The sequence below is a fragment of the Neovison vison genome, chromosome 11, assembly GCF_020171115.1.
Source record: "Neovison vison isolate M4711 chromosome 11, ASM_NN_V1, whole genome shotgun sequence".
NCBI classification, from domain to species: domain Eukaryota; kingdom Metazoa; phylum Chordata; class Mammalia; order Carnivora; family Mustelidae; genus Neogale; species Neogale vison.
Genome location: NC_058101.1, coordinates 90,971,200 through 91,243,888, shown reverse-complemented (window position 1 = coordinate 91,243,888; position 272,689 = coordinate 90,971,200). Strand labels below are relative to the sequence as shown.

The following is a 272,689-nucleotide window of genomic DNA, read 5'->3' as shown; positions in this document are numbered from 1 at the left end:
TAACTTACCAAAACCAATTCTAGGAAAAATTTTTTAAAGTTAAATATAAAGTTACAACACCACGCTTTAATATTTAAATTTAAAATATTTAAGTATAGAAAATATTTAAATTTTTAAATATAAAAATATTAATAAAGTAATAAATTACTCTTAAATATTTTGAATATTTTGCTCTGACTGTAGTATATCACTTATGGTTTTAGCCACAGATTGAGCAGTGTGATATCACACGCCAGGTGAAGTTGACTCAGGTTGGAATCCTGACACTCTCACTCACTACTAAGTATGTGAGTTTTACTTATTTAACAGGTGTTTATTAAACACTCACTATAAGCTGGGTGATGTACTAGGCACTGTGGACATATAGTTGGAGGAGACACTTCTGTGGCTGTAGAGAGTTCATGGAAGAGTACAGGGATTGGCAAACTGCAAAATCTGACTCACCTGCCTGTTTTTGTAGATCCTACAAGCTGAGAATGGTTTTTATATTTTTGGATGGTTGGAAAATCAAAAGAAGAATAATGTTTCATGACGCATAAAAATTCTATAAAATTCAAATTTCAGTGTCCATAAATAAAGTTTTATTGCAACACAGCCATGCTCTTCATTATCATACTCTCTGTGGTAGCTTCTGCACTACACCAGCATAGTTGAATAGTCGTGACATTGGCCATGAGGCTCAAAAAACCTCAAATATATACTACCTGGCCCTTTACAGAAAAAGTTTGCCAACACTTGGTCTGGTAGGAGCTTCAAGTACAGTCCAGTGGATTAACATTTGGTGAGAAGACCAGGTTGCCATGGGAAAATCTAAGAAGAGACATTGGACCCATACTTGGAAAGTGGGAGAGATATCCTTGGTGGAGGGGGCATCTGAACTGAGTCCCCGAAGATAATAAGTTGGGCAAAAAAAGAAGCGAGGGATAGCAGGAATAGCAGGAGTGGAAGAGGGAAGACAAGGAATCTGAGGCATTCAGATGTGAGGTGGTCCTGTACAGCTCAAAGGTGGAGTTCCAAAGGAGTGAGGAGAGGAATGAGATCAGGCAAGTGGCTAAGCTAGCTCTTGGGGTCTCTCAAAGGCACTGGAGAGGCAATGAAAACTTTAAAGCAAAGGATTGAATTGATGATTTTTTTTTCCCCCCAGAAATCAGTCTGGCAGGCAGAGATAGGGCTCTGCAGTTAGACCGCGTCATGATTTCTTTTTTTTTTTTTTTAAGATTTTATTTATTTATTTTGACAGAGAGAGATCACAAGTAGGCAGAGAGGCAGGCAGAGAGAGAGAGAGGAGGAAGCAGGCTCCCTGCTGAGCAGAGAGCCCGATGCGGGACTCCATCCCAGGACCCTGAGATCATGACCTGAGCCGAAGGCAGCGGCTTAACCCACTGAGCCACCCAGGTGCCCCGCGTCATGATTTCTGTTTCTGCCACTTAACAAGCTGTTTGTTCCCTCTCTACCCTTCAATTATCCTCATCAATAAAAATGGCAGTAATTAAAATCGTAATCACAAAAATTTGTGGGAATTAAATGAAATAATGCAGGTAAGGTACTTTGTACAGTTTGGCACATAATAAATGCTCAACAATGTTGTTGTGGTACCATCATCATAATTATTATTAACAGCATTATCTTGACAATGGAATTAAGGAGATAAAGGACGAAACCCCAGGGAATTTTGCAATGAGGACACATTCTAAGCTTACTAACCTTGGCTTAGTATTTTACTAAAATACTTGTAAATTTTACTTATCAGAGTAAATCTACCATAGCCAACAAGAAGAATAGCATATAGACTAGAATAACAAAAGGACTAGAAATAAGAATGATTTAACCACTGAGGAGCAAGCAGGTAGATAGTTTAGAAATTCTTTTGTTTTAATGGGACTTCACATTAAAAACTTACCCTCATGGGTAGGGTGGAATTTTCTTTTGAAAGGAACCAATGTTTCTATTGTTCACCAAAATGAATAGGGTTTCACTGGCCAAGAACTAAGTGACTTTTTGGACTTTCTTTTTCTTCCTAGATCTAAGAGTCATTTCTAAACTTAGAGACAGAGAGAACTCTACAAATATGCTAATTGATCTGGGAATAGGTCTAGAGGGCTCATCCTGACCTCACAAAGGTTCTGGGCTGATGGCAACAGTGAGAGTGAGTCTGTTTCCTCTGGAGCACTCTTCACCCTCCCACGAGGCCTCCTGAGCCTTGTCTCCACAAACATGAGCCAAGAACCATTATTTAGAAGTGAGGAGGCAGGGTTCTTTTTCACTTTAGATCTGAAGAGTGGAGGAGACTGAGCATGGCGACAAGACCCAGTCAGAGTAAAAGACTCTGAGGACTGAGTTCAGAAGCACATGGAATATCATCACCGTGAGGAGACTTCAGGAACATCTGCAACACCCTGAATGAGGACTGAATTTAGTGAACTGGTGTCTCGCCCCATAATAAATAGGGTTATTTTTTAAAGTATAACTTTATATTGTAATCATAGGCTTCTAAGATTTTTATAATACATGTTGGAGAAGGTCGTCCAGAGGATGTGACGGCCAATTGGGGCTGGAATATGGGCACTGGGAAGTTCCCCATTCCCACCCCCATCCTTACATGTACGTTCTGTCCACCATTACCACCATGGGATCAATTTTCAAGAACGCAGCCTTGCAAGAGGCTGTTGTTGAACTATCTGGATGGTATATGTGACTAAACCCCATGAAGGTCTCTATATAACCTTTAAAGATTCTGTCAGTCAATGCGGAGATCTACTCTTCTAGCCGCCGCTGAAGATAAGCTTTGTAATTAAGTTCTCTTACTTATTAAACCCACTACTTCCCAATTTGGACTGGCCACTCTTTCTTCAGTCTCTCCTTGCCCTCTGTGTACTCTACCAGGAATGAACCAACAACTTATGTGTTTATTTCACTAACAAGTGATATTGCCTCCTAGGAAAACACCTTCTTTTAAGACTAAGGTTTTCAAGACTTATTTATAACTTGAGAGTTTTTTCACCTGGTATAACTGTAGAATGATATGGGGGTTGTGAATTGCCTCAGAAATTGGGGAAAGTGGCATTGATTTTAAATGGCTAAAAATGCTGAAGTAATGTCTTTGCTGAAGAACTAATATGAGGGCATTATTTTATGTTCATTATTTTAACAGACATCATAAAGGAACATAATAATTACCTATAATCTTTCTTTGGAACTACTATCTATCTGCTGCGGATTTATAGGTAACTCATTTGAGCAATAGTACACTTTACTGAAATGGGGAAAACTTATGTGGGGGGCGATGAGGGTAGGGAATTGGGTTTAGGTTGGGACAAGTTATATTTGAGTATATATGAGATATCAAATAATAGGTATATCAAAATAATAGGTATCAAAAAATAGGTATAAGTTGGAACATTTCAATATTTCAGAGGTGAAGTCTGGTCTATTCCCAGACTGTGGGAATAATCATCTTGAATAGGAAGTTCTGCCTGTAATATTTAACAAATCTAGTTTAGGATCATGGAATATCTAGTTTATTTCACATTGAAGTGACTAGATACACAAATCTGGAGTTTAGGAAAGAATTGAGTAGTTGATAAAGAATGCATCCCTGGGTATGCCAACATTTAAGAGTGATGTCAAAGCAGAGTCAGCTGAGTAGATGCATAAAAGCATAAAAGTTGTTCTAAGACAGTATCATTTCGGTAAAGCAAAAACAAAACTTGTTTTCTGAAGGCAGAAAATTAGATTTGTTTTGCATTTTTTTTTTTTTTACTTCTTGGCTTTTAAAGTGCACTTGTATTGAATTTTTATTAAAAATTGATATTAATTAATTAATTGGCTAATTTAAAATGTTACTATTTGAAGAGTATTTTGAGGTGAAATAAAATGCATACATCTTAGCTTAGACTGAATAAAGGTTTAGGCTTTAATTCAGAGTACAATAGTGAATTGTTCATAGTTGAAATAATTCATTCAATGGTTCATTTTTTTAAAAAAGATTTTATTTATTTATTTGACAGAGAGAAATCACAAGTAGACAGAGAGGCAGGCAGAGAGAGAGAGAGGGAAGCAGGCTCCCTGCTGAGCAGAGAGCCCGATGCGGGACTCGATCCCAGGACTCTGAGATCACGACCCGAGCCAAAGGCAGCGGCTTAACCCACTGAGCTACCCAGGCTCCCCTCAACGGTTCATTTTTTAACTGGTTATAATTTTAGGTATACTATATGAATATTGGGGATGAAAACAAATTTATAACTTTTTAATATTTTGGGTCTTTTATTTCATGTCAGAAAGCCAATTTTAATGAATGCTTTCATATAAAAATGCCATTGTTCAGAGAATAAAGTATTGACTAAATTAATGTTTTCTGGAATTGAAACAACACCTAAAGGATAACTTATAAGATAATGAATATTAAATTCACACTGCCAGTATTGAACTTTAGATGTAGCAGCTGTATTAATTTTTAACATTTTTGCTGACATATAATTGGCATACAACGAGCTACACATACTTCAGGTATTTGGTTTGATGTTTTGTTTGTTTGTTTGTTTGTTTTTGAAGATTTTATTTATTTATTTGACAGACAGAGATTACAAGTAGGCAGAGAGGCAGGCAGAGAGAGGAGGAAGCAGGCTCCCTGCTGAGCAGAGAGCCGGCTGTGGGGCTCAATTCCAGGACCTTGGGATCATGACCTGAGCCGAAGGCAGAGGCTTTAACCCACTGAGCCACCCAGGCGCCCAAGGTTTGATGTTTTTGACATATATTCACCCATGAAATCATCATGATTAAAATAAATCCACCACATCTAAAAGTTTCTTTGTGGGGTGCCTGGGTGGCTCAGAGGGTTAAAGCCTCTGCCTTCGGCTCAGGTCATGATCCCAGGGTCCTGGGATCGAGCCCCGCATTGGGCTCTCTGCTCATCAGGGAGCCTGCTTCTTCATCTCTCTCTGCCTGCCTCTCTGCCTACTTCTGATCTCTGTCTGCCAAATAAATAAATAAAATATTTTTAAAAAATAAATAAATAAAAAATAAAAGTTTCCTTGTGCTCCTTTGTAGTCACTTTGTCTTTCCTCTTCCTACCCTTCCACTCCCAAGTAATCACTGATCTGCTTTCTGTCAAAGATTCGCTTGCATTGTCTAGAATTTTATAGAAGTGGAACCATATTGGGGTGCCTGGGTGGCTCAGTGAGTTAAGCCTCTGCCTTCGGCTAAGGTCATGGTCGAAAGGTCCTGGGATTGAGCCCCAAATTGGGCTCTCTGCTCAGCAGGGAGCCTGCCTCCCCTTCTCTCTGTGCCTGCCTCTCTGCCTACTTGTGATCTCTCTCTCTCTCTGTCAAATAAATAAATAAAATCTTTAAAAAAAAATAAAAGAAGTGGAATCATATTGCCTGTACTGTTTTAGGGGAAGGAGTCTGGCTTTCTTAATTATTCAGAGATTCATCTATTTTGTGTGTGTGCACTGGTATTTCACTCCTCTTTATTGTTGAGTAGTTTTCCATTGAATGGATATATCAAAATTTGGTTATCAAGCATCAGCTGATGGACTTTGGATTATCCAGTTTGAGGCTTTTACAAATAAAGCTGATATAACCATTTATGTACACATCTTTCTATGAACATGTCCTTTCATTTGTTTCAGACAAATACCTAGGATTGGAATGGTTGGGTCACATGGTTGATGTATATTTAGTTTTTTAAGATATTACCAGATTCTTTTCCAAAATGGAGTACCATTTCACGTTACCACCAACAGTGAATGAGAATTATAGTTGCTCCGTATCCTCTCCAGCACTTGATATGGTGAGTGTTTTTGATTTTAGAGTGTCATAATTGTGTAGTAGTATTTCAAGGTAGTGTTAATTTGCATTTGTCCAATGGCTAAGGTCGTCAAACATCTTTTCATATGTTTATTTGTCATCTACCTGTATATCCTACTTGATAAAGTATCTGTTCAAATATTTTGCCCATCTTTATTGAGTTGATTTCTTATTTCTGAGTTTTGAGGATTTCTTCACATATTTCTTCACAAATCCTTTATCAGATATGCAGTTTGCAAATATTTTTCCTCAGACAGTGACTTGGATTTTTTATTCTTTGTGTCTTTTGAAGAGAAGTTCTTAATGCAGATAAAATTCAGTTTACTTATTTTTCTTTTATAAATCAAGGTTTTGGCATTGTATCTAAGAAATCTTTATCTAATTCAAGATTGCCAAGACATCTCCTATGTTTTTCTTCTAGAAGTCTTATAATTTTAGGTTTTTCATTTGTCTGTTATCCATTTAAAGTTAATTTATGAAGATAGATTATTCTGGGCCATGAAACAAATCCCAATAAATTTAAAATGATTTATGTCACACAAAATTTATTCTCTGATCTTAATTGAATTTAATTAGAAAAAAATTACAATCTGGGACAATCCCAGATATTTAAAAACTAAATATTATATTTCTACATACCCATGAGTCAGTAAGAACTCAAGAGGTAAATTAAAAATTATTTCCAATAATGCAAAGCTAAATGAAAATGTGACATGTCAAACTTTGTGGGATGAGGCAAAAGCATTATTTAGAGGGGAAAAAATCTATAGCACTAAAATGCTGTATTAAAAAAGAAGAAAGATCACTGCATTAATGACACCAGCTTTACATCGCAAGGTACTAAAAAAAAAGAAAAAATGAGACCTAAAATAAACTGTAAAAAGGAAATAATAAATATCAGAGTAGCGAAACCGGTCAGATGGAAAACAGAAAATAATTGATAAAATCAGTGAAAATCCAAAGACAATTTTTTGAGACAATAAAGTTGATAATCCTCAGATCAGGAAGGAAAGAAAGATAGAGGGGGAGAGGAAATGGGGGAAAGAGAGAGAACACAAATTACCATATCAGGAATGAGAGGTAAGTCACTACAAATTCTACCAATATTTAAAAAGAGAGAACATATTATGAATGACTTTATGCCAATAAATTTTATAGCTTAAATAGCAAAGTTTACTGAAGAAGAAATGGATAACCTGAATAGTCCTACATCTAGTAAGTTGAAATTGAAATTTAAAACCTCCTGGCAGATATATTCTAGGCTCAGATGTCCTCATTAGTAAATTCTACCAAACATTTAAGGAAGAAAAAAACTGAATTCTATAAAAATTATTCAAAAAAATTGAAGAGGATGGAATAATTCCCAAGTAATTCTACAATTAGCATTACCTGGTACCAAAACCAGATAAAGTCATTAAAAGGGAAAAATATACAAATCAGTATTGCTCATAAGTATAGATACAAAGATTAACAAAATATTAGCAAATGAAATAAAAAAAATGTGTAAAAAGGATAATATATTTTGACCAAGTGGGGTTTATTCCAGGAATGCCAGAAATTTGAATTTAGCATTCAAAAATCAATGTATTTCACCATATAAAGAGATTAAAAAGAAAAACCATATGATTATCTGAGCAAACACAGAAAAAGGCCTGTGACAAAAATCCAACATCCATACTGATTTAAATTCTCAGTGAACTAGGAATGAAAATGAACTTTTTGCCCTGATAATAGACATTTTCAAAAAGCTTGCAGCTAACATCATATTTAATGATGAAAAATTGAATTACTTTCTCCAGAGATGAGAAACAATAGAAGAATATTGGCTCATATTATCTCTAATCAACATTGTACTAGAGGTTCTAGCTTGGACAATAAGGCAAGGGGAAAAAAAGTCATCCTTGTTTGGAAGGAAGAAATAAAAACTCTTATTTGAATGCCACATAATACTTTATGTAAAAAAATTCAATGGAGTCTATTAAAAAAAAAGCTACTAGAACTAATAACACACAAATTTAGCCAGGTTGAAGATTACATGATCAATATTTGAAAATCAATGGTATTTCTATATAGCAGCAACAAACAATTAGAAATTGAAATTATAATAAATTTTAGTATAGCAATGCCATTTATGTTAGAATCAAAATATGAATTTCAGAGAAAGGTCTGACAGAATATGTGCAAGTCTAATATCCAGAAAACCTCAAAACAGTGCTGAGAGAAACTATAGGAGATTCAAACTTAGTTAATAATTTAAATAAGTGAGATATACTGTATTGATACATAGGAGGGCTTAGTATTTTCACTGCTTTCCAAATTGATTTATAAATTCCATGCAACTCCAGTCAATATACCAGCAAGGTTTTTTTTTGAGACAATGACTAGCTATTCAAAAATAAATATGGAGGGACGCCTGCGTGGCTCAGTTGGTTAAGCCGCTGCCTTCGGCTCAGGTCATGATCCCAGGGTCCTGGGATTGAGTCCCGCATTGGGCTCCTTGCTTGTCAGGGAGCCTGCTTCTCTCTTTGCCTCTGCCTGCCACTCTGCCTGCTTGTGCGCTCTCTCTCTCTCTCTGATAAATAAATAAATGAACTCTTTAAAAAGAAATAAACATGGAAATACAAAAAACCTATATGAATCAAAACAACTTTGAAAAAGAACAAAGTTGAGTTTTACACTACCGCACTTTAAGATTGATTGCAAAGTGACGGGGTGCCTGGGTGGCTCAGTGGCTTAGGCCGCTGCCTTCGGCTCGGGTCATGATCTCAGGGTCCTGGGATCGAGTCCCGCATCGGGCTCTCTCTTTGGCAGGGAGCCTGCTTCCCTCTCTCTCTCTGCCTGCCTCTCCATCTACTTGTGATTTCTCTCTGTCAAATAAATAAATAAAATCTTTAAAAAAAAAATGACAATAATCAGATCAATATGGTATCAGCATCAAAATAGACAAAACCACTAAGGAAACAAATTGGAGATTTCGAAAATAAATTTAAAGATATATAGTCAATTGATTTTCAACACATGTGCAAAAAAAGGACTGACTTTTCTTGTCTTTTCAACAAATGGTGCTGAAACAATTAGATACCCATATGCAAAAAATGAACTTCAGTGCCGCCTGGGTGGCTCAGTCAGTTAAGCATCTACCTTCGGCTCAGGTCATGATCTGGGGGTCCTGGGATCAAGTCCTGCATGGGCCTTGCTTAGTGGGGAGCCTGCCTCTCCCTCAGCCTGCTGTCCCCCCCTGCTTGTGCTCTCTCTCTCTCTGACAAATAAATAAATAATTTTAAAAAATGAACTTCAATTCCTACCACTTATCTCATATCATATAAAAGAATTCAAGATAGCATATACCCCTAAATGAAAAATCCAAAACTTTAAAATCAAGTTCACATAGATTTTTCTCCTGTTTTCTTCTGGTGACTTTCAATTTCCAAAAACAGAACATGTCCATACAAAGTCTCATACACAAATGTTCCTGACAGCTTTGTTTGTAAAAGCTCAAAACTGAAATTAACCCAGATTTCTATGAACAGGTGAAAAGATAAATAAATTATAGTATATCTATGCAATAGACAAATTTCAAAATAATTACATTGAGTGAGGGAAGCCAAACAAAAAGGAGAACGTATTATAAGTTTCCATTTACATAAATATTGAGAAAATGCAAACTAATCCCTAGTAACAGAAAGAAGATCATTAAGTGCCTGGAAAAGGGAGGGCAGGACTACAAAGAGGCAAGAGGATATTACTGATAGTGATGGATATGTTAATTATCAAGATAATTGTACTAATAGGTTTATAGGTGTATGGCCATGTGTATGCATTTCTAGTTGCATATTTAAATATGCACAGTTTATTGTATTTCAATTACACCTCAGTAAAGTCTGTTAAATTTTTTTCATTGAATTTACTGCTTTTTCTAGAGACTTGATTTTTTTGTGGTATTAAAATTTTCTAACCCAGAACATGCTTTGTTATTTGCTTTGCCTTTGGGCCATTAATAAGTTAGTATAGATTTGGGGGGTTTTGGGTTTTTTTAACATTTTAGTTCTGTATTTTCCTGTTTAACTTAATTCTTCTTTTATCTGTTTTATGTGTGTATACTTTTTTCCATTTGCATGTCTGTTTATGACCAATAAAGAAAAAGCTATAGATTTTTAAATATACATCTATCTGAGTAACTGATCTAATTATCAAACTATTTGTTTTTATTTTATTACTTTAAAACTGCAGTTTGGGAGGAGTTAAATGTACAACTGTACCATCAGCCTTACATTTTTTCTATTCCAGTGGTGTTATAAGTAATCATTTAACTTTTTAATTGCCTTCAGTGGAACTTCCAAAATAATATTGATTAATAAACCTGGTGTGAATGTTTCTGTCTGTTTGTGCTCTTAGAGGAAATGTCTTTAGCATATGTGTTTAGGTTGGTGTTTTAGGTAAAGGCAATAAACATGGCAAATATAGATGCACCTGTTCTGGTTTATTTTCCTTTACCATAAAGGATGGAAAGCTAAAACCACATTTTCCAGAATTTTGTGCATTAAAACTTTTTTCATTCTTTAACATTTTCCAAGTTTTCCACAATAAACACATAATTAACTTCCCCAAGTGCACATTGCCAGTAAGTGATCAAGCCAAGTAAATACACACCACCAGATCTGACATAATACTGTTCTATTGTTTGCTTCTCATTAGGTTTATTACTATGTTATAATTGCATTATTTGATATCTAAGGTTTATTTGCATTACCTATTTCATCTGAAAGATTTAATAAGAGCAGAGTTGCATACATGTTGGTATTTGTCTTTTGGTGATCTTAGGTGTGTGTGCTTTGACTTTGCTTCTTTCATCCCTGCTCACTTGTAAAAAACACTACGTGGGGATATTAATGTGAACCTTCTTGTTCCTACTTTGTTACAAAACAAGCTACTCATTTGTTGAGGAGGCAATTTCAATATTTCAGAAGTTGGTTTTGTCCTTTCCTGCTCTCACCCTTTGAGTAAGCCTCTACCAGATGTTAACATCCTATACAAAAGATGCCTCTCTGCTTAACCCAGACTTCACAGAATAATCAAATGTAAGAGTTGGAAGAGGACTTAGAGGCCATTCAAGTCCAATTCTTTCATTCCCCAGAGGTGAAACCTGAGGTTCAGATAGTCAAGCTAACAGTCACGTGGATTTTGGAAAGCTGGGACTAGAACCCAGATCTTTTGACCTGCACTCCAGTGCCTTTTCCACGATTGCAAACTCTCTCCACATTTGTTGTACGTTCATTATAAAGCCTATTTTAAGAGTTAAGCAAACTGAATTATAACTACATTTCAAGAGGATACTTAGAAGCAAACTTTTAAAAAAAGGAATCAGCTCCTAAAATATGTAAGTGCATCAAGATATCTGTGTGCATGCAGACACATGCTCCCCATTCCCACCTCCACACATAAATCGGAGAGAGGAGGGAGGAGAGGGAGATGGGGGGTGCTGGGGGAGAGGAGAGTCTTCCATTTATGGCTCCCTTTAACCCAACACTGTACACAGTCCTTGATTTCCTGGAATTTGGCTCTTAGCCTCCGTCTTTCTAGGCGTGATGCCTCTTTTCCATGGCTTGCATCGACAGTTTCCAAGCCATCCAAAAGAAGGTGTAAATCCGCTTTTGTAGCATGATGTTTTAACTATAAAGCCAGTTCTTCTGCCTCCAAATTTCAGCTTTAAGATGTCATCTTTACATAAAGCAGGCACGATGTGTCTCTAACGGGGGAGCAGAAGGTTGAAACTAAAAATCTCTTCAGAACAGTCTTGCATCTATTCTCTCAGAGAAATGGGACAGCCTCCTCCCTTTTGTTTCTGAAGTGAAGAGCTTTCTGTCCTGTTTAAAAGTACACTTGTACCCCCCCATCTACATTTAGCTTTCCACAATTGGAGTTACCCACAGCTACCCACAGTCAACCACAACCCCAAAGCGAAAGATGCTCCTGCTGACATATGGTCAGACAGTAGCAGCCTGACTCTACCTCACGATGTCTGTGTCATTCACTTCATTTCATCACATAGGCATTTTATCATCTCACATCACAGGAAGAAGGCTGAGTACAGTTTAGTAAGATATTGTGAGATAGAGAAACCACATTCACGCAACTTTTACTACACTATGTTGCTATCATTGTTCTATTTTATTATGATTCATTGTTGTTAATCTCTTGCTGTGCTTAATTTATAAATTAGAATTTATCACAGATAGGTATGTATAGGGAAAAAACATAGTTTTTAAAAAATTTTTTAAATTTATTTTCAGCGTAACAGTATTCATTGTTTTTGCACCACACCCAGTGCTCCATGCAAGCCGTGCCCTCTCCAATACCCACCACCTGGTTTTCCCAACCTCCCATGCCCCGCCCCTTCAAAACCCTCAGATTGTTTTTCAGAGTCCATAGTCTCTCATGGTTTACCTCCCCTTCCAATTTCCCTCAACTCCCTTCTCCTCTCTAACTCCCCTTGCCCTCCATGCTATTTGTTATGCTCCACAAATAAGTGAAACCATATGATAATTGACTCTCTCTGCTTGACTTATTTCACTCAGCATAATCTTTTCCAGTCCCCTCCATGTTGCTACAAAAGTTGGGTATTCATCCTTTCTGATGGAGGCATAATACTCCATAGTGTATATGGACCACATCTTCCTTATCCATAAAAACATAGTTTTTATAGGGTTCAGCACTCAGGCATCTACCGGGAGTCTTGGAACATGTACTTTGTGGATAAGGGGGGAACTACTGTATTACCATTGCCATTTGCTCTCCCATCCCTAGCATAGTCTCCAAATGTGTTACCCAACTAAACTGACCACACAGCTTCAATGAAAGGAAATCTTTTAAACAGAAAAATCAATGGGGAAAAATCTGATTTGTCAAAGATCTCATTACTCTGTCATAAACTTTTGCTTCATTAATTCTTGATTATCCTCATTCTCAGCATTAGGGACCCTAACTTCTATATTCCTATATTCCTTCCACAAATGCTGGCTAATTTCTTAGGTGGTTTTCACATCTGCTTTATTCTTTTCTAATTCCTAGCTTTCTTGAATCCATCACTTGTTTCTTGACCCCCTCTTTAAGTCCTTAAAAAAAAAAACCCAAAAAACAAAAAAACTACCACCTTGCTTTCATGCATAATGTACCAAGAAGGCACTGAAAAGCATCGCCAGCATTGTAAACCTATGAAAAAATCTCATGTCAGTGAATCACTGAATAGCAAATAAGTGATGTGTCCCCTGACCTTAGGGTGATTATTTCTGCTTTTAAAATGAATGTGGTAGACCCAGAAGTCTATACTGGTAAATAAATGTGAGACGTGAGACATGTCATTTCTGTAATTGGGGTAATTTCTTCTTGACATAATTAAGTATAAAAGCTGTGTACATTCTGCATCTCCTGAGATAATTATATATATATACATATATATGTATATATGTAGATGTGTGTGTGTATATATATATATATATTTCCATCCAAATTTATTTTGTTAAAAACAAGACAACACACTCAAAATGGAGTTGCTCATGCTAAACCCCATGTCACCAGACATAATTTAGTTTTAAGTTTCTCAAAAACAAAATCTTCAACCAGTCAGCCAGAAGTTACCTGATCAGCATTAGTCAGGTAATCTGCCTGATAGATCCCTACCATCCCCTAAAGGAAAATAATCTTGCAATAATCAAACCAGTTTTGGCCTAGTATAACTTCCTTGTTTCTCTTCTTTTCTGTCTATGAAAGTCTCTCATTTTGTTCAGCTCTTCAGGGCTCCTTCCTATCTGCTAGATTGGAGGCTGCCTGACTCATGAATCACTGAAGAAAGCCAATAAGATCTTTAACATTTACTCAGTTGAATTTTGTTTTTTAAAATCCTTAACAAGTTATTTCTAGCTCTGTGTTTAGGCAATTTTTAAATTGAGCTAGTCCTTAGGCATTTTATTAAGAGTATTGTGCCAACATTCTGCCTTCAAGACCAAAAAAGCAAAGCACAACAAGGATGTAAGAACAAGATCCTTGCTGGTATCACTTATTATCAGTTTCCTTTGATAAAATTCTTACTATTAGATAATTTTTTAGTGGTAGAATTGGAAATGTCTTAATGAAGTTCAAAATTTCGGATAATTAGGAGTTCATACTCTGTGTTAGATGTAGCTGAACCATTCAACTGAAGACACTGTAAAACTAAGCATGTTTCATTTTTTTCTAATTGACTTCATGAAACACCCTTTCAAGTTTTTGATTTTTCACAGAAAGCTACAAGGGTGCACTGATTTTGGGGACTTGAACCCAATGACGAACCAAGTCTCTGGCAGGCTTATCTGTACCTCTAATATCACTTGAATTCAGGGGATGGCTATCAGTACCTCTAATATCCCTTGAATTCAGGGGATGGCTATCTGTTGCTGCTTAAGAATTTTAATCCTTTTTAAAGTGAACTGTGAATGAATAGCTGTGTTAATATGAAAGACTAGAAATTTAGCTCTGCTTAAGGAAAAAAAAAACTTCTCAAAACAAAATATCTTCTGGATATAGAAGAATGTCAAATTTATCAAAAGTTAAATTTGCATATTCAAGGAATTCCAGTAATACAAAATCATTTGTGAAACAAGTTTTTAAGGGACACAATATACATTTGGATATTGGACGTGTGTTTTATAAATTTTAGCTCTTTGTTTGTCAGTTTATATGTTGGAATGTTAGAAAAAAAGGCCTACTTGGCTTCTTTCCACTAAATATTGAAATTTTCTTTGCTTCTTATGTAAAACAACATGAGCTTATGCAAAGTGCTTCATACAGTGGTAATTTTTTGCTGTAGAGAGGGAAAGTCAAGTAAGAGTAATTTCAAAAACATTTTAAATTCTAACAATCATTTAAAGATGTTATTATTAAAAGAGAGACTAAATAATATTATTTAACCCAATGTAAAGAGAACAATTCTTTTTTTTTGTTTGTTCTTGTTTTTAAAGATTTTATTTATTTATTTGACAGACAGAGATCACAAGCAGGCAGAGAGGCAGGCAGAGAGGGAGGGAAAGCAGGCTCCCCGCTGAGCAGAGAGCCCGATGCAGGGCTCAATCCCAGGACCCTGAGGATCATGACCTGAGCTGAAGGCAGAGGCTTAACCCACTGAGCCACCCAAGAAATCATGAGAACAATAATAAAAGGTGAATTGCTAGTCTTTGTTGGTGGAGCAGGGAAGGTCATTCTTGGAAGAGAAAGTACCTGATCAAGTACATGGCAAAGCAAAACAACCTGGAGAGATTTGCAGAACTGCAAGCTCTTCGATATGGCAGAAGCAAAGAATAAGTTAGGGAGGAATATGTTGGTAAGGAGAATCCTTGCCAAGCATTAAGGATGGAAAAGTAATCAAGGGCGAGATAATGGTTGACATTTTATGTTCCACCAAGATGCTAAGAGTTCCTGGAGGGGCCACAAAAAGGTTTCAAAAAAAAAGGGAAACAACAAGAGTGTATTATATGTGTTCCTATATGTGTATTATAAGAGTGTATTATATTTTGGCAAAAATATGGAGGGTGGAATGAAAGACCGAAAGACTAGTGACAGAACTAAGAAAATAGCCAAAAGGTACAAACGTCTAGTTATAAAATAAATAAGTCATGGGTGTAACGCACGGCGTGGTAACTGTATTTTTTTTTTAAAGATTTTTATTTATTTATTTGTCAGAGAGAGAGGGAGAGAGAGCGAGCACAGGCAGACAGAGAGGCAGGCAGAGGCAGAGGGAGAAGCAGGCTCCCTGCCGGGCAAGGAGCCCGATGTGGGACTCGATCCCAGGACGCTGGGATTATGACCTGAGCCGAAGGCAGCTGCTTAACCAACTGAGCCACCCAGGCGTCCCATGGTAACTGTATTTAATAATTCTGTATTTGAAAGTTGCTAAGAGAGTAGATCTTAAAAGTTCTCATCACTAAGAAAAAGATTTGTCATTGTGTATAGTGATGGATGTTAACTAGAGTTATTGTGGTGGTCATTTTACAATATATGCAAATATCAAATCACTACGTTATACACCTGAATTAATATAATGCATGTCATTAATATCTTAACATAAAAAGGAGAAGGAAAATAGTGCAATCGGATAAAAAGAAAAAGGTGAAACGGTGGGATGGAATTGAATGAATATGGGGGAGGAAGGTGATAGTGGAGACTAGGGGCATCCTACTCTTTTGACCTGAGCTACTCCTGAATGAAATATGCCAAGAAAGGGGATGTAGAAGAGTCAGTGGATTTTCAAGGAAGACATTTATTCTGTATGAGTTCTGTTGCCTTGAAGATGTCCAGAACGTATAGCTCTGGAGCTCGGGAGGAAAGGTGAGATGAGTATCTGGTATTTGAAGCCAAGAAGTGAAGTTCCAGTCTTGAGGATCGGTATGATTGGTGAGAGACAGAGTGAGAAGAGAGATCCAAGGACAAGACCATTGGAAGTTCAATATTTATGGAGTGAGAAGGAAGAAAAGATGAAAAAGAGACAAAAGCAAAGGTTAGGAAGATAAAAAGAGAAGCAGGAAGGAATGGTGTATTCCTTATATTTTAGCAAATAGAGCTCACAACTCATTATTACCTGAGGCTATCAAGTGCTTTTCTGTTTCTACACCTTTACTTATGACCTTTCATTCTTTTAAAAATACTTCCTATTAAAATCCAAGCCACTTCTCAGAGTCTACCTGGAATACCAAGTCTTTTGTGAAAAACTTTCCCCATCTTTACTGCTATAATTTTCCCCATTTTCTCAAAAGCCTCAGCGTTAGGAAATTGAATCCAATTGTATTATTTAAGGCATTCTTTATTTATTACTTTCTTTAAAAACAGAAATAATACATGTCAATGTAAATAACATTTTAATGAAAAAAATTTCTAAAATAGAACAATTTGTGAGAAAAGTGACATTGGCTCACATTTTTGCAAATCTTCTTAATGCCTGATTTAAGAGAAGATAGCTGGATTATCATAACCTCTTTTGTGCTCAGTCTGTTGTGTTTAGTTATTTTGGGTAAAGTACAGCAAGAAAATCCAGCCTTACGCAGATATATAGTTGGAAAAAGAAGGGCACGTTGTGGTAATCTTTTCAGAAGACTCTGAATAGTCTTTATTTTTTGTATACTAAACCATAACTTAGCATGGTGTTGTTATTAAAGATTAGTTGTAATATGGAATTAGAAACCATATCAATAAAATGTTCAAACTGTTATATTAAAATCCATTAGTCTGATTTGCAATGTGAAAGGCCATGCATGATTTTGTAGCATTACTTACACATTTGTCATTTGGAAAATAATGATTCACTGAGTTATGCAGGTATTTGGAATGCTGACATATTTTATGATCACCATCAATTTCATCAGAAAAGCCCTTAACTATTGGGAAACTGTCAAATGCACAGTAGTGAATATCAACTTTTCCCAATTCTCATTTTTACTTAAAATCTCGTTTTATCATTGTAAATAAATACCATCAGTTATTTTCTTCAATGTAGGAGTCTCGCTTCCATAATTTTCTGGAAAATGTCATACCATTCTACTCTGATATAAATCCTTTGCATATATGTCCTTTCTAAAGGTAAGAGGAAGGAATTGGCTTAATTCCTATTTGTATTTCCTTTCAGCTGATAGCAAATGTTCTTGGGGTTAGTAGGTCATCAACAAGTACCTTTTGAACTGAATTTATTTTCACCATGAATTTGAACTGCTGTATGATTTCCATATATCCCACTTTGCTTTGAGGCAATCCCCATTTGGATTTTTTTTTATTTAAACAAGTAGTATTAAGTATTGTATTAGAGTAAGTTATAATCAATATGATGGGCCTTTATTTTGTGCTTGCAATTTCTAATATAGTTTCATGTAGAGGTGTGAGACTAGTATGCAGGAAAAAGAATTCTCACCTTAACACATATAAAAACAATGAGAGAGAACCTTATCTTTCTGCTCCAAAATCTTTTAAAATGCAAAATAAGAATAGCTGTTCAGGACAGTATACAGAGTCTTAACTGATAAAATGACATGCACTTGGACTCAAGTGGCTACAACAGTTAAATCCTTCTAGTTTTGGGGGTGAGGAAGAAGTATCCAACACAGCTGCACCTGCAGTCTCCTTGGTATTCTTGCCAATTACACCATGGCCCATGCTGCAGTTTTCAAGATGTAACAAATTTCCAGGTTGCTAATCAGAGGATCTTTAATTACAGTTTAGATGTCTATGAGATACATGCAAGAAATAGAAGCTGGTTACCATTATGTAAGAGTATTGTGATGATTGAATACTCTTGCTCCCAGAGTTTTGTCGGTATCCTATGGCATAAATCTTCAAAATTCTGTTAATTTTGTTATCAATGCTTTTAAAGAAAATCACAATAAATTCTTTTGGCCATAATGAGCTAAAAGCCCAGACCATTTTATGAAAAACTATTGAGTTTCTGTTTCTCAAGTTCAACATTGAGATAAAATCAAGTTGTTTTATAGAGGAACAAGATGAATTCAAATTGTGATGAGAGCCTTGTAAAAACATGATAAAAATAATGTTCCACCAAATTAGGAAATATACATTGAATAAATATGCCTTTTGTATTGGTTGTGGTACCTATGGAATTCATAAATGCATCTTAAAAGGGCTACGATGGAGACAAACCATAAGTGACTCTTAATCTCATAAAACAAACTGAGTGTTGCTGGGGGGAGAGGGGGTTGGGAGAAGAGGGGTGGGATTACAGATATTGGGGAGGGTATGTGCTATGGTGAGTGATGTCAAGTGTGTAAACCTGGCGATTCACAGACCTGTACCCCTGGGGATAAAAATATATTATATGTTTATAAAAAATTAAAAATTAAAAATTAAAAAATTTTTAAAAAGGGCTACGATGATCTAATAACTGAAATGGAAGCCACAGTTGTCAGATTTTATAAATATTTTATAGATACATGCAGTTACAGTAACTGAACCATATGTACATATATATTTTATATTTTACAGCTTATTGTTGAAATGAAAAATAATTCAGATTCAGTGTAGAAGTAGGTGCTTTTTCTCTTTGCCACTCATCAAAGTTTAGAAATGTTTGAACTGTTAAAGAAGTTCTTTGTAAACCAAAGTGCAATATGATAATATTGAACTCACTTGTAAGTGTTCAAAATTACTCGGAAATATGAAAACAAAGTAATCAATAAATAGAGTCCACAGAAGTATACCTTTTGAAGTGTTTAGCAAATTGCAGTTATTAAAAACAAAGTTGAGACTTGAGCAACAGGGGTTTGAACAGCATGGGTCTACTTACATGCAGATTCTTTTCAATAAATACAGAACAGCACTGTGAATGTATTTTCTCTTCCTCATTTTCTTTTTTTTTCTTTTCTTTTTTTTTTTTAATTTGACAGACAGATCACAAGTAGGCAGAGAGGCAGGCAGAGAGGGGAGGAAGCAGGTTCCCCACTGAGCAGAGAGGCCGATGCGGGGCTTGATTCCAGGACCCTGGGATCATGACCTGAGCCGAAGGAAGAGGCTTTAACCCACTGAGCCACCCAGGTGCCCCCCTCATTTTCTTAATAACATTTTCTTTCCTCCAGCTTTCTTTTATTGTGTGAATATGGTATGTAATATAAACAACCTATAAAATACGTGTTAATTGACTATTTAGGTTATCAGTAAGGCTTCTGGTCAACAGCAGACTATTAGCAGTTAATTTTGCGGGGAGTTGAAGTGCCTGGGTGGCTACGTCAGTTAAGTGTCGGCCGTTGGCTCAGGTCATGATCCCATGGTCCTGAGATTGAGTCCCTTATTGGGCTCCTTGTTCAGCCGGAAGTCCGCTTCTCCCTCTGCCTGCAGCTTCCCCTGCTTGTGCTATCTTTCTCTCTGACAAACAAATAAAGTCTTTAAAAAGATAAACAATAGAGATTTTTGACTGTGCAGGGGTGTTGGCACTCTTAACCCCTGCATTGTCCAATGATCTGCTATACTTGCAGGCAGATGACTTTGCAATTTATTTTTACTAAAACAAAAGAATTAAACATATTAAATAAAAGCTCAAATGATGTAAAAGAGTTGATTTTTTAAAAAATTTTTAAAGATTTTTTTTTATTTACTTGACAGAGAGAGAGATTACAAGTAGGCAGAGAGGCAGGCAGAGGGAGAGGGGGGAAGCAGGCTCCCCACTGAGCAGAGAGACTGATGTGGGGCTCGATTCCAGGACCCTGAGATCATGACCTGAGCCCAAGGCAGAAGCCTAACCCACTGAGCCACCCAGGCGACCCGAGTTTGCTTTTCAAATGAAATAATAGCTCTTTGGAATATCTTGAAGGGTTGTTTTGTTTTGTTTTTTTGTTTTTTGTTTGTTTTTGTATTAGGAGAAAATAATTCTTTCTGTTGAAATAAAAAGAAATTTAAAAGAATTTAAATTTGGCAAAAGATTCAAAAGAGTAACAGAGAGAGATAACTTGATGAACTTTGTTTTGGTAAAACATTTATTGAAAAAATATACTCTGCAAGGAGACATAAGACATTGAGATTGTTTCCAGTAACTGTGCTTATAATCCTAATAGTTTGTACATTCATTTGGATTTTTTACATACATAATTATGTTACCTGCAAATAATGACTACTTTTTTTCCAAAAAAGTATTTTCACTTTTTCTTCGACCTTTTGTTTCTTTTATTCTTCTTGCCTTACAGCACTGACTGGTACCTCCAGTACAAATGTAGAACAGAAGTGGTGATAGTGATCATTCCTGTTTTAATTCCAATCAAGAAGCAAATATTCAAACTTCACTATTAAGTAAAACGTAGTTGCTGATTTTTTAAAAAAGATCCTCTTAAAAAAAAAATAAAAAAAGATCCTCTTGATGAAGTTAAGGTAGTTCTTGAGATGCCTGAGTGGCTCAATCAGGTAATTGTCTGCCTTCAGTTCAGGTCAAGAGCCCAGGGTGCTGGGATCGAGTCCCACATGGGGCTTCTTGTTCAGCCGGGAGCCTGCCTCTCCTTCTGCCTACTGCCCACCCTGCTTGTGCTTGCTTTCTCTCTTTTTCTTACTCTGACAAATAAATAAATAAAATCTTAAAAAATAAAAAAAGAAATTAAGGTAGTTCTTGGGGCTTCTGGGTAGTTCAGTCAGTTAAACTTCTGCCTTCAACTTAAGTCATGACCCTGGGGTCCTGGGATTGAGTCCTGAATGGGGCTCCCTGATCAGCAGGGAGTCTGCTTCTCTCTCTGCCTGCCATGTCCCCTGCTTGTGTTCTATTTCTCATAAATAAATAAATAAATAAATAAATAAATTTTTTTTTTTTTTTAAAAAAAGGTAGTTCTCTTCCTGCAGTAGATCCTTTAACAACATGGGTTTGAACTACATGAATCCATCTATACACTGATTCTTTTATAACTACAGTACAGTATTATAAATATATTTTCTCTTTCTTATTTTCTTAATCACATTTTCTTTTCTCTAGCTTGCTTTATTGTAAGAATACAAAATATAATATATATAATACACAAAATGGTACTAATAAACTGTACGTTTTTGGTAACGCTTCTGGTTAACTGTAGGCTATTAGTAGTTAAGTATATGGTAAGTCAAAGGTTATATGAGGATTTCTGAATACACAGGAGGTTGGGTCCCCTAACCTCTGCACTGTTCAAAGGTCCACTTTAGTTTGTTGAGAGATTTTTTTTTTCTTGATCGTACCCACGTCTTTTGAGATAACTATATGTTCTTTTCTAGTGGACTGCAATGATTGAATTTTAAATGTTAAACCATCTTACATTTCCGGAATAAACCTCACTTGGTCTTGATATATTATCCTTTTTATATGTCCTGTATTAAATTTGCTCCTATATTATACAGGACTTTTTGCATCTATGCCCATGGAGATAATAATCTATAATTTTTGGTTATAATTGTGCTTAATCATATTTAAATGTTCAGATATCAATACAAAAATTTTAAAATTTCTTTTAATGTATAGATACATATTGTTTTTTTCTAGGAAAATATTTGAAAATAGTTTTTGAATAAAACACTTTTGGTCGGGACGCCTGGGTGGCTCAGTGGGTTAAAGCCTCTGCCTTCCGGCTCAGGTCATGATCTCAGGGTCCTGGGATCGAGCCCCACATCGGGCTCTTTGCTCAACAGGGAGCCTGCTTCCTCCCCTCTCTGCCTGCCTCTCTGCCTACTTGTAATCTCTGTCTGTCAAATGAATAAATAAATAAATAAAGTCTTTAAAAAAAACACTTTTGGTCAATACATAAATACGTCAAGTATTAAAAATATATTAAAATAAATATTAATGCATTTGATTTTCATCATTTTTACTGCCTTTAGTTCTTAGAGGTGTCACAGATGGGTGATAAATTTTAGTGGTTCTTTATTTTTTTAAAGATTTTTAAAAAGTTTTTTTTTATTATATTATGTTAGTTGTCACAGAGTATATCATTAGTTTTTTTTTTTTAAAGACATTCTTGTCATTTTTTTTTTAAGATTTTATTTATTTGACAGACAGAAATTACAAGTAGGCAGAGAGGCAGGCAGAGAGAGGCGGAAGCAGGCTACCCACTGAGCGGCAGAGAGCCTGATGAGGGGCTCGATCACAGGACCCTGGGATCATGACCTGAGCTGAAGGCAGAGTCTTTAACCCACTGAGCCACCCAGGCGCCCCTCATTAGTTGTTTTTTTGTTTTAAGATTTTATTTATTTATTTGACAGACAGAGATCACAAGTAGGCAGAGAGGCAGGCAGAGAGAGAGGGGGAAGCAGGCTCCCCACTGAGCAGAGATCCCAGTGTGGGGCTTGATCCCAGGACCCTGGGACCACGACCAGAGCCGAAGGCAGAGGCTTTAACCCGCTGAGCCATCCAGGCGCCCCCCGACCCCCGCCCCATTAGTTTTTGATGGTAGGGTTCCATGATTCACTGTTTGCCCAGAACACCTAGTGCTCCATGCAATACGTCCCTTAAAGATTTCATTTGAGAGAGAGAGAGATAGTGCCTCTGAGTAGGGGTGAGGGGCAGAGAGGGAGGGAGCAGCAGACTCCCTGCTGAGCAGGAAGCCAGTTGTGCAGCTTGGTTCTAGGACCTGGAGATCCTGACCTGAGCCAAAGGCAGAAACTTAGTGAACTGAGCCACCCAGGTGCCCCATTTAGTGGTTCTTTATTAATATGTAGGGAAACTGTTGAGTTAAGGGCAAGGTTGGTTCTTGGTTGCTTTTAGGCCCTCAGATAAAGAAAAATAACTTTTTCTTTCTGTTGAAACATGACCCTCTGAACCTTTTGCTAGAAACTGAACATATATCCTTTCTGAGCCTCTGCTCTTGCTATCCCCTCCACCTAGAGTTCCCTCTGAATTCTTGTAGTCTTTGCCTTTTGGCATTTTTCCTGCACTTTGCATTTCAAATTAAATGCTCTCTTCTTCCTCCATTCCAAAAGTAAGAGATTTATTTCTCCTCTGAACAGATGATATTAATAATCATGAACACATGAACAATCACTACATGCCAGGTACTATTTATTCTAAGTACTTTAAATATGTTAACTCATTTACTGCTCCTAACAACCTTAGGTAGATATTATTTTTACTACCCTCTTACAGATAAAGAAACTGACTTGTAGAGAACTCAAGGAACTAGCAAAAGTTTATGCCATCAATAACCGGAAGTCAAGGAATCCAATCTAAGCTGCTTGTCCCAGCGTTTGCCACCACATTACATCACCTCTCGAGGCAATCGTTGACAATTATTTTCCATTTTCTATTGTCACTGATGTAATTTAAATCCTCTCTGGACAGTTACTTTTCAATATCTGACTCATTGATATTGATAGAAGAGGGGCTATAGAACATACTCTACCTCTCACACTACTCCCAAGGTAACTTCTTAAGACATGCATCTAAACAGCACCATCCCAAACAACAAAACACAATAGCCACACACACACAAAAAAAAACACCCCGTCAATTTCTTACTTATTTGTTTAGAAACATTTGTTAGCTCTTCATGGCTTTAAAATAAAGTTCAAAGTCCCCCATGGCATCAAGGACCATTTAATCTGATCCCAGTCAACTCTTCCAACCTAGGCACTAGCACTGGGGACAGCACTCACTGTTCCAGCCTTTATTCTCCAGTTGCGTCACTTGGTGAGTCCTTAAACATTCATACCCACTTGTGTCTCCATCCTTGTTAGGATTTTGTTCTGCCAGCAGGCTTCCTTGCTCTCTTTTTGTTTTTCAAACTCTCTGCTTCCTTCCTGGCCCACCTCCTTACATTCTACCTCACTTCTACTTGCTCTTTTTCTCTCCACGTCCCCTCCCTTCCCATCTCTTTGTGTCTACAAAATTCCAGCTCAGTTTTTCTCTTGGCAGTGTCCCATAAGACCCTTTCATCACCAGCAAAATTATTTTATTTTCTTCTGAGATACCATAACATAGTAAACCTCTACTGTAGCACGTGTCATACTGTATATTGTGATTTGCATTTCTACCTAGTTCCCCAGCTAACTAGTGAGTTGTTTGTGTGTAGGGGCCATGTTTTACTCATCTTTATCTCCAGCACCTAGCACTTTGTGCAAGATACACAGTAGGCATTCAAAAAATGTCCTGTGAAATGATTTCTCTATTTATTGGGCCATCTGATAGGGTCAAACACATTGATAGCTCTCCATAAGTAATTTTTGAAATGAGTAATTTGTATTTTCTTGTTCTTTGGCATTAGTATAGCTTAATTCTGAGATGCCTATGGATTTATTATGGAGGATTATAAAACCTACCAAAGGATAATCAAGACCTTCTCTATAGCAAAGCTTCATATTAAGCCACAGTTTATATTGAGATGCAGAGAAATCATTCCAGATCATGCAGTATTTCAAATATATATAGTACATTTATATATTTACATAAAATAGTGTTTTGTTGGCTTCAAAATAATTAATAAATAAATATAATTAAGCTATTTCTATGATTATATTGCATTAAACTGTGACAATCTTTATAGAACTTGTCTTCATTCTTTTTTAAACATTAATGGAACAAAATATAGATAAGTATTTCTTTGACTTTCTCCATTAAAGGCACTGGGGTAATTTAACAAAGCAGTGCAAAAGAAATACTAAATGTGAGAAAATACTTCCTTTCAAGGAATTACTCATAAGAGGGCATAAGTAAGAGCCAGATAGAGGAAACCAATTCCCCAGGAAACTCAAATGATAACCATATTAAGCACAGAGCAGGATGAAATATGATAGGTGTGCACGGTGCATAATAAATAAGAAAATGATAACTCCAAAGGCCAGTCAAAACACAATAAATTAATAGCAGATTGTATTGCATTTGTCAGCAAAAAAGACTTTGATGGAAAATTTCTGGATTTGCCAATAGAAAACTACACAGAGCATATGGTTCATTGAAACAGGATACTTTTATTTTTTTAAAGATTTTATTTATTTATTTGACAGAGAGAGATCCCAAGTAGGCAGAGAGGCAGGCAGAGAGAGAGAGAAGAGGAAGCAGACTCCCTGCTGAGCAGAGAGCCTGATGTGGGCCTCGATTCCAGGATCCAGGATCAAAACCTGAGCCGAAGGCAGAGGCTTTAACCCACTGAGCCACCCAGGTGCCCGAAACAAGATACTTTATATTTTTGTGAAAAATCAAATCCTAGGGCACCTGGGTGGCTCAGTCAGTTGGGCGTATGCCTTCAGCTTGGGTTATGGTCCCAGGGTGCTAGGATTGAGCCCTGCATGGGGCTCCCCTGCTCAGCGGGGAATCTGCTTCTCCCTCTGCCTCTCCTATTCCCCACCCCTCTTCCTTTGCTCTCTCTTTCTCAAATAAATTCTTTAAAAAAAAAAGAAAGAAAGAAAAATCAAATGCCTTAAGTAATCTGTGAAATTACTAAAATTTTTATTTTCTTCAAATTCAGCATGAAAATTACTTTTAAAAAATCTCTGAAGAGCCAGTGTAAAGTTTAAGATTGTGTTTAATTTCCAGTTGAGTAGAATGCTTTTACACTAACAGTCACACAGATTTTTCTAAAACCATTTATTTGTATAATATTGATCTTTATATTATAACTATGATACATTTAGAGTATTTTTATTTATTACAAAGTCTTTCTTTGAGGGTCTTGACTTATACCTTGACTGTAATCTTGGGAAAACACAATAATGTAGTACAACTGTAGGAATCAAGTAGTGGCATTTCTCATTTACCTTCATTTCTCTTGCTTTCTTCCAAGTTTAAACTTCAGCATAATGGTTCCAGACCATTAATTTCTCCAGGTCAGTTCTTGATGCTAGGTTATTTTCCTTGTGCTCATTTCTTTCCTGCTATACAGACCCAAGGGCATCAGCCTTATCCACCATTCTCTTTAATATCATTAGCATCTTCTCTAGTGTTCGCTGGCTCTGTAATGAGGATATCATCTCTCCACCTCCTACTTCCCTAAAAACAAGCATCGGGGACACTTTTCAGTTAAGAATTTTACTGTTACTCACTGTGGGACAGTGCATCTTGATAAAAATAATGGGACTAAAAATCACAACGTTTAAGAAAACTTAACAATGGCACGCCTGGGTGGCTCAGTGGGTTAAAGCCTCTGCCTTTGGTTCAGGTCATGATCCCAGGGTCCTGGGATCGAGCCCCATGTCGGGCTCTCTGCTCGGCGGGGAGCTGCTTCTCTTTCTCTGTCTCTGCCTGCCTTTCTGCCTACTTGTGATCTCTGTTTGTCAAATTAAAAAAAAAAAAAAAGATTCTCTCTCTCTCCCTCGCCCTCTGCCCGCCCATCTCCCTGCTTTCAAGCCCTCTTTCTAAAAAAAAAGAAAGAAAAGAAAAAAAAGAAAACTTAACGACATTTTTTTAAATGACTTTATTGTTTTTTAGAGCTGTTTCACACAAGGAAGGCTCAGAGAGTTCCCATATAAGCTGTGCCACCAAACGTATAACATTTTAATGCATACTGTCTCCTCACAACTTCCTGATATGGGGAGGCCTAGAAACTCTCGGGACTCCTGTCCTACTCTGTTATTTTCGGTATTATGTATTTCCTGTTTCTAAGCCCAAAGATCCCTTTCTCTATAAAGGCCTGTATTTCCAGTTACATAAGCTTGCAGGTGCAAACGATAGGTATATGTCTGAGTTACTTTGGGGTATACATTTCAGGGCCTTTCAGCCTTGACTCGCTTCTCGGTGGCCTCACAAGTCAACCTAAAACATGCTGTCCTATGATGTTACCACATCGACAACCCTTCTTCGAAGAGTCATGCTTCTTTGGTGTTTTGGGGATGATACAATAATAATCCTGCATGACTGGATCTTCAGTCTCATTAGCCCCTATTGCCTGATGCATCATGAGGCCTGTGTTAAGCATGTCCTTAGCTTAGCCCAAGTGTTCTCATTTCATCAAGGTTTATGTATGTTGCCAAGAACCCCCACACCCACCCCTGCCCTTCCTCAGTGTTTCCAATTTCCAGTTTCAGGTCTATCTTTTGCCTACACTATCACCACCCTCACCCCATAACAAGTCATGGAGGCCTGGTCTGGAGGTTCAATGAAAGGGTGACCTTGGCCTTGAGTTAAGCCCTAGAGGCCAAACTTTTTCCTGTGATTAATATCAATTTCAATGAACATCAAAATGTTAAATCTCCTTCCCATCAGTTAGGAGAAAAGTAAATTCAAAGTGTTCTAACATAAAAGCGTGTTACATTACCATCGTGATGAATAAACAAGATGATGATGGCTATAATAGCATCTATTCCATGAGTTACTGGCTCTAGTATTAACTGAAAAGGCAAGTAAGAACACCAGGGCAGTATGCCTGTAGCAATGGTAAGAAGCAGTTCTGCCCGGGCCGCACGGGATAGGTCTAAGGGAATAAAGGGAAGAAACTGGAATTACTAAAACATGAAGTTTGAAGGTAGAACTTCGTGGGTCCGGCCTAGACCTCTGAGGAGGGGTTGCTGCTTGTCTGGTGCTGTTGTCTTTGAAGGGAGTCATAAGACTGGTTTTGCAAGTGTTGGAATAGCTACTAACTGTAATCAAGGGCGGCGCGGGAACTGACTGAGGTCCCGGCGTTGCGCGCTCCCTCCACCGCCCCCTATTGGCAGGCTTAGTAAGGAGCGGCCGGCAAAGCCGAAAGAATTTGAGTCCAGCTCAAGTTCAAGCGTCAGCCTTTGGAATGTGGAAGGGTGGATTTGAAGCCCAGAGGCACAGTATAATAACTGACATATACTGAGCGCGCGAGCGTGAGGGCGTATTTAGTGGATGGGATGGTGAAAGGAAAACAAGATGATAGAAGGAGAATCAGCTTGGTGAATGTCAGAGAAGGAGATAAGAGGCTTTTAGCAGTTTTAAGTATTGTGGCTGAAGGAAGACCATTGGTTTCACAACTGTAATTTGGTTAAGAAGCTATGTGTGGAGTCACTGAAACAGGCACTAGATTATAATAAAGTGGACTCAGTATATGTTGACTCCTTTTTCAATAACTACAAAAGGAAGGAGGTAGAATAGCATAAAAAAATAGAAATAACTTATTAAAGAATGAAGACAATTCAGAACACTTCATGTGTGGCATTTAATAGGGGCAGGAATAGTCCAGATCTGAGACTGTAAGAATCAGGCACAGTGATTTCTAGAAAATCTCTAACCAAATCAGGATTAAGAATTATATACAGTTGGAGTGAGTGTGTGTGTGTAAGTTTCCAAACCCTCCCTTTTGTTTCTGTAGCCCAGGGTTCTTCAAATTAGGTGTTATTGACATTTGCAGCCAGAAAATTTTCATTGGGAATGAGGGTTGTCGTGTGCTTTATAAGGTGTTCAGTGGCATCCCTCATTGCTACAAACTGGATGCCCAAAGCAAACCATCCCCTCCCCAACATCATGACAATCAAGAACTGTCTTCAGACACTGTCGGATATCTGCTGGAGGCAAGTTACCCCTGAGAACCACTGCACTGCTCCAAGAGATCAACAAAGCCTCTGCTGATATGTTGGCTTCCGGTTTCAGTGCACGCTTGGCAAAATGTATATTCTCAGCTTCTTGTCCTTCTCTGGAATCTTGATATCTCCTAATTCTGGTTGGTTCAGCACTTCTGATGTCTTTTTAAAAAAAAATTATTTTATTTATTTATTCATGAGAGACAGAGAGAGACACACACACACAGAGGCAGAGGGAAAAGCAGGCTCCCCACAGAGCAGGGAGCTTGATGCGGAACTTGATCCCAGAACCTGAGCTGAAGGCAGATGCTTAACCAACTGATTAACCCCAGCACCACTGATGTCTTTTTTTTTAACTAATTAATTTATTTTGAGAGAGAGAGAGAGCAAGCACGTGCATGCGCACACGTTGGGAGAGAGGCAGAAGGAGAGGGAGAGAATGTCCAGCAAACTCCACCCTGAGGACTGAGCTTGACGTGGGGCTCTGTCTCAGGACCCTAAGATCATGACCTGAGCCGAAATCAAGTGTTGAACACTCAGCTGACCGAGATGCCCAGGCATCCCACTTTTTTTTTTTTTTTTTTTTTTTTGACAGACAGAGATCACAAGCAGGCAGAGAGGCAGGCAGAGAGAGAGAGAAGAGGAAGCAGGCTACCTACGGAGCAGACAGCCCGATGTGGGGCTCGATCCCAGGACTCTGGGATCATGACCCGAGCCGAAGGCAGAGGCCCCAATCCACTGAGCCACCCAGGCGCCCCGGCATCCCACTTTTAATGAGTTTAAATAGATGTCTTAAAAAATATGTTTGGCTTTTCTAGCAGTCTCTGTGGCCATTTTGTTCTGCTGAAGGATATCACCTAATATTCAGAAACACAGCTCCAAGGAATTATCTTTTAATGTTATGATATTGTTGGTTAATATATTGTTTTTCCTTTATTCTAACCACTGATCAACAAACTTTGGCTCACAGGCCAGATCTGCTCTGGCCTGTTTTAGAAGTAAAGTTTTATTACAACGTAGTCACACTATCAGTTCCAGATTGTCTGTGGCTCATTTTGCACTAAGACCGAAGACTGGGGGGTGCCTGAGTGGCTCAGTTAATTAAGCGACTGCCTTCGGCTCGGGTCATGATCCTGGAGTCCTGGAATTGAGTCCTACATTGGGCTCCCTGCTTAGCGGGGAGTCTGCTTCTCCCTCTGACCCTCTCGCCTCTCATGCTCTCTCACTCTCTCTCTTTCTCTCAAGTAAATAAATAAAATCTTAAAAAAAAGAAAGAAAGAAAGAAAAAAATGCAGAGTGGTTGTCCCAGAGAGGTAAGACACTCATTTCACAGTTTGCCAAGCCCTGCGCTAGATCTTGGATACCATGAAGGTAGGAGCCAAGAGTTTGTATCTCTAGTGTCTAATATATTATAGCTGAATGACTGCGTATATTTAATTTTCTTAAGTTTATCCAAAAATATACATTGAACTCAATCACTTTCTTTTAAACATCCAAAGGCAACAAAAGATATTAGTATATTTGTCTACATTTTTATGTGTCACTTAGGTTAAATGGCATCATTGGTTAAAGAACAATGCCAAAATGTTTATTTGTTTATTTCTGTGGAGAGTGTTAGAGGGAGAGGGAGAGAGAATTTTAAGCATGCTCCATGCCCAGCGCAGGTTCTGAGGTGGGGCTTGATCTTAACACCCTGAGACCATGACCTGAGCTGAAATCAAGAGTCTGCCACTTAACAGACTGAGCTGCCCTGACGCCCCACCAAAGGTTTATTTTAAGAGTAGAGAGCAGATTCCTGATTGTACCTGTTGCTTTTTTTTTTCAGTCATAAATTATCTGTGTTGCAAAAAATATATATTATTTGTTACAGGGAAAATAGGCAAAGCAAATGCTTCAGTATAAATCAGTCATTCCTACAGATTTTTTTAAAAAGACTTATTTATTTTTTAGAGAGAGTAAGTGGGGGAAGGGCAGAGGCAGAGAAAGAGAAATTCTCAAGCCAACTCCACGCTGAATGTAGAGCCTGACCCGAGGCTTGATCCCAGGACCCCGAGATCATGACTTGAGCTAAAACGAAGAGTTAGCAGCTTTACCGACTGAGCCATGCAGGCGCTGCTACAGATTTTTTTAAAAAGTACATTTATTAAAGGTGGTCATTTACTTCATCTTTCTGTTACTAGAATAGATCCTCATATGAATTTATATAATTCATTGTACATGTTTTCCTTGAAGTTCATCTGAAAATTATAATTTATATTTGATATATTTGATAATGTATTATTAAATAAGAATGCCGTCCATGTAGTTTCCCTCAAGAGCAGATAGCCTTTGAAACAGTTACATTTTTCTCTTTTTTCACAAACAAATGAAGCAGAGGTAAGTAGCTCACAAATGGACTCATAAACCAAAGAAAGGAAATGATTTACAGGCTCAAAGTTTTTTGTTTTGTTTTTTTAAGATTTTATTTATTTATTTGACAGAGAGAGAGAGAGAGATCACAAGTTGGCAGAGAGGCCGGCAGAGAGAGAGGGGGAAGCAGGCACCCTGCTGAGCAGAGAGCCCAATGCAGGGCTTGATCCCAGGACCCTGAGATCATGACCTGAGTCGAGGGCAGAGGCTTAACCCTCTGAGCAACCCAGCTGCCCCTAGCTCAAGGTTTTTGAGATTAGACCAAAATAATATTTATGTTGTTGTATGGACAGTTGTGACCTGAATGCTTCTCCTTTAAAATCTTATAATTCTTATTAAAGATTTATTCTACTAATCTTTAATGATGAATATTGTTAGTCGGATGTTGCCCTGAATTCATTTTGCAACTTGAATATTAACATCTGTGTGTTTGTCATTCCATTAATTCTGTGACCAAAGCAAGTTTACCATACTATAAATCTTATCAGTCTTTGAACAAAAGTGGCTTAAAACTCTGAGACAGTGTTATCTTATGACTTTGGGTTGTACCTGGATAGTATCTATGATTTATTTACTCATCTCTTGAAGACTATTGGTAACCCTTAATGATTTACATCCCAGAGTTTCCTTAGCCAAAACAATTTTGGTAAGAAACTAAAGGGTTTGTTTTTTAAATGAATGGTGATACTAACTGGGAAGCATGCCTCTGTTTCACAGGGCTTAAAACAAAGTATCTTGCATCATTCTGACATCTGGATTTCATTTATTGCTAAAGCAGGATAAGATGGATTTGGAAAGAATGAAGTGAAATCAGTTTTAATGATCATTATCTTAATTTTGGGCTGAAAATTTCCCTGCAAGTCAGACTCTGTCATGTTTAACTTTGAATGTGCACTTCACAGGAATAAATGTTGCAGTGACCTAATCCACCCCTATTCTCCCTCTGACTTCAAAAAACTACTTAATGAAAACTTTTGGAGTAAAAGACATAATCTTACTTGAAATTTCTGTGCAATGGCTCTGTTAGAGCTCACATATATATTGTTTTAATTGCCTGCATTTGTTAAAAAACTTAATTCCTCCAAAAGTACAGTATACTTACTCCGGATTTTACAGCTTTTCAAAATGATTATCTAAATTTGGGTGATTCTTGGATTTTCAAAATGCATTCAAAAATGAGATACACAAGAAAAAATGTGTTTGAAATATCTTATGTGTGCATTAAATTTTCCTATAATGATAACATAACTTTTTAATTGTTAATCTATGCAAATGTTCATGCATATTTATGTGTGCCTTTCAAAAAACTTTTCTTACATTTTCTTGAAATTCTGCATATACTTGGCAGATGATGTTCTCAAATATGACTTTAAAGTTTTGACTTTAAAACTACTTTAAAAAAGTTTTTTATACCTTATATTGAAGATATTAAGCTTAGGTTTTAAGTTCTTCAACACATTTAAAGATTTATTTATTTTAGGGAAAGGGAGAGAGTGTGTGTGTGGGCACATGCAAATTTGGGGAGGAGCAGAGGGAGACAATCTTCAAAAGCAGACTCCACTAAGGGTGGAACCCAACATGGGGTTTGATCTCATGATTCATGAGATCATGACCTGAGCTGAAACTGCGAGTCAGACGCTTAACTGACTGAGCCACACTGGTGCCCCTAAAAACTATTTTTGAATTAAAGATGGAAAGAAAGATTTTCAAAGACATTTAAAATTCTTGCAGAGAAATAATTTTTCATATATACTGATCTTATTCTCAATAATCCCAATCATCACTAGTATCAGCACTAGAAAGGAAGCAAAAGATAGTAATAGGGAGACTAGAACTAGAAATATAAAAAGAGAGCTGGACGTTATATTTCAAATGACAAATTTCTCCTGGAAATCAGAGCTCTTGGCCACTGGCATAATTACCAAGTTGAAAAGAAGAAAAATGGAAGGAAGTGCTATTATTAGAGATATTTAAGGCCAGATCTGGCAAAGCGCTAATAAACAAAATTCAGGAAAACCCCCAGAATGTGTTCTCAGGGCAATGGCCTAAGTGACTTCCATGTAACTTTTTTCTGTGTACCACTGATGTGGGAAGAGGGCTCTGGAGCTTGGTTTGCTCTCACTGATTCCAGTGTGACCTAAAGCAATTTACTTGATCTGACTGCCAGGTTTCCCTCCCTCTAAGGAGTTTAGAGAGTGATACTTACTAGATGGGCCACTTAATGTTTGTATCCACTTCAGGATTTCAAAGAGAATTCTATCATGATGGAAAAAATATAACTGATGAAGGATAGTTGGAAGAAAAGCAGAGAGGGACAAGGGGTCCCCACCCTAAGAGGAAACCACCCTTAAAAGGATTTTATACCACCCTAGTGGGAGCCCTTCACCTTATCCCATGTGATTTATAGATGACAAAAATCTGGTTGGATAACAGGCTCAGGGAGGGTTAATCAGATTAAAACCCCTAGACTTAGAAGCTCTGGTGGCAACCCTCTTGGGTCCTTTTCCTCTTTGGGAACTTTGTACTATCACTTGGCTATCACTCAATAAAATTTGCTTCATTTCCCACCACTCTTGGTTTGGTCTACCTCTTCATTCTTCCAAGCAGCATGATCAAGAACTGGGGGCACTCCAGGAGAAGAAATCCTGTAACATTATTCTTTGTCACTCTACTTGCTAATTCACAAAAGTTGAAACCTGGAATTGAAGTCCAAACCAAGTTAAATATGTTAGTTTGACTACATTTACAATGTTTCCATTGCATTCAGCGTGAGTCTATGCAATTCTATTCTATGTGTATTTGCTGAGAAGCTACTATTGCCTTCAGAAAATTCAAAATCTTGGACCCATAGAACTTGATTCATTGAACATGTTGGAAGGCCAAGGGGTTCCCTTGCTTGCAGAGCAGAAAAAGAATCTCCCAAAGCCCTATCTAGTTTAGCAATTTCATTAAATCTGGATGTGATGCACAGTAGAAGAGCGTATAGTCAATCCATCAGATATGCTATCAGATATAGAACCCATCGAATATACTATTTGAGATGCTAGGGAATTAGGAGAACTGCAGTGGAATCCCAGTCATGGATGAAACCAGTTGCTTTCTCAGGGGCTCAGTCCACAGTTCTGCTGAAGGATCTAGTAATATTTCTAATACTTCTACTACATGGTCTTCTGAGAAACCTGAAAGGTAGTGAATTGAGAAAGTGTCCTGAGTCTAAAATTAATAAATCATTACTAATTACAACAACAACCAAAAAAACCCCAAGTGCCTCCTACATTTCAGTACAGTGCTGAGCATCAATTACCCTCATCAATTCCTTACAATAGCTCTTCCTTTTCCACAAATGAGGAAACTGAGGCATAGGAGCCCCAGTAACCAGCTAGTGGGGTGGAGGTGGGGGGCAGAGCCAGGATACAAACCCAGGTCTGTCTAATTCCAAAGAGGTGTGAAGAGTAACAAATTCTGGTCCGCTGTACGTATGCTTCTTGGACATGGTGGGGGGACATTTTTACTTTCTCTGTGCTCAGTTATTGCTGGCTGCCTTGCAAGGGATTAGCAGTTTTCTAGGAAATTCCTCACTTTTGTGGGAAGCCTGTTGCACCGACCTGCAATGAAAAAGTATTTCCTTCCAAAAACTCTCCATTAATTCCTCTGTGTTCCCATCCAGGAAGATCCATTTTAGATAAGATAGCAAAGGGAGAAGTTAAAGGGAAGATTTATGAAACAGTTGCTACATGCCAGGCACTTGTTTAAAAAATATTTTAAAATATTTCACTTATTGCTTAGAGCAACTTCGAAAGAGAATATTGAGGTTCAGAAAAGACAATTGATGCACTCAAGGCCATGAGGAAAATAGCAGCAAAATGGGGGGTGGTTTGAATTCACATCAAGCCCCTGACTCTTCCCATTACCTGTGCCACCTCTGAAAAGGATACACTTACAGTGTCTTGTTCGGTCAAAATATTTTTATGAGTTTATGATTTTTTTTTTTAGGATTTTATTAATTTGACACACAGAGAGAGTGCATAAGCCGGTGGAACAGCAGGCAGAGGGAGAGGGAGAAGCAGGCTTCCTGCTGAGCAGGGAGCCTGTTGTGGGACTTGATCCCAGGACTCTGGGATCATGAGTTGGGCTGAAGGCAGACCTTAAAATGGAGCCACCCAGGTGCCCCTGATTTTATTATTTAAATCAACAGTGGTAACCACCATCATTTCATCACTTCAACAGCATGGACTAGGTTTCTATTCAATTATCACCTCCTCCCTACTAGAAGCTTTGCCACCATCTGACAAAATTCAGGGTTATCTTCATTGCCTTCCCTACCTACAGGAATATGAGACTCCAGGGGAAATGAGCCTTTGTCTGACTTGTTAATTTCCAGGTCCCTCATGTCTAAAACAGTGACTGAAATAAATAATAAACACTGGTTACATGAATGAAAAAATTAAGGCAGGTTTTTAAAACCCAGGATGGATGCAAGCATGAGACAAGGTAGTAGAGGATGGTTTAGTCTGGAAAAGATTACTCTGATACAAGAAAATGCAGCGATTCGAATCATATTTTTGCTTAATAGGTTAAAAGTGATGCCTGACTTAAACAGCTACCCATATCTAGAATTTGACTCCAATATAAAGTTTCATTTAGCAACCTCATCAGCATTATTTATTTTATTTGTTAGGTACTTTTAACAGTACTATTGCAACTTTTAGACATTTTGACATTATAAATGTAAATGTATCTATTTTTTTTAAAAAGATTTCATTTATTTATTTGTCAGAGAGAGAGAGTGAGAGAGCGCACAGAAACAAACAAAGGCAGAGAGAGAAGCAGGCTCCCTGCGGAGCAAGGAGCCTGATGCTGGACTCGATCCCAGGACCCTGAGATCATGACCTGAGCCAAAGGCAGAGGCTTTAACCCACTGAGCCACCCAGGCACCCCTACTTTCCTCTTTCTTTCCACAACCAACCAGTGTGACGTGGCTATGCGTTTGTGCCTATAAAGTAAGAATTCCAGTACATTTTATTTTTTATAATAGCCATTAAGAATGTATGGTGCATTTGTGAGTATGTGCTACATTTTCTGGCATATTCCTGAAGGGAGGCACCTTTGCATTTTTGACTAGGCATCAATAAGAAACAAATTCTTCACAGGTGGTTTTTGTATTTTGCCATTAGAAGAATAGTCCACAGACTGGTCTGTGGTGCCGCACATTTCAAACTGTGCTGTCCTCTACTGCACAAATACGCACAGCGTCAGCACCTCAGAATGAGTTGATGCTATGATAGGACCTCTGGCCCTGCCCTTTAATGTTTTTGCACGAGGCAAATGGACACAACACATGGGAAGCGTCTGCCTGGAAGCTCTTCATTCCTGTGCTGGGCAGCTGGCAACAACGGTTCATGAATGTGGTTGTGAACCACAGGAGCATATTTCATGAAACCCAAGCTGAACAAATCCCCACCTCGTCCTCCCCTTGGCTGGATTCCAGAAAGCCTCGTGGGTACTCCACCATCACTTGCAGGGGAAGCTGGATGAAAAAGACAACCATCTTAACCAAATTTGGTTGAAGTATTTTACTTCTGCAGATTTTACAACAGCGGCGTATACACATGTAAACACACTGTTGGTGTTCCTTCCAGAGCCTTGTAGGGGATCCCAGAAGGAAGGGTCCTGAGCTTTAGCTTCACTAACTTCCTATTAGACTCTCCAGGAAGGGGTATACATCTACTATACTTCAGAGACCCTAACCTTCATATCTTTTCTGTATTGACAAAGCATATTTTGCTGTTCTTCCTGCCTTTCAAATCAAATCATTATAATTTGTGTCTCACCTCAGGGACGTTTTTCTGATCTCCTGTGTGTATCAGTCCCATTACTCTCTGCGGGATCACCCTGTTCCTCTCTCTTTTTAGCCCCCATTGTGTGCATACTTATTGTCTTCCTTCTCTGGTAAAATGCAGGCTCCACGAGAGCAGGAATGCTGCCTAGGACCCTCACACAAAATATTTTTTTTGAAAAAGATTTTATTTGTTTGAGAGAGAGAGAGAGAGAGAACAAGTGCACATAAGTAGGGGGGAGGGGCAGAGGGAGAGACAGAAGCAGACTCCCTGCTGAGAAGAGAACCCGATGTGAGGTTCAATCCCAGGACCCCGGGATTATGACTTGAGCTGAAGGCAGATGCTTGACTGATTGAGCCACCTAAGCACCCCCCAAAAATCATTTGAATGAGTGAATGAATGAACTATAAGCTTAAATGTAAGTATCTTTTTAATTAGCTCAAGAATATTATTTTATAATTTTAATAAGTTTACTCCAGCTCAAGTCCCCCATCTCACTGGATCTGGATTGGTGGGACAGCCAGTCTCAGGTATCCTTAGAGCCACTTCCTGTGCAGGACTTGCGAAGTTGCTGGGAGTCAGCAGAGCAGCAGGTCCTCACTCATCTGCCTTCCCTGGTCGCTGAACCTCCACCGTCTTGGCCAGCAGCCAGCTTCCCAACGGCAGCCTCTGTGAAATGCATGTGGCTGAAGAGTGTTGGCAAAGGTTGGGAGCCCTGCTTTTGGTGTCCGGCCTCCCTCCAGATCCCCGGTAGCTGTTTCCATCTTACCATTATTTCTCTGGCAGCAGCATGGTGGTCGGCACTACTTGGGAGACCCCCAGATGGCCAGACACTCCTAGTTAGGGCTAAGGCCCTGCCTTGCTTTTCTCAAGGGCACTTTTCTTGCTTTTCTCTGCACTTGGGACACCTTGCAAAATCATTTCATGGAATTTAGACCTTACAAAACTGGGAATCACTATTACCACCTTTCATTCTTGCTCAGCAGAAGTCCCTGAGTTAAGGAAGTGAGGAGGTCTACTTCCTTGGAGGAGGAAGAAGGCAGAAATCTGAAGAGTGAAAAAAATTATCAAAATCTCAAAAATTATCCTGTCACATACCTTTTATATATTTTTATATATTGAAAAGGAAACCAACTGGTACTTTGGCTGTCTCTATGCTCTGTCTCTCTATTACGGGCTGAAATTTATCCCCCAAACTACATGTTTAAGTCTTACTCTGCAGTATCTCAGAACGTGACTGTATTTGGAGATAAGGTCTTTCAAGGGCATTAAGTTAAAATGAGGTCATCGGGGCGGGCCTTAATCCAGTATTACAGGTGTCATTATAAAAAGAGGAGGTTGGAGAGACAGGTGCAGAGAGAAGATGATGTGAAGGCACTTGGAGAAGAAGACAGCCATCTACAGGCCAAGGAAATAGGCCTCAAGACAACTTGACCTCAGGTTTCCAGCCTTCAGAATTGTGAGACAACAAGTGTCTCTTCTTTAAGCTACCCTGTCTATGGTGTGCTGGGATGCCCAGCAAACTAATATGCTCCCTCATGCTGTGATGCTGGGCAGGACAGCCCCTCTGGGCTTTGGGTAAAAGTAAGAGTCGCTGGCCTGCATCTCCTTTGCTCTGCAAGCCCTGATGATGGGATTTTAAACCACCACCAGCAACCGTGGTAGTTTCTCCCCAAACTACATACAGCTTCAGAGCAAGAGAGAGCACGCGGATGAGCAGGGAAAATGTTAGGGAAACCTAACAGACGGTTGCAGGGTGTCTTCTTTCACGCTGCCCCTTCTCTCTTGCCCTGGAATGCGCCAGAACACATCACCACCTGCTCGGAGGGCATTTCACGCACGTGCATTCCAGGAAACAGCTCAAATACTCGAGTCACAACAGGCCCTCGTGGGGTCAGCAGATAATAAATGACTGATTCTCCAATAGTCCAGAGAGTTGCCTCACTGTTTAACATGAGTTCACAAATGTTTATCCATCGTGTGGATTATCTATGTATTTTTTTTTAACACTTAGGATAAAGTTCTCTTATCTGTAATTAATTCCAGCCAGATGTTTTCTCCAAATGTTAAGAACAATCATTTAAAAAGATCTTGTCTTTGTCTGAGATATTAATTTCTTTCCATAGGCGCAATTTTATGTCTACTTGTTGTCAGTCCTTTTTTTGCAGAAAAAAAAAATTAAAACAAAACAGTAATAAAAAATACATTGTCTTAAGGCTCTAAATTTTGACCCTGATTTGGGAAGGTATAGTTTAGTGACAGTTCCAAATAATGATTGTAGCCCATGGAAAAATTGCTCTTGTGCATTTAAAAATACAGATGCTATCATTTAGATCTTTAATAATTCATTGGTATTACCTTACATTTTTCCTTAAAAATTATTTTTACTCCTTCTGATCTTTCAAGTAATACTATCTGAAATACAAAACATGCAATATTTAATAATAAAAAAAGTAGCAAAATGATATTGTCAGGAGACATCATGAATCATGGTTTCAGTTTATTTTTTGACATACAGACAAATGCCTTCCAGCTTTTTGGAGAAAAGAAATGCCTAAACCTATTTTTTCTAACAAGTTTACCTAATTCCATTTTCATGTCCTAAAATGTACACACACATACACACACACACCTGTACTTTTATAAAATATGCTTTTTGAAACTGAAACTTTTAATGTGTGTGTATCCTATGGGGACTTTAATCCCTGTGGTTTCATTTGGTGATTCATTCAAATTTAGCTCACATAAATATATTAGCTAATGTTGTAAGATGCCTGCTAGGTTTCTGTTTCTGGGTGTGTGTGTGTGTGTGTGTGTGTGTATGTGTGTGTGTGTTTAGGGCTTTTTGGTAGAGATGCCTGGGTGGCTCAGTCAGTTAAGTGTCTGCCTTCAGCTCAGGTCAGGATCTCAGGGTCCTGGGATTGAGTTTATATTGGGCTCTTTTCTCAGTGGGGAGCCTGCTTCTCTCTGTCTACTGCTCCCCCAGCTTGTGTTCCCTCTCTCTGTCTCGCTGACAAATAAATAAATAAATAATACATATACAAATAATTTTTTAAAGGCCTTTTAAGAAGAGGCACATGCACTCCAATCTTCATAACAACAATGTCCATAATAGCCAAATTGTGGAAGGAATCCAGAGGGATAAAGAAGATGTGGTCATCTACACAATAGAATCTTATTCACCCATCAGAAAGGATGGATACCTACAATTTGCATCGACATGGATGGAACTGGAGGGGATTATGCTAAGTGAAATGCCAAGCAAAGGAAGAAAATTATCATATAGTTTCATATGTGAACTATAAGAAATAGCACGGAGGATTATAGGGGAAGGGAGGGAAAACTGAATGGGAAGAAATAAGAGAGGGGGACAAACCATGAGAGACTGCTGACTCTGGAAAACAAACTGAGGGTTACAGAAGGTGAGGGGGTTGCAGGATGGGGTAACTGGGGTATGTATGGGTATTAAGGAAGGCACATGATGTGATGAGTACTAGGTGATATATACACCTAATGAATCCTTGACCACTATGTCAGAAACTAATGATGGCTAATTAAATTTAAATTAAATTGAGTGCAAGATGACCACTCTGGACCAGTCCACCCTCCAAAAAAAGACATTTGATAAGCATCAAGATTTAGTGGTCCAAAAGGAAGGGTTAGGTTTGGTATAGATATTGAAATCATGGTGTATTATTACAATTTTGGTTTTTCTAAATTTCAATAATGTTGTGAGATAGTAGAAAGTGTATATTGGTCTCTGACCCCAGTTCCTGGCACACTAGGAGCCTCTCTTGTTTTAATGTTGGTCTTTGACTTTTCTTCCTGATACAGAACTCCTGAAATCTTTGTGATTTTCTGGATGGTGGGAGTGTCTTTTTTTTTTCCTTATGAGGTGATTCTGGGTAGGCTTTTGGATGAGGGCTGGCTACTGGAAAGACCAAGCCAAGATCAGAAGCTTGAAATTTTCAGCTTTGCCACCCATTTTGTTGAGAAGAGTAATGAAGCCATCATGCTTATATGATGAAGCGTCTATACAATTCCAAAAGTACAGGGTTTGTAGAGTTTCTTAATTGGTGAATGCATGGTGCTGGGAGAGTGGTGGGTCTGGAGAGGGTATGGAAATTCTTCATCTTTTCCCATATTCCTTGCCCTACCTTCCAGCTGGATGTTCTCTGTATCTTTTACCATGTCTTTTAATAAACAGTTAAACAGTTAAATGCAAGTAAGTATTTCCTTGAGTCCTCTAGCAAATTAATCAAATCCAGGGAAGGGATCTTTGGAACCTCTGATCTATAGCCAGTTGGTCAAAAGCCCAGGTGAGAACCTGGACTTGTGACTGGGATCTGAAGTATATGTATGTGTGTTGCGGGGGAGGAGGTACATTTTGTGGGACTAAGCTCTTACTTATGGGATCTGATGCTATCTCCAGGCAGAGAGTGTCAAAATTGAGTTGAATTTTTGGATATCCTCCTCATGTCCTGAGAATTGCTTGTTGATAGTGTGGGGTACATTCTCCACTCCCACTCTCACTTATTTTTTAGTAAAAAATTGAATTAGAAAAATAACAAAGAAGCATGACCCAGCATAGGTGGTTAATGTGAAATTATTGTAGAATAAGTAATTCCTAAAGGAATATTTTTGTTTTATAGTGTGGTTTCCCAATTCATGTTAGGCTCAGAAATCTTACTGTGCTGTCAAAATTGGGAAGGATAATATAGGTATTATTTCCAGAATGATCAAGTGAATGAATGGATGGATGGTATTATAAAACAGAACATCTGGTACATTGTTATATCCTTTAAATGACTTAGAAGTAGAGATAGTTTAAGAACATCTTTTTTTTTATGTATTTATTTGACAGAGAGAAATCACAAGTAGATGGAGAGGCAGGCAGAGAGAGAGAGAGGGAAGCAGGCTCCCTGCTGAGCAGAGCGCCCGACGCGGGACTCGATCACAGGACCCTGAGATCATGACCTGAGCCGAAGGCAGCGGCTTAACCCACTGAGCCACCCAGACGCCCCAAGAACATCATTTTTTTAAAATTGAGGTATAGTTGACATTCTTGCATTATGTCAGGTGTACAATGTTAAGGTTAGTTTCAGGTATACTACACAGTGATTTGACAAGTGTGCATGTTATGCTATGCTTACCACAAGTGTAGCTACTGTGCTGTCAACCACTCAAATCACTTTTTTTCTTTAAGAAAGTGAATTTTTATTCTTGTCTTAATTCTCAAATTCCGAATAAAGAGCAGGCTGTGTGCTGTTTGCACAGGGCTCTGGTTCCATTTCTCTACTTGTGTCTCAGTTTCATTTTGTTGGGTCTGGTACTTGATTTCACCCTCCTTGCAAGCTTGCTCCTGTTTCACGGAAGCTGGGAGAAGACATGAGATTCTTTGGTCAGAGACAAAGAACTTTCTTATACAAGGTACAGCAAGCAGCATGTATATCAGCACATTTACATGTTTATCTAGCCTCAAACTCCATTGGGTTTACAAGATATTACCCAGATGAATGCTACATACATAGTGGATGTCTGTAACAGATAAGGGACCCTAAGTCTAGTGAATCCATTGCTTTTAGTTCATTTTTATTTTTTGCTTGCAATCAGCTAGCAAACTTACTCTTTTCCCCACATTGAGATATTACCATATCCATCAAGGTTGCCTGCTATAAACTCAAGCCTGAGAAAGAGCTTAGGAAAAAAAGCATTATGACCTTGAATTTTGACACATCCAGAAAGACACCTAGGAGCACTAGAGACCCACGGAGGACTCTCTCCCCCAATATACCTTGTGGTGGTGTCACCTTCACACTGGCTTCCCCTATTGGCTGTTATCAATATCCATGGGGCAAACAATATTGTCCCTGACAGCTCTCTGGAAGAGTCTCAAGATGTCCTGGTTGGACCATATATGAATTAGTCACTGGAGCTGGGGTAATGTCCTTGACTTAGGCCTAGTCATTCCTGAACTAATCTCTCTGTTAAGGAGGAAATATTACTCTGACTATCTTAGGTCAACCAACTTATCCATGCTGTTGGGGTGGGAGGATTAATTTTTACCTAACCCAGTAGTTCCTGCCCAATAGGGAAGGGGCAAAGTGTTAGGGAGACTTTCACTAAATATTCCACATGGTCTTTAAGTGATATAACTGAAGAACTTTGCTTTATTGCAGATTTTCCCAAGTCAAATGAAGTGAGAAAAAGAAAAGAAATTAGAACTCTTTGGCTCTCTTTTCTATACTTTTATTCTGGGAAAGCTTATCTAGTCTTTCATTCTACTCATATTAATTGAGCACCCATTAGTGGTCAAGAATTCTATTAGACCTGGGAATACAAGTTCAAATAAATTGAAAACATCTGCTAATCTCACAAGGCTAATCATCTAATGTTGGATTCAGACAATTTAAGAGACCATTTGAATGAGAGAGAAACGGCAAGGTGATGGCAGCACATGGAAGGAACACCTGACTTGGACACAGGGGCAGGGCAGGATGGTTAGGAAAGGCTTCCTGGAGAATATGACGTGTAATCTGAGACCAGAAGGATGAGTAGGAATTATCAGGTGATCTATGTGTGAGGAGGATGAGATGGCTTGGAAGCATGACCTAGTAGATGGGGCAGCAAAGCAGGTTAAAGAAACTAAAAACAGCTTTGTGTGATGAATCATAAAATTCAAGGTGGGATGAGGTTGGAGAAAAAATGAGAGTGAGAGGCAGAACGTATTCTCTAAGTAAAGGAGTTTTGATAATTCTGAAAGCTCTTAAAGACTTGAAACAGAGGGAAACATTAGTAAGAAAATGATTTCATTTTAGAAATTTCACCCTGGCTGTAGAGTCAAAAATGAATTGAGGGTAGAAACAAAGCTGGGAGAGATGTGTTGGGAGATTGTTGAAATCCAGGCCAGAGATAGAATTAATCACACTTGTGGAATAGAGTGAAGGGGTAGATTTGTGATCTATTTAGAAGTTAGATCCATACATCTTTTTTTTTTTTTTAAGGTTTTATTTATCTATTTGAGAGAGAGAGAGACAATGAGAGCAGGAGCAGGAGGGAGAGGCAGAGCAGGAGAAGCAGGGAACCCAACATAGGGCTCAATCCCAAGACCCTGGGATCATGACCCGAGCCGAAGGCATATGCTTAACTAGCTGAGCCGCCCCAGTGCTTCTGGATCTGTACCTCTTAATGAGTAACTGGACACAGGAGAACTGCACTAGGGAGTGCGTAAGTCCTGGAGACAGGATGGCAATGATATGAACAGATATGTTAAATTCAGGCAGGCAAACATTCAAATTTCTACCACTTAGAATCTAAAGCTGAGCTAATTACCAAGGCAGACACTAATAACTAAGTACCTAGCATGGTTACTTTGAGGATAAATAAAATACTATAAATCTTCAGTAAATTAAGCAGTATTTGAGTCCCTGGTGCTCTGGAGGAACTGTTTGGGTGGAGTAGCAATTCCTTGAGTATAGCAGATGGGAGTGTGTTGCTGTAAGTAACAATAAACTGGACCTACAGCAGTTTAAGCGAATATGGGATTTAAGTGAATATGGGTTATTTTTCTTGCACAATAAGGAGACTGGAGGTGGACAGCTATTGGCATTAATTCAATCAGAACAGGAGTCTTTGCTGTGATCTTTGTCTTTATCTCATGGTCACAATTTGACTACCTCAGTTCCAGCCTCCAGCAACATATTTACATTTAAGGCAGGACTGAGGAGAACCAGGCACAAGAAAAAAGCCATATGTTTGTCAATTATCCTGAGATGGGAAACACAGGAGTAGAAGCAGAAGTTGGAGGAAATATAATGAACTTGATTTTGAATATACTGAGTTTCAAATTTTATATGTGTTCACGTAGAAACAGGTTTAATGAGCAGTTGAATATATTGGCCTGGAGTTAAGGAATGATATTTGAGACTGAGGAGGAAGGTTAAATTCTGTGGGATGAATGAGAGAACCCATAGAAAGGGTGTAAAGTGAGAAAAGTAAGTAGACCAGGACATAGCCCTGGAGGAGAACACACACATTTAAAGAATAAGTAGAAGCTCAGGACTGCCAAAGGCGAGAGAAGAGTGGCTAGAAAGAAAAGAGGAGAGAGCATGTTTTGTATCCTAGAATAGAAGCCTCGGAGAGAAGGCAATCGAAGGAGGACATGATCAATAATCTTAAGGGCTCACAAAAGCAAGGAGGTAATAAATGACCTTGTAGAGAGCTTTTCCCACTGTGGGGATGAAAGCTAGACTCCACCGGGTTGAACAGCACAAAAATAGGCGGGAGTGGAAAGAACAAATGTAAAAAGTTTTTTTTTCTTATTTTATTTTAAGGTTTTCTTTATTTATTTGTCAGAGAGAGCACAGGCAGGGGGAGTGGCAGGCAGAGGAAGAAGCAGACTCCCCACAAAGCAAGGAGCCCAATGTGAGACTCAATTCCAGGACCCTGGGATCATGACCCAAGCCAAAGTCAGACACTTAACTGATTGAGCCACCCAGGGGTCCCTGAAGTTCTTTTTCTTTTTTTCTGAGTTCATACTTTAAGTTGTTACTTATAAAATTCTTTTTTTTTTTTTCCTCAAAGAAAGATTTGGGAGGTAAATGCAATTCACCTATCAGGAGAGAATCAAACTTGAGATGCATGTTTCATCTTCATGCCCATCAAAGGATCTCTTTGAGTTCTGCTGGTATCTGAGTGACCGTCTCTTACCTCAGTGAGAAGGCACAAACAAAATCACTCGACACCTTTGGCTTCTGGGCAGCGAGGCTGTGTGAAGGTTCACTGCAGAGAGCTTCCTAGTACTGAAACGCGCAGAGTGTCTGGAAGTTTTATCTGGTACCACATGTAACACGAATTAACTTTCCCAAACTTTTCTTTATTTGGTATGTTTTTATGTGGATGAATGTCATGGAAAATAAAAATATTATGGGAAAATAAAAATGTTCCATTTGCACAATTTGTGATAGATTGTATTCAGATTTAAAACATTAAAATATTTTCTACCACATATAAAGTCGACTTTTATTTTGGACCACCCAGATTCAGAACACTGTGATGAGGGACTATAAAAATAAGAAACTTGTAGATGACATTGTATGTAGTTGGCTGACTATTTTGATTTAAGAAATTTCTTTTTTTTTTTTTTTTCCGGCTAAGGAAGGCAGAAAATGAAACACTTATTTAAATATAAAATACTCCAAACCATGCAAGAGACATAGTTAAAACAAAGTAGTTTCCAGGAGGGAAATTCTTTTCTTCTCCTCTTCCTTCTCCCTCTTCTCCCCGTCCTCAACTCTAAAATACATACACCTATTTCATAGTTCAAAAAAAGTATCCTTCAGAATAGGAGGTTAAAAAAAACAACAGCAAATGGTTTGCTTTCTTTTATTTCCTCTTATGTAATTAGACAGTAGACTCTTAGAAAAAATTGTAATAATTTCACCCTCTTGATCTCCCTTTGGTCTGTTTCAATCATTACTGTGGTCATTCTCAAAACATTTATTTGAGAGAATCAAATTGTCTAGTGGTTGAGTTCTCGGGGCTCGTATATTAGAATATCACTCGCGGCCCAAAGATTAAAACCTTTACGTGTTCTCCGCCAGTCACAGGATTATTAAACGGAAGTTTTTCAATCATTCTTTCTTTAAGTACTGGCATTTAAATCCGTTAGCGCTGGAGAACTTTCCCTTCCCCGCTCCCATCTGGCCCCAAATGCGGACTTTCTCCCAAGAGGAGTCTCTTTTCTTTGCCTGAAGTGGGCGGAGCAAAGGAGCGTGACGCAAAAGTGGGCGGTGTCTTTGATGCTGGGAGAGCCTCTGCCTCCTAGTGAACGCGGCCAACGGCCGCAGCAGCTGCTGAGGCTCTCCGTTCCCCAGTCGTGCCTCCTGAGGCGCCGGGAGTTAAGTACACATCTCAGCCGCACTGAAGCCTCCTCTGCCTTTTCAAGCTCTACATGCTACCCAACTAAAAGAAGAAAATGGGCACGGGGGATTTTATCTGCATTTCTATGACCGGAGGGGCGCCCTGGGGGTTCAGACTGCAAGGTGGCAAGGAGCAGAAGCAGCCCTTACAAGTGGCTAAGGTAGGACCACCAAAGAGGTGCTATCACTGCTCTGTGCTGGGAGCGATTGAGGGCAACCTGTTGATGGTTTTTTTCAAGTTGTGTTTCAGGACTTTATGTTATTAGTTTGATTTTGGCGCCGATGTTAAATTTTTCTAGGATGCGGGTTTGTTCGTGTTTCGAAAAGAAAAATTACCAGTAATTGATAGGAAAAAAAAGAGTGCCGTGTTTATCAACGGAAGAAAAGGCTAGTTAATCAGCTTTTCTGACCACCTGCAAACTCCTGGGAACTTTCTTCCAGGCAGTATTAGAATACGCAGTTACTGTTTCACGTTATGTTTCTCCACAGAGAAACGCTCAGCCCAGCTTAACCAATTGGCATGGCTTTTGGGGACTTTTGTAAGGCCTTGGTAGTGACATTTACAACGCAGCATTTATGAAAAGTCCAATTTTGGGCAATACTTTTAGATACATGATGAAAATGTCAGAAAATCTATTTGAAAGAATATTCTTTTAAGGATTTGACAAATAAATGCAAAAATCTATTCCATTCCATCATGTGTACTCATCAAGTTAAGTGCTCAAAATAAAATTTGAAGACACTGGAAATACATTGTTAAGTAGCTTATAAGAAACTTTGAAATGCACCTAATAATGACTTTAAATGCTTTCGATGCTTTTGTTTCCATTGTATTGCTTGTTTCTTGCTACCAGTTTGCTGGAGGGGATCTGATATGGTCTAAATTGAGATTCAGCTAAAATACATTCTAAAATGCATGAAATTTAAGCAGACTTTTACCTGAATTGGATACTAAATTGTAGTATTGTAGAGAGGAACATGTTTGATTAATTTCCACTTTTATATTAAAAATGGATTTAGATCCTTATGAAGTATGTGGACTTCTGGGCTTTATAGTTATTTTTTCTCTTGGCTTTGGCTTTTAAAAAATTTTTTTTATATTTAATGTTCACTGTGAGGAAGGAGTTTCTTTGAAATTTTCTGCAACTAGGCTTCCATAGGAAAATCCTTTCATAATGTGATGGTGGAATCCTGCCACCTAGTGAAAATTTCAAACATCAAAAACGAAGCATAAAACAGAAGGTTAAAGCAAAATTTTTAGAACTGGAAAGTTTCTGAGACCTCTGGTTCAACCTGTGGATTTTAGATGAGGAAAGAGCCCAGAGAGTTTAAGTAACTTTCCTCTGCTCCAAACTAGCAGTGATCGAAGAATCTGAAAAGGTGGTTTCATTGTGTTGCTTTTGGAATCCGTGGCCGGAAACATCAGACAGAACAGTGATGCCTAATTCGGAGTACGCACAATTCATGAGGCTGAACTGGATTTGTTCTGGGTCTAGAATAGCAGTTGGCTGGCTCCAGTTACTGAGATTTGGGTTCTAATTCCAGCTCTGATCTAACTTGTAGCCGGGCATGAGACAAATCTCTCACCCTTTCTGAGTCATCTGTTGTGAGGTGGTGTGTGTGTGTGTGGAGAGAGAGAGAGAGAGAGAAAGAGACAAACATTTTGAGTGAGAAAGGAAAGGAGAAAGTAAGTTGGAAATTGTATTCTACCATTAGTGAGATTCTATATTGCTAGAGTATTTTACTGTCCTATTAGTATACAACTTTAGAATCGTTGCCTACCAGTTAGACTGTGGGGACAAAGGTGGCTGAATGGTGTTATTCCCTGTTAGTTCTTTTGTGGCCAGACCTTAAGAATAGGGTGGGTATTGAGTTTCTCCTGAGTCCTCAATGTGCTTACTGCAAAGCAGAACTATTATGTGGTGATTTTTTTTTTTTTAAAGAATTAAGCTAATAGCTAGTGAAGGGTGCTTTGGGAGCATTTCTCTGCTGATTACATTTCTATCAACAGGATTCAGAGAGGCTATTGTGTATGTGAGTGTCAAAAAATTCAATCCAGCTCTTCCCCCAAAATAAGATTCCTTAAAATACCCTGGAAATATATTTGTGATTTTTAAAAGACATTATTAAAGTATTTGGATGTTTGTTTTAATTTTCTAGTTTGTGATAGTATAATTTATTATTAATTCTAATATATCATTATGAAGGGATCTGGGTGTTTGTCTTAATTTGTGTGTGTGTGTGTGGGGGGGTACACTACAGTTTACAGTCTAGCTTCCCCATATATAAAAAGTAACTAGAGAGCCTTCTAAAGAAGATAAAATTTATAAGTTGGTATGGCAATGGCTACTTTTGTTGGTCTATTTTTTCCCCCTTAATTCAAACTGAAATTTAATTTCTGATACTAGCATTATTTGTCCTAGAAAACCCTTGGAGCAAAGTGCTTGTCACTTTCTATGTGCCATGGCCTCACTGGAATCACTGTTTTTCATTTAAAACATCAAGTCAGCTCAATTCTAGTAATGGTCCCTCAGCTCAAGGTGAAGTGAACAATAGTGCAATAGCCTAGACTTCCTCCTCTTTCAAGGTGATGCTTATGGGGGCCAAGTTAACCCTAAGAAGAAGGATGGAGAGGAACAGGGCAGAGAGCCTGGGTAGGGATGTTGCTAGCAAACACAATAATGCTCACAGTTTTGAAGAACATGGAGGACGAATTTGGGAATTAAAGAAAATATATACTAACAAAGAAAAGGAAATTTCAGACAGTGCTTGAATCATGCCCCCTTAAAAGGGAAACACTACAGCAGTTCTGTAGATAACAACAAATTTTTGCCTTGTTATAAAATATCTAGTGTTCAGGTTTTTCATAATTCTGTGTAGAATGAAAATTGAGGGGTCCCTGGGTTGCTCAGTTGGTTAAGTTGCTGCCTTCAGCTCAGGTCATGATCCTGGAGTCTTGGGATGGAGTCCCGTATTGAGCTCCCTGCTCAGCAGGGAGTCTGCTTCTCCCTCTGACCCTCTCCCCTCTCATGCTCTCTCTCTCACCCAAGTAAATAAATAAAATCTTAAAAAAAAAAAAAAGAAAATTGAACAAGCTGAAATAAACAGGGGGACCCCCAGCCTTAACGATGATTGGAAATTGAATAGCTTTATAATTTTAGTAAATATCCTTCTAGTGGCACATTTAGTCACTTTTGAGAGATGTTCAAGCATTTTTAGTATTTGGCTGGCTGATTGAACTGTAGGCAAATTCCAGCTTTTAAAGATCACTAACAGAAATATTAATAATCAAATTTTCATTGATATTGAAACTCAAGGCCATGAAATTCGGTTTTGTTTTCAAGAATAAATTGAATTTTTAAAAGATTATTATTATTATTATTATATTATTATTATAATTATTATTATTTTAAAATAATCAGTAACGGTTGTCTGGTTTTTGAATGCTTATATATCTTTTAATTTATGTTCTAATACATGTGATGGAAGGCAAACGTTTCTAATACAGAGTCGTAAGTATATTTCCAGGAGAGATTCATAGAAACAAATTTATTGAGGCATATTTACAACATAAAATGCCATTGTATGTGTGCAAATATTCTTAGAAAAACTGTGTTAGCACTTTTAATTTACAAAACTCCTTTTTCGAATATGGACTTACATGGCTATGCCTCTGGACAGATAACTATGGAAAATCTTCATTTAAAAAAGTGGGGAGAAATTTTTGTTTTACAAACAAATCTTATGAACAATTGAGTAATAACTCACATTTTGAAAATAATGAGCGAAGAATGTTCACACTGTATCCTTATATGTTGAATGTTTAGAACTTTAAGCTTTCTTCAAAATATAGATTACCACTGTATTTATTATTCTCTTATTGAATTTCTTTTATTTTTTTTCAAGGTGATGCTTATGGGGGCCAAATTTTTTTTTAAAGAGGGAGAGAGGAAGAGGGGTTGGGGGAAGGGCAGAGAAAAAGGAGAGAGAATCTTAAGCAGGCTCTATCCTCAGTGTGGAGCCTGATGCAGGGCTTGATTTCATGACCCTGAGATCATGAGCTGAGCCAAAATCAAGAGCTTGTCATTTAATCTGCTGAGCCATCCAGGTACCCCTGAATTTCAGTTCAAAGTTTCAAGTAACTTTTATTAAAATTGACATAACAAATTACAATCATGTATTTTATGAGGCAGAAGTGGATTTAATGGTTCTGTATGTCCTCTCTTCAAAATTTTAAATAAAGATATGTTAGTCAAGCACAATCAGATAACAGTCTTATCCATTAGTGCCATCAGTGAGGTCTCTAAAATGTTTCAAATAAAGTAATTCCAGAAACATAGCTATTTCTAAATGGAAAAAAAAATTTTTTTTAATTTTTTATTTTTTATAAACATATATTTTTATCCCCAGGGGTACAGATTTGTGAATCGCCAGGTTTACACACTTCACAGCACTCACCATAGCACATACCCTCCCCAATGTCCATAACCCCACCCCCCTTCTCCCAACCCCCCTCCCCCCAGCAACCCTCAGTTTGTTTTGTGAGATTAAGAGTCACTTATGGTTTGTCTCCCTCCCAGTCCCATCTTGTTTCATTTATTCTTCTCCTACCCACTTAAGCCCCCATGTTGCATCACCACTTCCTCATATCAGGGAGATCATATGGTAGTTGTCTTTCTCTGCTTGACTTATTTCGCTAAGCATGATATGCTCTAGTTCCATCCATGTTGTCGCAAATGGCAAGATTTCATTTCTTTTGATGGCTGCATAGTATTCCATTGTGTATATATACCACATCTTCTTTATCCATTCATCTGTTGATGACCCAGCAATTGCACTACTGGGTATTTACCCTAAAAAAAGAAATATTTTAAATGTGTTTGAATATGTGTATTTGAGGATAAATACTCCTTACTACATATGGAAAGCTACTAACATCTTTATTAGAAAATATAATTGATGACTTCACGTTTTATTGAGTTTTTGAGGGCTTTCCAGAAATTCTAAAAACAGATATGCTTATAGAATTCTAAAAACAGGGACGCCTGGGTGGCTCAGTGGGTTGAGCCGCTGCCTTCGGCTCAGGTCATGATCCCAGGGTCTGGGATCAAGTCCCGCATCGGGATCCTCGCTCAGTGGGGAGCCTCCTTCTCTCTCTGCCTCTGCCTGCCGCTCTGCCTCCTTGTGTTCTCCTGCACTCTCTCTCTCTCTCTCTCCCCAACAAATAAATAAATAAATAAAATCTTTAAAAAAAAAAAGAATTCTAAAAAGAGGTATGCTTACACACTAGGCAAACCTATTAAGCATATGTTATTTAAAATCTTTGTTTTGGAATTGTGTGTTTTAAGACAGATCTCAGTTTGTTGAAAGACAAGCTAAGATAGTGACTTTTTAAAATTTTTTTAATTTTTATTTTTTATAAACATATAATGTATTTTTAGCCCCAGGGGTACAGGTCTGTGAATCGCCAGGTTTACACACTTCACAGCACTCACCATAGCACATACCCTCCCCAATGTCCATAACCTCACCACCCTCTCCCGAACCCTCTCCCCCCAGCAGCCCTCAGTTTGCTTTGTGAGATTAAGAGTCTCTGATGGTTTGTCTCCCTCTGAATCCCATCTTGTTTCATTTATTCTTTTCCTACCCCCCAAGTCCCCTACATTGCATAGGATAATGACTTTTATCAAGCTCTTTTCAGAAAAATATTCCTTGCAGTATTTTCTTTGAAGGTGTTTTTTCTTTAAATGATCCCCCGTAACCTAAGAAGTAGTTTGAAATATATACTCATTTTAGAGATGAAGAAATTCAGGCACAGAAAGGCTAAGTTATTTTCCAAAGGTTAAGCTGTAAAAAATGGTGGGATTTGTTTGCAAATCTAAATTCTCCTTCTGAACTGGTAGAAACAGGTGACTGATAGAATAAAGGGAGGCTAAGGTGGTCCCCAAAAGGAAGCTTATAAAAAATAACATGCTCTTTATTCAAATGTGATTTAATTGGCCAAGGGATCCCCAAGTTGAGGCCAGATAGGTTGCCACGGGGCTTCCTGAAGGGTTGTGTGATATGTTCTGGCACATCCCCTCTGCCCCTTTCCCAGCTGATATAAGAAGAGGAACAGAAAGATGCAAGAATTATGGGGGTCCTTAACATTGGGATGAAGTCATCATTAGTGGTGGGAGAGTTTCCCCTTTCTGAAGCCAAGATCTCTGCATTGCTGGGAGGCAAGGAGGTGCTGGGAAGCTTAAAAATGCTCATTGTAAGGATTGGAGGTACCTGCAAGAGGGGCACCTGACAATATATTCCATAGCAGGATGTCTTCTTTGTCAATAGAATCGCTGGCCTGCCTAGTGCCTAGGTGAATGGGGAGATAAGAGGTTAGAGAGAGATAATTATCATATGATCTTACTGATCTGTGGAAGTTGAGAAACAAGGCAGAGAATCATAGAGGAAGAGAGGAAAAAATGAAACCAGCTGAAACCAGAGAGGAAGAAAAACCATAAGAGTCTTAATCTTGGGAAACAAACTGAGGGTTGCTGAAGGGGAGAGGGGTGGGGGGGGTGGGGGTGGGGGGCTGGGTGATGGACATTGGGGAGGGTATGTGTTGTGGTGAGCTCTGTGTATTGTGTAAGACTGCTGAGTTACACACCTGGACCCCTGAAACAAATAATACATTATATGTTAATTAACTGAATTTAAATTTTTAAAAAAGGGTAGGGAGGGATGGGTAGGGGAATAAAACCAGAGAAAGATGTAAGAGGAGAGAGAGAAAAAGAGATGAGACAGAGAGAAAGAATGAGAGATAAGAGTAGGAACTTAACTATTTGATAAGGCAAGGATCCTTGCATTTCCCAGCGGTGAATGACTGGCACAGAAAGTGGAGGGATTTGAACCACCTTGCCGGTACCCTGCGCAGATAGGCATGCTCTTAGCTAGAGACCACCAGGCACAAGCTGGCATCCTGAGGAACTATTGGGGGTTTGGAAGGGAGCTGGGCAGGAGCCCTATTTCCATGCTAAGGAACCGTGCTGTGGTAAAGCTCTCTAGGGCTCCTTGAAGAAACCATACAAGTGCCCTAGCATCTGGACACTGGCTACAGAGAGGACAGAGATGGCCACTCAGCGTTAACCAGAGAAGAGCAGCAACCAGAGAGAAATACCACCTCATTCAGTTATGAGTACATATAACTACCATCCCTGCTCCTTCCCCAGTCTTCCTGCCTTCAACCTGGGAGGAGCAAGAGGGAGGTAGGAGGAGAGCAGACAACATCCACCTCAGGGAGCCAAGACCCAGAGACACAAGCCGACCACAGTGCTTAGGGAGAGAGCCGAGGGACAGATAATTAGATTGAAGCTGTAATTGGACTAGACTATTTTAATAACTGAAATCCAACAGAAATGCATGGGATCTGACCAAAGCATTATTAAGGGAGGGATCTGGCTTTCTCATACTTGAAAGCAGTTGCTGGAAGAAATGAAAGTTCCATGTTTATAATTGAAGGAGTTGACTCTCCTCAAAAATAGTTCCAACAAGCAGGTTTATACTATTAATCACATGTATTTGATGTATGTTGGCTTGAAAACTTACCACCAACTCATACGACTTCCAGAGATGATCATGTTGAAGCTATTTTATCTAGGTTGAATGAATGAAAATCTGGCTTTGGCCTAAACAAGAAATGTAAGTTACTTATTTTCTCTTTTCTTTTTCTTTTTTTGAATATGAAATGGCACTTTAATAACCTGGTATGCTTTTTGCTATTAGGTGGGCACATACTTTCAGTTAGTTTAAAAAAGTGTTTCTAGAGCATTACTATCAGGGTCCAGAACTCTTCATTTAGAAATAAGTACTCTGAACTTTTATTGGGCCTTAATCTAAGGTGATTGTTGTTTTTAAAGATTGCAAATTCCAAAAGTTAGTATGTAATATCATTGTGACACACATATTATACCTAACTGAATAATATTTGTATATTTCTCATGGTAGTGGCTTCCAAAATAATTTAACCTTCCTCTGTCAGTTAATAAGTGTCCAGAAATATAAGCTAATTTATATATTTAGCTAAAATACTTTACATGAGTATATCTTACAATCGTCCAGGTATGTTAGCATATGTTATCTCATTTGATACCAGTTGAGTAGATAGTTTTATTATTCTCAGTTTATAGATGAAAAAACTGATTCTGAAAAAAAAATTATTTGCAAAAAGTTTATATAAAGAAGTCCAAAATCAAATATAATTCTTTGCCCTATGGCAGGGACATCACGCATCTCTCTACATCAGTTTCGATAAAGAGAACAGTCTGTCATTTTGTAATGCTGAAAACTGCCATAACTTTGATTTAGAGTTTGTATGAAATAGTAAGTCACCATCTAAGATTTAATAGTTAAAAACATTTATAACAATTTCTTCTTTCAGTGAGATCAAGGAAAAGGATTATGGGAAATGCATCTCCAAGGTCATATGCAATGAGAGACAAGACTGGAAAGTGAACCAGTTTACTTATAAATAAACCTAAAAAATACATGGATTCCAAGAATTTTACTGTATCTATGCTAATAAATTCATGATGAATGCCATAAGACTTTTGTAAAAGGAAATGGAGAATTCCTGCCTCAGCTTCATTAAACAGTCCTTAAACTGGATGGGTCAGTTGGTTGGGTGTCTGACTCTTGGTTTCTGCTGGGATCATGATCTTGGGGTGGTGGGATGAAGCCCTGTGCCTGGCTCCCCGTTTAGTGGGAATCTGCTTGAAGATTCTTTCCCTCTCCCTCCCCCATTAATGCATGTACACTCAATCTTTTAAGAGCAAACAACTTCATGAAGCAAAAAGCCTTATATGAAAAGCAAAATATTATTTGTGGTTTGGTGGATATTTCATTGTTTGACCACCTCAATGAGAAAATATTTATAGTATTGAATTAAATTATGTATTTTTTAAAGTATTTACCATTTTTTAAAATTATTATAAAGGAGTATAGTTGGCCAGGTTCTCAACAAATTATCTTCCACGTCTTTATGAATCCATTGGTATGTGAGAAATATTGGCAATAGTAGTTATAGTTTGGTGTTATGGTTGTCTGGATTTTGTTTTCCTTACCTGGCCTTTAAATCTAGTGTGTTTCAGATAAATATACTAAAAAATACAGTGGATTTGCCATTTGAAACATTGTGTAAAATCTCCTGTCACTTGATTATGAAACAATAGTTTTCCTAACCTTGGTCTTGGATTTTTATAATCCTTCTCATCCATGGCTAGCTTTTACACTTTTATTTGGAAGCAGTGTGGGTACCAGATTGATAAAACAATGGGGTGGATGAACTTTCCTGTAAAGAACTACAGGTTTATGATCTGATTTTGCCTGGGAAGTATGCCTTTCTTACTGCTCTTCCTTCAGCCCCTTTATTAAAATCTACCTGGCTTGAATTTCACCATTTTAAGATAAGATTATTTTTTCCCTAAGGAATTTATAATAACAGCCAATCAATGTCATTTTCCCCAAACATCCTACTGCCTTTTTAGCAGTATTTTGTGGAGAATGACTTTATTTAAGAAACTCATGTATAATGTTTCCCGAATGCCAGGCACTTTTTAAATATTATGAGAAAAGTCTGTGAGATTATCATTGTTTGAGATCCCTATTCCAGAAGCACACAGAGGTTAAGTGATGCCCAGCTCATATAGGTAGTTAGGGTTAGACCTGGGGTTCATACCTAGAGAGTTTGGCTCCAGGGTTTGTATTCTACCCACACAACTCTTGTGAGTCTAGTGTGGTTTTCTTCATTCATTTTCACAAAAGCATATAAAGACAATGAATTTAGATGGTAACTGGGTACTGACTTTCTACCTCCTCTAGCTCTTAGTCTGTTTCTTGCCCTGGGTGCTTTCGCTTAGGTCTTCAGCCCAGGCCCTTACTCTTTGTCTTTTAGATAACTATAAGCCTTTTAACTGTCTCCCATGTTGAGGTTTCACATTCCTAAGATTTGTGCTACAGAGAGCTGCCAGAGAGATTTTTCTACATCACCTGTTATGTCATTGCTTAAAATACTTCGAAGTCTCCCCATCGTAGTCATCAAAAGAACCATAACATTAAAAAAATCTTATAACGTACAATCAAGTACTTAATGAATTATATCATACACAACAGCTTTACTTTATCTATCTATCTATCTATCTATCTATCTATTTATTTATTTTATTTGCGGATGAGGAGGCTGAGAGTTAGAGAAGTTAACTAAATAATTTAAGATCACACAGCTGGTAAATGGCAGGTCCAGGACCAAGTCCAGTTTAATGCCAAAGCCCATAGTCTGAGCTGCTGCCTGCACCATGCCTTGTTCACTGGCTGTAACTCCATGTTATGGAGGCACCCATAACCCTCCACGATCCTATCTCTGCTATAATTTCCAGCCCCATCACCTGGGACTCCCCTCAAGGTGCACTTAGCTGTTTGAAAATATGGCAGTTCTCTCAAAACACTCTGCCTTTCCTGCCACCAAGATTCATCCCTGCTGTGTTTACCCCTTCCTCTGGCACCTACCCTAATACACTTGGAGAAATTTTACTCACTCTGGGCAACTCAGTTCACAGTCAGTTCTCTCGGAGATCTGACTCAATTTTCTGGTCAGAGGTAGGTAAACATTTGCTCTGTGGTGGTCCCTTTATCGCATAAAGGTTTCACCTCATGCTTTTGTACACTTTGCTGCCTGTAGCAATTTTTGTTCACATGTTTGTTTCTCCTATGAGAGCAGTGGCATTCAAAATGTTTTGATTATATCTCCTTAAGTAAAACAGTTTTGAGGGTAGCCCATTTGTACCTCATACATATAAATGATGTGTGTGTATATATGGGCTATATAAGCAAGATATATATATATACATACATATATAATACTATGCCAATATTTTATGTACAGTGTATAATATATAAAAAAATTTTAAAGAATAAAATGAAGATAAAATCAGCAATATTTTTTAAAGATTTTATTTATTTATTTGACAGAGAGAGATCACAAGTAGACAGAGAGGCAGGCAGAGAGATAGAGGGAAGCAGGCTCCCTGCTGAGCAGAGAGCCCGATGCGGGACTCGATCCCAAGACCCTGAGATCATGACCTGAGCTGAAGGCAGCGGCTTAACCCACTGAGCCACCCAGGCGCCCAGCAAAATTTTTTAAACTAATTTTTATTTTACTGTAATAGCACAATAAGTCTTCTCACTATCACTGACCAGAAGTTAATTTTTTTTTAGTGAGAATGATGTGTTTGATGGACTCTGTGATTTTGAAAACTATATGTGGCCCCATGAGGTACAGTTAAGAGGTCTAGTGAAATTTTAATTCATTTCAGTACTTGATTCTGAAGACTATCATGGCTGAAAAGGATAACCCCTTAATATAGGTAGATCCATATTGAAGAAATGAAGCACTAACTGGAAATTATTTTTCATTCTCAACTCATAATGCAAATGTTTTTGTTGTAATTTAATTGGGTAGATTTCCATCTTCCTTGATAACCATACTTTGTTCTTACAAACTAATGAGAATAGGCTATATTTTAATATTTTAGTGTTAAAATCTCACTGACACTTTTTACTTGGAAGATTGAAAACCTGTTAGAAATTATTTTTTTAAAGATGTTATTTATTTATTTGTCAGAGAGAGAGAGAGAGCACAAGCAGGGAGAGCAACAGGCAGAGGGAGAAGCAGGCTCCCTACTGAGCAAGGAGCCTGATGTGATACAGGACTTGATCTATGGACTCTGGGATCATGACCTAAGACAGACACTTAACCAACTAAGCCACCCAGGCATCCCAGAAATTCTTTTTTTCTAGTTAAGGGTGCAGATAAGACATTTTAAAGAATAACACACTTAAATAATTTTCAACTAGAAAAATTGCATAATCATAGGAACATTTTTAAGTACTCTTCAAAATCTTCTCTGTTTCATCTACTTATGTTTTTGAAAAGTTTTTCTCAAAGCAATTGATTGTTAGGGAACATATTGTATTTATTTACCTAAAATATAGGCCAGGTAACTGATAACTAAGAGCCCTTATTCCAGAAAAGGTTAACAAAGTTGAAATATTAATTTATCTGTTAAATAAAACTGTGAAACATCCTTAGGTTCTGCAACTTTTAGAAAGATTTGCAAGAGATACCACCGAACCTCAGTGATACAAATTTCTGTGACATAAAAACTTTTGTGGTTACTCCCTATATCACTGCAACAGATTTTAAAGATTCTGGTATATTTTAAGTGTGAGCTTTTATAAAGTTAGAACTATTGATGACATCTGTAGCACTTTTGCACTCTGTCTTCAACTTACCCAAACATGAATTTGCCTTCAAATTATGCACTGAATGAATTTTATGGGAGGCACCTTCATAACCTTACCATAGAATATTTTCTTTATTAATCCCTGTTCAAGCAGCTACTTCCTCAGTGGTTTTATGTACATTTTTTTCCATGAAACATTGATTTTTTAAAAAAAGATTTTATTTACTTATTTGAGATAAAGCACATGAGAGAGAGAGAGAGAGTGCTTATGCACAAGCAGAGGGCAGGGCAGCTGGAGAAGGGGAAGCAGGCTCCCCTGAACAGGGAGCCCGAGCCTGGCCTGGGGCTCCATCCCAGAACCTTGAGATCATGACCTGAGCCGAAGGCAGAGGCTTAACTGACTGAACCACCCAAAACATTGACTTTTTAAAAATTAAATTAATTAATTAATTAATTAAATTATTATTTTACTTTTGAGAACTTATCTCCATGATCTTCCTTATTGGTTCTTCAAAGGAATAGTTCATCTATGAAAATATCAAAATTGAATCTTGAAGGTACCATAGGTTGGGACATACCAGAAACATGTTCTTTTATTTAACTTTACAACAGGCCTCCTCCAACACTACTTTGTACTAATATTATTTCTACCAATTTCTTGTGGGAGAAGGTTGCATCTTCAACAATATTTGATAACAAAAAATACATCTTAGTTTGTTACCAACTATGCTATGTTAGCCATTTTTAATTGCATCCATGAAGAATTTTCTAAACTGTCATTTGGTTAAAATTGTGTAGTTTCAAACTGAGTATTGCCTGACTTGAACCATTGTTGCAAAAATAAGCCTAGAATTTTTTTGTTTTCTGGACACTTTGTTATTAAATATCTTCTTAACTGATTACTTCACTCTAACAGTGGCTAATATCATTCAGCATAATAATGTAAAAGTTCCTTTCTAACAACAGTGAATATGAATTCATATTCCAAATAGTCTTTTTGGGAATTTGGGATGTTTTGTCTACCTGTTTGGGATGTTTTGTCTACCTAATCATATAATTAGGCAGTAATGGTTTTTAATCTCACAATATGGCTGATGAAGACTTCTTTAGGATTATAGAGAAGGGTTAACTGTGCCATATTCTTTTTTTTTTTAAGATTTTTAAAAAATTTATTTATTTGACACAGAGAGAGAGAGCGCACAAGTAGGCAGAGCGGCAGGCAGAGGGAGAGGGAGAAGCAGGCTGTCTGCTGAGCAGGGAGCCTGATGTGGGGCTTGATCCCAGAACCCTGGGATCATGATCTGAGCCAAAGGCAGACACCAACCGAATGAGCCACCCCAGCTCTGCCATATTTTTGTTCTTTTGTGCTTAAAATGTATTCCTTATCTTTATTTAATAGCTTCCTTTCAGGAATATTTTAAAACTTGTGTCATTTTGTGGGAGTTAAAACTTGACAATAACATGGAAATTAACTTAATGAAGCACTGTAAAACATGATATATTGCAATATGCTGAGAGAGAATGAACATGTGAAGAAGCGTGTTTCCCTTCTGCTATGTTGGGTTGACCTCAGTTCAGTGGGATCACCTTATATACTGTATGAAATTCTTAACTGCTTATGTCAGACTGGCCCAGGGTACCTATGTTAGGCTTTATGTTAATGTAGATTAAACATTACTTGGTACTTATTTCCTTCTCATTTCTTTTTTCGTTTCTTTTTTAAAGGTTTTATTTAATTATTTGTCAGAGAGAGAGAGCTCGCACAAGCAGGGGGAGAGGCAGAGGGAGAAGCAGGCTCCCCGCTGAGCAAGGGGCCTGATGTGGGACTTGACCTACGACCCTGGATTGTGACCTGAGCCAAAGGCAGATGCTTAATGACTATGCCACTTGGGATCCCTTCTTCTCATTTCTTGAATGAAAATAAGTGTCCTTAGGCGTTCCAACTAGCTTGGCCGATTATTAGTGGGTTGGTCTTTCAGGCACAGTGCACTACAGTATAAAAGGGCCCTGGGACAGACTCACCCTTGGCAAGTTCAAGGAAACCTAAAGATGCCAGTGTAGCTGGCACGTATTTCCATGAGAAATTGCTGTAGAAGTCCAGTCTTCACAGTGATAAAAATGAAAAACTCTCTCCTGGGAATCCTGACCATGTGGTTATTTTCCCATCACTAAGTGATTAACATACTGACCCTACTAGAACAACTTTGAACTGTCCTCTTCGTATTTCCTTGTCATCCATTTCAGCTTTTCATAATGAAGTGGCCTACCGACCAGTGTCTGGAACACTTTATTTAAATGAATAATTGCCACTGCCTCTTATGTAGAAGTTTGGTTAGAAATTATATTAAGCTAATCTTTCTCTTCCTCTGAAATTGATTCTCCCAGTGAGAGAAGAAGAATTTAAGGAGTGTCAAGGAGAATTTGATACATAGATCCTGTTTATTTTGACCTCGGTGTCAGACTGAGGGTAAAGAAGAGTTTTATATTTTCTAGTGTGTCTTCATTTTCTTTCTCCTTCAAACAAGAGATAATCCTATTTAGATATTTCTTGGGAACCGATCCTTGAAAGGACAAAAGCATTTTAATGCTGGCTACCATTTCTATGTGACTTTAAACACATTTTTTTTCTGAACTTGTTTACTCATCTGTAAAATGGAGTGCTGTGTAATGAAATTGCTATTTTTGTAGATTAAAAAGTGGAACCAGTTTGACACATGAATCTGAGCTTACTATACTTTGTAAGTATTGTGTATTCAAATATCACCTGACACATAGTTATCATGTCATCATCATCATTATTCTAATTAGAAGAACTATCTTCTATACAAGTTTCTTTTTCTTCAGAAATTAAGAAAGCACGAAACCAATTCCTTGTACTCCTGATTTACAAATGGAAGTTAAGAGCACAAAAGGAAAATAGAACAACATGTGATATTTCTTTCTCCCAGTGTCAGTTTTCATTTTTTATTAAATGCAACTTTTCACAAAATGTTTGCAGTATCAAGGATTAACCAAGATTTCTTTGTTATATCGTTTTATTAGTTTAAGGCAATGGATTCTAATGCTATGCATTATACAAGGCCAAATAAAGATAAATGATTTTCTTAAAAATAGTACAGATTTTTAAAAAATATTTTATTTATGTGTTTTAGATAGATGGAGAGGGAGAGAGAGAGCATGCACATATAATGTGGGAAGGAGCAGAGGGAGAGAATCTTCAAGCAGACTTCATGCTGAGTGTGGAGCTTGAGGCAGAGTTTGAACCCATGACTCATGAGATCATGACCTGAGCCAAAACCAAGAGTTGGCCCTCCAACTGACTGAGCCACCTAGGCACCCCCAGATTTTTTTTTAAAGGAAAACACTTTAAGCTATAAAGAATTAATTGCAATCATTATGCTGAGCTCTGTTTAGAGTGAGTGGACGCTGACTCTTTCAGTCATATTAGTCTTTGTGCCTCCGTTTCCTCAATTGTAAAATGAAGATAGTGTTAGAACTTATCTCCAAGGATCATTTTCAGGGTTAAAAATTATAAATATAAGTCACTTAGCACATAGGAAACATTCAATGGTTTAAAAAAATTACAAGTAGCACCTTTCTGGTTACTTTACTTTTATTTAACCAACTTTCATGAAATTGAAGGAATATCTGCTGTCTTCCACACAATGCCTTTTGAGATCCAGATCTCAATGTCACTGGAAGGGCCCCTGCAGTTCTTGGGATCCCTCCCTGTGAGATGGCATTTAATGGTTTCAGAATGTGGCCGTACATTCACTGAGTAAGCCATGCCCCTTTCCTTGGAAACAGCATATGGAAATCATCACAAAGAAAAGGAATCATTTCAAGGGCTTTGAAAATATAAAAGAAAATAAATTGTCCCTGGTAAGTAAATACAGGACACTGATCTCTGTAGTTAGGAAAACTCTATGCCAGGGCCTTTGGCGAAGAGCTAATGAGCATTTCATTCCCTCCCCCACCGACACCCCCGCACTCTTGTCTTCTAAATTAGAAGAAGTTATTACTATATAAGGCTGCTTTTTCTAAGTAATGATAATACATTAAGCTCTTAGTGTTTCCAACTTTCCAAACAGTGGTGAGTTATTTTCATCAGTCAAGATCGAGCTAAAATGAGAAACAAAATTTGTGAAAGGCTCAGGCCTTGAGAGTTGGATACGACCATAGAACTCACCTTTATTTTATTTCTTTTGTGGAAAAACAACATTTCCCCCGGATGGCGCTTAGCATGACTGATACTAGATTGAGTTGTGTGAATATTATATTACGTTTATTGGCTGTCCAAATGCAGTGATCCATTTTGGGGTCTCCAGTCTTCTGGCTGCCTGCCTGCCAGATGGGGAAATGTTGATCAGAAGGATTTCATCCTGAGGTGGAGCTGCGATCAGGAGAGGAAGCACATGGCTGTGTGCTTCCTCTCTGCCCAGATGACCCTGGGGCTTCATGCTGAGTGAGTTACCAGGGTTCCTTCAGGGCTGAGAGGAGACATGAATTCAATTAAAGATCCCATTATGATATTTATTCCATTCTGTTCTTTATTACCTTCACTAGCCTGAACCTTTGCTTCTCTTTCTTATTTGAGAAATTCCTGCTTCTCCATCTTCATCGCCCCCCGTGCTCTTCACTCGCGTCCTTTATCTCATTCTTTTTGTCTCTTATTTCCCAGAGAGCTTTCTAAGCAAATTTCTAAGCAAAGTAATCTGACATTTTATCTGCAGAGGAAAGAGGAGAGAGGTACTGTGTGTGTGTGTGTGTGTGTGTGTGTGTGTGTGTGAAAGAGAGAGAGAGAGACAGAGACAGAGAGAGACAGACAGAGAGAGAAACAGACAGACAGACAGTGAGAAAGAGAGAGAGAGAGAGACAGAGACAGAGAGAGACAGACAGAGAGGGAGAGAATAAACAGGAAGTTCTCCATAAGTCTCTTAACTGATTTTCATGGGAAGGTAGCAACATACTGGATTTTTTTGATTCAGGCATGAAATGAACAATAATGGAGAGTTATGTTGTCTTTATAAAAATTTTCCAGGCATGTGTTTTCCAAAGTTCAGCATTTCACTCATAGAGACTCCTTTTTAAGGTTTTTTTAAAGGCCCTTCACCTCCTTTCTTGGCTTCTGGTTGAGCCACCTGCTTCTTCCTGTTCTCATTTTCTCCCAACATGATACCTGTATTCTTCCCACAGTCCTCTGTAACTGCCCATGATCTTTTTTGAAATAGAATGTTTTCCTGTTTATTTCTCCCAAGCACCCAGTAGGTTTGTAATAAGGACTGTTACTCTTCTTAACTGATTGGTTTATCCGGACTCCTGTTTGTAAATTACCAAGTGATAAAAACTGCATTCCATCAAAAATAAATACTTACTATGTGGGGAAGTTTATAAACTTCATCGGAAACTTTAAGGATGAAACCCTGAGTTGAAGTTCACAGTCTGCCTCAAAGGCAAGTGGGAGCGTGAAGACGGTTATGCTTTGGGACTGAAGAAAAGGACGGAGGACAGGGACAGACGAAAGACACAGGGATGGCAGAGACTAAAGTTTGTGATGCAATGTGAAACAAGGAGGTCCTTGCTTTCGGTGTTCATAATACTGCTAGACTAGTGCCCTTACTCCAAGCCCAGTGTCCCGGAGCCAAGGTGGCAAAGAGTGGTGTTGGTGTATGGTACACCTTCCCGTTTTGCCCTTAAACAAGCAAATATTACTGTTTTGCTGTAGATGTTTCTCATTAGTATTTCTAGTTAAAAGATTTGCATTTTCCTACACTTCTGTTGGCACCTTTGCTCTTTGAAAGCAAGACCATAGGTATTGGCATCTTCTAAAATAGTGCTCTTCAGGGGCAATGATATACATGTGTATTACATATATGTGTAACTAACTACATGCTTAAGGCACGCTTCTCTACTTATTGAAATAAGTTGAATAAATAAATGAATAACTGGATGGACATCTGTTATTCTTTAGCACGAGAATGGCAACCACTAAAAAGCCTTATGTCGCTAAAGCTTTATCTGATGCTTTTTTAAATGAGCAATGTATTTAGAGAAATTAGAATAATACTGTATATGTTTTATGTGTGTGTGTTCAGACATATTTTTATTTGAGATTTTGTAGTAACAAGACACCAATCCAAAGGGTGCAGTGAAAGTACTGAACTGAACTAGGGGTCAGGAAGCCTGAATTTTGGGCATGGTTCTAACTTGACTTTACTCTGTGGCCTTTAACTGAGATGTTACGAAAACTATCTGGCTTCCAATCTCTCTATTTATAAAATGAAAGTTTCAGAATAGATGATTTTAAAGTTCCTTGCAGCTAAAGTCTGTTTTGAATCAATAAGATTATAGGTGAAAGAAAATGTCCATGAATGGTCATATTTTCTCTTGTTAACTTGAAAAATACAGTAGTATTTTTTGGAAAGGGCAATTATTATTAATTTTTTAAGATTTATTTATTTATTTGGGGGGGCTGAGGGAGAGGAAGTACAAGAATTTCTAGCAGGCTCCCCACTCAGCAAGGAGCCCGATGTGGAGCTTGATCCCAGGACCCTGAGATCATGACCTGAGCTGAAGTCAGAAGTCTGTTGCTTAACCGACTAAGCCACCCAGGCTTTCAGAAATGACAATTTTTTATGTAGCATTTTATGGGAATTTGATGTGCCTTTCTCCAAATTATAATTTATAAGACATATTTGTTTAAAAAAACAAAATAATTCTCAAAATGGTATCAATTTAATGTATTCTCTCACAGAATTTTCCTTTTTTATGCTTAAAATTATATTACAGTGAATTACCACTGCATTTCCTTATGCTTTTTTTAGTAAATACTTGATTCCTTTTCTTTATATTTTTCTAAATAATTAGTTCCCTAGCATATGCTAATGTAACCAATGTGTTTTTAAAATATCATTAAGAATTTGTGGATTTAGGGCGCCTGGGTGGCTCAGTGGGTTAAGCCGCTGCCTTCAGCTCAGGTCATGATCTTGGGGGTCCTGGGATCGAGTCCCACGTCGGGCTCTCTGCTCAGCAGGGAGCCTGCTTCTCTTCCTCTCTCTCTGCCTGTCTCTCTGCCTACTTGTGATCTCTCTCTGTCAAATAAATAAATAAAATCTTAAAAAAAAAAGAATTTGTGGATTTAAACATAATTGATGTTTTTAGAAATCTAACTTCTTTATTCAGATTCTGGATCTGACATAATTTATACTTTTAAGTTTTGTTCTCCTTACTTTACTAGAAACCCCAAAGAGACAGTCTCATCAAGTAAAACCAATCATTCTGACCTAGCTGTTCACTTCTATGAGGTATTCTAATTAGATGAAGAAAAGGGAATATATTTGATATTCATCATCTATTCCTTAAACCTCTCTTATTTGGGAAAAATGTGTCCAAAAAAAGGAGAGAATTTTTAGCATACTTGGACTTGATTAGTTTAGTTCCTCATATTAAAGTGCAGGATTTTTTTTTTTTTAAGATTTCATTTATTTACTTGTCAGAGAGAGAGAGAGCACAAGCAGGGGAGCAGAAGGCTCCCTGCTGAACAAGGAACCCTATGCAGGACTTGATCCCAGGACCCTGGCAATGTGACCTGAGCTGAAGGCAGATGCTTAATGGACTAAACCACCCAGGCTTACCAAAGTGCAGGATTTTTAATCAAATCATGTCTCTATCCTACAAATGGATTGCTCACAGTTGTTTTTTTTTTTTTAAAGAAAATAGCTAGAATTGAAAATAGCTTTTATTTTTGGATTATAAAAGATGACACATTGTTCTTACAAAAAAAGAGTCAAACATTACAGAAAAGGATAAAAATAAAGTAAAAATCATACAACCCAGAAATGACACATTATTAACATTTCAGTGAATAAGTTGTTAAACCCTTCTCCTGGCAAATGTGCTAACTTACAGTCACACTTGCATTCAGTTTTATGTCAAATGAATGGTACTAAATATACTTCCTTATTAAGTAACACAGCATGAACACCATCCTGTGTCAGTGAATACTGATGTACATTGTAATTTTTAATGGATGCATATTATCGAATTGTGTGGACTCACCACAATTTATATAACCCATTGCCTCTTGAACATGTAAGTTATTTCTACTGTTTCAACATTAAAAATAGTGCCGAGATGAATACTTTTGTATATAAAATACATTTGTGCACTGGTCTGATCATACCTGTAGAATAAATGTCTAAAACTAGAATTACAAGTTTGAGGGCATGTCATATATATATATATGAATAAATTCATATTTATTGGTGGAAATGAAGACTATCTGAATAAATTCGAGGGCAACTATTATAAAGAAACATTTTCTTATCATGCATGCATTACTCATTATTACACTAGCAAGTATAATTGTTTTTAGCTGATGAAATAAGTAAATAGAAACTCAAATAAGCTATGTAGCATACTTTCATCTCTAAACATTTAAAAATATTGGTACTGATTTGTAACTTAAATGTCTTGGAAGAAAAAAGTTTTTGAGAGGGGAAAAAATTCCCACTTGTTTCAGTTCTATTAAATTTTCAGATTGTTCTGGGATAAAAATTTTGCAAAAAGATTAGTGTCTTAAAAGTAATGGACAAAGGTATTAATGCCTATATCAATTATACATAGATAAGGCTATTTAAAAGAAGAAAAAAAATAAAAGAAGAAGAAGGAGGAGGAGGAAGAGGGGGAGGTGGGGGGGGGAAGAAGGAGGGAGAAGTTGGAAACAAGATAATTTATTGGCAGTCTGTATCACTATACCAGTAGCCACCCCTCCCACCGCACCTCCCTGCCTGCTGTTCCCGTGAAGGGCACTCTGTAATACAGTATTTTTCCAGGAAAAGCCTGGATTTTCTCTAAAGACATTGAAAATATGTGTGGGGAACATGAAGGCATTTTGTGTGGAAAATAGTACCCAAGAATGAAACCCTTCTCATTCTGGCACAGGAGGAAATGGGTTGTCTAAAGCCTGACACTGGACTCTTCCCTACACCACATAGAGAGTTCTTAGTCAAAAACTGTTCAAAAGAATATGAAGAGCGTTAGCAAGATAGAAGGGAAAGAACAAAATATACAAGTAGAAAACATGACCCTAGGGGAAACAGACAATTTAGAGACTAGAAACTTTAAAAAAAGACAAGATGCCTAATATAGCCAACAAGATTCAACAAGACTTATAACCATAAAACAAAAAGAATGATTTAAATTGGTAAATTAAACACAAATAACATGAAGGAATAGAAAATATGGAAAGCAAAGTTGAGATAGTCTTCCGGAATACAGATAAAAAGACAAAAACTTATACAGAAACCACCCAGAAGATGCAGTATGTAATAGAAGCCCCAAAAGAAGAGAACAGAGAAAATGGATGGGAGAAAATAAAATAAATACTGAAAGATACTTTCTTAGAGTGGATGGGTTTGAGTTTCAGGATTGAAATGCTCTACTTTCGGGCCCACAGAGATACTGTACCTCGACAGTCTCGTGAAAAATAAGCAAAATATCCTGTGTCTTCAGAAGTACAAAAATAAATCTGTCCACGAAATATGGGAATGAAAAATAAATACTGTTTCTCATGATTACCTTAAAAACACAAAACAAGGGGCACCTGGATGGCTCAGTGGGTTAGAGCCTCTGCCTTCAGCTCAGGTCATGATCCCAGAGTCCTGGGATCGAGCCCCACATCCGGCTCTCTGCTCAGCAGGGAGCCTGCTTCCTCCTCTATCTCTCTCTGCCTGCCTCTCTGCCTACTTGTGATCTCTGTCTGTCACATAAATAAATAAATAAAATCTTTTTAAAAAACCACAAAACAAAACAAAGCAAATCAGTATATATTTTGAAAGAATGTATAGAAATAAGGTAGTTATATATTTAAAAAAACAGTATTAATACCCAGGGAATCAGGATTAGCAGCTTTCCATGGAATTATCAAGAAAGGATAATCAGATAAATCATATTTTTAAAAAGAACTCTTGTAGGGGTGCCTGGGTGGCTCAGTTGGTTAGGTGTCCAACTCTTGATCTAGGCTCAGGACATGATTTCAGGGCCGTGGGATCGAGCCTCATGTTGGGCTTGGCACTGGGCTTGGAGCCTCTTTTAATATTCTGTCCCTCCTTCTGCCTCACCTCTCCCCTCTCTCCCTCTCTAAACAATAACAACAACCCCAAAACAACAAAAAACATCCCAACCTGTCCTAAAGAAATAATTAAACTCTGATCTTTCTCTCTCTTTTTTTTCCAGAGCAAAATGGTGGTTTTATTAAAGGGTGAGGACAGAACTTGCGGGTAGAAAGAGCTGTCTGTGGTCACTGCTCCTTGCTGCTCTGGGATTATGAGGAGCGCGTGATTATATACCTTGAGGTTGGCAGAAGTAAAACATAAGGGAAGTTCCAGAAGGATGATATTTCTCTTTTGAGAAAGATATGAAAATAAGTTGTATATATGATAAAGCCATATATAAAAAGTATTGTAATAAATGTCATTGCAGTATTGTTTTCCTAAAGTTACGGAGGCAGTTTCAAGGGAAATATTTCTGTATAAGAAACACCATCATTGAAATTTAGGCCTTGGAATTCATTTTTTGTTTTAATTTATAAAAGTATTGCAAAACCTCTGTTTAGTTTTTCATACAGTTTATATAATTTTGCCTTAATAGGGTTTAAAGATCTCTAATATGTGTGGTTCTTAGAAAAAGAGAATTTATTTTGTAGAATATTGGGCCTGCATAATGTAAAGCATGGAGGAATGACCATCTCTGGTCCCCTGTTCAATTCCCTGTTACAGCCGAGGGGCCCCTAGACAGGCCCAGCAACCTGGCCTGGAGCCCAGGTCCCCAGGAATGACTTCACGCTGAGAGATGAGAACAAAACTCATGTGTTCTCTCGAACATCCTTCAGACCTTAACAAACAGTACCAGTGATGGTAAATTCACTTTGAGGAAACACAGTATGAAAGATAAATCTCCTTTCTTGGAAACATCGAGAGAATGGGAACTTACATACATGCAGACCATCTATTCTGTTTACATGTTTAGTTTAATTTTTTTTCTCCCTTGCTTAATGACAGAGTGACGGAGTGGTTCTGAGTCAGCCCAAGCCAAAAATGTGATGGTGAGGGGCTTGACCTACAGGAGTTGATGTGTTTGGGTGCATGGGAGGGGAGGAGAACTTGTGGGAAAGGGAAAGGCTTGTTCCCCAGCCTTCCCCAGGGTCAACCTCATTCCAGTAGAGAGAGATTAGGTGGAAGCAAAGGAACTATTTTCTGTGAAATTCTGGGTCTTGGCTGTGCCAGCGTGCAGATGACAACGTGTGACACAGCACTGTGGAGCGGGGTGTTCTGGCCATTTCTTTCTTCTCATGTGTGGTGAGGTTGGGGCAGACGGAGAAGATGGCAAGGGCTGAAGACATTGCAGTTTATCTTCTTGAGGGCTTTGTAGCTTTCTGCACAGGAAACACAACTCTTCTAGCAGAAAGGTGCTTTGTCATGGAGGCTTCTAGAAAGAGTGGTTGGTAGAGGTAGCCATGGATGGGTGGAGGACCATACCCATCTGTGGGAAGGTGGGAGCAGAAGGATGTGAGTGAACTCTACCTGAGGACGGAGGAGGAGCTAGTAAACTTCCAATTATTAGTGTCCCTGAGGGCATTGTGATTGCACTTAGATCTGTGTGATTCCCACAGTACAGATGGCCTGGGTTCACATCTCTGACTCTTCCCAGAAGTTGGTATCCACATACCAAAAGGTATGTTGGTATCCACATGCCATCTATAAGCTAAAATAATTAGAAATGAGATGACACAGCAATTGCATAATGCCATGTACAGATCACTCTCAGTATGTTCTTGGTCTTTCCCCTAGTGTTGAAAACAGACAAACTGAGCATGCTCCCCCCCTCCCAGTTTTTTTTTTTGTGTGTGTGTGTGTGTTCTGCAGTGACCCCCAAATCATTAATCTAGCTACAGTATTGAAGGCTCAGCAATCCCTTCTGTGTTGCTGCTTTTAATCTTTGATTCTGTCTTTGTAGCAACACATGTTGTTACTAAAGGTTGCTCTGCACACAGAGAGAGACCTGGACATGGTAACCTCAAAAGTTTTTCCTTGGAACCCGTCCCTCCTTGGAATAGGAGGGCGCTTTGAAACAGGATGTCAGTGGAGAATGCAGACAAAATTGCTGACTTCACCTTTTCTGTGTTGGGACTTTGTTTTGCCCTCTGTCCCTTCATTCGCTTTTGACCTTGCAGAACATGCCTATACTCGTATCTAAAAGAGGAGCACTGCCCTGGGGATTTCCAATTTCACAGCATCCAGAATCAATCTTCATGAGCACAAATGCTTAGAAATGACTTGTTTAACTTGGTGTTTTCTCATGTGTTTATGGAAAATAAATATGGGTTTTTAAAGAATTGCCCTTTTTAACTAATTTGTAAGATAGAGAGGAACACTGGTGCATTGATCTCCAAAAATAGGGAAGAGTGGTTTCAGGGACTTAAGTGGCTTTAGGGGACTTTGGCCCACTACCTGTAAACATTTCATAAATCAGCTACATTGTTTAAAGCTTGGTGTGTGGGTGGATGTTTGTGGGGGTGGGGAGACTCCAATCTAATAGTTTATTTTAAGATACATTAAAGGAACACAGCAAGAACAAATCTTTCTTTCTTATTTTATGCAGCCATCCCCGCCCCCATAATCTTTTAAAGTTTAGTTTCGCCCAGTTGTTTTAGTGAATCCATCCAAACAAAATAAGAGTACTTTTTTGCTAAAACCATCAATGCTGTATCTTGTCAATGCCTGTGCATTTGGTGCTTGATCATATACTGTTAATTTATTTGATTTTTCACAAGTGTGTGGTTTCCCATCTCCCTACCCCCATCACTAAGTCCTTTAAAAGCAGGGAGTATATTTCACATTTCTTTTTTTCATGGTTTCTTACACATAAAAAACCTCAATAAATATCCAAAAGATCTATTCTGAATTTTTCTATTCATCATCTAATCTTTAGTTCCTTTATTGCTGGGTACCATTTTTACTGTCATATGGATAAAGATAAGAAAATATTTTTATTTAAGAAAATGGATATGTGGGTAGAATTTTGAAGGAAATTTATCTTTGAATTATTGAGATTGAAATCATCTTCAGCGATCCTTAGTTCCAATATCATGGATAGATAATTGGGAACTGCATGTGTTATACCTACATGAACTTTCTTGGGTATCCATTAGTATGCATCAGTCACGCAGAATTCTCTGCTTCTCTCTTATAGATTCCAGATGTATGTCTGAGATTAATTCGATCTTTGTTTTCCCCCCATCACCATTTGTTTTTTTATTGAAGATAGTCACCTTTCAAGCAGCTGGAATGGAAATATCAGTATGTTCTCGGATGCCTAATCCTTTGTTCGTTCTTTTATTGTTTTATTTTCTTTGTGCATGCATAAAAGTTTTTTTTGGCATGCCCCACTGATAACATTAAAAACTCTGCACTTTATATAGTTTTCATGACATTTCTGTGTGAAAGCCCAAGGAAAGCTTTTTGCATGAGAGGTCATAATGATGGTCTTGCCATTTCACCATCATGGAAGACTTAAGAAATACTAACATTTAGAAGCTCTTGTGATCATTATTTCTGGGAGTTGAGATGAGACATGTACTAAAAATCATTTTGTTTACAAGTCTCATTTTTATCCAGAGATCTTTTTTCTCCCTTTATAATAGATTATATACAATGAGAACACAGACTTATTTTACAAAGAGAAATTTCCCTTGAGGCACAGACATGAATTAACAGGTTATACCAATTGACGGGAACGAGTTTACATACAAAAGAAGATCGGTTGCAGAATGGCAACAACTGAAAAAGATGGAAAGTATTAATGGGATCATGAAACCTTAGAGTTGAAAGAGATCTCTTATTTGATACAGCTTGCCTCTTGATGGAGGACTTCTTTTTAAACCACCACTGATAAACAACCAGCCTTTACAAAAATAGTTCTGATGATGGGACCAATGAAATCTAAATTATTGTGGTCACCATTACTCAAAGAAAAATTTTCTTTATATTCAGATGAAATCTTCCTTGTAACTCTTGCTCATTGATTCTAACTCTGCCTTCAGTGCAATATAGAATACGCCCATTCCTTCCTACGACAGTTGTTCAAATAAAGACTTCCAGAAATATCAATAATGAAGAAAATGTTGAGCTAAACGCATGGTTATTATTTATGTTTACAGCTTCAACTTTGTAGTATTTTTTTCATGTAATGTTCTAAGTTGCATCTATAATCATTAGTAGGGTTGCTATTTCAGGGTAAATCAACCACATTTTCCAGATTTATAGATTCCATCTAATTTTTAGCTTCTGTTTTGGCTGTTTGTCTTAATTCAACAAGCATTTTCACCACTTGCTTTATGAAAAGTACTGTTCCAATGTGTTTTTCCAATATCAAGAAACATTTCTCCATGTCTCAGCAGACACTGCGTGTCCTACAGATTTGACTCAATTTTGATCCTATCTACCTGGAGATAGCATCAGATCCCACAGGCTGAGGGCTCAGTCCTACAAGACTGTCATGTCTTCAGGCCCCAGTCACATCCAGATTGTTTTCGGTGCTTCTGACCAACTGGCTGTAAATAGGAGACTCCTCCTTGGGTTGGGTTAATATGTAGGGGGGCCTCAAAGAACTGAGAGAAACATTTACTTACACTTACTAGTTTATCATAAAAGCTATTGTAAAAGATAGATATGAGCAGCCAGATGAAGAGGTACACAAGGCAAGGTCAAGAAGGGTCCTGCGTGCAGCAGCTTCGGTCCCCGTGGAATGGAGGCATACAACTCTGTTGGCAAGTGGATGCATTTACCAGCCTGGAAGTTCATCAAATCTTGTTATACATGCGTTTTTCTAGAGCTTAATCTGCAGTGTCCCCTTCTACCCAGAGCTTGGTGGATGGGGCTGAAAGCTGCCATCCTCCAGTCCTTCAGTCTTTCTGGTGACTGCCCCATTCCAAGCCTATTCAGGGATCCCAGTCTAAGTTGCTTCATTAAATAAACTCAGGTATGTTCACAAAGGCTCCTTATGAGTAACTAAAAACATTCCTATCACTCAGGAAATTCCAAGTATTCAGGAGCTTCATGCCAGGTAGCAAGGACAAAAGCTAACTATATTTCTGATTATACCACAACTATGCTCGATTCTTAGGTGAATAAGACATTGTCCTTGCTCTTAAGAAACTTCAACTTCCATGGAAGAGGCAGATTTATAATTACTATATAGGGTGATAAGTCTTTAAAGAGAAATAGATAATATAAAATAAAAACCACGAATAACCTCTTTCTGTATGGTAGCATCAGGGAGCACTGCTGAGGAGTCACCAGTCCAACTGGACTCTGTCTTGGACAATGACATTCCTGGCCTTGGGAGCCATTCAACAAGGACATAAGAGCCGGTAAGAGTAGGGCCTGTTCAGTGAATGACAAGCAGCTGCAGAGACCAGAACTGAGATATTATGCAGTTCTGGGGCTGTGGTGATCTCTTTTATGAGTATTGGATAAATCTTGATGAATTATGTATAATAGAATGCAACCAGATAGGATTCAAAATGTTCCTCTCTGATGCCTGAGCCTTCTTTCCTTTATTGTTTTATTTCCTTTGTGCATGCATAAAAGCTCACTGGGATGTTCTTATGGTAACGTTCAAAAGTCTATACTCATTTTCCATAGTTTGCCTGAAATCTTTGTGTCACAATCAACAGAGAACTCTTCATGAGGAAAGCCGTAATGGAGATCTTGCCAGCTCACCATCATGGAAAGAGTTAAAAGATACTAAATTTAGAACCTCTTTTTTTTTTTTTTTAAAGATTTTATTTGTTTATTTGACAGACAGAGATTACAAGTAGACAGAGAGGCAGGCAGAGAGAGAGAGAGAGGGAAGCAGGCTCCCTGCTGAGCAGAGAGCCCGATGCGGGACTCGATCCCAGGACCCCGGGATCATGACCTGAGCCGAAGGCAGCGGCTTAACCCACTGAGCCACCCAGGCGCCCAATTTAGAACCTCTTATAATTTGTTATCTCAGAAGTTGAGAAGAACCGGGGATTAAAAGTCACTGTCTTCTTCCTTTCTTTCTTTTCTCTTTTTTAAAGGATATTATTTATTTATTTGACAGAGACAGAGATCACAAGTAGGCAGAGAGGCAGGCAGGGGGGTGGGGAAACAGGCTCCCTGCTGAGCAGAGACCCTGATGTGGGACTCGATCCTGGGACCCTGAGATCATGACCTGAGCCAAAGGCAGTGGCTCAACCCACTGAGCCAGCCAGGCACCCCTGTCTTCTTCCTTTCAATTCATCATCTTATTCACTACAAACTCTCTCAAATTCTCATTAAAGATTTTTAATCAGGGGCATCATAAGATCTGGTGTGTGCTCAGAAAGATGACTTAATGGTGGGGTATTGCTGGATATTGAAGGACAGAGCTTGGAGGATGGAGATCGCTGAGGCAGAGACTATAATACTCCAGTGACAGATAATGAGACTAGATTTGGCTAAAGCGCTGGGTTGGAAAAGAAGCAGCAGACCTATCGTAAAGATGCAGAATGTGATTGGCAAGAATAGGGGAAAAGTGGGCAATAAATTGGAGGATGGATGTGGCATTTATTGAAATGTGTAGAAGGGACAGTTATAGGGGAAGAGGAGGAGCAGTTATGGGGAAAAGAAAATCAATTTAATTTTGAATAAATTGAATTTGAGTTCTCTGTGGGACACACAGAAGGCCTTATAGCATGAAGAGCTAAGAGATTCAGTCTGGCTCGGGAGAGTGGCCCGTGCTAGAGGAAATCTGGGGTTAACAGTTGAAACAGGAAGTGAGAAGCAGCTAATAGAGGGCAGGGACATGGAAACACTAATATATAAAGTATGAACAGCGAAAGAGGAGACAGTGAGAGAAATTAAAAGAGGTCTCTGGAGAGGTAGAACAGAAGTATTTCTGGTAAGTTAAGAAAGACTTTCAAGGAATGGGTTATCAGTGACAAGTATTTCAGGGCTCAAGGAAGAGGACTATAGGACCATGCATACCTTTGATACCTGGGAGGTTTTTGGTGATTGTCTCTCACTAGAATGGTGGGGATGGAAGCCATGCTGAAGTTGGCTGGGGATTGAACAGGAATTCGAGGAGGGCATGTGGAGATAATGAGCATGGACGTTGTATTTAAAGTATTTAAAGCAGTGAAGGAAAGATAGCAAGTAGTGTGTGGAAATAATGAGCATAGACGTTGCATAGCAAATAGTATGTGGAGATCATGAGCATAGACGTTGTATTTAAAGTATTTAAAGCAGTGAAGGAAAGATAGCAAATAGGATGTGAGCAAGTAGGTGAGAAAACAGGAGTGCAGATGCCATCTATTGAAGGGAAAAGATGGTCCAGGAAAGCGTTTTTCAGAACACTGAAACCAAAAAGAGAGAAAAAGAATATAAGACAAGTAGTTACTCTGATAGCAAGATCAAAGGAGCTGGAAGGTATTAAATCCATTGAACTTAGTGATAAATATGTTGAAATTTTATTTATTTCATTTTAAAAGTTGGAAGTGTTTTGTATATAATAAGAAATATTAAATGTTAAGAAGTCCTATAAAAGAAAAGAAAAATAAGTAACATCTTTATCTGAAAGCTTTCTAGAGTGTCTGAGTCATGGAGTCAACTTTTACTTTTTTACTTATTTGAATTTTACTTATTTATTTATTTAAATTAAACTTTTTTTATACTTTGGACAACATGAGCCCAGAATTAGAATAAGTATACTGTCTGCTTAATTCATAGCAATTTTCTTGAGTTGTTTCTAATAATATCATAAACACATGTGACACCCCTCTCCTCCCCCACCCCAGGTTTCTAAACAAAAACTAGAACAATAGGGGCACCTGGGTGGCTCAGTTGTTTAAGCAACTGCCTTTGGTTCAGGTCATGATCTCTGAGTCCTGGGGTCGAGTCCTGCTTTGCACTCCCAGCTCCACGGGACTCTGCTTCTCCCTCTGACCTTCTCCCCTTTCATGCTCTCTCCCACTGTCTCTCTCTCAAATAAATAAATAAAATCTTTAAAAAAAACCCACAAAAACCAAACTAGAACAATAGCCTGCATCTAACATTATGTGCCCCCCTCCTCCGCAAATCACTCTGCCTCTCCCCACCTGAGGTAACCATCATCCTGAGTTCTGTATTCATCATTACTTGTTTTTCTTTTTATATGGTTTTATTGAATATTTATGCATACTTAAGAAGTCGGTATTTTTACTTGAGTTGTTTAATAAAAGGGTATCATGTTTTATGTAGCCTTGGAGCCCCCCCTTTTTTTTTCCACTTAAGACATCATCACTAGGATATATTCATATGGCTGCAATTCTGGTTCATTTGTTTTGTCTGATGTATAATGATGTGTGATGTGTGAATAACCCATAGTTTCCTCACCACTTTTTGTCCATGGGTATGTGGGTTGCTCCATGTTTTTGCTATTGTGAATGATGCTAATGAATATGTCTCCTGTTGCACACGAGCAAATCCATTTTTAGTTATATATCCGGGAGTGGAATCACTGGGCTGTATTTGTGCGTGATCAGGTTTAGAAAATGCCACTCATTTTCAAATGAGGCATGATTTTATATTTTCATCCATGATGTATAAGGCTTTCTGTGGCTATACATCTTCTCCAATACTTGATATAATCAGAGTTTTTAATTTTGTTCTTCTTCTGGTTGTGAAATGGTATCTTATTGTGGTCCTGATTTGTATTTCTTTCACTATCAGGCAAATTGACTATCTCTTCATTTGCTTATTGGCTATATCTGTTTTCTTTTCTGTTAATTGCCTGTTCATATCTTTAGAATATTTTTTAACAGGTTATTTGTGTTTTCATATTGGCTAGTGTAAGTACTTTACACCTTCTTCACATTAAACCTTGTCAGTTTTATGTATGGTGAATAACCTCCAACTTTATAACCTGTCTTTTCATGTTATTTAAGGTTTCTCTTGATGAATAAAAATTTTAATATAATCAAACATAAATGATTTTCTTTTGCAATTAATATTTTTTGGATCTTGTTAGAAAAATCTTTTACCTCTGCCATGGTCTAGGAAACATACACGTATATTTTCTATAAGATCTTAAGTTTTTATTTTTTTTAATAAAGATTTTATTTATTTATTTGACAGACAGAGATCACAAGCAGGTAGAGAGGCAGGCAGAGAGAGAGAGAGGAGGAAGCAGGCTCCCTGATGAGCAGAGAGCCCGATGTGGGACTCAATCCCAGGACCCTGAGATCATGACCTGAGCCCAAGGCAGAGGCTTAACCCTCTGAAGCCACCCAGGCACCCAGATCTTAAGTTTTTAAACTATTATCTTAGAATGTGTTTTTCATGATGTTTTACCAGATATTTTCTTTCTTTCTTTCTTTCTTTCTTTCTTTCTTTCTTTCTTTCTTTATATATGAGAGTGTGCACCCAAGGAGGGGGAAGTGGAGAGGGGTAGAGGGAGAGGGATTGAGAGAATCTTGAGCAGGCTCTAAACAGGAGGCTAGATCCCTGCCCTGAGATCATGACCTGAGCTGAAATCAAGAGTCAGACACTTAACCGACTGAACCACCCAAGTGTCCCTGCCAGATATGTTTTAAAAAATAACTTTTTATTTCTCTTAGATAATGCTGTTCTTTAAATTACAGAGCCTTTTGTTGCTTTCAAAAGTTTTAATCGTTTTGGAGGTTAAAAGTAATTTGGTTAAAAACAACAACAAAAAAAAACTTCTCAGATTCAGACAATTCAGCCATTATAAATCCCTGACTGAATAATGGTATCAGGATATTGTGACTTAGTAGATGGAAATCAAGTATTTTAATTTTTGAATTCTTTTCAGCTATGGCTTAGTTGTTCAGCTAACAGTAGAAAGAAATTAGTTTTAAAAAATCCCAGTTTTATATTACGTAGCTATGTGTACATACATGTAGATGTATATTCCTTATTATATATGACTTCCAGGTGATGAAACTAATAAAATATTTAAATCTGTAGGAATGATTTTGTGTTACTGGATAAACATTAATTACTCTTATTTTTATTTTTTTTTATTTTTTAAAGATTTTATTTACTTATTTGACAGAGAGACACAGTGAGAGAGGGAAGAGGAACAGGGGGAGTGGGAGAGGGAGAAGCAGACTCCCACTGAGCAGGGAACCCGATGTGGGACTTGATCCCAGGACCCTGGGATCATGACCTGAGCCAAAGACAGACACTTGACAACTGAGCCACCCAGGTGCCCCAACATTAATTACTTTTAAAAGAAGAATTTCATTATGCCAGGAGTCATTTTCTAGTCTATTTTAAGACACTGGCAAAAAAAAGATTGGTGTTAGAAATACTTTGGGGGTGCTAGGTGGCTCAGCTGGTTAAGCAACTGCCAGGTCATGATCCTGGAGTCCTGGGATCGAGTCCTGCATCAGGCTCCCTGCTTAGCAGGGAGTCTGCTTCTCCCTCTGGCCCTCTCCCCTCTTATGCTCTCTTTCTCACTTTCTCTCTCTCAAATAAATAAACAAAATCTTAAAAAAAAAATACTTTGGTATAATGTAAAGAGAATAAAATAATTGCAAAATTTTGGAAAAATATCTAAAGATCTAGCCACCATTTACTTCAATTTTATATTCTCTCAATTCATGTTCAGAGAATGAGAAGAGTTACAGGGAAGTCCAAACTGAAGTGACAGTTTTACCATCAGATTGTTGAACTAGTTAAAGAAGAGATTAGTTAAATGGTGCCTGCTGCACAAAGCCTTTTTTTTTTTTAAGACTTTTATAATTTTATTTGAGAGAGAGAGCAGAAGCAAGAGGCAGAGGGAGAGGGAGAAGCAGACTCCCCACTGAGCAGGGAGCCTGATGTGGGACTCAATCCCAGGACCCTGAGATCATGACCTGAGCCAAAGGCAGATGGTTAACCTACTGAGACACCCAAGTGCCCCCATGAAGCATTTTTTTTTTTTTTTTTTTGGTCAGAGAGAGTGAGCACAGGCAGACAGAGTGGCAGGCAGAAGCAGAGGGAGAAGCAGGCTCCCTGCTGAGTGAGGAGCCTGATGTGGGACTTGATCCCAAGATGCTGGGATCATGACTTGAGCCAAAGGCAGCCGCTTAACCACCTGAGTCACCCAGGCGTCCCGAAGCCTTCTTTTAACAATATTTCCCAGTTAGCTTTCTATGCAAACTCTTCACCATACAAATGCCTTTGTAAATTTCCTAGAAACTGGGAGTTCTCTTTTTTCACTTTGAAAAACAAATTTCTTTAAAAGAGTAGCCAAACTATCATTCCAAACTGCAACCAGGTGTCTTAATATTTAGAGAAACAAAAATGTCCTTTTATTTTACCATCTCATGTATGCCCAGGTGCCTTTCTTTATGTAACCTGTTTATGTAATAGATTACGGAATGGGACGAGCATTAAACAAACCTACAGATGTATTTGGCCAGGCGGCTCCTCCAGTAGTTCATGTATTTTGTAGGATTCTTGTTCTCCGTTGTTGAGACTATGTTCAAATAGAAACAGAAAGAGGTTTATCTCTAGAAACAGGTTTGATTTCCATAAAAGGCAGTTGTTTCTTTTTTCCTTTGCTTCTCTGGAGAATTGGCTACAAACTGGAAATAGTGATCCTCTGACTCATTTGCAGAGCAGTGCTAAGGCATATTGAGTTCAGATGAAATTATAATGAAACAGACCCTAATTAGACTGTGCAGAACAAGACAATAATTTTCAAAAAGAAACCTTAGGGATTGCATTTTCTTAAATGTACTTTGTAGGTAGAATAAATTGTTCCTTTTTTTAATGACTTAATCTAAACATTGGAATAAAATTTTCATTTGCCTTTTTAACTCAATAGATCTAGTTTTCTTATTTGACAAAAGTCATGCTGCATAGTTATATTAGGTAGTGATAATTTAATTCCTAAATATTTCAGAGGTAATGCAATGACTATTTTAGATTTACAAATCCATCGAGTTACATAAGAAGATTGTACCAACCAGATTACACAGGCCAAGATTAAGGCTATTATAAAATTAAATATACATTTAAGAGTTTGATAGCAGTATCAAACAGCAGTATCGAATAGCCAGTTTTAGTGGTGTTCCCAGTGTGATACATGCATAGAACATAGAACTGCTTTCCTCACTTGCACAAAGTGAGATCTTTAAAAATGTTTACTGGATACTTATTTAAAAAGACCTGCTTGTTGAACACTTGCATTAAGTGAAAGGGAGCAAATATAAGGCACAAATAAGACGGAAAGTGCTAATAGATCATTATACTCATTCCTCAGTGCCTCAGTTGGACCTCTCTGTCCCTCAGACTTGTGCTTTACCAGCCATTTGCAGTTGATTAGAGTTGGACTTTGAGCCAAAACCTCTTTGCAATCACCATACTTAGCCCTCTCCCCCCTCATATTTTGGCTATTTTTATGTACCAAAGTAATTCAATTAAAAGAGAAGAATGTGGGGCTTCTGGGTGCTCAGTCAGTTAAGCATCTGACTGTGGATCTCACCTCAGGCTGTGATCTCAGGGTCATGAGTTCCAGTCCTCCCCTGGGCTCTACGCTTGAGTGTAAAGCCCACTTAAAAAAGAGAGAGAGAGAGAGAGAGAGAGAGAGAGAGAGAGAGAAGAATGCATTCATGTAAATATCAATTTTTCAACACTGTTTTGATGTATTTATTCATGTCCATAAACATCAACCCCTCACCCTGAGTCAAACTCGTTGCCGGGAACACAAGGATGAATTCTGTAAGGTTCATGTCTTGAGAAAGCTTGCATTATAGTAGTAGGAGTCAAATATGTGATACAATCAGTGTAATAAGATTTTGTAAGTGTTGTAGAAGGTGGAATCGGGAACAGTGGAGGCAGGAAGGGGGATAGAGAGAGATGATCTGAACATTAGAAGATGGAATACACAAGCTTTAGCTTGCAATTCAAGATGTCTATCAGGATGGAGCAAAGGGTGGTCACACAAAGTATTCTAAGAACAGCCATGAGACATAAACCAGCATGGCCTGGTAAGAGTCTCTGAGTGCTGGAGCTGGTGACAGCCAGGGGCTTCTGTGTGTAACTAACTCTATAGGGTAGGCTGGGGGAGGAGATCAGCCTACAAAAGATTTAGTTGGGGAATTAGGCAAGAGGCATATCATGGAGGGACTCGTGGCCCCAAACGGCAATGGGAATCCCATTAAAAATGTTTTATGCATTTTAGGAATGATATGGTCGACCCCTGGAGAGAGGATTGGTTGGGTCAAAGACTGAAAGCTAGTTGAGCAGTTATAAGATTATTGTCCTAGTAATATGGGACAAAAGATGAAGGGTAGAAAAGAGGAGATGGTTATCACTGATCAAAATAATTCGATTCTGTAAGATAAGGTGGTTGAAGGGATGTGGAAAACAGTGAAGGAGAAAGGAATCTGATATGACTTGGGTGACTGAGCAAATGTTAGCATCATTCTTGGAGATAGTAACTATAGGAGAAGGAACAGGTATACAAGAAGATGAGTTTACTTTTATGCATTTGAAATCTGAGGTTCCTGGAAACCATCCACAGTGCCTTGTCAGTAATTATGGATAAGGATCCAGAGCTCAGGAGAAAGGGAAGGATTTGGAATTCATCTGTGTACAGCTGGTGGTTGAAGTCATTGGAGTGGGTGAGATCACCCACGTCATGAAAAGCAACTTTTATCTAAGTGCTCCAGCTTCACACATATTAAAGTAGATACAGCAATACTTGGCACCCACAGTGGGCACACCACCAGGTACTTGTTCTGTCTTGGACCCTGGGCTCTAAGAACAAAATATTCCAGCATGGAACAAAGGAAAAGGTATCACTTCCTTAGGCATTCTCTTTCAAAACTGAGAAGAAATTTAAGTATCAAAAAAATTCTTATAGTATTAATTTGCTATAGTAAGAAATACATATTTCATATTCCAACTGTATTCTGACTGCATACTGGAACAATTTTGCCGAGGTTGAAATAAATCTTAAATCAAATGAACATTTTCATAATACACAAATGAAACCATTTTTTTTTTGGATACCAGTCTAATCATGAAATAACCAGGTCAAAGATGGGCATGCTGGCCTGATCAAAAATAATCTCTTCTGGCCAGGGAAGATTGTTATTAAGATTCTCCTAAGTTCCTTACCTAGCCTTTATTTATTTATTTTTTATTATGTTATGTTAGTCACCATACAGTACATCATTAATTTTTGAGGTAGTGTTCCATGATTCATTGTTTGCATATAACACCAGTGCTCCGTGCAGTATGTGCCCTTGTTAATACCCATCACTAGCCTAACCTGTCCCATCTCTAAAACCCTCAGTTTGTTTCCTGGAGTCCATAGTCTCTCATGGTTTTTCTCCTACTCTGATTTCCCCTCCTTAATTTCCTCCTTCTTTCTCTTAATGTCCTCCATGCTATTCCCTATGTTCCACAAGTAAGTGAAACCATATGGTAATTGACTTTCTCTGCTTGACTTATTTCACTTAGTATAATATCCTCCAGTCCCATCCATGTGGGTACAAAAGTTGGGTATTCATCCTTTCTGAAGGCTGAGTAATATTCCATTATGTATGTGGACCACATCTTCTTTATCCATTCATCAGTTGAAGGGCATCTCTGCTCTTTCCACAATTTGGCTGTTATGGACATTGCTGCTGTGAACATTGGGGTGCATATGGCCCTTCTTTTCACTACATCTGTATCTTTGGGGTAAATACCCAGTAGTGCAATTGCAGGGTCATAGGGAAGCTCTATTTTTAATTTTTTGAGGAACTTCCACACTGTTTTCCAAAGTGGCTGCACCAACTTGTGTTCCCACTGACAGTGTAAGAGGGTTCCCCTTTCTCCACAACTTCTCCAATGTTTGTTGTTTCTTGCCTTGTCAATTTTTGCCATTCTAACTGGTGTAAGGTGATATCTCACTGTGGTTTTGATTTGAATTTCTCTGATGGCCAATGATGATGAACATTTTTCCATGTGTCTGTTAGCCATTTGTATGTCTTCTTTGGAGATGTCTGTTTATGTCTTCTGCCCATTGTTTGACTTGATTATTTGTTTTTTGGATGTTGAGTTTGAGAAGCTCTTGATAGATCTTAGATATCAGCCCTTTGTCTATAGTGTCATTTACAAATATCTTCTCCCGTTCTGTGGGTTGCCTCTTTGTTTTGGTGACTGTTTCCTTTGCTGTGCAGAAGCTTTTGATCTTGATGAAGTCCCAAACAGAAGAATGGAACTGGACCATTCTCTTAAGCCATACACAAAGATAAACTCAAAATGGATGAAAGACCTCAATGTGAGACAGGAATCCATTAAAATTCTAGAGGAGAACATAGGCAGGAACCACTTTGCATTGGCCACAGCAGTTTCTTCAAGACATGCCTCCAAAGGCAAGGGAAACAAAAATGAAAATGAAATTTTGGGACTTATCTAGCCTTTAAAGGTTGGGTTTTTGTAGGGCTTTGTGGTCAGCCTCCAGCCTTCTCACTGTGTGCACTATGCCTTGCATGTTAATACTATTCTCAGAGGTTCTACTGTCATCATCATGTCTATGGCCACATTGCTACCTTCCAGTAGCAATGATCTTACCTTCCAGTCTGTCGTCTATACAACTGCCAGGCTAATGTCTGAAACACATGGCCCATGTTCTTTTCTGATTAAAACTTTTACCAAAAAATGAAACAGGATGGGATCAGGAGGGAGACAAACCATAAGAGACTCTTAATCTCACAAAATAAACTGAGGGTTGTGGGGGGCAGGGAGGGATTAGGGATAGGGTTGTTGGGTTATGGACATTGGGGAGGGTATGTGATATGGTGAGTGCTGTGAAGTATGTAAATCTGATGATTCACAGACCTGTACCCCTGGGGCAAATAATATATTATATATTAATAAAAATAATCAAGAAAAAAAAAACCTCTTTCCTTCCAAGCTAAAGCCAAAGCTCTTCAATTTGGGAAGGCAAGATCTTTTGTTAATAATGTTCTAATGCTCCAGCCTTATATCTTTTCAAACTACTTGAGCTATAAACTCGAGCAATACCAACAGCATATAGTTATTTTTCATAGGAATTTGTTTATTTATGTAAAATATACTTATTTTGCCATCCTGTCTTCATTCTTTTCCTTCAATATGCAGTTCTCTGTCCTCTACTTAACTTCTGTTACTTCCCCACCATAGCCTGGCTTGGCCTTGAATTAATTACCTCATCTCAGTGTCTTCATAATATTCTGTGCATATCGTTGTCACTTAACACATGTTTCACAATTATCTGTTTCTATGACTTTTCCCCTCACTACTCTGGGAGCACCCCGTGGGTAGATACTATATCTTATTCATCTTGTATGTTTGGTGTCTACTGTGTGCTTGTAGAATGGTCAAATAAATGAGGAAGGAGTGAAGGTCAAAGTCAAACTCACATGGAAGATGGGTCTTTGTATTTCAGTATATTGTCTTAGCTACTGACTAATTCCAGTTAACTGTGTACAGATTTGTTTACTGTCAAATGTTTTTTTGTCACCAGTTCTAATAATTGGGTTCTCATTAGATATTGCCTGAAGTACACATACGTCTGTCTCACGGGCAAAGCTGTTTCATTCTCTCAAGAAATCGTTCCATGTTAGAGAAAAAAGATTGGCTCTCTGTTCCAAGACCCATATGTAAACGGTCTCCTCTGGAAGTAAAAACGTGCTATATTTGTGGTGCTCCTGATTTTATCCTCTAAAGAATTCCCTGAAGAAACTCCAGTCCTGACTGACAGGATGGTCAGTCAATTTTGCTCTTAACTCTTTTTGACATACAGATGCATGGGACGTACATATTTTCTAACTGTATATTCTACTGGAACCTACATGTTCATACAGAGAGACACATACCATATTTATTTATGAAATCTAACAGCCTTTTCTGTGTATATTAACTCCTGACATTTTAAAATTTCTGTCAGGTGTGAATATGAGACTGCTATTATAATAGGATAGAAAGACATACTGCTAGCTCACATGTTAAATTCCAAGGAAAAGTGTTCTGCAGGAATCTCAGTATATTTAGGGATCTCAGACAGCTAATAAGTTCAGCCTGTCAAGAAGAAATAAGTGTTTGTTTGTTTGTTTTACCAGAAGTATCATCCCCATAGTATAGTTTAGTCATATTTGGATTGGCTGGTCTTTGCTATGCATATATCTTTTTTTTTTTTAAAGATTTTACTTATTTGACACAGAGAGAGAGATCACAAGCAGGCATAGAGGCAGGCAGAAGGGGAAGCAGGCTCTCCGCTCAGCAGAGAGCCCGATGAGGGGCTCGATCCCAGGACCCTGAGATCATGACCTGAGCCAAAGGCAGAGGCTTAGCCCACTGAGCCACCCAGGCTCCCCTGCTATGCATATATCTTTAATTATACACCTGTGCTAATAACAGCACAAGGTAAATCTTTTAAATAAAATGAGAAATTCCCTGGATATGCATTAAAGGAACTGGGACATCTGGGTTCCTTGTATATATTTTGGGGAAAAAAGTTTTCTCTGCCATGCATACAGTATGGTGGCCACTTCGGAATATTGGTGTTTTAGCTAAATTTCACACATAATGTGTAGTCTGAGAAAATGCAAATACTGACTTTGGAGGTTGCTTCCTAGCTCTGAGTACAAACATGATGGTTAACTGACCTATGCCATCCCTCGCGGCACGCAGACGTGGACTGTTGAGTGCAGCCCAGGAAACACCACACACGGCACCCAGTTGGAGAGAATGCTGCCTCTTCACAGCACAGTAAACTTGTGCTCCTCCATAACACAGTGGCTTCTCCTCAGCATCTTGAACCATTCCTGTTGGAAAAATCCTTGCATGAGGAAGGACAGCGTCCCAACAGGGAGCACTAAAACAATAACAACAACACAACTGAGTTCATGTGGCCACAAGTTTTTCCAGAAAGCCTTAAGGGGATTGTTATACTAAGTTTCAGTTAATGCTGATCTCAGCTGGAATAGTCTGCACTTCTGGGTTGTTTGTGTTTCGGTACACATGTAGTTGACAGGAGCTGTCTAGATACGTCAGATTCTACACATCTGTCAGTGAATCAAAGCCTTAAATGTGAAAGGTAGTACACAGGGGCTTTGTGTGGGTGTGGAGCATTCCCCAGGGGATGAAGGACCAACAGATCATGCAGAGTTAGAGACATATCAAAACCATCCCTTCTGGTACAGGTATTCCCATACTCCAGGACCATACAGGTCTGCAGGAAATCTTTGCCGCTGCCTATTCTTCTTCTTTCTCTTTTTAAAGATTTTATTTATTTATATGAGAGAAAGAGAGAGAGAGAGGGAGGGAGGGAATGTGCGGAGTATGGGGCGAGGGTCAGAGGGAGAGGGACAGGCTGACTTCCTGCTGAGCAGAAAGCCCCCCGTGGGGTTCTATCCCAGGGCCCCAGGATCATGACCTGAGCTGAAGGCAGGTGCTTAACCAACTGAGCCACCCAGGCGCTACTCCTTCTGCTCCTCTCCCTACTTTTTCTTCCCCTTCCTCCTTCTTTTCCTATTCTTCTTGATTGAAAATTGGCAGGAAAGGATCTTGTGGCATGACTAATGAGAAATAGAACATCTTTGAATTTGGCATTGCTTTTTGGTGCTATCATTTGGAATGGAACAAAGCCATGAACATTCTTTTTTTTTTTATTTTTTTAAAGCCATGAACATTCTGAGTTAACTGTTTGTAATAACATGGCCCTTAAGAGAGTAGAAATGGGGTGGGATGTGTAATTATACTTCTCTGCCCAGGTAGGCTGATCAGGAATTGGTGGTCCGAAAGCTCATGTGCCAATTTCCAAGATATTTTAAAAAGGTCTAAGAAGTGCCAAGCTTTTTGCTAGGTACTGGGAAAAACAAAGATAAATTAGGCACAGATCCTGCCTCCAGAATGCACACAGTCCAGTGGGGGAGAAGCTAGCAGATTTTTACCAGGCAGATGAGGGAAAATACAACTGGAGCAGACGGGACAATATTTTCAGTGGCAAGGAGGCATGGCATGGTGTGCTGTGTTTCCACCCGTGTGAATGCAAAACAGAGCTGGGGATCATAGGGAGTAAACTGGGGAGGTAGATGGGGACCAGATTAGAAAAGCCTTTGTAAACTGTTGTGTGGATTTGGGGTTTTGTCCTTTGAGTGTGTGATAGGGAGCTATTAGCAAGAGTGAAATTTACTCACATAATTCTCAGGTTCTCATGGAGACGAAATAATCTTTTGCTTTTTGATACACATATGGAGCTGTTGGGAAGCTATTGCAACCATGGACTATGGTGAGGACGTGAACTGTGGTGGCATTGGGGGCGGGGGGGTGTGCTGAGGAGAATGGGATGCAGTTAAGAAATGTTTAGGTAATGCAGTGGAAAGGTCTTGATGATCAGTTGGAAGTAAGAGGAAAGAATAATAAGGGTGATTAAAGGAATATTTCTTTCTGCCTTGATTAAATGGTGTTGGTAAACCTGCATGACGTGGAGAACCCTGACAGCCAGGCTGCAGTTGAGGCCCCAAAGTCTCTAGAAATTAAAGTGAAGAGAAAATTATAGCCAGTTAAAGAGTCACGATAGCAAAAGGTGTAATAAAAGAAAAATGCAGAAGTGCTATAAGGCATAAGTGTAATGAATGTAAATTATTACTGTTGTAGTTAAAAATGCTTTAGGCTATAGAAGAGCCAGGGTTCTGTCCCCCAGCTCTCCTAAGTCTGGCAGAGCCCGGGGGGTTCCATAAAGAGAGCATGCTCTCCGCCCCTCAGGGTCCTGGCTCTGTGAGTCCATGCAGAAGCAGCACTGACGCTCCCTTTTTCCACGCCTGCCCTAACTGTCCCCGTCCATAGATCGAGGCATCCTTAGGGACACACCAGCTGTCCTCCATCATGTTTGCTCTCACTCTCTGGAGTGTTCTGTCCCTTTCCCCTTTAGCAAAAAACAAGACCTGCACTCTCACATGCGAATGAACTCCTCTTGGTCCTGTCTCACCAATTTGCCAGACATTCCTAGTCTTGCCTGGACCCTAGCACCTGACGGGTGCAGAAGCAAGTTGAAATTCCTGCCATGGGTATTTTCTGCATTTAAAAAAAAAAATCTGAAATTCGAATTCTGAAATTTCCTAACTCATAGTGACTGCCAGATTCTCTTGATTTTATGTTATTAACAAGACATAAAATGTTGGAAGGACCATGAAGAGTACGTTGACCAACACTATCATCCTTTTACAGATGAGGAAAATGAGGCTCGTGATTGTAAAGTAAATTGTGAGTTGACTAATCTCTACAACTAGGTAGTATCTGGGCCAAGTCTAGACCTAAGCACAGTCATTCTCAGACATTACCTTTCTGCTTCCCAGAGCTTTATTTTGAAATTGCATTGGGGAGAGAGAGAGAGAGGGAGATGGAGAGGTAAAACAAAAGAGAGGCAGAGAGAGAAAGAGTGAGAGGAAGAGAGGAGAAGGGAAGGAGGTGTGTCTCCTAGGTTTAAAGACATTAGCCCTCCCTGCCGGGCTGGAAAAGCAGAATTTTCCAAAAAAATGGCATTTGAATTGTATAGTCCAGTAGTGTAGCTTTAAGATAGCATTACATTATGCCTCTTTTTTTTTTTTTAAGATTTTATTTATTTATTTTGAGAGAGAGAGAGAGAGATACAGATAGTGAAAGAGAGACCAGGAACAGGGGCAGAGGGAGAAGCAGGCTTCTCGACGTGGGGCCCGATCCCAGGACCCTAGGATCATGATCTGAGCCGAAGGCAGATGCTCAACCGACTGAGCCACCCAGGCCCCTACATTATGCCTCTTGTGAATGTAGGAACTTGTACCTGCTTTTTGATATGTAGTGATGACCATGTTGACTGAGGGTTGCATTTAATGATGCTATTCTAGACCTTGTTTTTTTCCTAAAAGTGATTGAGGATTTACAGCTATAAGAGAACTTTGGGGATGATGGATGTTTACTGGCCTGTGGATGAATGCAGAGTTTGTGAGGGCTGTTGCTGCTCTAGGTACTTAGTAGTTGTTATTGGCTTTATGTATATACTCTGTTGGTATACTTGGATTTTTGGAAAATTTAAGCTGTGCTGTCATTCTTGGGGAAAAAAGCATTCTGCTTGTATATGGTATTGTATAGAAATTGGTCAGGAGACTGTGTTGATCCAGAAATACTAAACTTCTCCCCCATTTCACCTTTATAACGTTCTTTATTAAATATGTACATGCGTTGATGGCAGACATGAATATTCTCTTTAAAAAAAAAGCATTTGTGAATACTTATTGCACTACCTCCTGGGGAGAAGAGGGTGTCTGCAGCGTGCTGGGGATCTGAGAGGCTGGGCTGCCTGGCTCCCATGACGGGAGGTTTGCTAGGCAACCAGAGCAAGTTTTCAAACCAGCTTAGATATTCCTGCCTGGCCTGCTGCCATCCTCTAGGAAGGCAAGTAGACGCTGTAAACTAGAACTGACCATAATGGCTGACATGTTACCCTTTAAGAAGTGTTGATATTTTATAGCAACAGGTTTGTTTGTGCAGAACTAATCAGTCCATGTAGGGGTTTATTAGCTAATTGGTCAGGATCAAAACTTATAAAAAGCGTTTGGAAAACAGTCTTCTGTGATTACACTGTAGGAAAAAAACCTTCTGATGAAGTCAGAAGTGTTGATCTTTGAGAAAGCTTGCCAACCTGCATATAAATTTGTGTGGGAAGAAATATATTTAAAATATGTCCTTCTATAGTAAACTTTAAAAAAGCTTCTCTGAGCAAAGAAAAAAAAAAAAAAACAGATGGCATAGGTCTTATTAGGTCATAACTGATACTCTGAGACTTGAAAATCCAGACCAGTTTCAGCAACGTCCAAAAATGTTTGCAGTGACATTTCTTCAGCAAGATTAGACATTACTCAGAAAGTCTCAGATCATTAAGAAAAGAGGTTTTCAAGAAAGCCTCCATTATTTGTTTCTTTATTTTATACATGTCTGGTAAAGGGGATTAGCCCACTTATTAGAGGGAACCACAATGCCTAAACCTAGTTACCCCGGGATACTGTCAGCAAAGTTTGACTATGTTGTATTTTTGTGTTTATATACTTGCATATAAATACATAGTAAGATGTAAAGCAACTTCAAAAACCCTGGGTAATGACTTGTTTCTTGTTCGTGAACTAAGCCACATTTCACAGCAATGTGCTCTTGTCCTCCACTGTACTTCCCTGATGATAGCATTTATCATGTTGTCATAAACATACCTGTTTAATTAACCGTTTTCCATAGCAGATTGTAAGCTCTGTGAGGGAGGAATTGTTTTATTCTGTTTCTTTGCTAGAACTTAGCAAAGTTTCTGGTCTGTGGTCACACAGAGAAAAAAGCAGAGGTAAGAAAGAGAAAGGAAAGAAACGGAAAGAAAGAAAGAGAGAGAGAGAGGAAGGAAGGAAGAAAAAGAAAGGGAGAGAAGGAAGGAGGCCTGGAAGGAGAGAAAGAGGAAGGAGAAAGGGAAAGAAGAAGAAGGGAGAACAGAAACAAAAGTAAAGCTAGCTGAGGTGCACCTTGGTGGCTCCGTCAGTTAAGCATCTGAGTCTTGATTTCAGCTCAGGTCATGATTTCAGGGTCGGGGATCAAACCCCAAGTCTGCTTGTCCTTCTCCCTCTGCTCCTCTGCCCCCCTTCCTAAAATAAACAAGCAAACAAATAAATAAAATTTAAAAATAATAAAGCTAGCTGAGTGGCTCTTTTTCTTTTCTTTTTAAAAAAGATTTATTTATTTATTTATTTGACAGAAAGAGAGAGAGAGAGAGAGATCACAAGTAGGTAGAGAGGCAGGCAGAGAGAGAGAGAGATGGGGAAGCAGGCTCCCCTGCTAAGCAGGGAGCCCGATGTGGGGCTCGAACCGAGGACCCTGAGATCATGACCTGAGCCGAAGGCAGAGGCTTAACCCACTGAGCCACCCAGGTGCCCCTCTTTCATATTCACAGTTAAAATAATGAACAGGCCAGTTTTTTGGACCTTTAAAAAATTCAGATGATGAGCACCTGGGTGGCTCAGTAGGTTAAAGCGTCTGCCTTCAGCTTAGGTCATGATCCCACGATCCTGGAATCGAGCCCTTCATCGGGCTCTCTGCTCGGCAGGGAACCTGCTTCCTCCTCTCTCTCTGCCTGCTTCTCTGCCTACTTGTGATCTCTCTCTGTCAAATGAATAAATAAAATCTTTTCTAAAAAAATTCAGATGAATGTTTTCATCTGAATGTTTGTTATCAGAAACCGAGTTACTTATATCTTAAAATTTTTATCAACATAAAGACTTCAGTATGCCCTTTGAGAAAATCAGGTACCCTCTCAAAGTTTTAAAAATCAAGAGGTTTCTAATCTTGTTTCAGCTAATTTTTTTTTTTGAAAAAGATTCTATTTATTTATTTGACAGAGAGAGACACAGTGAGGTGGGGCTCAATCCCTGGATTCTGGGATCATGACCTGAGCCAGAAGGCAGACACCCAAGCCCAAGGACTGAGCCACCCAGGCATCCTTTGTTTTAGCTAATTATGCAGAAAAAAAGAAATATATTTGGTTGCATTTTCCCAAGTAGAGAATAACTGGCTTTTAATTTTTAATAAAATAATTTTTACTTCATTTCTTGTTCAGTTGAATTCTATCCCTCACTTTAGCCTAATGATTTCTTTTAATCCTCATTTTTTGTTGTTGTTTACACAAATAGAGTCCTTCAAGATTTCCCAAGACCCTGCAAAACTGAAAAATTTTCAGTAGGTTAACTCTGATGGAATGTTCCTGAAAGTACATGTGTACCTTGTAAAACAAAAATATATGGTGATTATTGTAACTTGTAACTAGATAGGTAGAAATTAAGTAAAATTCCATTAATTAGAACCCTCAGTCAACTGATTTATCAGGGGTGTGTATATTTTGTTTCGGATTTATTTGTTTTCTACATTCTTCTTTTAGAAGAAAAAGGCAAAGAACTAAGAAAACAAGTAGATAGCATTAATTTAGTAAACAAAAACTATATCTTCAATGGTATATTGTTGGAATAGATGCTTATGATGATAATCCTTTAGATTAGCATTCATACTGACCCTATAAGATTGTGACTAAGAATTTACAGGGGTGTCTGGGTGGCTCAGTTGGTTGGGCAACTGCCTTCAGCTCAGTTCATGATCCTGGAGTCCTGGGATCAAGTCCCTCATTGGGCTCCCTGCTTGGTGGGGAGTCTGATTTTCCTTTTAACCCTCCCCCTCTCATGCTCTCTCTCTCTCACATGCTCTCTCTCAAGTAAATAAATAAAATTTTAGAAAAAAAATTTATAGAGAGCCTGTTATGTGTGTAACATTGCATTAGGTACTCAGGCAGAAGCGTGTATGTGCTAACAACTGAACATTTATTAAGGATGTGTTATGTGCCACGTGTAATGCTAAAGCTTTATCTGTGTTGCCTCATTTAATCCACATAAATATCACAGGAGTAAGATAATATTATTCTTTTTTCCAGTTTTACACATCCAGCAAGTAATGAAACAAGTAACTTGGAGGAGATCGCGTAGCTAGGATTTTAACACAAACTTGGTCCTGGATTTTTCTCTGTTGCTCTGGTCATGTTATTTTAGAACTTTCTTACCATCTCCCCCATTATTTCCTTCCCACCCCTACTCTTGATATATGTTGTGCATACTTTTGGTATCACATTCATTTATTTTTAAAAAAGATTTATTTATTTATTAGAGAGAGAGAGAGAGTGTGAGCGCACGTGCAGATGTGGGGGAGGAGCAGAGGGAGAAAGAGAGAGAGAATCCCAAGCAGATCCCCACTGAGCACAGAACCCGTCATGTGGTCCTACCCCAGGACTCCCAGATCATAAAATCAAGAGTTGAGCCAAAATCAAGTGTTGGACTGAGTCACACAGGTGCCCCTGTTATCATATTTATTATGTATTATATGGACACAGTTTGCATCTTAAAAAAAAACAAAAAACAACTTTGTCTTGGGATGACTGGGTGACTCAATCAGTTATAAGCCTCTGCCTTCAGCTCAGATCATGATCTCAGGGTTCTAGAATCAGACCCCACATCAGGCTCCCTGAGCAGGGAGCCTGCTTCTCCCTCTGCCTGCTGTTTTCCCTGCTTGTAAATTCTCTCTCTCTCTGACATGAATAAATAAAACCTTTAAAACAAACAAAAACCAACCCCCCCTCCAAATTTGTCTTTCTCATTAGAACACTAGTTCCTTGAAGTCATGGTATAGGTCTTTTTCATATTGGTAGCAAAGAGCCTCCTAGCATAGCGCCTTCATTTAATAAGAATTTAATAAATATTTGGCAAGAAATGAGCAGTTGTATTTGGGTTTATCTCCTTTATTAGATCATGACTACCTCAAGGATAAAGATGTATCTGACTTATAAATTCCTTACCCATGGTGATGACTCAAATGAATATTTACTGAGTTAAATAAGGGTTAAAATGAGTGTTATTGTGTTGTATTACCTAAGATATGAGAATACTGTCACATCTTATGCAGATTTTCAAAAGGGTACCTGTAATACCTTCCAATTTAAAAAGAAGGTATTACAAGGCCTTCCAATTTAAAAAGAAGATTGTTGTATTCTCAGAATAAACTTGAGAAATTAGAAACTCAGAGGTAAGGAACATGGACCCTCGTAGAATTTGTCTTGTTGGCATTCACAGACCTGTAAGTGGCAGAGCTGAGATGAGAATATAGGTCTTCTGACTCCTAGTTTGAGTCCTTGCCATGATAGTAAAATATTTCACAGCTGTCATTTCAGTTTATGAGCATACTTAATACCACCATATCCAGGATCATTAGGCTATTCTTTTTTTTTTAAATACTTATTGAACCTTCACAAAATGGTAGGTTCCATTGTGAAAAATTTTATACATCTTTCCTGTACTCCCAAGAAATTTGACTCTCCCTAAAAGGGGGAAAAGAAAAAGCAATTCTATATGAATCCATATATCCATATATCCATACCACTTGTTTTCTGTGCTAAACTGCGCAATGATCTAGCTCTGCTGCACAGATCAGAAATAGCCCAGAGTAAGTGAGGGATAGAAAACGGTCTAAGCAAATCAGTGGGATCGCAGATTCTCCAGAATCAGGTCAACACCCAGTCTTCTACTACCCACCTGGATACAGTAGTCTCTTTCCATTCCTGTGGCTCAGTGCATCTTGGGTTGGCATTCCCAGTGCATGCCCAGACGTTTATAGAACGCCTACAACAGGACCAGTCTTACACATCATTAAAAAAAAAAAATCAGCAAATAGTTGTTTATATTTTGGGGTGAAAACTCCTTACTCTAGCAGTCATTAATTTCAATTTATTGAGGTACAGGGGCTCTTGATCCCCCCCTTGAATTAAACACTTCTCTGTTCAACATGTCTACAGGTTTGAATACCACTGTTTCTAGTCCCCATTTTAGAAGGTGAATCTTGCACAGTGGAACGTTAAGTAAGTGTGCCAGGGGCTAACCATCACTTGATTTTGTGGTTACCCACAGCCTTGTAATCTTTTCCCTCTGTGGGTTATCTTTTTTCCTGACCCAAATGGCTTCCAAGCAGACTTCTAATAATATGCTTCCAACTATTTATAAGACTTTCCACTTCCAAGATCTCAGAATGTTCAAAAATAGATGAGAGTGGGTTTTTTTTTTTTTTGACATATCTGTATTCAGAGATAGAGGCAGCATTGACCCCTAAGGGATAAGGTAGCATTTAGAGTGGGATTCAAAGAAGATTCTGGCTTAGGAGAAGAAGTGCTCTCAAAAGCTTCCCATACTTGCCGTCAAAAATATAGAGCCGAGAGTTCTGAAGTTGTAAATATACCTGTTTATATGTGATAGGTTATTTTTTTTTAATTTTATTTATTTGAGAGATAGAGTGTGTGTGTGTGTATGAGAGAGAGAGAGACAGACAGAGAGAGAGAGAATGAGCGGGGAGGAGGGGCGGAGGGAGAGGGAGAAGCAGGCTCCCCACTGAGCAGGGAACCCAATGCCAGGCTTGATCCCAGGACCCTGAGATCATGGCCTGAGCCAAAGCAGACATATGCTTAACCAACTGAACCACCCAGGTGTCACTGTGATGGGTTATTGTTAATTAAAAAAAATTATCTATAAAAGTGAGCATTTTGAAGTAATTTATCTCCTACTACTTATAAAATTTCAATTCCTTTGATTCTTGCTTACTGTAGCCAACAATATCTAGATTTCATGCACTACAGATAATTTTATTCTGGCTGAATAAGAAACTTTCATGGGAATTGGGCACAGAACCTATTTAAGGTTGGGATTTACCCCAAAATGGTGTTTTCTGTGTGAACATGATGTTGAAAGGTAAGAACTTCTTTTCTGCAATTTAAAACCAGAAATATTAAATAACAATTGTTAATGAAATTGATAGACAAATGCTTGACAGTACATAGGCATTATCATATCAGAACAAGAACCCACCTTTCTAGAGTGTTTCTTACACATTTTCCAAGCACCCTGGGTGGTCTCTGCAACATTTCCCATTCCTCTGTCTGGCTGTAGGAGTCTTCTGCAAACAGCAATCATGTGAAGAAATGTACTAGAACATGCTCTACCCTGAAAAGCTACAATTTTATTTTTAAGCCAGAACTTGCTGAAATCCATTTTTCTTAGAGGAGAACTGAGTAAAAGGACATAAAAATAAATTTTAAGGGAAAGGAACAAGTGAAACTATTTTATCTTGGCACTGAAAAAGAAAAGTTTTGAATTGTCTTGAATTCTTTGAATTCAACTGAAAGGAAAGCCTTTCTTGGTTTTAGGGATATTCTGGCAAAACAATATTTATCACAGGTTTCTAGAGCTGGAATCTATGAGATTCACTAAAAGAAGAACCAGGTATAACCTTTAAGTAATGTTACATAGGGTAGCACATCCCAGAATTTTTGTTGCGATGCTACATGGAGAAAATGAAAATATTTCTGTTGCATTTTGGGTAACAGATAAGCTGCTCCTGGCCAGACACTCCTGATACAGGGTCTTGGTCTACCTGGAGCCCTACCCAACTCTCCTGAGGACTGAAAAAAGATTTTTTTTTTCAACATACTCATGGGCCACAAGCCAGCAGGCAAAATTAATGCTAATATTTGGTTTCAGTATAAGTCTTTGAATTTCACTATTTATTTTAAAATTTACATATAGGCATAGATGAGTAAAGACTTGTAAAATTTGAACCTGGATGTGGGTCAAAAACCATTCTATAGATTCAATATATGAAATATTGAGATGTAGCATGCAAAGTAATTTATGGTTCTTATAGTTTTAGTGTTGAGAAGTTATCAAAACTTTAAACAAATTGAGAAATTATAAAAAGCATTTAATATAGTCAACTCACAAAGGCATTAACACTGCAGGATTTATGAATTGATTATAACTGCTTTTTTTTCTTCCATTGACAGTAGCCCTGCGGGGGATGGAGGAGGACTAATTGAGTTTGTGCATGTGGAATGAAAAGTTTTCTATAAAACTGCTTGAATCTGTTTTAAATGCTTAGTAATTTTTTAGTTGAAATTTTGGCAAACATGCTTTATTCTGAAAGAGATACTAATGGTCCTGAGACCCAAATGGAGATTTTTATGATTCTCAGGGACCAATATTAGAGAAATCTCTTGGTTGCTAAGTGGATCTCTTGATGCACCATGTAACTGGTTTCCTTTTCACTTTCTTTCTGAGAATGGGTCACTTTACACATATTTGGGTAAGAATCAGAGTTAGGAATCCGTTGTTTTCATGTGTGGAAAACACAAACGGCTTGAGACTTCACTGGGTCATGTAATGGAAAAGGCCATTGGGAGAACTGGCTTTAGGCAGGACTTGATCTGCTGGTGTCCATGACATGAAAGGTCCAGGTCTTTGCCTGTTGTGTTTGTTCACCTCATTCCTGTGTGGTCCCAAGATGTCTACCAATTATTACGGCGTCTCTATCTCTTATCCCTGTGGTCGAAGTAAAACATATCTGTCCCACATTCCTAAGAAATCAGATTGGATTAAATCACATGGTCACCCCTAAACCAATCATCATGGCCAGAGAAATGAATGCACTAATTACTTAGTCTAACCGCTCCCCCACAATTTCCAATGTGATGCTGGTGAACTACACAAGTCATCCAATGGAAATTTATGACTGTTAGAGTTATCTGTAAGAAGAATGGATGCTAGAGAAAATCATTACATGGTGAATTTTAGAACTAGAAGGAGAGTTTAGAATCTTTAGCTAAATGCCTTTCTGATTGATCAATCTTTACAAAAAAAGTAAAATGGTCATTTAGTCTCTGTGGGTATCACTTATGACAGTGAGTCACTCTAGCTTGTTTGATTTTTGAACAGTTGTATTGGGAAAGGCTTTCTTTACCTTGAGCAAAAGCCCTTTGTCCTTCATCAATTGGATCCTGTTTTGCTATTTGTGGCCACAAAAAGTAAATTCAATTCTTCTTCTACAATGTAGACTTTTTGTATATATTGAAGATAGTTAAGATAGTCATCCTTATTCTTTCCTCTCCAGGCTCAACATCCCCATTATCTCATCTGTTATTGATGTTGAAAGGTTTAAAATACCCTCACTCTTTTGGCCTCTCTTCTATTTGTGAATTCTGGCTAATTAATTCCAAACTCAGACACACACTTCCATATACTGAAAGATAGACTCCCAAAGTGGCTATTGAAAAGTGGTTTATTGCCATATGTGTAGGCAGAAAGATATTGAGGAAAAGGAGGCTAAATCTCTTGAAACAATTTTTTGAAAGATTTTATTTATTTATGAGAGAGAGAGTGAGAGAGAGAGAAAAAGAGAGAGCAAGAGAGTGAGAGAGAGAAAATGAGTAGTGGGGGAGGGGCAGAGGGAGAAGCTGACTCTTCATCAAGCAATCCCAGGACCCTGGGACAAAGATATGAGCCAAAGGCAGATGCTTAACCAATTGAGCCACCTAGGTACTCCAAGGAGGCCAAATCTCATGGAGAATAACTTGAATAGCAATCTATAGAAGAAGCCAGTCTCAGGACTAGTTACTTAAATTAAATTATCTGTAGCTAGAATGTGTTCAGAAAATATGTTTTGGGACATGATTCCTCAAATCTTTAACCATTAACATTGGGTTTAATTACTGATTTTTTTTTGTTGGAGGCTTGATATATAATTTGTAAAACATTATGAATTATTAGTATTTTGATAAATAAGTACCTAATATATATGATATCTATATATTTGTGTATATATTGTATATATAGTATATATATTCAAATATAAATATATGTGTACTATTTTGTTTTTGAAAATAATTCTCTTTATTTTGTCTTATAAAAATGAAATAGGAAGTAGTACATCAAGATGTGTGGTCATTTGTCATGAGAGAACTCTCAGTTCTCTTCTTCATGTAAACGTTCTCCAGCACAGTGACAACCTCCCAGGAGCCACAACGTGAAGCACTTGAGTATCATGAAAAATTCATAGTGGTATTAATTCTAAAAAAGGACTGGTCCCAATCAGACATAGGAAAGTGGGAAGGAGTTGAGCACTGATTTAAGGAACACCTCTGATGAGGTGTTGGCATGCCTTCTTTGTAACCTTACTTACACAATTCACTGTGGGCATGCTCTCTTTCTTCCAACTTCACTGCCACCACTAGTCTAAGCATCATCCCAACCATTTGGGACTCCTGCCATGGCCTCCAGCCTAGTCTCTTCCCATCCTCCAGTCCATTGTCCAAACAGTAGCCAGACAAATTTAAAATGAAAATAGGGTCATGTCTCTCTTTACTCATAGAAAGGTCTTCAGTTGCTTTTCATTGTACTTAGGATGATAGAAAATCCTTCACCAGTCTTCAAGGCTCTGCTTACTCGTCCAAGCCCATTTCTCTCCATTCTCTCAGTTGTTCAGTACATTCCAGATATACTAACTTTCTTTTAGTTCCATTACTGAATTAAACTCTTTTCTGCCTCAGGGCCCTTGCATATGCCCTCTTTGCTGCTTAGAACTCTCCCCAATTCTTTGCCTCTCTACATCCTACTAATCATTAGCTCTTACCCCAAGGGTTCTTAACTCTCCTTTCTTCCCTGACAGCCCCACTTCAGACCCTGTGTTTTATTCTCTAACAATATCCTCTACCTATCTTTCAAAGCACCTATGTATGTACTTCTTGAATGTCTGAAGTTCACCTCAACTAGTAGACCACAGGTTGCAGGAGGATTAGGTTGGCTCACTATTGGATTTCCAAGATGTGGTCGAGCTACATGGGTTTGAATCCTTGTGCCCTCACATGGCAACTCTACCATGAATACTCAGCCTCAGTTTCTTCACCTGTGCGATAGAAAATATAATAATATATTTTTTACAGGAGTATGCAAGGATCAAACTGCAAATTCCATGTAAAGTGCTATATAGAGTACCTGGCACATAATAGGTATTCAGTCTATATTGGTTATTACTATATTATTGCTTTTAGGATATATTATTGTCAGCAAAAGCCGCTAGGAAATTGTTTTAGTTTCTTGAATAATTCTAAAAAGTCTCTAGAAAAGCTATTGTTATACAAGTTAGAATAGCACTAAAATACATTTTTTTAAAGATTTTGTTTATTTGACAGAGAGAAAGAGAGCACAAGCAGGCAGAGAGACAGGGAAGCAGGCTACCTGCTAAGCAGAGAGCCCAATGCGGGGCTCGATCCCAGGACCCTGGGACCATGACCTGAGCTGAAGGCAGAGGCTTAAATCACTGAGCAACCCAGGGGCCCCAAAATACATGTTTTTTAACTGATAGCTTCCCTGTTCATTTATAATTGTCTAATATTTCACCTTAGCGTCTACGGCCATGCCACCCTGAACGCGCCCGATCTCGTCTATATTTCACCTTAGCAATGCTAAAACATAATTTAACCTGTTTCAGAGGTTTTCAAATATGTTGGGTTTTTTCAATGTGCAGATTAGATAATGCTTATTTTCAGATGCTTAGAAAAATAATCCATTGCTATTTTTTATTTTTCCATTGAGATTTCTTAGTTTAGCAGATTTTTAAAAAGAATTAATTAATTAATTAATTAATTAAGAGTGTGAGTGGGTCTGGGGGATGGGCGGGAAGGGGCAGAGGGAGAGGGAGAGAGAGAGAATGTCAAGTGGACTCTGGACTGAGCACAGAGGCCAACATAGGGCTTGATCCCAAGACCCTGAGATCATGACCTGAGCAGAAATCAAGAGTTAGACACTTAACCCACTGAGCCACCCCGGCACCCCAGTTCAGTAGGTTTTAAATGCAGGGCAAACCGGTTGGGCCTCTTGACAAAGAAATGTTTTGTTTTTATAAACTTCAGCTTTTGGAGAATAATGGCAATTTTTCCTTTGTTTCTTTCCTTCTCTTCATCATGGGATTTTCATGGGGGAGATTTTTATACCTTTGGTGAGATCTATAGAGGAAAAATACCACTTAGTGTAAAAGGATTATGACAGTGTATAGATTTTCTCTGTCAGACACCTTTCTTTGGGTAAATATTTATATGAAATGAGGCACAGAATTTAAAATAGCCCTAAAGAAGCCGCATACTCTCCTTGACAACAACAACAACAAAAAAGTTTGTGTATTAACAGTTGGTTTAACAGTGTCTGGCAGAGAGAAATAAAGACAAAAATATACTTTGGTCCCATAATATTTATAGCATCGCCAGTTTAATCATTGTGCCCTATTTAGGAATATTTTTTGAGTGAGCTTTATTTTAATGTCCAAGAACATGGTCGTAAGTTGGTGGCAGGGAAGCTCAGTCTCTGCAAAGTCAAGAGAATACATTTCTGTGCTCGTCCATGAAGGACTGAGAAGTCCCTCGCATTGTAAAACTCGTGCATTCTTGTACATCATGACATAGAAGACATCAGTAACGATGGGACAGCCACTTGGAAATGTTGTGTTCTGCTTAATATGCTTTTGTAATAAACACTGTCTTCATGAGTTTATAAGTGAGAAAGGCAAGAGATTCCATTCTGTAGTTCTGAGTAATGCATATCCACATATGGCAGCAGCTTGTTTGTATGGGACGCCCATTGTTAGAGAACGAGCTGCTCCCCAGAATGCACATATTCCAGATAGCCGGAAGTTCAGCTGAAATGCATAATCACTTTACATTTTGAATCTTTCTAACATTTATATAACCTTTGCTGTAAAAGCTAAAAACCAAAAATAACTTCCATTGTACTATAAATCTATCAAAAATGTCCACATATTCTCTTGGCTTACTGAGAGTTCTATCTGTTGTAATTTAGCCTCCTTGTAGACTCGATGTTCTCACAGGGACATCACTTTCTGATTTGTATTGTGTTAAAGTTTGTGACACAAATCACTTTCTGATTTGTATTGTGTTAAAGTTTGTGAACATGTCGGCACTTACACCGAGGGACACTAGACTGCCATATACAAAGCTTTTTAGCTTCTTCTCTTTCATTTTAAGTTCTCTGTGAGAGTATGTGTGCCTCTGGTCCCATCCCCAGTCTGTTTTTTAACCATTGGTGGGTTAGAAAATGTATTAGAATTATTTCCAAAACAAGAGTAAATTGGCTTCAAGTGATTGCATAAGGACCACTCTATGCATCAAGCATGATAACTTACTTTTCTTCTTTGATTCAACAAAGACAAATTGAATGTCTACTTTGTGCTCATTATTGGACTGGGGACACCGTGGTGAGAATGGTCTCTGCCATCGGGGAGACTGCATCCGCCGAGACTCATGCTGTAACAGAGGAGGGACACTTATCCCTACCTGGGGATTGTCAAAGAAAGCACTACAAAAGAGGCAGTGGTTCAAAGTGAGTTTTCAGCAAAGAATCCTGACAGAATAGTTTTTCAGATGAATAAGGTAGTGATGGGGGTGGGGGAGGTGGAAGGAGATGGAGAAGTGAGAATTCCAGGCAAAAGTTTGCCCTCCTACCTCTCCTGTCACTCCGTCTCAGTCTTCCCTGATAGCTCCTCTTCTTCTTGTTGATTAATGTGGATGTTTTTCTGGCTTCTGACTGAACTCTTCTCCTGTCATTCAACTCATTCTTCCAGCATCATTCATAGCTGCTGTTTCCATTTCTTGGAGGTGATTTTTCAATTGTTTAGACATTATTTTTAAGTGTTCTATCTCTAGAGCATCATCTCTCTTCTCGTTCCAGACCATCATATCCAAATGAATGCCGGACATCTATTTTTTTTTAGATTATTTATTTATTTATTTGACAGACAGCGATCACAAGTAGGCAGAGAGAGAGGAGGAAGCAGGCCCCCTGCGGAGCGGAGAGCCCGATGTGGGGCTCGATCCCAAGACCCCAAGATCATGACCTGAGCTGAAGGCAGAGGCTTAACCTCTGAGCCACCCAGGAGCCCCCCGGACATCTATTTTTATGTCTGACAGACATCTCAAGTTCAACCGCCCCCCCCCCAAAATCTGAATCTCCCCCTGGGTCATTTACCTCAGTGAAAGGCCTACTAGATCCATCTAACCAGTTCTTTAAGTCAGAAATCTTGGCCTCTTCCTTGCTCCTTTCTTTCAATTCAGCAACGCTGTTTGGGTCTTCATCTTGAACATCTTTTTAATTTATCAACTTCTGTTCATTCCCAATCACCAATTTCACTCAGGAAACTATCAATCTTCTCCTACATTGCTTTTAAAACTTACTAACTGGGGGCACCTGGCTGGCTCAGTCAGTTAAGCATCTGCCTTCGGCTCAGGTCATGATTCTGGAGTCCTGGGATCAAACCCTGTCAGGTTCCTTGCTCTGTGGGGAGCCTGCTTCTCCCTCTCCCTCTGTCTGCTGCCCTCCCTGCTTGTGTGCTCACTCCCTCTCTCTCTCGCTCTTTCTGTTGAATAAGTAAATAAAATCTTTAAAAAAAAAAAAATATATATATATATATATATGACTTTACGTTAACATAAGTGAATGGGGGAAGGGAACAGTTGTTCATTTAGAGCTTATAACTCCAAAATTGTTCTCTTTATATTGGAGTTGTCTTCTCAAGACTACATGCTGCTCTTGATCAAAGACATGATGTCACACCATTTCAGAACTGTCTTCAGATCTTGTGTCATGTTCTTTTGAGTAACATCAGGAGTTGCAAACATTGCCCTCTAAAGCAGGTAGTTTGATTTTAGGGGGAAAAGAATCAAGTGATTCGAAACTGCATACAGCAAATAAGGAAAATAATCCTTGTTCCTAAAGTCATGTTCATAAAAATTGAGGATGGGCTATAAACTCAATAAATCTGACTCTAAAGACAATTCCAAAAGGAGTTTAGAAATGTTTTGAGCTATGTCAACATCACTGGAATGAGTTTGCAGGAGAAATGCTTACATTGCGATGTGCATGTCCCGAAGCATTACTTGATGGTCATGTGGCTTTCAGTACCACAGACGTGTGCAAGTAGCACCAGGTTTGTGTACGACTGGATTTCTGATAAAGCAAGAATGTTTAGGATGGGTCTTATTGCACTTTTTATGCGTTAAAGTTTAATTTTTAAGCTTTGATCCCACATTTCAAAATTGGAATTTCTACTATAGGCAAGGAGGTTATTTATCTTTGAAGTTTTTTCCTCAGATGTTAGCTTTACTTTGGACATTTAGGCCTGATCTAGAACAGCTTTTCAGTGTCAAATCAAGAGCATGTTTAGGGTAATTGAGGATAGATTGGTGTTGTAGTGGACGAATTGATGAAATTACAAGTCTGCTCCTAATACTGATGCATCACCGTTAGCCTAAGACTGTCCAGATTTTAAACCTGAAAGTTTTCTGCGAAACCCGTCAGTCCTGGGCAAATCAAGACAGTTACCCACTGCAGTGTCTTAGCTAGCTCCTCCAATCTTTTTGGACTATTTGCAGTGAAAACAAAACAATGACTCAATCGTAAACAAAGGACAGGGCACATGCATCTTGGAATTCGCACAGCAACTGAACTCAAACAGCAGCATAGCTTAGCTGAAAGTAGGTTGGGCTAATCACTAACTTTTATGCTGATTCAACTGAAGTCAAGTTCTACTTCAATAACAGCAACAACACAGAGATAGTAATACAATCGTTTAAGTTTTACCTATCATGCTTACTGTATTTGTTGTGGTTCTTGAGTGGAGATATTTTGACAAGTTCTATCGTTGGGCAAGGAAATAATTGGCTTATTTGGTTCTTCAAAGTCTTTGTAAGTAGATCTAACAATTATCCATGATGCCTGAAAAATAAATTATAATGGAGTTTGAGTTAACATCAAAGATATACATTATTGAGGGAGAATTTAGGGCTCTACAGATAGGAGATAGAGCACTGAAGTCAGGAGGAGCTGCTTTTGTATCCTGCCTTGCCATTGACCAGTGTGTAACTTTGAATTTGTTGCTCAAACTTCAGGTTCCTCGTAAAACAAACAATAGGGACAATTATGGTACTGGTCTCCTGGAGTTGCTGTTTATTAAATGATAATGAATATGTAATACTTAAGTTGTGCCCAGCACATAGAAGGTATTCAAGAAATAGGAACCATTATTATTTGCATCTATCAGAAGTTTCGAGAGTAGTATTCTGATTATATTCTAGAGTCATGCTGTGTCTTTAATTTCTAATTTCCTATCCATTGCTCTGCAGAAGGATCATGTTTTTAAAATACACAAAGAGCATAGAGAATTCTGATAAAATATGTCTTACTATTTATCAGTCTAGGTTCCAAAATCAGCATAGTGTTACTATAGGAGAATACTGATAGAAATAAATCACCCATGACGTAAAACTCTTTGCAGTCTCCAAAACAAGATGAGTTAAAGAAAAAAAAGAAATTCTAAAAACTAAACCTGCACAATTAAAAGAAAAAAAAAAAAGACTTGAACTACTCTCATGTATACCTTACAGTGACTTTATGTGTATCTTTAGTTTATCTTTCAAGGCGGACTACATCAAAACTTATGTTACTTGGGACAAGAAAATAAAGATGTGTTATTCATATCTATTAAGCTAAAGATGTTAGAAACCAAGACATGACATTCCAAGTAGTTGCTACACAGGTTATTTGATTTAATTCTATTCTATTTAATTCTATTTTATTTATTTATTTATTTGAGAGAGCATGCAAGTGGGGGGAGGGGCAGAGGGAGAAGAAGAATCAGGCTCCCCACTGAGCAGGGAGCCTGATGTGGGGCTTGATTCTAGGACCCTGGGATTGTAACCTGAGCCAGAGGCAGATGTTTAACTAACTGAGCCACCCACCTGCCCGACTACACTGGTTTTAAAAAGTAAGATGATATGTATGTTCAAAATTCTCCTATTTAGCTATTTTCCAAAGTTCCTTGATATATTGAGTTCAAAATAGAGTGTTACATATATGGAATCAAAATAATCCACAATTTTTCTCTCCCAGGTTTCTCTTATAGCTAGTTTGAAAGTGGCTACTTGAATAGTTTAAATACAAAGGGAAAATCCCCGGAGAAAGCAAGATGTGTTCGTTGTAGGGCATTGTAGATAAAGGTAGGTTGAGATCATGTGGTCACCTACATGACCACATGATAATCAGAGGCAGATTGAAGGGAAAGAAAGGGAAGAATGGGGCCCCAGTCGGTTAAGTGGACATGACCACCTTTGGCTCAGGTCATGATCCCAGGGTCCTGGATTCAAGCCCCACATCAAGCCCCATACCGGGCTTCCTGTTCAATGGGGAGCCTGCCTCTCCTTCTCTCTCTCTCCCTCTGCCCCTCTGCCTGCTTGTGCTCTCTGTCTGTCTGTCAAATTAAATAAAATCTTTTTTTTAAAAAAAAAGAAAAGGAAAAGGAAAGGTAGGCACACAAAGCAACTTCCATCCAGAATGTTCCCTACTTAAAATACCATAAGTAGGTCCAGATGCCATAAACTTAAAAATATGTGTTCTGCTGCAGTGTATATGGATAGTGTATATGGGTTTTATTTTCTGTGTGAGACCTGACATTAGAAAGAAAGGTAAGACATCAAGCAGAAACAACACTTTCTCACCAAGTGAGGGGTCAAGATGTGCTATTTGGTAAATTCCAGTGCTATTTTGAAAACAGCTGACAGATAGTTAAGAGAAGTCACTGACTTTCTCGTTCTTTTTGTGACCCAGTTTTAGACAACTGCCACCCAAAAAGAAGAGAACAGCTATCAAAGACTGTTACAGTCTGGCAGTCAGGTCCCAGCTTAGGCTCTGCCTTCCTCTGTGAGCCCTATATATCATTGCTCGCTCTCTGTTGCATTCTAACTACAAAATTAAAATAGTAATTGGTACTTCCTTTTATATTCTTTAAATTTATTTGAATTGCTACAGTGCATTGTATGTCTTCATTAATGTTGTTGTAGATTGCAAAATCCTAGAAAATTACACTAAAGTATGTTAGTCTCCTAATTTCACTCTAATGTTGCACATGCATTATGATACAATTTAGCACGTTTTCATTTCTAAATCATTTATATAAAGTATAGAGAGAATTCTCTGAGTATTTCTTTTTTTTTTAATTTTATTTATTCGTTTGACAGACAGAGATCACAAGTAAGCAGAGAGGCAGGCAAAGAGAGAGGAAGGGAAGCAGGCTTCCTGCTGAGCAGAGAGCCCAACGAGGGGCTCAATTCTAGGACCCTGAGATCATGACCTGAGCCGAAGGCAGAGACTTTAACCCACTGAGCCATCCAGGTGCTCTATCTATGAGTATTTCAAGAATAAAATCAATGAAAGTCTTTAATGTTTCTGTGAAAATCAGTTTGATTAAAGGAAATCCATTTAGGCTAGGACTTTTGAATCAAGTACTTCAAGCTGACCAATTTTTTTTTACTAAATTGATTGCCGTGCTCTTGTGTAACTAAAAAGTTTGAACAAATACCATCTCTTCTATCAAGATGATTTTTTTTTCCTGTTTAAAACCTGGTGTTTCAGGTTAAAAAAAAAAAATCATAGGTGTACTAGGCTTCCAGTCAGTTTAATTCATCTTTAAGCAGATTGACTTAATTCTATGAACTTCAGAGTCTCTGGTGATAAACTCCATCATCTCTGTATTATGTCTTTTACAACCTGATGGGGAAAACAGTTTACATCAGGCACAATGTATATTTGAACAATAAGGTCACAAGCGGAGTTGTATTACCTTTTATGGTCAGGGAGACACTTAATGTGTTGCAGCCTTCTCTTTTAAGCTACGTAGCAAATCTGACACAGCACTTTGTTTTTATGCCTGGATTCCCATATGATCTTAGTTTCTAAGCTCATTCACGTCAACAACCTGAGCCTTATTTTTGCAGCATTTCCTCTTGAAGTACAGAGAGGAGGATGGCTTTCAGTCCCAGTTTTCATAAGTTTGATTAAAGCCACCTGAAATAAGTTTATTGTCTCGCATTCTGCTTTTTATCCTTTGTGGTCTTCAGCATTCTCTCCCTGTAAGGACTGAATCAGTTTATATTAATATGTCCCTTCCCTGAAGAAGTAATCATCACACCTCTGCTTTCAAATCTATTCCTGTGTTAGAGGGCAATTTTGAACTCTATATAAAATTAAAACAATAATGAAAACAGCTTAAGGGGATGGAAAAGTTTACTTCTAGCATGTGGGATATATTTTAAGTTCTAGAAGGAAGTGCTACCATAGCATTGTGTGTGTGTGTGTGTGTGTGTGTGTGTGTATATATATATATATATATATATAAAATTAACCCATACATATATATATATATATAAAACCCATACATATATATATATATATAAATGTATGGGTTTATAAGGACAATAGAGGTTAGGAATTGGCATGATTAAATAATACCAAGAGACAGGATAACATTATCACCATAGTCCAAATTTCTTTTTGTTTGATGTCACCCTGGCTTTGGGGATCTGATTAATATTTGGCATTTCTAGCAAAACATAAAGAATTTTACATGTCTATAATGGTCCAAAAGGAAACTTCTTTGGTTAGTTAACCCTATAAGCAAAAGCAAAAAAACAAACAAACAAACAAAAAACCTCATTTCTCCCCTCCTTCCCTGTAGAATTTGTTTAAAGAGAGATTCAAAATGGTTGGTTTAGAGCTCTGTCTGGTTTAATATAACCAACTGTGGTTTACAAAGGATGGAACTTTTAAAGTTAGTTGAGGGTACTAATATGATCAGGTTGTTAAGATCCTTGTTCACAAGAATTAAGAACAAATTAATGAAGCACAGGATAAAAATTAGCAGTAGTAATGAAAGGTCAATTTTCTTGAGAAGAAAAGCAGTGGTTGGGAGGTAGGGGGTTCCGGGTGGCTCAGTTGTTTAAGTGTTAGACTCTTGATTTAGGCTCAGGTCATGATCCCAGTGTCCTGGGTGGAGCTCCAAGTCTGGCTCTACACTCAGCGGGGAGTCTACTTGTCCCTCTCTGTCTGCTCCTTCCCCTGCCCCAGATCTCTTTCTCTCTTTCAAATAAATAAATAAATCTTAAAAAAAAAAGCAGTTGGGACATAAAGTGCTTGAGAGTCAGGTTTTATCACAGTGATTCTCAAACTCCAGAGTGTGCTGCAATGACCTGGTAGGCTTGTTAAACCACAGATCCCCATACCCACCCAAATTTCTGATTCACTAGCTCTGGGGTAAGGCCTGATAATTGGCATTTCTAATAAGTTCAAGGTCTACACTTTGAAAACTACTGTTCTACCCTAATAGGCCCTCCTGGGGTTGGAAGGCAAACAATTCTCTCCTGCCTGTTCTCTTAGGCCCAGGGCTGACCCTGTGCTGACCCCAAAATGGAAGGGGGAGATTTTCTCCTTTGAACACCATGTTCTTTGAATTGTGATCATGGGTCACTTCCTCTTTTCATTCCAGAAGTATTTCCTCCACTACATCCTTTTCCTGACTGTACATGGGGAATCTATAAGAAATATACAAGTTTTTTTTATTACAGTGTGAAATATTTAATACATGTACATTTATAATCAAGGTAGATCATAAACATACCATGTCCTCAGTTAGCTTGTCACAGCTTAACACATAGAGTGAGCGCTCAGGCTTGTCCTCTCTGCTTAGCAGTTGAAGGATCTTTTTGATCCCCCCCTTCTCCCAGAAAGCTTTAAAATAACAAAGCCTGGGTCCCATCTCAGACATATAATCATATGATGTAAAAATCGCTAAGTGGGGGTTTGGCAATTAAAAGCATTTGGGATAGTTCTTATGTGCAGCCAGGGTTCAGACCCTGACCGTGTCTTCTCACTGGTTATCAGTGGGGTGATCACCCTGACAGGGGTAAAAATTAGCTCTTTGCGGGGAGCAAAAATATATCTTGGGTATTATAATGGTTTGTGGACCCCCAAAGGGCCACAGTGTAACACAGGTGTACAGTAGATCTGTAGTATTAGCGTTTCATGGGGATGGAGCAAAGTAGGAGAAGATTCTTTAGGAAGTGATCATGAAAACAGGTTGAGAAATACTGCCCTAACCCTGAAAGACTGCTGTGAGTTTTTGGTAATGTATCTGACTTCTGAAATGCAACATGAATCTGGTTGAGTGCTCTTGCAGACACAGTGATGCGAAAAAAAAATTTTGTTTTAATTCTATTACCTGCTGATCATCTAGTGAGGTATGTTTACATATATTATTGAGTTAATCCTCATTGCCCTGTATTTTTCCTGTAGAATATACATCAAATTATATTTAGTTTTGCTTGATTCTGGCTTCACTCCATTTTCAAAGTATTTTATAATGAAAATAATTACTGTCTTCGTGAGGCTTAGCGAAAAGTTCCATTGGAAGCTGGGAGGCAACCAGGTGACTTCAGATTGCTTTCACTCTAAACAAAATTACCAAATATATTTAATCCCTTTTGGAAAACATAACATTCCATTAGAAGAAATGGCAAAAGCAAGGAATCCCCATACCCTCATCTCGATAGTGTTATTTTTCTAAAGAAGTCTAGAAAATTGTCACTTCATTAATTTGTACTACTATGGTTGTTTTTAGAGTATAACTTGCCATAAAATAGGCAAACATTTAAAATACCTGTGGTTGCATATGCTCTTTTGCTATTTGCAAGGGTACAAGATTGTTTTAAAAGGTACCCAAGATTTTGTTGTTTGGGTGGGATGAGGCCAACAAATCAGGAGAGGATCACCATAAAACAGTGACAACAGTTACAGTTGCCATAACTGTAAAAACATTCCAGAGGAGGGGAACAGCTGAGCCATGAAGGACCACAGGGGAAGAAGGGGGGTTGGTCAGGAGGTAGAAGGAGACAGGGGAGGGCATGGGTGAATACCTTAGGTGTGGTTTCTCAGGTTAGGAATGGGCAAGGTGAGCAGGTTTAGAGTTGGGTAGTTTGAATAATCCGTGTGCCATGGACTGTGGTGGGAGGGGAAGAGGGGTGGTCCCTGTTGTCTGATACTTGGCCTCAAGATGATTAGAGCAAAAGAATGTTCCTTCCTGGAGTGCTAGATAGAGGAGGAAGAAGATTTTTGGACTCTGGATTGGTTGGTTTGTACATCAAAGGGCTGCTCAAAGGCAGAGCAAGTTGTTGACACTGTCTGGGAATTAGCTAACCTGGGAAAGGCAGCCTATGCTAGTTGGTAAAACCTCAGATGTCAGAGTGTCAGGAAAACAGAAAATTTAAAAATATAGTTAATGTAGTTAAATATAGTTACTACAAAGTTGTCTCCAGAAACTCAAAGCTATAAACTAACTTGGTTGTGGAAAAGGAGGAAGACATTTGAATGTTGAAAAAATAATGTACCCAGATGCTATTAAGTCTTCTGGTCTATTTCTATACAAGGAGAAAGCTTTAACCAAGAATGCAGATGTTCAAACCTTCCTGATATTGTATACATAAATCAAGTTGGCAGGAGGAAGCAGATGGCAGGAGGAGTTGACTGGCATTGTGGCCTGGATAACTCTATGGCCTGTCTTATTCTCTGTGTGTTTGGCTTGTGCCGACACAGTGTATACTGATAGAAGCTCAGAGAAGATGCTGTCTTTTACCAGACAGTAGCAATACATGAAGAGACAGCAAGTTTGTTGGGACCCAACTGTGAAAATCCACAGGCTAGGCTCAGGACTTTCATTATTGCTGTAGGTAGGTAGTGGTTCTCTTTACCGTTCAACAGGAAGACGGCTGCACTGGGTCCTGAAAAGGAACTGTGCTGTGTAGTGAAGTTAAGCCAGCACTGAAATTCTAAGTCAACTCTTCACTAGCTGCATAATCTTGGACTACAGATGTTACTTTTCTGGAATTGGGTTCTCTTCTCTTTTCTTCTCTTCTTTCCTTTTCAAGATTTTATTTATTTATTTGTTTGTTTGAGTGAGAGACAGAGAGACACCATGAGCAGGGAGAGGGACAGAGGGAGCAGGAGAGAGACAAGCAGACTCCCTGCTGAGTGGGAAGCCCAATGTGGGACTCGATCCCAGGACCTGAGATCATGGCCTGAGCTGAAGTCAGACCTGAGCCACCCAAGTGTCCCATGGACTTGGGTTTTTTTCATCCCAAAATGCAAATTGAGATTGGAAACAACCGAGAAACAAAACATAGGAAACAGAAGAAGATGTAAATATAACCAAACAAACTAGAGTAAGGTGAATCTGAGGATATGGCTAAGATGTGCAGCCATAATGAGCTTCTTTAGTATTTCACCCCAGAATTAAACTTCCCCACCCAGTCTCATGGAAAGCTGGAGAGAGCCCATTCTTTCAAACTTATCCAAGGACTAACTGAAGAATGCATCCTGAGGAAGGGTTCTGGGGTGGGAAGAGCCAGAAGAGGCTGATTTCTTGTACACTTGTTCAGTACCTCCTCCCAGTCTCAAGAATCAGGGAGGGCAGGCGCACATGTCCCTGCTTGAAGAACAAGTGAGGAGGAGTGAGAGAGAAGACAGTAGGTCCCCACGTCCCTGCTCTGGAAAAAGTACAAGTGGGGGCTGGAAATCCCCCTTCACTACTTCGAGGATTATCATGAAGATAGATTATAGATAAAATATGCAAGATGCCTAGCCAGAAAGTAAGCATGTTAAGTGGAAAGTTGAAATTCAGTGAAATGACTGTCATTTTTGGTCTTTTTTTTTCTTTTATGATACCCAAGAGTAAGTTTTTTAATTCATGAGAAAGGGGGATGTACTGTCCAAATCCAATTTACTTGTAATTATGTACTCTGAATTACCTCATATGATTCTCAAATTCTATTCCAGTAAGACCGCAGATTGGTGAAAATGCCAGAAATAATGTAATAGCAATCCGTAAACATGAGTATTAAATTGTACCATTCCATTATTCTTGTTAGTATTTTAATTGCTCACTTTGGATGGTAGGTATTTAATTCATCTTTCCTCATAGAACAAATTAGCACATTCTTCATTATTACATGTACAGGCCACCAGCAAATGAGAACTTTTCCAACAAGGATACTAAGACAGACTGTTTATTAAGTGCTTTGTCTGCCAGGCATTGTGCCAGGTGCTTTATAAAGCTTTATTCCTAATTGTTTACCGACTCTAGAAGGAATTATTATTATCCCAATCCTATAAAGGAGAAAACTGAAGGTCAAAGAGATTGAGTAACTTCCCCAAAGTTCTACAGATTGAAAGTTGTAAAGTCAGAATTATAACTCAGAATCCAACAAAGCCCACATTCTCCCCTTTAAGTATATCCTTGGCCTCCCCTGGGGAAAAAATCTCATGTGAAAAGAGAGAAAATAATGTTGTGGTTCCATTAGTGTAACTAACAGAAGTGACCTTGGAACTTCACTTAGTGGAAGTATAACGAGGGATTGGAAGACAGCCTTTTTAAACCCTCACATATTATTTTAAACACATTATTTATTTTCAGCTAAGATGTTTGGTTGGTTATCTAAACTGTGTTGAATGTTTAGGGAAATTTGAAACAAGGGTTTTTTGTTTGTTTGTTTGCATTGATTTTAATTTGAAGCTTTTAATGGGCACACCATTGATTTAAGGTTCTATAGTATCTTGTACTTCTCTATTCTTATGGCTTCATCACTCTTGGGACAGGGTAGGTGCTCATTAAATATTCACAGACTATTTGGGTGTGCTAATTAATGATTAAAGGCATAGGGTTCTTAGAAATGAGTGGTAGAGGTATCAAATTCAGGCAAGAAAAGGAGAGACTCTGCAGGACCCAACCTTCCTCCAACGACAGACGCTCCTTTTGAAAATTAAAAATTGCTCATATTAGTACGTATCATGAGGCTTTCAACACTTTGTACCATATAGAATGTTATGTTTCCACAATTTCATGTATAACTGCAAAACCACCATGCTTATTGTAGATTCCTAGGTATTAATAGAAAGTGCCAAGGGTCACCAAAGTAAAGATCATAAGCAAGCCTGAGGTTGAGTGCTGATGAGCTCCACAGAGAATCAGGGAAACTGACCTCCCTTGGTCCTCTCCAGTGAATTGTCCTCTAACAAAACTGGATGCCTCTGGGCTTGGTGAGGAATGGATCAGAGTGTGACAAGGTAGAGTGGAATCCTCTCATTGGCCTCCTTTCCCCCTCACTCCTCCCAGAAAGCCAGGATTCCTACCAGGTGCTCGTCCCTCCAGACACACAGCCTGTGTCTGTCTACACACAGACTGCTGCTTTCTTTAGATCCTGTACCTGCCTTCTCTTCGGTGTTACCAATTATGTATGCTCTTTTCATACAGGCTTTATTTGCTAGTAAAATCACAGTTTTATTTCCTTTTAAAAAATATTTAAATATATGGATTTTCATGTAACCATATCCTGTAGTCTGTACATATCTTTTTTTTTATAAAGATTTTATTTATTATTATTTATTTGAGAGTGAGAGAGAGACAGAGAGAGACAGAGCATGAGAGGGAAGAAGGTCAGAGGGAGAAGCACACTGCTCACGGAGCTGGGAGCCTGATGAGGGACTCAATCCAGGGATTCTGGGATCATAACTTGAGCTGAAGGCATTTGCTTAACCAACTAAGTCACCCAGGTGTCCATGTACATATCTTTAAAACAAAAAAAGATTTTTAAAAACTTATACTTTGCTTACAGATATACTTAGATGTCTTCATTATTCAACAGTAGGGTCTTCCCCCCAGTTTCTTTCTGTCCTTTTTTTTTTTTTTTTTTAACTTCAGGAAGATTATTTATGGGGAAAGTCCTAGACCCTATTCCCAAATTAAACACAAATTATAATTCAAAGCACCATTTTATATCGACTTATCATTGCCATGTAGAGAATATGTATGTCTCAAAGGTGAAAGTATATTCAACTAAAATTGGCATTTCTACGCTAATGAAAGTCTCGACTGAAAGTAAGTGTACACCTCATCTTTCTGTCCCAGAAGAACCCTTGCATGCATTCAGGAAGAGAATGAAGCTGAAGCAACCTTAGGCATAAAAATGAGATAGAGGTGAGCATATATATATATATATATATATATATATATTCTTGAAGTAAATGGTATTTCTACACTCCCCAAATTGATTGGTTAGTTGATCCATTGTCTTTCCATATATAGATATAGATAAGAATATAGGTGTATGTGTATAGGTAAGTCAGTATGTGTGTGTCTGTGTCTCTCTCTCCATATGTATCTATATCTATACCCTGGGAAATATGCAAGGAAGAAGAATAGCTCACACTTCCAAAGTACATACCATGTGCCTGGCATTGTCTAAGCACCTTACGTTTATTAAACTCGTTTCAGGCTCACAATAAATCTACGTGGGAAGTATGATATTGTTGTCAGTTTTACAGATGAGGAAATTGATGTGTAAGCAAATAACGTTGCCCAAGATCACACAGGTAGTAAAGGGATGACCTGAACCCAAACAGTCTGGCTCTAATCTTTTCCACCAGGCCAAACTGCCTCCATCCTCAGAGGAGGTGTAACTTAACGGCAAATTTAAATAGTCGCATAGGAAACGTGAAATGCCTCCATTCCACAACACAAAGCGTCCGACAACAGGGTGTCCTTAGATAGCGCTGGGCCCTGCGGCAGGGCCAGTGGCAGATCAGCCGGGTCTGTTTCCCAACGATCTTACTATGGACTGAGATAACCAAGGGAGGCTTCTTAGGAAGGTAAGAATGGAATTGTGCCTTCTTCAGTGGAAGAACTGGTTGAGAGAAGCAGAGAACAAAAAGCTTTCTAAGGTGGGAAAAGGACTTGAGCCACTGTTCAGAGACCAAAAAGCACAAAGCGTTACTCAAAGAGGAGCAGTAGGAAGGCCAGTCTGCCTGGAGCAACAGGGTCAAGCAGAGAAAGACGGGAGACGTGTTTAGAAAGGTTTCTTAAATCCTATTGGAGAAAGACAACTATCATATGATCGCCCTGATATGAGGAAGTGGAGATGCAACATGGAGGGTTAAGAGGGTAGAAGAATAAATGAAACAAGATGGGATCGGGAGGGAGACAAACCATAAGTGACTCTTAATCTCACAAAACAAACTGAGGGTTGCTGGGGGGGGGGGCTGGGAGAAGGGGGGTGGGGTTATGGACATTGGGGAGGAGGGTATGTGCTTTGGTGAGTGCTGTGAAGTGTGTAAACCTGGCGATTCACAGACCTGTACCCCTGGGGATAAAAATATATTATATATGTTTATAAAAAATAAAAATAAATAAATAAATAAATAAATAAAATAAAAGCCTTTATGACAGTAAAGGTGATAAACTTTAAAATAAAAAAAAAAGAAAGAAAGGTTGCTTAAATCCAGATGTTACAAGGATATGACTATCAGGCAAAGAATTTGGGCTTCGTTTCATAGATAAAGTGGTGGTGTCTTAAGAGGTCAAGATCAAGAATGGGAAAGTGAAAAAACAGGATTTGGGGAATATTAATCTGGCAACCATGTGCAAGATGAATGGACAGGATAACAAAAGGGAAAAAGGGCCCTACTTGGAAATTTGTATATTTTTCAAGACAAGGGCCCGTAATTCAATAGGTATGTTTTAAATAAATAAAAAGGAAGGAAGGCATAAATCTGGAAATATTACTGAGAAAATATCAGTAGGAATGGTCTGAAGGGTTAAGGAACCCCAAGGGAAAAACATCAAAGATTATTTCAAAGATTTTAAAGGTGAGTAACACAAAGTATGATGGAGTCCATGGGAGAAGATACGCCCTGAAATGAGAAGAGAGATTATTCCTATTTTGTCATCATCAAAATTATTCCTGATTGGGTAAGTTAGTTCTTACTTGGCCAGCCAGTCAATCGGTAATTCTTACTGAGCACTGGAATTCAGAACAGAGGAGGAAGGAAGCTTGGTGGGAGAGATGGAGGCAAGTGTAACTCCCAGTGAAATAAACCGTAGAGCTTGGGTGATCTTAGCTCTGACTTCTTTTCTTTTAGTACATGGAGGATGCATGTAGGAGGGTGACGTGGTGAAAACAAGATGATGGACTAACTCACACAAGAGATCCTGTGAGTGTCCTGGCAACTTTCATCTCTGTAACAGATTTTTTTAAAATTTTTTTAAATTTATTTTTTATTTATTTTCAGCATAACAGTATTCATTGTTTTTGCACCACACCCAGTGCTCCATGCAATCCGTGCCCTCTATAATACCCACCACCTGGTATCCCGACCTCCCACCCCCCGCCCCTTCAAAACCCTCAGATTGTTTTTTTAGAGTCCATAGTCTCTCATGGTTCACCTCCCCTTCCAATTTCCCCCAACTCCCTTCGGATTTTTTTTTTTTTTAAGATTTTATTTATTTGACAGACAGAGATAACCAGTAGGCGGAGAGATAGGCGGGGGCGGGGGGAGAGGGAAGCAGGCTCCCTGCTGAGCAGAGATTCCAATGTGGGCCTGATTCCAGGACCCTGAGACCGTGACCTGAGCCAAAGGCAGAGGCTTTAACCCACTGAGCCACCCAGGCGCCCCTCTGTAATGGATTTTTGAACTATGGTCTTTATTTAGAAAACCCAACCCCTCCCAGAACATGGGAGGTTCCGCCCAAGGGAAGTTTACTGTGATCTTCAATGGCAGGGTCCTCCTGGGTGCTTCTGATCTGAAAGGTTCTTGAGAATCTGTGGAGAGAAGTAGGAGGTAGGCGGGGACCCATCAACACACCCACTCAGGAAATCAGGGGCCAGTTCTCCTATCTTTCTGGCCTTTAGCCTGTATAACCTAGTGTGTAAGAATATGTGCTTGGGAATCAGGTCTGGATTCAATCCCCAGCTGCTCCATTTATCAAAATTATGATGCAGAAAGCCATTTAATCCCATTTATCATCTGTAAAGATGGCAGTAATAACCCTATATCAATGATTATTGTTAAATGCTATGTTCATGTGGCACACTGTTTTTATTTTATTTTATTTTACTTTATAAGAGAGAGTGAGTAAGCACGCTTGGAGGAGAGGGGCAGAGGGAGAGGGAGAGAGAACACTAAGCAGGCTCCACACTCAGCACGGAGGCCAACATGGGGTCCATCCTACAAGCTTAAGATCATGACCTGGGCAGAAATCAAGAGTTGGGTGCTTAACCAGCTGAGCCACCCAGCCACCCCATGTGACACACTAAATACATGAGATCTACTTTCTTATGTAAGGAGGTTAATAGGAAGAATGGTGCTTATCCTACTGGATTATGAGGACTGAGTATTTTCAGGTCTCAATCCTGATTCTTTTACTACATAACAAAATGGCTTGCATATCTGAACCTTTTCATAGCCCTTCTGTGCCCACTAATACATGTTATTCTCACAACAGACCTGTGAGTGAGTCAGTGTGTTTGTTATTCCTCCTTTTTGCAGATGGAGAGGATCTTCAGAAAGGGGCAAAGTGTTGTTTCAATCCTAAAACGAGGTCACAGAGCCTGACCTGGAACCCAGGGCTGCTCACTCCTGTCAGAGCCTGATGGGAAAAAGCCTGCCGCCACTTTACCTGTGAAAATACCCCTCTACTTATGTAGTGAACACAGTGCAGAAATGAGCTCTAGTCACATCAAAGAACTGCTTGTTGAACTTTTGACTTTTGGCAAGTCTTAGCCTCAGCAGTTCCTTGATATTCTTTCTACTTTAACTTTTAGTTTTCAAGGCACTTTTAAATTTACTCTTAGCATTCTTTTTTTTTTTTAAGATTTTTTTATTTCTTCATGTAACAGAGAGAGAGATCACAAGTAGGCAGAGAGGCAGGCAGAGAAGGATGGGGAAGCAGACTCCCTGCTGTGCAGAGAGCCCGATGTGGGGCTCGATCCCAGGACCCCGAGATCATGACCTGAGTCGAAGGCAGAGGATTAACCCACTGAGCCACGCAGCCACCCCTACTCTTAGCATTCTTGAATAGTAGGCATTGGTTTCTTTTTTAAAAATTTTTTTTTTCACATCTTAAAGAAATGTATGACTATGTTCCCTCTAAGTCCACATTACCTATCCAAATATTCAAATCAGAATGTTGGTTTGGATACATGTGGTGTGTGTATGGAGGGGGTGTGTGTGTGTTAATTAACATGAGGAAAGTGCAAGTGAAAATCTCAAAGATTTTGAGATATGTCATATTACTTTAAATCCTTTGATTTTGAATATAAAATATGCTTTTCTTCAACTTTGTACATCAAGTTAATGAATTGACTGGTCCTTTTTAAAAAAGATTTTATTTATTTATTTGAGATAGAGTGAGCATGAGTGGGGGTGGAGGAAGGGCAGAGGGGGAGGGAGAAGCAGAAGCAGATAATCCATTAAGCAGGAAGCCCAAAGCGGGACTGGATCCCAGGACCCCAGGATCATGACCGAAGCCAAATGCAGTCGCTTAACCAACTGAGCCACCCAGTGCTCCCAGTCCATTATTTAATAAAATTTTGTACTTGCTTGCAAGGTATAAGGTCCTAGAGAAGCAGGTTTCAGTCTTAGGTAACTTTGTTTACCTCTTAGGACCTTGTGGCCGGTAGGAAAGGGGGTGGGAGATGGAAGAGAGAGGGTCAAAAGTATAAGACTGACATTTCTGAATCCATCTCCAGTGAGATCAGGATCCCAAAGAGCTCTGTTCTGCAACTTGTCCATCGTTGCATGAGTGGAGGGAAACTATAGAAAATTCTCCATATCTCCTCTGGCAGTCTTCAACAATCTCAGACTGCTTTAGTCATCATTTCTCTTCTAGAAGCAAGATGGTTTTATTAGAAGAATAGTTGAAATTTTCCCTCAATGTGCTCCCCTCAAATTTTTGAGGGTTAAGTCATAGAATGATCTGCCAGCCCCCAAGGGAGATACACTCAGGAAAAGAAAAAAAAAAAAAAAAGGACCAGTATTCCTGCATTTTGAGGTCATGCATTCAATTTTACTTTAATTTAAAAGATATGTTTTCCCCAAGGCACCAATTTTTATGTTCCAGGACAGATGACATTTTGACCCTATGTGATATATTTCTATTCAGAGATTTCAGGATATGTTTGTTCATTAGTAAATAAAGCTGAGATGTATTGACTATAAAGTTGTGGGTAACACAGAATTTCTTATTTTTATAAAAAGACAAGGAGTATATTTTCCTTGGAAGCAAGGAATTAATTGCAGCCCCGAGATGTATAGCCCATCCCCACATCAAGCATCAAAGGAAAGCAGCTCCCTCAAATAATCACTCTCCATCCTTTTCACTTTGTAAGCTAATCATGGAGGCTTGAACCCTAAATTTAACTTTGGAAGTTTGCTGCAAGTTCCAGAGAATTTCCTAAATAGGTTTCAAATGTTAGCACTTTGTGGGCTTGGGAATGAAGAATTAAAAGAGGAGCGGTGATTACAGCTGCAATAAAAACTTGGCACAGAATGAAACAGGTTTTCCCTCTCTCTCTCTCTCTTTCCATGTACTCACCTAAAGCAATAAATGTGTGGGTGATTGCCCCTGAGATTTTCCAATAATCTCAAGGTAGTTTAATGACATAGGCAATGGGCTTTTTAAGAAGCTCACTATAAACATTACTTTCAATTCAAGGAGTATCTTTTAAACTCACTCTGGGGCAAATCTGGTATAAAGAGACATGTGAGGTACAGAAGAAACATGACCCCCAGGCCCTCTCTTGTTGTCCCTGACGGCTATGCCGCCCCGCCTTTCTTTCCTAGTTCCTCCTCCTCTACCAGTTTCCTCTACCAGTTTCTATATGTTGGAGTCTCTAAGGCCCTACTTGGAATGTCCATCTTGGAGGAACCTTTTGTCTTCTCTGCATTCTTTTCCTATGTATAGTGGGCTGAATGGTGGTCCCCAAAGAGGTATATTCATACCCGAATTCCCAGAACTTGTGAATGTTAGTGAATGTTACCTTACTTGGGAAAAGGGGTCTTTGCAGATGTAATTATGTTAAGGAATTTGAGATGAAGAGATCAGGCTGAATTATTCAGGTAGAACCTAAATCTAATAACTGTCCTTGTAGGAGACACACAGGAGAGGGGAGCCTGGGTGGCTCAGTCAGTTAAGCATCTGCCTTTAGCTTAGGTCATGATCTCAGAGTCCTGGGATCAAGGCCCATATCAGGCTTCCTGCTCAGTGGGAAACCTTCTTCTCCTCCCTCCCCCACCCTTGCCTCCCACTTGTGCTCTCTCTCTCAAATAAATGAATAAAATCTTTAAAAAAGAGAGAGAGAGACACACACAGGGGAGATTTGACAGACAGAAGAGGAGGAGGAGGATATGTGACCAAAGAGGTAGAGTTTGGAGTGATATGGTCACATTAGGCCACAAGTCAAGGATTGCTGAGAACCACAGAAGCTAAAAGAATGAAAATATGCATTCTCCCCTGGAGTTTCTAGAGGCAGTGCATCCCCTACAGACACCTTGATTTTGAACTTCTGGCTCCAGACTATAAGAGAATAAGTTTCTCTTGTGTTAAGTCACCAGTTTGTAGCTATTTGTTACAGCATGCACAAGAAACTCATACACTAGTGATCCCATCTAATCTCTCATCTTCCTATCCCATCCATAGATTTCAATTTTCAAGCCTGACCTCCCCTCAGAGTGCCATACCCAACATACATCTAACTCGCTTACTGGACCTCTCCATTTGATATCAAGAGATATCGCAAACTTAATATGGCTAAGGGAACTCTTAATTTCCAACATTTACACTCACAAATCTACTTCCAAGTGTTCCCTATCAATAAATGGCACTGCTATCTCAGGTTTAGGGCTCGTTCCAACTACTTCATGGCTCTAGCAAAGAACCTAAACATCATGCTTGATTCTCTTCTTGTTCTCAATACCTGCCACCTAATTCCTAGATGGACCCTTCTTAGCTACTATCTTAGTCCATCTTCTCTGACTCAGGTTTCTGTTACAGACTTCTGATTCTCTCTGCTTCTTCTCCCATCCTGCTCCACTAAAGCCAGAATAAACTTCCTACAGTGTGACTCAGATCCTATTACTCTCTGCCAAAGATTTTTTTTTCTCCAAACTCAGGAGTTTTATTTTACTTTATTTTTAAAAATTTCCTTCATTTATTCATGACAGACAGAGAAATAGAGAGAAGGAGGCAGAGGCAGAAGCAGGCTCCCTGCTGAGCAGAGAGCCCATTGTGGGACTCGATCCTAGGGCCTTGGGATCATGACCTGAGCCAAAGGCAGATGCTTAACCAACTGAGCCACCCAGGCGCCCTCTGCCAAAGATGTTTTAATAGCTTTCTGTTCCAGTTAGAATAATATCCAAATTTCTTACCTTGGTCTAAAATAATGGTTCTCAACTGGAGCTTTTTGGCTTCTCATTTGTTACTTTGGTGCCCATTTGGTAATCCCCATTTGGTAATCATAGTTGATTAGGTTCTTTGATTGTCACTAGGAAGAGCCTACTGGCACCTAGCGGGTAGAGGTCAGGAATGCTGCTAAACATCCCACACTGCACAGAACAGCTCCACATGGTAAAGAATTAGCCCTAAATGTCAGTAGTGCCAAGGTTGAGAAATCCTAGCCTGTGGAGGCTGCAGGAACTGATTGATATCTGCCTTCTGTTGTCTCATTTCCTTCTACTCTTCCTCAAATATGCCGAGCTTGTCCACATTTCAGAGCTTTTGCATAGACTTTGGGTTGAAACATATTTTCCTAGCTCTTTGCATCTCTGTATCTTCATTATTCAGGTGTGAGCTCAAATATTACCTCCTCAGAGAGACATTTGCCATCTCTAATTGGCCTTCACCATCCTGCCCCAAGTTGCTCTATCACATTTGTCTCTTTTTACTTTCTGTAATATTGATCTTATTAGTACTTTATTAATTTTTTTTATTTTCAGTATAACAGTATTCATTATTTATTTTTATTTATTTTTATTTTTTCCAATTTATTTATTTTCAGAAAAACTATTCATTATTTTTTCACCACACCCAGTGCTCCATGCAAGCCGTGCCCTCTATAATACCCATCACCTGGTACCCCAACCTCCCACACCCCCCGCCACTTCAAACCCCTCAGACTGCTTTTCAGAGTCCATAGTCTCTCATGGTTCACCTCCCCTTCCAATTTGCCCAAATTCCCTACTCCTCTCTAACGCCCCTTGTCCTCCATGCTATTAAATAAGTGAAACCATATGATAATTGACTCTCTCTGCTTGACTTATTTCACTCAGCATAATCTCTTCCAGTCCCGTCCATGTTGCTACAAAAGTTGGGTATTCATCCTTTCTGATGGAGGCATAATACTCCATAGTGTATATGGACCACATCTTCCTTATCCATTCATCCGTTGAAGGGCATCTTGGTTCTTTCCATAGTTTGGCGACTGTGGCCATTGCTGCTATAAACATTGGGGTACAGATGGCCCTTCTTTTCACGACATCGGTATCTTTGGGGTAAATACCCAGGAGTGCAATTGCAGGGTCGTAGGGAAGCTCTATTTTTAATTTCTTGAGGAATCTCCACACTGTTCTCCAAAGAGGCTGCACCAACTTGCATTCCCACCAACAGTGTAAGAGGGTTCCCCTTTCTCCACATCCTCTCCAACACATGTTGTTTCCTGTTTTGTTAATTTTGGCCATTCTAACTGGTGTAAGGTGATATCTCAATGTGGTTTTAATTTGAATCTCCCTGAGGGCTAATGATGATGAGCATTTTTTCATGTGTCTGATAGCCATTTGTATGTCTTGATTGGAGAAGTGTCTGTTCATATCTTCTGCCCATTTTTTGATGTGTTTGTCTGTTTCGTGTGGGTTGAGTTTGAGGAGTTCATTATAGATCCTGGATATCAACCTTTTGTCTGTACTGTCATTTGCAAATATCTTCTCCCATTCCGTGGGTTTTCTGGGACTTCATCAAAATCAAAAGCTTCTGCACAGCAAAGTATTCATTATTTTTTTTCCGGTTTATTTATTTTCAGAAAAACAGTATTCATTATTTTTTCACCACACCCAGTGCTCCATGCAATCTGTGCCCTCTATAATACCCACCACCTGGTTCCCCCAACCTCCCACTGCCCGCCGTTTCAAACCCCTCAGATTGTTTTTCAGAGTCCATGTCCCTCATGTTTCACCTCCCCTTCCAATTTCCCCCAACTCTTAGTACTTTAACTCAATTATATTGGTGTTTGTCTACTGTTTGCTTCTTTGCTCAAAGATTTAAGGTCCCCTAAGGTCTTCCAAGCTCTTTGTCATCTGCACCTGCAGCCGTACTTGGCACAGAGTAAGTGCTCAGTGAGTATTTGTCAAATCACTGGGTACAAATGTAAAGCAATATAGGATAATTAAATAACTCATCAAATGTTTGGTGCCAAAAGTGATGCGGTGAATCACCAGGAAGGCAGGTTTATTTCTAGCTCTTATTAATTTCTAGTAGATGGCTCTGGGTATTCCCTCCATTAAGGACTTAACTCCACTGACCGAAGGAATGGTTGGGATGTTAAGCCTACCTTGTTTGTAGAAAAGATGTAATTTTGCCCGTGACTCTGTTGTTCTGAAGATAATGGAGGTTTTCAGGTAGTAGACAGCTGGTAACCAGTTGATAATACAGTTGTGGAGTTTGAAGCATGCACACAGAAGTAACAGATGAGTCCCTGAGAGCAGACAGGTCCACTGAAGGATTGCTTTTGGAGAGAAAAACCAAGAATTTTCTCTGAAAGAACCTACCGTTTGGAGCAGAGAAAAAGAAGAGTCAAAGGAAATAGAGAAAACTCGTTAGAAAAGTAATAGGAAAACAAAACAAAGCAAAGTCTCTGAAGCCCTGAGTCATAGAGTGATAGAAGACAGTTAATTTATAAAAGAAACATTGTTATCCCTCCTAGAAGCTGATTCTCACCTCCCTCTTTACCCTCTGTTAGCTTCAGTCTATTGGCTTTCTTTCCAGCCTCCACCATCAGGGTGGCTGAGAAGTCCTACAAGTTGTCCACCTCTGGCACCCAGGGCCTTCAGCAGCCACTCTGACACAAGCATTCCTGGCACCCACATCAGCTTCTTTACTTTCTCATGTGGGCAGCAGAAGCAGCTACTGGGGTGGCCTTGGCACTAGCATGAGGGTGATTGGGGGTTATGGCATGGTGGGGGTATGGGGAGCACCATAGCTCTCTCTGAATCTGAGCCTGCTGAGACCTTAAGCTGGGGGTAGACCCCAACGTTCAAGCTGTGCACACCCCGGAGAAGGAGCAGATAAAGACCCCCAACAACAAGTTTGCTTCCTTCATCGACAAGATGCAGCACCTGGAGCAGCAGAACAAAATTCTGGAGACCAAGTGAAGCCGCCTACAGCAGCAGAAAACAGCTCAGAGCAACATGGGCAGAGCGTTCGAGAGCTCCATCAACCACCTTCCAGGGCAACCGGACACACAGGGCCAGGAGAAGCTTCAGCTGGAGGTGGAGCTTGGCAACATTCATGGGCTGGTGGAGGACTTCAGGAATGAGTACAAGGAGGAGATCAAAGAGCATGCATACATGGAGAATGAATTTGTCCTCATTAAGAAGGATGTGGATGAAGCTTTCATGAATGAAGTAGAGCTGGAGTCCCTCTTGGAAAGCCTGACCGACAAGATCAGCTTCTTAAGGCAGCTATAGCAGGGGAAATTTGTGAGATGCAAGCTCAGATCTCAGACACGTTTGCGGTATTGTCCATAGACAACAGTTGCTCCCTGAACCTTGATAGCATCATTGCCAAGGTCAAAGCCCTGTACAAGGACATTGCCAACTACAGCCAAGCTGAGGTCAGATCATGTACCAGATCAAGTATGAGGAGCTGTAGACATTGGCTGGGAAGCATGGGGATGACCTCTATCACATGAAGACAGATTTCAGAGATGAAACAAGTATCAGCCAACTCCAGGCTGAGATCAGGGGCCTTAAAGGCCAGAGGGCTTCCCTGGAGGCTGTAAGCAACTCAGGGAGCTGGCTGTTAAGGATGCCAAAGCCAAGTTAGCTGAGCTGGAGGCTGCCCTACAGAGAGTCAAGCAGGACATGGCGCCACAACTATGTGAGTACTGGGAGCTCCTCAGAGTCAAGCTGGCCCTGGACATTGAGATCGCCACTGAACATGAGTATCCATACCAAGACCACCAGTGGCTACTCCGGTGGGCTGAGCTGGGCTTATGAAAGTCTCACCAGTCCTGGCCTCAACTATGGCCTCAGTTCCTTTCAACCTAGTTTCAGCTCGGCAGGGGTTCCAGCTCCTTCAGCCATGTGAACCCCAACGAGTGTGTGGTTGTGAAAAAGATTGAGACCATGATGGGAAGCTGGTGTCTGAGTGGTTTCATGTCCTGACCAAGTGAACAAACACTATAGTCCCCCCTCAGTCTCCCAACTCCTGTGGCTGCCATACAGCCTTGGGGAAAGAGCTGTGCTGAGGAGCATCGGGAACAGGGAGACACCTAAGGCTCAGCCCCCCGTCCTCAGCCTGCTCTTGAGGGGAGTCTACCGCCCTGGGTAAAACCTCTCGCCCATGACCCCAACTAAAAACGAATTCAAGTGTCTTTTCCCAAATAAAGCCTCAGATGGCTCTGCCAGTGCCCCCCTCCCCCATAAAAAATAAATAAAAGAAGCATTGCTGATGCATTTTTGGAATTTTGTGCTTTTGTGTTGGGGATACATGTTCCTTCCATTAATCAGTGAATAGCTGAAAAGTTTTTGGCAAAGCAAAAATAAATTTAGCTATAAAGAAGTACCTAGAAACAGAGAAGATAATGAAAATATTCAGTTCTTACTTTCTAAAAATGTTAACCCTGCTATGAAATTCCTGTAATCCTAAAGGGTTTGGGGATAGTCCTCAGACCGCCAATTTTTCTAGTATCTATTTTACTTATTAGGAAAAAGTCTGATAATTTCTAATAGCTTCAAAGTGTTGGAAATAGAAGTTACTCTGTTCCCTTTCACCCTGTGTTGAGTGGTTGAGAAATCACCGAGGGAGACTGGCAAAATTAAGAACTGGCAAAAACTTCCATCTGCCCCAAACTGATCCAGTCCCATTTCCATGTTTGGAAATGGTTTCTTGAGCTTATCCACACTTTGTTGGCAGGTCATATCTTTGCAGGATGACAGGCACTTTTCTTTCTGCCACCCACTAGCCATGATCCTGGCCTTGGGGAATGCAAACCGTCTGTCATGTCCAGAATCTGTGGGCAAATAAACCAAGGACCAAGTGAAATTGTGGGTGCGGCCATTGTGTAAGGACTAACTGCATGGCCACCAGGCATTGCTGCACTTGCCTGTAGAGGTGGATTTTGTCCCATCGTAGAAAGAGAGAAGGGAAGGAGAGTATGTTTTTGAAATGTGGATCAATAAGGACAGTTAAACTTACCTGGTAATGAACTCAATTACTACATTTTATTCTAAGAAAGAATCACTTCTGCAACATTTTTAGGGAGAGAATACATTGTTGAATTCAATGTATACAAAGTCAGATATTTTGCAGGGGGTGTCCTGGCCAGACATCTCTTCCTTTAGATGATCCCAGGGAGGATGCAGACAGTTCCTTCTGTCCTGTTTCAGCATGTTTTCATCCAGGAGAAACTAAACTTCAAACCTATCTACAATCTCAGAGGTGAGTTAGTTCGGGTTAAGGGTGTACAGGCCCCCAGACTCAGAAATCATTTTGCCTGCCTTACTGATCCATATTATCAGTAACTGCTGTTTTAATGTTTAATATCTCTTCAACAATAAGAGAAACTTAAGACACTGGAATCTTCATATATTTAGACCCAGTCCCAACAATTATTTTTAAGGTTTGTTATCTTTAACGTTTTAAAAAACATTAGATTTTACTTATTCCTTCTGTCAATTGATCAGAAACACAGGGAAATGAGGATCCATTGGCTTTTTAAAATACGTGTTCTGAAATGTTGTTAGGATTCATTCTGTGGTCTGTAAAACCTTCCTCATCTTCTGACCCAAGAACTTGCATTAAGTTATTTGCATTAAGTTCTGGGAAACCTCTATTCCCCAGTTAAGTACTGGCTCTGGGCAATCTCAGAAGCTTAGAGGCCAGAGCTGTCCTGGGTACATCCTGTCCTTGAAATGTGACTGCTTCTAATCAAGGGCTGGCCAGGCCATGCATGCTTTTCACCAAGACAGGGTGCAGCCTAGAAGGGTGTGCTTGGTCTTGGCGTAAGAGGAAGATCACCTTATAATGACCATCCACCAGGCTTTGGGCGCCATTGAACCTAATTCCAGAATATGGAGCAGATGCCCAGGGAGGTTTTAGAGGCTAAGAGGTAAACCAGAGATAAAGGAAAACAAAACAAAACAAAACAAAAGCCAAAAAACATTGCCTGAGGAAACATTTGGGTTTATATATTAGGATTTTGTTCTCATTCTCTCCCTCCCTCTGTCTCTTTCTCTCTCTGCCTCTATTTCTGTTTCTCTCTTCCTGCCTCCTTCTCTCCCATTGGATTCTTTCATTAATTGTAGGTGGTTCTTGATGAAGAACTCTGTGATAAAGCCATTCATCTCTTCATTCAACAGATGGTAACTACTCTGTGTTAGACAGTGTGCTAGAGATACTGATGCTCTTGCAAATAAGAAAACTCCTGTCTTCAAGGAACTTGTGATCCAAAAGCCATCACAGACAAGAAAAATGACCTTTCTGGCAGGATGCGTAATGTGTCCCAGGTATTAGCTGGGACCTCCTGGCCCTCTGGGACCTGGCAAAGATGAGCAGCACAAAACTCCCATTTTGTGTGTCTTTGAAGGCCAAACCATGTCCCCAAGATCCCTGTTAAATTCACAGTCAGCTTTGCTCTGATTTCCTGCTTTCTGATGCTCTCTCTGCATCTTGGAGCCGTTCTTTTATTTCTGTTCTGACATAAACCCAGGGTGGGGACGACTCCTTCTCTTCTGCTCCCTCCCACACCCGGGTGGGCCTCTTCTCCTCCCACACCAAGCAATCACCAAAACAAGGTTACGATACTGATTCTATGTTTCAGAACTTGAACTGAGAGTTTGGGGGTCATGAGAGAGCACAGCAGTAAACTTCAAATGACGTAGGGCACATTCTGGTTGTGGGGTCTGTCTGGTAACCATCACCAGGGCCTTTTCAGTGTCTGCTTCACCTCACAGAGCACTCGGATGTCCTCCTGTCTTCTCTTCTGCCTCCTGATTCTCTTCCACATGCCATCCCTCCTGCACTGTATTCTGCCTCTTCCCCCACACTCCAGTTCTAGAATATTCTTGCTCTCTACTGTCCAGAGTAAGCCTCTCCTTTTCATGTACTCCAAAATTAAAGTGCAGGCCCATCTTGTTCATACCCAAATCCTTCCTGGTGCTCAGGCAATGGGGCTTTCATGTTCTAGAATCCTCTTTCTATTCTTTGCATAGAAGGCAGTGTGGCTGCATACTATTTTCTTCTCTCCTTTATATGTAGTAACTCACTTATACACACATTCAACAATATTTTTTGGATGTCCATTATGGATCAGGTACCACTCCACGTGCTAAGGTTAAAACTGTGTATGAGATGGACATAGGTCCTGTCCTTGTGGATTTACATTCCAGGAAGAATGTACAAGATGCTAAGAAGAAGTAGAAAGGCCCCACCTCATTCTGGGATAGGATTGCACATCATGGAGAGCTAAGTCTGACAGGACAAGCAGGATTAATGTAGGTCACTCAGAGGATATTTTAGACACAGAGACTCAATGACAAAAGTTGGCACTGAAGTTCTCCACCATTCATTCGAGCTGCTGGAATGAAGAGGGAACCAAAGTGTGGTTTATTTCCATTAATTCTCCCTCTAGCTCCCAAACCTCAATCCTCAAGCGATAGCTTTTGGGCAGAGTAGAGGTATGAGCTCTCTAGTGAGGAAGAGAGGGCACAACCTCCCACCCTTTTCAGTTTCAGGGTGACGTCAAGGGTCTGAGAGTCTTAATGGAATTGGTTTCTCTTTCCCAGAGGCTGGGCCCTGGAGCACAGCTCTCTCCACACCAGGTAGATCTTAGAGAAGGAGCTTCTCTGCGATCTTGTCTTGGAGAATGGAAGTCAGGGTATGACTGGAGGGTTTGGTCATCTCCTAAGAGCTGTGGAGTTTGGAATTGGGTCCTAGGGCTGTTGTTAATTCATATGAACACTTATGCAAAGCTGAAAGACAAAACAAGACGAAACAAAACAACTCTGCCACATCTTCTGGGATGATGCAACCCGTGGCCAGGGTACAGCCTCTGAGAAGGGAAAGGTCCCCTCTGCCGGCATGCAGTCTGAAAGAAGGGGGATCCACTTTGTCCATGGTTGACCAGATTCTAGAAATGTAGTCTGAAGAGATCGATGAGGTTCTTATAGTACCCGAATCCATGGGTATTCTCAAACTGTAGGTCTTTCCTCACAAGACTCTGAATGATTAGCTAATAATATGGCAGCGTTTAAGGAACCCCACATCACAATTGGGATATCTTTTCCCTTCTTCTTACCCAATTACTTTAAAGTAATTGGCTAACCTTTATTGGGCATACTTGACATGCTCCAGGCACTGCACTAAGTAGTCTACAGAGATTAACTCCATGAATTCTTATAATAATCCTATGACTATCATCAGTTCCATTTAATGTTTGAGGAAACTGAGGCTTAGGTGGTTGAGCTCAGCTAGTGAGTGTGTTTGAACTTAGATCTCGTTTTAACTCTCACTCTATACTGCCAATTTTCTTTTTTTTCCCTGCTTTCCTCCTTTATCTCTCCTCCCTCTCTCCTTGCCCCATGGAAACAAATCCTTGCAGAGGACCCAGGTTAAAAAGGTATGCATTAGGCTCCCTGGTAACTCTTCAGGTGACCTCTGAGTTCTAACTGGCCCTGAGACTGGGCTTTCCCAACAAAGAGCTTCCCTTTGTTGTTTGGGGTATGCTGAAGAGCCCGGGATGCCGAAAATCCTGGCTTCAGGTTTCCAGACCAGCAGTCATGCCCAGAGCCTAATCCTCGCTGGGTGGTGACCTGTCAGCACACAAGAAACACAGGTCCACTTAGCTCTTGGCAGGAGGTTCTGTGGCTTTTCTGGCCAGACCAGCCGAAGGCACAATGGAGAAGCCCCATCCATGGTTGTTTTTCTTTGCCATGCAGGGAAAAGTGATATAGAATACTACCTGATAGTTTCTCTACAAAGAGTCTCCGTGTTTCCCTTATGTTTTTGGCATACCTCAGGATAATTCCCTTAAGTATTAGCTATCTCCTCAAAAAATCATTAAGATACACAACATTTTAACCAAAATTTGTAGTTAAAATCTGGAGCCACGATAGTAGTACTCCCCTTGACCTGGCTTTGAAAAACCTTTATACTCTAAAAACACGTAGAGTCTTACTTGAAACATGGATCTATTCATGCACCTTTAATCTTGGTTAGAGACCATGGTATAGTGAAGCTGCATAGTAATCCAGAAAATGTCTAATTTTGGTGAAAAATGTACAGCAGCCAATATAGTAAGTTCCAAATAAGATAACCTGGTGCTCTCAGTTATTGGTTTCCAAAGACTCGTTGAACATTTCCTTGTTTGGTTTTGGAGGAATTTGCTGTGGGATTTCAGCCTGGCCCTCGACTCGCTGGAAGACTGCAGACTGAGAGTAAGCAGGCGGAGAAGCCAACGAGCGAAAATGAAAGTAAGAGGTCCTGGGCTCGAGGCTTAGTGTGTGTTCTTTGAGGAAGGAAGAACTCCTGCAGGGTCAGGGGAATGTCACTGGCAGCCCTAGAACTTGTGAATGCCAGTCAGACATCCTGTGCTCCAGACAGATCAACAAAGTCCAGAGGCAAAAATGTTTCATTGTAACTGTTACAGCAGTGTCCTGGCTTCCCTGAGATGTCCTCTCTCCCAGAGGCTGTTATTTTACCATTAGTCATTTAACCCTTTCCCCTGATGTTGACATACCTAACTCAGTAGGGAAAGCTAGTGGTAGATCTTCCAGAATGAAGCACTGGCTTTAGAAGTTTACAGCTAAGAAAATATCCATAGCCAGGTCCAGTCCCGTTTAGTAAAATTTCTAATTATGATACAGTGCTGGGGCATGTCAAGAAGGGGAGTAGATAGTGCATGCGTTGGCCAAGGTGGAAAGAACAACGTCTTCTTCTTAGTTGGGGTTGGAGTTGGGGTCAGGGAGTGACAAGGTCTTATTTTTGAAAATTGTGAAATACATATTGATTAAAATGTATAACGTTACTGGGTATATTTTCTCCTTACCTCTTGAGAACTTTTGTAGAAATAGAATGTGAACACTACTGCATTTTTCTTTTCTTATTTTTTTTTTCAAGATTTTATTTATTTATTTGACAGACAGAGACCACAAGTGGGCAGAGAGGCAGGCAGAGAGAGAGGAAGGGAAGCAAGCTTCCTTCTGAGCAGAGAGCCCAATGCGGGGCTCGATCCCAGGACCCTAGGATCATTACCTGAGCCGAAGACAGAGGTTTTAACCCACTGAGCCACCCAGGCGCCCCCTCTTGTTTTTTTTTTTTTTTTTTAAGATTTTATTTCTTTGACAGAGAGAGAGCGCGCACACGTGGTCAAGTAGGCAGAGCGGTAGACAGAGGGAGAGGGAGAAGCCGGTTCCACACAGAGCAAGGAGCCCGAAGCCAGGCTTGATCCCAGGACACTGGGATCATGACCTGAGCCAAAGGCAGACACTTAACAGACTGAGCCACCCAGGTGCCCCCTACAACTGCATTTTTCAAGTGAGGTTTCCTAAGATGTTTGAACTCTGAGAAACACATCAGAAGTCCTAAGTCTTACTGTTAAATATTATGAAATATGATGTGGCAAAATAAGGCTTTAAAGTGAAAGGAGCAAGAAGACCTCTGTTCTGATTATACACTTAGCCTCGTCCAGTGGAGAGAATCTAGTAAATTTTCCATGATTGTCAGTTGACTGTAAGGGCTCCTGGAAACTCTTAAATTCTCTGCTAATATAAGCACAACACTCTGATAGGTTTCCACAGTTCTAGTGTCTCTTACACCATGTAGGTAAATTTTAGACCAAGGTCACAAAGTAGTATTATCCTCTAAGACATTCTTCTGTTAATACTCAAGTGAACTCTAAATCCCCGAAATGCTAGATAGGTATTTCATTGCACTTTGTAAATGTTCTTTTTGGTTTCAAAAATGCATCTGAGACTAAAAATGTATTGTCTTTCAAACCACTTACATGTATGATTTTAAAATGGAAAATGCAGTCAGAAGGAAATACAATATTTCTCTCCAGATTGTAATAAAAGGTTTATACGATCAATTAACAGTGCTTTCACTGCCCTCTGCTGCCTTAACGAGAACATTGGATTTGGAAAGCTGAGTCTTACATCTGATTGGGGACGGCCAACTTTTCATTTATGGTCAGTTATTGATGCCCGCTGGCATATTCCAAGGGTAACACTATCTGACTTGGAAAATCTCAACAATGAAGCAGCCAATGACCCAAAACCAAATAAACACTATGTTCTTGTGAGTCAGGATTTTCTGGGGTTTTATTAAATTCCAGGTGTTCTTTCTATAAGATCACTAATATACATGGAAATAGCTGTTTATTTAGAAGTTGATTACAAAGATTTTTAATACCTTATTATTATTTTTTAAGATTTTTATTTTTGAGTAATCTCTAGGCCCAACAAAAGGCTCGAACCCACGACCCTGAAAACAAGCATCACGTGCTCCACTGACTGAGCCAGCCAGACCTTCCAATACATGTTATTTTTTAAAACATGAAAAATTAATAGAAATGGCAATAAAACTGATTAGATGAGAACCTTTGCTTCTTTAAAAAGTGGAATGAAGGGGCGCCTGGGTGGCTCAGTGGGTTAAGCCACTGCCTTCGGCTCAGGTCATGATCTCAGGGTCCTGGGATCGAGTCTCGCATCAGGCTCTCTGCTCAGCAGGGAGCCTGCTTCCTCCTCTCTCTCTCTGCCTGCCTCTCTGCCTACTTGTAATCTCTCTCTGTCAAATAAATAAATAAAATCTTTAAAAAAAAAAAGTGGAATGAAGATTGATAGAATTGTTTTGTGGGACTGTTCTATTATTTGCATTTAAATATTGGGTGCTTAACATAAGAAAAAGATTGAGTATTTTCATAATTTCATTATATCTTCATCTACTTTTAATCAACAACATTAAGTGCCATGTCAGTCTAGTCTCTAGGGCTTCTGTTTAATAATAATAGTGAAAATTACTAACTTACTCATGAAATTCTTGGAGATATGCTTGTTATATATATTCATTATTGACCTAGCAAAAGTTTTACCTGAAGTCTGTTTTACTCCTGAATTATAAATTATCAACAGATTTTATTCACTTAACAACAATGTGTCAAATGCCTATTAAGTATCAGGCACAAATTTATAGATGAATATAAACTGCCTTTCTGACCTAAGATGCTCACAATTTAATGGGTGCAAAATATAAATAAACATGTGTTATAGAGAAATTTCCAGGGGCAGGAGGGAGAAAAAAAAGAGATCTCCAAAGGTCGTGCTCCCATTTGTGCCAGTCAAGAGCCCCAGTAGTCTGATTGTTTTGATCAGGACCTATGACACAGTTACTAGTGACTAATTTTGCTTGTAGTACTCCTCAGTGCTCACTAAGAAAAACAGGAATGGGTTTTGCAAATCTCTCTCTCTCTCTCTCTCTCTTTTTTTTTTTTTTTTTTACTATATACCTTTTAATAACTTGATACCTTCCTTGGACAAAACGGCTGTATCTACCCTAACCACCCCATTTCCTCTCCGATCACAAATGTGATTGTAAACAATAGAAAGATAAATATACTTTCAAGTGCAGATAACCTTATTTTATTTTTATGACTCTGAAGGGACTGTAATAGAAAACCGGTTCTGTTATATCCGATTACTGCCAAAACAGAGAGCTATTGATCCAACACTCCAGAACCAAAGTGGATATTTTTTGGTGGATGATTCTGACATTTAACTGGCTCAGAATCACTAATCCTCTTTAGCAAGTTTATTTGGTTACCAAGAGTATGTTTTGAAAACACAAGGAATACACAAAGGGCTTTGTTTCAAGTCCTCAAATACCATATAAGGAATGCATGGGGAGTGACTGCTCAAAGTTAAAAGCTTTGATAAAGCTTCGCATTTTGTTATGGTGAAGGAAGTCATTCAGTTATACCCGCCTCAGAAGTTTTCTAGGGTTAAGGCATTGAAGTCATACTGTATGTTGTGCATTTGGGACCTTTGACCATCTTTCCACATATATGAGCCCCGAACGGAAACCCTGAACTTCTTCTTGAGCACCTTAACCAAGCCCAGCCTGCCTCTAGTGGTCCCCTCCGTGAGAATGCAGAGTGGCCTTCTGTTTGGACAGCTTTACTCTCCCCCATCCTGTGGTCATTGTGGTTCTTCAGCTAACTAGCACCCCAGGAACACACTACTACCCATCAGTAGTTACCAAAAAAATGTGGTTGCTGGAAACCTGTCCACATTAAGAAATATTTTAAGAAAAACTTCCAGAAATTGTTTTTATCCAGTAAACATGTTGTAACATTTTAGAGGGCAATAATTAATCATCCTGTTCTTTCTCTTTTAATTTTAGAACCAATTAAGAAATAAGCCAGAGTTAGATAGATGGAGCTAAAAAAAAAAAAAAAAATCAGCCTTATTATTGGTAAACTTGACTTGGAGAGTATGGTTTGACCTGTGACCACATCAGTCTTCCCACAAAAAAAAAAACCAAAACAAACAAACAACAACACTTTTTTTCCCCCTGGAAGCATTTGTATGTGTAGAGAAAACTTCTGCCTATAATTGTAGGTGCTTTATAACTCCTAGTCAATGCATGGATGAATGAACCAATCAATCACAAAGGTTGCTTCTGCTTTTTTTCCTCAGAGGAATGTCAATATCAATTCCAGAGTACAGGAAATCTTTTCATTTGTTTTGACTCTATGACCAGTTGCCTCTTTGGACCTGCCCAGCTGCTCTCAGGTGGCAGAAAGCTGGAGTGGCTTTCGGACGGAACACTTTCTGGTGCCAGTGAGAGGTCCCATCAGCACCTTTTCCTCTTTCTCTTTCCCCTTCATCTGAAAATACAACATGTTCTCTGATGTGAAGATGAGTGTGCTTGATTTCAGAGATTTGCTCAGTGCTTTAGACCAGCTGTTTTGGCTCAAGTGGGATTAATTTAAACACCAGTTGTTGTTTAGCAAATTTGGTCAATCAATAGATATTTATTATGATCTTTTATGTAGAAAGCAAAGAGAAAAGCAGAACAACTCTTAAGAATGGGAAGCCAGGGGCACCAGGGTGGCTCAGTTGGTTAAGTGTCTGCCTTGGACTCGGGTCATGATCTCAGGGTCCTGGGATTGAGTGCGGCATCAGGCTCCCTGCTCAGTGGGGAGTCTGCTTCTCCCTTTACCCCTCCCCAGCTCATGCTTTCTCTCTCTCTCTCTTCCTCAAAAAAAAAAAACATAAAATAAAAAAATTAAAAATTAAAAATAGGACAGCCAGGGATCCTGCTGATGATTATGCTATGCCAATGTTTTTATGAGAGCAGAGGAGTGAATGCCTGCCTCAAAGGTCCTGAGTGTTCTAGGCTTAGAGTAACATTCACATATCCCACCTTCCTTTCAGGTCTTAACTTCAAATTATCAATTTTACTCACAGTGAAGGTGGACTGGGCAATGGGACTTGGACTTGAGGCTAAACGAGCACTTCCTTTCAGGGAATTAACATTTATTAAGGTTATTTGGCCTCTGGTGATGGGCCTGCCTGCCTCACCCATTCACAGACAAGACGGGAAAGCTGGCAGGGAGAACAGAAGCCCAGCTGGGCCTACCTGGGGAACGTGGATTTTGAAGGACGAGTGAGTCCACTGCCCACTCCCTCAGCCAGTATAAGACAGTGAGAGAAAGGACTGGCCATCACAAACTTTTCCATTCAATAACTATAGTATTTGGAAAAATCCTGGTTCAATGGTGTTCACACTCTCCACTCATCAAATTAGCTACTCCTCCCATGGGAGAAGTGACAGGAGACATCTAGAAGTATATAGTCCCATCCGTGGAAGGAATGGAATTTCCCCTTTGTGGAGAAAGTATGAAGAGGGAAATAATGATCTCCCCAACACTGATTTATTCCACAGGGTAGACCACTCTGGGTAGTCCTGGTGACCCTCACTGTCCTGAACTCCACTGCAGATTGACATGTAGAACTCTATTTAATCTCTGTAGAAACTCAAGGAGTTAACCTAACTTCTTCTCATGGACACCCTTGTCAGAACATAATAGAAAGAAGACAGAATAATATTTACCATACATACAAAAAGAAATCTGAGCCTGCAAGCAAAATCTGTACCCTCATGTTTCCCATTTGGGAAAATAAAATGTTTTATATATATTTTCCTTTCCACCTCCCCCTCCTTCCAAAATGCAGGAGCTTATTTGTCTGAAGTAACCCACAAGGAAGTCTAGCAAATCTGTCTCTTACATGCTGACTCCAATTTCTTTGTGTCATTTCCAACACTTTTCTCCTAGGATTGTTGTTGGCTTTAAAGTGGTGTCATAGGTGAAAACGTTTTGCCGTTACCTAACAGTTAAAGTTATGGGTCTCTGGGTTGGAATCCTGGTTCCCTCCTGTACTAGCTCTGTGACCTTGGGCAAGCCACTACAATCTGTCTGAGGCTGGGTTGATTTTTCATCGTAGGGTGAGGGCTTACTAATTTTCGTGCCTTTCCTCTGAATCTTAGAAATGAATTAGATGCAGAATCAGCAGTATATATTTTATAAGCTGGGTGTACCCACCAGCCTCCTACTTTGTCTCCCCACTCACACCATTTTTTAAAAATTTTTATTATTTGCAAGCAGTAAATGCAATGGGAAAATGTGAACTTGGAATGAAACAGCCATGGGTTTGAATTTCTGTTGTATCATTTATTAGCTGTGTGACTTTGGATAAATCAGCTAAAGGGTCTCATTCTTTTACTGGGCTAAAAATGTTAATGAGAAAAGAGACCCGTATTCAGACTTCTATCTTAAAGTGGAGACTCGTATTATACACAGCAAATATCAGATTTTGTCCTGCATTTTAGAAAGTGGTTTATATAGTATATGAAGTCTTCATTTCTTCAGTGGCTGATTCACTTGTAAGGCATACCTGTGCACTATATTTGTACACAAACACACACACACACAGCTCCCATGGAAGCCAGCTTCCTTTTGTGGGGAGGGGAGTACGATTTCTTTGAGAAAGTCTATGGATGGCCCAGGGCCGGTGATAACTGGCAATTTCTGTTACGGTGATGAGTGAGGATGGGTTAATCCCTCTGTGCCTGTCAGTTTGGCCAACAACCCCCCCCCACCCCCCACTGCCGCCTAGATTTCCCTTCATCAAATGTAAATATGCGTCTTGCCAAGTATTTTCCATTTACTTTGTAAGCTTCATGTTTTTCATTGGAAATTCAGTCCATGTGTGTTGAGTTATTTACTGAACTCAGAATACTGTTGGGCAAATGCCAGTTTATATTCAGAGTTCCCTCCCCACAAAAGAACCCACCATAAAGTTCCACTTTTTTTCTCTCTCTTCCTTTCATTTTTTGTATTAATCAGGACCAGAACTAAAAGAAGCCTAGTTTGGTTCTGAAGTTACATAAAAATTATATGGGCTACACCGGCCACTAGTCTTTAAACATACAAACTAAAAGAACCATACCAAAATGAGCTATCTGGGTCCCTCAGAACATCTTGTTAAAATTGTCCATTCTGTGTTGACTTGTTTTAAGATCCCTTTCTTCATCAAAAAGGAAAAAAAAAAAAAAAAGGAAATTAGATCTTAATGTTTCCGTTTTACAGATGAGGACACTAACAGTCAATGACTTGCTTATCATGGTCAGATGATAGGAATTTGGAAAGGAGAATGAAGAATAAGAAAGAAACAGCTGAGGGTTAAACTCGGGCAATTATTGCATTTGAGCTAAGAAAAGAGGCATGTGGACCTTTCTGGTGGTAGAGTACATTTTAGCACCCGAAGGGAATCAAGGCTTGAGTGGCAGGTGCTGCTTTTCTCAGTGGGATGAGATAAGAAATGTTCACACGGTTATGATATCATGAGTTCTCATGCTCTAGAAATATCATGTGTAGGTAGAGAGGTGGATTTTTTTTTTTTAAGAGCCACGTTATACAACAGATTTTCTTATTTATGCATGTTCAGTCCATCTGTAACTCCTTTGCCTGTTCTTGGCCAGCAGCCTAGAAGAGGCCCAGGCCCAGAATATTGTGTCAAACTGTGGGATTTTTGACAAATTAGGTTTTAATTCCCTTCCCTTACAGTTCCGTCATCCACATTTATGACTTCCACTGCCAAATTGATGTGTTTAGCTCTGATCTCTCATTTGCCTTCTAGTCTTATTTCAGCAGTTCAACTGATTCTAACACATCCCTCTGCTTGAATACTTGCTAGCAAAGCTCTCATGTATAATCAGTGTTATTAATGAAACCTCTTAGCTTGGGTTTTATTTTTATTTTCCAATATTAGAGCCCCTTATGAGATTCCCTTGCTTTTACCAGTAACACCTCCATAATTACAAATTTGCAGTCATTCCTGATTTCCACTCCCCTATAAATCTGTTCTCTTCCTGAGTCTGTAGTTTTGGCTTCAGAGTTTGTCTCTTATCTTTTTCCTGTGGGTTATAACAGAATAAACTCCAATCCAGGCTCTCATCACTTCCTGTTTGCACAACTTTAATGGTTTCCTCCTTTCTCTGTCTTCAGTCTTCTCCTCTCTAGTCTACCCTGCACACTGACTAATCTCTCTAGGGGGGCTTAAGAGCCAATAATAATTGCTCATCACTACTGGGTCATTTCCAGTGTCTCATCCTGGCATCTAAAACTGTTTTTAATGTAGTTCCACCCCACTAATCCATCTTTACTTTCAATGACCTGTCACACACACCCTCCCATCCTTCTTAGGTCAGCTCTACACCTTCCCAGAACATACTCTGCTTTTCCCCATCCTTGTCCTGCCATGTTTACATTATGGGTCACACACAGCCTGATTTCATGGTTAAAGGAGCTGGACAAGGACCTGCACATGGAATGATAAATAATTTGGGAGACAGATTCCCAAATCTAGCTAGTACCAGTACTAGTGAGAAGACAAGTCTAACAAATAGAATAGGGCTTTGGACAAGTATGACAGCAGAAAATTTGGGGCAGTCCGGGCAAGCAGTTTCTCTGAGAAAAAGCCAAACTTCAAGAGTGGGAATGGACTAGTATATGGATGGCAGACAGAAATGAAGGATCCAGGACAGCCATTCGGAGACATCTAGGCATACAGACAAACAGCATCTGGAATATCTCCTTACAGGTGGTAGTAGAGTCCAGTAATTCTTGGTGAAGTCCAGGAGTAGGACTTTTTTTTTTTTTTTAAAAGATTTTATTTATTTATTTGACAGAGAGAGATCACAAGTAGGCAGAGAGGCAGGCAGAGAGAGAGAGGGGGAAGCAGGCTTCCCGCTGAGCAGAGAGCCCGATGTGGGATTCGATTCCAGGACCCTGAGATCATGACCTGAGCCGAAGGCAGAGGCTTAACCCACTAAGCCCCCCAGGTGCCCCCCAGGAGTAGGACTTTTATCCCTGGGAGGATGAGGAGATATGACAAGGCAAGAAAAGACTCCCATCCTAGAAGAGCTGGGATCATCAAAGCCAGGATCAAATCACAAAGAGTAAGACAAGCAGAAAGATGGTTATAGGATTTGCTCCCTAGAACAATACAGAAGCTTGTGGAAATTAGGTCACCCACCCAATCAGCACCAACCAGCATCAAATGACTCAGTCCCGTGCCCCCAAAAAACACAGGGCTAAGAATTTGCATTCCAGAGGCTGAAAGGGAATCTACCACCGTAAATGCTTTTGGTCTTGAATTAAATCCTCCTGCCACTGACTGTATGATCGTGCGCAAGGTTCTTAATTTTTGTGAGCCTTGATTTCTTTGTATATAAAAATGAGGAAAACGCATATTTTATAGATTTGGTATGATGATTAAATAAAGTGCCTGCTATGACACCTGCCATTTAGTAATGGGCTTCCTGCTCTTTGCCAGACTTCTGAAATCTCCCCTACCCGAGAAAAGGATTGACCCTCGCGGCTGAGATGGTGCTAAGCCTGTGGGTGGGAACCCGTGGTTCGTTCCACTTGTGGAATGAGGCAGAGAAGAGTCCAGAGGCAGGTCGTCAGGCTTGGCCTGACTCCTCCCTCACAGGGATGCCTGCCTGCCTTCCTCTTCTTTCTCCCCTCCTCATTGCTCCATTCTCTTACCTCTATCAGTCCTGAACATGACTCATTGTCAGCACAACTGCCCCTCTTCTGGGAAACATCAACTCTGTTCTTGAGATTCCTCCATTCTTTTGGCCCCTTTTGAACTAGCATTTTGCTAATTACTTGACCATGTATAATATTAGCAATCCCAATTTTGGCTTCTTTCAAGTAATCCCTAAGGTTCATGGCATGGCCGTCTATAATGTTGCAAAGATATAACTTCCGGAGAAGTTCTGCGAAATGAGCCAAGTGAGTGAACCCAGTAAATTGGCCCCCATCATAGTCCAGCATAATTTTGATGATACCAATTTGTTGATGCCTGACCGTTTTGTGGGGAGAATTATATCCTATTTTGGAATGAGGATTGGGAATATTTTAAGTTCTCTGGATGAAATCCTTGGTGATGTCAATGGTCTACAATATTATAATTTATTAATTTTTAGTTGCCTCTTGTACTCTAGCCAGTTTTGTTTAACCAAATTTCAAGTCTCACTATGATTGAGCCGAGTCTCTTTTTTCACATGATTTCCTCCAAATCTAGCCCAAAGTTCCCTTCATAGTGAGCACTCAACCTGCAGTTGGTGATTGATTCAGTGACTGTCTCTTGTTACCATTTTGTTTAGTTTGGGGAATTCTAGATGGTCACTTTCTTCAATTGCCTAGTTACATCTGAAATAAAATATAACATTTTCACTAACATAATAGAAAGGGAATTAAAGCACAAAGGAGATGAGTCTAATACTCAATTTTTTGGTAAGAAAAGCAGGACAAGCCATTTGCAGAGAAATTTTAGCTACACATCATTCTTGTCACCAGAAATCAGGGTGATTTATAGTATCTTGTTCTGTTTATGGACTGGAGATCTGTATTCCAGTGGCTTTTCCACTTGTTCTTGTGATTTGCTAAAATGGAAGTACTCAACCTCATTTGCATAGAAATGCATATTAGTATCCAATCGCATCTCCCCGCTTCCGGATTATTATTACATTTTTTGCTTTCATTTTTAAAAAATGCTCTTTCCTTTGGAAAATGGTGCCAGGATTTTCTGGCTAATTGTGGGTACAAACATACCTGTATATGTCATACTAATTATTTCTAACACACACACATGTATTTAGCCCATTTGTTGAAAATGGCTATAACCTTTTATGTGGAGGACTCTAACCTCTTCCCTCTTGTCAAATCTGTTTTACCCTCTGTAGTGGCCTTGAGTTCAGTTCCATTTTTCAGTAACACTGCCCCTGTCACAAACACACACAGTCACACACCATTTCCAATGCTATCCACTCTAGCACACACCTTTATCATTTGTACAGCTGGACTAACATGATGGACTTCTAGAGGCATTCTTGGATTGTCACTTATCTTTTTAAATCATCTGTACCTTGTTTCCATGCTTATAGCCCAATAACGCCTCATATCCCCTCGGCACAAAATACACATAGCTCTATAATATTATCCTGACCTACCTGCCCAGACGTGCCTTCTCCTCCTTCCCTGTCCCTCCCACTCCCTCTGCACCCCTCCACCATCCTGGCAGTCCCTTGAACATGGGCCAGGCTTTCCTATTGCCACAGCTTTGCTCATGTCATTCCTGCCTGGCACGTCCTCTCTTCCTATCTTTACCTACAAAATTTTATGTATGTTTCAAGGCCCAGACCAAATGCAATTTACTTCATAAATCCTTTCCTGAGCAAATTACTTAAAATCCTACCCTCATCTTTCTATCAGAAGCACATATTATTACCCTGTGTTTCTAATAGTAACCATATACTGCCTTATTTTATAGTTGCTCACACACAATGCTTTTTACTAGCCTATATGCACTTGGTGGGCAAGGACTATGCCTGGTATATTATATTATTATAATATAATATAGTATATTATTTACTTCAATGCCTTTCCCATAATGTGTGTGCAATAAATATTTGTTCACTGAATGAGTATTCTATTTATCTATGCTACATTTTTAACACAATAAAGGGATATCAGTAGAGGCATCAATGGAGGATATGCAAATCAAACCTCAGAAATTCATGTATCTATGAACTATAGTTTGGGCAATTACTTTCATAAATCACAATCTCTTGATAAGTATATCAAGAGATATGAAACCACCAAGAGGACAGACATTTTTTTCTGCAGTTGCTCAGGAGACCTGAACTACAACATTGGATATTTCATGATTCTGAGTTCCTTGTCTGTTGCTTAATTTGTATCCCATGTTACTGAGAGAGGAGACGAGCCCAGCTATCACTCATCCACACTTATATCACCCTGAATTAAACACTACAGAGGAAAAGACACTCTTAGTGTTTAAGAAAAAAAGTTGTACACATTGTATATTGTATCCTGTTTTTAAAGAACTTAAGAGGAGAATTTCTTAGATGAAAATAAATCATATTAATTTTATTAATGAAGGCTGCTACTAATAGTGATTCATATGCCCATGTACAGTGTAGTAGAACTGTTTTCTCTATTTTCTAGAAATTTGATTTTTCAATTTTTTAGTATATTTTTCTTTGTAATATATATGACCTTATAATATATATTCTTGAGGTACACAGTGAAAAGAGATACTGTTCTGCCTATGCTCTACTTTTTCCAGACCATTCCTCAGCCATGGCCATTTTCTGGCTGGCTTTCCTGTTAGGGTATAACCATAATTATACACATTCCCACACTCCTAGGACTGTGTGGTGTTTGCTTGGTAAGTTCTAGCTAGTTCCTTCCTCGGCCTGCATCCTTCAGTTTGCTGTGGGAGCACAGTGGTTCATACTCCTTCCTTCTTCTCTCCTCTTCCAGCACATACATGTGAATCATTCGAGAGTCAGTTTGGACTCATTTCATGAGAAAGTGTTTGGATTTAGATCCATATGTGATTTCATTTAAGATTTTAAAAAAAGAAATAACAAGTGTTGGTGAGGATGTGGAGAAAAAGGAACCTATATGGCTGTCGGTAGAATACAAATTGGTGCAGCCACTGTGGAAAACAGTATGTAAGTTCCTCAAAAAATGAAAAATGGAATTACTATATGATCCAGTAATTACACTACTGGGTATTTACCAAAGAAAACACTAATTTGAAAACACTAATTTGAAAAGATATATGCACCTTCTACTGGGTATTTACCCTAAAGATACAGATGTAGTGAAAAGAAGGGCCATCTGTACCCCAATGTTCATAGCAGCAATGGCCACAATTGTCAAACTGGAAAGAACCAAGATGCCCTTCAACTGATGAGTGGATAAAGAAGATATGGCCCATATACACTATGGAGTATTATGCCTCCATCAGAAAGGATGAATATCCAACTTTTGTATTAACATGGATGGGACTGGAAGAGATTATGCTGAGTGAAGTAAGTCAAGCAGAGAGAGTAAATTATCATATGGTTTCACTTATTTGTGGAGCATAACAAATAACATGAAGGACATAGGGAGATGGAGAGGAGAAGGGAGTTGAGGGAAATTGGAAGGGGAGATGAACCATGAGAAATAATTGACTCTGAAAAACAATCTGGGGGTTTTGAAGGGGTGGGGGGTGGGATGTTTGGCGAGCCAGGTGGTGGGTATTGTGGAGAGCACGTGTTGCATGGAACACTGGGTGTGCATAGACAATGAGTTCTGTTACACTGAAAATAAATTAAATTAAAAAAATAATGAAAAAAAAGATATATGCAACTTTATGTTTTTTGCAACATTTTTTACAATAGGCAAGATATGGAAGCAACCCAAATGTCCATTGATAGGTGAAGAGATAAAGAAGATGATACACACACACACACACACACACAATGGGATATTACTCAGCCATTAAAAAAAGAGATTAAATTCTTGCCATTTGCAACAATATGGATGGATAAAGGGTATTATGCTAAGTGAAATAAGTCAGTTGAGAAGGACAAATACCACATGATTTTACTCAAATCAAACTTTAGGAAACAAAACAAATAAACAAAAAAGGAAAAAAAAAAACCCAGACTCTTTTATAGAGAACAAACTGGTGGTTGCCCAAAGGGATGGGTGAAACAGATAAGGGGGAATTAAGAGGGCGTCTGGCTGGCTCAGTCAGACGAACATGTGATCTCGGGGTCGTTAGTTCAAGCCCCTGTTCGGTGTAGAGATTACTAAAAAAATAAAAATAAAAAAAAAAGAGTGCACTTGTCGTGATGAGCACTAAGAAATGTATGGAAGTGTCGAATCACTATATTGTACACCTGAAATTAATATCACACTGTATGTAAATTATACTTCAATAATTTTTTAAAAGTTTCACTAAAAAAAGAAAAAGAACTTCATCAATAAGTGTCACCATCACCATTTCGAGCGTCTTTTCCTATCACAATATAGTACAGCTGGAAAGGAAAGATATATAGACCCCCTAATCCATTGGTTTTCAAAGTCTCATTTATAAAATGGATCAAGCGGGCCTGGTTGAGTGAAGAGGGAGGGAAGAAGGGATCATGAGCCTGGTGATAGCCCAAGACGCTATGACCAGAATCCACACACCGGTCCGTAAACCACTAATATGAACTAAATGTCACAATTTGCTGATGAAGAAACTGAGCCCAGAAATCTTAGGTGACTCCCTCATGGTCATGTAATGAATTTGTGTCAGAGTTGATTGGAGATCCCAGCTTACGAAGCACAGAGTCCTTTCCAGGGCTTTCCGCACAAATACTGCTAAATAAAGAGTTCGTTTCTACTCACTGGACTAGCACAATTCCTCTCTGTGCCCAAGAGCAGTGTATGAGTACTAGTGTTTTCCTTGTTACATATCTTTTGTTATTGAAGGAGAGTCACAATTCAATGAAATCACCAAAGTACCAGCAACAGTGTGACAAACCACACAGGACAGCCCATTGTCCATTTTTAACTGGCCCACCTGTTCCATGCTGTGCTTTCCCTACAGCCTTGCAACCCGCCTGCTTCATAAGTTCAGCCCAGAACTGCCCAGCAAGCCCTGAGTCTGCTGGTTACTTTGATGGGTGGTCTCCTTTCTCCATCAGCAACCCGGGAAGCTAACCACACATTAGAGGGCCTCGAAGGTGGCCAGTTAGCACAGAGCCCCCCAGAGCTACCATTAGAAGCCATCCACATTAATACCATCCTCCACAGCCTTCCTTATGGTTAATGTAATCACAATAATTACTGGCCTCCCTTCTGAGGTCATGGCCACAAGAGCAAGAGTTTTCCCTGCGTGCATTGTGTCCAAACAACCGTAAGTCCTTAGTTATGGAAGATGATGTCATGAGTTCTGATGAGGGGGTTGTACTAGAACAGCTGAGGATTGGCCCCAAAGGCCTAAAAGAGCCAATTCGCACAGCTGCCACCCCATGGCCACATGCATGCAGCCAATTACCCTATCATTAACCCAAACTAGCTTGTGGCTGTTGTGATTGTGATTGTACTTTTTACTCCTATAACTTTTAGAGGAATATTGAGACCTAAAATCTTCCTTTTCATGCCCCTCAGATTTGGCACATAATAATCTTTCTTTCTCTCTCCTCCCCTCCTTCCCTCTCTTCCATCTTTCTTCCTTTCCTATCCTATCCTATCCTATCCTTTTTACCTTCTTTGTCAGGAGCTAATGCTTAAATCAAAACAGGTCAGATTGGAATTTCCATCCAGAATCACACACACACACACACACGCACACACACACACACACGCACACGCGCACACACACACACACACACACGCACGCACACGCACACACAGTTGGTTATTGGTTATTCTCTAATTCGACCACTTGAGGGCAGCATAGCCTTGGGAACATGTTTTTTGAGCGCCTGATTCCCGTAGCACAAGGAGGAACTCAGCGCTGTGACTTTGATACACATATCGCTGTAATTCAGGGAATAAACCATAAATAATGAGAAAACAGTCCCTGGAAGTCATTTCAAATTTAAGGATGAAGGAATACATGTCTAATTTAAAAAGTACCTACATCATGTTCTTACATAACATAGTTGCTTGGAGTCAGGCACAGTATAAACCATTTGCATGAAAAAGATTTAAAGGTGAGGGCTCTCCTGTTGGTGAAAATGCATACTGGTGCAGCTACTGTGGAAAACTTCCTCAAAAAGGTAAAAATTGAATTACCTTACGATCCAGCAATCTCACTACCAGGTATTTACCCAAAGAATACAAAACACTAATTCAAAGGGAATTCAAACCAGTGTTTGTAGCAGCATTATTTACAATAGCCAAGGAAGAAGCTCCCATGTGCTCATTGAAGAAACACTGAATAGCTAAGGAAGAAGTGGTATAGATAGAGTGATTAGATAGATAATGGACTATTATTCCATTTTATTATTCAGCCATAAAAAAAGAAGGAAATCTTTGCATGGACATGGATGGATCTAGAATGTAATGCTAAGTGAAATAAATCAGTCAGAGACAAATATATGCTTTCATTCATATGTGGAATTTAAGAAACAAACAAGCGAAGGGAAAAATTAAGAGAGAGGCGCAAATCTAGAAGCAGATTCTTAATTACAGAGAACAAACAGAGGGTTACCAGAGGGGAGGAGGATGGGGGCGAATGGATGGAATAGGTGATGCGGATTAAGGAATGCACTTGCGATGAACACAGGGTGTTTGTTGTATGGAAGTTCTGAATCACTATATCATATACCTGAAAATAATAAAACACTTTATGTTAACTAACTGGAATTAAGGTAAAAACTTAAAACATTTTTTTAGTTAAAAAATAAAATGTGTAAAACCAAGTGATCTCATCAAAATAAGGGGGTTCCAGACAGAAGAAACAAACAAACAAAAAAGACTAAACTAAGATATACCCCCTAGGGGTGCCTGGTGGCTCAGTCGGTTGGGTGTCTGCCTTCGGCTCAGGTCAGGATCTCAGTGTCCAGGGATCGAGTACCACATGAGGCTCCCTGCCAAGCAGCTGCTCCCTCTCCCTCAGCAACTGCTCCCCCTGCTTGTGCTCTGTCTCTGTCTCTCTCTCTCTCTCTGTCAAATAAATAAAATATCTTAAATGAAATATACTGAACAGTTGACCTGGGAATACAATCCTGGATATGTTTGCAAATCCTTATGTTTCTCCTAGGACACGGTTTTTCACGACTAACATGTCCCTCTTACTACCTCTATTTTTTTCCCTCATGTATCTTTTTTTAATCGTCATTTTACATCTCCTCACTGTAGCTTCTCCCCCCCTTCCCTCCGATGACCACTTCGGCAGGCTACAGGGGGGCAAGGAACAAAGCTGGGGCCTGGCGCCCCCACCAGGCTACCAGCCTGGGAGAACAAGTCACAATTACAAATTATCACAATTAGTGCCTGTCCTCGGGAGATGGGCAAATGAGGAGGCCCAGCTCCTCATTTTCAGTGGACTGTTTGGCAGTGACCTTGCTCTGGAGGTGATTGTAGTTCTTCGGCCTAAGGGAGTTGATATCTATGAACCCAGTGGCATCGACTGGCTCATAATCGCTCTGCATGTTCATGCTCACCAGCTTTCGTTGTAGAGGGACAGCGGGGACTCCCAGCCGAGGATACACCCAGACTTGAAGACAGACACCTGCACTTTCCCTTCCACGCTCTCCTGGGATCTGGCGATGCTGTGGTGGACAGATCGACACTAAGGAGGAAAACTGCCTCTCTGCCTTTATTCTGTATCTTGGGAGTCAATCCAGGATGGACAAGAGAAGAGAAAAAGGGGAAGTTTAGAGGGAAAGTAAAGTAGAAAGGCATCGCACTCCGTCTTTGGAGAATCACGAGCAGTGATTTGTAGGGAAATGTCTACATTGACCCGAGTCATAGGGAACTATATTAACTCCATTCATCTCTAACCCTCGCCAATATATTGTTTGTAAATACCGTTTGATAGTTTTTTTTTTGTTGTTGTTGTTGTTGTTTATATTTTTAATTTATTTATTTGAGGGAGAGAGAGAGAACATGAGAGGAGAGAGGTCAGCAGGAAAAGCAAACTCCCCACCAAGCAGGGAGCTTGATGCGGGACTCAGTACCGGGACTCCAGGATTACGATCTGAGCCAAAGGCAGTTGCTTAGCCAACTGAGCCACCCAGGCACCCTACCTTTCGGTAGTTTTCACATGACATTAAGAAATTGCACTTGATCAGCCTGAGATATTTATGTTCTCTTTCCACATATCATTGCATAAACTATCTAAAGAAGAGACAGATAACTGACTCCCAGAAACCTGTCTGGAAGGCACTCTGTATTCCTTCCTCTGCTTCTCTGTATGGGCCATAGAAAGAACATGGTAGTTCTTGAATACATTTCCCAGATGTGGAAGATGTGGATTTCTGAAGAAGCAAAATCTTAACTTGATACATGGGGTTTTTTGTTTGTTTGTTTTTGTTTTTGTTTTTTCAAGGTTGTGATTGTGGCGAGGAACTGGAGGAAAGATCTGGAAGCAACTCATAAGAGGAGCTTCTTTAGTATGACCTCAGCTGGCCCTTCAGTGCCTTTTGAAAATCCCTTCTTTCATCTCAAGTTCATATGCTGTCAAATTCCTTTCTCTATTTTTTGGCAAACCTCCAAAACCAAACTCTTTCTCCCTGGGGCACGGAGGTGACCTCCGCTATTTTGCTGAGATGGCCAAGGCGATTGGGTGCAAACTCCCTGGCTTTCCTCTCTTCACTTAGTTTTTTCTCCTTCAATCTCTTCCAGGATCTTGTTCCATCAAATATCTCCCTAACTCCACTCTTTTCTCCCACACATGAGAAAAAGTTCTTTCTCCATCTTATTCACCTTTCCAGCTCCGATCCTTTCTCCCTCCATCTGTGGCAGATTCTTGAAAGAAAGGTCTACGCTGGGCCACCACATCCCCGAGTCCACCCCACTCCCACTCTTCACAAACCACCCTTTAAAGTTCATTAGTAATTTGCTCATCACCAGGTGGTCAGTAACTTCTTCCCACTCTTCTCTTTACAACATCACACACCTATCACCGTGGTGGCATCAATGACAGTTCCCCCATTCTCTCTTTGAATTTCTTTCTTCCCTTGGCTTCAGGAACACACATACTAGTTCTCTGACCTTTTCTCCTCAGTCTTTGTTGGCCCCATTTCTTCTCCTTCCCTCTTACATGGAGGGATTTTTTTAGTACTCATCCCTTCGATCTTCTGGGTCCTCTTTTCCTGAGCTTATCTATACCTACCGCTTTAACTACCACTTCCTTGCCCTTGGTGTCCCATATGCATTTATCTGCCAAGCTGTGTACCTCACCTTCCAATGGAACAGCTGTCATGTCCACATGTCCTGTATCTCACTTTACTGCACAGCCTCCCCCTCTCTCTGTCCCAAACTCATTCTCCCATCTTACCAGCCCTCAAGTCTCAAGACAAAATTTCAGTCATCATCGACTCCTTCTGTGCCATTTGTAAATTGACTGGACATGAGCTTAAGGGATTAGGAAATGATTTTGCAGAATCTCCCTTGTATTCAAGTGACAGTGCTGCATTTCAAGTCACCATCACCTGGAACTGAAACCATCACCAAACTGTTGTCTCTGTCATTCATCTTTTTCGTCCTTGTTCCAGCCCAATCAATATTTGGCCATTAGCTATTTCCCAACAGTCTCCACAATGCGAAAGAAACGGGTAACATTAGTTGCTTCCAAAATAAATGGCTGGGGAACCAGAGTGGAAGGGAGGGGACATTTACACTTATATACCATCTTATTCCTTTAAAATTCCGTGCCCTATGAATATATTGGCTATTAACAATGTTTAGGGGTGCCTGGGTGGCTCAGCTGGTTAGGCCACCGATTCTTGGTCTCAGCTCAGGTCTTGATTTCAGGGTCCTGAGTTCAAACCCCATGTTGGGCTCCATGTGGACCTGGTATGGAGCCTGCTTAAAAAAACAATTAAAACAAAAATAATGTTTAAGTTAAACAGGTATTGCCAACTAAGTTTAGAAAACTAAACTTTTTTTTTTTTTCAGTTATTCTTCTGCTCAAAATCCTGCATTTGTTGACTTCAAAACCAAACCAGACTTCATCCCATCATTGAAAGCTTCCTTAGGTCTGGCCACACCCATCCTTCTAATCTGCTTTTTCTCTCTGCTGTCTCCACTGCACAGCCCAGTCACGTGCCATTACTCTGGATTCCAAGCCTTTCATGCCCTTGTTCAAACCATCCCATCTGCCTGAGGTGTCCTGCTTCATACCAGATGCTGTCCTTCCTTCCTTCCAGCTTCACCTCTGATGTCACCAGTTCTGAAGTGCTTTCCCGGACCCCAGCATGTAAAACCACTCCTCTTCTGTAGGTTCCTGGACTGTGCTCTTGGTTCTGTCGGAGCCAGCCTATGCCCATACACGTGACTGTTCTTATCTGTGTGTGTTTTGCACCCCTTAGTTCAATGCTCTTTGCATGATGGGTTCTCCAGTAATGGTTTCTGAAGGTTGCTGGCCGCAGACACCACCAAAATGAAAACTGTTTGGAGAGGGTGCCCTTTGTGTCTTCGCTGGTGTTTGTCATTGCCCTTAGGAAATACAAATGTTGATGATTCCCTCTGTGGTCAGTGCTTCCTCAAGTCTGGTCCCAGACCACCTGCCGCAGAAGGACCTGGAGAGCTCACTAAAACGTAAATGCTTGGCTCCAACTGAGACCTGCTGTTTCGGCATCTCTGGGAGTGCGTTTTGGCAATCTGTATTTTAAGCATGCACCTCGGATGATCCTTTCACTGGCTTTTGAAGGCCTTTGCTGTCGTAGGCTTTGGCAGGGTTTACGGGGAAGGTTTGAGTGGAGAGAATCCCTGAGGTTTCTGCAGCGCAACCCTTCCTGTGTGCTCTGTGTTCCTCGGCTTCTGCCAGCCGTTCCACCCCACGGCACAGCCCGCTCCGTGTCCCTGGCTGTGCTTCTTGCTCCTGGAACAGGACTTGCCCTCTGTCTCTCCTTTCGGGAGGTTGACAGCTGAGCCGTCAAGGTCTGATTCCTTGCAGAAGCTGGTGCTGGCACCCCGCCGATGGAGTGCCTCAGACATCAACAATAATCTCGTCTTTTTTCACTTTTCTCTCTTTTCCTGTAACTGCTGTGGGCAAGTGATTATCCCTGCATTGTAGACATGGGGATCCCGAGGCAGGAAAATGTTGAGACTTGCCTAAGACTCTGACATATTAATAGAGTTAATGTCAAAAGCCCTGTCATCCAGCTTGGCACTCCCAGTGGCCATTTTGTCAATCAGTAAGTCAATCAGTTAATCAACAAGTATTTACTGAGTGCCAAATAGGCATCCAGAAGTGTCTGATTTAACAACTGCTGGCTGGGACAGAACTTGGTTCAGTGACCTTATATCATCCCTGTGTGCCATGCTGTCCACAGTTTGCTGCCTTTGTGGTCATGCCAGGTTGCTGAGCTATATTTCACATCAATACCACCATATATTACATAATTCTGTAGCCCTTAACAAAGTTAAGAGGAATAGGGCTTGGCCAGCTCCTCCAGTGTGACGGGCTATTTGGCGATCGTAGCTTGACATTGTGGCTCTCACAATGTTTGGTTTTCCTTGGACTTCCGTTGAATTAAAAGAAATTCTGCAGACAAGGGCGCCTGGGTGACTCAGTCGGTTAAGTGGCTGCCTTCGGCTCAGGTCATGATCTTGGGGTCCTGGGCTCGAGCCCCACATCGGGCTCCCTGCTCAGCGGGAAGCCTGCTTTCTCCCTTTGCCCCTGCATGGCGCTCCCCCTGCTTGTGCTCTCTCTCTGTCAAATAAATAAATAAAATCTTAAAAAATTCTGTACACAAGCATGTGACTCTCTGAAAGAAATCTTTTCCTTTTAAGCTTTCCATCCACGTATACTCAAAACCTCTGTCCTCAGCATAAATGGCATTCATTTTCACAGTCTAAAATCCTTTGATATGTGAAGATGATTATTTACTTCCACACTATGGCCCCCAACACTATACCCCTTCCTAAAACCAATCCACAGAAAGAATATTTTTGTGCCACAGGCCACATTTACTGACACAAGTATTTTTATTTATTTTCTAACAGTCACAGTGGAAACCATAACCATGTGTGTACAAACCCAGTTTGCTTTTTTAGCCAGTTTACTTTTTTTTTTATGAATGAAAGATAGAAAATTAGTTCAACTACATTTTTTAAAATGCCTACTCAAACTGGGCTGTCTATGCGCAGTGTCCTGTAGGTTAGCATACATGTTGTCCTGGCTGCTGAAAATCAGAATTCAACTGTCACAGACTACCCGGAAGGAATCAGTATCTGGATAAAACTCCCATGGATAAGAACTGAAAAAAATTTGGTCTTCTTATTTTCTTAGATTTCATATGGTTTTTAAAGTAGTCCCAAAACTTGACCCTGATTTCAGTTACTATTTGTGGCCCCAGAAGTATCTACAGGGAGCATTGCTGGCCCACCCCAGGTTTGAGAGGTGATAAAAGACACCTGTGGCCATTTCCATTCTCTCTGGTCTGTAAGTGGGCTGGATATAGAATTAATCCAAATCACCTTGGGTTGACAGAGAGTCTGGTCTTTTGCTGAGAGAGATTGGGGCCAGTAATTTTACCTCCACATTGTTCAACATTCTATTTCAGGCTTAATGTTGGAACATGTTCTTCCTTTTTCCATCTCATGCAGCCATTAAATAAATGCCCTGGCTGGATCAGAGGAACCAGGAAACAGAATGTTACTCAGTGAGCTATTGATATTGCCCCCTAAAGCTTCCAACAACTTCCCCTCTCAACATCACTGACAGGGCCAGAAGATTCCGGTGGGTTGCTTTTGTCCATTCATGTGTGTTGCAAACGTGTTACATGTCTCACTCAATAAAACTACCGCAGTTTTCCTGAATTATACCAAGACCAAGACTTCTTTAGATATGTCATTCTCCTGCCATTGTTCAGGTGAAATTACAAATAAGAAACATTTAAAATGAGTTGATTATAGATATCCAAATGAACATGGAAAAAAGTTGATTTACTAGATCAAGTTCACAGAACGACTTTAAATAAAGTTAGAACAGACCAAGAACTAAGGCCTAATAATTTTCTTCTAAGTCCATAATATAATACAGTTTCTCTTATAACGTGGAATGTCTCACACAAATAACATGAAAGAGAAATTGAATAATTTAAATCTTCAGAATTTCACTTTGATTTAAAGATAATGTGGCTTTAATTATTTTAAATTTTATTTCCTTCACTGATTAAAGCTCCTATTATGCACCAGAATTGCTGCTTCTTGATTTCTTTTACTTATGACTGATGGATCTCAGAGAAGAAAAAATTAGATTGTGGTTTAAATATCCGAGTAGGGCTATTTTTATTTTTTAAATATGCATTTTTATAGTCACTCCATGTTTAGGTGTTTTATATGCATTTTCTCTGTTCTTCACAATAATGTATTAAGTACAGCTTATCCTTGTTACTCTGCAGAAAAGGAAAATGACTCCATCAATTTATGCAATGTGAATTAATGAGCTCGGTGCCTGACATGTAACAACTTCTCAGTCAATATTAGTTAAAATAATCATTATTTTTCCCATGGTGACACAGTTACTACACAGTTACTACATGCAAGAGTATGGATTCGAAGTCAAATATAACAGCATGCTTTTGCCACTGGCCACACACTGCCTCAATTTTCACACCTGATTTTATGGGCCAACTTATTCTAATCTTGTTTATATGACCAGCTAGAGCAAATATTACATAAACTGTATTTATCTGTCCATATCTCATTAACGTTAATTTATGTGCATGTACATCTGTGTGTCTTCTTGTCTTATTTGTTGTGTTTTAGTTTTGTTTTTAGGTCTTTATATTGTACATTGTCATGTGTTTAAGAAAACTTTTAGACTTAGGAGTGAAGCCTCCCCCCACCCCGGGGAATGGGAAGACGGTATTAATCAAGAGGCCTATATGTGTGAAATGAAACAGGCCCGCTCCAAGGAAGAGCTGGGAACTTCCCTAAAAGCAGAGGGCTCCTAGCACGGCCTTATAAGCAGGTTCAGTGACACCTCATCCTAAAAATAGGACTTGCTTGGATACTGCGAGGTGGGACATTTGGATTCTGTTTTATTTCGAACTGACATTTTGGAAAGTACATCCAACATTTCCTTTAGAAGAACGCCAGTGAGTCTATAAGTTATTCTGAAGAAATTCTGTAAGAATTTGGACTTTTATTTGTAAATTAATAAGTGGCCTTCGCTTTCATTTCGAGAGAAGAAAGGATTCGATTTACGTTATAATGAGGAGTTCCAGCTCAGACCTCCAGCCTCTTTCCTTTCCAGCCCTGTTCCAGCTACACGAAGCTCACATTAGGCTCTACCCAACCCTTTGGGCTTCTCTGGAAAAGTCAATAGCTAAGGAGCCTCAGTAGGCAACATACACCCCTCCTCTCTTTCTTTCCTTTTCACTCTCTCCTCCTCTCTTTCTCTGTTTTTTAAAACTTTCTTTCCCAAAGTCTAATCCCTTTGATCTTAAGTTTCCAAATTTTGACAGAAGGCTCAACTTTGATTGAAACTTCCCTAGGAGAACAGACAGGTGGTATTAATGATGAGCAGCTACTCAAGCAGTTAGTTCCCTTCTTTGATTAAAAATGGGGTCACCTGGGTTGCGCAGTCCGTTAAGCAGCTGACCCTTGGTTTTGGCTCAGGTCTGATCTCAGGGTCGTGAAATCAGAGCCCCACATTGGGCTCTGTGCTCAGCACAGTATCTGCTTCAGATTTTCTCCCCCTCTCCCCCTCTTCGTGTGCTCTCTCTCAAATAAATAAATTAAAAAAAAAAATAGGATGGTCACACAAAAAAGCAGTCATTGAATTAACCAGAACTTGGCTTTGGAAATGCATATGAAACCCTGGAGCCAGTGATCTTGGCTGCATAATTTCATGCTTACATACAGAGGAGTTGATTAGGAAAAGCATCTCAGCCTGGTCTGGGATGAATCACACTGGCTGTGTTAACCTGGTGCTCTCACCAGAAGCCTCTGAAAATACTTGAAAGCGTCAGACCCTGGGTCATAATTATGCCTTTGAGACCCTGTGCCCATTGCTGGGGAAGAGACTGTTAGCCTCTAGGGGTGTGAACAGCATTGCAGAGATTTCTGGAGAGCAGCTGAGTGCTAAGGCTTTGGCAAGCTTGAGACCGAGAGCCAGTTCCTCAAACTGTGACTCAAATTGGCATATGACTCTAAACTTGTTTGTATCATTCTCTAATTGTCTCATGTGTGTTCATATGTTCCTTGCAATCCCGAAAGCATCAGAAGACAGAGACTATGCTATTTTTGATTTCCCCCAAATTCTGCCAGAGTCATGGGCTCACCTTGTTGGCTGACAGTCTCTGGTAGCAGTGACTTCAGCTGCAAATAAAGAAAAGCAGTTTATGTTCCAAGTGATAAAAGAATGTGTCATGTTGGGGTGCCTGGGTGGCTCAGCAGGTTAAGCATCTGCCCTCAGCTCAGGTCATGATGACCCCTTTGTTGGGCTTGGTCAGTAGAGGGGGTCTGTTTCTCCCTCTGCCCCCAACCCGCTTGTGCTCTGATGCTGTCTTTCTCAAATAAATAAATAAAATCTTAAAAAAAAATGTGTCATGTAGTCATGCCTCTGTGGTAATAGATTGATCACCAAGATAGAAATACCCCATGAGGCATAAATAGGTGAACTGCACTCAGTATCTGAGAATCTTGTGGCAGAGACAGAAAAAACAGGTGGTTGGGTTAAGGTTTCAGGATCTGGAGGACACCTGAGTTGTTTCCAGGCAGGGACCCCAGCAGCAGCTCTCCAGGGGGTGCATGGTCAATACCAACAGCCCTTGAAAGCAAAACTTGAGACCTTGAGGCTGCCAAGTCCACTATCTAGCGGTAGACAGACCCACATCATTCCTTCATGTATTCTTTAATTCAGATGTTAACGGTTGGACGGCAGACACCATGCCCAGTGCTAGGAGCACAAAGATGAAGGTACATGGTCCCCGTGTCCAGAGGTGAGACTAACTGGAAACCGATACATTATGACCTCAAGCTAAATACCAGATAGCAGCATGGTTTAATGAAAAGGAATTTTGCAAAAGAGGGAAATGGAGCTAGTTTTGGATACAGGCTTTGCTAGCTATGATTGATAGTATGACTTGGATATTTTGAGTCTGTTTCCTCAGTCTGTAATTTGGAAAGTAATATCTGTCTCTTAGGATTGTTGAAAGAATAAAATGAGAAACCAAGGGCGCCTGGGAGGCCCAGTGGGTTAAAGCCTCTGCCTCTGGCTCAGGTCATGATCCCAGGGTCCTGGGATTGAGCCCAGGCTCTGCTCAGCGGGGAGCCTGCTTCCCCAAATCTCTCTCTGCCTGCCTATCTGCCTTTCTGCCTACTTGTGATCTCTGTCTGTCAAATAAATAAATAAAATATTTTTTAAAAAATGAGAAACACATATAAATCATAGCACCATGGGATGCCTGGGCAGTTAAGCGTCTCCCTTCGGCTCAGGTCATGATTCCACGGTCCTGGGATCAAGCCCCATATGAGATTCCCTGCTCAGCAGGGAGCCTGCTTCTCCCTCTGCCTCTGTCCATCCACCTGCCTGTGCTCTCTCTCTCTCTGACGAATAAATAAAATTAGAAAAAAAATCATAGCACCACACTGCATATGACACACCATCAGGAAACATTTGATCCCATGCTCTGTAACCACAGAATATGCAGTGTGATGGGTGCTCGGGGACAGGAGCCCATGGGTGCTTGAGAAACGGAGAGGAGCCTCCACCTAGGAAATGACATTTTTGTTTGATCCTGAAGAGTAAGTCCATCCTGTGTCTAGTCATTTACTCAGCACCTGTTTACAGAGCATTGTTATGTGCCAGATATTATGCCAGCTGCTGGGGACACAATCGTGCAGAAGACAGACAGTGCTGGACCTCATAGAGCTTATCTGCCAGAGGAGACAGACCAAAACCAAGCGAATGGACATACTAAGAATAAGCAGGGCAGTGGAGATGGAGAACTGTGACTTTCCCATGTATTCAGTTTTCTGGCAGGGGCACCAAGCTAACAGAGCCCACAGCTCAGGCCAGACCAGGAGGAGATGCCTTTCCTAATTAACTCCTTTGTGTGTAACATGAAATCATGCAGGAAAGATCACTGGGTCCAGGGATTCACATTCCGGATGCAACATCTAGGTCTTGCTGATTCGATGGCTCCTTTTTGGTGTGAACATCTTATTCTTTTTTTTTTTTTTTTTTAAATTAAAGATGGGAATTGGGGTGCCTGGGTGGCTCAGTCCTTAAGCATCTGCCTTCAGTTCAGGTCATGATCCCAGGGTCCTGGGACGAAGCCCTGCATCACATCGGGCTCCCTGCTCAGCAGGAAACCTGCTTCCCTACTCCCACTCCTGCTGCTTGTGTTCCCTCTCCTGATGTATCTCCCTCTGTCAAAGAAATAAATAAAACCTTTTAAAATTAATAAGGATGGGAACTGCCTGACCTCTTCATCATCAGTGCCACTTGAGTGTTCTTCTAGAGAAATTTTCATCAAACTTGAGCCTTCTGTCAAAGCTCGGAGATCCTTAAGACTGAAGTGATTAGACGTTAGGAGACAGACAAGAAATGGAAAAGAAAAGGGTTGGAGAGGGAGAGAAAGAGAGAGATATGTCTTTGCCACTGATATTTTGCATTGACCGGATGTGCTTGGGCAGAACCACATGTGAAGCTCATGTAGCTTTAACATCTGCATTTATTGGGGAAAGGGCTGGCACGACATCTGGCCTGTTATCAACCAAGAACAAAGGAAGAGAAGGACCAAATCATGTAAGAAGCGAAGGGAAGAACATTCTAAGCAGAAATAACGTGTTTATTTGCTCCGAAGCAGGGAAGGGCAGGACTGAGCAAATGAAAGAAGAGAATTAAAAGGGGGGGGAAGATAGTACGTAATAAAGTTCAACAATGAAGGATTCAAGAGAGTTCACATGTGAAAAAGACAGAGTTACTGAAGCATCTGGCATGTTCTAAGAAACTGGAGAACTTCATCGCGGCTGCACTTGAGGCGGGAGGGAGGGGGAAGGGGGGCAGGAGATGGAGTTAGGAAGGCAGATGGGGTGATCGTGCAAGATCTCTCTTGTGTGATGTGAATATGTCTAGATCTAGTTCTGTTCATAATCAAGACTGCACAGATTTGTACAAGGGAGTATGGGTGTAGGACTTGATTGTGGAGAATGGATCTATTTATTTATTTTTAAAAATTTTTATTTATTTATTTGTCAGAGAGAGACATAGAACAAGCAGAGGGAGAAGCAGGCAGAGGAGAAGCAGGCTCCCAGCTGAGCAAAGAGCCCGGTGCAGGACTTGATCCCAGGACCCCGGAATCATGACCTGTGTCAAAGACAGTCTCTTAACCTACTGAGTCACCCAGGCGTCCCTGGAGAATGAATTCAAAATGAAAAGATTTTAAAGGTGGCCGTCAAATGGCAGGCTACCAAAACAGTCCGGGGAAGGACTGAAGTAAGGCAGTGGTGGGGAGGACCAGATTCAAGAGGTGATCTGCGGTAGAAGCAACAGGATATGATAAGATGTGGAGTTGAGGACATGGAAGAGCTGGGGTAACAGTGAGGCTTCCAGCTTGGGAGGCACACTTTCCATCAGCCATGTCACATATAACATACAGCTTCTGGAAAACTCCCTTGCATGTTCATTAGAGTGAAAAGGGCAAAAAATACCTTACTATTACTACAAAATCGTCTTCACCTCACAGACCCTCCGAAAGGGTATCAGGGACCTCCAAGGGTCCTTGAACCATACTTTGAGACTTGCTGTTCTAGGCAGTTATCTGGGACTCCCCCTTCCCCATCCCTCACCTCTCTTTATGAACGGCTCACCTTCAGCAACCTCATAAATGCACGTGACCTGCAGTTATTTTCTCTCTGACTTGCTCTGGCCTTTAGGTTTGGAACTCCTACACTGGAGCAGCAGCCCTGGCCTAAACTTCCAAGCCTGTCGTGAAGCCCTCCCATTGATGGTGCTTCTTAACTGTCTTCCAAGTTTTGGATCCTTACTCCTCTGCGTGGCTTCAACTTGTCTTGCTGCTCAGACATCTTCTGTTGTTGAGAAGGATGTCTCATTCCGACCAGAGATAGGTTCACCTTCCAGACAGAGATGGGTTCACCTTCTTAAGAAGTCCACTGAAAGCAGAGGAGAGCTGAGGGTTAGCAGGAAGCCCGCATTAATCCTTGAATAGGAAAGCAACATGAGAGAAATATTTATTAATCTATTTGACACTGATTTACAAAATTCATTAAAGAAGGAAGAGACTAAAAGCAGGAAGCCAGATGTGTAATGTGGATGTGTGTGTGTGTGTGTGTGAGCTTTTTTAAAGGAAAAAGTCCTTTACTATGTGGAACTGAAACAGCAAAGCTGATAGTATGTGGGATTGGCCATTGTAGAGAAATCCAGTTTTAGAGAATTGACATTTATTTGGAAACCTTTGCCTTCAGACAAATTTACCTTGTTTTATGACCCTTTCTTGATTTAGTTTGGTTTAAAATTCAGGGGAAAAAAACCTATTCCATCGGATCAAATTGTCAAGTGCAGCTTGTTAACATGTCTGCATGAATTTCAAAGGTCTTCTAATAACTCAACACTCAATTCGTGGGTCCATCCTCTTACCGAATGCTTCTGTATGAGCCAATAACCTCCCTCCCTCCTCCATTTTGCTCTACCAGCATGATTCTCTTAGCATACAAAATTCTTAGCCTACAGACTCTCATGACATAGGTTTTCCCTTGCATAACCTACTGCTTAGTAAGGTGTTTCTAGAAGTCTGTTTGAGAATCTGTTTAACTACTCCTGGGTCTTTTCTCCCTCCCCACACTTTTCTTCTCAATATATATAACATGATTTTTGCTTTCGATATATTATTTTGAATCTTCCAGATTGTAGAAGAGTCTCAAGTGAATGTTTGTTTATATACAGATGGGTTGAAAATGTATTCCATTAACAGATTTAATCCCTGGAGTTCCAGTAATGGAAGCAGAGAGTGATTTAATGCTACTCCTAGTCTTAGAACCCATCATGTTGGGCTAAAGCCTAACTGGCTGATCTATATAGTCTCTTGCACTGTCCTTGAACTAATTAATAATCCCTTTATTCTTGTTGAACATTTGGTTGAACATTCTAGGAGGCCTCTGGCTCAGTCATTGCCACTATATTAGGCAACATTCTGGGGAGTAGTCTTATTTCTACCGATAATCTGCTCTCTTTCTCTGGAGCAAGGCCTTCTCAAACCACTGGGCCTGGCTGGTGATGCTTGAACTGCCCAGGGGATGAGGCAGACAGCAAAAAATATACCAATTTTAGCAGAAAACACTGACATCAGCGACAGCTGGAGCACCACAAAATCTATAAACACACTTGTTACTCATCTGCTGTCCCTGTTGGGCAAGCCAGGTATGTGGCCCACTTGAACATCTTGCAGAGGAGAGGTTTCCTAGGCAGGCTTCCTGACAGAACCTGAGATGAGAAGAATCAAATGAGCTCGGCATTCCGAGCATGAAGTGGGTGATTAGCTTAGCCTTGATTTGAAAGAGGAGACCTACCACCTAAATGGAATTAAAGTGTTGAGGGAAGGAATGACAATTGGACTGGATGGCTCAATGGAATTCTTGTTGATTCAACCTATGGACTGGGGGCTTAGAAGAGTTTGAGGTGGTAGCTGGCTGCTGAGGTCTTCTTGAAGGCTGTTTAAGAGGTTCTGCACCTAGCATCCCTTCACCTAGAAAAAGGCAGAGTATTTTATGAGAGGCAAAGCTAATTACAATGCAAATTTAGATTACATGACCATAAGCTTGACAGGAAATGGTATGTAATTAACATTAACATGTTGGAACTCTGAAGTTACAAATGCCAGGGATCGCAGAGCAAGATGTCCTCTGTTTATGGTTTTTGGTTATTTATTTTATTTAATTTGTCTTTTGTTTTCGTATCCAAATGCCTGCCCATACAAGAATGAGATTATCTGTGGGGGAAATGTGATAACCCTAGACCTTATGATTAAATTTTCTTGGACTTTAACCAAATAACCGTAGATCTCTGTTTGATAAATATTTTTATTTGCCTTTTTAATCACTAATTAATAAAAGTGCACACAAACAAATGTGTTCTCATGATGTATTCAGTCTGTTCTTGCAGACTCCTCGAAGGTAAGGACAAGGTTTTACTTCCAGCACAATTCTCCACAGTGTCCAAGGACCGTGAACGCTCAGAGCTGCTGTCTCAGGGTCTAAATGCCCATCATTATTTTAGGTTTTATGCAGAATGACCCCCGCCTATAGCTCTCATCTGTGAAGTTCTTTAAATAAATGTCTTTGTAACGAGCCAAAGCCATTTCTTCAGAAGACAAAACTCAGACCAGTTAGTGTGTTAGGTATTTGAAGAGAAATATATAGCCCAATTTGGAGTTCTATATTGAGTTCCAAGCCCAGCAATAATCACAGCAGCTATTGTTCACTATTTGTTGTGTACCTACTACTCTGATGAACATTTTATATACATGTAGGACAGTCAGTCATTCCTCTCAACAACCATGGTTATGACAGGCATCTTATTTCCGTTTTATAGATGAGAAAACTAAAGTTCAGTGATTAACCTGCTCAAAGTCACACAATTATTAAGTGAAGGAGGAGTTATTTGGACATAGGTTTGTGTGATTCCAGAGGCCCTGCTTTTGAGGGGCAGTACAATGTGCGGTTGGAAGCTTTGCCTCTAAAGCCGGACTGGGTTTCAGTCTTCGCTCTGCCATGAGACCTGGGCCAAAGGACTGATTTTCTTCTCGTTTGTTAACATGGGGGTTAGTAGTAAAAGCCATCTTATAGTGTTGTTTTGAGGATTAAATGTGTTCATATACAAACAACAGAACAGACCTTGACATGTAGAAGCATTCTATAGTATATGCTGTTCACATCTAGTGTGTGCATTATTGTGCCCCCAGTCATGGCGGCCCTCACACACCTCAAATTCAGCATGTCCCAAACACATTCATTCTCTTATTTCCCCTAGACTCACTTCCCTGGTTTGGCTGAGCAACTGTCATCTGCAGGTTTCCTGAGCTAGAAAACTTTATATTCAACTAGTATTTCGTTATTGATATAAATCAGTTCCTAATTTCTGTCAAATTCATCTTGTAAATCCTTTATAAACATATCCCATCCTTCCCATTTCTGCACGAGTCACTGCCTCATCATTTATTGTCTGGACCTTTGCTGTCCAATATGGTAGCCACCAGCCACGTGTGGCTATTTAACACCTGCATTGTGGCTAATTTGAATTGAGATGCATTGTAAGTATAAAATACACAAGAGGGTTTAAAGACTTAGAACCAAAAAAATAATGTAACCTATTTCATTAATGACTTTTTGTATGGCTTGCATGTTGAAAGAAAAACACTTTGGATATTTTGGAATACACACACACACACACACACACACACACAGATTTTATTTATTTGAGATAGAGCACGAATGAGCACAAGCAGTCGCGGGGGTGGGAGGCATTGTCAGAGGCAGAAACAGGAGCCCAATGTGGATCTTGATGCCAGAACCCTGATATCATGACCTAAGCTGAAGGCAGATGTTTAACCAACTGAGCCACCCAGGTGTATCAAATATATATATTTAAATTATTTTTTCTTGTTTCTTTCTATGTTTTTACACGGCTACTAGAAAATTTAAAATTATACATGTGGCTTATATTTGTTGTTCCTATTATATTTGTACTGACTAGTACCATTCTGGATGTTTCCAAATGCTTTTTTTTTGTTATCTATCTATCTATGTATCTAGTCATCTATGTAGCTAACCCTACTTTTTCTGTCTTACCTTTCTTTATTCCCTTGTTCACAGTAATATTAAATACGTCTTCCTGAACACAAATCTGGTCCAGTCTCTTTTTATTTTTAACTTTTTAATTTTTTTTATAAACATATAATGTATTATTAGCCCCAGGGGTACAGGTCTGTGAATCGCCAGGTTTACACACTTCACAGCACTCACCATAGCACATACCCTCCCTGGTGCAGTCTCTTTTTGTAATTAAAAGCCTCTGCTGGCTTCAGTGGTCACCTACAATGGAAAGTCCAAACTGCATCTGGGGCACACCCCAACTTATTATCCTCTCTCCACCTGGCCAGCCTCATATCTTGCATGACTCTCTTCCTTGTACTTCACATGTTGGCAGTTCTGAACTGTATTTTGGTTCCCAGGTCATTTCATAACTCTTTGCCTTCGCACATGTTTCCCCTTTGTTGTGAATACTCTTCTTTCTGGTTTTCTTGGTGACGTTTTATTTATTTCCCAAAATCTAACTCGGACATGACCTCCTCTAGGGAGGCTTCCCAGCAAGGTTCATTGTCCCCTCTTTTGCAATACTCTTGTCCTTTATACTTTTATTATTGCCTTTCCACTTGTATAACTTATTTTTGTATCTGTCACCCCCTGCTAACCTGAGTCTATAGAGGACATGACTGTATCTTACTCATTTCTATTTTGCTTTCAAAAAATAGTGACTGAATAAAATAAAACTAAACTAAGCTAAACTAAAATAAAACAACCTGCTCTCAAAAGGAGGGTTGCACTTCTGTAAGATAAAAATAACACAAGGCATAAACTGTGCCTTGTGTGTGTATGAGAGAGAGGTTGATGAATATCTATTTGTGGGAAGAGAAGTCAACTAATTTCGACCGAAATTTGGAAGAAGGTATGAAGAGGTAGGACAAACTTTACTGACTGACTGAGGAAAGGTCTTTCAGAGGTGGCCTTTTGTAAATTTAAGATAGTCTAGGGCCTGAGTCTAGGTTATGCAGCTTCTATTAATCTTGTCATTGTTCAGACAGTAACCCAATCACAGAGAAGACTAAGGGTAAGCTAGAATTTTGATTCCTTCCTTTAGAGAGAGGGAAAAAACATAATGACAAGAAGACTGAATACTTGCATCTTCTGGCCAGGGCCTGTCTTCCCTTAGAAACCAAATTATTACGTAAATCCGGAATTTGTGAGTGTGGAATCAGAACAGAGTGTGTAAGCTGAAGGCTTAAATGGCAGGTGCCTGCCCTGCTCCCCACCACGGTTGGAAAACCCCTGATACTGGGCATGTCAGGCCCTTGGTCTGGAGACCTTCTCTTCGGGGCAGTACTTTTACAGGCACTGCTTTGTCTCCTGCTCTTTTCTAATTTCTAATTGTGGACAACTCATTCAGAAAGACACATTCTTTTTTTTTCTTTTTTTTTAAAGATTTTATTTATTTATTTAACAGACAGAGATCACAAGTAGGCAGAGAGGCAGGCAGAGAGAGAGGAGGAAGAAGGCTCCCTGCTGAGCAGAGAGCCCGATGTGGGGCTCGATTCCAGAACCCCGGGATCATGACCCGAGCCGAAGGCAGAGGCTTTGACCCACTGAGCCACCCAGGTCCCCCGACACATTCTTTCTTTTGATATAGTAATACCTTCCATTAGGCTGCTCTGCACAGTGCTCAGTCCATTTATCTAAAGTTACTTTGAAAATTCTGTTCTCATCCATTACTGTTGACCTCAGAGTTAACTCTCACAAACAACCCCCTTTCTTTATTTCCAAGATGTTATATGTCCTTGATTCCTGCCACAGTGCATTTGCTGGGGATGGGGGAGGAGGGAGGCACTGAGGAAGAAGAGGAAAGAGGCTTCCTGGAGGAGATGTGAAGATTCAGGGCAGGGTGGGGTGGGGCATTGGCATGGAGTTCGGAAAGCCCAGCTGCATTGGGAAGTCATCTAGGACTTGATTAATAATTATTCTTGCTTGCTTATCACATTTTTATGAAAGTATGTATCCGTTAATTGAGGAAAATTACAAGGCCCTGAACTTGGCCCTGAATGTACATACTCACCTCACTGGCCATACTCGCCTCACTGGTCATATTCTAAACTTTGCGACCTTTGTGCTCTTCAAAAGTATGAATGTGGTAGGTTGCTGACAGATGAAGCATTCACTATTTGTGCTGTAATGACTAAGTGGCAAAGCACATTTTAAAGGCAAAACACGTCCTTTTTGGTGAACCAAGAAAAGATAATTATTTTATCTTGTATACTTAGGTATCACCCTATATATTTGGCAAATGAGAAAACCATTCATGAAAAGACTTTTAGAAATTGTAATTCTTGCTTCTTAGCATCCAGAGGACTTTAGTAAACAAAGTTTAAACAAAAAAAAACAAGCTTATATATCTATTAGTTGCTATCCTGTTTTGAATGTCTTGATGTGTTAGTGTCTGGTTCAAAATTTACATAGGAAAGAACTTTGGAGTAAGAGTCAGGGATCCTTGAGGTCTGCATTAGTCCTAGCTGTGTCATTGCTTATGCAGCCTTGAACAGGGTTCTTAACCTCTCTGGTCTTAGTGGCTCTCTGTGTAAAAAGCAGAGGACAGGTTGTGTTAATTTCTTCAATCTCTCACAACTCTACAACTCTGGGAATTTGTGAAGTATTATTCCAATAAGTGGGTCAAAGCCTGAGATTTTAAACTTTTTCTTTCCTCCCTCCCTCCTTCCTTCTTTCCTCCCTTTCTGTCTTATAACAGAGAATGAGGAGGACATATTCTAGTTGAAATAATGGGTTCCTGAAGTTTCCAATGCTCACTGAAAGTGTGATCTTAGGCAAGCGACTTCACATCTCAGAGACTTGGTTTCTTCTTCTGCAAAGTGAACTTAATAACTCCTTGCCTCTCAGGGCTGTCGTGAGGATTAGAGATAGTGTGTACATAGCAAATGGTTTAGCTGTGGTTCTTGCTATTACTAATTGACCGTGTCAAATGATAAGGAGATTAAAATGAGGTTCCTGTTTTCATGAAGATACAATTTAGGAGTGCAGATATCATGTTTTCTAATAATTAAAATATAAGTTATAAAGTGCCACAGGAGAAACTCAAAGAGATTTTTAATGAGTTCATACACTGCAAATATTTCTCTCTGGAGGGCAAAGGGGGATAATGAAAGGAAGAGCTTCAGGGAGAACAGCCATTTAATATGGAATCTGAAGGGGCAATCCTATTTCAAGACAGGATGAACATTCTGGGAAATACAGGATGGATTCTAAACACAGAATTTTCTTTTAATCTACTACTCTCTTCAAGGTTTGCACTGTTGCCTGACATTTATAAAAGGTTTTCAAGTAGAGATGTTAAATACCAACACGTTCTGGCCCAAGAAGTTGTATTTTCTCTGGAGGATCTGGCAAAGGAAAAGTGAAAGAGCTTTGGAAATGGCTCCTTAAACAGAAAGGAATTTCAAAATATGGGTCTATTTGGGGAAAAAGCAAGACTCTTTTTAATAAGCAAATGGAAATGAACTGGCTGCAGGTCACAGGAGAGCTGCCAGTTATCACTCCATCAATCTTTCCTCCCAGGTAGCAATGTTTGGTGACTTAATGAGGTGATAAGGAGCAAGAAACTGACACATGCAGAGCTGGAGGCAGAAGAAGGGGATATCAGAGAAGGTCATTCCCATTTGAACGTTTCTTTGCTTTTAATATTAAAGAACTTGCTAATAGGTGAGAACCCCAGAGTTAGTGTTAATACTGAGTTTTCTCCCTCCTTTACCATGTTCAAGGAGAGGAAGACTTCTTGATGACTGCCATATAAATAGGAGACTGCAGAAGACACACATACACAGAAATACACACACACACACACACACACACACACATACGCACACACACACACACACACACGTAATGCAACACCCAGGGATCACCACCCTGGATTAATAAAATAGCACAAGCTCATAGTTGTTCACATTACACAAGGTTCCCTTCTCGGCACCGTGGTGTGGTGCTGAAATGCTCTTTAAAAATTTGTGCTGCTGCCTTCATACCATGGCCATATTTTGGAGCCTATGACTTCATCATGGTCTGAGTTGCCAGGGCTGGATTCCAGGAGAAAGGGGAAGGGAGGTAGACAGGAGGGACAGGAAGCAAAATAGGCAGGTTGAACAAATTAAACATTTAATTCCACTTTTTAGAATTCAGTTTTATCATTTGCACAGAAGGTCTGTGTATTGTGCTTTCTCCTTCCTTCTACCCCTCCCTCCTTCCTTTTTTTTTTTTTTAACCTTTGACTGTTTTCCTTATTTTCAAATTACACACTTATTTGTATCCTTCCTTCTTTCCTCCCTTCCTCCCTCCTTTCCTCCCTTCTTCTCTTCCTCCCTCCCTCCCTCCTTTCCTTCCTTCTTTCTTTCCCTTGTAAATGTTACCCATTGGCTTACCAAAATGGAAGCCGAAGCTATAGTTCTGCCATGCCTCCCTACTCCAACCCCAAGTTCACATAATTCCCCTTGGCCCTTACTCCACCCTTCCAGTATAATTATATCATATTTTGTCTGGATCAATATGCAATGCTTAGATTATAAAGCTAAGCTCTATACTGTGATTACTTTGTCCTTTCTTACACAAATGTTTCTCTCCTTAGAATTAACAGCTGTCTTTCCTTTTTAGTGTTCTGTTTGTCCCCAAACTCTTCATCAAACAATTCACCCCCAAACTCTGTCCATCTCTGTAAATAATTCTTCTCATATTTTAAGTCACATCAGGAACTCTATCAATATCATCTGTTTGGGACGCTAGAGTCTCCTGACCTGCTCTAATTTGGACTGGTAACTCCCTTTGCAAGGTGCATGTCTGTTTCCTGGAATCTTTCTTGTATTCATCCTGGAGATTCCTCTTTTCCTCTATCTTGAGCTGATCCCTACTTCCTAGATCCCGCATCTCCTTTTTTTCTTGGTCTTCCTCATTTTTATGTCATTATTTTAAGAAAATATTCCTCATTTTAAGAAAGGGTGATGAGAGCTAAGTTTTCTGCGACCTAGACTATTGATGGCATCTTTATTCTGTCCTTACACTTAATTGATAATTTCTCTGGGAATAGCATTTTAGTCTGGAAAAACCTTTTCAGAATTCTGACGATATTAGTTTGTGCTTCAGTGTTGCTGTTGAGAAGTCCAAAGCAATTCTAAAACAAAACAAAAACAAAAAAGTACCTAAAGCAATTCTGATTCTTGATCCCTTCTGTATGTTAACTTTTCCTTCTGGAAACTTAAAAGATCTTTTTGTGAAATTCATGATGATGTGCTTTGGTTCGTATATATTTTATTCTAGCATATTGGCCCTTCAATTTTAGGGTGTTTTCTTGAATTACTTATTTGATGATTTATTTCTTTTGTCTTCTCACCTGAAATTTCTGTTATTCAGACATTGGACCATTTGTATCCATGCTTGAATTTTTTAAACTTTCCCCTTCTATTCTCATCTCTTTATCTCGATATTTAAACCTGTAGTTTCTAGGAGATTCTAGAGCATTTCCTCAACATCATATTCTAAACTCTGCTGAGCTATTCATTTCTGCTGAGATATTTTTAACCTCTGAGAGTCTTTCTCATTCTTTTCTATATCCTTCTGCTTCATGAATTTCATGTCACTCTGAAGGTATTAGTGACAATGTCTTTTGGTGTTTTCCTCTCCCAGCAGTTTTTATGTTTGCTTTTTGCTTATTTTGGCCTGTCTTTTACAACAGAAGGGTTTTTTGTTGTTGTTGTTGTTGTTTTGTTTGTTTGTTTTAGATTATAGAAGTTTTCCTTTAGATTAGTAGATAGATTTCCTTGACTATCTGCTTACTGTAGAGTGATCACACTGAGACATTTCTTGGTGAAGTCCTAACATCTCTAGTTTTATTAATTAGCTAATCAGAATCTTTCAGTCTCCTTCCAGAAGGATATGAAGTCCAGCTGCCAGAGTTCTGGGAGTCCAGACTTGGGGAAGGGGGGGTTGTCTCAGTATCCAGTAATTACTCTTTCACTTAAGACCTTCTTTTAAATATGGCGCATCCACCTTCAACTGTGCCTGTTGTCCTATAGGGCTAACAGAGGACATTTGCTTGGTTGAGTGGGATTAGGAAATGGTATTGGGGGGTTCTAATGTCTTCTTAATCTTCCTGTTTTCATCCCTACCATCATCCTTACATCAAGAGGGAGCTATTCCCACAAATTACTGAGTCTTGAGGGAGTTATACAGAGCACATTGTGTTGCTTTTTGTTTTTTTCCCTTTCCTGACATGGGAATTTTGTAGGAACAGCTTAAAATTACCTTTGTTTTTTATAACAGAGGAAAGTTTTAAAATGGCAAATAAGTATCTACTTTGGGGAAACAATATGGGCAAATAGCATTATTGGGAACCTCTAAACAATTGTTTTGAAATAGCATTAACACCAAGCTTGGAACGTTCAGCAACCATGACTATTATATTCTGCAAAGAGAATAGATAGTTTGATAGTAAAAAGGAAATGCATTGGCCCACAGTATGTCCATGGAGAGCAGCTAGGGTATCCTCCGAACTTTAGGCAGAGGCCCTGGGGTGCCAGAAAGGCAAAGATGTCACCTTCCCTAGCAAGAAGAAGCTGTGAGTGAGGGAAAGGGGAAGCAACAACCTACCCAGGCCACACTCACCTTGACACCATAAGCAATAAACAATACAAAACTTCTTAAAGATAAGCCTGAACCTGGCGGTGTGAAAGTTGATGTCCTAACCATTGTCCTTTCTACACTTTATAACATATGAAGACAAAAGGAGATTTTGATGAAGAACTTATTCAAGATGGAGTCAGAGTGTTCATCCAAAGGAGACACAACTAACACTCTTAGGAACAGAAGGTCTTTTACTAGAATACAAATTATGCAGTAAATTTATTTTGATAAATCAAACATCAAAGAAAATTAATGCAGGAGCGTCAAACTATATTTCTTCTAATTGCACTCTTTCCCATTTTGATACGGATTTCAAATTTTTTAACACTAATTTTGGGGAACAGACAGAACATCTGGTTTATACACTTAGAGGCCAACAACATCATCTCATACTTTTGCTTTTGTTTCAGGGAATATTAACATGTCAAATGTAAATGTGCTAATAAAAGAATCTGTGAGATATAGAACCAGGCACAAGAAACCATTCTTTACACACTTGAAAATGACAAGCAAATTGAGTCTGTCAACTATAATTATAGTCCATGAAACATTTGTAAGACACCATTATTAGAGAGAGAGAACAGGGAAGGGGTTGGGGAGGGACGAACAAATAAATGAAACAACATGACATATTTGTTGGTGGATTACAACACTTCGTATAGGGTTAAGTGCCCCTCTCACTATGGGTCCTGGTAATTATCTGTGGTTATCACAGCATGTCAGAAAACTAGCCTTTTAAGAGGGAGATCCAGTTGCCAAGTTCTTCCTAGTCTCCGGGGCTAACCTGGAAGACAAGTCTAGACACATGTGTCCACATGCTGCTGGACACATTCAGTAGTTGGTGGATGAATGTTTGCCCTCAGGAGTGAGGTGAAATGAGCTGTGGAAACTTGTAAGCACATTGGTCTAATTTTCACTGGCTTTTTATTTCTGTGTAAAGCAAACTCTGAATGAAAGAAATCATGTCTTAGCAAATATAAATGAGATTAAACAGTGATGGAGATTATGTTGTGGTATTGTGAATGATGGGTACCAACCCATTCATTTGAAAAAATTTGAAAAGATTTGATGTTTTCTTTGAAATCCAAATTGTTTCATAGGAAGAGGAGAAAACTCAGTATTTCATAAAATTTCTTTTATAATTTGTAAATTAGGAAAGTCTTTGTCTCAAAAAACTTGTACAGTTTATTTTTTTCCTTTAAATTATAATTCATATAGGCTGTTACACAGTTTGCTTGAGTCATCTCAAATGTTTATATACTGAACTTTAATTCATTAAATTACTTTAATATATTTATCTGCCACCTGACTATTCCATTTCCTCCAAATATTATGCACAACTAATGTAATTAACGTGGAGACAGTTTTTCCTATAAAACAAGCACTTGGTAATTCCATTTCTTCGCTTCAGATTTATGTCTTAATAGAGAGGAAATTGAAATTTCCTCATATTTAGTTTTAAATGAAAATCAAGAACACATGGAAATCCACTGTCTTCAGCATGTTAGATTTTGTGACCAGCTAGAGAATAAACATCATAGTTAGGGTAAGGCAAAATTTGAACTTGTTGTGTCATATTTGCATTGTACATTTAGCTCAAGTATTGTCAAATGGTACTTGGAGTTTTTGTATGGCTGGAGGCTACGTAAGACATTTTTGAAGAACTAGTTATTTGTCTGCCTGAACTTCTTATGGATAAAATTTAGCTAATGGTGCTTCCATGTAAGCAGTCTTTAGCAGCACTCTGGCTCACATTATATTTACTACTTCTAATCCAGACAGTCTTGCTTCGGAACATCTTTGTTTTCAGAATAGTAAAAGTCGTATACTTAAAAGAATATGCCAAAAAATCTCATAATCATAATCACAAACTCATCTTCTAGTCTCCTTGAAAAGTATCATTATTTGAAGCTTAATAGAGTTTTTTCTTAAGATTTTATTCATTTCTTTGAGAGTGAGCAAGAGAGCGAGAGAGCAAGCATGAACTGGGGAGGAGCAGAGGGAGAGGGAGAAGCAGACTCCCCACTGAGCAGGGAGCTTGATGCAGGACTCAATCCCAGGACCCCAAGATTATGACCCGAGCTGAAGGCAGACGCTTAACCAACTGAGCCACACAGGCACCCCAAAGCTTAATAGAGTTAATGAGATGGTCCTCAAAAGAAAGTTCCTCAGTACAGATCTGCCTATTTGTCTCTCTCTCTCTCACACACACACACAACACGAAATATTGCCTCCTTCCCACATATTTCCCTACAGCATTTTATAGAAAATAACACCTGCTTCGGGGGCCCCCATGAAGCCTGTTAAAAATGCAGATACACACATCCCAGACTCTGAGATTTGGTTTCCATGGAGGATAGGGAGGGAATAAAAACTGGGTTTCTGCATTTTCAAAGTCCTACCCAGAGATCTGATGTTCACCAAAGCTTACAAACACTAGTCTAGCAAGCCATCACTGGTTGATGAGCCTTCAGTACAGCATGTCACCAACCCTAACATGTATATGAATCATAGATAATCTTGTTAAATGCAATTGATCCATCTGGGTTGGGAGCTGCAATTCAGTGGTTCTAACAAGTTCTGGGATGATCCCATAGCTACTGGCCTGAGAACCTCACTTTGAATCGCAAAGATGGGACTTTTATAGCCCTTTTGTAGGCAAGCTAACAGGCATTTGCTTTGAAGTACTCCAGGAGATACTATAGTATTGATTGGAGGCCAAATTGTGTTGTGAAAGGATAGTCCCTACAACAATACTCCCTGAGTACTTGCTGTGTTCTAGGTGTTCTGTTTGGGCATCTCAGATCTCCCTTGCCCCTCCTTATAAGGCTGACCATTATTTGTCCTTCAGGAAACCTTGCCTCCTCCAAGAATCCTTTGTCAGTACTGCCCTGGGTGTGCTCTCATTACGTACTCTGTTGACTTGAATGATAGCAGTTATGAGGGGCTACAGTTACCTACTAATTTATTTATCTTAGAATATAAAGGTTAAAAAAAAAAAGATGTATATATTTATTTTAGAGACAGAGAGAGAGTGTCGGGAGAGGGACCAAGGGAGAGAATCTTTAGGCAGACTCTCTGCTGAGCACAGAGCCCAGGCAGGGCTTGATCCCACAACCCCTGAAACCAAGTGTCAAGACGCTCAACCGACTGAGCCACCCAGGCCCCGAAGGAATATAAAGCAATTGCGGTCAGTATTCTTTACTGACTTCAGAACCCAGAACACTGTCAGTCCCAGAAAAGACAATCAGTAAATATGTAGCATAATTACCTACTTAACTAATTAACCAATCGAGATAACAGAAACAAAGCTCCGACTCCATTTTTCTTACATAAACTCAAGAAAGACCTCTGGCTAGGTGAAGAGAGAGTATCTGAGGGCTCTTTCTTGTCCCAGCTGGCTCTGGCCCAAGACTTTTTGGCAAGATGGCGACATTCACCTAGGCTCTCCTCAATCAGAAATAAATAGGAGAAGAATTAGTCAGTCACAGCGGGGCCATGACTGGCTCTCAAATGCATGAACAGAACACTTACATGGACACACAGAGCATGTGGCATGACCCTGATTTCCCTTCTTGAAGTAGGGGATTTGGAAAACACTCCCCCAGCGCCGGCGCGCTCCCCCGGACCTGCCAAGGCAGACGGAGCACATCTGAGCGGCGGAGGCACCTGCTGCATTGCCTCAGCTCTGGCACCTCAGGCTGCCTCTGCTCATGTGCTTTTCTCCATAAATTGCAGCCGAGCCCATACTTAGGAGAGGTTTAGGTTTTACTGATTGCCTTGTGACTTTACCTCTTCTGGGGCCAGAGAGATGATGGTGAAATGGAGTGATTGGCAGGAGCAGCTGCAGAGTTGTTTTATGGAGTCTAGATGCGACCATTTCCTCTGTGGGGGGAAGCTCCGTCCTCGCTGATGTGCTGTATTCGATAGGACCACTTCATTTCCCCAAGGACACCCGGAATTCCCTATTTCTCACTGGAGACCTTTGTTGTAATCTCATACCTGAAAGAGACTAGAAAGTACAAAGTACATAATAGGTTTGGGAGTGACTGTTGGCCCTAGTACTGAGGGAAATGAGACCCATATTGGAGTAAAATTTAGCTTCCTTATATTGTCATTTATTAGGTACATTTGCTGTGTGCAAGACATGCTTGGGGTTGTAAACATACAAGGATCTTTGTATTACGATCACAGTGCTCAATGAATTTCATCTAGCTGCTAGTTTGGAAACTGGATGAGGGTTATTTCCAATGCAGTTCTAGCACTGCATTGGTTATTTCCAATGCAGTGAAGCCCTTCTCCTTCCCTCTGTCTCTCCTCCCACAGACAGTAGACTTTGAATCTCTAGAACTGGGCCAAACAATGAGCTTCTTCATTTCCCTAGGTCAACAGAGTTGCCTTCAGTCAAAATTCATGGTTAGTTTCAGGTGTGCTCTCTCGGTGCAAGGTTTTCAAAAGGCATCCTTTCCTGGTTTCTGTCCGCCTTTTCCTCCCTCGGCTGTTTGCCCTTGCATTGCCTTTGATGGAATTTCCTCCTCTCTAGCTCAGAGACCCAGGATGTCGAAGATGGATATCACATATGTCTGTCCCTTTAGATCAGTAGCTATCAAAGTGTAGTCTGCAGTCCTCTGGGGGGCTCTGAGATGCTTTCAGGGGAGCCCTGAGTTCAAATTGACTTTCGTAATAACACCAAGGTTGTTGCTTCTCTTTTTCACTGTGTTGACACTTGCACCAATGATGCAAAAAGCAAAGGTGGGTGAAGCCACTTACAGCTTAGCATTCAGGGCCGTGACTCTGACCTGTACTAGGAGTCATTGTATTCCTCACTGTCACCAGGTGATGTAAGAAATAAGATTCTGTTTCGTATAAGGATATTCTTGATAAGGCAGTAAAAACTTGCATTTTTTTAAAAAAGATTTTATGTATTTATTTATTTAGATGTGAGTGCGGGGAGGGAAAGCAGGTGAAAGAGAATCCCAAGCAGACCCCGCGCTGAGTCCTGACATGGGGCTCAATCTCAAGACCCGAGATCATGACCTGAGCCAAAATGAAGAGTTGGACACTTGATCGACTGAGCTACCTCAATGCCCCAAAGCTTGCATTTCATTATCTTGAGCACACATCTTTTTAATATTCTATGTGACAAAATGAAAACACATATAAAGCACTGTGGATACTGAAGAACAATGTTTGTCCTGAGGAAGCACTTGGACAGTTCTTTCAGTTGCAAGCTTTATTAGCCATTTTTCTCTTGAACACCATTTTTACTTTAAAGAATAACTCACAGACCCACTGGGATTAATCAGACTGGGTATTCAGTAGGTACCTTCTAAAAAAGGAGCAAAATGAACATGTAACTTCAAGGGAAACACTGCCAATATTTGAACTTTCAAGGGAAAATTTCCCTTGAAATTTCCCTTTCAAGGGAAAACTTTTCAAGGGAAAATTAAGTTTCATCTGCCACTGTGAATTTGACAGCTTCTCAATACTTAAAGACCTCTCTGATAAGAACATTGATTCTATTAAGGAGGGTGATCTTGCATATTTGTATAATGAAGTGTTGGAAGATCTGCATAACTCAGTGAAACCGTATTTTCCAAATGACAATGTGTGGTTAACATTGAGTAAAAAGTCCATTCAAAGCGCAAAGTACAGCAATGGATTTTAATGTAACCAAGTATGGAAAGTTCATTGCTATGACTTTAAATTTCACATTGCAACTTTAGAAACTACGAGTTGTTGAGTTTGATGTTGTATCAAAGAAAAATACCCCAAATTATCAAAAAGCTATAAAAAATACTCTTCCTTTTTCAAACTACATACATACATACGTAGACATACATGTATCTGTGTGAGGCTAGATCTTCATACACTTCAGTCAACACAACGTACTAGACTGAACGAAGAAGCACATACGAGACTTCTGCTTTCTTCTGTTAAGCTCAGATACTAAAGAGATTTACAGAAATGGAAAACATTGTCATATTCTCACTGAATTATCTGAGTGTTAAAAAGCATGGATATTTTTCATAAAAACATATTGCTTACATTAACAGACCAGTTATTATATGTTATAATTAATTAATGAACACAATGTGTTAAGTGTCTCACTTTTTATTTCTAACATGGTAAATATCAACAGAACCCCAAGAACAAAATATTTTTAAAGTTTGCTATCATTTATTAGATTGCAAATGGGTCTTAAGACCAAAAGGTTTGAGCATTGTTGCTCTAGGTCACATACTCTTAAATACTAATGCCAGGCTAAATGAAATTCCAGTTAAACCAAAGCTCTGAAGGTGATCATTTAACCCAGGCTCTTCAATCAAGGGCACAGTCCTTGATTAACTTACCCCTGGCTTCTGCATTAGCTAGCTTTTCCTTTTTGCAGCCAGATGGCTCAGCGTGTCGTGTGGCTGGGGTGGTGGCAAGTATTCCAATGATGTGAAGACAGTATTAGCATTGTCTTTTACCCCACTTTCCTACTGAAGTAAATGTTCAGTGCAATCAGTGACTTTCTTGGATTACTATGCAAAATATTTATAAATTTGTACGGTTCATAGTTCTTTAATTAAAACCTCCTCAACAATTTTACACGATTCTTTCCAAAAGTGGAAGCACCATGATATCTTATATGTATGTATGCATGTATGTGTAATGTGTGTATGTGTGTACTGCAGTTCAACAATGCATAGAATTAGTGATCTGGAGGGGATTCTTTTGTTGTCCTGAAAGGAAAACGAGTACCTGAGACCCTAAATGCCTTGTGGAATGATTTGGTTGCTTAATTAAGGTACGATCTCCTGTTTGCTACTAGAGCAAAAATAATAGAATTTATACATTTTTAAAAAATCTGTACCCTTGTCATGAGGAGGACATTTTTCATGTAATGTCTGCCTTCTTTATCTGTAGTTTTATGTATGTGTAACCTGAAGAAAAAACTGCTTTATCTAGTTTAGTCAAATATAGTAAAACTGCAGAGGGCTGTAGAGCTGTGGAGAAACAGGGCATTCCCAAAAGATACATTTTCTGGATATGTGAGACATACTCAGTGTCTAAAACTAAACCATTTCAGTAAAAACACCAATACAAGAAAAGTAGTTAGGACCTCAGATTATGAACTCTAATCCGGTACCTAATGAGATGATGCCTCAGATCCAGATAAGCCTTTAAATAGCGGATCTTTTGTTTTAGCTATTTGGGATGGTACTCTCTGAAAGGTATATTTTTCTGCATCTCATCAGTCTAGTAAAGGTGACTTGAACATTTTAAATGACTTGAGAGCACTATAATTAATGTCCACTCTTTTACTCAAATACAATATTGTCCCATTGAGTCCCATTGAGCATATGAGAGTTTTTACACTTTCTTTAAATGATCCTGTATCTGGAGTCTTTTTTTTTTTTTTAAAGATTTTGATGGGTTTTTTTTGGCTTTTACCTTCTTGCTTTGACATTGTATTAACTATAGCATCTACCTCTATGCAGGAAACGTGTTTGTCTCTCTACTTCTAATTTTCTGTAAACCAAATGAAAAACCTTATTAGAAATGTATAAACTTGATGGGGTGCCTGGGTGGCTCAGTGGGTAAAGCCTCTGCTTTCAGCTCAGGTTATGATCTCAGGGTCCTGGGATTGAGGCCCACATTGGGCTCTCTGTTCTACAGGGAGCCTGCTTCCCTCTCGCTCCGCCTGCCTCTCTGTCTACTTGTGATCTCTGTCAGTCAAATAAATAAATAAAATCTTAAAAAAAAAAAAAAGAAAGAAAAGAAATGTATAAACTTGAACAAATAGAGTGAGAAAGGGCCCCAGACACTTACAGTGATGCACAGAAGTCTTAGTGAGCTTTATTTATTACTGTATTTTGACCACTTAAAAGACTGTTGAGCTTACTTATAGGTTGTTGTTTTTTTTTTAAGATTTTATTTATTTATTTTAGAAAGAGAGAGAGCATGTATGTGCAGGGTGGCGGGGAGGGCAGAGGGAGAAGCAGGCTCCCCATTGAGCAAGGAGGCTGATGTGGGACTCTGTCCCAGGAACCTGGGATCATGACCTGAGCCGAAGGCAGACCCTTAACAGACCAAGCCACCCATGGGTCCCTTATAGGTTCTTTAGATGACTAACTTTCATATTCTAATGAATAATTCGTCTAATTAGTCTAATGGCTAATTCGTATTAGGTGAGGTATTAAAGCATACTAATTACTTAGCTAATAGTCATGTGTACAGTTAAAAAAAATCCTAAAAATAAACAAAAAATGAAAGTAGTGAGTTCTAGTTCTGTTGCTTTTTCTGAGTAAGTTTGCTTCTACTGATTACATATTTATCTAGTCTTGGATTTCACATATGTTTTTAATGAATTCTTTAAAAAGTGTTTTTAAAAATATTCTGTATAGGGGCACCTGGGTGTCTCAGTGGTTTAAGCCGTTGCCTTCGGCTCAGGTCATGATCTCAGGGTCCTGGGACAGAGTCCCACATCGGGCTCTCTCCTCGGCAGGGAGCCTGCTTCCCTCTCACTCTCTCTGACTACTTGTGATCTCTCTCTGTCAAATAAATAAATAAAATCTTTTAAAAAATTCTGTATAAATGCTTATAGAAGGCATGTTCCTTATGGGTCAAAAGTCTTCTTGCAGTTTTTCACATTGAATCCAACAAAAAAGTAGACAGGGACATGTCCGCATAGGCTCTGGTCCATTAGTATTTTCCTGAAAGAGTTAGGATGTTTACATTCTTCAGAAGAAAAGAAGAGCAGAGAATACCATTCCATATTTGTACTTGTTGGTTTTCTAGCATCATGGTGGCTGCTCAGAGCTCACAGCGGTTACATTGCAGCCTCGTTTCTGCCTGTGAAATCACATTGGTATGCAGATTCTGAAGTATGCAGCCCATGGATTAGGGCCCTCATTGCTGTCAAAGATAGTTATTTACTCTGGGAATCTTTCCAAGGTTGCTACCAGGAATGCTTTTTACTTTTATGGAGACTTGGTCCCTAAGGGTAAAGACAGTCATCCAAAAGGAAAACTTCCTGCCCAGTGTCTGTACATATATTAGTGACCTGAGCAGTGAAGTTCATAGCCTTCAAACCAAAACTCAACATGAAAACGGGTTATTGAGCTTGAGTTGAGGTACTGAGGATAGAATAACTGAAAAATTCTAGTGTCTGTTTGCATTTGCACTCGTAGTGTGATGTGAATATAGTTTAAGATTTATTGTCACTATTTAGACAAACACTTTGTAAAGTGAGTGCCTTTTTCAATTCTTTATGCACTTGAGGAAAAGTCTCATTTCCTTTCAGGAATCAAGTACTGTCCTTTCAGAACATTTGCCTGAGATAACTGTGCATGTTGATAATCATCTCCCTTTTTTCCTTACAAATTCTTCACAAACTTCTTATTTCTCTTGCGTTGATTTCCTAGTATGTACTCTATAATTGCTTTTCTGAACTGCCTTTTTTGTCCTCAAATTTTCTTCTCCTTGGCCTGCCCTTCCTCCTTTATTCTTAGCAGATGGTGGCCTCATACCATTTATCTGGTATATGTTTCTGCATCATTTCTTCTGTCTTGAATATTGGAGGCTGTATCCATTTTTTTTTTTCTTATCCGTATTTGGCTAGTCACCCCTCTTCTCTCTCTTTTTTTTAAAGATTTTATTTATTTATTTGACACAGAGAGAGAGATCACAAGTGGGCAGAGAGACGCAGGGGAAGCAGGCTCCCTGTTAAGCAGAAAGCCCGATGTGGGCCTTGATCCCAGGACACTGAGATCATGACCTGAGCCAAAGGCAGAGGCTCAACCCACTGAGCCACCCAGGCACCCACCCCTCCTCTCTTAACCTTCTGTGTCTGCCCTTAATTCTAACATTCTGTATCGGTTCTGGGTTCATTCTCAGAAAATAGAAACCTCTCCAGTTGTTTTAGTCAGAAATCAATAAGTTCTTGTAGAATTGTTGAAAGATCTGGAAAGGCAGGCTTGAGGAAGGGCCTCCAGGAATGACTTCAAACAACTTGGCACATCTGGCTACCCAAGGAACTGGCAACATTTGTCACAATATAGAAGCAGCGGAGTCCAGGTTCTGGGTCTGGGTCTGGGGTCACACACCTCAACCATGATCTGGGATTAAGAAGCTGCCAGCAAATATGTTGTATCCAGAGTAAAATCGTCTCTCAGATCTGCACCAGCAAAATGGGTGTCTCATAGTCTTAACGTCCCTCTCCACCATACTCAATCCTCAATACAAGTTTTCTTGCAGCTGCGCCCACTGGGTTAGAACTCCATCACACCCTGAGCCCTGGCTGCAGGAGAGTCTGGGATATGCTGTTAACCTTCTCAGCCTCTGTGACATTCGAGGCACACACAAATGAGCTTGGGACACAAGTTGAGCAGTCCATCCAGTACTGCCACGGTCTTCTCCACTGACTTTTGATTTACTCAGTTATTAGTTACAGTTCGTATTTATTTACCACATTCTAGGAATTTTTGTGAGTCTTTTCTTTTCCCCTCCATTTTACTGTTTCAATTTTTGCACTAAGTTCCAGGATGCCTTTTGCTTCCCACGATAAAGATTTTCCTGGGGTTCTTACTGCTTTTATTCCATTGTATTCTGCTCCTTGTTTTCTTTTGCCTTGTCATCCTGAAACTATATTGCTATTTGCTATTGATTTCCAGAAATACTGTACCACCTAAACATGAATTCCTGACATCTTGTGACCTCATCTTTGGTGCTAGGCAACTCACCACCAAAGATGGAGGTTTGGAGTTCAGAATGTGGAGAGTAAATCCTTTTAAAAGTTGGATTATCTCCTTAATTTCTAAAGCTTAATCTATGATCATCTCCGCCCTTGCTGCGCCTCCCAGTGACCATTCTGACCATTTCTCTGGTCAGCTGAGGAGTACACACCTGCCTAGGGCTGAAGTGTGAGAGGGGTGAGGGAATGTTTATTGAGTTTCGTCTCAGAAATAAAAGGAGGGCTTTGTTGAAGGCCTGAAGGGAGAACTGAGGAGAGATTGGAGCTTCAGCAAGAGCTTCTAGATCATAGACTACTTTCCAATTTCCATCAAAATGTTTTAATTTCTGAAATTTTACTTGTCTGAGACCATCTCCCTCATCCTCTTTTAGTTATCTCCAGGTCCTTGAGACTCCATGTTACAGATTGAGAATAGCCCACATGTGATAGGTTAGACTTATGCTAATTTTCTCTTTCTTTCTAATATATTGTAATAAATAGAGTAGTGGAATCTAAGGAAGAGATAGTCTTGGTTCTGCCACTTACTGTGACATGTTCCAACAGGACTTGTCAGTAAGTTACACATGAAAAGGCAATCCCTGAGACAAGATTTAATTTCACAGACAGCAAGCTGACACAACTGATATGCTATTTACACAAGACAGAATAGTTTAACTACAAAGTTCTGTGTGAATTCAAATCTAATACCCGCTTTCTAGTCAGTTCTGGAAGACTTGGAAAAGAAGTGATAATAAAAGAATAGAAAAAGAAACTTTTTGCATTTTTCCAGGGAATTATTAATTCCTAAAACCAAATTAACATTGTTGAAACCTCTCAGATTTATTCTATGAAATGAAAATAATGTTGAATTTTCCAGAGAAGCTCTAACTTTCCACTTGGTTGTAATAAAATAAATCTCTCCTCCTATGGATCAAGAAAGCTTTTTTTCTGATTTTTTTGCAGAAAGCAAAAAAATACAGTTTTTGGTAAATATTTACATTACCAGTATCTCTTAGTTCTGTGGTCTGATTAGACTGATTAGACTGCTAATAGGGCATACAGTGTTTTATGGATAGAAACTTCCTATCTGTCTAATGTGTTAGATGTGGAATGAAATGTCTAAGGCAATGTTCTCAAGAAAAAGGCCATGCATTACACACGCATATATGTATGCTGTGTCAAATCACAGTTTGCAAAAGATAATTATACTTGTTCAAATTATTAACATATTGGGTTATAATATCGAGTATTTTCCAATCTTTAAAGAATATCTTATATATAAATCTTAAAAGAAAAGAAGACAAAAGAAAGTCAAATCTGTCTTTCCCGAGTTATGGACTGACTTGGCAAGTTCTTATTTCCTCCCTGACTTTCAGCCTCTGCTAATTGTTGCTACACTCCACTCTCTCTTTAAGGTACATGGTAGGGTTGCCTGGGTGACACAGTTGGTTAAGTGTCCATATCTTGGTTTTGGCTCAGGTCTGATCTTGGGGTTGTGGGGTCAAGCCCTGTGTGGGGCTCCATGCTTAGCTTGGAGTCAGCTTGGGTTTCTCTGTCCCTCTCCCTCTGCCCCTTTCCTCTCTCAAATGAATTTTTTTAAAAAAGATTCATGGTAGAGAATTCAGACTATTAACTACAGAGTCAATGTGTGTAATGGTTAAAAACACACGCTCTCAAGTCAGATTCCCTGGGTTGAAATTCTGATTCTTGCTGTGTGATTTCAGGCAAAGTACCTAATTTTCTGAGTCACTGTCTTCTTATCTATAAAATGGAAGTAAGGTAGTCCATTTGAACATTCACAAATGGAAGAGTACATATTCTTATTGAAGTTCTATGGGAATAAATGGTATAAGCATGTAGAGGGCTTAGCATAGTAAGTGCTCAGTGAAGATAAACTACTAGTTTTTAAATATTTGTATTGTTATTTCTACCAGGAAACAATAAATAGGCTTGTCTTCTTCCACCTTTCAGTTATAAAATCTGTACTTACTGAGGAAAAGACATATACAACATTTATCTTTAGATTAATATGAATTGATGCCAAATATAGGCATAAAAACTGAAAATAAATCTGGATGTTTTCAAACATCTCATAGACAAAGCACCACCATTTTATAGCTTTTCTTTTTACTTGGCATGTTCATTTTGTGTGTGTGTGTGTGTGTGTGTGTGCACATGTATGGGAAACCCACTCATTTTTATCCATTTGCCCCTTCTTGTGCACATGTAGGAGTTGTATGTGGGTAATGGAACTTAGTACATATTATTTCTAATCTTTTTTAGCCATCTAGAGAAATAAAATTCATTAGCTCTATTTTACACTTGAGAAAACTAAAACTCAAAGATGTAATATGACTTATCTAAGTTCAGTCAGCTAGTAATCATTGGAGCCACACAACTGAAACCTCTCTTTCTTCCGAGTTGCCATTCTCTCCCACTATGTATTTTATGAATCGAGGACTAATGGCCTAAGAAGAAGACTGGTTGATAAATTCACTGAGGGGCACGTGGGTGGCTCAGTGGGTTAAAGCCTCTGCCTTCCGCTCAGGTCATGATCCCAGAGTCCTGGGATCGAGCCCCACATCCGGCTTTCTGCCTAGCGGGGAGCCTGCCTCCCCCTCCCCCTCTGCCTGCCTCTCTCTCTCTCTGTGTCAAATAAATAAATAAAAATCTTCTTTAAAAAATTCACTGAGATTTAGCATTGTCAATGCTAATGATCTGCATATCCAAACTTATTACTGACAATAATATTTCATTTTCACAAATAAGAATATTTTCAGGAATTGGAATTTTTACTCACATACGTAGTAATACACAAATATATACATTTTTAAATACCTGATTACATGTAATGTAAAGTGAGGATCTTTTGTATGCTAATAAATGAACCATATTGGTAAAGTTGGTGATTGCAAAGGATATGTCTGGGCATAAGGGACACTGTCATACCATCTTGTTTGTTTTGGTCGTCCTATTAGAAATGGAGGAAGAGTAGTCCTTCAGAAAAACCTTTGTGGCAGGAACAATATCACCACATTTAACATGGTTCTTAAGGAAATTATTTCCTGCTGTTCAGGAATTGCAATTCTGCCGCAATTGATTCTAAACGTTGGCTTCAGAATGTGTGCTCTGAGGAGATGCTAACTACTCCTCCTATGATGCTTTTGCTTATTCGGATACCATTAAAAGTTCCACTTGACTTGTGTTGCTTCCCGTCAAGCAACACATGTTTACATGAGAGACAGGTCTGTTAAATTGGAGTTTATTTCTCATCCAAGGATCAATTTTTCATCTTGTTCCACAAACCCATGAAGTTGTTTAAAATTCACACAACGTACTGCCGATAAAAGGGAGACCCCCTCTCCCCACCTCTGAGATTGGGCCTTGAGCGCTACAGGGTATGACACAGCTGTCTTACAAACATAAAACCTCTTTGGTCCTTCAAAGGATGAATTTCCTGTCTGTGTTCTAGTACATCTGACTCAATTGAATGAATCGGTTTATGCTTTAAATAATGCTTTATCACCTACCTCATCTTACTTTATAAAAAAGTAAATAAATAAATTTAAGTCACTGAAATGTGACTTAACTCTAACCGTAGCTTAAATGTTCATTGTTGCATATCATTTTATCCTGACTTATTAACAACTATCTTGTGATTCTTTATCTTAATTATATGCAAGACAAAATGAAACAAATATATTTGGCAGGTAAATAGATATTTTTCAAAATTGGGTGCGTATTCTCTTTCTCATTACTTTTATTGCTTCTTATAGCCATGCATATATTTTGCAATGAACTGGTATGTTCTTCCAAAACAAATAAAAATGAGATAGTTTTGTCAGAAAATGGGAAACCACTGTAAATTATAATCTCTGACAGTCAAAGGACAGACCTTCCCAGAGCAAAATTAACTGAATCACTTTAAATTTACCTAGTGTCATCATTTTGGCACTTAAAGATATCTCCTACTTTCAAGAGTGCCACTTAACCTGTAAATGCACCTGGAAATAGAAACTTAAACTTATATTAGCCAACTTGTCGATTATTGAGTAGTGGGCTGCTGTTGGAGGTAAGTTGAAATACATTTCATGCCCAGTCAGAAATGAGTCTGGCTATGAAAACATTCTTCAGGAAGTATTGCTGACCAGGCTTTGATCTCTCTGAACTCAGAATCTTGATTTTAATAGTCAGAAAGGGATCATCTTGGTGAAAATATCTAGAATAGGATCTTAAAGTATGTTAAGTTTCAGATTGTATGACATGTTACATGGTTCATGGGGAACTATTAGACTTACATTATAAAATGACATCTAAACACATTAGTATCACTTAGGGTCCCAGCAGGAAATAGGTGGCATGCTCAAAAAAGTAATTAAAGATGCTAGAACATAGGGACTAAAGACAGGTTTAGGTGAACCAACAAATGATAATGAAGTACCTGGAGATAGAAAGTGGAAAGCTATTATTACCGTTAGGCCTGAAGAGGCAAGAAGATGGTATGTGTTACTGGAATATAACAAGACTGAAGGCAAGGGAGAGAGGCAGACGGACAGGAGCTGTGACTCTCGAGATGGAGGAACAGAACCGTTGCCAAACCATGACCCAGCACATTCAGTAAGGAGAACATCTGTCTACCTGATCTCTTATTCTTCTTGCTCTTTGATCTCTTCTTGGGCCTTCCTGTTGACCAGATCGAGCCAGGAATAGTGCACAGGGAGGTCCGCCAATGCAGTCTCTAGGAGCCAGTCCCCCACTGGCACAATGCAGCACCGAGGAGGGAGGAGAATGAACCTGGAAGGGCACAGGGAGAATAATCAGCATAACATTTTGCCATATCCCGAATTATATGGGATATAAACTTCCAAGTATTCCTCACTAAGGAGCTGGTGAGGGCTCTCTGCCATTATTCTACTCCTCTGAATTTCTCTTTTCCAGGTTCTGAAAGTTCTCTGTTAGGTTTTTATTCAGTTTTTGTTCCATGTCATTCTGGGCAAGAATATGAGGCAATCGTTATAGCAGGGATGTTTTTGTTATTTGCAAAATCATCCTTTTTTTTCTTTCCTTTTTGCTAAACATTGCTTTGTACCAAGACTTGAATAGTTGATTTCAATACAGGATTTTTCTCTTTGACATAATTCTTAGTATCCTGGCTGCCTAACTTCCCCATTACGCTGGGATGGCTTTCACTAGTTCACTTAGCTGTACATCTCTTTCCTTACACTGTCCTGCCTTACAGCTCCTTCTTACAGCCAGCGTTCAGCCCATCTCCTCAATAGGAAAGGCTTTTCACACTTTTTTGAATGTGAGAGGTCACTCTCTGACTGGGGTCAACCTTCACAGTGTGACAGTTATTTTCAATGTAAACTCCATTATTTTAACATGTCTGCCCTCACTTCTCTCTATTCTTTATTTCTTTGATTCCAGTTCCTTTACTATAGATTTGCTTTCCTTTTCCATTCACCTACAATGCTATGAATTAAATGTTGACATGATGGTGCATTATACATTGTGTGTGTGAGAGGGTAAGAGGGGTTTAAGTGGTCTTCTTGGTCAACGGTTGGATTAAAAACCAGGGCTGATTTTATAGATTACAGATCTATTTAACTCCCAAATAAATGTTTCTCAGAGATGGTGGTATGGTTTTTTGTTTTTTGTTTTTGTTTTTACAAATGATATGATTCTAAGTCTTCCCTTTTTTTTTCACTCCACTTAGATCCGAAGCCAAAGCAAAGCCTCTGGGTCTGGGCTCTGTGAGGGAGATGAAGTCGTCTCCATCAATGGCAACCCCTGTGCGGACCTCACCTACCCCCAAGTCATCAAGCTCATGGAGAGCATAAGGGACTCTCTCCAAATGCTTATCAAAAGGTACAGAAGATTTGTTGCGGCATATATTTTCTTTTGAAGTTAGATAGGAATGACTCTAGCTTTTACTAAATGTATCATTTGTCATTTATGGGGAAATTGGGGTTGCTCTGTGGAAGGTTAGTATAGTTAAACAAAAGAACCACCGTGTTTGAGAAATGGCAGTTAATTTTCTGGTTAATTGAGAATTAACTTGAAAATTTTTGTATCATGAGCTTTGTTGAAAATCTCAAGTATTTTAGACAAGTGCCTTAGAAAGCTCATTATGTTGGACATAATTTAATACTTCTAGGTCAAGATTTTGTGGTGCATCAGGATCACTACCTTATTCACCGATGAGTTAAAAATGTTTAATTTAACTTCAGAGAACAGACTGAAGGTTACCAGTGGGGGGATGGTAGTGGGTGGTGGTGGAGGGGGAGATAGGTGATGGAGATTAAGGAGTGCGCTTGTCGTGCTGAGCACTGGGTGTGTATGGAAGTGCTGAATCACTGTTTTGTACACCTGAAACTAATATTACACTGTATGTTAACTATACTGGAATTAAAAATTTAAAAAAGAACAGCAATCAATTCCATTAAAAAATGTTTAAGTGTTAAACTATTACCCTGTACAATAATTTTTTTTTTATAGAAAGAGAATGCCTAGAGAAGAAAAAGAACCACATAAAACCCTAAAAGCAACTCGATTTCTGCTTGTCAGGACCTCTAGCAAAATCATTTGTGTATGGAAAAAAGCAGATGGATAGAATATAGGTTTTAGACTACTAATGGAAATCATTGTTAATTCGATCTCCTCAAATACCACCCTCCCTACCTAATTGCTTAAAAATGCAGTAGTAAACTTTAAACATTAAAACAAAAGAAAACAAGGGCAATCACAAAAAAGCGACAGCATCCACATTTTTATAGCCCTGTGCAAATCACAGGACCCTGTACAAACCCATACTGACTGCGAGTGAGCCTCTGACCATGACACTGTAATGAATCCAGAAAGGAAAGTTCTGGCTTCCTGGAGAGCAGCCTTCAGGAAGATGCCAGAGGACAATCTCACACAGAATTGAAAGCCCTCCAGGTTTTTGTCTTAACTCTGTGGTTAAATGATGTGCAGCATCACCCCTCTGATAATCATTCACTATTGATTCCATTTCACACATGAACTCGGCAGGGCCATGACCTTGTGAAAATAAAACAAAGGTAGCACTATCCTTGGACTCTCCCACCTAAATATTTACCCATCAAGCCCAATGTTTAAGCCTTTAGGATCCTACTTCATTAAGAAGCCCCCATTTGCTTTTAAAAGCAAACTAACAGGAGTCTTGCCAAGTGTGGACGGGGTGTTTGCCATGATCGTGCATAAATCTCTGAGGTATTTGAAGACTTCCATCTTTGTTAAAGGTTTAATCACATCCCCCAAAGGGGGAAAACCTTCTCTAATTTATTCCCTTCTTAGTGTCTTTACTCTTTTAACGAGGCCAGTTTCTTAGGAACGTACTTGTGGTCTGGGACATTCCCTGCTAGTTCTTGTTTTGATTACAATGACTATCACGGGGAAAATCCTTGGTGATTTAAAGCTGAATGTTAGGTACATGTTTACTTTCAGAAATAAATGAATTAGCTCTCTGTTACTTTCAATAACTGGAGATATGATGATGATGATTTTCTCTTAAGTATTTGGACTTTTGCAAAATAAATAATTAACAGATGAGATTGAAATGGAATCTCAAATTAAAATTAGCCTAAAGACCATCATCGTCACCACCACCATCTGAACACTGTACCTATGTAGACTGAAGGGAAATGAGCATTTTAATATACAACTCTCTAACCTTTAGAGCTTTTATGATTTGTATTCCTGTATATCTGTTTTACTTCTGCTACCAGTAAATGTTAACATTTATATGATCCATTTGCCTGTATTACACTCTGTAAGACTGGAATAAGTTCAAATGACTCTCTTCTCAGCTTCATAATTGATTGCTAACATAATTCAAAGTGATTTAATCTACTTCCATCCAAGGCCTTCCTAAATTAAAACTCTCTGACCTTTTGGTACCATCAAATTTGGTTGCATAGAGTGTATTAATCATTTCATATATAAGAAAGATCTAATTTGCTATCATCATGTTTTTAAAATGCTATAATATTTTTTAATTATCAGGAAGCTTTTACAGATTACTTCCTTAGAGAAAGCTGCATTTCATTTGACTATTAGGTTTTTTTTTTTTATTGTTTTGCTTAGTTTTGCTTTACTAATTGCAGACAAAAGCAAAGTTAGGAGCGATTATTTTGAACATTTGTCAGAAATGCCATCAGACACATTCTAAGGTATATTCCTTGGGGTAGCCCCTTGAGTAGGGTTCATTCACCCTCATCAAATGATAATCTGGCATTAATCAGGGGGCATTTTGAGGAGGAGGAAAGAGGCAGAGATAGACACTGCTGCTTTAAAAAAAAAAAAACTTACACATGTGAGACATGAAGGCATCTCCTACAGCTGTTCTGCAAGTGATGCTTCTCTTCTAAAAGCAGTTTGAGTTTAAATTAGAGCTTTAGCAAGAAGTTGTTTGACACTTAAACTGGCATTGCTTCTTGCAAACCCAGGTTTACAAAACCAGTTGGCAATGGTTAAGGTCAAAAGCAAAGGATGGTAGTGAGCAGAGCTGGGCTTCTTAGTCGACAGATAAAGGAATGGTATGACTTCAGAGTTCCTATAAGGAAATGCTCCGAGAGACAGGTTCAAATGGGAGAAGGGGAGACATCTCCGATTATAAATACTCCATGACTCAATGATTCATTGCAGCATGGAAAGGATTTCTCTTTACACAAGAGTACTGGGCTGGGGTCCATTTATTACAAAACACATGCTCCCTGGAGCTTGAAAAACAGCTTCTATTTCATTCCTTTCAAGAAAGCACAGCCTCTAAAAGGACTACTTGAATTATCTGTATATTAATATTACTCTGAAGTTGCTGAATATGTTTACATGACTTTACAATGTTCAGACCTATACTTAAGTCAGTAAGACATTGAAATGCTTTGTCATATTAGAACAAACATGGTTATTTGAAAACACCCAAATAATTACAGATAAAGGACATCCATGTAGTTATAACCTGTGCTTTTAAAAAATCAAAGCTGAATTTAGGGTAGATTTAGGTTCCATAATCTTTTGTAAGCATTTTTGCTTTGCTTTAAAGAAAAGTTTATTTGGAAGATCTTTAAATAATAATATCAACATGCTGCCAACTTCTGTTCTCAAATATGTTGCACTTGACATTTAAGAGGAAATATTTTGACTGTATCATGTATCCTAAAAGTGTCAGAAAGTTCTTTGGCAGGTATAACACTCTGATTTAACCTTCTGGACTGATTTTCCTGTGTGCAGACCATCCAGTGGAGTAAATGAGAGTTCCATCTCTGAAACGGAAAACAAAACCCCTGAGCATCTCACCCATGAGGGGCCCGTGGAAAGTACCATCCTGCAAATTCAACCAGCCACAAAGAACCAGAACAGAGAGCTGTATGTTGCCTCGGTCAGGAGTGGGGCTCCTCTAGCTGGGGACCAAGGGATTGGTCCTGGTTTTTCTGGGAGCATACAAGAAGAAACAGGCCTGAGCTACCATGTTGCTCCCCATATGCCTGACTCCCAAACAGGACACTTAGCAGAGGAGATCATCTTAAGGGAGAAGCCAGAAGTCGGGCAGCCAAGCCCTGTGGTTGAACTACAACTGTCCCTTTCACAAGAGAGACACAAGGTCACAAATGTCCCTGTGGTGGCTCTCCTGGGAGCTGAAAAATCCAAGTCTCCTGACCCAGATCCTCATGTACAACACTGCGGAATTGTCCACATAAATTCAGTCCCCACGAGGGAGAAAGGGGAGCCTTCTCTGAGGTCCAGCAAGATAATCCAGCTCTCCAGTGGCAAAGAGTTAAAAGTGACCCGGGGATGTGAAGCAGGAGATGTGGGGCTGCCCCAAGTGGAAGTGATACTCGACTGCTTGGACAGGCAGAAGACGGAAGGGTGCAGGCTTCAGGCAGGAAAGGGGTGTGTGGATTCTCCAGTGGAAGGAGGGCAGTCAGAAGCACCTCCTTCTCTGGTATCCTTTGCAGTCTCATCAGAAGGCACAGAGCAGGGAGAAGATCCACGCTCGGAAAGGGATCACAGCAGACCTCACAAGCACCGAGCACGCCACGCACGTAAGTCCTGCCCAGGGCCACTGCTGGGCTATTGGAAGGGGCCTGAGAGCTTAAAGGGCATTTCGCTGCTGCTTCATTTACATGGGTCTTTTTCTTTTTTTCTTTTTAAGACTTTTCTTATGTCATTCTCTGCGGTTAAAAAAAAATTAATTAATGCACAGAATAACAAATGGGAAATTGTGGAGAACACCAATTTCTGAAATGGAGGCAATAAGTTTGAAGTTTTTCGTAGATTTGAAGGTATTTAAGGCATTTTCTTTGATCCCCAGAGGCACAGGAGCTGTTCAAGAAAATGATATGGTTAATGTGTCCCTTTGACTTGTCTCAGAATGTTGTCAGATTTCAGGTAAAATTGCAGAAAAGAGTATTTGAAGTCCGGTGGACTCTGAGTTTAAATGTCAAAAACGGTTGAGTGTGCTGCTGAGAGGTGTCTTGAAAATAGAGGCTCCACTACTGACACTAAAAGCAGATCTTCATTTTGGGAAAAAAAAAAAATCATTGTGCAGCTTGATGATGCTTGCAGAAGTGAGTTTGACAGACAAGGACATGTGGAATACTGAGCAGTTACATGATCCTCTCGGCTTTGTATGTCTTCACTCGACTGCAAAGCATTTCATCTACCTTCTAGACACACGGGTCAGTCTCCCAGACCCCGTGGAGGCATTTAAGTGTCCCCAAATGTAAAACATATTTACATTCAAGGCTCTTTATGGCGTTTTGTTTTCTCTAGGGGAGTGACTAGAGAAAGGAGAATGCAGATAAGGATGTCAGGTTGTATGATTTTTGTTCTTTTCTCGTTCTCTCTCTTTCTTTTTTCCTTTTTAAAACAAATTTTAGAATTTCATTTGAGGAGGTAGAAGCTGACTAGCAAAAACACTTGAAGGTAGGAATGATATACAACGGTAATGAACTCAAAGTTCTATATTAAATCTTCTAACCTCTCATTATTCCCTTCCAAGCATATTTTTAGCAGAAGCATTTGTAGTTTTATTGGCAAGTGCTGTTAATCGTCCTTATACTTGAAGCATCTGTACCCACCTTCACATTTATGGCATATTAAGTGTATTAAGTATTAACTCACATACTTTACATGTTGGCTGTGAAGTAAGCAACAACTGTGCAACTGTGACTGTCAATTTAATAGTAAGTTGTATAACACTAGTCAAAAAAAAGGAGTTACATTCAGTAATGAATTTGCTTTTAACTGTTTCCTCTAAATACAATCCAAGTGCCAGGGAATATCTAACTTTGTTATAAAGCCATTCACTCTGATTCTATTTTATTTAAAAAAAAAAAATGAATCATGAGTCCGATTTTTTTCCCAGGGACAACCCCCCCTAATTTTCAATCATAAAATATTCAAGAAGTTTTTCTGAAATTTACAGTTAACTATTTTGAAGAATTCGAAACTTGCTTGTGAATCATGTTCATTATCATTAAATATATGATGACAATTAGCTAATGCTATACATTAGTTTGCCACCAATTTGTTTTCTTGTAACAATAATGATAAAGGAAAAAATTAAGTATGAATGTTACTTTAAAACTGTCAAACTCTCATTTTAAATGACTTAAGTTCTGCATCAGCTTTTATCCACAGTTAAGAGGTCACTAGTCTCATAATTTTTAAATATCCCCAAGATTTACATTTATTCTTGCTGTGACTGAAGTACTTATATTTCAAAATAGCAATCCATTTCAAACAAATTTATGTAGACAGCTTTGTAGATTGAATTTCCTACATGTATTCACAATGATCCAGTGTTCCAAATCATTAGCAATCACTGATTCAGTGCCTTCAATTATTATTCATTCAGTTTTTTGAATTTATATTGATCCAGTCACCATGAATACAAGGACTTTGGGGAGATGTCAAAGTTTAAGAAAAGAAAAAGAAGAAAACTTAAATATTTAAATTCATTACACAGAAACACTTAGAATTTCTTGCCCCCCCCACTCCCACTTTTAAAAAATGCTTGGATACAGTTTTATATTGACATTTTATTATTTAAATACGGAAGTACAAGGTATGTCTTACCTTGTTTTTCAGAAAATACTCTGTCCTCAAATTATTTCCTTTTTGGTTTTGATTATATCGTATTGACTGACATTTACTAGCTAGCGCTTATTGTCAAGGTATTAAGATCCATGTGCTACATATACTCCAATCACCATACATAAAAATGTATTTATATGAGCAAGTGAAACAGAAGCATTGTGTAGAATTATATATATCATTGTAGATCATCATAAAAGTATACATTTTAAAAGAAATAAGGAGAAATGAGTTCGATTGCTTCAAAACTTAGTGGCTGATTGTAAACATGTTTTTTCCATATTTACTTTCCCCCAGGAGAATTGATTTCTGGATTGCTATGAGGGCTTCTTGGAATTCATCAACTCAGTATAATTTCTGTACTTTCCCTAGGGCTCAGGAGGAGTGAAAGCCTATCAGAAAAGCAGGTGAAAGAAGCTAAATCTAAATGCAAAAGCATTGCGCTCCTTCTTACAGACGCCCCCAACCCCAACTCCAAGGGGGTGTTGATGTTTAAGAAGCGCCGTAGGCGGGCCAAGAAGTACACCCTAGTCAGCTACGGCACTGGCGAACTTGAGCGCGAGGCCGACGAGGAGGAAGAAGGTGACAGAGAGGATACTTGCGAAGTAGCATTTCTGGGCACGAGCGAATCGGAGGTGGATGAAGAGTTATCGTCTGACGTTGACGACAGCGCACAAGTGGTGAACTTTGACTGGGATTCGGGACTCGTGGACATCGAAAAGAAGCTGAACAGAGGGGACAAGATGGAGATGTTGCCGGACACCTCAGGCAAGGGCGCCCTCATGTTTGCCAAGAGGAGGGAGCGAATGGATCAGATCGCGGCCCAAAAAGAGGAGGAGAGGGTGGGGGGAATGCCCGGCAGAGAACCCGAAGCTGCGCAGACGGACGGCCTGAGAACCGTGGCTTCCTACCAAAGGACGGAGGAAGAATCGGTCCGAACGCAGAGCTCCGTGAGCAGAAGCTACATCGAGGTGAGCCACGGTCACGGCCACGTGCCCCAACAGAACGGCTTCAGTGGGGCGTGTGAAACCGCAGACGCACCGAGGATGATCCCTATGAACAGAACAGCCAAACCCTTCCCGGGGTCTGCGAACCAGCTCGCGACCCCCTTCTCCCCAACCCGGAGCATGGCAAATCCCACGGCGGACTTCCCGGCGCCTCCGCCCTATTCCGCGGTCACGCCTCCGCCTGAAGCCTTCTCCAGAGCCGTGTCAAGTCCCCTAGCGGGCCCCGCGCAGCCTCCTCCGTGGCCCCAGCCCACCCCGTGGGCCCAGCCGGCCTTCTACGACGCCTCGGAGCGCATAGCTTCCCGGGATGAAAGGATCGCGGTGCCGGCCAAGAGAACAGGGATACTGCAGGAGGCCAAAAGGAGAAGCACGACGAAGCCCATGTTCACCTTCAAAGAGCCCAAAGTAAGCCCCAATCCCGAACTCTTGTCCCTTCTTCAAAATTCGGAAGGCAAAAAGGGCACGGGAGCTGGAGGCGATTCCGGACCCGAAGAAGACTACCTCAGTTTAGGGGCCGAGGCCTGTAATTTCATGCAGAGCTCCTCTGCGAAACAAAAGACTCCGCCTCCGGTGGCTCCGAAACCGGCAGTCAAGTCCTCGCCCTCCCAACCGGTAACTCCAGTCTCTCCGGTCTGGTCCCCAGGAGCGGCTCCAACCCAACCTCCTGCCTTCCCCGCGTCCAGCCCGTCGCAGGGCACCGTTGTCTCCTCCATCAAAATAGCCCAGCCTTCCTACGCTCCGGCTCGGCCCGCGAGTGCTCTGACCCTGGCCGGTCCCTTCAAAGGACCACAAGCAGCGGTAGCCAGTCCCAACTACACACCCAAGCCAGCGGCTCCCACACCACCAGTAAACGCTGCTCACGCTGCTGCAGCGGGACCATCTAATGAGCTTCCAGGAATGAGTGGGAAAGGAGCCCAGCTCTTTGCTAAGAGGCAGTCGAGGATGGAGAAGTACGTGGTGGATTCAGACACGGTGCAGGCCCATGCCGCTCGCGCCCAGTCTCCCACTCCGTCTCTACCGGCCGGCTGGAAGTACTCCTCCAACGTCCGAGCCCCTCCTCCTGTGGCCTACAATCCTATCCACTCCCCCTCCTATCCTCTGGCGGCTCTCAAGTCTCAGCCATCAGCCCCACAGGCGTCCAAGACAAGCAAGAAAAAGGGCAAAAAACCCCTCAATGCTTTGGACGTCATGAAGCACCAACCGTATCAGCTAAACGCATCCTTGTTTACTTTCCAACCTCCAGATGCGAAGGATGGCCTCCCCCAAAAGTCATCCGCCAAGGTCAGCCCGGTGCCGGGCATGAAGCAAGCTCTCCCTCCCCGGCCCGTGAACCCTGGCTCGCCCACTACTGCGCAGGCGTCTTCTGTGTACTCGGCGCCGGCATACAGCTCTCAGCCCGCCTTCTTTGCAGGGGCAGCCTCACCCATCAGCGCGTCCCCAGTGCCCGTGGGTATTCCCGCCTCCCCGAAGCAAGAATCAGCCTCTGCGTCTTACTTTGTGGCGCCGAGGCCGAAGTTCTCAGCCAAGAAAAGTGGTGTCCCAGTTCAGGTGTGGAAACCATCTATCGCGGAAGAGTAATCTTGTAGCCGAAGCTGAGTGTCCACTTTGAAACAAGCTGTTTGCAGTGTTGCTCCAGTCCCGGAGAATGCCTAGCGAGTCCTCAACTTACTTAGAATTTCAGATGTCACTTCCCAATCTGGGTCCAAGGAGCGTAATATTTTTAATGAGTCAAAAATATAACTCAGATTGACTTAAAACATATTTACCTTTTTCGCAAAAATAGGGGAGCACCCCAAAATAGACGTGCCATTATATTAAGTAAGCAGGATGCTTAGGATTTACGCTTTAGTCCCAAGAAAGACAGTGATCAGTGTTAGCAGACAGTGCACACAGCCTTTGTGTAGCGTACCAGCTACTGTGCTCCTGTGGTGAAGAGGTTCAAATGCAGGAAGAAGATACATGTATGGACTGAGAGTTCCTTTTTAGGTAGTGCTTTATCTCTATAACGGGTGTGAAGAGATAAAACATTTATTGAGGACAGGGATCAGCTCTGGTCTGTCAACCTCAGCCACCTGTTTGATAGTGCAGAGGAGGACTCTGGGGATTGTTGAAATGTACATATTTAGTAAGAAGGGTAAGGAAGAGGGTGTCAGTGATAACTGAGCACTAATTATGTATTAGGTTCTTCACCAGATGTTTTCTATGTATTAACTCATTTCAGAAGACTCCCTTAAAGTAAATGAGACAGGGCAAGAAGGCTAATTATCCTTAGAGACCGATTTCCATCTTCTCCTCCCAGTTACTTAAGAAACGAAGCAAGTGTTATCTCCGATTGCCCCTGAAAAGTGTAAGTTTGTGTTCCTCAGCCAGGGCAAGTGGTAGAGCACAGTATAAAGGAATAACATAAAAAAAGGGTGAGCAGGTTGCAGATAAAGGTAGCTAGGATTATTATTTTCCCTTGGGAAAGCACGCGATTGAGGCGTGAAGGGTTTCCGACTGCAGGGGCTGATTGTGAAGCACGAGGAACCCCGCGTGTGTGGAGGCCATAGGGTGAGAACACACAATGACTAGCATCATTTCTGAGTGACCTCACAGATGGCTTTCCTTGTGTTTGTTTTGCTTTCCGCCTACTGTTTCCCCCACTGTTCCTTGCAATTCGATTCTCTCAGCTTCACTTTGTGATTTTTGTGTGATGGACCAGGAGGATTCAGGCAAGGTTACCTTGTAAATTTGGATTGGTCACACACCATGCCGTCATCCAGCTGGCAATGAAGTTAAAAATGTTACTGACAGTAAACCTGAAGACCTTTCTCATATCTATTTTAAGTCCAATCTGACCAACCATGGAAAATATTCAACAGGAATTAATGTAGAGAGAACCGCAGAGCATTTTTGACAGCTCCGAGGAGAACCATCTACTTAGCACAGGAGACACATTTAGAGGCCTCTTATAAAAACTTGCCTACTTTGAGGGTACATGGTACCACTTTCACCCTCTGAAAATGTCTGTATTCCTGTTCTTTTAATGCCGTCACTGTCAACCTGCGATATTTTTCACTATCCTATTAAAATATCATTTCCTTCTTTATCTGTCTAATGTACATATTTTAAAAAGTAATCTTACCCTGTAGGACTGTTCTGACCTAAGTAATATCTCTGATATTTCTCTTCTGTTGCTCCAAAAACCTCTGAATTTCCTTTTGTGAGCATATTCATTTGTCTGCATGCTGTAAAACTCTAAGGCAGAACACACAAAAAGAATTAGGTCAGCTACAGGACAATGGGACTGTTTCTTTTGCTTTTTTTTTTTTTTTTTTCCTGGAAAATCTTCCATTGCCTTTGGTAATAGTTTACCTAGAGGTTACAACCACAGGATGCCGCTCAGTCCCTCATTTGCCTTTTTTGGAAATCAATTAGGAAGATTAATACAAAGTAAAGGAAAAAGCACTCTGTCCATTATATAACACTATTGTTTGTATTACTTGTTCCCTGCAAAGGAAGTCTGTCAAAAGCTGTGCATTTTGCATTCTTTTCTAATAGGACAACCAAAAAAGGCTTCTTAAGGTGAAGCAGGAAAGGAGATCATTTTTATAACTTGGCATTCTTGACATAACATTTAAAGAATGGTATGAAGTAGAGGAAAGATAATGGAACACAGGGTAGTTAATTTGAGATCACCAGTTCAAATGTAACTTGGGCTGGTAATGACCCATAAGTATTCCCAGTTGTCCAGTGGTTTGTGGTATGTAGGAATGAGAAGTGTTTTCAGTCCATTTCCTGTAGGACAGGTGGCAATCTTGCAGAGCTACTATTTGGAGTCGATGACTAAATACACCACTAGCATAACTGGGAGTGTCATAAGGTTCCCAAAAAGCTTCTCAGAAACATGCGAGGCATTCAATCAAAGCATCCACCAACCTCGACTGGGAGTGGAAGCATAGGTCTCATCTCGAACCATATGGATGGTCCTATGTTATGGAGGACGGGTGGGTACCCTGGGTACCCTCCCAAACTGTCTGTGACAGAGCGTCACCACACCATGAGGATGGGGGAGTGGGAGGGAAAAGGACTGAGCCAGCACCCAGGAGGAAGAGGCATTCCCTTTGCCTCTTCTCCTCAACCAGACAGCCTCCTGAGAACTTGCAGGCAGAATAAGCTGAATGTACCACCTTTCAGGTTGGAGTTATAGGAATGACATCAGTGCGGCAAGTGAGAGCCTTGGGTACTCGTGACCTCAGCTCCCCGCCCACGAGACCCCCTTTGCAATCTGGATATTGTTGGCTTTGTTGTGGTAGCAGATGTTGGACTGGTTGGTTGTGGTGTATGAGGAGGCAGGTTTTGTTTCGTTTTTAGCACCTTGCCTTTTCTCTTGTCCTTTGTTAGCTTAGTTACTGGGCAGAGCACCTATGAAGTCCAGTTGTCATCGTCAACACCATAGCAGTGATCATTTACTGAGCACCTGTGTTCGGTGCCTTTTGTACCTTATCCCAGGGAATCCACCGCATGGTTTACAGGCACTGAGATATAAAATAAAATGTAGTCACAGTCACTGACTTGCTGCAGGATCTCATGCAGTTTTTTCCCCCACGAGTTTCCCCTTAACAAGGTCTCAAACCTCTCTTCCTGGACCGTTGTGCCGGGAGGAGTATGCACAACACTAGATATTCTAGGAAGAGAGGCCCATGTGAATCTAAACACAGCATGAGCCTCTCCGTCTCATCAGAGAATAGACTGAGTCACAGAACTGGTGAGACTGGGAATCTGAGCATGGCCACTTCCACCTTAAAACCTTTACGATTTTGTTGCTAATATTTCGATAATAAACACATTCTGTTTTGAGAGAGGAAGAATCACACTGTTTCTGCATTTTGACCGCTCATTGGTAGTATAAAGCATACGTTTTTAGGAATACATCTTATAAGACACATTTGGGTTGTCATTGTGGAGCACGTAAAAGTTTGTACTTCAAAATCTATCCAGCATGACTGTTAATGGTTAGATATCTCATTTAATCTGCATATGAACCAGCTCATTTAACTACAGGAAAACCGATCCAAGTTACACATAGTTCTTTCGAGCAAGCCAGGGTTCTTCAATTCTTCCAAATCACACTGACCCCTTTCGAGAAGAGGGCTTCTTGACAGGGCTGCTGAGTATTTTCACGCAGCCTAAATTCTAGCCTGGCAGCGAGAATCACATCTGAGATGTCAAAAACAAAACAAATGATCTGCATTTAAAGGGTGTGGACTCGCAAAAGTGGGACCATTGTCCTGTTTAGAGCTTCTAGGTTAGAGAACTTTGAAGGTCCTTGTGCGGCTGACAGGCGTATCTGATACAGGCACTGAGTGGCAACTCCAGCCTATTAAGAGCCCGGGAAGACACAGGGCTGTTAGCGTCTGAGTGTGGAGATAACCTTTCTGACAAAAGCCCTTGCTGAGTATCATTTTATCCACTTACAAAGTTGAGAAGCGGCAAGGACCTGTATTCTAAGGGTGAGTTCCTGAAATCCACTGCTGTTTTATGAGTCACAACCGGCCTGGCAGGAAGGGTATTTGAAGTCATGGTTATCAAAAAGACGTGATTGTTTTCTGAAAAGCTAAATGCTTAAAATGCTTCCAGAGGGAAACAGTGGGCAGCGAGCATGCTCACTCCCTCCTAAAATCAGAGTTTTGAGTTTGTTTTAAAGATTGCTAAGAGTTCATGAGAAAGATATATAAAATCTAAGAACTAACATTATATTCCCAGACACACTGACCCTTACTGGTCGCATGTCCCCTTATTGCTGGACTCTGGGGGACACAAAGACTCAAGTAACACTTCAGTGCTACTAAGTTCGTCAACAAGTATTCTGGGAAAAAGCAGAATTGAATTCTTCTCTAGACTTCCCACCAGCTCTGGCCAAAGGCCATAAAGCAAACTCGCAAATTCCCACAGGACCCAAACACCAAGCAAAATCACTGCAAGAGGCCAATCTCTGGTTCTTCTCTATGGTTAAAAAGAAAAAAAAAAAAGTACAAATATTATAGTCTATTCTATGGAACAATTGGCCAATAAAAATCAGTTTCTGGAAGAGCCCCCAAAGCATACTTACTCTTTCCTTAACATTCTCAGGTACAGCCAGTTTGTTAAATTTTTTAAAAATTAATATGTTTCTATGGTATGTATATCTGTACTCTAGATTATCTCTTGGCACTTGGAAATCACAGAGCCTACTACTCAGAGGCAACTGAATGAAAAAAAATTAAATTGAAAATACCAAATCCTGTCAGACATTTCTCAGACTCCTGATTTTATATAAGTTTGCTAGCTAATACAGTATATTTCAAGTATAAAGAAAGTTAGGCTTATTTTGGGGCTTACGGTTTAAATCATTTTTTGTTATTAATACATAGAATTTCTTTTACCCCATTACCTCATTTTTGGCATGTTTATCTAAATTATGTGTGTTTTATGACTGCTGAAATATACATTCAGGGTTCCTAATATAAATAGTTCCAAGGACCCACTTTTCAGCCTGTCTTCCTTCCTCTACTTGATAACACTAATAATACTCAAAATAATAACATTCATATGTGCCATGAATGAATCTTGCTTTCACAGCCTCCACTTCTTGAGCTCCTTGATAACTGTTAATGATTCATTCATGGAAAACAAAAAACAAAAAAACAAAGGATTGAAGCTAGCTCTGAGTTGAAAAGTAGTGCACGATCTAGGAATAAACAGAAAATTTTTCTTCTTGGAATTAAATATCAAACACCTAAGTGTTTTGTTATTTAGAAGACATTTTAGAAGTCAGGGAATCTTTGATATCTTTACCTGATGCATTAATCTGTTTTCAAGACAACACAAAGACCTCGACTCAAGTATTGTGATCCAATGCAGGATTACATGGACGGGGATGGAAGCTGGGCAGCTACTCCAACAACCTCGTGAGGCCCGAGGAAAAAGTGGGTGTGGGGGGCGGGGGTGGGGTGGCATTCATGTATTATGTTTCTACTATGTGCCAAGAACTGTGTTAAACGCTTCCCATAAGTTATATAAATAGCTAACATTAACTGAGCACAAATTTTGGGCACTGAATTGTGGCAAGTATCTTTCATAGATTATCTCTTTTCTTTTATTGAGATATAATCCACATATAACATTATGTTAGTTTCAGGTTCACAACATAAGGATTTGGTATTTCTTATTTATTATGAAATGATCACCACAATAAGCATAATTAACATCCATCACCACACAGTTACAAATTGTTTTCTTATGAGAATTTTTAAGATCTACTCTCTTAGCAACTTTCATATATACAATATAGCATTATTAACTATAGTCACCATACTGTACATTATATTCTCCAGACTTACACTCTTTATTGTAAAATTGGGAGTTTGTACCTTTTGACTACCTTCACTCATTTCTGCCACACCTCTCTCCATTCCCATAGGTGATCACCACAGATTGTATCTTTTAATCAGTAGTCCTTGCGGAATAGATCATTATCCCCAGTTAATAGATTATAGTTGGGATTCAGAGGCACACAGAGGCTAAATAACTTGCCCAAGGTCACACAGTGTTAATTAGTGGACTCTGGATTCAATGTGGGCTTGCACTCCTAACTGATTATACTGTGAATTCATTTACTCCTCTGTATGACGCTGAAAAGAAGGTATTATCCCCAGTTTATAGGCGAGGTGTCTGAACTTCAGAGACGCTAAACCACTTTTCGGACAGTCATTAAGCTTATGAGTTGTAGGCTAGGTTTGAAACTAGGTCTTTGTCTGACATCCCAGCCTGAACCCTGTCTTCCACACTGCACGGTTTCCACAGTCTCATTAGACCCCCAAATACTACCCCCTGAGACCCATTAATTGTGTGTTCTCCAAACTATTTAGCAAGAACCTACTCTGGATAGACTTTATAGGTGACTTTGACCATGTTGATGACATTAGAAAATCAGATGCTTTGATAGTATGTTGGAAGTAAAAGCCACTCTCTGAGAAAGAAGCATCTGTCTTATAAGTTAAAAAGGTGAATTTGACAGTGATTTTTGTACTAGTTACCCAAATTCTCTTATTTTCTTATTTCAGGATGAATAGGTGATATTTATGGGCTGCGATTGGGGAGGAATGTCACTTAAAAAAAAATAAAGCAAAATTGGAATCTCTATATGAAAGGAAGTGTTCCTCTGGGCTTCACGCCATTCTGACTACACGTGATTTTTTTTTTTTTTTATTTGACAGAGAGATATCACAAGCAGATGGAGAGGCAGGCAGAGAGAGAGAGAGAGAGAGAAAGAGAGAGAAGCAGGCTCCCCGCCGAGCAGAGAGAAAACGTTCTTGTTAAATAGTGAAATGGTACCCAGCTTGGCTTATTACTACATCCATAATTTAAGACATTTCAACAAGAATAATTCTAAACAGAATAATAATGAGAGAGTCACGGGCTTTCAGTGTTTCAAATCTAAAAAATAGTTGTCACTGGAATCTTAGAATTCCATAAAGTCTCTCCTGGATATGCCCAAGGCAGAAGAGCTTTCTAGCCACAGTGTCTTCAGTGGAGGATTTCTCAACAGTTATTTCTGTCAAAGTCTTCCCAACAAGGACATTTTTACACCTTATGTTTTTCCAGTAGTTTTTTTTTTTCTTTTCTTCAGCAATGTCTTATTGTTATTTTGTAAACATCTCCTGAGGAACTGGTTTAATGGATTCTAAACAGGGATTTGAACATTCCCATCACTAACTTAAGGGAGAGAAGATATGAACTTCTAGGTTCATTGTAAGCCCCCCCCATTATATTTGTAGAGCTCCACTGCCTTAATTTAAAAATCATAGAGCCACTAATAAGGTGACTTATTATCATGAGGGCTTACTATATGCTAGATGCATACCTAACAAACATTGACTTTCAGTCATCACAAAATGACTATAAAGTAGATATTATGATCATCCCATTTTACAGATGAGAAACGGAGGTGAAGAAAAGTTAAGGAACTTTTCTAAGGAGGTGAGGGTAAGGTTCAAGACCTGACAGTCAAATACCAGAGCCATTCACTATCCACAAGTCGACATTACCTCTCTTGATCACAAGACAAAGGTCACAGTTGAAAGAACTTGGCTGCCAGAGCGATAAGCTTTACCGGTTGCAGAAATACCTCAAAAGTTACTTTAAATCATCTAAATCAAAGTAAGAAATATTAAAAGGACTTAAAGTTTGGTAGCCCCAAATGATAGATAATTGTAAGCAGGTACAAGGCAAAAAGAAACGCTGTAGTTTTCTGTTGGCCTATTTGCTTATAACTCAATACATGGAAGGGGGGAGCCTAACATTTTGCTAGTTACCATTGACCAGAATTTGCACTAGACCAAACTCCTCAAACACCCACTTCCAACCAACTAGCGTCATATATTACTACTAGGGCTCTCTTAATTTACACCAGGTAAATTAAGGAAAAAAAGAAGAGCGATGAAGAGAAATTTCTCAAATTTTAAGAACAATATGTAGAAAAATACTGCCCCCCTCCAACTTCTAAATTTAAAAGTCATGATTTGGTTTATGGGAGGCAAAAGGTAACCATTTCTTAAATGAAACTCATCTATGATTAGGTGAGAACCTGCACGCGAACCCCAAGTGTACAGAGGCACATTTTGCAATGGGCAATTGTGGACCTGGGCTGAGGGGTCTACAACTGTCTCCAGACCCACCTCTGGCTTGTAGAGAGGTTCTAGGTAGATGTTTCCACCTTTTCAAGCCTCAGTGTCCCTCCCTGTGACATGAGGACAATCCTCGGTGCACCTCACAGCTTGTGCAGGTTAGATAAGTCCATGGTGTTAGGTGTATAGAACAGTGCCTGACACATAGCAAGCATTCGACAGGTGTTACCTGCTAGTATTATTGCAAAGGTCACTTAACAAACCATAGCTACTATTTCAAAAACTTCCAAGGAGGAAAACACACACACAACCATTAGACAAGTCCTTTTGTTTTTTCCTGTGAATGTGCATCCCAGTTTTAGGGATCAAACACAACAAAAATAGAAAAAGCAGAAACAATGTCTGTATAAATCTACTGACACAAGCAATCTCAAGAGGCTTGTACTGAGAAGTCATTGTTTCTTCTATTTTCTTCTTACTGAAACTTTGTCTATGTGTCTCTCTCTTCAGCCTGTTAGACAATTTCTTTCTTCTTTTTCTTTGTCTACTGTCTTAGCATTGTAATGGTATACAAAATGAGACCAGGATTCAAAGAGATGGTACAATATTTAAAACAAACAAACAAAAAACTCCTTAACATCAGCTTTGAGACTCCACTATAAAGGGACTGTGTTCAATTCAAAGTATCACTGTTAGTAAAACAAGTTTGGGGACCTTAGCAATATAGAGAGAATTCTTATGAGGGGGATGCTTGTAAATTAAATATAGTCTCAAATTTGGGTGGTTCGTCTCCTGAGGAGGGTTCTGGTAGGATAGTTGAAGTTTAAATAGGACTATCCCACAGAAAATAAAATAGCTGGCCACCTGATTGCCTAGGCCACCCCAATTCAGACTGCAACAGTTGGGGCTCTGACAGAACCTGGCTGACCCCGGAAGGCGCTGCAGACAGCTGTTCTTACCCCTCCTTCCCAACGCTGTCCCAGGACAAAGGGTCAGCAACCTGGCCTTTTTAGAGTAATTGATCCCCTTGCCTGAGAAGCATGAGCGGTTTCCAAAAACAGGGTGAACCCTCTCTCTGAACAGAGCAAACTTCCAGTTCACAGGGCAAGGGATGAAAAACAATTCTCAGAATTTGAGTGCCTGGTGTAGGGAGGAACCTAGAATTCCAGCTGCCTTTCAAACCCAGGGAATTTTTGTGGGTTTCCTGGTGTGCCTCTAGAATCTTACTGAGTCAGAAGCAGAAGTTGGGATCAACCTTGAAGAGAAATTAAAAAAAAATCAAAACAACCTGAGAGGCTGAAAATTTTATCTGAGTCCCAAATCGCTTTTGCTTTAAATACATTTAAATTGATTTAGTTCTGTTTTCCTTTTGTACCATTTAATTTTTTTTTTTTTTTTGGAAAGTAAAAAAGCCAACTAGATCTCTTTCTTATTTTAAAGATTTTTTTTTTTTTATTTATTTGAGAGAGAGAGACAGTGAGAGAGAGCATGAGCGAGGAGAAGGTCAGAGAGAGAAGCAGACTCCCCATGGAGCTGGGAGCCTGATGTGGGACTCGATCCCGGGACTCCAGGATCACGCCCGGAGCCGAAGGCAGTCGTCCAACCAACTGAGCCACCCAGGCGTCCCTAGATCTCTTTCTTGAATGGCATACCCCTTAGTTTTGTTGTCTCCTGACATGTCTCAGATTGGTAAAGAAATATTCACAAAACCGTCCTCTAGAGCTCAAGATCACCAAAGAATAAGCTGGACTAATATAAATGAAGTGCTAAGTGTCATACCAATCCTTCCATTGTTAGGTTTTTTTTTTTTTCCCCCTTTATATCACACTCAAGAGTTAATTGGCAGTCTGGTCCACTGACTGCTTGTTAATGCTTATCAGATGGTGTCAATTATCATTCTTCATATAAACCAAAATAAACTAACTAGATTTTGAATTCTCCATTATGAAACAGCCAGCGAAATGTTACAACTCAGGGTGGGTGCTATTGTTGAAATAAAAAGCAAAGCAAAATAGATCACTTAGAATTTTTTATTTTAATTTTGCATTGAAGTTTACCAATTAACAAGATTTCCTTTACGTAGAGCACTTTAGTTTTAGCCAACCATTGTCTTCGGAGGGTTCTAACACACCGTTTTCCAACTTTTGTTCACAGAGGGAAATTAAGACCTTCCCCCCACCCCCACTCCTGGCCCCACCGTGGAAATTCTGACTTAGTAGGTCTGGGTGGGGCCCAGGGATTTGTTCTTGTAACATACAGCCCAGGTGATTCTGATGCTAATGGCTGTGCACCACACTTTGTAAAACACTTTTCTAACACACAAAACACTTAGGTCAACCTTATTCTTTAAAACCCATAAATAGTTTTCCAGTTTGTCCAGTCAGGCACAGCCAGACTTGTAAACTGCACCTGTTTTCCACTGTTTGGAGGCCTTGTCTGCAGTGATCGGCGCGGGTGCGCGGATCTTGCGGGCATGATCTCAGTGGTCCACCAGGGGGCAGCAAACCCTCTTTCCGCTCCAAAAGGGCTTCGCAGGCAGCCTCTCTCAAACTTGGGAATAATTTGCTCGGAACGTTCTTTTTCTTTATTTTTTAAAATAGGAGAATAAAGAGGGCCTTCAGATGTGATTTTGTCGGGCCTCCTGCTTCTAAGCAAGGACGAGAAGAAATACTTCTAGGAAGAGAATGATACAGTTTTATCATCTAAAGAAGGGACTCGACAGAGTTCCTTGGCCGTTTTTTCTTATCTCTGGGGAAAGGGATTGTATGACTTCCCTTGGCTGTAGGGCAATAGAGTCTGTTATCTCTGATCAAAAATGTTCTTACTAATAACTAACTTAAATCTCTCTGGCAGTCATCAAAACATTTTTATTTTGGGATCTAGGGTAAAGGAGAATTTTGGAGCACTTTGAGTGCTAATTAGCCTCTTAAAGGGAAAACAAGTATGACTGTAAAATTTTCAGATCTAAAAAACACCCAAATTCATGTACTTTAAGGATCACTGGGGGAGATTCCAGTGTTTTTGTTGTGCCTTTCCATTATGATGATCACATGGTGTGATAGATAGACAAACTACAATCAGTCAGGGCTGCTTAAATACTAGGAGAATGTAACAGAACAAAGGGACAGGTAGACCCACTGAGGAGCAGCTTTGATCCCAGCAAGACCATTGTCTTCAGATCTTTGACGCACTAAAGTTTATTTCTAAAACAAAAAGGATGGTGATGTCTGGAAGTTCCGTAATATGAGATGAATGTTTGTACATTTACCAGTGGGAGGAGAAGAGACCAACAAGAGATAGGAGAGTTAGATATTTGAGGAACTATTGTGAATGAGGGAGTAAATGTATCTATTGATGAAAAAGAAAGGTTAGGAGTAATCAACAGAAGTTACAAAACAGTAAGTTTCAGTTTAACAAAAAACTTTAAAATCTTGTGGGGAAGAGATGGAGAAGGAATTAACATATATGTTGGACACACAAAAGGTGTCAAGAGCTTTAATACATGTATTTAGTTGTCATAACAACCTTATTTGGTGGAAAACTATCATTTTTTTAATTGATAGGAAACTGGAGCTCAGAGAGGTTAAGAAAAGTGCCCAAAGTCACACAGCTAGTCCTAAGGTGGGAGACCTGCCAACTGAGTTTATCTGTTTTCATAGCCTGTGCTTTTTCCCACTACAATGCCTATCAGGTGTGTTGTAAAAGACACTCCTGCACCTACTTGAAACCTGATTACAGATCTCGAATCCCATCCACCTCTGAGATTTTATAATTTGCTATATATGTGTCTTCTAAAAAAATTTTGGGTTAAAAAGTTTTGTATTTTGGTGTAGTTCAATACTTTTTAAAAAGCAACGTCAGATTAATACCTGACAAGACAAAATTTGTTTGTTCCTTATCCCTTCAATTTCAGGATATTTGTAGAAAACACATCTTAAAATTAAATAATCATTTTTTCTAATAAAAAAACAGAGCTTAGGGGAGAATATCTTTTTCTTTTCTTCAAGCCATGAGTAGAATGATTTCCTTCAGTTATAGTGTCTGTAAGTATGATTATAATTCCTTTTGACTATTCTTGAAACACACACAGATACTCCTTGAGAAGGGGGAGCATTGTGAAGCTCAGAGGAAACGCTAGGCCTCGGGGAGCCACGAGGTGGGTGAGAAACATCTGGCAATACTATAAAGTAGAATTTCCAGTTCCCTTTCCTTGTCATTTCACCTGCATCACGAGAGCTCCACACTTCGCTGTCAAAACTCCCATGTTCCATTGTATAGAATTATATCAGATGTACCATGCATTCATACAGAAAGCAATCTTCTGTAAGAAAGAACCATTCAGCATTTATCTTCTTTGCTTTCAGTATTCAACCTCTGTTTTGTTGTCCTTCTGCTTTGTTTTTTTAAACTTCTATAATAGTCTACCTAGCACTGTCAACCATGGTCAAAGTGAAAATCCTATCTTATGAATGATGCATAAATTTTAATTATCAGTGTATTGTTGGGGATGACTGCATCGTCAGACTTCATCCGGTCTCATGTAGACTTCAAATTTTTGCAAAAAGAAAAAAAAGTACTGATCTAGAGTGAACTTCATTTAGCAACTAGTTATAGCATCAAAGTTGCATTTCGCCTGAGAATACCTGACCAATGGTGATAAATTGTAAGCCATTGTCTTCCCGCCCACCTCCTTCAGGCCCTTTAAATGAAAGAATTTGGAGATAACTTTCCTCCCAGCTTAAACACACGCAAAAGCTCTAGCCTAGGTCACAGCCATGTGTGATTCCAAATAGTCAGTGATTGCTGGTCTATGATTTAAAGTTTGGAAAGAACTTAACTGCCTTAGACTTAACAATTTCAAAACAGACAAAGTTAAGGATAAGGATGCGACTGAAAAGTCTGCACATCACTATCAGAAAGTGTCTCATCATGTGTAAGAACTAGATCAGAACAAAGAGAGGAAATTTTTGATGGGTTTAACTTAGGAATCTTTTTACAAAGAGATAAGCTCTAGACATTTCTTTTTCTATCCCTTCCCCAGAGTTTTTCATTTTTTGTTTTTTAGTGGATAGTTGCTTAAGAACTTCAGGCATACATATTAACAGAAGGGTCCCTACTCTCCATCTCAAATGCCTATTTATAAGGATCTAGACATTTCAGTACCTCCAGAAGAATTTATCTTTTATCTTAGGCTAAGACTACACAGCCAATGTGGCTTAGAGGGTTGATGAAGTGTTTGTAGCTAATTCACGGAGCTTTGTTAACTCACCTGTGTATCTGCATGAATCAATATTGAAAAAGGAAAACGTCGTTTGGCAATTGATAGTTAAAACTACCTAACATATCAATATGAAGGTGAACCTGGGAAACAGGAGTAGTCAGGGGGATGATAAGGAACGAGATCCTTTGAATAAATGTGTGGCCCACATAGCAAAATTTGCTATAGTGTTAATATCCAATATCATGTCTAAGAAATTAGTTATTGGAGTTTTGTGAGAACATTAAGAAAGCTATGGCAATAGGAAAAGCTGTAGTAATAGCTGACAAGAGGGGAAAATTAAAGCACACTAATGCCTCCTGAGACACCTCCTTGAACCATTAATTGGATTACAGATACACCTGTGGTTAGTATTTTCAAGTGAAGTAAATGCTTCCCATTTTGAAGATATGTTCCTGGGACACTACTGATAAAAAGATGTTTCACGTTCTCCATTTGTATTTGAAAAGTACACCGTCATGACTATCATCCTATACTCTGCTTTAATCTATATTTCCCCCTGAGGGGACTTTTTTATCTATTTCAGAAAAACAATCATTCCTTTGAAAACCCTCATTACTTTATGGCATCCTCGTGTCTATAATATGAAATGACATACGTGGAATTACTATATAAATCCCTCAGACAAGAAAGATATGAAATAAAAATTACCACTTGCACCAGCAAGATGTGGTAAGGCAGTTAAACAAAATTTTTCCTATTCTGTGCTTAAGAAAATACGTTGTTGGTTACTTCCCGGATGAAGAGTTAGATTTTTTTTATTCCTAATTTTAAACATCACTCTGGGGCCATGATTTTGACGAAGGAAACATAAATATGATTTGGCAGTAAATCTTAAATTTCCCAGGAACAGTAGGTTAAACATTTTCCCCAGGGACCAGGAAATGAATCAAAGGATCTATTTCACAAGCTTAGAAAACATAATGGACAGAAAAACAGTTACAAAGACCAAATAAGTCATTTTTCTCATACTGTGTTTTCCACATTCTTGTGAAATAATATTGTCACATGTTTAGTTGTTGATGTGTCCTTGTCATTACCATTAACCAGCTTTGGTTTGTCAGCTTTTTAATGTAATTAGGAGTCGTGATAGAAGAATGACTTAAAAACATCCCGGGGAGAAATTTGTAGAATGTTTTCATGTCAAAGGCCCAATCAAGGTTGTTGCATGCTATGTACACATTTCTTAAGAATTCCTTTTCTTAACCTCTTATCTGATAAAATTTTCCTCTGGGAAAATCAAAGCCATTCTACTTGGGAAGTGAGTTTGCTTAAGGGGTATTAGCTCTATGTCAAATAGCAGGCACATAATCTGTAAAATATATTTAAAACACACCTCTCTTTGCTCCACTTTTTCCCTAGGAGTAAGTGTACATTCGTGGTGACTTTTCTTTTTTGTGAATGAGGGAGGAAGGAGATGGTTACCCGGATTTGTTTCAGGAAAAGTATTGAGGATATAATGGACAGCTACAGCTATATTCAGATAGTGAAATACATTTTAAGTAGGCTTTACCGTGTAGGTAATAATTTTATACTAGTAATGATGAGTCCCCTTTTTTAAGTACTTACTACATACCAGACACTAACAGCTTTCTTTACAAAAGTCTTTCAAAAGTTCAACAGTTCATTTATTTCATATAGGATCATCAACCTTTGTTTATTGTGAAAGTTTCTTTGTTTTTTTCTATAGAAACTGATGAAATTGGAACTTTTAATATGTTATTCATTTTTTTTTTCTATCATGGAAATCCATATGACTTTTACTGCTTAAATTTCCGGAGATGAGAGAACTTTCTCTTCAGAAAATATTTTGAATTGTGTTTAAAATTTTGTTTTTACGTTCAAGCCAATTAATGTAGATTTTTATAAAAATGTATTTTAGGGGCCGCCTGGGTGGTTCAGTGGGTTAAAGCCTCTGCCTTCAGCTCAGGTCATGATCCCAGGGTCCTGGGATTGAGCCTGCTTCCTCCATTCTCCCTGCCTGCCTCTTTGACTACCTGTAATCTTTGCCTATCAAATAAATAAAACCTTTTTTAAAAAAATGTATTTCAGGCCTTTCCCCAAGAAATACAAAAAATTTAAATGGCAATTCCAGCTTTTTAAATAAAACACGGTATATATATATATTTTTTTAAGATTTTTATTTATTTGACGGAGAGAGAGATCACAAGTAGACAAAGAGTCAGGCAGAGAAAGAGCGGGGAGCAGGCTCCCTGCTGAGCAAATAGCCCTATGTGGGACTTGATCCCAGGACCCTGGGATCATGACCTGAGCTAAAGGCACCACCAAGCCACTGAGCCACCCAAGCACCCCTAAAATACAGTATATAATAGGAGTATTTTCATAGGCTATAGTTTTTAGAATGGCATACCTTTTTGAGAATAAAGGGAGGTGAGAGGGTAAAATATTGCTGTGTTGTTAATCTCTCTTCATTAATAGATTCAGTGCCTTACAATGATTTAGATACAATTTTATTACCTGTGACTTTAATTTTTAAATTTCCCTATACAGACACATACCAGCTGTGCGACCTAGTGTAAATTACCTCATTTTTATGCTCCAGTTTCCTGATTTGCAAGATTGGGATTATAGGGTTGTTGAGAGGATTCAGTGAGTTAACAGAAAAACTTGCTCAGCGCTGTGATTAGTACACAGTAAACATTCTATACATTTTAAGTCTCGCTATCTTTGCTATCTAAGGTGAAAAGGGACCGCGGAGGTATATGCAGATTCCTCGTAACGTCAGGCTTCATGATCTTACATTGAATGTGGTTACTTTTGTTCTTTTATAACAGAGGGTTAAGAAAGATTAAGAAATCTGCAGCCCCCCCCCCACTCCCACCCCCACCGCGGAGCTAGCAGAGAGGTGAGGTCAGAGCGTGTTTCTGGCCAGTGCTGCTGCCTGGGTTCTGACGTTCTGAGGGTGGGAAGCCGCCCTGCGGTATCTGAGGCCTGTGGTGCTAATGCCACTTCAAAGGCAAGGCTCCCTCCTATTTTTATCCTGGGTCGGCAGCCTGCCCATGCAGTTGCCTCTTGAACAAAAGGTTCTGCCAGGTCTCTGACACCTTCTAAGACCTCACAGTCTCTTCTCCCAAAACAAGCATAATCACCCCTTGTTTTGCCGTGGGGCGTTTGATTTCTAAAAGAAATCTCTCCTCTACCCCTGCTCCTGAAACGGTAGCCGGCATTGTTACCATTTGACTAGCAAGGAAAATAGGGCTGGAGAGGTGGACGCACACGGGTCACCAGAGGCAAAGGCAGGACTCCCTGGGTCAGTGTGACATCCCAGTTACCCTTCCCAGCGTATCACGCTCGCTTCCATTGTCATTTATAACCCTTAGCCTTTCTCGCCAAGGAATTTCCTTCAAACATAAGATAAGCTTTTAAAGCGTGCATTGTTCTAGAACCCAAATTTAATCTAAAAGTTAATCTAAAGTGAATACAGATGAATAGCAGGGGCAGAGCCCAGATGAGAAGCACTAGCTACAAGATGGTATCTCTTTTTCTGAGGCCCAAGTATGTTTATTTCATGTATGGAAGCAATGTGTGGTTACTTGGCTACTTCCCTAGTCAACAGTAGGACTGATTCCTCTTGACTCTCCGCACTATTCTTGATGAGCCGCCCAGTGCTGCACATTGCTGTCTGAAGAGAAGGACACCCTCCTCCCTTTTGTTAGGAGAGTGTTACCACAGGATTTCCAAAAACTCTGCAGGTGGGGGAAACTTAAGATTCACTTTAGGAAGGCAGATCACAGAAAATAGGAGATAGACACTATTTTATTAAGAGACTAGGACAAAAGGACCTTAAAATTCTCCTTATTCCTTGATGTCAAGCTTGACTGTACGTGATTCGCCTCAAAGGAACATTTATTCCGCATTTAAGGATCTCTAGATATAAGCGTTCTGCATCTCCATGAGAATTATCTTTCCTGTTAACCTGCTTCCCTATCAGGAAAATTAATCCAAGACTCAAGAAAATGGGAGTGCCCCCAAGAGATAAATTAGTAGAAAAGGCCATTTGCTACACCTGATTGCAGTCTCATGATAAATGGTAAATCAGCTTTCAGCTTTCCCTTCTGCAATTTTTTTTTTTAAGATTTATTTATTTTAGAAAGTGAGAGAGAGCGCACAGTGGGGAGGCGCAGAGGGAGAGGGAGAAAGAGTCCCAAGCATACTCCACATTAAGTGTGGAGTCCGACCTGGGGCTCAATCTCAGGACCCTGAGATCAGACCTGAGCCGAAAGCAAGACACAGACTCTTAATGGACTATGCCACCCAGGCACCCCTTCTTTCTGCAAATCTAACTAATCCCAATGTCCATTATCCTTTTTTTAAATAATTTTTTTATAAACATATAATGTATTATTAGTGCCATGGGGTACAGGTCCATTATCTTTTTCTTCTTAGGTCTTTTTTTTTTTTTTCCACTCTTGCAAATATATTTTAGGCTCTCTTTAGGATTCATGCATAAGTCTAGGACTTTTCTCATTTGGGGATTCAGAACAGCTTGAAGCCCTCACACTTGCACTGCCCTAAAAATGCAAATGATTTTACTTGCACATTAAAATCTTCTACCGGCTTAGAAAAGTTGATTTGTATGTAAATATTGATTCATCCTCTTTCTTTTGACAAACATGGGTTGGTGTGCAGATTGGTGTGTGTAGAGGGCGGTGGGATGAGTCTCTTTGTGTGAGTCCCTCACTACATGTAAGTGTTGTGAGAAGGGCTACCTACATCTTGAGGCTTGATGAAAAATTTTAGTGAAGCTAACCAAGTTTCCTGGTTATAGCAGTCTGATATAGAAATTATTCATTCAGCTAACAAATATTTCCTAATTATTCATTCAACCAACAGATATTTCCTAATTATTCATTCAGCCAACAAATATTTACTAAGCATCTACTTGCCAGGAACTGTTTTTCATCTAGAGATGTCTTAATGAAAAAAACAGAATGAAACAATAACTCTTACTCTTACATGGAGCTAAATTCTAGTGGGAAGAAGCACATGAACAAAGTAAATAAAATATTTATTATGTTAAATAGACATAAGCTTAAAGGGAGATATAAAACAAAGAATGGGTAATTTCGACAGAGAAAGAGAGTGATATAGACAGATAGATAGACAATATTCAGATAGTGATCATATATTTGAGTAAGGCATGAAGGAAAAGAAACAGGAGTCGTGCTGATATCTGGAGTACTGTGTTCCAGGCAGAAGGATCAGCAAGTGTAAAGGTCCTGAGGCATGAGTATGTCTGGTGTGTTCAAAAATAGCAGAGGCTGGTGTGGCTAGATCCAAGTGAGAGGGAAAGAGCAGAAGACGATGAAATCAGAGACTAAGGTGGGCAAGCAGATTTTACAGGGCCTCGAGGGTCAATGAAAGGCCATTGACTTTTCTTTTTTGAAATGAGAAGCCAAGGGAGGATTTTAAACAGAGAACTAAGTGACATAATCTGACTTAGGTTTTAACAGGGTAATTTTGGCTACCATTTGAGAGTAGACTAGAGCAGTAAGAGTGGGACCAGGAAAATCAATTAGGAGACCGTAACAATAATCCATGCAAGATTATGCTGCTTTACCTTAGGGTGGCAGCAGTGGAGGCATGGGAAATGGTGGCAGACTGGATATATTTTAAAGTCATCGTTGACAGATCAGGTGGTGAGCGAGGGACAGGGAAGAGTCAACAATGACTTTCAAGATTCTGACCTGAACAGATGGGAAGCTGGAGAACGCCTGGCGTTTTTTTTCCATTCATGTGCCTCTTCATAGCCCTCTGCTTTTTAGAAATTCTTATGAATGACTTAAAAGGCACATGAAATGTCCTTTATTTCTGTTTGTCTCTGTTGGAATCTGCTTATGACAAAATATATATTTGTGATGAGTATTTACTGATCATGTGTTTAAGAGAGAAAGTTGTTGAAGGAGTCAAAATAACATTTGAAGGAGATGAAATAACATTGGAAACAACATTTATTGAGGACACTTCCACTACTACAGCAGTTTAAACAGGGATTGAGTTAAGAGAATGTTTTCGGCTTTCCAGGTTTATGGTATGAAATAGTTTGAACTTCAGAATATAGCCTATTAAACTTCTTTGGCTTCTAGGGCTATTTGCATTGCTTTGGAATTCACTTCATTGTCTTGTGTAAACCTCAGACTTCACTTCCTTTTTAAATGTCAAGTGTTTCCGGCCAGTTAAATCGATTCCCCAGAAGTTTAGCAAGGAAGCTAACTAAGCTGCTTCATTAACTACGTTCTGTGGATAAGTCAGCATTGAACTGATATGACAGGTTGGTTAAGGTAAGCTGGGAAAGGCCCTCCGCTCCTCTGAGCTTTTCAGGGGACTTGAGAGCAGAGCCCCATGTGTGTCTCACCTTCACAGAAAGGGAGCGAGCACTTCTAAATGTGAGGGGTGCCCTAGAACCCACCACTGACTCCTTCTTGTGACAAATGGCAAGATGGCAGCAGTAATTAATCCTAACGTAGTCAAAATTTAAATGAGTCTTTCCAAAATTTCTAAGATCTCATTTCATTTAGTTTGCTTGGATTTGAATCTTAAAAAAACAAACAAACAACAAAAGACATTTTCACAAAGCGATTTCATGGCCAAGCATAGTCTACTACTTGACTGAGAACTCTGTGTGAAACTGTGTGGGACCAACTTTTGCACTCCAGCACGTACTAGATTTCTGCCCTTAGGGAAGTTATTTATTTATTTATTTATCTATTGCTACTTGCCCCCTTTAAGTCTCACTCTCCTTGTCTTTGTCCTTGAAAATAGGAACAATAATAGGGCCTGCTTCATGGGTTTGTTTTGAGGATTATGTGAAATACTCTGTGTGAGGCAACTAGTAGCCACCTCTTGGCACATGGTATGAGCTGGTAGTGTTGGCTATTATTAAAGGCAGAGGTAGGAAAATGTTTATGTTTAGCTAACACCAGGTGATTTGTGAGTTCGGGGGAATCTTTGCATCCTTTGCTGTAGGCATTATATTGGACTGGCAAAAAAGTAGCATGTCCTTTCTTGCACTGAACACTTAAAGAATGCACCATCCTAAATACACAGACCAAATGTTCTACATGCGTATGAACTGTGCCATCTGCCAGATGACAAGTTCCCTCCATCAATTTGACTGACGTCTTCATTGGTATGCTTTCGGGGTCTGTGTTTTTGAATATACATCTACTCAGGAAGATTAGGATCGTGTGTCTGCATTAACCTTACCAAACAAACTGAGACAGAAGGATGCAGACTTGAGAGAATGACCACCATAGATGTTATTTCTCCCTCGTCAGAAAATGAGGGATAGGAATAGGATGGTGAAGGTGTTCAAAGAGGGTGGAAGCAACTAGGAATATGTGAAGAAAAGACATATAGAAGTGGAAGCAGGTATATCTTATGTTACTAGGACCACTGGGGTAAAAGTTATGGGAGGCGAAAGTTGGTTCAATGTAAGGAGGATATTCTCAACAGTTAAAGCCCAAGGATTGACCAAGATGCCCTGAAAACATGTTATCCCCTTCTCTAGAGCAAGGCCTGAGTGAAGTATGAGGTTTCAACTCTTAACACTATTTGAATTTCTTGAAATTAATCCTTAGAAAAATTTTTTCATTCTATGTTTAGTCTATATTTCAATGTTAAAAGAATAAAGAGAGAAAGGCTTAGTGTACTACTGAAAATGATAATGTTACATGACAGAGTATAAAAACAAAAGTTCCCCCGAGGCCCTCTCATATTGGAGATGTTGTCCTCTAAAGTCTGATTTCAGATGAAACTACAGACTCTACGAAGAACACAGCAGGAGCCACTCCCGCCAGAACCCTCCAGTCAGGTCTAGGTTATTAAAAGGGATCAGAGAGTGGCAAGGAGAGAGGATTTCTTGAGGAAGAATTTGGATGCCAGAGATCTTGGGGTGTGGGTTTGGAGTAGGGGGAGGTCCTACCCGCTCGCCCCCACCCGTGTGAGAGAAGAGCTTCTTAGAGGGGGACCTGGGTAGCTCAGTTGGTTCAGTACTCGACTCTTAATATTGGCTCAGGTCATGATCTCAGAGTCATGCAACTGAACCCCACATCATAGGCTCTGTGCTAGGTGTGGATTTCCGCTTAAGATTCTCTCTCTCTCTCTCCCTCTGCCCCTCCCCCTGCTCACACTTTCTCTGTCTCAAAAAAAAAAATTTTTTTTTTAAAAAGTGGCTGCTTAGAGAGCTTGTTATGAGATATCTGCATGAGAATGGATAAGAAAGCAGAGTAGACTGGGGTCTGACACTCTCCCAAGAAATCTGGAAGGTGAGACATGGGCTCACAAATTGTTTTGGCAAAACACGAGGAAATCTGCTGTTGTCATCCCAAAGGCAAATGATGAGTGTTCTGTGTGGTCCCCAGCAGGCCAGGAGCAAAGGAGAGCTGGATGGGGTTGTCTTGAGGTCTCTTCAAATGGACCCCCTTGTAGCTTCAGCTTCCTTGGGGGTAAAGAATGAGTCACAAGTAACCTGTTAGAATAGGGATGACTTGGCATGAATTGAGGGCTACAAGCAAAATGTCCCCAGTGATAGGAATCTCCAAAGATCCTGTGAAAAGTTCTCTTGTCTGGGCCTACCTGGCTCTGAGTGTGAAAAGCCAGAATACGATGTTACCAAATCAAGTAAAAATTCCCCTCTGCTCTTTGTCTCTTCTCCGTTCTTGTTCTCTAAGTCCAGGGAGCGTGAAGTCCCAGTTAGCAAGTTGAGGGAAGAGAGGAAAGAGAGCAAGAAGAAGCCAAGTACAGTGCCTTCCCTGAAGGGAGACGATCTTCCTGAAACAGGCTCCGGGGAGAAGAGATTTAATTCTTGTTACTGCAAGGGATAGAATATTCTATTTTGAAATGAACTGGGTTGGGTAACTTAAAGTGACCACAGGACTATTCGTAAAAGAAAGCAGAGTACCAAAAAAAAAAAAAAAAAAATTAAAAAAAAAAAAAAAAGAAAGAAAGCAGAGTACCACAGGAACTGCTATGTTCTCATCTAGTGACGTGGAAAAAACTTCTTTCATTAAAAAAATGAAAGGGTTTCAGGAGACAAACAGAAAGAAGCAATTTGATGACACATTGTATGTATCGCTAATTTAACATATGGGTTACAGTTAAGTGCTCATATATCAGAAATTTAAATTCTTTAGATAATAATACAACCCACGCTGGAAAAACAGCAACCAAGGATCCAACCCATGTTATGCTAGGATTCTACCATCAGACATTCAAACTCCAAAATAGAAGAAACACCTCTGTTATTTTCAGGTCCCTTTGGTCATTTCTGGCTCGGGGTGTATCACATGGCTTCCTTTCGCTGGCCAAGCGGAGAACAGCATGAGCCTTGGGACAGAGACTGACAGAAGGAAATAGCACCAAAGAACAAGATGCGAAAATTGCTTTGGGGAAATACATTAAAATTAGAGGTTTGGGTGCAGGCAGGGACCAGAGACCTGCAATATTTTGGGCACAAACAGTAACAACAATGTACCTAGAGAACTATTTATTTATACCACATTTGCATCCCTTGTCTCTGACAGTTTGTACGTTTATGTTCTATTGTTAGCACTTAAAGGAATATGAAGGCTTGTTTGGTGGACTGAGGAATCTGTAGGAGAGCAATAGTCATTTTGTTCACTGAGGTAATTGCTCTCTTCCTTCACAGCCAGTACTGCTGCTATATTTGGCAAATTTGTATTCTACGGGAGATTTTTTTAAAACTTTGATGCTATTTAAAATTTTTCCTCAAAACAATTTTTTCCCTCAGAGAGACTTAATCTTTCAATATTATACTTCATAAATTTTTTTGCTCGTATATTCAACTGATTAACATTTATGGCTTAGCTAAAAAATATCTCTTATCTCTTCATTAATAGAATATCATTCAGCAATGCTTTTGAGCTAATTTCTGTTAAGTCTCCATTCTTCTGGAGATTTTTAAGCGAAGAAGGGGAGAGGAAAAAATGGAAAATAAAATTTTCACTTTCATCTAGTGTTTTGGACACCCTACCACTGAAGTGTATGCATTCGCATTGCACTTAATTCTTCCAAATAAATTCATAATTATTTCTTTTCCCAGTCGCTAGCCAGTGATGTTAATCACCTGTATGTGTATTTAAGATCACTTCCCGAGTTTCTGTAGAGGCCTAGATCCCTTTATTAATATCTCTTCAAGTCTTTGATGTTTTAAAGACCTGACAGAAACAGCCCTCTGGGGCGCTAGATCTGATCAAAGACCACATAAGGCAGGTTTCATGGGAATTGGAAAACTGCCCAAGGACTCTATAGACCAATGCGTCCTCTCTCCTCCATTAGTAAGGACTAAAGGAAAACATGGATATATACTATGGGAAACAAGAGCTGAGTATTTCTTTATCATATTGAATGTTAATACTTCTCACAATTTGGAAAGTTCCCTATTGATCCTGCCAAGATAGGTCGAGTCTCTAAAGTGAACTTCCACTAGTTAGTGACTAACTTGCCACTGCAAAGCTAACAGCAGTACTGTGTTACATGTTTCTTGAGGGCAAGGACTTCATGTAAATCATCTCTGTATGTCTAGACTCTGATGAGTGTGCCTGGGAAGTAGCAGGTGTTCAATAAAATTTTTGTTAAATGAATGAAACCAGCACATAAATAACATGAAATAGAAATCAAGTCCAAAACGGTAACTAAAATTAGGCTTTTCTCCCCTCCCTGATTATATAGACCAGAGAACTTATTATTAGATCTAGGTTAGGATAAAGAGATTAATGAAAACAAGATTTGTTAGGACTCAACCGGTATTACTGAAATTGTAATGATAACAAAGAAAGAGGCAAGGTTCAGTATATTGACCTAATTCTTGATACGCAATCCAAGCATGAACCACCTACCCTCTTTGTGTGTTTAATGGAAAACAAAAAACCAAAACAAAACATTTGAACCTAAGATAGTTTGTCAAATCCAGGTGTTGGTATTCACTTTAAATTTAAGGACTTGCTTAAGAAAGAAAAGCTGTTGGAACCGTTTATAAAATGTGGGTGCATTTTTAAGCGTGGCAATGCTTTTTGTCCAGAGACACACAATGTTCTAATACTTTCAAAGTTGACTCATTTCCCGTAGGTGTACATTTGCTGCTTTTTGCCAGAAGTTTGTCTAAGAGAGTTTCATGTTGCTGGTAACGTGTGAGGACGTGATGTGGATAACGAGTCTTCTGGGTTCCTGGAAATAAGAAGGGGCAAAGGAGAGAGAATACAAGAGCGTTCAATAAATTATGTTTCTGCATACTGACAAACCAAACAGTTCACGTACACGGGGGAGGATTGCAAGGACACAAAATCTCAAAAAAGTAAAGAATGTAATACATATAAAAAGAAGCAAATCTCAAATGAAACAAAGGGTAGGAGTATTTATCTGAGACATGGGCAATGTCCTCTGCTTAGGAAGTGAAGAGCCACATGATCTGCAGTGATTATAAATAGATTTTGAAAAGAAAAAGTCCACCCACTCCATCAGATCAGCAAAGTTAAATACATCTAAGTACCTCTTGGATTTTTTATTATTATTTTTTTTTATTTTTGATATTTTGCTATATTCAGTGGACCAAAATAAGATAACACGTTAGAAGTCACTTGGGAAAAGTAAAAAGCCCAGTAGCTCATGGTCTGTTTCTGGGGTAGTCGATGTTTTGTTGATTTTGTATCACAAAAACAGGACCTGAATGAGCGTGGGCTGTAGATATGGATATGAATATGTGGAGGGCAGATAAGTGAGGGTGGCTCCCAGTGATAACGGAGTCCTAGCAGCGGTAGTTGTGCCCAAGAGAGATGGTAGTGATTGGAATTATGGGTTCAGAGAGGGAGAGCAATAAGAAAGTCCTAAGTGAGGAGCAAGTCCCAGGCCAGAGCTAACAATACACCAGTCAATCGGCACAACAAAAATGAATGAGATATACTAACATTTTCATTGTTTCTAGCAGATTGGACACTCCCTTTCTCTTCCTGGAAGACCAGCCCCACCCACTATCTCCACAACATCTCCTTGGGTATTCCAGCCTGCTTATAACTACTCTTGCAAACCAAGTGATGAGCTAGAGAAGGCAAACAAGAGACTAACTCCTTGGGAAGCAGCAACGAAGTCTCCTCTGGGTCTAGTGGATGATGCGTTTAAACCCAGAAACATCCAGGAATCCATTGTGGCAAATGTGGTCTCAGCAGCTAGGAGGAAGGTGCTTCCAGGGTGCTCAGAGGATTGGAATGAGAGACTGTCCTATGTTCCTCAGGCCCAGAAGGCCAATGTGAGCTCATTTGCAAGGCAAGAGTATAATGTTGCATCTTTACCTAATAATAATATGTCTACCAACTCCCTGTATGGTTCACAGTTGCCATATGCATATTATAGGCAGCCTTCCAGAAATGATTCTGAAATAATGTCCATGGAAACTAGGTCCGATTACTGTCTTTCAACAGCTGATTACAACTACAACCCACACCCAAGGGGATGGAGACGCCAAACATGAATGTTAGAAAAACTGATCATGTGCCATCTACAATAGTCATTGTTAAAATGTTCCTTTGTAGGGCATTTCACTTTTCCAGTAGATTTTGATTCACTTTTGGTCTTGGCTTATTCTCAGAAGTCATTTATTTGAGTGTGTGTGTGTGTGTGTGTGTGTATGTGTGCGCACACGTGAGGGATCTCTTTCTTATCTGCTCATGATAGAGAATTTCTTTGAGGAAAAAATTCATTTTCTGCATTGATGTGTTGGCACTTATATCTAATTCATAATCTTAATTCCATTTATTCCATTAATATGAGGTAGTCTGAGCAACTAAACACTGCTCATTTAAAGTGAAATTAAGTATTTTCTTCTAAGCGTCTTAGTCCAGGAAGGAATTAAAGAAATATGATGCGCTAATTGTCATTAGCAATAATAGCAAGGAATAGAACATGGGAGAAGTTTTCCATGAAAGCACGCCATTGAACGATAATTATATAAAAAAGGATTTCCTTGGTGTTATTTTAAGCATTTCTCTGAAACATTATCAAAAATCCAGTGAAATTCAGTTTTTTAGAATTGAAAATACAGGTGTTCTCAGAAAGAAAGAAATATTATACAATATTTCTTGTAAAGAAATATTTGTAAAGAAATACAATATTTCTTGTAAAGATAATTATACAATTCAGAAGGACTTTTGAGGCAAATTGTGTAATGTATGGGGAATAGAAAGATTTAGGAATAGAATATATTTTTAATCTATTTAAAGCCAGCAGCCTAAGACAGGAATAGATTCTGGGTTCAGGTATTCTCATTTGTCAAATGAGAAGATCAGATTATTTAATCTCTTATATCCTCAATAGCTCTGATAGTCTGAGATTCTTTCATTGACAGAATGACCTTTGGTGCATTATTCATTTTTGTTGCTCATGATATAAACGCAGGGTTAATTTAGGAGTGGGTTAGGTCATCAGTGTCACTACATGTATAATTAAAGGTCCAAAAGGAATTGTTGGGAGACAGGTTTTGTGCTATGTGTTACATGAAGGGAGGGTTGATGTGGAGAAAAATAAAACTGTTAATGGATTTAAGGAAGTGGTAGATGAATGTGTCTGTTATTATGCAACTGTAAGTCATGACCATTTATTTAGTTACAGAAAACAAAGCCATCATTAGGATGTTCAAAGGAAGCTGAACAGATGCTTGGTCAATTTCATGACCCATGCCTTGTTAGCACGACCATGAGACAATCAAACATCTGTTCCTTACTACTGTACCCACAAAGTACTCAGTACAAGAAAATTCAAAGCATTTAACATCATAAATAAGAACTGAGAGCATCTTAAAAAAAACATTTTGAGTATTCAAAACTTTCTTAGATATTTAAATGTGACTCTTTTGCTCTGTTTTACTCTGTAACTCTTGAATTTATCATTATAATGGTATCTTTCCCAGAATAAAACTTAAAAAAGAAAAAAATTCCAGGGCCTAAATGATCCCTTATCTTCGAAGTAGAAGATCAAAAATGTGAAGAAATCCCAAGAAGTTCTCATTGATGGACCCAACCAGTTGCTAATATTTAGTTATAAAGAAAAGAAAAGATAAATACTTCTAAAGTTACATTGTTAAATTCCCTTAAATTTATATACTATTAATTCTCTCAAATTATAAAATATAAACATTGACTCCAAACACTTTCTATGGAATCTTAAAAAATAATGTCTTGTATATTGATTAGCACGTCAGCAAATTCTCAGGAATCCCCTGCATTAAAGTCTTACGTGCTTCAAACTTTACTATATTACCTAAATCATTCTAGATGCCAGTGTCTTAAGATAAGGGTGATTTAGCAGGAAAGACTGCCTGACAGGACTAGATCCTATTTTGTGGCTTTCTTTGATAAATTCTAGTAGTGGTTTTCCTTACTCCTAGGATTTAATATACTCCAACTCTAGAAATTGATATATATTAGATTATTCACTAAAACTTTCACTGGACTCAAAATTTAAAATGCAGATATTGTAAACTTAAATATTGTAATAATAAAACAGCCATCTCCTTTGCAATACTAGATCAAAATTATCATTCATGTGAAGTTGTTTGAATTGATTCTAGACATCAAGAGAAAGACAATACATGGCAGGAAAGTTGTACATTTTTCACCCACAAAGAAATGAACATCTCACAGTTTTATTAGAAATTGGTGTTCTCAAAAGTCATACATTGCAGATATAATTTGAAAAGCAGGAGTGCCAACGTCAATCATCACAAAACATATTGAGGATATAGAATCTCCAGTTTACTTAAAAATGAGCAAAGTTAGATTGTTTGCATTCAAGCTACTGTTTGAGACAGGAGACTTGTCATGCTGAGATCTGATTTCTGTGGGTGAGAATACCTTATATCTGTAAGATAAAATCAGCATTTTTAGAAGGACTGTTGCTTGTAAATATATCCCACATTCGTGAAGACTTTTTTCTACTAGTAGCAATCACATAGGTAGACAGAGTTCCTGTTTCACCGTGGATTAAAAAGCATGCCCTAAAATGTTACAGTATGCCAGTCACAGGGACACTAATTTGTCACCCTTCCTCCATCTTGAGTTTAAATATCACATCATTACATGTGTGTGAAGTGTCCCCTATTAAAATGATGTAGAGTTTGAATTTTAAGTTTTATAAATGCATGGATTCTAGTCCATTTACTTCTGAATATGTCTCTTTTATGTTTTGGCACCATCACTCACGTTGGAAAGGGCCACCTTATTAGGGCTCAAGCATATATATGTATTAATGAATTGGAACTTTGGATAAAAGATTGTATTAGATAGGCTCAGTTATTATAATTAGAGAGGAATTGTAGAAATGTTTGTTTTTTAAGAGAAAGTAGATTTTCACATTTGATTTCTGTTCAAAGTAGAAGTATTTACTCTAGCCACACTTTTCTATTAAAAATTACTATGTTCTCCCGCTAGTTAGGTTGACATTTCTGACTGTGTTTATCCCAAAAGACTGTATTTGAAAGATGCATATTAAAAACCAAATTTGTATTAGTAATAAAAAGTAACTTGGAAATCAACTTAAAGTGTTTTCATTTTTCCTTGTAAAATATTATTTTGAATTAGTTTTCACCCCAAAGAACTGGGATTTGATATACTCCAAATCCAGAAGTTGATGTATATTATTATATACATTATATTCTTAAGTATGATATATTAGATTATTAAGCTTATCTATTACATATTTTGAATTTTAATTTCTATAATATTAGCTTCCAGACACATCAAAAGAATTTCATGCTGATTGGCATGAAATTTTAACTGTCACATTTAAAAACTTTAGAAAAAACTAAAAATATGATCATTTTGACATGTAAGTTAAGACGTTTGGGGTCCAAACATAAATTAATATTTTCCTTCATAGTATATTGGAAATTACTCCTAAGCCTAAGAATAACCAGTGGCAATATGACTTGATAACATCTTGGTTGTAATTCTGAAGCTGTTGGGGACTGATTCAGAGAATCTGTCATGTTTGTGATTCCAAAAATGACTTTGGCTCCTCCTACATGATATTAAAACTATCAGCTGGAACTCAAGCTCCCTGGTCAGCTGGTATCATATAGTACAGCTTTGTGACACCGGTTTTTGTTTTGCTTTGTTTCATAAATTCTGAAAAGAATGGTTATTTTTGGTATTCTGAAAAAATATATATACATATTTTTTAAAGGGCAAGCACTGGAAGCATATTTCAAAAATGAGGACTTTTTTAAAGATTAAGATGACCTAAGAGTACTAACACTATACTGTCTTAAGATGCTACTGCCCTGGAAGAATCCCATTTTCTCTGAGGAATTCCTAGTGCTTAGTGACGGCAAATTTCAAAACATACTGAGAAGTAGGTAATATCATTTCCACATGGAGTGGACAGACAGCCCGAGGCAAGGGGAGTTCAATTCCCTGGCTCCTTATTGGGAAGAACACAACAGAGCTGCTTTAAAACTAGCCAGTTTTCTCCGGTCTACTTACTACCAAAAATATTTAGTACAAACTACTCCTTTTTCCTCAGAGGTTCTGGAAAACAACACAATTTGTGACTTCTCAAATTTAATAAGACAGTATTTTCCGTGAAGGGGCATTTTGCTATTTACAGCTTTATAAAATGTGACAGTTTATATTTCTAGGAAGGATCTGGCAATCTAGCTATAAAAATCAAGTAATTATTAAAAAAAAGGGCATTTAAAGAGGAAATGGCCTCCAATGAATCTTGCTGTGGTATTCATTGGGTTCATGGTCAAAGGAACAAGACTGATACAAAGTGAAGGTCAGGCAAAGCTTTATTTCATGCCAAGCATCGAGAATCAACCAACTGTTCGGCGCCGTCTCTTGCAAAGAGGCGACCCCTCTCTGCCTTACAGACTAGCTTTTAAGGACAAAGGCCATGTGGTCGGGCCTGGCCACGCACAGGTGGCCAATGAGATTGTAAAACACAGAGAAAGCTGCACAGTCATGCTAGGTCACACACGGGTGGCCAACTGAATTCTAATTTACCCTAGTAGATATTTGAACTAGCCTATCACCTTGGTCAGAATCAGTGCCCAAAAGGCGGGACCCACACTCCTTGGTAGCTAGGGAGACAGTATGCGCGCCCTACTGATTGGATGTCTCCACCTGGCCTGACCCGCCCTTGTATTTGGGCTTTGTTACCTGGGACTGGTTTCCTGGACTTGCTTTTAAGTAAGTTCCCTGAGGGGGGTGGGCAGGGTCAGTTTAAGTTTTACTGCATAAACAACAAAATCACTGTTTAACCGGATGGAGCTGCTCTGGCTAAATAGGTCCTTACAGTATTTTTTTTCTCTCTAAAGTTGTACTGAAGCTTTGTTATATTGTAACTTCTTTTCCCTTTACTTTTCTGTCACCAGTGTTCATGAATTTTCCTTTACTCCCACCTTCCCCAAGAGGAAAAAGCTTCATTCACGTTTTCAAGGATTTTAAGATTTATACTTCTTTTTCTTATGTCAAGTTTTTATTTAAATTCTAGTTAGTGAATATATATATAGATATATATATATATATGGTAAAATTTCTGTTTAGAATTTAATGATTCATCACTTACATATAACATTCATGTGTAGAATTTAATGATTCATCACTTACACATAACATCCAGGGCTCATCACATCATGATTTATATTTCTTACTTAAGAGTCTAAAAAAGCTTTTATAAAGCATGACTGCAAAACCATGATGATTTGAATATGTGTGAGGTTTCCCCTAAATTACCAAATAAATTATAATGGGGTATGTTGTAAGAACTAAGGGCAGGCCACCCTCATGATGGGCCACTTTGGCATGAAGATTATTTTGAGTTAAAAGCAAACAAAACCCAGCAGATCCAGAGAAAGTTCTTTACCTCCTCTTCAACTGCCTAGAGATAATTGAGGTAGAGGGCCCACTCCAGGAAGAGACTGGTCACCACAATTAACTACATTATGATATGAACCGAGTGGGTGGTAAACATGGAGGAATTTAGCAAATGTGCCCCATTGTTTCTGTGTGGCCCAGTGAACATTTATTTACCAAAAGTTTACTCTTTTTCATCTTCCTGTGAATTTCATTTCTTCCTTTAGAAGTCCCAACCCCCTAACCCCATCTCCTAAAGTAGGAATGACAAAATACTTCATTTTACCTGTCTTTGGAATTTCATGCTTGTGTGAATTTCTCTCATGTATGAAATTAAATCTGATTTTCTCCTCCTAATAGGTCTCATGTCATTTTGATTCTTACTCCAATTAGGACTTTGAAGGGCAGGGAAAAATTTTTTCCTCCTTGACAACGTAGACAAAGGCAAAATCTTATCCAGGCTCAAATTGCCTTTGAAGAATCCTGTCTACATTTCTATGAACATGTAGAAGTAGAGATAAGACCCTCCTTAGCCTTTCTTCAACACTGCTTTTTCTAGAAAAAAATTATTTATTTAGACAATTGAGCTATAGGTGTATTCTGCAGGGATATTTCCTCAACAAGGTGTACGGCATGTGTTGAAAAGTAAAAAGCCATCCTTAAACTAGAGAAGGGACACTGCACTGCCTATTACCACTTCTATGAAGCAGCTATTTCCAATGCAGTGTAGAAAACCAAACCAGGGGTGCGTGGGTGGCTCAGACGGTTAAGCGTCTGCCTTTGGCTCAGGTCATGATCCCAGAGTCCTGGGATGGTGCCTCGCATTGGGCTACCTGCTCAGTGCAGTCTGCTTCTCCTTCTCCCTCTTTCATTCTCTCTGCTTGTGCTCTCTGCCTTTGTCTATGTCTCTGTCAAATAAATAAATAAAATGTTAAAAGAAAGAAATAAAGAGAGAGAGAGAGAGAGAGAGAGAGAAAGAAAGAAAGAAAGAAAGAAAGAAAGAAAGAAAGAAAAAGAGAACCAAAACAGAAGTCAGCAGAACCTTTGCAGCTCCTGGGGTTAATCCGTGACCTATCAGGACTAACCTCATTTCAAGAGATTGGCTTGGTTGTTTTTCCTGTTGATCTACATGATATTCATACCACAGCTTTCTGCCAGACCAATACATAAGACTGTAAGGACCTATTTAGTCAGAGGTTTCCATCAAGGTTAAAACAATAGCGTTGTTTAACCCTTAAACTATCCCTGCTCCCCTTCCCCCAGGGGACTTACTTAAAAACAAGTCCCGGAAACCAGCCCCAGGTAACAAAGCCCAGATACAAGGGTGGGTCAGGCCAGGTGGAGACGTCTGATCAGTGGGAGTTTGCATACTGTCTCCCTAGCTACCTAGGCGCCCTTTGGGAGCCTTTTGGGCACCAATTCTAACCAAGGTGATAGGCTGGGTCAAATGTCTATTATAGGGTAAATTATAATTCAATTGGTCACCTAGCATCACTGTGCAGCTTTTTCTGTGTGTTACAATTTCATTGGCCACCTGTGCGTGGCCAGGCCCAACCTCATGGCCTTTGCGCTTAAAAGCTAGTCTGTGAAACAGAGAAGGGTCGCCCTCTCTTGTAAGAGGTACGTCCCCGAACGTTCGGTCTGATTCTTGATGCTTGGCGCGGAACAAAGCTTTGCTTGATCTTCGCTTTATATCAGTCTCGCTCCTTTAATCACGGACCCATTTTTGTGGGGGACCTAACAAAGACAAAGAATAATATTTTTAAAATTAAAAAAAAGGGGTAGAGGGTTGTATATTTCTTCATAACTTGGTATTATTTGGGCCCTTATGTCATTTAAATGTCTCTTTATCTTTGAATTCAGATGATCTTTCTCTGGTTTCTAACTACAACAACTACAGCTCTGATCATTAGCCATACAAAGTGCCTATAAGTTATTGAAGTTGATAATTACTGGAGGGTTGGGAAGAGGAAAAAGAACCTGATTTTGTGATAAAACAGCCAAACTTCAGTTCTCAGCTAAGCCAAGTTCCATGTACAGCATGAATTTGAAATAGAAAATAACCAAAAAAAGGGGGAGAGGTTTCATGTCTTGTAATATTCACCAGTGGCGGTGTCTGAAAATCATTCTTTGTGGAGACTCAACTGGTTCTTCTACAATATGTTTGCATAAGCAAAGTATTTGGGTTTCTCATTTGTATAACAGAGAAGACATTAAGGAAAATAAAAGAAAGAAAGAAAGAAAAAGAAATACTGTTCCAGGTCTAAAATGTTATCATGGAGAAAAAAATCAGAGGTAGGAATGCATTTTATACATATTTTGGCTGAGGAACTTTCAGAAGAATTGATTACACATTTTTATTTCACCATTGCCCTGCTATAAAATTATTCTTGAAACAAAGCACATTAAAAGAGGTCCATTCCAAGATCAAAAAAAGGGGCATGTGTGTGAGGTCAAGCTTATGGCAGACTTGAATCTTAAGGCTGAGTAGGAGTAGCTGAGTGCAGCCGAGAGAGAGCCATTTCAGACAGAGGGGTATACTCTGGCAGTTCTGTGTGTGAATTTTATCCATAAGTATAAAACAGATATTTTTACTACCATGAAGACATTGACATTTTTTAAAATTATTTTTAATTTTTTAAAAAATTTATTTGACAGACAGAGATCACAAGTAGGCAGAGAGGCAGGCAGAGAGAGAGAGAGGAGGAAGCAGGCTCCGTGCTGAGCAGAGAGCCCATGCAGGGCTCGATCCCAGGACCCTGAGATCATGACCTGAGCAGAAGGCAGAGAAGGCTTAACCCCCTGAGCAACCCAGGTGCCCCGACATTGAAATTTATGGCACAAATATTTCCATAAAACATGTGCATTGCATTCATTTTAAGAAATCTCTCTTTAGGGGACACCTCAGTGGCTCAATCAGTTAAGCATCATATGACTCCGGCTCAGGTCATGGTCTTAGGGTCCTGGGATCAAGTCTGATGACTGTCAGGCTCCCCACTCACTGGGGAGTCTGCTTGTTCCTCTCCCTCTCCCTTCTGCCCCTCCCCCTGCTTGTGCTCGTTCTCTCTCTCTCTCTCTCTCAAATAAATAAATAAAATCTTAAAAAAAAAGAAAGAGAACTCTCCCTTTAGGCATTTGATTACCCATTTTCCCTTAGTTATTATTATTTGAAGTTAGCAATGACAACATTGGGACTTTCATGAAGACATCAGAATTAAAGTCAGCAGGTAATGCTTGTTCTGATTTTTAATTTCTCTGACAAGGGGAAATACTAGATTTTATCAGTGTGAGCAGCTAGTAGGTTTAATTAACATTGAATGGCATTTCAGTTCCTGCCCTGGACTTTTTTTCTTGGCACAATGAATATACCTAGAATTGGATTTAAAGTGAAAGCAAACTCAAATACTCTCCCTAAGTGGAGAGGTAACATAAATAGGCTCACCACAGTCTACAGCTATAGACTCTTCGCAGTTTGACAATAAAGTCCTAGAATGGAAAGCAGTATGTCTCGATCAGTAGACCCTTAGTAATTCCTCTAGAATGAACTACTTTTGACAGGGGCACATACAGCCCTTCTATTGGCAGCTCCAAAAATTACTATTAAGGGGAGATGGATTCATTCATTTATCAAACAAATAATCCTCTATCCTTTATCACTGTGCCATACCCAGTGTTTGATGTGGGATAGATTAGTGAATAAAACATGGCCTCTGTTGCCAGGAAGCTGATAGTTCTAAGGGAGGGGATAGTGTAAGGAGACAAGAACAATGATAGGATTATACAGAGTATTATGAGAAGAACAAAAATAATTCAACCCTAAGTGTGGGAGGGTCCTCACAGAAGGCTTTCTGGAAGAGCTTATGGCAGACTTGAATCTTAAGGCTGAGTAGGAGTAGCTGAGTGCAGCCGAGAGAGAGCCATTTCAGACAGAGGGGTATACTCTGGCAGTTCTGTGTTACCCCTGGATAATAGAGTGGGTTTTATCTTACTGGGAAGGTTAAACTTTCTTTGGTAAAAGGCCACTTGGTAATACTTTAGGCTTACAGGACCAAACAATTTCAACTTATCTCTGCAAAAGCAGCCGTGGCTAATATGAAAGGAATGAGCGTGGCTTAAGAAAACGTTTTTTTTTTGTGGACATTGTCATTGGACTTCGATATAATTTTCACAAGTCATGATATATTCTTAAAATTTTTTTTCAAGTAGTTAAAAATAGAAAAACTGTTTGTAGTTCACTGTCTGTACAAAAATAGGTGTCAGGCCAAATTTAGGCCCTTGGCGGTCATTTGCTGATTCCTGCTGTAGGGCAACAATGGGGCACTATTGGAGGATTTTAAACAAGGAACTGGCATGACCTAGCCTTCTTGGTAGGAAGTTTATTCTGGCAGCACTGGGGAAGATAGAGTTGAGAGGGCAGGACAAAGGGAAAGGAGGACACAGAGCTGTCTAATCTTCCTGTGTGAAAAGGCAGGCATGGTTTGCCTGCTGGAACACACTATAATAAATCATCAACTCTAAAACACCCCGAAGAGTCCCTTCCCTCCCTTATTACTACCTGTCCTTCTCTTTGTCACTGTGCCTCCTCCTCCCACCCATGTCCCAAGCACACATTGTGGCTGCCAGTTGGCCTCCTCCTTCAAATTCTCCCAACCGAGCAAACAAGAGGGAACTGTGTGGAAAGAGCGACTCCCAGCAACCCACTTCCCTAATTTCTGGGAAGATGGTGACGGCTGAGTGAGTGCTAGGATGGCCCAATTCCTGGAAGCCATCAATATGTGTTACAGATGTGATCACAATCTCCACAACAGTTATTTTCTTGTTGACAGCCATAACAGCCTTTTGTTTGTTTGTTTGTATTTGACAGTTGAACTGATGCCATCTCAGAAAACCAAAATGATTAGCTTCTTTTCCTGTAGCATAATTGAAGATTTCATCCCTTGCTAAATAATCTGGATTTCAAAGCATTTAAAATCAAACGTGTCACAAAAATGTCTTGAAATGGAAAATAATTTTCAAGAGATTAAGAACTAAGTAACATAGGAATATCTTAGGGAGGTTGTCAAAATTCACTCTTCTGTGAAAGGGAGGTCTATGCAAAATACCTCCAAAGGTTGAAAGAGCCATAGGACCAAAGAAAAAGGCTGGTAAATCCAGCTTGACAAGAAACGGTTTATGAAGGGGATTTGTGGACAGAAACTTGTCTTGGGTGGCTGCAAGACCAATAGATCTCCACAATCCCAGATCTCAGCAAATCCACTCCCATAAGATGTACTTGTATAGCCCTGGAGTCTGGGGGTATGTCCTGGTAGACCACCCTGGAGGCTGGGGGTATGTCCTGGTAGACCACCTGGGAGGAGATGTTTGAGAAGAGTCATATGTCACAGTCACATCTCCAGAGCACACTGAGGACGTTATACCCCAAGGATGTACTTAAGGCTGTGGTTAAACAAAAAGCATGAGTGTGTGTGTTAGTGGGGGAGGAGGACTGTGCTCAAGTCTTCAGGTCATCAGGTAAGTCTTCATGGCAGATTTTCCAACATGGCATCAGTCCGGTTCATACACTCACAGACCATTAAAATTGGAAGGGGACCTAGTGATTGTGTAATGAAATACAGGAGGGAGTTTAAAAAAGCCAAAACAAGTGCCAGGTTCTCTTTTCCTTCAATGCTGTGTTCTTTCTTCAAAGAACTGATTATAGAGCTTTTTAAACCCAATATCTGCTAGATTTAAGATGGCAATATTATCTTACCTTCAGTGCAATGCCATTTTCAAACATTAATGTTGTTGTATTATTAATTTCATTTTAAGGTCTTAAGGCACTTGATGTTTATAGACTTGAGCCAATGTTATGTTGTTCCAGACATGGCCTATGTCAACATCCCCCCCCTCCCTTCCTGTTTTACAGACAGAGGTGATGTCATTGGCAATTGATGGGATAGTTTTATGTGGCACTATGTCATTATCTCTGTTCTGAAATCCATCCAAAATGTAGAACCATAAAGTGAAAAAGAACATAGTAATGGAAGATGTATAATAATATGTACTTCTAAAAGAGTAAAGCAGAATAAGCCAGAGTTGACTACAATAGCAACTCATTCTAACTAAAGCAGCTATGTAATCTGCAAATTGCCAGGCTATTACACCCACAAAAATAGTTCAAGCTCAAGAATGATGTGAAAATCTTTTAACAGGATGATATGTGAAAAAATTATGACAAATAGAAATTTGTAAAAATTTAGTGATTGTTGATTTTCAAAAACAGAAAAAAATCTTAGAATGTCATGAAAACCAACAATTTTTTTTAATTTAAAAATTTTTTTAAAACTTTAAAAAAAAAGATTTTATTTATTTATTTGACAGAAAGAGATCACCAGTAGGCAGAGAGGCGGGCAGAGAATGAGAGGGAAGCAGGCTCCCCGCTGAGCAGAGAGCCTGATGCGGGACTCGATCTCAGGACCCTGAGATCATGACCTGAGCCGAAGGCAGAGGCTTAACCTGTCGGGGACCGCCTCCGGCCGGGAAAGTCCCCGCCATTACAAGATGGCGCTTGGCTCACTGCCAGCAAAATACGCTGCAACTAAACACCGAACTTTCTGGTGAAGCCCACCTGAAGGAGGACATAGTCATTGGCTGTTTCAAATTTAATCAGTATAATAACAGGACTCTCATTGGCTCTCCCCATTGTTTGGCCCCTTATTGGTCACCCTGACACATATAAGCTAAGAAAGTTGTCGAAATAGAGAGACGAAGCATTAACACCATGCCAGGCTGGTTGTCGTTCTTGCGGGCCGAGGGCGACAAATGGTGCCGAGACCCGGGAATAGTTAACGAGTAAGTAAACCTTGCAAGGAGAAAAACCGCAGGTAAGCGGTGAAGGAACCACAATTAAAGTGGTGGCAATCTTGTACAAGACCGCAATAAGAAGCGGGCGGCCATAGAGCCGGGATTTTCTTAAGGGAATACGATTAAAGTGGTGGGAATCTTGTACAAGACCGCAACAAGAAGCGGGCGGCCATAGAGCCGGGATTTTCTTCCGCGGTAAAGCGGGGAGTAAAGGTCGACTGAAGTATATGCGTGTAAAAAGTCAATGTGTTGGTTAGTGTCTTTAACGTCTGCGTCTGTTGTCTTTGTGTTCATAATGGGATCTGAAGTATCTAAAGAGTGGTCTTCTTGTGCCTCAGAGGGGGGTAGTTCTAGTGAAGAGGAAGAAGAAATGTCAGGGGAAAAGTTAGACCGTAAAATGTACTCCAAGTTTGAACAGTTGAAACTGTCGACTCCAGCAAGGCCTAGTGCCCCTCCGCCGTATAATCCTATGGCGTGCCAAGGAGCTTGTAGCTGCTGCACCACATGCGGTAGTGGCAGGGCTTCGAGCTGGAGAGATCATGACCTGACCTCTGCCTTTCCGGTTTTAGAGGACCAAAACAACCAGCGGTATCATCAGCCTCTTGATTTTAAACTAGTTAAGCAATTAAAGGAAGCAGTCATGCAGTATGGCCCTCAGGCAGCCTTTACAGTATCTTTGTTGGAGACCATAGCGGGAATGAACTTAGTCCCTGAAGACTGGGGTAATCTAGCCCGCGCAACCTTGTCAGGAGGGCAATATCTAGTATGGAAAACAGCCTGGCAAGAATACTCACAGGACACTGCCCGCCGTAATGCAGCGGCTGGAAATCCTCAGTGGGACCTAGAAATGTTAATGGGAATGGGACCGTACATGGGAAAGCAGGCCCAAATACAATACAACCCTGCAGTGTATCTGCAAATAGCTGCGGCGGCCACTAAAGCATGGAAAACCATTCAAGGCAGTGGGGATTTACAGGGTCAGCTGTCTAAGGTAATACAAGGACCAAATGAGGCATATGCTGATTTTGTAGCGAGGCTGATGCAAACAGCTGGTCGAATATTTGGGGAGGTAGAGGCAGCCATGCCATTGATAAAACAGTTGGCTTATGAGCAAGCTAATAAGTGGTGTAAAGAAGCCATCAGACCTTGGAAAAGCAAAGACTTGAGTACATATATTAAAGTTTGCAGGGATATCAATGACAGTGTTATTCAAGGGCAGGTTATGGCTGCAGCTATCACTCAAGGTTTACAAGGAGTAGGAGCTATAGTTACCAAAGAAGAGAGTTGGACTTTCCTATTTCAAAGCTCCTCTCCCCAGGAAACCGAGCTGCTCACAGTGATAAAAGCATTTCAAATGTTTCATCAAGAACCCTTCAACCTTTTATCAGATAGTAGATATGTGGTGCAAGCTGTCTCTATCATTGAAAATGTGGGTTCTATTAATGCCAGGTCTACTATCTCTAAGGCATTACAAGAAATCCAAACATTAGTTTGGGACAGGAAGGTTCCATTTTATGTTGGCCACATAAGAGCTCATACAACCTTACCAGGCCCCCTGACACAAGGTAATCGGTTAGCAGACTCCTTAACCAGAGGAGAATTTGTCTTTGCCATTGAGGACCCGGGCAACAGGCGAGACATTATCATAAGCTGTTCCATGTGAATGCTTTAACTCTTTGCCTCAAATTTAACATAACAAAAGCACAGGCTCGGGACATAGTAGTCTCCTGCAGAAACTGCGGGACTTTACTACCTACACCGTCTTTGGGGGTTAATCCTAAGGGTCTGTTACCTAGTCATATATGGCAAATGGATGTCACACATGTTTCAGAATTTGGAAAGTTAAGATATGTTCATGTCTCTGTAGATACCTGCTCTGGAATAATTTTTGTCTCAGTGCATACGGGGGGAAAAATCCAAAGATGTTATCGCCCATTGCCTACAGGCTTTCGCGGCATGGGGGAAGGCACGCCAGTTAAAGACAGATAATGGTCCAGCCTACACCTCACAACCCTTTAAAGCCTTCCTACAACAACTTGACATTCACTTGATACATGGAATACCCTATAACCCACAAGGACAGAGTGTTGTGGAGCGCGCGCATCTTACAATAAAAGATGCGCTTTATAAACAAAAAGGGGGAATAGGGGACACCTTCAGGTCCCCTAAAGATAAGCTCAACACCATTCTCTTTATTTTGAATTTTTTAACGTTGGACAAAACAGGTAAATCAGCTGCAGACAGACATGCAAGTGCTGTTGCTGCTCCCCCTAAGCCTTTAGTACTTTGGAAGGACATCCTCACAGGAAAGTGGAATGGACCAGATCCAGTGTTAGTATGGAGTAGGGGGTCTGTATGTGTTTTTCCACAGGAAAAAGAGGCTCCAATTTGGATCCCAGAGCGGCTGGTGCGTGCAGCCTTGCCTCCAAACACCAGTCATGATGCTGAAGATGCTGATGATAACGCTGGGGATGCTACACCTCCTGCGGCAGACTCAAGCCAGAGAGCTGTGAGCAGTGGTTAAAGCATGGCTATATCCTTTACCAGTGACTAATTCTTTTCTCATATTCCCTCCTCTCCCTTTGATGCATGGCAGGTCTGTAACTTGTTAGGAGCATGTACTTATATCTCAGCAGTGTCCATGTTAAATGGTGGCAAATTCCTCAACTGTTCTTATAAACAAAATGACTCTGGTACCTTTGAGACAACAGTTAATGTGTCTTGTCCCAATAATATTATTTAATTGCTATCTTTCCCAGTGCTGGAATGTCACGGCCTTCAAGCTGGCTGTGATTATGCATATCCCTACTCCTATCCCAGTTTTCATTCCAGATGACAAGTTACCGGTGGTGCTATCCAGAAAGAAGAGAGACTTTGGTATCACAGCCGCCATTGTGACAGCATTGGCTATATCTACAGCAGCTGCCATGGCAGCAGCAGTCTCGCTTGCTGCAACTAGACCCACTGCGGAAGCTGTGAACACCCTTGCAGAAGGATCGGCGGCTGCCCTTCGAACACAGACTCAGATCAATGCACATCTGCAAGCAGGAATCCTAAATAGTCAACCAGAGAGTGGATTTGGTTCAAGAACAAGTGGACATATTGGGGGCCCTATTGGGACTGGGATGTATAGCACCCTTCCTGGCAATTTGTGTAACTCCCATAGCCTATACTAATATGAGTAACTTACAGAATGTCTCCCGACAGCTCTCCCAGTATTTGCAGGGTGCTTAGTCTGACGATTTTCTGACGATTTTCAAAATTTCACACGAGTACGTGTGTGCAACCAACTTCCCTCCCAGAGCTATTTCAAACATTCAGCAATATGTTCCAGTTTACCAAACAATGGGCTGGCACAATTGGTCTTCTTGTCCTCCTCCTTACTGGCATTCTGCTTCTATTCGGAAAAGTTCGCCAATGGAGAACACAGCAGCGAGAGCAGAGCCGAGCTATAGTACAAGCCCTTATGTCAATAGAGGCTGGGACATCTCCCCAGATATGGCTAAGCATGCTAGATCGGTAGTCAAAGACGGGTAAGATCAGTAGAGAAACATACCAACCTAAGACAGGACAGAGATCATTGATATCTTGTGTCTGATGACGGGTAAGGATGTTTTCTGCTACTGACGACCTAAGACAGGCACGATCTCTGCCATAAAACAAAAAAGGGGGAGATGTCGGGGACCGCCTCCGGCCGGGAAAGTCCCCGCCATTACAAGATGGCGCTTGGCTCACTGCCAGCAAAATACGCTGCAACTAAACACCGAACTTTATGGTGAAGCCCACCTGAAGGAGGACATAGTCATTGGCTGTTTCAAATTTAATCAGTATAATAACAGGACTCTCATTGGCTCTCCCCATTGTTTGGCCCCTTATTGGTCACCCTGACACATATAAGCTAAGAAAGTTGTCGAAATAGAGAGACGAAGCATTAACACCATGCCAGGCTGGTTGTCGTTCTTGCGGGCCGAGGGCGACATTAACCCACTGAGCCACCCAGGTACCCAAAACCAACAATTCTTAAAAAATAAAAATAAAAAAATAAAAAAACAGACAATTCTGCTACATAATCTTCTGACCTACTGTGACTTCATCATATACGCCTCCCCAAATGAAGCTTCCTAAATATAACAAGGTAAAGATTTGCACAGGAGGCTTAATTGTTGCTAATCTACTTGCATAGAATTATCACAAATCTAATTTACATAATCAAGGAAAAACTTAAGTAGAGATTTATTTGAAGTAATTTACCCAAACTGGTATTCTCATTTACTGCATATTTCCAATCACTAATCAGGAATGTATTACATGCTTTTTAGGTAGCAAGCAGTCTACTAGTAGTAAGACTGATGATGATAATGGTGATGATGGTGGTCATAGCCACTTTTTGTAGGGACTCACAGCATACCAAAACCCTACACTAAATACTTCAACTCCATTGTCTCATTTAATTTTTCACCTTTTTGGCAGTCGGTACTGTTATTATTCCCCATTTCAGAGATGAAGAAACTGAGACACAGAATGCATAAATAACGGACAGTCACACCACTAGAAAGTGTAGATCTGGAATGTGAATTGACTTGTTCTACAGTCCATTCTATACAGATTTGTCTGCATACACATGATAAAAAAGATATAGATGGCACGGTATCTCCAGTTTGGGAAACTAGACAGATACATTTACAACAAAAGAAACATCGTAAGGCATGTATGGGATCATCATGCTGAAAGTGATCATAGAGATTATCTAGCCAAACTGTCATTTTCTAGGAAGGAAACTGAGACCTAGCTAGGACAAAATGGCCAAGGTCCCCCAATGCAGTATAGAAGTACTTTGTCCCTGTGCCACTCTCCAAGTCCAGGTCCTCATTCCCTGTCGCCTGAACTATTAAATAATGTCAGACCACGTTTCTCCGCCTCCAGTCCCATCTTTTTTCTACCCAATTATATTTCTAAAACTCGTGTCTGGTAATGTTGAATGACTTTAACTCTTCAAAATACTTTCCCTACCTTCTCCCTGAAGGCCCAGCTCTGCCTCATCAAGCACCAATCTATCCTTCTAGCTCTGCTTCCCACCGCCGCTCCGGCTGCTCAGCAATTCTTTCCCACAGTCTGGCTGGTCATGATCCTTTCCTTATGTGTCTGAGCATGCCCTTCCCTTTGTCTAAAATACCCATCTTTCCTAGCCTATAAACCTGTTCATCCTTCCAGAGGCAGCTCAGATATCACTCATTTAAGCATTTCATTCTCCAAATTACTAGTCACTCCCTCCTCTGCATTTCCATAATCCTTCACTTTACTCAATATTAGAGAAAATGACTGGGGCGCCTGGGTGGCTCATTCGTTAAGCATCTGCCTTTTGGCTCAGGTCATGATCCTGGGGTCCTGGGATTGGGGGCCTGCAAGGGCTCCCTGCTCTGCAGGAAGCCTGCTTCTCCCTCTCCTACTACCCCTGCTTTTGTTATCTTTCTCGCTGTCTCTCCTTCTCTCTCTCTCTCTGTGTGTCAAATAAATAAATAAAATCTTAGAAGAAGAAGAAGAAGGAGAAAGAACAAAGAGAAAATGACTTGCTCACCTTCTAGCCTAACACCTAGTGCCTTTAAAAATGAGTAACATGGATTGAAAGTCAAGGATAAAAGCAGGAAGCCCAGCCAGCAAGCTCTTACAGAAGTCCAGGCAAACAGTGGTTAAAGTGGAGTCACTGGAGATGGAAAAAAACACAGACCGATTCTAATTTTATTTGGGAGATAGGCTCACCAGGTCTTGGAAACATCTTGGATGTGGGCAGTAAAGGAAAGGGAGGTGTTACAGCTTATTTTTAGATTTTATGGTTTGAACCATTGCATGGATGGCATTATGTTTTACTGAGATGAGGAAGATTAAAGTGGGAAATTTAGGAGGGAAAATTAAAAGTTCTATATTTGGACATATTGATATGATATTAAGTCTGGACATTTTAAGCTTTCCTGTGGAAAACTGTTCTTAAAGTAAAAGAGTCACCTCACACCAGTCAGAATGGCTGAAATCAACAAGTCAGGAAATGACAGATGCTGCTGGCGAGGATGCGGAGAAAGGGGAACCCTCCTACACTGTTGGTGGGAATGCAAGCTGGTGCAACCACTCTGGAAAACAGCATGGAGGTTCCTCAAAATGTTGAAAATAGAACTGCCCTATGACCCAGCAATTGCCCTACTGGGTATTTACCCTAAAGATACAAACGTAGTGATCCAAAGGGGCACGTGCACCCAAATGTTTATAGCAGCAATGTCCACAATAGCCAAACTATGGAAAGAACCTAGATGTCCATCAACAGATGAATGGATCAAGAAGATGTGGTATATATACACAATGGAATACTATGCAGCCATCAAAAGAAACGAAATCTTGCCATTTGCGACAACATGGATGGAACTAGAGCGTATCATGCTTAGCGAAATAAGTCAAGCGGAGAAAGACAACTATCATATGATCTCCCTGACATGAGGAAGTGGTGATGCAACATGGGGGCTTAAGTGGGTAGGAGAAGAATCCATGAAACAAGATGGGATAGGGAGGGAGACAAACCATAAGTGACTCTTAATCTCACGAAACAAACTGTGGGTTGCTGGGGGGAGGGGGGTTGGGAGAAGGGGGGAAGGTTATGGACATTGGGGAGGGTATGTGCTTTTGGGTAAATTGGAAGGGGAGATGAACCATGAGAGACTATGGACTCTGAAAAACAATCTGAGGGGTTTGAAGTGGCGGGGGGGTGGGAGGTTGGGGTACCAGGTGGTGGGTATTATAGAGGGCACAGCTTGCATGGAGCACTGGGTGTGGTGAAAAAATAATGAATACTGTTTTTCTGAAAATAAATAAATTGGAAAAAAAAAAAAGTAAAAGAGTCACCAGATGACAGTAATAATAGCTAAGAGCCATTGGGATTGCTCAACATGCCCTGTTGTGCCCAAATTCCGAGACCCCCCAAAGACGACCACCAGAGTCTAAAGTCAAAGCCAAACAGCAAGGGTCGTTTATTACCAGTTTGAATCTGAATCTCCATGCACTCGTTGCGGTGACGCTAAGAGGTCCCGAGCTCAGGATCACAACACTTTTTATACACTATTTTTGGGGAGGCAGGGACTTAGCATACATCGTAGTATCTTGTAACAAATTGCCACATACCGTGGGAAAATCAAAAAGGAACTCTACAATATGACTGGCGTGCTACAGAGCGGGAAAAGTCTGGGAACAGATTATTGGTTAGGTCAAAGGGCTGTCGTTCTTCAAACTGCTTGGTTGGCACCGCTAGGGTATGTGTCACTTCAGGATTGGCCGGGGTCTCCCTGTCAAGCCTTGGGGTGCCAGATGGTTATTATCTCTTGCACCCAGAGCTGGATGGGGGGTCCGGGAGCAGTCATTTTGTCACGTCCAATTCTGGGTGGGGGTTTCTCTGGCACCAGATGACTGTTATCTCTCGGCCCAGAGCCGGGTGGGGGTCTGGGAGCGGCCCCTCTGCCAGGTTCAATTCTGGGCGGGGGTTGTGTGGTTACAGAGTGCCTATAGAAAGTCTGCTGGTATTTTTCCATCTCCTCATGGGTTAGCAAGCGAAGGTACAGAAGCAGAAATAGCGGTAATGGTTATAATTTAGGGATCTCAGTCCCAGACTTGGTTTACATATTAAGTTATACAGTCTCTGCGATCACCTACAAGGAAGTTACTACAGCGACTTGCATTTTATAGACAACAAAAGCAAAGTATACAAAGGCCGAGTTACCTCCTCAAGATCTCACATTTGTAAGTGGGAGATTCAGGATTTAAATCTAGGAAGTCTGACTTCAGAGCCTGGGCTTTTATTCTCTGCATCAAAAAACAAAAACAGAACAACAACAACAAAAAAACGAATGACCCAGAGCCAGGAAATTGTACTTATTTCTGAGTAAGACCAACAGAAAGCAAACACAACTCTCCACGTATTACATGAGAAGATTTATTAAACACCGATTTTAAGAAATGACAGTTCTGTTGCTGAATAACCTTTCTTATCTTGGATGCCCTTATAGAAATGACATTATGGTGTAGGACCCAGCAGCAATCAATCAGCAATGACTTCTCCCAGTGGAGTTAACTGGCTCCCCATCTAGCTCTCTTGCCTGGAGGCAATCACCTGCAGATGCCCTCTGACATCCATAGTTGTCACTTGAGAAACTAGTTACCGACCGTCTGTTATGAGTCAGGGACTGGAATAACTATGGGACTATGACTCTGACTTCAGAGAGCTTCTGACTAAAGAGGGAGGCAAAAACGAGTCAGTCCGTCAATCCACCAATTAAAATAACTGTGATACAGGCAGGAGCACCCAATCCTCTAGACGAAATCAGATTTAAGGGTAAACTTGCAAATGGAGGTAGAATTAAACCAGGAAGCAGCTCAACATTTCTTAGCCTGAGAAGAGAAGCAGCAGGGAGGGCATGGTGGAAATGGTGCAGGAGTATTTGTCCCATTGGGCACAGGTAGCAGGTTTGCAAAACGTGCAACGCAGCAGATGGGGAAGTGGCCTATGCCTGTTGTGAACGTCCGTGCTCCATCCCAGGCCGCCCGCTCATCTGTCTCCCTGAAGGTCCTCTCCTGGTGATCCAATGGACAACCACCTAAATCATTGGCACTTACACACGGGGGACAGTCCGTATCCAAACCTGACTTGAATGATCTCTTTGGCTCCATCCCTGAGTCTATTTGCTCATTAGAGTTCACTGTTTGAGGGATTCCAGGACACCCCTGATAAAACACTTGCAGAAGAGACCTTGCTCCCTTCCTGCTCCGAGTCGGCTTCCACCCCGCCGACTGCTTAAGGTGGGACTGGACGCACTGCCCTCGTTTTTTTCCTCACCTGAACCCTCATGCGACACCTCGATCATGAAACTCTGTGAAACCCCCCTCTTCACAGCATCTCTCATTACCCGCCTGGCCCTCCCTGGAGCCCCTCGCAGCATCTGCTCAGGCTCTCGTGACCTTATACCTGGATGACTGCAGTACGGTCCTAAGGTCTTGCCGCCTACATCCTCAATCTGTTCTTCATTCAAGTGTCAAAAGAACAGTACAAAAATGCATATCGTGTTACTGCCTTTAAAGCCATCAGTGGCCCCTCTGGTTCTCGGGCTAAAGTCCAAACTCCTGTGTATGCCTCCAGTATTTCCTACTTTCCTGCCTTTCAACCCTTCCTCTTGCTAACAGTCCCTCTTCCTGCACGGCACACTCCCGCCGTACCAGACTACTTACAGTTCCTTCAACTCTGTGTGTGGCTTCAAACCTCCCTGCTTCGGCTCACGCTGCTCTCGGCTTGAAGTGACTTGACTCATCTTTCCAGTCTCAATTCACAGACAGACCTGTCTCTGAAGCTTTTGGGGATCACTGTGCCTCTGCCCCAAATAGAACTGACCTTTCCCTTCTTTCTGTTCCCACTGCTTCCAGGGCAGACCGTTTCCAGCGCACTTTTGTTCTGGCGATCCCATCAGTCTGGCATGATGCCTCGTCCCGTCGCTCTGGCACGATTGTTTCCTCAGCACAAACACCATTCCTTGACCAACACTTACTATCCACCATGAGTAGGGCTGTGGCCAAGTGTTGGAGAAGTGGAAAAGGCAAATAAAACAATCTTTGCCTTCATAATTTATCTATGGCCATAAAATAAAACCTTTTAGTCCCAAAGTTCTCCCAGGATTTACCTTGAAGCTAATATACTTTTTAGCTAGTTTAAGGGACCTGATTTAATAGAAGTCTCTTTTATCCTGTACTAATTTTATTTTTTAAATTTTAGGTCATTTTTTCTTAAAGGATTCCCCAAATTGTATGCATTTCAGGTCCCCCACAATCTGTACCCATCCCTGGTTCCAGGACTGTGGTCAGAAATTTTTGGAAACAAAGCTTAAAGAATAGTCAATAGTGATTTGGGGAGGGTTGGTGGATGGTGGAACAGGTTTTCTCTTGGGCTGGTCCTGAATGTTGAGTGGGAGTGACTCAAAGCCTCCCCCTCAGAGTCCCTTGGAGTGAAGCAGGATGGTGACCGACCTCTGACAAAGTCTTCTACAGTCTCCCTCCTCTTCTACCTCCCACAATCCATAAAAGAGAAGTGAATTAGAGAACAAGGGGAAAAAAGAAATATAACAGCGCACCTGGGTGGCTCAGTTGGTTAAGTGTCTGCCTTCTGCTCAGGTCATGATCTCAGGGTCCTAGGATCTAGTACCACATCTGTCTTCCTGCTCAGCGGAGAGTCTACTTCTCCTTCTGCCTCTTTCCCCCACTTGTGTTCTCTCTTTCTCTCTCAAAAACAAATAAATAAAATCTTTAAAAAAAAGAAAGAAAAAAATAAATACTTCAAAAATAGGAGAAAACCATGGTTCTGAGCTACTAACAGAAATGGTATCACTCCAGCTTACTCAGTGTTATCAGGTTTATAAGGATCCTGTGGCGTGACTATCGTTTCAGAATAAAACATGTTTGTTGTGGCTGGGAAGCAAAGGGACGAGGGAAGTTGGAGGCAAGAGGAAAAGAGAGGAAGGACATGTGACAAAGGCGAAGAACGTGACTAATGAGCCCCATTCTTCCTTGTGCCACTTGTGGCTTCCCTGAGCATGGAGAAAGGAATAATGGGCTGGGACCCGTCCTACGCATTCCTTCTCCCTACCCCACCCCTCCTTCAGCATTTCCTGCAGAAGCAAGTCAGGCCCTGGCACAATAGCTCCGTGTGGCAATAGGAAGAGTAAGACGCAGACTGGGAGCTGGGGGTGGAGATCTGAGTCCAGCTCTTGGTCTGGCCTGAGCAGGATTCACACTGCGAGGCCCAAGCACAGAGAGGACTGTGGGGCCACCACGGCTCTCATTCTGTAATTCATATTAATGTTTTTAAGTGACACGTAAGTTACCCATATGCTGAAATTATGCTACTTTTCTAGATTCTGTGATCTTCACATTTTGGACATGCTGAGTACAGCCAGAATTTCTCCTTCCCTGTTTTGTGTTGGTTTTGCCTATTCTAACACCATCCTGGGCCTTATTGATGGTGTGACCTTGGGAGAGTCCCTCACCACTCTGGGTCTGGTTACTCATCTATGAAGTTGGTATGTCATGTTCCTTTAATTCCTGAGTCCCTTGGAGTTCTCTTTAGTCTTTCAAAAAAAAAAAAAAAGTTAAAATATTTCTGCTCTGGCTTGTATGTCCTAATGACTTGCACAGAGTAGAGAATTCTAGTCTGGATGAGAGAGGACATCCTGTGTATACAGTGATACATCTGATTTTACTCATTCTTAAAATATTTACGGAATACCTACCATTTAACAGCTGTTGAGTGTACAGTGATGAGCAAAGCAGGTAGACTCCTTACCTAGTCCAGTTTACTTCCGTGGTGGTGGGGCTGGGATCAGCCCACATGTCTAGTTTCTAGAACCTCCCCTCTCAATCACAATCTAGCATGCTGGTGAGGAGCATGACTCTGCAGTCACACAGCTCAGGTTCAAATCCCAGTTCTGTCACTTCCTTGCTTGGGGACCTTGAGCAAGTTTCCCAAGTTCTCTGTCCTATGATTTCCTGTCTTTAAAACCAGGCTCACAATAGCAAGTCCTCATGCCCATGGGGTCTCCCGACATGCCTGGGTTATTGGTGTGACTCTTGTGACAGGCTTGTGCACCTGCTCAGGAGCAGAGATGGTGGGCTCAGAGAGACTGCTGCAAGCTGGCTCCACAGCTCAGGCCTAGACTTTGGCCCAAGAGGGAAGGAAGATTCTCTCTCCGGTTTGTGTCTTACTCTGCTATGTGGGTTAAGTCATACTACCCTAATGCCATTCTAAGTTTTTTTTAGAGAAAGCAGCCTTTTTAGTTTACTCAGGGCCCATTCTGTCTTCCCCACCCTCTCCTCTCTGGTTGAAAAGTATCCTTAGGTACTTAAATTAAGAGATCGTACGCAAATGTAACCCAAATTTTCTCTGTTCCCTGGTCTTTCTCTTTGAGTTCCCCAACCTCCTCCTCCACCCAAAAAATTAATGAATCCACTCCACAAAAAAATACTGTTGAGAAATGTGGAATTTATACAAGATTTTATGGGGGAAAAAAGGAGGAGGGAAGTAGTAGCACATACTCTACAGCTGACTGCTTGAAAATTCCTAATTGACATTTTTCCATTTCTCTTCTCCAGATTCCCCTTTCTGACCAGGTTACTAGCAAAAGGTCCCCTCCCGGCAGGACCCAGCCTCACTGTGCCTCTCTTCCATTACCAGTACCTTTCCTCCTTGGAAGATGGTGGGCGTTACAAACACCAACAAAAATTGCTATTACACAAGTAACAGATGCGACTTCATATTCAAAACACCCACTGGCCCATTACGACCAAAGCTTTGTCACTGGGTGCCATTTGTCTACCATCTGCTTTTATGTAGCGAAAGGGAAGAAGGACCAGCCCTTCAGAATCAACCCTGCACCAAAAGGCCCCTCAGCCTCTCATGAAATGGCCTCCAGACAGGCCATCTCTCCTTCCACCAGAGATGACTAGCGGGGACTAAGCTTTAACCATCGCTGAAACAAAAATGCTGGTATATTTTCTTCCCATCTTATCCCTCCAAAGCAACTTTGCTGTTCACAACTCAAGGTTTTGCCAAGTGCATTTAATTGTCATCACTGTCCTTCAGGTTTCACACTGTTGTGATCATTCTTTCCCGCCTCCCACCCTCCACAAAACCATCTGCTTCCCGCCTGTTTTCTTTAGCACCACTACATGACTTTACCTGTCACTCAACGTAGTCCATTTACGATTCCTATTTTGCATGTCCTCTAGTAGAATGTAAGTTCTGTGAGAACTGGGGTTGGGGCTGCTGCCTCCCTAACACTGCACACAGTTCTTGACTCAGGAGCTCAGTATCTATTCGTTGAATTAAGGAATGAATGATCAACAAAGGTTTTAGTATTGACTCTCCTCATTATAAAGTAATAGATGTCATGGACTTCGTGGCCAGTCTCAGGTGCCAGAAAACTGGAATGCCAGATCTGTTAGGGCTAAGGATCCACTCACTGTGCTTTTATGAAGTTCATCCAAGTCACGGTTAACTTCAGAATTCTCTTCTTCCCAGTGACTCTGCCGGGGAGCCATAGAAGATGCCACTGTGAATTTATCCTATTCTTTCTCTTGTCCTTCATAACCATAAACCCCCCTGCCCAACGTATAAGCTCTGGAGGCAAATGGACATGGGTGTGAAACTCACTTTCACCACTCACTGGCTTTATAATCTTGAAAAATTAATGTCTTTCAGTTTCATTTTTCTTATTATAAGATGACGATATCTATATCCACATCATCAGACTGTCAGAGAATTAAGTGGTACAACTAAGCCCTCCTGGTTCATAGCAGAGCTTTGGTAAATAGGAAACCTGTTAAACTTCCCTAGTCACCCTTTTCCCATAAGTCACATTATTACTCTACCCCAGAAGTTCAAAAGCCTCAAAATGCTCACGACTGGGTTTTTCTGTACCTTTTGCTATTTGCAATTTATGATTCTCTGCTGCCCCATCCTTCCCGCCAACATTACCCATGCCCAGAGCTGCTATTAGTATATATTTTTTTAAATCTTAGCATTTCATTGTGATATATTTAGGTATATCAACCTCCATTTCTCTCATCCTCTCCTTTTCCCCTCCCTTCTCATTCACTCACTGAACTGACAATATCTTCAGGTCTAGAGTATGTATTCTCTTGTGAACTGTGTCTAACCCATTTAGTTTTTCCTTCACTCATATGTTTTATTTTTGTAGGCTCTGGTTGATTTGATTCTGTTTTAATTCAATGAGTGCTTGCTTTTTACTTCTAATTTAAAAACTCTTCTTTTTTATGCCTTAAAATCTATAATTCATACTTCTTATATGTGTCTATTAACTGCAAAATATTCACAGACATCTCTGCCTCTTGATTGTCAGCTCTCACTCCTGGTATTTTGTTTCCTTATGTGTTTTGTTGTTTTTTAATGAGAAGCTCCTATCCCTTGGGCCTTTATCAGTGGGTACTCTTTAAGATGTGTCTGAAAGACTCCCATCTGTTTCTGCCAAGTGCCTTAGCACTACTAGTCTTGGATCACTTGAAACTAACTTGACTTAAGATGTTTCAGGCCACCACTGGTAGTGGGAGTTCTGTCTTCAAACATATGAAAAAACATATAAAGGTTAGTTTATGGTTAGAAATTCTCGGGAGACTTTTTTTTAAAAAATTCAGCTTATCGTCAAGGTTTAATGCAGGTACTTTTTCTTGAAATACCTAGGGAGGGGCAGCGTGCATGGTACATGCAAGTTTATTTCTGGTTCATCCTTTTAATTAGAGTACAATCCTTTGGTGTTCCAGTTTTATGGAGTGGTGGGGGGGTGCCTCTTACTAAGCTTCCCAGGTTAGGCAAGCCCTCAGCTTCCTTTCCTATCCCCATAAAACTGCAAAGAATCAAAAATTAACCCTGAGGTTCATGCAGGTCAGGAAAAGTCCTCAAATGATGTCCTTTGCTCACCTCTCTGGATTCATTCCCACCTTCATTTAATTCACAGCCCGAGTATTCCCGCTTGTGAATACAATCAAGGCTTTTTGTCAACTGACGTTGTGAGTCGTTTTTAGCAACAGGCTCAGTCTGGGCACCCAAAACACCAGGTTGCCCTTCACAGTTTGTGCAGTCTAATATTGAATCAGGTCACCTGATGATCCTGCTTGGTGATTAGCCTAATACAGCATCACAGTGTTTAAATCTTTATGGTAAAATTTACATTTCAATGAATCAGGTGTGTTGTCTTTTTCTAGTCTTTTTGCCTGAAGCAACAAAACATGGTTGTAGAAGAAACCGAGATGAAGAAGATACAGTTAACAAAGAGCCTGGATTTTGGAGCCCTTAAAGGAGTCCAAGCCAGGGCTTAGGCTGTTTTCATTGCCTTGCCCTGTTTAAGATTCCAGAGGGTTGGCCTTCACATTAGCAAAGTTGATTGTTTACAAATGTTTGAACATTTTCTCACTGACCCCATGATCGGGTGTGCCTTTGGAAGAACAAAAGACGAAAATGCTAAATAAATTAAAATTTATCCTCATTTTGAAGGAAATATTGAAAATAGGTAATAAAAAATGGAAGTAGGAATATATACTTGGATTCCAGTTTGTGAATTTTTTTTTTTTCCACAACACAAAGCCTTTCCAGAGGCCCTAAAATAGAGGGTGAGACTACTAATCTGGGAGGGGAGAGAGGATCAACTAACTCAACCCTCTTCCATTACTGATGAGGAAACCAAATCCCAGAGAAGTTATGTGACCTGTTTAACATCACACAATAGAAACTATTTCAGGACTGGGTCTCCTGATTCCTAGGAACTGATTCAACTCTACCATGCTGTCATATACTATGTAGTTTCTGTTTTACCAGAAAATGAGAAACATGCACAATAAACTTGGTAGATTTCATAGATTTAGTTTATTTTGCACACCTCATAACAGAGATTTGTGAAAAACAAAAACAATCTACTGGAACTCAAATACTCAATGAAAAACAACAGCTTAAAAAACCTTTCCACTGCATAGGATAGGCTAATCTTTTTATTTTCCAGTATCTTAGTTGTCCTTGCTAGTTCAGTGTGTAGAAAACTAGAATACGTCAACGTTACTGGGAGATGCCATCATTATTAAAGATAAAACTCTTATTATTTACATATGTTACATTTTGAAATAAATAGAAATTCATTTACATATTTAGAAATAAGTATCTTTCATCAGGCTTCTCTGGCATTATCTCAATTTATAAGACATATAAATTATAGCCAAGAAACTAGAGCTACAGGTGAGATTGAATGTGAACTGGAGACCTACCCAGAGTAAATCTCAAAACTCAATTAACTAAATGAGGTCAGAGGTAGACACAGAGAGAAGGATCAAGTATTATCATCACTACTCATGATAAGACAGCAGCAAATCACCTTGACTGACATACCATGAAAGTCTCTTGGGCATTAGAACCCCATCACAGCAATGATGATGTTAGGACAGCTCTGATGCATCAGATTTGATGCATCTACTCATAACACATGAATGATTGCATATTGAGAGTCACATTTTTACTTTTATAAGATGTTATGCAATTGTGAATTTCCCTCTAAGGGAACAATAATAACATACACTTGACATTATTTTTGGACACATTAGAATTTTAACTTCCTATTTCAAAAACACAATCCAAGATTCTAGTAGATAACTCAGGCTCTTTGCTGCCAGTACATTCCAGTCTCCACAGGTTCACAGAATTTTTAGTCACCTAAGAGTAATCAGATCCAGCAGAGATTTTTGTTTGTTTTCTTTTGTTTTAGGAATAGACATAGAAAGTTCATTTATTTAGTACGGGTTTTATTCCACATCTGCAAGAAATCAAAGTTAGTATGGAAAGTATCTCTGGCATGGATAAGTTGTGAAATCAAAGGAATTGCATGTATCGGGAGTGTTTACTTTTTGGATAAAGCCTCATGAACAAAAACCTAAGACAGGGTAAGCATAATGCACATTAATAATAACAAGTAAAATGCTCAGTCAACAAAATATAAAAGGGGGTTACTCTACAGAAATTAAACTCCATAGGATATGGAATAAATGAATGGTAAAGAATGTCAACATTATTAGCAAACATTACCAAGAGTATTGAGAAGTATACTAGGTAACTATTTGTGAAAAATAACTAATAAAAGAAATACTGCTTCTTGCTGACAGAGTTTTTGCTCCAAAAGGAACACAATGATACAGATGCTAGGAAAGAAACAGTGGACACATTTTTGGTAGTATTGCCAAAGAAGAATTCCTTTAAGCTAACCTTTATTTCCAAAATTTGTTGAGCTTTTTTTAGGACTTTTGGGAGTTTGATGAAGAAAAATGTTAATGGAAGAAACAAATCAGAGGACTGAGTTTACAGAAAATGGAGGAAGGATAATAAAAAACAGAAGACTGAATCAGAGAGGGTGAAGGATAAGATGGTGCCAGAAAGGATCCATCCATTCATTCTCTCTTCCACAAATATTTATTGAGACTCTTGTTACATGCCAGCCATTCTTCTAGGCACTGGGGTTAAGACAGGGAACAGAACAAAATACTTTCTTTTGTGGGGTTTATATTCCCACAACCACAGAGGTTGGCCAACATCTTCTATAAAGTTCCAGATAACACATATTTTAGGCTTTGTGGGCCTCATAGTCTCTGTCACAGCTACTCAACTCATATGTGGGAAAGCTGTCATTGAAAGACATACAAGTGGCCATGTTTGTGTTCCCCAAAATTTTTATTTATTCAAGCAGATGGCAGACTGATTTGGCCCTCAGGCCATAGTTTGCCAACCTCTGTTCTAAGTGGAGGAAACAGATAAATGTAGAATATCATCTCAGGTCATTATAAATGCCTTGAAGAAAAGTAGAACAGGCCAAGGGGATAGAAGGTAATGGTGAGGAGGAGCTGCTATTCTAGATGGTTAGAAAAAGTATTTTTCATGACAACAGAGCAGAAAACCTGAATGAAGCAAGGCTGTCGGACAGGATGGGATCCAGGGCTCCAGTGGAGGGCTTGACACTAAACAGGAATATGGACAAAGAATCTCTTATAATAGGAAAGAAGGCAAAATTTAACATTACAGAAGCAGTAAGTTGGCATATATGGTTGGGGGAATACTGATGTTTTTTCTGATCACTGATGGAAGGTGGTAAGTAGGGTCACACTTAGCACACTTACCACCTCTTATTTTTGTTCTCTACCTGCTGAAGACAGTAAGTTCAGTAACTACTGAGGGTAAATAAGAAATTTACAGAAGGACATTTTATAGCATTTTTAAAGGAGCAGAGGAATGACTAGTGGATGGTGCAACAGCTTTGAGAAATGCCACGTGACCTGGATACAGGAGTCAGAGGGAACATGTATGCTGGTGTGAGGTGAGCGTTGTCACCCAAGGAAGGTAAGAAGTGATCAAATGAGTTTTAGAAACATTCTTAGAAGTTTAAATTTTATTTCATCAGCAATATTGTCACTCCATGGAGACCCTGCAGTGTTCTGTGAAAGGGGAAGTAAAAGGTGATATTTCAGGAAAGTGAAACTGTCTATCAATGCCTGCTGTCCTAAGAGAAACCAACAAAGAGGCCTGCCCTTCCAGCTCCATTGGTGTCCTCTCTGGCTTGCCCCACAAAAGATTTCAAAGTATAAGCCAACAAAGCAAATTTTATGCAATTAAAGCTCATGAGAAAAATTACGATAAAGACAACGGCTATACAGGGAATAATATGATAATAGAGAATTGGGAACAGACAGAGAAAAATCAACTGGATGATTAAGAATGATCAGTACACACACAAAATTAATATCTATAATTTCACGATAAATGAATTCTAGAAATCACTCATGCCCAGACAACAGTGATACTTATGTGAGTCAGCGCTAACAGTGCCCTTCCTGAAACATTACATCATAGCAGGTAGATATCCAGTGGGAGAAAACTATGTTTCTAAATAAGAGAGCAATGGGTCATGATGCCTCATTCCTTATACTTACTTATAGCTTGATTCAAGACTGCCTGAAGTTTAAAACCTTTGTTCTTCAGGAGCAATCTATTCTTCAGGCAAAGTTTGTCCAAAGAAATTAGCAACTGACAAGGAACCTTCACTTTTAGATTTGACATCTCATAATAAAACCAAGAGGTTTACATGCCAACCATATGAAATAAACCCTAATTCAAGGTGATGTCATTTCAGAGAGCAGCAGTGGTGGTCAGAACAAGCCTATTTGCCCTGCATGAAAAGCCCTGGGTTTGAAGGTGGCACATTGGCAAAAAGGCAGATAAGCATCTAACACTTATAACCAGGAAGTTTCTTAATCTCTTTTGGCTGACTCTGTTGTAATCCTGAGTAAGTCACTTAAGTTCCAAACACTCAACTTCCTTCTATCTGGAAACAATGATCTGATAAAAAGAAATCCTAAAAATATGAGACAAAACAATTTCTCACTTATAATTACTAGCAGCTAATAGTAGTAGGTGACTACTACTAAGGAAGAAGAAAAAAAAAGAAACTATCCATAAGGCAAAAGTAATTCACTCATTATCAGAGTTCTCTACCACCACATTACAAATATGTCCTCTAGAAACATTCTTTTTGAGCTATTCTAACACAGGCTCTGTAATAGTTAATTCGAGAGATGGGGTTCAATGATGTCCACACAAACAGGTTTTCAAACCGTGGCTCTTTGTCTAGGTGGGAGTAAGTATGCCCGGGTCTGTTTTTGAACTACTACAGTATATTCATGAATTTAAATCCTAGTTTGCTAGCTTAATTAAAGAACTCTCACAAAATACACCCAGCGTAAGTTCAGAGCTCTAGTTCGGGAAGAATGCCCTCACTAAGATGCAAATTAGTGATGAGGAAGAATTAGGGCTCCAAGCAGATCTCCTTTCCACAATATTTCAGAATCTAAATTTTAAAATTTGTTTTTTGTTTTTTTTTTAAAGATTTTATTTATTTATTTGACAGGCAGAGATCACAAGCGGGCAGAGAGAGAGGAGGAAGCAGGCTCCCTGCCAAGCAAAGAGCCTGATGCGGGGCTCGATCCCAGGACCCTGAGATCATGACCTGAGCTGAAGGCAGAGGATTTAACCACTGAACCACCCAGGCGCCCCTAAAATTTGTTTTATTGTTATTTTTTTATTGTTATTTTTAATAAGCCCCCAAAAAGGAAAGAGTGTAATGTAGGGGTTAAGTATGTAGTCTTGGTTGTTTACTAGCTGTAGGCGAGGGAAGGCTACTTAATTGCGTAGTCCCACTTCTCATTTGCAAAATGGGGGTAGTTATGCGTAATCTGTGCATATTGCTGTGAAGTTTCAACAAGTAAAATACATGTATAAAAATTACATATATAGCAATTAATGCAAATATCTTTTTTTTATATATCTGATGTATAATTCAACTTGGTTTTTATAAGTGAGGAAAACGTGGAGCCACGTAATGTAGTAGTTGAGAGTAATTTTATTGTTGACTTTTCAGCTACTCAGAGCCTTTAACAAATTATTTAGGAAGAAGTGATTTCCTAAATTCTTCAAAATCATCTACCAGATTTAAAGTAGGTATCACACTTAGTGTTTTTCCTCTCTACTCCAAATTCTATAGCTTACCTCTATGTATTATTTCAGATCCCCCAAATATTAAAATTTCCAGTTATTCTGGAGAGGTTATTTGTGCATCAGACATCAAAATGTTGGTCATTGCTCTGACAGATCATATCTTGAAATGTAAGAATGTAGCAAAGCAGGACTGCTATAGGAAAAATGGATATTAAAAAAATAGAGACACTAATCCTTACCTTCTTTAACCTCAGAGTCTAAACAATCAAGCCTTGTAATTACATGGCACATTATACTTTGTCCAGTAAGAATGTAACAACAAACGGCACTTGTAACAAACAGTTTTCTGTGAGCCAACGGCAGGCCTCCTGATCATCTCATTTCCTCGGCCAGGACTTGAAATATCAGGTAACTTGACAATGAAAAAGAAATCACATCCGTATTCATGGTAAGTCCATAAACCAGGATGACGAGTAACTTGGAAACTCAAGCAAGGGTCTGCCTCCCTTTTATTGTTTTCGCCTCTGGCTTCTATTGCTTTTTATTACCTCTACTGATGGCAGTAGAAGCCGTGAGCGTGGTAAGGAAAAAAGAGACAGCTAAAACTGACTTGGCACTGAGTCCTGTCACACAGCATTGCAGGTCAGTGAGAACACGAGCAGAATTTGACTTGACCTTCTATAACTCTCCACTGTAATCTTTTTTAATTTTTTCCTCCGCTGTAATCTCGGTCACTCTCTTAATTGAATTATGGATAGCAGGTTGGTTTTCTCTTTCATATTCTTCATTGAATATTTCTGTTGACTCAGTATTTATCGTTGTTACTGTAGTCATTGCTATCATGCCAATTAGTTCCATGAAAATGGCCCTATCCAAATGGCCAAGGACAACTAAGCAGAGCCATTCTCTTGTCATAAATTATATATCCTATGAATATATTAATTTATGACTATTGAGAACATGATGCGGTCCTTTTACATGAATTTCTTCACCTCTTACTTGAATTAAATTTAAAAAGACTTATTGATCATGGAGAGTTATTATAAAGGATATAAGAACTATGAGGCTTGAAAAATCATTTAATTGAGTATCCTACTTCTATGCCAAAAAATCTTATAATTTGTTAATGATAAATTCTACATTAATTACATATATAATACATGCATTATATGTATATAAATGCACACGGCTTTTTAATGTAAATCTATATTTATGTTATTTGATAATAAGAATCTGGGTCAAGGATTCCATGACATCCAAATAGCCAAGATTTTCCATAAAAAAAAGTGAAAGGGAGGGGCACCTGGGTGGTTCAGATGGTTAAGCAGCTGTCTTGGCTCAGGTCCAGTCCCAGGGTCTGGGATCTCGCCCCACGTCAGACACCCTGCTCAGTGTGGAGTCTGTTCCTCTTTCTCCCTCTGCCACTCCCTCCCTGCTCATTCTCTCTCTCTCTCTCAAATAAATAAATGAAATCTTTATTTAAAACAAAAAAAAAGCAAGTGGAATGGATTAGAAAAAGATTTCAAATGATGTTGGCATATGCAATGGTAACATACATAATGAATTCAGAAGAGTGAAGAACTACTTCCTGTCATTCAGGAAGAAAGGCCATCTTAAAAAAAACAAAAAACAAAAACTGTTAATCACAAAAAAAAAAAAAAAAGAAAGGCCATCTTATTCTAGTGAATATGGTGAGCAAAAGCTATAGTTATACCAAATGATCTGGCTATAGTTCTAAAACTAATTCTTCTGGGAGACCATCACAATCCATATTTGATTTTAAAAAATACCCTCATATTTCACTTTTTTGGCTTTTATTATTGAAACGGGGAAAATGGGATTAGAGACCTAATAGCAAAGAATTCCAGGCAGTTTTAAATGTGCAAAATCTGAACAACATCCTTCAGCCCAGAACTTAGCTTCTCCTGCGTCACCCTGGCTATTTAGCTTTTCTTACCAGAAATACCACTCAGGAATGTTCAGGAAGCATAAATCATAAGAGCCAAGAGAGAAAGTCAGAAACTTGCACCTGGCACAACTTACCTATCTAGTCTTGTCAATATAAATGAATGTCAATTCCAGAAGGACCTGAGAACCCCAGAACAAAGGCATGATAGATATTATAGTTTGGTGGAAATAGCGTTGAAGATGGCTGTAAAAAAAAAAACCCATTACGATTCTGGTTCTGCCTCTTCATAGTTGTGTGAGTCAGGACCCTTGTGGGAAGTTGCAAAAACCCAACTAGAACTAGCTTAGTCAAAGGAAAAGGAGGTATTTATTGGCTCAGGAAACCAGACAGGCAGCAGGTTAAAAACACAGTTGTCATGAGGGAGAACTGGATCAGGGACATGAGTCCTGCCAGGTCAGCTTCCTTCTCTTGGACCGGCACTCTTGATGCGCCTACGATGACCACTTTCAGCGGCTTCTTCTGGCTCCCTTAGGAACAGCTGCCCAGCCAGAGAAGAGGATCTCTCTCCACATCACCTCCCTCATTTTCCTCCATCCCTCTCTTCATCCAGGTTTAAAAAAAAAAAAAAAAAAAAAAAAGTGAGGAAAAATTCTAATTGCCTAGGCTCCCTTCATGTATTCATGAACTGGGACAGGAGGGTTATTATTAGAGTAGTTTAGGTCAAGTGACTACTCCAAGGTCAGTTAGTGTTGCCCAGGGGACTGAGGTCACAAGATGAGGCAGCTCCCAGACAGAACACACATCAGAGGTGAGGGTAGAGAAGCAGTTTTCCATAAGAAAGTAGCTAGCACAGACACCAATTCTGCGAGTGAGGCAGCCCCAGTGGCCTGACTACCCCAGTAACTCCTGGGTCTTAGGCCAAGCTCTTTAACATCCTTATTTTCTCAAAGTATAGAATGGGTAAAATAATACTTTACTCACAGAATTGTTGTGTGGAATTATTATTATTTTTTTAATTTTTATTTATTTATTTGATAGAGAGATCACAAGTAGGCAGAAAGGCAGGCAGAGAGAAAGGGGGGAAAGCAGGCTTCCTGCTGAGCTGAGAGCCTGATGCGGGGCTCAATCCCAGGACTCTGAGATCATGACCCGAGCTGAAGGCAGAGGTTTAACCCACTGAGCACTCAGGTGCCCCTGTTGTGTGGAATTGTTAAATTAATATATGATAAAGTATCTTGAAAAACAAAATAACTTAGAAATACATTTTGGTTTTTTCCTCAGAACTAGTAGATTTCTGGAATCTGGTACAAATGAACAAAGGACTGTCTTTCCCTCAGCCCCATTTTTTGCATTAGATTCTTTGGGAAATAGCTGAATAACTATCAGGTTATTTGTAGCATGTACACCGCATCTAATGTAAAAAAGGCACATTAGCCAGAATTAGGTCCACTAATTTAAAACGTAAGCCTGAAGGAGGAAAAGTTTATTTTATTCCATCAGAAAAATACAGCTGGTTTTATTCTATAACCTAATACCTAAATTATGGATTAGTACAAAGAACTGTGTTTTCTGGTAAATATAGCTGAATATGTATCTTGAATAAGAAAATAAACTTTCTCAAAACTCCTTGTTCCGAGCATTATGAACCCCCCCCTTTTTTTGGTACTGATTAATATCACATGAGAGGCAATACAAATTTCTTGCTACCTAAAAGGAAACCGAGGTAGCAATATTTAACAGTTCTCCAACAACGGTTAGTAACATTACTCAAGTGATGACACCAAACATATTCCTTGTCTTCCACCCCAGATTTCAAGACTTTCACCTATCTTCAATCCACTGTCTTTGATTTTTGACTTTGGAATGTATACATATGGTACTTGGTTAAGTACATAAGGTAAGGATCGACATGAGTGTGAGGCTTCCTTGGACTAGAAACTTCTGTTGTATTTTCCGGGCAACAACTTTTCTCTGGTGGGGAAGGTAAAGGAATTTAGGGAAAGGGGTGAATTTCTCCATGTCAGTTCTGCTTGAACCCACGTAGATCCATTCTTAACAAAAAAATGAATCTGCCTCATCTTTGACATGTTAGACAAATCTCACTCCCTTTGGGAACAGGTCTCTGAGCTCTCAAGACTGGGTCAGATGACCCTCCTTTGGGTCCTAGAGAACACTGTGCTTGTTTCTTGTATCATGTATATTGCTTTTGGTCTCAAAACGCCAACAAATAAGAATCAAACCAGCTTATACAAGAAAAGACCATTTTCTTCCACAATGTATATATCTTCTGTGCCTAGTAAACTATGTGGCTTTTATTCATTCAAATATTGATTAAGCATCCACAACATGCTAGGCTTTATTTTAGGAATTGTGGAGCTAATGTTTGAAACATTAACGAGTCCCATCTGCAGTTGGGACTAAGAATCAATCTTGCACCATAAACCTGGGCCTTCCGTTCCCATCAAGATACAATTGTTTCCCTTAATTATCATTGTTTTTGTCCAGCCATTTTAACTGTGCTTCTCCTTAGTTTTCTACTGGTTTCTGAAGTCCCAGGCTGCGGCTAGAACTCTCCACTCAGCAAGAAATGCGCCCTGGTTATTTACCACACAAACTTTATGAGCTCTCTGAATCATGGTGCACCTGTCCTTTTAACTTCAAACAAAGCCACTGCCCATTCTCTACAGTGGCTATTTCAACTTTTATTATTCTTAAACCTCTTCAGCTACTGCTGCTGCTCTCTCTCTCTCCCAACAGATGATCTCACCTCTTATCTCAGAAGACATTTGATACAAATACCTGGAAATTTATATCTCCACATCTTCAAAATTACCTTCAACCATTGTTTCCTTCTTTCCTGCTTTCATTAGGGGAAAACCTCTCTCCTCCTGGGAAAAACAAAACAAAAAACAAACAAACTAACAAAAAAAAAAAAACCCAAGCTCCTCAAGCTAAGGTCTGGTTCTCATTCTTGTCTTGTGTCTCTTTGACTTTGAAGCAAAACTTTTGTTTGAATGTGTAAGTTCCCTTATAAATCAGACCTATTTACTCTTCCATACAGAGCCTAAAAATCCTTTACTGTAGCTGAAAAGGTAGCAAAGCAATGTACTCAGTAAGGGTTTCAATAAACTAGGTTTTCTTTTGTTTTTTTACCCTCACCATTCTTGGCATTTTGGATAGGATATCTTGGGTGGAGGTGTCCTGTGGATTAGAGGATCATCAGCCAAATCTGGCCTCTATTCACTAAATGCCAGTAGCACCCCATGTCCTGACAATTAAATATCTCCAGACATTGTCAAATGTTCCCTGGGGAGGCAAAATTACCCATTGAAAACTAGTATTATATACAATCAGAAAAAAAAAATGTAGGATTTGAAAGCAAGATCAAGAGTTTCATGTTTCTGGGTTCAGATTCAGTCTGAATTATGTTTCAGTTTGAACACCATTAACCACCCAGATTTCAGGGTTATTTTAGAGCTGACCCTTGAGCAACACAGGTTTGGACTGTGCATGTCCACTTATAGGCAGACTTTTTACAGTGCAGTGGTATAATGTATTTTCTTTTCCTTGTGATTTTCCCAATAACTTTCTTTTCTCTAGCTGACTTTATTGTAAGAATACAGCATACAATGCATATAACATACAAAATATGTATTGACTGTTTATGTTATTGGTAATGCTTCTGGTCAACAGTAAGCTATTAACAATTAAGTTCTGAGGGAGTCAAAAATTATACAGAGATTTTTGACAGCATGGGGTTTGGTGCCCCTAACTCCCATGATATTCAAAGGTCAACTGTATTATGAAATTGTGGTAAAGAATTAAATAATTCAAATTTCAGCTAGGGTTCCAAGATAAAGTTATGAATCACAATGAAATAACAGATCAAGAATAGAAAGATTTAAAAAAATAATAAAAGTAGAAATATCTTCATTTTGAAAGATGTATAATAAAGAAGAATTTTATCTTCTGTTTGTTCTTTTTGTAGGAAGCTTTGTTGAATGAAAAGGAAAACTGCAAAAATCTATGAAGTGACTCAGTATTCACAAAATCCTCCTTGAGAATGTCTATAAATATCTCTCCAAAGAAGCCTTTCTGAATTACACAGTTACAATAAAAACTTCCTCTTCTGATTTGTAGAAAATAAGACACAGATTAAGAAGATAAGAACTCTTTCAAACAGTATAATGAAACAGTTCACATTAATTGTAATTTACAATGTTTCATTACTTAGTTGCCCTGTGTAATTCTCATACATATATTGTTACTTGCATCAACAGATGAGATACATTCATAGTCACTTCTATTAAAAATCTGGTCAAGGGTCATTGAATATACATAGGAAATAATACCTATACTAATTTTTTTCATGAGAAAATTCAATGTGCCATTTATTACTTCAATTCATTTTCTTTTTTCAGAAAGGGAAACTTGACAGGAACAGAGTATGTTGTGGTTAAGTCTAAGGGCGATGCCAGGCTCCCTTACTCGCTAATGTGTGATATTAGGATAATCACTTATCTTCTCTGTGTCTGCACTGTAGAATTCAATGTAATAATGCATGTGGGGAGTACAGTGCTAGTATGTCCATAGCTATCATAGCTATCATTGTCACCATGAGTAACCATCCCTGTTCCATAGCCACAGGTTGAAGGCTAACCAACGTGCCAGTCAAGAACAGGGATTACAGGACCTTACAAGAACAGGACCAGGACAAACCTTGTGCCAAAAGTGATAATCAATTAATGATGACTTTTCTTCCTAATGTACATCTGGATTCACTGGTATCTGCTTATGATTCTAAAAATCTCTCAGGAGCTTGCTGCTGGTTGACTATTAACCTGATCATCAAGAAAGGAATTATCTAGGATTTAGCACATTCTTCAAATTACAAAATCTAATTTTCTTTCTTAAAAAGGTAAGATATAAAAACATATCTTATGCATTGCAAAAAAAAATATAAAAGCAGAGAAAATATATGGAAATAGTGATTTCATTGATTTATTTTAAAATTGTTAAATGTCTACAATGTACAAGGAATAATTTTGCTGGGTGTTACAGAACAATACAAGATGAATATAATATGATGGCTATTATCAAGCAGTAGAGACAAATATAAAACATATATATTAGATAACAGATTCCATATCAGAAACATTCCATATCAGAAGCTGTAAGAACATAGAGGAGAAAGAGAAAATTAAATAAAATATAAGAAAATGGAAAATTTCCTTGGCTTCTAGGAAGACATATATAAGACTATCTATAGAAGGGCAGAGACAAGGAAGGGTGGATTTTCCATTACCAGCAGCTGTACTATCTCATCTTCCCCACCTGTTAACAACCACAGTTTTGGTACAGGAGATAGAGTAAAGAGAAAAAAATAGCCATCAGAATAAGAAAGATTGCATGCTGAGAAGTATATGTGAAAAAGAGGATTGTCCCATTCATGATACAAAGTGAGGGAATCTATGGGGTGATTATATACATGGACACTAGAGTGCCAACTTAAAAATCCACTGTCACAAGGCAACTGGGTGGCTCATGGGTTAAGTGTTCAACTCTTTTTTTCTTTCTCTCTTTTTTTTTTTTTTTAAGATTTATTTATTTATTTATTTATTTGACAGACAGAGATCACAAGTAGGCCGAGGGGAAGGCAGAGAGAGAGAGAGAGGAAGGCAGAGAGAGAGAGAGGAAGGGAAGCAGGCTCCCTGCCGAGCAGAGAGCCCGATGCGGGGCTCGATCGCAGGACCCTGGGATCATGACCTGAGCCGAAGGCAGAGGCTCAACCCACTGAGCCACCCAGGCGCCCCAAGTGTTCAACTCTTGCTTTCGGCTCAGGTCATGACCTCAGGGTGGTGAGACGGAACCCCTTCTAGGGGTCAGCTTGTTCCTCTCCCATCCCTGTCATGCGCCAGACCAGCCTGTGTGCACATGCGCTCTCTCTCATGTAAATAAATAAATAAATAAAATCTTAAAAAGAAAAAAAAAAAGCCACTATTACCTTTTATTTCCACGTGCTGCAATGCCTAGCATTGTCTACATGACTGAATGTGGCTCCATACTCCACACCCAAGGCTTTATTTCCTGTAAAACCATTCTGATTCTCAGTATACCGGGAATAACTTTGGCATAATTGAAACAAAAAAACAAGTAGACCAACTTTATGTGACTTCATTAACCAGCCTTTCCTTCATTATCTGGTCTGTTTCACTGTACACAAAATTTAACTCAAGGATGATGAGCAGCAAATGTTTCCACCACATGGCTGCTAGCCAAAAGGCTTGTTCTTAAATTGTTTGAAAGCACAGTGATTAGACGTTTTCTGTAGAAGAGTAAGACAACAGAAAAAAGTCGTCCTGACTTTTTAGCTATGCCATCACCTCCTCTCTACTTTCCTTCATTCCCTTAATCTCTTTTCCTCTATATCTCATTTGTAAATTTCCTCCTATAGTTATTTCTTAGATTTGTAACAAACAAACAATTTCTATTGTTCTTGCTCTCAGAGTAAGTTCCAGAAAATCACTATGCCTGGAAGGAAACATGGTTTACTGAACTGAAGTAGCAACTTGGAAAGGATGGCTCTAGAATGTCCTAAACATATGATTTTATTAATGCAAAATGTGTAGCAGAGCAAAGTGATGAACCGCCAAAAGATATTGTGAATTTTAAAAACAAATGAAAAATCAGAAGGGATAAACTGTACCAATCTATATACAATCACAACTAATTATTTCAAAACTCCTTTCAGTGAATAGTAACATTGAGAGATTGGTTTTTAGAATAACCTTAAATAAGATCAAATAAAATTTTTGATTCTTTTCAGCAACACTTTAAATTTATATAAGAAAAAATATTTAAAATACCAATGGACAATGAAGATAGCCTAATTCCTAAAATATTCATTTTGGGAAACTGTCATTTCTAAAACTGGATTGGTAAGATTGGATTTTGTAGTTCTGATGGGTAGATAGATATATAGATGATAAATATTTAGATAAATGAATAAAATGATTTAGCTATTCTTCACTTGAAATTTAGTATTCTTCACATCTACCAATAGTAGATGTTTACCTTACTTTACACTTTTCTATGATTCAGCAAAACAACCATTTCAAAAAAGGCACATTTTACTCCACACTTCCTCTACCCTGCATAGGTGCCAGGGGATTACTGTTTATGAAAGTAGGAAGATGGCTTGAAAGGAAAAAGACTGGATAAATGTAAATTCTTGCCCCAACTTTACTATTTGCCATGCAACCTTCGGTAAGTCATTTAATCTTGTTGACCCTCATTTTCTCATTTGAAAATGGGGACAAAAGGATTGTTCTCTGCTTTACCCATAAGGGTGTTGGGAATATCAAATGACATGTAAAATGCTTTTATAAAAATTGTAATGAATTTGTATGCCCTTTACTAAAGATATATAATGAGGCAAACTCTTTAAAAATATACTTATAACCCCAAAAAATGCATCTATAGCCCTTATCATGATTTTTCATTAATTCTTTTGAAGTAATTAATACACACTAGAGTATCAGGATTAAGTTCATAAAGTTTTGAGTCAGACTGCCACTTACTAGAACAAATTGCTTTATCTATTTCTCAATTTTTTAATCAATAAAATGGTATGCAGTAAGAGTACCTACCTCATCTTCGGAGCTGTTGGGCACATTAAATTCATTAAAATATGCAAAGAACCTAGAACAATGACTCCTACGCAATAGACAGTCATAAATATTAGTTCTAAATATTAGTCATAAATATTAGTTCTAAGAATAAGAATCTGAAAAGATATGTGAGTCAGCTGGCAATTTTATCATTATAAACAGGTATTTAAATAATCAGACCAGGGACCCCCTGGGTGGCCCAGTCAGTTAAGTGTCTGCCTTTGGCTCAGGTCATGATCCCAAGTTCCTGGGATCGAGTTCCTCATCAAGCTCCTTGCTCAACAGGGAGCCTGCTTCTGTCTCTGCCTACCACTCCCCCTGCTTGTGTTCTCTCTCTCTTACACAAGTAAATAAATAAAATCTTTTAAAAGGGTAAATAAATAAATAATCAGACCATATGATTCATTTATTCTTTCAGAAAAAAAAAACACCTTAAACATTTATCCAACTATCTCTCTTAAAATCCACTCATCTCTTGCATCTAAGAACACAAGATCAAGAAAACTTTGAGAGCTGAACTGCTCATTTCTTTGCATTTTTTCTTAAGAAACTAAAAGATATAACCAATATGACTCATAGCAACTGAGAGGATATGGCTAAACAGTGTCATATTCCAGGCGTCCACTTCCCTTTGGTGGCTCACTTCTGGGTCTGCACTGCTTAACCATAAGAAAAAGGAAGCAATAATGGACTTCAATGAGAAAGGTGTCTTCCAACTACCCCACCTGGAAATCCAAAATAATCTATCATACCCGGAAGAGAACGAGAGAGCCTCATGGTCATGATGGACACAACAGAACCCTGTCTTGAGAAACAACTACAAGTTTGTTCTTTGTTTTATCTTCTATTTCTGAACAACTAAAAATTAAATTTCAAAATCTTGACTGATGGCAGTCTCACAACCATCCCCTCGATTGCATATAAGCATCAGATCTTATAGATTTTTTTTACCTCTTCATTTCTTTCATGAGGTCTATATTCATATATACATCTGCCTACTAAAATTCTCCAGTTGCCTATCCCACATGCATCTTAATCTCACCATAATTTCCCACCAGTCTCTTAATATATTTCCCATCATGGTGAATAACACCATTATCCCCTCATTGGAGGAAAAAAAGTAATCTGATAGACTTCATAAGTTTTTTCTGCTCCTTTGATATCTACTCACCAAACACGCGTCATGCGCAACACCCCCCCAACCCACACACTATTTAACCAGTCAAATCACTACTGCCTCTTAATTATCACCTAAACTATCACAAGTGTCTTGTTACTGATTTTTCTGCCTGCCTCTAATTTCATCCCACAGTCCATATCACCTCAACCTAACTTCCGTACTGCGGCCTGAATGACATTCGTGGCATGAACATTTGCATCTTTTACCTGATTCCATTTTCATAATGCAGTATAAGATCAATTCTGAACACTTTTGCAAAAACACTTTTGCCAATTCACTCAGATTAATCTTCCAGTGCTATTTCCGTGGTGTGGAGTATCTCTTCTCTGGGACTCCCACAGATCTTAAAAGCTTCACTTGAAATGCTTCCTCCTTCAGGAAGACTTCCTGTCTCTTGACGGCACACTTCGATGCTAGTGCTCACATGCTTTCAGTTAATTTGTCAACATCTCTCTATTATAACAATTACCTTAGAGCTATAGAATTGTTTGTTCACACATCTATCTTCTCACTACTATTCTGGGAGGCAAACTAATATATACATTTTAAAAAAAATCATAACGCTTAAAAAATGTGATCCATTCTCGTTGTAGGCACCTTTGAAAATTCAATAATGTGTAACAAAAACAAAATTGTTTCTATTTCTTCCACAAAGAAAATGCCATTATTTAAAAAATAGCTCTTCTATTCATATACATATACGCACACACTCACATGCACACACCCACACTACATATTTTTTATTTGTCTTAGAACGGTCATAGTTTGGTTTGTTTTGTTTATTTTTCTAGCAGCTAGCACAGGGCCTACCACATAAATATTCAACAAATATTTACTGAGTAAATGAATAATCTCAAATCTATGCCCCACTTCTCCCTGTCCTTGGCTGCTGCCTTATAATCATTCTTCTAATCTACTCTAATAATCTGTAATTGGTCTCACTGCCACCAATTTCTTTTCCCTTGGACTCACCCTTCATATTGTTGCCATGATTATATTATCAAAAGAAAATCTTGCTACATTGTTGTCGTGTTTATGAATCTTTTGGGGACTTTTGTTGCCTATGAAATAACATGCAATTCCTTATCATTCAAGACTATTCACAATTTAGTTCTACTATACTTTTCTGACCCATCTTCTTTCACTTCCACCTCTTATATTGGGGATCAGCCTGGTCACACTAGACCATTCACAGTCCTCAAAGACGTGCCAGAGTCTCACTTGACTCATGCTACTCCTTCTGACCAAAATATCCTGCCCCAGTCTTCCTCCTCAGGCAAATATTTGATGTGTCCTTCAAGGGCAAATACATATATATGTGTGTATATATATGTGTATATATATAGACACACACACAAACACATCTTCTACAAAGTCTTTTTCAACATTTCGTCCATTTTCAGCCAAGTGATTAATTCTTTCAGCTGTTTCCAGAGAAGTTTGTCCCAAAAGCTAAAACTTAAGTTTTGTAAAACTGCATTCTCTGACCCACACAAATGGAGGCTCGGATTTCGTAGGAGTGCAGTGGAGACAGGAATCGGTTGTTTTAAAAACATGCTGCATCCCAACATAAACAATGCCAGACTGAACTCTGGGTTGCTGAGCACGAAACATTCTTCTTAAAGCATGACTCAGGATCATGCTGGAAACAGCCAGAAGAAGAGCATGTGGGGACCCATGTTTTCAGAAATAAATAAAACCAGTCATTGTTTTTCACAGGTTTTATGTGTATGAGTCTTTGGGAAGTAAAATCAGCTTCTGTTATTTCAAGCTGTTCAAAATACCAGGGAAATAGAGGGATTGAAAACATAAAGTAATCAAAACTTATTTCACATAAAATAAAACAAAGGCATAAACTATTATATATATACAAAAAGAAAGAAAAGGACATGAAGTTATGTAAACTGTCTCTATAATATTGTACTCACTCATAGGAAAAAAAAGTGAAGAAGAGAAGCACAATGAGACTAGTTATTAAAAAAAAATATGCTTTTTGTCCAAGGAGCCATCAAGGGTCTTGGCTTGTTCAAGTCAGCAGAACTATTATCCTAGACTGGCATTACTGGCTCTGAACAAGTCACTTACCCCCAAATTCTTGGGATTTTCCTCATTCAAAAAAATACGCAACTCCTTTTGAAGATTTCAGTTCAAAGTAACTCTGTAAAACCCACCCTCTCTTCTCTTGGATGCAATATGCTCATTCACTGAACAAGTGCCTGGAGGAAAAAAGTGCATTAATACTTAATCACTTCTGAAGTTAACTTTAGAAAAAGAGTTTATAGAGGCAGGAAGACTGTTAGAGATTTTCTAGGCCATACTTTTTAAACTTTTTCACAATAGAGTGGAAACTCCATAATACAACAGAAAATGGTATTTGTGTGGCACACTGGGATAAAGAGCTGAGACTGTTGGAAGCTACAGATGACTGGCAAGGGGCTCCTGCTGCCGGTGAGTGGGTGTCAGAAGCTTGGTATCTCCCAGAATCTCTGTAACCCTACCACTCAAGTAGTTTATACTAGATAAACCAATGCATCCTAGAGAAGAGAGAACTCAAGCCCCAAAGTGTGGCTTGACACCAAAGAGGTTAACAAAGTCACTTGGTGGGAGAGTGAGCACTGGGTTTTCACACATCTCATATAAACAGTAGTTCCAGTCTATACGTCACTCAGAATTTACCAGTTCCGATCCCTGGTGGAGGAGTCATTTGAAGGGACCCACCAATTTACCGAGGCACCCCAATAGATGGCAAAAATGATGATCTCTCCCACAAATATCTTATCAATCGTATTTAATGCTACTTTAAAAAAATAGCAAAGACATTCATTCATAATTCTCTTAATTCATTGAAAAAGTGCTAGATAAAATCCCAACAGCACTTTGTAAGTAAATGGAAGAGACTGCCAGGAATTAAGCAGGAATATGAGTTTAGCTAAGTAAGTGAGAAGTGGTTGGGTGTCCTGGGAGAACCTGTATATCCAGGATGCCTAGAACTTTGCATCTTCCCAGAGCAGAAAGCTCCATTAGTGACCCTCCAGCATGAAAGCCATGCTCAGGAAAAGCCAGGTATGTAGGAAAAGAGTTCACTAGAAATAATTGAATAAATAGCCCTTTACAGAGGGAAGCAGCAAAGAAAACTATCTAAAAGAGATTTAAATATGGGGCCAAAGCTTTCCTGAGAATCTGGAGCCACTGGAAGTTTCAGCCACGCATTTGGGATCAAAATTTACACAGTTCACATGATATGGAAAATTGTAAGCTAAAAATTTTCATGTCTGGACCCATTTAAACTAAACCCAGGTCAGTAATGTCCTCAAACATGTGCCAGAAAGAAACACAGATCCTCCCTGGAGGAATGAATTAGAAAAGTCCAAAGGATTGTGTTTTCTTTTTTTTTTTTTTTTTTTAAGATTTTATTTATTTATTTGTCAGAGAGAGCGAGCACAGGCAGACAGAGTGGCAGGCAGAGTCAGAAGGAGAAGCAGGCTCCCTGCGGAGCAAGGAGCCCGATGTGGGACTCGATCCTAGGACGCTGGGATCATGACCTGAGCCGAAGGCAGCTGTTTAACCAACTGAGCCACCCAGACATCCCAAAAGGATTGTGTTTTAATTGTGAAGAAAGTTTGCAGTAAGAGAAAAATCACAAAACACATGAAGAGAAACTAAGCCACCACAAACACTGTCATAGAAATTATAAACAATAGGAACTTGGATACTGGAAATATACAAATACAGAGAATATATTAGAAAATAAATATATAGGGTCACTTGGGTTGCTCAGTTGGTTAAGCATCTGCCCTCGGCTCAGGTCATGATCTCAGGGTCCTGGGATCGAGCCCCACACTGAGCTCCCAGCTCAGTGGGGCGCCTGCTTCTCCTTCTCCCTCTCCTTCTGCCTGCTGCTCCACCTGCTCGTGCTCTTCCCTCCCCCACCAAATAAACAAATAAAATCATTAAAAAAAAGAAAATAAATTTATATGTTTAAAGAAGTTTTAAAAGGGGGAGGGGGGGTAAAAACCTCACTAATAAACAAGAGATTAGGTAGATTTGGGAAAAGAGATCTAGCAATAAAAGTATAATAATTAAAAGTAAATATTCAATGTAGGGATTAAAAGCAGCAGATAGACACCATGATGGACAGAATTAATAAAATGGAAAATTCTCATTCAAAAAGAGAAATTACACAGAATAAAGCAATAGAGATTTAAAAAATGGGAAATAATTTTAAAAAGATTTGAAGACATAAATAAAACAGAGGAAGTCCAACCTATATTAAAGAAGAAGTCCAAAAATATATCTAGTTAGAGTTTCAGGACAACAAGGCAAGTTCAACGAAAAGAAAGTAATTTAGCTGTAACTAATGTCAGACAGGATTCTTTAAAAAAAACAAAAAATGATTTTATTTATTTGACAGAGAGAGTGAGAGAGAGCACAGTCAGGGTGAATGGCAGAGGGAGAAGCAAGCTTCCTACTGGGCAGGGAGCTGGACGTGGGCCTCCATCCAAGGATACTGGAATCACGACCTGAGTTGAAAGCAGACCCTGAAAAGACTGAGCCACCCCAGTGCCCCCAAAATTATTCTTTGAAGGAAAAATACTACTAGTAAAGAAGAAAACTCTATAGAAATAACAAGATATAATCAAAACAATATAACATTTATAGGTTTATATTATTTGATATTGTAGCCTCAAAATAAATAACATATAAACAAAAAGAACTATAAAAAGAAATTGGCAAATGCAAATATTTGTAGGAAATATCTAAAACATAACTTTTTGTTACTAATACTTAGAGCAGCTAAAACCATCAAAGTTGCAACCAATACATAATAAGTTAAGTCCTGGAGATCTATAAAGCACAGCATACTGAATATACAACAATACTGTATTATAATTGCCAAACTTGCTAAGAGACTAGATCTTAATTATTTCCATCACAAAAAAGAAATGATAATTATGTGACATGTTGAAGATGCTAACTATCACTGCCATTGGGCAATCATATTATAACAAATGTAATAAATCAACACATACACCTTAAATCTGAACAGGGTTATATGTCAAATGTATTTCAATAAAAAATAAAATGGTGGGAATAAAAAAAAGAAAAACCAATATTGCAAATAATTTGAACAATAAGATCAAGTTTGATTTCATTAATATATATAGAAGTCTACAACCAGTAATTGGAAAGAATTGGTATCATACAGAACACATTTTTCTCACCATTAGAAATTATGGCAAGGATTCTGATCTTCTTCTCAGTCCTCATAATAGAGTTAAACCCTAGTTTTAGAATCTCTTTTATATTTAGAAAATTTAGTTCCATCCTATGGAATGTAGAAAGAAGTGATGCATGTACTTTCAGGTCTGAACACAAAATATCCTGAGCAATTCTACACACTCTTGCTTCCCCTTCATCTAAAACATACAAAGCTACATGTTGAGAATGCTGGCAATTTGAAAAAGGGAAAAAGCTTACTCTCTGTGTCGTACATAGAAATATTCAGGATGGACTTTGAATGAACAAGAAATAAACTTGTACTGTGTTAGGCCCTTTGAAATTTGGAATTTTTTTATTGTAGCTGATAGCTTATCATAAGAACAGAGAAATTAAAAATAAAATGAGAGCTAAAAATAATCATCTCTGTTCATAAAGTTCTAAACACTATTATGGTAACTCAAGAGTTAAAGAGAAAAAAAAAGAGTTAAAGAGAAGAGTGTAATAAAGATTTTTTAAACACTGGAATTAAATAATAAATAAACCCAAAGAAAGTTGGAAGAGGAAAATCATATGGAAATAGAAACAAGCATGTAAGGGAAGAGAACAAGATGAAATGCTGGTCTTTGAAAAGACTAATAAAATTAATAAACCCCTAGAAAAGTTGATTCAAGTAAAAAGGTAAAGTAAAAAATCAACAATATTAGGAATGAAAAGAGGAAAACTGCAGATGTAGCAGAAAGTTTAAAAATAAAAGAATACATGAAGTATTAAAAGATAAGAGACACTGACTGTCTTTTGTTCTGGACTAACTTGTCGGGGATGTTTGTATAGTGAATAGCCTTGGAAGATACAGTGTCTCTTTCTGGAGCAAAAAGCAGTCAACATTTACTGCCAATTAAAAAAGGCTCAAGTTCCCTAAGCTTAAGGTTTCTCCTAATATGCAACCCAGTGCATATGCAGGCATCCATCTGAGCCCAGTTGGACTTGGAAACAAGAACTGATGCAAACATGAAGCCCCTGCTGCTTGCTGTGCCTTAAGTAAAGTACATTATCTCTGACTCAGGAGTTAGTATGTTCTGCAGGTGTTGTAGAGGATGCGAAATGTGGTAAAACTCTTTTTTTTTTTTTAAAGATTTTATTTATTTATTTGACAGAGAGAAATCACAAGTAGATGGAGAGGCAGGCAGAGAGAGAGAGAGGGAAGCAGGCTCCCTGCTGAGCAGAGAGCCCGATGCGGGACTCGATCCCAGGACCCTGAGATCATGACCTGAGCCGAAGGCAGCGGCTTAACCCACTGAGCCACCCAGGCGCCCCTGTGGTAAAACTCTTAATGGCTGCTAGTTGGAGGATAAATTGGTATAATCATTATAAGCTACAAAAAAAAAAAAATCATTATAAGCTCCGAATTTAACTCCTAGCTATATTCTCTAGAAAAACTCTTGAATAAGTGCCTCCAAGAGACACGTACAAGTATTTGTAGCAACACTGCTTCTAATGGAAAACAAACAAATAAGTATCTCTCAGTAAGAAATTAGATTAGTAAAAGTGTGGATATTCATACAATGAATACTAAACAGTAACAAAAAAATATTCACCTGCAACTATAACAAAACATGGATGAATCTTGGAATTTTTTTCAGTGAAAAGGAAGTAGCAGAAGAATATAGATAAATTCTTGATATTTTATAAAGTTCACAAATAACCCAAAGCAAACTATGTAGTTTAACGATATATACATGCTCATTGGAAAACCTGCGAAGAAGACCTAGGACATGACTTCAAGTATTTATTACTATGAGTACTTCTGGGAAGGGACAGGGAAGCAGGAAGAAGATAGAAGGGACAGATATGGGCTTCAATAGCATTGATAGCATTTTATTTCTTAAGTTGGCAGTATATTCACAGGTAT

General features: G+C 39.6%; 1 protein-coding gene and 1 long non-coding RNA gene across 2 annotated transcripts; one reads left to right on the top strand and one right to left on the bottom strand.

The window, feature by feature from the left end:
• Window positions 1-46,808: 46,808 nt before the first annotated feature.
• Window positions 46,809-225,531, top strand: SYNPO2 (synaptopodin 2). The gene is made up of 5 exons (XM_044224115.1): window positions 46,809-47,066; window positions 187,634-187,785; window positions 191,170-191,981; window positions 194,410-196,592; window positions 221,935-225,531. Exons 1-5 carry the CDS (start codon window positions 46,962-46,964, stop codon window positions 222,472-222,474), a joined length of 3,792 nt encoding a protein of 1,263 aa, XP_044080050.1. The 5' UTR covers window positions 46,809-46,961; the 3' UTR covers window positions 222,475-225,531.
• Window positions 220,876-244,153, bottom strand: LOC122889197. Its single transcript, XR_006380840.1, has 3 exons — window positions 243,953-244,153; window positions 242,451-242,533; window positions 220,876-221,177 (listed from the first exon to the last, which is right to left on the bottom strand). It is a non-coding gene; the product is annotated as an uncharacterized LOC122889197 (long non-coding RNA).
• Window positions 244,154-272,689: the final 28,536 nt, after the last annotated feature.

Bases quoted from the DNA above. Each gene is read 5' to 3' on its own strand.
- SYNPO2 (XM_044224115.1), top strand. From the start codon at position 46,962: ATGGGCACGGGGGATTTTATCTGCATTTCTATGACCGGAGGGGCGCCC. The intron at 187,786-191,169 runs GTACAGAAGATT...TCCTGTGTGCAG, and splicing joins CTCCAAATGCTTATCAAAAG to ACCATCCAGTGGAGTAAATG. The intron at 196,593-221,934 runs GTGTGGAAACCA...TGTTTCTAGCAG, and splicing joins AAAGTGGTGTCCCAGTTCAG to ATTGGACACTCCCTTTCTCT.